Source organism: Corvus cornix, chromosome 3 (genome assembly GCF_000738735.6).
Source record: "Corvus cornix cornix isolate S_Up_H32 chromosome 3, ASM73873v5, whole genome shotgun sequence".
Classification (NCBI taxonomy): Eukaryota; Metazoa; Chordata; class Aves; order Passeriformes; family Corvidae; genus Corvus; species Corvus cornix.
Genome location: NC_047056.1, coordinates 21923794 through 22209760, shown reverse-complemented (window position 1 = coordinate 22209760; position 285967 = coordinate 21923794). Strand labels below are relative to the sequence as shown.

The 285967-nt window shown below is 43.0% G+C and overlaps 8 protein-coding genes across 20 annotated transcripts; 5 read left to right on the top strand and 3 right to left on the bottom strand.

The window, feature by feature from the left end:
• The first annotated feature begins 13133 nt into the window (after positions 1-13133).
• ATF3 (activating transcription factor 3) lies at positions 13134-22959 on the top strand. Its single transcript, XM_039569670.1, has 4 exons — positions 13134-13309; positions 17846-18089; positions 18995-19102; positions 20044-22959. The coding sequence occupies exons 2-4, from the start codon at positions 17850-17852 to the stop codon at positions 20239-20241; spliced, it is 546 nt and encodes a 181-aa protein (XP_039425604.1). The 5' UTR covers positions 13134-13309; positions 17846-17849; the 3' UTR covers positions 20242-22959.
• Positions 22960-51698: 28739 nt separating this feature from the next.
• On the bottom strand, positions 51699-56544 carry BATF3 (basic leucine zipper ATF-like transcription factor 3). 2 transcript variants are annotated; one of them, XM_010393611.3, is made up of 4 exons: positions 56444-56544; positions 56097-56215; positions 54753-54857; positions 51699-52329 (listed from the first exon to the last, which is right to left on the bottom strand). In XM_010393611.3, exons 2-4 carry the CDS (start codon positions 56208-56210, stop codon positions 52144-52146), a joined length of 405 nt encoding a protein of 134 aa, XP_010391913.3. In that variant the 5' UTR covers positions 56211-56215; positions 56444-56544; the 3' UTR covers positions 51699-52143. The 2 variants fall into 2 exon arrangements, with proteins under 2 accessions (XP_010391913.3, XP_039426017.1); XM_039570083.1 differs by lacking the exons at positions 56097-56215; positions 56444-56544 and adding an exon at positions 55489-55581.
• Positions 56545-59671: 3127 nt separating this feature from the next.
• NSL1 (NSL1 component of MIS12 kinetochore complex) lies at positions 59672-69316 on the bottom strand. The gene is made up of 6 exons (XM_039569304.1): positions 69064-69316; positions 68781-68865; positions 66924-67054; positions 64460-64514; positions 61768-61835; positions 59672-61185 (listed from the first exon to the last, which is right to left on the bottom strand). The coding sequence occupies exons 1-6, from the start codon at positions 69292-69294 to the stop codon at positions 60907-60909; spliced, it is 849 nt and encodes a 282-aa protein (XP_039425238.1). The 5' UTR covers positions 69295-69316; the 3' UTR covers positions 59672-60906.
• Positions 69303-75345, top strand: TATDN3 (TatD DNase domain containing 3). Of its 4 annotated transcripts, none has more exons than XM_039569306.1 (10): positions 69355-69427; positions 69503-69535; positions 69624-69697; positions 69909-69993; positions 71503-71565; positions 72600-72709; positions 73107-73162; positions 73373-73485; positions 74261-74338; positions 74609-75345. In XM_039569306.1, the coding sequence occupies exons 1-10, from the start codon at positions 69374-69376 to the stop codon at positions 74750-74752; spliced, it is 810 nt and encodes a 269-aa protein (XP_039425240.1). In that variant the 5' UTR covers positions 69355-69373; the 3' UTR covers positions 74753-75345. The 4 variants fall into 4 exon arrangements, with proteins under 4 accessions (XP_039425241.1, XP_039425242.1, XP_039425240.1 ...); XM_039569305.1 differs by having other exon boundaries at positions 74258-74338; XM_039569307.1 differs by lacking the exon at positions 69624-69697 and having other exon boundaries at positions 69303-69427; positions 74258-74338.
• Positions 75346-91253: 15908 nt separating this feature from the next.
• On the top strand, positions 91254-111796 carry FLVCR1 (FLVCR heme transporter 1). The gene is given in 11 exon segments (XM_010393766.4): positions 91254-91362; positions 91365-91993; positions 95027-95171; positions 95728-95868; positions 96173-96240; positions 96484-96587; positions 97749-97859; positions 98926-99031; positions 99250-99361; positions 99877-99944; positions 101339-111796. Coding segments are annotated over 11 exon segments (1572 nt in total). The 5' UTR covers positions 91254-91334; the 3' UTR covers positions 101399-111796.
• An 8258-nt stretch (positions 111797-120054) lies between these two features.
• Positions 120055-154633, top strand: VASH2 (vasohibin 2). Its single transcript, XM_039569419.1, is given in 8 exon segments — positions 120055-120329; positions 120332-120576; positions 125739-125827; positions 128181-128237; positions 136737-136811; positions 145215-145596; positions 147476-147591; positions 152220-154633. Coding segments are annotated over 8 exon segments (1089 nt in total). The 5' UTR covers positions 120055-120274; the 3' UTR covers positions 152290-154633.
• A 1303-nt stretch (positions 154634-155936) lies between these two features.
• ANGEL2 (angel homolog 2) lies at positions 155937-174608 on the bottom strand. 5 transcript variants are annotated; one of them, XM_019282463.3, is made up of 10 exons: positions 174436-174608; positions 172245-172348; positions 169294-169730; positions 167132-167385; positions 165830-165899; positions 163674-164095; positions 162567-162693; positions 161835-161895; positions 159819-159982; positions 155937-156751 (listed from the first exon to the last, which is right to left on the bottom strand). In XM_019282463.3, the coding sequence occupies exons 3-10, from the start codon at positions 169721-169723 to the stop codon at positions 156597-156599; spliced, it is 1683 nt and encodes a 560-aa protein (XP_019138008.1). In that variant the 5' UTR covers positions 169724-169730; positions 172245-172348; positions 174436-174608; the 3' UTR covers positions 155937-156596. The 5 variants fall into 5 exon arrangements, with proteins under 5 accessions (XP_019138008.1, XP_010391910.1, XP_039423783.1 ...); XM_010393608.4 differs by lacking the exons at positions 172245-172348; positions 174436-174608 and adding an exon at positions 172127-172151; XM_039567849.1 differs by lacking the exons at positions 172245-172348; positions 174436-174608 and adding an exon at positions 171499-171630.
• Positions 174609-174664: 56 nt separating this feature from the next.
• Positions 174665-261006, top strand: RPS6KC1 (ribosomal protein S6 kinase C1). 5 transcript variants are annotated; one of them, XM_039567843.1, is made up of 16 exons: positions 174665-174809; positions 179446-179481; positions 183813-183933; positions 191709-191824; positions 193792-193885; positions 197509-197568; positions 198370-198732; positions 212685-212803; positions 220311-220403; positions 231200-231247; positions 232812-232944; positions 240963-242540; positions 242812-242901; positions 254376-254458; positions 255177-255272; positions 258381-261006. In XM_039567843.1, exons 7-16 carry the CDS (start codon positions 198441-198443, stop codon positions 258489-258491), a joined length of 2643 nt encoding a protein of 880 aa, XP_039423777.1. In that variant the 5' UTR covers positions 174665-174809; positions 179446-179481; positions 183813-183933; positions 191709-191824; positions 193792-193885; positions 197509-197568; positions 198370-198440; the 3' UTR covers positions 258492-261006. The 5 variants fall into 5 exon arrangements, with proteins under 5 accessions (XP_039423777.1, XP_039423778.1, XP_039423780.1 ...); XM_039567844.1 differs by lacking the exon at positions 242812-242901; XM_010393604.4 differs by lacking the exons at positions 174665-174809; positions 179446-179481 and adding an exon at positions 180709-180787.
• Positions 261007-285967: the final 24961 nt, after the last annotated feature.

The following is a 285967-nucleotide window of genomic DNA, read 5'->3' as shown; positions in this document are numbered from 1 at the left end:
CTTGAGTGAAACTGTGTCACTTTGTATTTATAAATTTGTCAACTTTGGCTGGATATCCTTCCAATGAGGCCTAATTCAGTAATGTGCTGAGCACTCAGAACATCACTGGTTTTAAACGTCCCACGAGGATTAGCTGTGAAGGTAGAAAGCTAATTTTGAAATACCAACTCAAACCTACTACAATTTGCTAGAGTAGTAGAATGAAAAATAACCTGTTAACAACTTCCTTATAAAATACCACAGTAATACCAGTAGGGAAGAGGGTCAAATGCAGAAAACAGTGCTGATAGCAGAAGTGTTAGCAGAAAGAATGTATTCCAGGAGACATATTTGAAGAATTCAGAAAAAAATTACATGTCACACTGCGTTCTTTATTTCACAAGAAAATCTGCTGAGGTCAGACACTTGGCATGCTCTGATTATCGTCACTGACTCTCAGAGCTGGATGAGGACCAGAAATGGGAAAAAAAGTTTTTCATGGCTGAGGAAGGCTGTAGGAGGAAAAGTTTGCCACAGTACCTTGTACTTACAACATTCCCCACTTACCAGGAGAGTTAGGACTTGAAGGTTTTCTGTTTTCTCTGCTATGGTTTTCATGCTGCATGACAATGGGCAAACTCTAAATCTGTTTCCTTCAGTTTGGCCACCTCTTACTTACTAAGGGATGGCTTGGTGGAGATGGCTTTGCATTCCAGCTGCTACTACAATGACCAGCATGAATGTATTTAACACATGTTGATAAAATCAGCCAGCAGAACCCAAACAAAACATAAACAGAACAGTCCAAGCCCTATCAACAGAAATAAATTCCCACAGCAAAATTTAGCAGTCTTAAATTTAATCTGATTTGCTATAAGCTCATCCAGAACTGCAGTTTTATAACTACAAATATCCATCTCCGTAGCATGCTGTGCCACTGGATTTACATCTGTTTTCACTGCTTTATTTACCGACATCCCTAACTACCAAAGCTCAGCCCTCAGCTCAGGTTGCTAAAATGTATTCTAGTATTACCAGAGCAGGTTCCTGTACTTCAGGTGTCATTCCTTAGAGTAACACGTAACAGGAGGTGTTTGTAACACAGTTCTGCTCAGCTCCATACCTACCTGGAGTCCTCTAAAAAAGCAGTCTTGAAAGCAACACCTCTGCAATACTCTGCTTTTTTACCTCTGCCTTTCCCACTTGGCTCTGGAAGAATTGTCTTCTTTTAATGATGTTCAGAGCAGCTGTACCTATGCCCCACCTTTTTTCTTCTTGGGGGAACTACCATTTATTTGTAACATTTATTTCGCATTCTGCAGTGAGCATACAACCTGTGCAAATTCCAAGTATTTAACCTTTGTTCCTTGTCAAAGCTTTGCAAATTAACTTAAAATAGCAGAGTGAAATAGGCACCAAGGGGCATTTTCTGGAAGTAACTGATAACATCCTGCAAGTACTGCTTGCCCTTACTGGTTGGTTGGGTTTTCTTGTTGTTAGCTTGTTGCTCAAACTGAGCTCCCAAAGCAAAATGTTCACAGACAATTATTCAGTACAGAAACTCGTTATGGTTGTAGAAAGCATATAAAAGTAAACAGATCTATCAAGACTTGGCTTATTTTCTAAAATATAGGAAAATTAGGCGATAGTAATTTTTTTATGAGTTTTCGGAGTATATTTATATATTGTAACAAGGCCCAATATTCCTATAATGAAAATAGCTATTTTGGTGATAGCTGTTAGTATGTTACTCTGAAGCAGCAGCAAAAAACAGTTGGAAATACATACCCATGCCAACAGCAATGAAAATAATTTCATCCCGTTCTTACCTGGCTCTCAGTTTCTTCTACGATGTCACATGTCAGGTCCCTCAGGTGACTCAGTACTTTTTAGAAATGTTATATATTGTTATAGATATACTTTAAAGTATCAAATACATTAACATATTAATATTAATGTCTCCATTTAAATATATTTTAGATACAGGGTTTTTTTTATAAATTGTTTCATAGAACAACTTCTCTTAGGAAAAATTAATCTGTCGAGGCATAAATTTTAAGACTGAAAAACTAGACACTGGATTTTGTGCTATGTTAAAGCCCAGTCCTGCTGACACCTATGCATGTGCTTAAATTTAAGCATATGAGTAGTGCTGGACTCACTGGGATTACGTGCACAATTAAAATTAAGCATGTGTGAAACACTTTCAGGTCAGGATTTCCAAATTCTTTCACTTGATTAGATTAAAGAGAAAAACCGAACTAGTAACCACTCATTCACATAACAAAATTGCACTGGTATTTATGTTAAGGGACTCACTGTCATTTGATAGGCAAAGTAGCTTATAAAAGAAATTTATACTCAACAAAATGAAACCCTCCAACACTGTGATTACCTGCCTGAGTGGCTGTCTCTTCTAGTAGGGAAGAGAAATTCCTTTCGTAACACTTTGAGCATCAGCTGGGATGAATATAGTTATTTTAAAATAAGGTGGCAGGTTTCAAAGAAAAGCTGAAGTTTTTTTTACTGTGTACATTTTATTTTTCTGTCAACGCGAGTATGATGTTTTCAGAAAAACTCTAAACAGTATTTCATGTGGTATGGAAATACGCATTTTCTTTACAAGTGATACTGAACTTTGCTAAATCACTCATTAAAATGTTCACATGAGAGTTCTGTCACATTACAAGTCCAAAATAGGTGGTTTTCTGTTCTTAACTATATAATATAAACTTACTGAAGAGGCTTAGGAGCCAGTGGAGTTCCCATAAAACCTCAGCCACCCAAAATCCAGTCACAGCAATACCTGATTCTACATCCTTTGTCTTACATGGCTTGATTCTCAGCTGGGAGACTTCAGTCCCTTGAAGTGGCTCCCAAGTCAACCACCAAGGTGTGCAGAGAGCAGCTCATCCTCCCCAGCAGGAAATGGGAGACCACTTGTCCCTCGTGTTGTAGGGAGGCATCTCTGTCCTCTTGAGAGACACAAACCTGAGATCTCTTCCTGTGCTTTGGCCTCTTCTTTTTAGTTTAGACATCATTCCTCTCTTGCAAATGCTGGTGGAAGAATGAGGTGGTGCTGCTTCCTTTAAGCATCCGGTAGGGATACGTATAAGCCAGGTACAATTCCAGTGGCTGCCGGACGACGTTTAGTCTCTTACTTCCATTGATCTGGGAGGTTACCTGAGCTATCAGGCTCTAAATGGGGAGAGGAGCACCCTCCATGCTCCTTTCTGAGGCCATACAGAAAATAGAAAGAGAACAGTTGGCTCAGGAGAAGGAGACTCTTCTTTCTGGTTCTTGCTCCCAGGACTGCTCCAAGATTTTACACAAGAATTTTTTAAGAGCAGAAACATAGCCTGTTGTCAATCCTTTAAAGCAAGTGCCTGAAAAGGCACGTGGTCTTTGAAAGACAGGCATGACTACACCATATAGTTACTCACTCCCACTGCATAGGATAGGCACCATCAGAAAACATGTACTTCAGAGGACCTAGGGAAAGATTTAGTGTCAGGAACCCACTGGACATTGTCCTGAGGAAGGCTCCTAACTGGGTAGCAGGTGTATTTGAGCACCCAGGCAGAAATGAAACTTTGAGTGCATAGGAATGCAAGGGTTGCTCATTGCAGCACATATGGGATCTGGGTGCCAGGGTGTTTGAACCACTGGGAAAGGGTTTTGTATAAAGGAGCTTGGGATTTGCTTGCCTTGGGTTACTACAGCTTGTCCATTCTAAAGCTCCCATTCTAATCCATTATGGGAGAGTTTGAATAGGAGGAGGAGGAGTCTCTCAGGAGTAGCTCACAGAAGGCATATTTCCAGCGTAAACCAAACAAACTATAAATATTCCAGTATAAGGAAGGGATGTGTACTGGGTGAACTTTGAGACTTGCTCCAAAAATATGCTGCTGACCTCCCACTTGACATGATCTGTTTCCCTATTAAACTGTAATATAATTAGGGCTTGCTCTAACCCTACCACTGATTTAATGCTTACATCGATGGAAATGTGGCCTCAGAGACCACAGTGAGAAAAGGTATACATGTAAAGTCTAAAATAATCCAGGCCACATAAAAGGAAGGATAGCCAAGAGAAAATGCTTCTCTCTCCTACCTGGCAGCATATTTAGATGTCTTATCACATAAGTGTATATGGATGTTAGGCCAAAGGTCTTTGAGAACTTGTACTCAAAGCTCAACTCTTTTCATTAGTGCAGGAGAACTGCAACTGAACTGGAGTCCAAGAATTCACAGAAGGAAGTGAAAAGAGAATTGGGGGCAAAATTAACTGAAATTGAGAGTTGAGGGCAAAGACTCTAGTACTGACCAAAGAGGGGATTTGGAAAACAGGTGATGACTATCCTGATAGGCAATCAACAGTCACCATGATGATAATAGCTGGTGACCATTAGCTCATTTTGTCTCGTCTCCTGTGTCTGCTGAATTTCACCCAACAAAACTCCTGGTGAGCTCTGGGAGATATGCAGTAAGACGGGTCTTGGCTAGGGTAGATCATAGAAGAAGGGTGATCATAACCCCCTGGGTTTTGCAAGAGTCCTTCTAGGGCAGGCACATTCACAAATAGGTAAGACTCAATGAATAGATTTTGTCAGGAAACCAAAGGATACTGAAGTCCCTTTGTTACACAGTTCACAGGAATGAGTTTTGAGAGAAGATCCATTAGAGGTCTGTCCTACTGGTACCCTGTGGTAGGAACACCCATGATGGGGGAGAAGCTGCATCAGTGTTCTGGGACATCCTGAGAGGCAGGACTGTGGCCAGCAATGCTGCTTTTACACCACCTTATTTATTTGTAAAAATATGTGCAACAGGCATTTTAAAATAGAAAAGGGCAGCTGTTTGAAAATATATTCAAGTTGGTGGTGAAACCTACAAATGCTTAGACATCTGCATGAATACTTTAAGTATTTATGGAAAAATGAATTTATGTATTACATTACATTACATTACCCATAGCATAATTTATATTATATTATATTATATTATATTATATTATATTATATTATATTTTATTTCTAGTGACCTTTAATAATTGCAAACCAACCCTCAGCAACTTGGAGGTTAATGCCCCTGCTCTGCAAAGAAAACAGAGTGCACCTCGCACTTGCAGTGAGAGCCTTTTTTCCCTGCAAGCACTCGTTGCATAATGTGTGGCTGATTTACAGCCTAAGTTCAAGGGATTGCACAGACCACTAAGGAAATTTTGGAGAAGATTTTGGAACCTAAACATCCACTTTTGCACAAAGCAAAGATCACCTGTGAAAAAAGACCTGGTGATTTAAGTGTTGCCTGGTAGGTTATGTGTTCTCTCTGCTTCATACAGATACTTTAACTAAAAAATAAATCATCAGCAAAAAAATATCAAGCTAGACCATCCCAAGTCAAATCTTTGGGTGATAAAATTAAATTAGTTATGCCAATTTATATCTGTGAGGGATTCACGCTTGTTATGGGCACTCTATCATATCTGTACTTTTTGCTCCAGCCACGAAACTGATGATTTATCTGACTTTTTTTCTGATACAATGTGGGACATCTTGGCTTATGCAAGGGCAAGAAATGTTTCTTCACTAACAAGGAAACTACGTTCCCCTCAAAATGGGATGGTAGAGCATGTTTTCCTTTGATCAGCTTTGATTTATGTGGGAAAAAATCCAATACATTTATATAGTATTGAACTGCACTTTTTCTTTGTGGGAAATAATTCAAGATCTACCAAAATTCTAAACATTTGCATTTTTTTAGAAAAATAACAGTAATTATTCTTCATAAAAAATCTGCAATTAATTAATTGATTAGCCCATACATTTAAGAAAATGCCTTGTCTCTCTGACAAGAGACCACAATATTATACCTTGCCAGGTGCTCTCATCCCAAATGTGTTAGAAGAAATACAATTCCACAGAAACAAGAAATAATACTTATAGTCGCTACGTGAGCTCTTCTTTAATAGCAAGTCTTAAGTTAGGTAAGGCTTTTGGACAGAGAATATTTAGCCATGTATTTAATTGCTGTGCTGAATCTGGGCTTCTATTTGGCAGTTGAAATATTGTCATCTTTTTTAGACCTCAGTGTGAAACTCTTGTAAATAAAACTCTTGTATATATAATAAAAACACACGCAGAGTCTTTACTGGGGCTGCTAAATACTACTGCCACACACAGATTCACTAGTAAGAATAGATAATAATGCACCAACAGAGCATCCAGCATAAAAAGGCCTGTTGGAGTGCTAATTAGAATTAGACATGACAATAAAATACAGCCTTATCCATCATTTCCATTTGGGAATCTCAGCTACTTTACCCCAAGCCATAAAATATTATCCATTTCACTAGACTGGGAAACAGAACAAAAGGAAGATGATCAGGTTTTCTGAACTCACAAAGATGGTGAATAAGGAGAACTTTCATTTCCCAACGATCCTCATCTAGATATTATTTCCAGTGTAAGACTAAAGCCCAGCTTCACAGAAGGAGGCTGTGCATGGTGAAAATAAATTCCCATCTCTTCTACTTAATCATCTAACCTGCAACGTGGAGTTGAGCACTGCTGTGATCAGGACAGGCGTGCCCCAAACTTCCCGTCTAAACGTGGGCTGCTCTTGCTCATCAGCAAGAACACTTGGTCTGGAGACAAAGACCTGAATTAGGTTCTTACATCTGGCTGAGTGGGGTGAAACTCGTGCCTCCCCTTTCTGAGGAGAAATTATCTAACCACACACTGATCATCTGTGCTGTTTGGGGAGTCTTACTCTCCATGTCTCTCACTCAGGCTGTGCTATCCTGAGGTTTTGAGCCAATTAGACGGTAAACCAGATGGTGCCTGACTTTTCAGCCCTGTGGTGAGGACATGCCATGGACAAGGTGCATCCTGCACTCTCCTTTTCTCTCTCTGTAGCCATTCTGCTTCAAAGAGTCACTGCAGAGAAGATGGGCCCTACCCCACCACGGATAGCATTCCCCAAGGGACTGACGTCACTTGGGAAGCCCAGGTGGGTGTAGGGACACCCTGCATCTTCTCCCATTGCTGAGGTGGCCTCAGCAGCAGCCTCACGTGCCCACAGAGCAATTAGGATTTTGGTTCAGGAGGTGCTTTTGTGATTGCAATCAAGGCAGTCTCATTTTGAAACTGTGTGCAGCTCTATTGGTTTCATTTTATTTACACTTTGTTCTCATTATCTGGGCAAGTTACTGTACAGTCAAAGCCAAAAAAATAAACCAAGGAAGATAAGAGGCTGAATCAACATTATGATCATTCATGTGCTCTTTTCATGGCAAGGCACATGTGAAGTAGGTGAGAGGACAAATGATAAGCACAGTGAAAGCTGCAGTGGCAGCCTTGTTCTAATCTTCTGTAGGTTGCAGTCTGTGCCATACAGTGTTTTTCTTTGAAATGGTATTTATGTAGGAATCAATGTTTAATAATTAAAAATGTGCATTTGTAATTATTATGACAAATTGTAATTTACAAATTTACCAGACAGATTAGAAGAGCTGTTTAAATTATCATAAATGATATTAAATTCCAGATTATTCTTTATATATATATATATATATATATATGCACAGTTCCAAAGACAATCAATAGGAACAGCTGGTTTTTATAGGAAGTATGTGTGTGTGTGTGTTTGTGTGTAGTAGCATGATTAATTCCATAAATGTGTCCAAAATGTTTGTAACTTAGCACGGTAAAAATACATATATTCTCTCTCTTGCTTCCTCTCATCCTTGGTGTTCACCTGGAAGACAACAAGGACACAGACCATAATTACATTAGTCCACCCAAGGGGAGCCTACACCTTCAGCAAGTAATTCCCAGCCTTTCTTCCAAGTTACTCCAAGAGGAGAGTTTTGTATGCTGGGAACCAGTGTGACTAAATGCTGATTTTTCATAGTCCCTGGGGGCTAAATTTCTCTCTCATTGAAGTCAATGGGAATTTTTCCACTGACATAAGTAACAGTTGGATCAGGTCTTGGTACTTCCATCAGTAATCATTTTTTTTTACATGTAAGGACATGGATGAAGTTCAGAATGAGCCTGTAACTGATCTCAATAAAAATCTAGGATGTTTTTACAAGGTGGAAAGGGTGGGGAGAGGGAGGTAAAGGGCAGGATCTGTGAACATGTAACTGTTCTTGCCATTAAATGGATGGGACTATAAAGGCACTTTAAGGAGATGTAATTTACACTTGCCTGAGGACAGTTAATATACCTGACCTATCATTTTGCTTGTTCAGTGAAACCAGTGAGTTTGCTTTTTTCAGTCTGGTTTAGGATGTGATTCTCCCATATGTGGGATCTCTTTTTCTCTTTGTTTATTACCTGGATGCATCCAAGGAGATAAGAAATTTTAATTGCAGGTTATTGTGCTTGGCCAGCTTCTAGGCTGGTGCACAAAGTCCATCTGATAAAAAAAAGCCTTGAAAATCTTCAGCAAAAGGGGATCTGAAGATATACTCGACTGGGCCAGTGTCAGGGCTGTCTCTCAGCTAGAGAGAAGGGATGTTTGTATAATTTGCCCCTCCACCCCACACTTCTGAAACACTGCCTATAATAATGACTGACAACCTCCTGGAACTTTAATTTAGTAAAGTTGCAGTAAAATTTGTGGTAATGTTGTGCACCAGAATCTGGTCCTGAAATGTATGTGTTGCACCCAGTGATAATTTTGTTATCAGTGCCTCCATCTCATTAAGGGAGAAACAAAAAGGAAAATGACAGAAAGCAAAAGAGAAATTGAAAATGACTCATTTAAATGTAAGAAGCTTCCAGGCAGAAACAGAAGGACCAATGGGAGAAAAATTGCTGGAAATAAAGGAACAGAAAAAAGGGGGTGATGAAATCCAAGGATACAGGGAGGGAAAAGAGAGAAGTGAGAAGAGTAGAAACAGGGAAGTGGCAAAAGAAAAGGAGAAGCTGCTGTTTTAAAGAAATGGGAAAGGTGACTTACAGAAACAAAGCAAAAGAGAGTAGGGAACGGGATTTTAAAAGGGGAGAAATGAAGAGTAAATGGCTTTAGAGGGATTGTGATGGGAAAAGGCAGCAAGGAAAGAAAGGTAAGCTGACAAGAGAAAAACATGGAAAAAATAAATTTTATCCTCAGTGTTAAAGAATAAAAGCAGTTAAAACAGAGCACTTATTTCCCTCCACAAAACATATACCCATCTGCTTGAGAGGTATTAAATGTAAGAGAGTAGGAGGGTTTGCAATGCAGTCTCAGTGAGAGTCGGTCCTCTAACCCTGTGGTTTTTAACTCCCATTTTTGAACCTTTTAGGTCCATGGAGATTCAACCCTTCCAGAGTGAATTTTGTCCTTGCTACTGTAGATTTGGAGGGTTTTTATTCACTTTTAGGAGAAACCCTTGGAAGTAGCCCACAGGTGCCCAAAGAGTCCCCAGACAGCAGCTGAAAATCTCTGCACAGGGTGGGGATGGCTGATGCTACTTCTACCACTGATTCAAGCTCCCGTAGTTCAAGCAGTAGCAACCTACATGCTGGAAAAACTAGTCCCAAGCTTCAACCTTGGTGTTAGTCTAGTCAGATGGGAAAATTATCTCAAAATTAGTGCATGTTTTGGTGAACAGTGGAGTCTTACCACATGGTTTCAGACCTGAATGTACCACATATCAAAAATTATGATAAAGGTTAGTTCCTATTGCAGAAGTAGAGAACAATATTTTAGGCAGAACCAGAAAACCTGATTCTATGCTGATTTTACCACATGATAATTCTGAATTATGGAAACCTCTTTCTCTTATGTGTGCCATGCAGGGAAAAATATGTCTTGTCAGGGTTACAGTAATTTCAAAACTTAAAACAATTCAAACCACAAAACACACAGAGAGGCAGGTTTTACTCATGTTGTCACTGCACATTTGACTTATTTACATCTGATTATATTTTCATCAGACCAAACAGCTTTAATGGAGCTGCTTGACCATAAACCAACATAGGATCTGGATGGGACATGGAGATTTTAATTGTGCTGCTCTGACTTACGTCCTGCAGTGGCATAAATGTTAGGACAGAAGAAAGCTTCTGCTGTGAGATCGGGAGTCTGTTCCCCTGTATGATGGTGTCTATAGCTCTCTTTAGTAATGAGACAGCCATATTTTAGTTTTAATCAAATATTCACAGTGCATAAAGTAGTGTCAAGGGATGTGGAGGCAGGACTTTCTCAGAAAGAGGTAAAGGAAAAAATTCTTTTCTCTGTTCTGGAGACTCCTGAAGGGCTGCAAGGACCAGCCTGATTTCTCTGCAGAGGGAAAAGAACCCAGTACATGTCAGTTTGGGTGATGAGCTGCTGTACCTGGCTTAAGGGAAAACAGAAATTAACAACATGGATGTTGCCTCTGTTAAAATAATGCTGTTTCGGGGGACTGTTCCCTGCAGTCTGTGACAAAAGAGAGAATGGATTGGAAAAGGACCAGTAAATGTTCAGGGGGAGGCAAATGAAAGCTATTTTGTGAGATGGAAAATTAAACTGGCAAGAACATCAGAGCATCTGGTGGCTGTACTGGGTTTTACTTTAACTTCCTGCTAGTCTTAATTATTAATTTTTGTTTTTAATTTTTTTTTAACTGGAGTGTGATCCTATGTCTTTACCGAGATTGATTTAGCTTTGGTTTCAAAAGCTACCAGGATAAAACCTATACAACACAGTGGAGCTGGGTTTATTTTTCATTGTGGTTTCATTTTCTTTTTTCACTGAAGAATTTCAAGCCAGGACATGTTTCAGTGGCCTAATCGCAAATGCGCACAGGAACAGTTTCTCTGTTTGCTTTGCAGGGAGGAGCTGGCTCACTTCAGGAGAAGTTCAAGAATGAACACAACTGATTTGCTGTCGGTTTTTAGTGCTGGCTGCAGCTCATGGGCACTAATGGGACCAGCAGTGGTGAAGCAGCATTGTGTAGCAAAGATGTAGATGTCAGTGACCATCAACAGCTGGGTAACCACACTTGGATTTCCAAGGTACTTCTGCGCACATGGAAGGAGAGAGCTGCTTTTTTCCCATTATTCTGCAACACTGCTCTGCTTGGCTGAAAATACTCTAAATACATTCCCACTTCTGATACAGCTACCTAAATAAGGACAGACAAATGCTAAATTTCTGTCATAATTACAGCAGGCACCTGTTCTTGGCCCCTAAAACTGGTGTTGCTAACACATTTCCACAGTAACTTTGTGATTAAAATTTTCCAGCCAGCTATCTTTTAGGAAGAAATTTTCCACATTTGGCTTCTGCTTGAGAGGAAATTTTTTTTTCTTCTAGGCTTGAGAAAAATGATGCCAGCTGTCCTTGAGCACAGTATGAATTATAAAATTATGCCTCTGAAGTAAAAAGAACTCTTAGGCTGTACCAAGGCAAAATAAAAAGCTTGCTCTAGACCCTTCTGAAGAGCAAAGTTCTTGCCTGATTTACTTAGATTAACAAAAATGCAGCAATAAATATGTTTTGATAGAGCTAAGAATGATTTATCTATAGGTGAGTGGAAAATAAAAGCCTGCAGCCCACAGGAGCTGTAAATGGAGAGCTGCCAGGTAGGTCAGAGGAGTTCGCTCCTGCCCTCACAAAGTGCACTTCATTGTTTGCAGAGAACAGGGTGCGACTGCACCTTCCACAGGAGGGAAGCCAACGTCACTGCTCCAGACTCCTTCCCTTCCCCACCAGATCAGTGTTTTTCTTTCATGAGCAGGCAACTGAATGCAAAATAGGAGTGCTAATTTTGCAAAGTTGCTGGCACTGGGACATTAAAAAAGCTAAGTTTACTACTCTTGTCTGTGTGGCCAATATGTAAATATATATGTATGTATATATATATATATATATATACACACACATATGTATAAATACATATCTGTATGTATACACATTCACACAGAAGGGAGACACAGAGGGACTTTCAAACTATTCAAAGTCGGTATCCTTGACAAAATGCTCCAAGTAATTAAAATACCCCAGAATATACCACTCGAGCCATATTACCTATTATCAAAACTGACCTATTGAACACTATAAAATTAATGAAGCTTTTGGAGCAATTGATGGGGATATACATTTCATATATGAAGGTATACATTTTATGTTGGTTTGTTTACAATATTCTCAAGCATGAAATGTCCTGATCTTTCCATGCCAAGTACAGAGACTTGAAGACTGTCTTAATAACAAGTTTGCATGTATTATATATGAAATATTATTATACTGGATAATCCCGTGCATCTGTCTTTGTAAGCTTTCTGTATCTCCCCTGGGTAAACGGGTTTTTTTGTGGTTTGTTTTTTTTCTTTAGCATCTTATCTTCTAGCACTTTGAAGGCTGTTAGAAGGTAATTTCTGTCTGTTAACAAACCAGGGGGGAAAAAAGAACTAAACAAAAACCCCTTCACCACAGCCACAATCGTATTTCCCTCTCTGCTGTAGGAACTCCCTGTTTTTTTCATGAGATCATAAGGAAATAGCGTGCTGCTGTGTTTTAAGAAAAGTTTAAAAAATACCCCAACAAAACAAACAAAAATCCCAAACTGTATTATTTTTAGCTTTCTATAATTTCATTAAACGGGCCTTTCCTCCTCAGAGTAAAAACTGAAGCCTTCTTCTATATGTGAAATGAACTTTTAGCTGTCATCTAAAGTAGCAGGGGAGGAGGGGGGAGGATGGCAGGAACAGGGGGGCGGGGGGGGGGCGGCATTAAGCATTTTTTCCCTCCAGAGAAAGATCACACGTTTCAGTCCTTTCGAAAAATACACAGTTGCCACTTTTTTTCTCTTTTTTTCTTTTTTTTCTTTTTTTTTTTTTTTGGTCGCGAGAGGGACTTTGATTTATTGTCAGACGCAAAATGGCCCGGAGAAAGAAACTCTCCGAGTCTTAACAGGAAAAATAATAAATAAATAAAAGGGAGAGTGGTGAAGAGGGAAGGAGAAGGGGTCTGTCGGGGTGCTGAGGGATGCTGCTCGGCCCGGCCCGGCCCGACCCGGCCCGGCGGTGCCGCTCCGTGCCGTGCGGTGCCGAGCCGTGCCGGCGGGGAAGCCTTGCATCACCGCCACGGGCCCGCTTCCCTCCTCCCTCTCTTTCGGAGAGGCTATTAATAGCATGACATCAGCCAGGGACTCGCCGCCAGAGTAAATACCAGCGCTGCCCGCTCGGCTATAAAAGGGGGGTGATGCAACCCGGGCGAGCGGCAGAGGAGCGGGGAGCCGAGGAAGCTGCTCTCCCGCAGGAGGCGGCGGAGCAGTGCGGACGGCAGCGGCGGGGCGGCTGCGGAGCCCCTTCCCTCCGGCCGGGAGAGCGGCAGCGGCGGGAGGAAGGGTAGGTGGAAGCAGGAGAGGAGCGGCCGGGACTGCCCGGGCCGGCGGGACGACGGGCTGAGCTCCGGGGAGGCTGTCCCGCCGCGGAGGGATGGATGCCCGCCGGCGGACCAGCGGCACGCCCCCGGCAAAAGTTTCGCCGCTCCGGGCGAAGTCGGCCGCCGCCGGCCGTGAGCGCCGGGAGAGCCCCCGGCCCCGCCGAGCTCCGCCGGAGCCCCTCGCCCGCCCGGCGGCGCCGGCTCTCGGTGCCGGCGCTCACATCTGGGGGAACCCCCTGCCCGGGCTGCCGCCAGATGTGAGCGCCGCGGGGAGCCCGCCCAGCCCCGGCTGTCCCCGGGCCGGCAGCGCCGCTCGGCACCGCGCGGTGGCGGCCGCGGCGGGGCCACGGCACCGGCACCCCGGGAGCCGCGGGATGCCCGAGCGGCGCGGCCGCGCCCGGAGCTCCGGACAGCCGGCGGCGGCACCGCGGGGACGGGGACGGGGGTCCTGGAGCGGGACAGCCCAGGTGATGGCAAACCCGCGCTGACGCGCAGAGACTTATCGCTGATATTCCCATAAACCGAGGGAGAACTTCTCGTGACAGCCAGGGATATTCGCTCTCCTTTCTGTCTCGGTGTCTTGACCGAAAGTAGAGCAGTTGCTAAACTGTTGCCTAAGCAAATCAGGCGTGACACAACAGCCAATTTGTTTCAGAGAACGAGTTTCCTGTTGGAAATCTATTCTCCTCCTAGTAACAAGCATTTGAGAAGCTGGAAGGCAGCAGAAAATGGCTCGGGAGCGATGTGGGATGTCAGAAAGCTTAAGGTCAACTAGCGTGCACAGAGGTTGTGAACTGTAATTGCTCTTAATGCTGTTTAAGATTAACCTCAGTGGTTATCAGGGTTTATTGCATCAGCACCAGGGGAAAAGGAATTCGTATGAAGAAATAAGACCAAGAAGCACAGTCAGCCGTCTGCTGTTAAGCAAGAAAAAACTGAAAGTAGTCACTTTCAATATTAATATTAAACAAGAATATGCTTAAATAATGGACGTGCACAGCTAGGAAGCATGTTCCGATTTTAAAATCTTGGCAGATGAGATGTAAAATCTCACTGTAGATGAAAAGGATCGTCTGCTAGACAACAAACAAAAAGCAGGGGGAGAACGAATGAACAGTTGTTTGAACCTACCTGAATTGGGAGGGTACCATGAATAGTAAAACTGTGCTTTTTGGAGAATTCCAAAAGCAAGGTTAAAGGAACGAAGCATTAACTCAGCCCGGGAACAAGCTGTGCCGGTAACAGTGCAGGGCTGAGAAGTGTTCAGCACCTCCAGTGGCAGTAACTCCAGAACAGGTCCACGTGCGTGCTCTATCGAAGTAAACAGAGATTGTATCAGAAAGGCCACGATGGAACCACGCTTTAATGCTTGATAGTCTTATTCCTACTGTTTCCCCAGCCTTTACAAATCCAGGCGAAATGAGATAGTGCTCTGGATGGCTTATAGACAGAGGGACAATTTGTACAAAAACTGGGACAAGAAAGGGCAACTCGTTGCATTTTTTAAAATTGTAAAATCTGATTTTCCTATTTATAAAACATTTCTAAAAGCAGATTTGTTCCCCAGAAACTGGAAAACATCTACCTTGTTGTTATGAAAAGAGGACATATTCAGCTTACTGAGGAGCTTTGATATAAGGCTGATTATTTCTGTCATTTGTATGGTGGTGGCTCCTAACAATCCTAGAGGCAGACTGGAAGCTGCCCTACCAGGCACGGTTCAGAAGCACTGCCCCAGGAAAGAGTCCCAGAAAAGCAAACAGTGGCAAACAGCTCTGCAAAATGGGACTCAGCTCACAGCAGAAATCCTTACAGAAGCCTCAGCCCCCTGGTGGGCCTTCCCTCCCCAGTCAGAGGTGCCTTTCAGGATGATTGGGAGGGCAGTGAGCTGTCTGGGGAGGAGGGCAGCAAGTTTCGACGGTCAAGGACACTTTCTCCTGCTCTGGGCACCCAACCACTTCTCTTTTTCACAGTAGTGACAGGCGGGTGAGAGGACCTGAAGCCGTTATTGTAGGGTTTTGTTGGTGCTCGTGGAACACTTAGCAGTAACTACTAGAAATCCACAATTAACACAATTTCTCAGGCACATTCTTGGTTTCCTCTGGTGCTGCTGCTGACCTTAATTAAAAGTTCACCTAAACCGAAAAATAATTGAATAAACCACCAGAGCTTGAAAATTATTAGCCCAACTAATTATTTTGGAGGCTGGAAAAACAGTTTTACTGTTACTTTAAGACTCCTGGTTGGACTGAATTACACAGAATTAACTTTGTTGAATGAAGCCGTCACCAGGATACAAGGAGACTGAGTCAGTGAAAATAACTGAAATTTCTGCTGGCAGTGAGGGGTCCAGTGTCATCTGGAATTGGCCTGTTTAAATTAGTTGAATGGTTGAATGTTGGTAAATAGTAAATAATACTGGGAGGACTTCAGCTGGAAATTAATAGGGCCATTTCTGACTTGCTGGAAAAGAGTAACTGCTAGCTTTCTGAGATTATAGGATTAAACTGTATCAGTACTTTAAATATGACTCATGAGCAGGGGCTTTCTGAAGAGAATTACATAAATTTCCCAAGGTCTTTCTGAATAACAAATTGTTCCAAACAATTTCCCCATCTTGAATAACTATGGGTGAAATCCTGGCCCCATTGAGGTCAACAGAAAAAGTCCTTTTGATTTCACTGGGGTCAGGATTTCACCCTGAGACTGGGAAATATTCAACTCCCCTGTGGTGACTGGGTGAGGAAGAAGTGAGGAAGACTCTGCAGTTGGACATGGTATTTTCCAGCAACAGGCAATTCACTCTCCTCTGATTTTTATGTTTACCTCACTTAGCAATGAACTAGGTTCTATTCTCATTTGCACCAGTATGGATTTACAGTGTATTTTTAGATATCTCTGAGCAAATTCTATCTTCTTGTCAAGGCACATGACCCCAGACATTTCTTGCTGGGTTCCAGAAGTAACGTACAGGGAACTGTGCAGTTCTGGGTCTACCATGTGGAAATTTAGCTTACCCACACTGCTACCCTGAGGCAACTGTTTGCTTACCTGCACTAAGTTAATTACAACTGACTTTTCTGTAATTATTGTGGTTCTAATCCAGAGTAGATAACACATACTGTAATTATCCATACAGCTATTAAAAAAAACCAAAACAACAACTACAACAACAAAATCTACACACCAAAGAAAGCTGGAAAACCAACGTAGTAAAATCCAATTTAACCCGAGTCGCTTTATGAACAAAGGAACTATTACAACCTGTTTTCCTGTGGATTTGCACCTTTTGTCCCTTGGGCCACACACAAAAGGCACTCAGTGTTCTTCCAGAAAGTTTTCTTCCCTCTTATCTCACCTCTGCTGGGGGAGAGATAGGCTGTGACTTGCAGGGATGTGTGCATCAGCTAGCCCACCGTGTTTCAATGACTAACTGCTGAGTTTTGCCTCCTTCTCCCTCGGTGGAGCCGCCAGTTTTCACAAAGCACATAGGACCTCTCTGCCTTCAAAACTGGCTAAAAAAAATAAGAAGAATGACTAAAAAGAGAGAAGTAGAGAGCAGTGTTGGATAGGTTCATTTTCTTCAGAAATCTACTAGAAACGAAGTTTCTCCATGGGTTTACATTTGCATAATTCCCCTAAAGTCTCTTCAATCACACTGTTTTATGTCAGCAGAAGATCCAGCCATAAATATTTAAGAACTTCAAGCCTCTCGTAGAGGGCACATAAGGACAGTTTCGAATTCTACAAGAGCAAAGGAATGAAACAAATGTTCACATTTTTCATGAGTCAATCCTTCCAACTCAGCCTGTGCCGTGGAGCCCCAGAGCATGTAAAGACTTTTGCCTTTGTGCCAGCTCTTATCATTAACTATTTTTCAGGAGTTTATAGGCAGATCTACAACTGTGTGTAAAACTGAGTGTGATAATTTTGCGACAGATCCTCTTGTGGTTAGCGAGTTTCAGCTTCTAGTAGAACACATTGAGCTAAGTGTAGCTGAGATCAAGGTATGCTATGTCCATTTGAAGATGGAATTTGTGGTGATAAAGCTCTGAAGATGCTCTTACTCTCCTTCTATGCTTTAAATAATAATACTACTTATGTGCTTTCTGATTTTTGTTCTTATTTTCTTTCTTTTCCTATTCACTCAATTCTCGTTTGCCACACACTACCAGTTTAAAACTTAACAGTATACACACTCTTACACAATTTTTTTCAAGTATTAAGTCTCAGAAAGACCTAGAAATCATGTCATGTGCTGATATTATTCTTACTTTTAAATACTAACTTTGAATTAACATAAAGTTGAGGGTTTTTTTAGTGTCTAAATTCTTAACTGCTTGTCTCCATTGAGAGATTGGGGTAGATGAGGAATGGGGACTGAAGCAATATAAGAACTACAGTATTATTCACAGTGTGAAATATACCTCTAAGAGATATTATTTGCCTTTCTAAAGTTGTTGAAAGACTATTATTATTATCTCTTTTTATCTTTCAGCAAAATGATGGTCCAACACTCAGGCCAGGTATCTGCATTAGAAGTCAGCGCCTCCGCAATTGTTCCCACTTTGTCCCCCGCAGGGTCACTGGGGTTTGATGATTTCACAAATTTAACCCCCCTGGTGAAGGAGGAACTGAGGTTTGCCATTCAGAACAAGCGTCAGTTCCACAGGATGTCTTCAACATTGGACACGGTGACTGTTGCTGAAAGGCCAGTTGAAACATCAATGATGAAAACAGAGGTAGGGCTCTTTAAATAGAATTTTGGTGTGAATGATTAATTCTCTAACGAAGTTTTGCCAAAAGACCAGTAATTGCATCAACTATAGACAATCTTCTGTACCATACTTGTTTCCTTCAAGCCAACTGCTTGGCTCTCTGTTGAGTTCTTCAGGGATACCCTTGGGTATTTCTCATAGTTGGATATTTTATTTTCAATTGTGGACTACAGACAATGTTTTACAGTGATTAGAGCAAGTGCTAGTGTGCCTAGTGGTAGCTGAACTTGGAATAAGTCACTGCTGAAGTTTTGTTTCCCTGAGGACGGCAGAACCCATGGGGGTTGGACTAAGACATGGATCTACTATGTCCATGCTATATTTTTGCTTAAAGATGATACTATCCTTGAAAAACATTACTCTTTGAAAGTGGAGAAATAGCTTTGGTTAAGGAAAGAGTTATACCTTGGTCTGAGCCTCCACAGGAAGCAGAAGGAAGTGTATTAATACTCCCTTTTTGGTGCTGCCTTTAATTCACTTACTCTCGCTGCCTCGCTCATGACACATCCTCCACTCTGCTCCCTGTGCCCCTCCTCCTTTTCCTCCCTGGGAAATGGAGGAGAGATGGAGCTTTGGGAGTCAGCCTGGGGAGACATTCAGCAAGTTTTTTGAGTACCACTGATTTAAAATGAGCCACCATATAGATTACATACAACCCAACTCCAGTCTGGATTTTATTGACGATTCTAATGAAGTTACAACCCTTGTACTCTATGGAAAACAAGGTCAGAATCACATTTTTGTGTAACTCATGATGTGAGCACTGACAGCACTGTCCATGTTGATTTAAAAAACCCAGAAGTTATTGAAATACAGGTCTCCTATTTACAACATCTTATGGATTGTGTGTATCTGTTTTTGTGGGACAGTTTTCTCCTGAAGAAGATGAAAGAAAAAAGAGAAGAAGGGAAAGGAATAAAATTGCCGCGGCAAAGTGCCGAAACAAAAAGAAGGAAAAAACAGAATGTTTGCAAAAAGTAAGTGACTGGCTAGAATTCTTAATCTGTCATCCTGCCAGGATCCAAACAGATAGCATAGGGTACTGTCATAGTAGGAAATACAGAAAGATGTCACCCAAAACTCTGTAAACCCTTCAAAACATTAGTTATAAAAAATAAACATGCCATATATTAAATCCAAACCTGGTTGAAACTGGCATAAAGTGAAAGCATGGTAGGAGTGGAAAGAGATTACTGTTTCAGTGACCAATCTTGTCTATGGGGATAATGTTAATTTGAATGTGTACCCTGAACACAAAAAGAAGTAAAATCATATTTTGTAAAATATTCACTGTGAAGAGCCTGCACAGTGCAGGCTCTGACATTTCTGACTACTTTATGAACAGAGTGGTATGGTACCTTGAATTCTCTGTCCTAGAACCCCAGTCAGACCTTCACCTCCTGTGCTGTGATAAACAACCATATTTCAGCAGCACCAGGCCTGTGTCTAGGTATACAGGCCCGTACATTCCTGTATCTAGGGTCAGGGGAAAAAAGCCATGTTTGTACTTTGTTAGCTTAACATGTGTTTACAGAGATGTGACCTGATGTTCCAGGGAGTTAAGAAGCAGCGTAGTTAATTTTGGGTCAATTTTTGACCCAAAAAGCTCAGAATATTTTTGCAGAAGATAGCAATAATGCTTTGGGTACGTATACTGTGAGTGAATACGTTTGAATTTGGCTTTTCAACTTCCATTACATTCTCTAGAGGCCAAAGGAGGTAACTCTCAATCTGGTTTTTGGATTATTACTGACTGGGGAATGTATAGTTTCATCATTACAGCACACTAAGTACACGTGATTCCCTTCTCTGCCAGCCATATGCTTTCCCACCAATAAAAGACCTCGACTATTAGAAAAAACTGTGACTAACTATTTGAACTTGTCAGTGTAAAAGCTGTGTGTGTCCTTTTTGCTAGGAATCAGAGAAGCTGGAAACGATCAATGCAGAATTGAAAGCCCAGATCGAGGAGCTGAAGAACGAGAAGCAGCATTTGATATACATGCTAAATCTGCACAGGCCCACGTGTATAGTCCGTGCACAGAACGGAAGGACACCTGAAGATGAAAGAAATCTTTTTATTCAACAGATCAAAGAAGGCACATTACAAGGTTAAGTGATACGGCAATTTATAATGTTTTAAACAGCTACCAGAATCCATGGGGGAGTCTGTCATAATGTGTAGGATTCTATTAGTCAAGAGCCTTTAGGAAGGGCAGATTGCTTTCGTAAGCGGAAAGAATCATTTTGGCTTGACAGCGATTTTTGCCCTTGGAAGATCTGGTCTCAATCAAATTGAAGAGCCTTCTGCCTCAAATATAGGGTTTGCACCTGTCATACTTGCTGTTCCTAGGAGCTACAGACAACAGCTTCCGAAGTTTTAGCTCTCTGCTAGTATACAGTATCTGCACTCACGAGGTTTGTGCTAGAACACTATGACTTCCAGTGATGCACGTGGTACAGACAGCTGTACTGGATGGACACTACTTTTCCTTGTTGCTGGTAGGGAAAGAAGACTGAGTATTTTTGAATTTCCAGGAGGATGGTTTCTGGCAGAATGTCCTGATGTGTATTGTTGCATTCTAACCTAGCACACACACACACAAAAAGTCCCTGTAGTTCCAACTAAGCTTTGTCATTTTTTTCTCAACACTCGTGGGTTTTTTCTGTGACTCATCTCAGTGACTGAATTTGAAGAGTCTAGAAAGTGTGACAAATGTTTCTTGCAAAACATCTGTGTAGCCTAGCTTGTATTTTATGAGCTGTCACCCCAGATACTACCCCTTGGGGACTACAGTTTTTTCTTGAATTGCTGAAGAGCAGCTTGTACCATCACTTAGTGACTTGGTGAATTGGATCCACTGGAAAGAGGAAACTAACTGTGCAGGGGTATTGATAGAGGTTTTTCTCAAGTAAAGAACTGCAGGAGTGAATCCCAGACTCCTGAACCTTGAAGAAAATAAATATTTTTTAAATTCATCTAGGATCTAATCCTACAAGCCTTAATTCATGCTACTACCCCTCAGTCACAGAAGAGGTTCCATGGATTTCAGTGGGTCTGCTCATGCAGATAGCTCTTACAGGCATAAGAGCTTGACAAAGCTTTTTCCATCCTGGTCAGAATTACCTCCTTTTGCCAGGTGATTCAGAGGGAAAAATTATGATTGCAGCTACTTTTGTTTTACCTTTGAGTGGCAACTACAGTCAATCAAAAGTGTTACTTAGAGTCTAAAGGAGGCAAGAGTTTTGATGCAGTGAATAATTGTTTTTATTTTTTATTAAATACTAACCTTGGATGTTTTTGAACTGGTAGAAGAGCTGCTGGATGAAACAGTTGGAGCTATGAATGTTTAAATTCTGATGTTTCTGTGAAATTCTCAGATTGTTTATTTCTATAAAGTATACCCTTACAATTTTTTGTAAAAGAAAATATTATCCTTATTTATCACTAATATCATAATGAGTAGAGTTAATAAATACTGCGAGCAAGATAAAACTGAGAACACAAGTGTTGCGCTGTCTTTTTACTTTTATCTCTTGGTGTTTAATATTATATATTCCTAAACTTCACCAGTTGTATTTGAGACACCACTTAAAAACACTTATCCTTCATCTTTTTTTGAAGATGAGGCACTGAGTGTCTTGAATGATTGGGTGCAGGTATTGTACCTTCCAAAATTCTGTATCTCCATCGGTGGTGTCTGTTCAATGTCACAATTTAAGCAAAGCAGAATACAAGTGAAGCTTACAGTGCATAATATTTTACACCAGTTCTGCAGTGTTGAAATGGTGTGTTTGTTCTAAAGGCTAAACTTGAAGATACCTCAGCCATGAGCTTCTTACCCCGCAAGTCTCGCATGAGTGCATCACAAATTGTACCTGGTCCTTATAATGATTGTTATATTCTGCAACAGAACTACTTAGTACCATTTCCTAAGGTCTGGATATATTGTAATGTCCTATATCACATGTTAAAGGTATGACTTCATGTATCTGAAAAGTGAATGTATTACAAAGATGACATACTAGGTCCAATTCTGTCTTAAGAATCCATGATCTTTCTGTATATTGGAAGGAGGTTCCATTGACTTCAGTGAGAGTTTTGTTCATGTCCTGTAAGCAGAGTGTGGAGCCTCTGTGGCAACTTCTCTGGCTTAAAGGACAAGTTCTACATGTAATTGGGCCAGCTGTTTACCAGTCAACAGATATACATGAAGTGTGCTACAGTAAACTTGTCAAACAATGTTCATTATTTGATTTCTGTAACGTGGAAATACAAAACCAAGGCATCATCCTGGCATCGTACGCCTTGGCTTTGCTTTTTGCCTCTCAAATACCAGCAGACAAGGCTGTTTGTCTCATAATTGGTTATAAAGTGTTACCACAGAGACTATAGTGACAGAATTCACGTGTCTCCCTTAGGGAATTTGTATGGTTGCTTTTAACCATATCACCAGTGACGCAGGCGTCATGCTTTTGTTGCTTGATCTTATTTACTCGGCATGCCAAATGTTAATATGGTACCCCTACTATTGTCAGAAGATAATCTATTTTTATTTCTTTACATGTGCAGTCATAGCTGCTCTGTACTGCTTTTGTATGTGTGTGTGTGTGCGTGCTCCTGCACGCTGCTCTGGAAATGATGGTACTCAGGGTCACTTTGCTGTGCCCAGGAAAAGAGTGTTTGAACAGCTAGACAGGAATGGTATGTTGCATGAGTTTTCTCAGAGTATATTTTATTCAGGAGAGCCCTTGAAATGCATTAAAAAGCAGTTTGTTTTCTATTCTCAAGTTTGTTTTGATACTTTAATAAAAAAGAAATAATATATATTTATTCATGTGTCATTTAATTCGTTCTACATTTCAAGGTCCAAGAGCAACCTCATTTTCTTAAAACAACACTGAGATATTAAAAAGCAAACACTCTTTACAGCTTTGCAGCAATAAGCGTCTTATGAAGTGAAACTGGTACTGTTCACTGCTTGTCAAGGTGTAAACAAAATTTTGTTATTGCAAGGTTGATTGTGAATTCCAGGCAAACTTCTTATTTGTGGCCTACATCTTAGATTAAAGGACTGGAAAATAGAACTCCTAAACCTTTCCTAACCTTGCAACCTACCAGCTGATAGTTATTTCAACTTTCTGATTCCCTAATGAGTTTAATGGTTTTGCTACTGTGAAGCTTTAATACTTCTAGACTGCTTTCTATAATTACATGGCAGATACTAAAGAAGTATGGCATGATCAGGGCTTTGGTTTTTTTCTCTGTGTCTATGTATTGATGTGTCTGGGGAGAAACATGAGAAAAGATGAACAAAATGTTCCCTCTTGCTTTTCCAAAACTGAGTATCTACACACCCAGACAGAAGTCCCTGTGTTTTGACAGCCAGTGATGTGGACAAAAACTTTTGGCTTCAATCCATTGCAAGCAGTCATAACTTGTAATACACAGGCCAGATAGAAGGCCAGGAGCTCCAGGGATCAGGAAATCCATTGCTCTATTGCAAAATCCAGTTAAAAACATCATCTGGAAGGAAGATCTAGGCTACTATGAGCTTGGCAATGCTGGATACTTACTTTCCTTATTGGTCCGTCCACTTACACTTGTGCAGCCCCCATAAGTATATTCACCCTTTCATGCATTCTCCTATAGCTGCTATCAAACTTTGCTTTTGAATACCCAGTTCAACACTAAATTGGCAAACTTCAAAATCATTTGCCTGGCCTGATTTAGAAAACCTCATCAACAAAATTAGGGCTGTGATTTCCTGAACTGGTATTGTATATCTTTTTTAAATGGCATGTGTTGAAACCATGAAACCACCATTCCTAATAGCACAGTTGGTAGTCCTTGAGCAATTACATGCCATACCTTCTCCTCAGGTCTTGTTCTAGATGCTAAATCTCTGTTTACATGCCCATGTAGACCTTAAAGCATACTGGGATTTACACTGTACTTTGACAAGGAGAATCTTCTATTTCTTTTATAGCTCTCTCCCGGACATAAATGAATAAATAGCAATTTTGAAGGTAGGTAGAGACAATGATTCATACAAGGCTGGAAATGTTTAATGAAACTGAGCAGCAACAAATTTAAATTTACAATAACCTTTTACCTGTGTCCATTAGGATTTGAAGTTATTGATTAAAGGGATAGTTTTGCTAAAGAAACTGGATGATTTATAGTAATGAAAATAAAAGCATACAATTGTTTCTCAGCAGCAAAAGAGTTTTGAAAACAGAATCTACTTGGTCTTAGGAAATTCTCAAATCCAGGATGATGACTGCGTCTCACATCCACTTTCCTTGGCGGTTTTGGTTCCCCTGCCTCCTCCCCGTCAGCACAGTCCTGGTCTAGGTACAAGTCTCACTCATGCTGGCCATTGCCACGTTTCCATGTTTGCCCAGTGCCCCCAGCTGGAGACCCTGAGAATCATCCCGGGATTAAATGTGCAATAACGTTAATTAACACAATTACTTTCTAACAGTCTTCATTAGTTTGTAATGACACCAATATAATATTTTCATTTCTATAATAGATGCCTTTCTTCTTAAGTGTAGTTAAGATGATGAGTGACAATATTTTTTTTAAATCCTGTTGTTTAACATTCATTTCCTTAAAGGACACTCTGAGTCAGAACCGCTGACTCTAGGGTTAAAAATAGTTATTTGCTAATTTTCAGTGCTATTAGATCTTCAAAGCCATCACAGTTAAAAAGAGAATACACTGGAATCTATTCTTAATACAGCATCAACTCGCTGCAAATACTTACTATTGCTGACAGTGATCCATGAACCAAAAACCCTGCAACCTAATGATTTTCACACTCCCATGTAAGTGTACTAGAGCTGACACTCAGAAAAAAAATTAGATATATGAAATGCGTAAATAGAAAATGGGAACAAACTGAGAAGTAAAGCTGGAACACTTATCTTCTTTTGAGAATTTAACATCTTTATATTTGTAAACTCTGCCGAAATAGTGGGTGCACAACCACGCCCACTTAGTGGGAATGACAGCGCAGCAAATAGCAGTGTGGAATAGCAATATTTTATATAAACTAGCTCAGTGCTGGGAACATCCCAGTGATGACAGCAAGAATCTCAGCACAGGCTGATTGATGCCAGCGGGAGGATGAGCTCTCTGTGCGGCCGGAGCTTGGGTGCTACTGGCATGAGGTGGCTCATGAGAGCCAGCTCGGGTCTCTTTCTGTGGCCCAGGTTAGCACATCACGTAGCTGCCTGCATTCCAGCTCAACAGCTCCACCAGCTCACTCCAAGGGCCCACCCAGCCCAGTTCTCTTCCTACAGCCCTGATCAAAAGCAGCTGTCCAAGGAAGAATAAGAACAGGGCAAGTATGCTTCCCCTGGGTGCTTTCCCACACCAACTATTTTCAGCTGGTGAGTCACACAAGCTTTCCACGAATTCTTTAGGTAGTACCCTTCCACAAATCTTTCTGTCAAGTGTTTGACCAGTTTCTCATCCACAGTACCAGCATCTGCAGTAACCTCTGGCAGCAAGTACCATAGGGCTATCACCACTTAGAAGAAGAAAACAGTTCCTTTTTGTTTGACTCTGTTCCCAGTGACACTACTTGTCCTAGCCTATGCACTCTTTTTGTCTTACTTTTTTTTTTTTTTTAAATTTTTTTATTTTGGCAGCCATTTTACATCCTTGATTATTCCTGTTACCCAGTTTTCCTGGGAAAATTGTGGCTTTTCATAACATAAAAGAAACCCTTTCCCTAACCGTTTCCTCACCCTTTAACATAAAGGAACAGTAACTACATGTAGTATTCAAGTTGTGGTCAAGCCATGGATTGATACAGAAGGATCTTGATGTTCACTGTCCCTTTCCTAAGAGCTCCAGAAGTGAGGTTTGCAGTTTTGATGACTGCCAAGAATTAGGTCTCACACAATGCCACAATCTATCATAATCCAAAGACCTCTTTCCTGACTAGCAATGATAAACTCAAGCCCAATGTATCATAGATGATACCAGGATTGATTTTTCCCATATACACTACCTCATGTTTACTTACATTGAATTTTATCTGTCACTTTAATTTCCAAAATGTAAATATAAAGTCTTCCTGCCAGTCTTCTGAAACTGCCTTTCTCCTGTGTGTCCTGAGGAAAATTGTACCATCACCAACCTTCTTACTACATTACTCACACTCTTACCAGATCATTTATGAAAGTGTTGAGCTGTGCAGGTCCCAGTAAAGGTTCCTGTGGAACATCACTGGATGACCTGCCCCTCATGGGAGAGTTCATAGCTTAGTTTTACTCTCTTTTCTATCTTTTAATCAAGTTTTTATGCATACATATGTATTTTCTCTATTTATTCAGTTTCTTCAAATAATTATTTGTTGAAGGAATTTACTGAAATCTCTTTAGAGGTGTCATAAAATACACTTACTGAATCTCCCTGATCCACACATCTGCCAGCCCCTTCCAAGAACTCCAGATGTGTCTGTTAGCTGGAATTTAATTTTAAAAAATGCATTCTGACTCTCTTCAAGAAGACTGTGTTTATCTAGGTACTTACTGATTGATAGTTCCTTTATCTTAATTTCCATTAACTTGCCTGTTCAGATTACAGGCCTGTAGCTCCTTGGATTCTCCTGGAACCTTTCATAAAGTTTGGTGACACATCTGCCACACTCCAGTGCTCAGATTCCAAGAAAGATTAAGCCAGAGTGACAGTGAGGGAGTTACGCATCATTTTTAGTATTTCGGCAGTTTTCTTTTTCCATTTTGTTTGAGCCTTTTACTGGAAACACACTTGGTTAGTGCTGATTCTTCTCTAAAACTCGACCCATAGTCACTTCAGTTTCAGAGAGATCCTCTGCTCATTTGCTTCACTTTGCCCTGTCCTGGAGAGGGTTCTGGCTGGGGAATGAGCTCTGTTTCTTCAGCTTCTCAGCCCTCTGAGTGTTCCCTTTGTACCCTGATCATCAGTGATACCTTTTCCTGCTCTTAAAATCAAGAGTCAAACACGGTTAGAGGGGAAAAAGGGATTTTACCTTGGTATTTGTTTTAGGGATCCTTAGGTGCACACGTCCAGGTGGAATGCACCACAGTGCGCACACACAATAGATCTGGCATAACATTCTAGGTGTTACTAATTAGCATATCTATCAAAAATTTCCCAATGAGAGGCTCGAGTGAGCCCCCCCTCCCCAAGGAGCCTTCTCCTGGATGGTTCTATCTTGGTTTACAGAATGTGTTCTGGAGAGGACCTTGGGGTCTGGGGCACACTAATCCCTAGCTACGAAGCTTCTAAAATGTTTAGTCTCCTAGCTGAACAAACAAGTCCAAGAATGTAGGCAAAATGCACTAAGAATATAGAAGTTGCAAAAAGGTATAACAGGGGTATAAAGAAAAGGCAAAAAATCTTCACAGCATCATCAGTTCTCACTAGACTTTCTAACAGGTTAGTTATTAATACATCTGAAGGGTGATTTAGTATTCTTTTCAGTTCCTTTAGCCACTTTATTCCCCCAACTTCCCTCTGACAGGCTCCTGCCCTAAGTGCCATCTCCTGAATGTCCCCTGCAATAGGGTCTTCATCACCCTCAACCACATTTGAGGCTTTTAGAGTCTGTCAGCTACTCCAAGATTTTCTGTGGCATTAAAGAGTCATTACACATCTAATTATCAGATTTTAATTCCTGCCATGCGATGTGACTTAAATACACAAACTACCCAATGCCTCAATTCCTCCATCTGAAAGACAATGATAATAACCAGTACCATCCTTTCTGCCCTTCTTTCATCCCAAGAAATATAAAATCCCTTACTTTTGAAGACTGGGTCTTTTGAACAAGACTTATGAAGATTCACAAATTGTGTTAAGTCATTAGAAAGCTCCTGAACAGAAGAGTGAATTTTATTGCCATGTGATTACCACTTACAGCCAAGTGAAATCATCCAAAACACCAGTAATTAATGGTACTCCACTCAAGCCCAAGAAAACATACAGTGTTTTGGGGTCTTTTTGGTTAGATTTGGTTGTTATTGTTATTGTTAGTTTAAGTTTGGAGCTTTGGGTGCAGGTGCTTTTTTGTTATGTGTTTTACACTTTTTATCTCTAGCAGTGATATTGACACCACAAGTGTAAATAATCTATGAATCAAATACGGATTAAAAGATAAAAGAATCCTCTGTATAAAACAAATAGAACATCAGTTACCCAGGTTACAGTACAGTTACAGGCAATTTTGTAACCTAATTGGAAAATGTGCATTTGGCCAATTTTCCTGCCTCCCGAGGATTTATTTTACCTGCAGAATTGCCCACGTGTAGAACTAAAAGAGTTCAGTCAGAGTTCTCCTGAACACCCAGAAGACAGTTTTCTGTGAGGAAAGAGCACTGTGCCTTGGATGCTGTTATCCAAACCACTGCCGCAGTCCAAACTCTCAATCCATTGACAATTGCTTGGTTGAGATGAGGTGTGAGAACAGGATAAATTGGTTGAGAAAAAGTAACTATACAATAATCCCTCTGCTGAATGAAGCACAACTACCTTTCACTGGCTAAAACCAGGGATCCTTTCTCACCTGGCTTGGAGAAGCACAGCCCTCTGATGCTGGCATGGTGAGAACTTCCCCTCGTATTTTGCTACAACCATTGAAACTGGATCACACAGGGCTTGTAACTCCCACGTTTGTAGCTAACCCTCATGGGTTTATCACACATTCTCCAAGCCTCAGATCTGATGATGTGGGATCCTCATTCCTCATGACTGTCAAAAAAGACTTAGAAAAATTACTTGTGTATACTAATTTCGGAAACCAATAGAAAATAGAATAAATTTCGTGTATTAGACTGTTCGCATTTCATGTTTAGAAACAAATGTTCTGCTTTTTTTGTGTGGGTGTGTGGGGGGTGTCTTTGTTTGAATGTCTGGGTTTGGCCATACCACATTTCCCTGTTGGCAGTAAAACTGTCTATGGACAGAGGAAAGGGTGGTTAGAGAAACCAGTTATCTATGCTAATTCTGAAGAGTTTACCAATACTGGGTTCAAAGAAAAAAATCCTTAAAATTAGAAACAAAAGAAAGGAGAGATTAATTTTTAAAAATTTACCCACCTTTCAATTAATACCATGCTTCTCTACATCTAGCCAAAACCACCAAGAAGCACTCTATTTCACATTTATCTGCTGTTACTTTTATCCAAGTTACTTCAAAGCATTCTTGACCCTCCTCAGATGAACAGAATGTTATAGAACTGGTTTATAGCACACAGCAAAATAGTTCCCTTAAAGAGAAGGGTAACTCTTCTATAGGAAGCTAAAGCAAATATTGCACAAACACTTATTCAAAAGGAGGAAATGCCACCAAAACCTGGCCACACAAACCTAGTACACTGTCCATGGACAGCAATAAGTGCATCAGAGAAGGACATAGAATATAGACAGAGGACCATTTTCTATCTCTTCCCAAAAATCTAGTGCCATTTAAAGGCATTCAGAAATCGGTGGGGTTTTTTTCAAGCACTTTAAGATACATTTAATTGTCTCATTATCCAAATTGCTTGCATAGTGCCCCACCAGCATTCACAATTGTTGGGGAAGTTGTTTAACAATTTCCTAAAGTACAGGAAAGATCATTCTAGGCACTAATAGCTCAGAAACAGTAACGCAAATATTATATCCTGGGAAATGGATTCCCTCTGGAAGCCGACCTGTCACAAGCAAAAGTGGACAAAATTAAATTATTGCACAACTGACCCCTTCACTCAGAATATTCACAGCCACTGAATGCCCTGTAGGGTCCTATTCTCTTTGCCAAGCCTCTAGTTCTGCTGCTCACAGACGTTTAATCAGTGTCGTAGCTGCCGAGAGGCTATCCAGTTATGTCTGGCATTCCAGACTGCTCCTTAAGTAGTAAAGCATTAGTGTACTACTCCTGTGCACGCAAATGAAAGAAGGATATGAATGCAAGGGCTGGACAAGACATCCTACCAAAAAAAACCCTGCCAGAGTTGATAAAGAACCTTGAGTTTTAAAGAGAGATTCAGCATGCACAGCCCCCACACTACCACCATATTACGTAGTCATTGTGGAAAAACTGTTGGAGTGGGAATTTTTTAAGCAAGCCTTCTAAATAAACACAGAGCTCCCATGGCATAGCTCCATGCCCCTCCCTGGAAGCATTCAAGGCCAGGCTGGCTGAGTCCTTCAGCAACCTGAAGTGGAAGGTATCCCTGTCCATGACAGGGGGACTGAAACTAGGTGGTCTTTAAGGCCCCTTCCAATCCAAACCATTCTATGGTTCTGTGAAATGTGTGTGTGGTCAAAATAAAAGGCAAGTTAGATCCTGATGGTCAGACAGGAAGGCAGTGTCCCACTCACAGCACATGACTAGAGCTATGGGTGTGTGCAACCACACAGAATGAAAATGCAAGTGATGAATCCTGATGTTTGTGCATGGGCAGAAACAGAACAGAAATTTGGGGTTAGGCAGCAGGGAGTTGGAATTATGGCTTAAGTCCTTCTGGGGATTTAAGTGCCACCAAGGTGCTTTAGTGCTTAGACTAAAATTCAAGAACTAAAGAGTATTTCTAAGTATGGATAAGCATATGCATTAGTAAGGGAACACAAGTTAATGCCCAGTTTCCTTTAAAATGAATTCTGTGTAAAACACTTGGTTAATGTTTTTACATCACCCTAGTAACGTGATCAACATTACCATAGAAGAATCTTATATGGAAAGACAGATCACTCTAACCTCATGAAAAGGTAATTCTACTTCTATGACTCATGGCCATAAATCCACACTTGTGGAGTGAAATGGAGAGACACCAACCATCCTGAGCTCCCAATGATGTCAGGTTAGCTGGCTATTCAGTATATGTAAATTTAGAAAAAAAAACCCAAAAACAAACCCACAGTACACGTCATACATAAATTTATAACCCTCCAAAGTTCAGCCTGTTCTGAGCAATTAACACAAAATTACTGCCAGAGCTGTGATATATTAGAATAAATAAGTCTTTAAAGAGGTACAGATGTTAAATGTGTATGTGCCTTGGAGAGTCATGTTAAACAACTAAAAATAACCTCAGTGATTATTGGTGTGTTTAGATTTTATAAGATCTAGGACAGGCAGAGGACTCTGTATTTCTTGTTCTGTACCACACCACATGTGTGATCTGGATTAAATTTCAGAGGGAGGTCTCTTTTTGTCCCTTCCAGGCTTTTACTTAGTAAGAGTGCAGTGAGCTAAATTCAGAAGCAGGGTGGGCATATGCATCTCCAAAAACTGTGTGGGTCAAATTTAACAGTGACTAAATATTGGTACAAACTACAAGGCTGGTGTCCAAGAGACGTAAATCATCAACTTCAGTGGTTACTCTTCAGAGTATATAAGATGGGAATCAACATAAGGTAACAAACTGTTCACAGATAGGCGCTGAGCAGAGTGACCTGCATGAATTTAACATGTACAGGCTTATAAAATGAATACAGTATTATCTGCCTGATGGCAAAGAGCAACAATATCCATGGCAATAGCAGCCTCCATAACAAGCATTGTGACAGTGGGCTGCAAGTTTTTTCTTTCACACTCTCTACTGTATATCTCTACCCTCCTCAGCAGGTAAACTACAGTTCTAAGCTGAAAAACAAATTCTCTCTCATCCCAACAGTGTCACAAAAACTGTTCTGGAAGAGAAAGATGAAGGCCAAGAGGGAAATAAAACATTTCTTTTGCATTCTGTCTTTCTGGATAAGCAGAACTTGGAAGTATTAGAGTAAAGGGTGAGAGAAATTAGAAAACTACTCTTTTTCAGCTAGGGCTCTTTTTCAGCCCTAGCTTTACTGTAGCCTCCCCTCCTACTCTGGGCCCCTATCCCCCTACTCAAAACACAAACCACCTGCACATCTATCAACCAGCTCTTTCCTGCAGACTCTCAGCTCAGCCTAGTGTGTAACCAGTTCCTCCAAACCCGGGCACATTTCCCAGTGGTGCTGCCCTCAGCACGTGCTCCATAGGTTCTGCAGGAAGGCTGAGTGCATGGTTACCAGCAATTATTCCAAAAGCACCTAACATCCAGCATGTGGTGACATGGATAACTAACAGAAGAGTTTAAGATGTAACAGTTCTCCCCAAAAAGATAGGTTATCTTCCCTCACTTCTTCCTCTTAAGCATCTCCAATACACTTGTTTGCATGCTTCCTGAGGGCTGAATTAGCTGCAGTTACTGCATTTTATCACATGTTTCTCTTTTAGGAATAATTTACACACAATGAGAAACACCATGATATAAGTCATTGTTAAGCTTGTCTCAGTCTTCATTGTAATAAGCACTGCTTGGAAACCACACATAAATTTGTGGCTTTCTTATGCCACCAAACAGCAGACAAATACAAAGTAATGGGCCATTCTTTGAAGTGCTAAAATCCTGTCAAGAAAAAAACAGACATGGTACAAAGAGTTGCTTCAATTCCCAATCTATGAGTGAGGACCAAGGAGTTCAATCACAAGGTAGTTTTCCCATCTTAAATGAACAGGAAGCCCAGCCCATGAAGCTTGTTGGGAGATCTATAGTATTCCACACAGTCTCATTCAGTGGAACATTTCATAACTAAGAGTGAAAACTGTTTTGTTTTTAAACAGAAAAAAAAACCCTTTAAAAAAAGTAATTAGTAAGAGAGTCTGTTTCAAACTTCTGGCACTAAAAACCTATTGCTATTGTTTCACAACACCAGTTTTAGTTTTCAGTGAACTCCAACTGCCACATAACTGTTCCCACTGGACATGGGTGAACAAACCCCTGTGATGTAAGGCTTCACCAGGAGCAAGCAGCCCATTGAGCTCGAGCTCAGCTTCTTAAGCCTTGGAAAAGACAGAAAGCTTCCTATTACCTCATCTTTCATCAGTCTGTTAAGAAACAAACCAAAGCAAAGTTGTGCCATTCAGCCTTTCAAATTCTGAGTAGTCCTGGCTTTAATTGGAGCATTTGTGGTTTAGTTCATCTCCCAGAAGAAGGTGTCATTCTCTTGCTAATGTGTATCAGAACCTTTCTCTTGGCTCTAAGTTTTTAGATGGTTACACGCAGCTAGAGAGCCCAAATCACAGCTTTTGATCAGTAAACAGTTGCTTCATAGAACCATAGAATGGCTTGGGTTGGAAGGGACCTTAAAGACCATCTCATTCTAAACCCCCTGCCATGGGCAGAGACACTTCCCACTAGACCAGGTTGCTCAGTGCCCCATCCAGCCTGGCTTCGAACACTTCCAGGGATGGGGCATCCACAGCTTCTCTGGGCAATCTGTTCCAGTGCCTCACCACCCTCACAGCAAAGAGCTTCCTTCTAATGTCTCATCTAATGCTATCTTCCTTCATGGAATCGTAAACTCGTCAAGGGTGAAAGAGACTTTCAAGGTCATCCAGTCCACCCAGCACCACCACTGTAACCAGTAAACCACAGTGCCAAATCCAGACACCTCCTGAACACTTCCAGGCATGGTGACTCCAGCACCTCCCTGGGAAACCTATTCCAGTGCCTGACCACCCTAACAGCGAATTTTTTTTCTAATATTTAATATGAATCTCCCATTTTTTAAGTTTAAGGCCACTCCCTCTTGTCCTCTCAGTGTAGGTACAGCAGAAGAGGCTAATCCCCACCTCAGCATACCCTCCTTTACTGAACACTGTACTCGAGTTTAAAGCCATTGCCCCATGTCCTTTTACTACCAGCCCCAGTACAACATCCCTTTCCAGCTGTCTTGTAGCACTCCTTTAGGTACTGGAATGTAAGAGGCAGGGCCTTCTCTTCTCCAGGCTGAACAGCCCCACCTCTCTCAGCCTGTCTGCATAGCAGAGGATCCCAGATTTGCCAGGCACAATTTGCCCTTAGCGAAGCCATGCTGGCTGTTGCAAATCACCTTATTTTCCATGTGCTCTAGCACAGCTTCCAGGAGGATCTGCTCCATCTTATTGTCAGGCACAGAGGTCAGACAGACCAGCCTGTAGTCCCCTGGATATTCCCTTTTATAAATCAGGGTTATGTTTCCCCTTTTCCAGCCAGTGGGAACTTGACTGGACTGCCATGATTTCTCAAGTATGATGGATAGTGCTTAAGCACTTCCTTCAGGATGTGCAGATGCATCTCATCAGCTCCCCTGGACTTGTGCACCTTCAGGTTCCTGAGATGGTCTTGAACCAGAACTTCTCCAAGAGCAGGCAGTTCCTCATTCTCCCAGTACCTGAAAACCTGGATTAGTTTTCCATAAAAAGCTCAGAGGTAGACATTTCTTCATAAAGCAAGGCAAGAGGATTCTCTCTGACTCTACTCTTGTGAATCTCCATTCACCCAATACAGCAAACCAAAGAACATTCTTTTACCAGAATGAAAACCAAGACAAATGATGGCAAACATCCCCTGCAGAGACATGCCAGAAATACTGACTAGATTGAATAATTCAAGAAACTGAAGTTTGGCTCTGGGGTTTATATCCTACAGTCCTAAGCTGGTGAAGATGGGAAATTGTGCCAAAAAGCTATGAGACTATTTAAGCCAGAAGAAAATACATTCATCTGTTTTTCAAATAGGAACAGACATAAATGGCCATGTAATCAGCCAACAGAAATATGAGAGAAAAGTATTAAAAGAGAAAAATTATTACAGGCCCCCCTCAGAAATTAACATTCCCAGAAGATGATTCTGTAATACTTCCATGAAATACCCTCATTTCTGATAAATCACAGATCAGAATATACAGTCTGTAGAAGAAGACAGTTTCTTGCATCTCCTTTGACTTTTTTAAGGAAAACACTCACCATCCACAGGAATGAAGATAGTGAAAAGAAGTATTAGGGACTGTGGGCAATTAAAGGGAAAGAAGATAATGTGGAATCACTTCTTTTCATAGGCAACGAGTGATGAAGACAGATTTCATAAATGACATTGATACCTGATTTCAAGAGATACAACAAAAGGCAAAATTCAGTTCTTGCAATCTAGTCCTCTACTAATCCTCTAACAGGTGGCTTGGTTCTGGTACATGATTTGGTCACCCAAACCCAGAAACGCCTGGTTCATATGGAGGCCTTTTAACTCACATGTACGCATAGCACTTCCACCGCTTCAACACAAGCTGCGGGCATGCAGTGAGCAGCACAACACTGAGTCATGAAGACGTGGGCTATTTCATTTCTAGTAAGGAGAGTGAGACATAAGATAGAACCCAAACGTAGGGTTTCTCTCACAGTCTCCTTCTATGAAATGTGGTATTTCCAGCATGTGTTTCTCAATCAAACCATTGGCGGATCAGCTCGCGTGAACAGCTCAAGGACAGTAATCAGATACTAGCTGGTTGCATAGTAGGCAACACCAAGCAGAAGCGAAACAAGCTTTCAAATGCACTTTACTCACAGCAGCCCCATTCCTTCTCCCCCACTGACTAAAGATAGGACAGCACATTAGCACTTAATATCCCAGTGTAAGTAGCCTTTCTGTTTCCTCTCCCATCCCCCAAACAACAAGCACAATTCTTTGAAACGTTACGTATTTTGCTTCTTAGATGAACTCAGCCCCGTGTCAGCAAATGACAAGTACAAGTGCTGGCACCAAAAAGATGCAGTTATTATGTACGGCTTGTGCAGGACCTTTACATGTTTCTGGCACTAAAATATAAGTCTGTTTTGCGTCAGCTGGATGTGATTCTAGTATTTTAGCTAATTTGAAACAGCATTGCACGCAGTACACTGCACAGAGTTTGGCTCTTTAATGGTAAGCCAACATTAAGCAGATACTCAGTCTACCCACACCAAGGCTGCTGGAATTTCTATTGGAATGAGGATTATTCTCTTGTAACAGTGCTGGTTTTGGCTGCTTGCAGCAGGCCGGGCAGAATCATTAGAAGCAGATCATTAAAGCTCAACACATTCCCAAAAGTCAGACTGAATTGGCTGAGCTGGAAGGCAGTTTACACATTTTCTATTTTTATCCAATAATAAAAACTTGGTTACTTTGGCCCGAATCCCACAGCAGGTTTCCTTACAGCAGCTGAGGGATGTGCCAACCTCTCCCATTGCCAGGGACACCCTCTGCCGGTAAGCTGGGGTGGGCCAGGGCTTGGCCCAAGCTTTCCCTTGGTGCTTCACCAGGAAGAGGCACTTGGATCATAGAATCATGGAATGGTTTGGGCTGGAAGGGACCTTAAAGATCATCTCATTCCAACCCTCTGCCATGGACAGGGACACCTTCCACCAGACAGGTTGCTCAAAGCCCCATCCAACCTGGCCTTGGACACTTCCAGGGATGGGGCATCCACAACTGCTCTGGGCAACCTGTTCCAGTGCCTCACCACTCTCACAGCAAAGAACTTCCTCCTGATATCTAATCTAAACCTACTGCCTTTTAGTTTGAATCCATTCCCCCTTGTTTTAGTTCGAAGCCACTGCCCCTTGTCCTGTCACTGCATGCTCTTGTAAAAAGTCCCTCTGCATCTTTCTTGTAGTTTCCCTTCAGGTACCAGAAGGCTGCAATTAGGTAACCCCGCAGCCGCTTTTTTCCTAGGCTGAACAATCCCAATGCTCTCAGCCTTTCCTCATAAAAGAGGTGCTCCATCCCTCTAACCCACTTGCTGGCCTCCGCTGGACTCGCTCCCACAGGTCCGTGTTCTCCCTGTGCTGGGGACTCCAGAGCTGGATGCAGCACGGCAGGAGGGGTCCAGGTGGAGCAGACAGAGGGGCAGAATCTCCTCTCTCGCCCCGCTGCCCTCACGGCTTTGGATGCAGCCCGGCATCGGTGTCGAGTGCCTCACCGTGGTCCCGAAACTCCCTCCGTGCGCCGAAAGCCTTTCGCTTTCTGCTGCCGCGGGGCCGGGCGGGCGCGCCGCCGCCAGGGGACACTGCGGGCACGGCTTGGGGACACTGCGGGCATGGCCAGGGGACACTGCGGGCACGGCCTGGGGACACTGCGGGCATGGCCTGGAGACACTGCGGGCATGGCTTGGGGACACTGCGGGCATGGCCAGGGGACACTGCGGGCACGGCCTGGGGACACTGCGGGCACGGCCAGGGGATACTGCGGGCACGGCCAGGGGATACTGCGGGCATTGCCAGGGGATACTGCGGGCATGGCCTGGGGATACTGCGGGCATGGCCTGGGGACACTGCGGGCATGGCCAGGGGATACTGCGGGCACGGCCTGGGGATACTGCGGGCATGGCCTGGGGACACTGCGGGCGTGGCCAGGGGATACTGCGGGCATGGCCTGGAGACACTGCGGGCATGGCTTGGGGACACTGCGGGCATGGCCTGGGGACACTGCGGGCATGGCCTGGGGACACTGCGGGCATGGCCTGGAGACACTGCGGGCATGGCTTGGGGACACTGCGGGCATGGCCTGGGGACACTGCGGGCATGGCCTGGAGACACTGCGGGCATGGCTTGGGGACACTGCGGGCATGGCCAGGGGATACTGCGGGCACGGCCTGGGGACACTGCGGGCATGGCCAGGGGACACTGCGGGCACGGCCTGGGGACACTGCGGGCGTGGCCAGGGGACACTGCGGGCATGGCCTGGAGACACTGCGGGCATGGCCAGGGGACACTGCGGGCACGGCCAGGGGACACTGCGGGCACAGCCAGGGGACACTGAGGGCATGGCCTGGGGACACTGCGGGACACTGAGGGCATGGCCTGGGGACACTGCGGGACCGCGGCCGAACGCGGGGCCGAGTGCCCGGGCCGGCCCCGCACAGCCCCGGCAGCCCGGGGAAAGGGGCTGCAGCCCCTCCATCGGCCCGAGGGGAGAGCGGGCGCGGGAGCCGCTGCTGCCGGCCCCGCTCGCCTCCTGCCCTGGGACACCCTGTCCGGTCACCCGGCAGCGCTCGGCTGTGCCTCCCCGGGGACTCTGGCCGGGGGTCCGGAGGCTGGTGTGCAGATCCTGCCCGGGAACACCCGTGCGAGCGGGGCGGGAGCGCACGGGCTGCACGTCCCAGCGTGTGACTTCCAGCCATGTCAAACCTGCGCCGCTCTATGGCACGCATGGGGACTTCCCCTCATCTCAGCGAGCCCGGATCCAGTAAATGAAAATTCTGACCGTGCTAGTTATCTGGATGGAGAGTCCCTGACGGCAATTTATAGACTGTGTTTTGTGACTAACGATCATCGGGTCACTGGGATTTTCTGAAAGCTTTCAGGTATTGCCCAGCAAGCTGCCTTAACTAGAGTGGAGCATGAAGATGACAGCGGTGACAGGCAGCAAAACACTCTATGTGCATGGAGCCCATTCCACTGCACGGATAAGATACCAAAAGGACTCGTGAGATACCAAGCATCTCCAGTGATAGCTGCACAGCCACTGCTGTGTGCCCACACTGAACAGAAGCTGTGGACCAGAATTACAGACTAACTGCTAATCCTGAGCCAACAGCTTTAACAGGTGTCCTCAGAGCACACACAGAAGCAGTAGCTCAAATCCCCCGAGTGGGATGGCCATCAGAGCAAACACGGACTTTTGTAGCACAAGAATTGCTATACATTGATCTTGCCAAAGTCACAAAACTGAAAACACTTCACAGTTGTGCAGTTTCCCCACCAGCACTGTTCCAGTGTAGTCCTGAATAATAAAAAACCTTTATTATTGGCTCTGTTGCTCAGCAAGGCTAACTATCCCATCCTGTCAATTCATCTGCATTGCTTCCCACGCAGAGGTTTTTCATTTATTGCACACTGAGCTGTGCCACACACACTTGATCTTGGGTTTATAGGTGCACTTGGGGAGCAAGCATGCACAGTGATTCTGTAAGCAACTCAGAAGAGAGTATGTGTAACAAATCACATCATCTCTTGGTAGCCACTTTTAGTACAAGGATTGGGAGGCAGCTCAAGGAATAGTTTGATCATTATTAAACAATAATCTGGTCTGCTGATTCTGCTATAGAACTGGAAACTTCTGGCAAGAAGGGAGCAACAAATTTCTCCAAGGTCATCTTGACAGGAGTGGCCCCCTACAACTTAAGCCACATTGTCTTTGAAATGATGACCAAAGGAATATGTAACTGCTCCTTAAAAGCAAGCATGTAAACTCGGTAACAAAATGGTTAAATGGAAAAACATTACCCGCAGTCATTCTCTCTCATTTGGGAGCAGAATGTATTTCATATCAAGTGCAATTTCTCTTTTTAACAGCTTTATCTTAATGCTTTTATAGAATTTTACTTGTACAGCTACTTGTACAATCTGCAGCCAACATTTCATTCACTCCTTTTCAGTCAACACTTGGAGCTCCCTTAGAGAGACGCATAAATCCGGGAGTGCACTGATCATGCCTACTCAGCAAGAATAACACACACTCAGGGGCTAAAGCACTGTCCCCCAAGGCAGCAAGCTTGGTGTAAACTCTGGAAGGATTCCCTAGGCATTGCTTTTCATACGATTGTTTCAGACCCTTACACAATATTATAGAGGACAAGTCATATAGGAATTTATACTGCTAATTGGTTTATTTTGTATATGAATATCCCTGAAAAAAATCAGAAAGAACTGAAATATGGGATATTTAGGGGAAAGTACACATGATTCTGTAAAAACACTTAGTATTCTGAGTGCCTTTTTGGGAGCTAAACATCACCTGAGAAAACTGTTAATGTTTTGCAGCTCCTAAGGGAATAGTGTGGAACATATTCCTGCACGTCATAGACTCATGTCTCACCTGGGAGCCCTGACTCATTGCTTGGGTACACTGTTCTGTACATCAGATGCTGTGTAAGACATGATTTTTCCACTGTACATTATGCAACTTCTTCTGCAATAAAAACTGCATGAGGAAACTACAAGAAGCTCTCATTTCCAAATGAGCTTATTCCATTTTATTGGTGCTGGCAAACCTTTCTGCAGAGTGGCATATGGATGGACTGCCTATCCTGCTTGATTCATGGGATTGAGATGCAGTGTGTAAATTGTGATCACACTACTGCAAAGGCTACTTTAGGGTTTTGAAATGCTGAGAACAATTATGAAGGGTAATCTCTTACTGAGTATTATGATAGTACTGCTTTAGCAAGTATTAAGATAGAGGTGAAAAGGGTTTATCACTTAATGCCTTCTCTTGAAGGCACAAATTTCTTTGAAAATAAAGCTGTGTGTGACATCCAGAGGTCCACAACATACCCAAGAAGATGTGACCATAAAAAATATCTTCATGTATGAAATAAAGCAGTCACCATTCTAATCAGAGGAAAACTTCCAAATCACTCATTAATTCTTCCAAGGATTTCTCCACCTGGCTTATTCCCAAAGGAAAGTGGAGAAGGAAAGGAATTTTTTCAGGTTATTACATCTGAATCACAAAAGCTCCAGAGGAACATGGGCCATTAAGGACATAGCTCTGAGTAACCAGCTAGTTCAGCCTGGAGGAGAGGAGACTGAGGGGAGAGCCCATCGTGGTCTTCAACATCCTCATGAGGGGAAGTGGAGGGGCAGGCATCGATCCCTTCACTCTCGTGACCAGTGACAGGACTCAAGAAAACATGTCTGGGGAGGTTTAGTTTGGGTATCAGGACAAGGCTTTTCACACGAAGGTGGTCGGGTGCTGGAACAGGCTCCCCAGGGAGCTGGTCACACCACCAAGCCTGGCAGAGCTCAGGGAGTGTTTGGACAATGCTCTCAGGCACATGGTGTGACTCCTGGGGGTGTCCTGTGCAGGGCCAGGGATTGGACTTGCTGATCCTGATGGGTCCCTTCCAGCTCAGGATATTCTGTGATTCTGTGATCTGTGTCAAAGTGGTCAGTTCAGGAGATCGGTGACAGCACCACCACCGCCCACAAGCATCCAAGAGTCCAGCTATTACCAAAGCATGTTAACAAGCCAGCTGAGATATTTATGCAGCTATCAAATGACAGATGATCTGTCCAGTTTATGCATACAAATGTTGGATGCCAAATGAGGGTGAAGGGGTTCATAACACAATGTGCTCAGTAGCAAGCATGACCTCCTAATTCAAGGCATTCCCCAGCCTTTACTTCTGTCTCTCTGACATAGCTACCTCCCCTCCTTCAGCTGTGCCATTTCTGCTGTTTGCCAAGTCATTCCAAACAGTATCAGGCAACTGTTGCTCAAAAAAATGCTCTTTTTTCACACAAGATTTCTTTTCAGCCATCTACGGTTCAATGGCTGAGTTTCTTACACAGCCTATAAACATTGTGCTGCCAACAGAGGAAGAGCAGCAATATGGGAGAAGGGTGGGAGCGAGAGGTTAAAACCTGCTTTAGCTGGTGTTGCCACCTAGAAAACTGTATGTGCACCTACTCTCTCATGCAAAGGATTGAAATTCTAGCCTAGGTAGTTTTCAGAGACAACCAAAGGTCATTTTTTCCTCTGGATGGCTGAAGTCTCTGCCCTTTCCCTTTCTCTCTCCCCACTGAGTAGGAGCAGAGCACCTTGGTTGAAACCCTGGCAGAAAGGCATTCCCTGATGACAAATACCACTGGCCTGAAGGGTGGAGAGGAGTAGGTTTCACCCTGGCTCTTCTCACAAGATTAAAACCAAAACTTCTCACTCTTTGACTCCACCAGAAATAAACCACAAGTAAGCATACTTGATGTCTTACCTTAAAGCCTCAGTGCCCTTTCAAAGAACCAAGACATCTGAGTGAGAACTGAAGTGGGTTAAGCAGAGGTATGTCCCTTTCTGTCAGTTCTGGTAAGCAATGGGCAGAGGAGCAGAGTGACATCCATGCAGTCAAAACTGTGGCTGCTACATTTACCAGAAGCTATTTATCTGTGCTCTTACTCAGCTGGAATGTACCCACATAAACACCCCTACTGAGATCAATTTGTAAACTAGCTGTCATCCACACCCATTTTAAAACTCCTTTGTACTGCCAAGATGGCATAAAGGTGGGGTATAGGGAAAGAAGCAGGTTTGATGTTTTCTTTTATTAGTTAGGTGGGTAGGACCACGATTTTGAGAAAAGCAAGGTGAATCATCCAAGCACTTAACAACATACACAGCTGTTTGCAATTTTCCCTAAGATTTTGAGAAAATCTAGACTGCAATGTGCAGCTTCACAGCCTGGATATGGATCTATGCATGCAAAACTCTTTTGCCCTCACAGGGAGTATCAGCACACAATTAAATTATAATAGTTAAATTTGCTAACTGCAGTGCTGTAATGCAGATCTTTTTTTGCAATCTAAGAAGTCCACTTTCAGGCCAAATACACATGAATTAAACTTTCCTCATACAATTCCCTGTGTGGACTGAAGGTTGACAAGAAGTCTGCTCTGATAAACTCGAGAGAATAACCCCAGAGAATTAACCCTGGGTTGCTAATTGCATGACATCAGAAAGCAGACATCAGCTGTGTTCTGCCAATTTCCTAGATGCTGGAGAGCTTTGTCAAGAGTTGCATTAAATGATCTGTCATCAACTGAATATTAATCTCTCAGTATTTTATTACTCAGACCTAAACAGGGCCTTCTGGAGGGCATGAATTATTGGCAATGGGAGGCAGTAATTACACAGAGAGGTATAGTGTAGAAAACATGACGAGCGAGTTTAAACGGTGTCTGGGGACCATTTAATATCGTGCTGGCAAACATTGCATGCAATAAAACCATTTTAGAGAGAACAGATATAATGCAGGAATCCAGCCTCTAAACAACAAAAAGGAGCCCCAAAGCAGAAAATTACATTTTTTTGTTTCTCACATTAAGGCACAGTCCTCCAGGCTCTGCTCCTACAACAGAGCAGTAGGTTCTGCCAATATCTTATGGATGTGCCGAGTTTCTTGAATGTGCTGCAGGAATGGACACATTTTTTAACACACAGTAATATCTATAAATGAGATGCCATATTCCATGGCCTGCCTTTTGGGCGCCATGTGGCTGATGAGAGTCTTGCTGAATGCAGTGGTGAAGGGGATCCAAGCAAGGGCAGAGGTTATTTGAGGAAGTTTGCACTATTTGAGCATAACATGGACGTGATTCTGTTGTAGCTAAGAAAATATCTCAGTGCAGTGAAAATGAAATCCCAATGAATTATTATGGTTGATATATCACAACCTGAGCCAAGCATGAACAGACACTACGTATTCTTAAGGGATGGTAAGGAAAAACAAATCAAAGCACACTCATACAGGGGATCAGCTGTCACAGGCAGGGCATATGGCTGATAAAAAGACAGGAAGCTTTGGAAAGCATCACTGAATTATTAGGAAGCCTCAGTCCATGAAACACAGAACCAACCATTCCAGGTTACATGACACAGCCTGATGTTCCCACAGCTATCGTTATTGCATGAGAAAGCATGAGTAAGAGCAGAGGAGTTTTGTTCAGGTGTATCAGGGCATGGAAAGACCAGGGAAGTACTGGAACATTTCCCTGAATTGCTACTCAGTGCAACAAATCTCCTGCCTTGAAGAACTTGTATTAGTAGGTAAAATACACACAAAAAAATATAGGCAGATGGTGCTGGGAAGATATATATTTAACCTGATAAATGACAAACAGAAATGTACCTTGCAAAGCACGATGGACCTAAATGAAGAACATTTGCTCATTAAACAGGAGTTGAAAATACATAGCATAGAAGAAAAAAAAAAAGTCAGTAATGTTAGGGAAATTGGAATGTTCCTAAGCACAAAAAGTAGAGGCTCTGCATATTGACTTGGGATAGATTTTTGCTTTCTCACTCACTGGTATTTTCAATTTACATTCAGTAACTGAATCACTGCTCTTGAAATGTTAGTCATATAAAACACTGTTTCGGTATAAAACAAGCAGCAGACATGTAATTAGATTTGTATTAAGAAATATTATGTATTAATAATTAACAAATCCTAATTTATTAATGCAACAGTTTAATATCCTTGTGTTATCATTTGTAATAGTATATTCCTCAAGTTTTTGAGAGCAACCCAGGAAAACGACAGCCAAGAGTCTCTGCATATGCATCTGATGTCAGATATTGAGATAAAAGTGAAATTGAAAACTCATCATCTGGCTTTTCTTTTGAATGTATACAGCTGGTACTTGAAAAGTAAAATAATTTAATTTTCCTTATTTTAATTTTCCTGAACATTTTAAAATGTATAACTTAGTATCAAAGTAATTCTCTACAAATACGTGTTTTGTGAATTTGGACATGTACAGAAAAAAGAAAAGATGGAAAACCAATTAATTAAAACTGTGGGAATTGTTTTTCATGTGAATTAAATACAGTATTTTGAGCTTTGCAAAATATCAATCAAAATTATGTAAAAAGCTGATAATCTAATAATTTATGGAGAAAATGTTTTGATTACACAGCCTCTTAACACGATGGTAAAAATACAGGTGAGTTCACATGTAAGTCTCATTTAGCATTTCTCATGAAAAGCCTGACTGGTTATGTAACTTTATATTACAGCCCTCAGTCACCCATATTCCCATTTCTGCTCCTCTATTGAATTGTGTCCACAGGAAGATCCTGTCCTTGCTGCAAGCTGCTCTGCGTGGGCCGACTTCACTGCCTCTTTGATCTGAAACTCCAGACGGAAGAAGCGTGGAAGTACCAGCAGGACAAAGGTTCAAACACAGGAAGGCTCCCTCAACATTTTATTCACCTGGAAAACAGGACTTCTGTTCTTATATAAACAATACCTAAGTTGTGGTCAGTAATTTCCTCACCTGTATGATCAAAAAGATTCTTTCATATTTGATTGCTCTTGGCTATTAATCAAGTCCTTAAAGAGAGCTAATGAATCACCTACCCCTAGAAAGGCAGGATCGAGGGTGCATAACCTCTCAGTGCACTGACAGAAGAGGTCCTGAGTCCACACTGGGACTTAGCAAACAAATGGGATGACCAGAATTTACAAGGGAAATTTCTAGCTTGTGTACTATTGTCATTTACAGTAAGAAAGAAAGAAAAAATATTCATCTCTAGAGATTATTTACCTCACAACCCAATAGTGCACTTGGAAATTACTGTACCCTAAAACAGCTCTGATAAGCAAAGATGAAACTCAAATAGCTAAAAGGGAACTAAAAGAGCTCTTGCTTAGTATCAAATCCTGTTTTAAAACTTTCTGCTCTTAAAGACATCCTGTTTATATATTTAATCAATGAACTGATGTAAGACAAACAAAAATGGCCTGCAATCTTCTGTGAAATGCATATTTGCAAAGTTGGAGTAACTCAGCTTTTAAAGTAAACAGCTAAACAGCTTGGGAAATTCCCCAAATTCCTGTTAGATTTTGTTTCTGTTTCTCTGTGAACAGTGTTCTGATTTTTTTTCTGGGAACATACCATGGTTAAATGCTAGGCATTTAGAAAAGAAAACTCCCTTTCTTTTCTGCTCATTCCTTACACGGATCTAATCAAATGATTCAATTTGATAAGAGACTCCTGCCTCAGACAAAATCTGACATCTGACCTCCTATCAAAACAAGTTTCCGGATAATGAAATCTCAGGGGATTGCTTTGTTTGTTTTAAGATCTGCTTTCTTTCAATTGCAAGCCTTCTCCAAAGAGAATAAGGACATTGGGACAGGAGGAAATATTTTGGATCACCAATGTATTCAATTTGTCCCACGTGAAATACGCGACCTTCATCCCAAAACTAAGTGGGTTGCACGCACACATGCCAACCTACAAAATTGCTCATATACATCATTTCTGCTGGAAGCCTTTCTGATGTCTTTCTTCTGACAGATAGAAACTTCTTCACATTTATAGCTTAAAACCAAGTACAAATGATACCTATTTATTATTCTTCTACTAACACTACTGCTTCTCTATGACAGCTCTTTCCCTAATATGATCTTTACTCTGATGTTATTACATAGATAATGATCCCACCACTTTTCAGACTTTGTCTCTGAAGTCTCAAAAAAAAAACCCCAACCAACCAAAAAAAAAAAAAAACCACAAAACCAAAAAAGATTCTTATTCTCCCTAACCTTCCCAGTAGCCCTCTATGTACCTGTACTAGTTTTGGTTCATCTTTCCTTATCATGGTTGAGCAGAAATGTATGCAGTATTTCAGATGAGGTTTGGCCAGACTCTTGCATAATTACATTGACATTTCTCTCTTTAAGAACACAAATAAAGAAATAAGCCCATCACTATGCATCTGAGTGCCTGTTTGTCTTCCTTTTTGCCCCTCTGCATTGGCACCTCAGCATCAGTTGCTAACATGCTTTTCCTCATTCATTCCATTGGCATTTCTGACTCAGGAATCTCCACCTTGTGACAGAAATTCTTGTGAATTGTTCTTCAAGTTTGTGACTGTACACTTTGCATCGTGGCAGGACGCTAGATAATCTCATCTGGGTTCCCTTGTTCCCAACATGCTGGAGCAGATGATCTTTCAGGGTTCCTTCCAACATGGGCTGTCCCGTGACTCCACGATTCCATGAATAATGGCATTTGTATTCTCATCTGCAAGGCCAGGCAGTCTCTTTTGCAGGATATTTCAGTCTTCTTCTGTAGTAATGGTCCCTTTGTATCCAAAGTCTTTACCAAAGATACTGAACAAGAGAGGTCTGTGATCAGTCCTCGAGACTTATAAACAATTTGTTAGCCTGATAACTCCCTTTTCAAAAATAACTTGCCATTTTCCTTCAGCTAATTCTACAGCTTCAATAGCCAGTTCTATTTTCCAGTTCTTGCACAACATCTCCAGCTGAAGCAATTGTATCTTGTATGGCATTGTATCAAATATTTAAGCAGAGTCTTGTTGCTTATTCCTTATTGTCAATTATTTACCTAAGATAGATAATAAATTAGTACTCTCAAGATTTAGTTTAGACAAATTTTAATAATCTGCTTATCTCAGGAGAGACTACTTATAACCCTTGCTTAGAATTTCAAGAGCTTCGATACTTTAATAATTTAGGATAATGAAAACATGACAACAAGCTCATTATGAGACAGTTGAAGGAGAAAGTTCTCCACCTGACTGGAGACATCTATCCACACTGTGCTCTGAGGGGAATGGTCTGGGGTAGGTTTAATTGGACTGCACCCAGATGGGTGTAGCAAGCTCCACTGGCACTCTGTAGAACCTACTGAACACATACAATAAAAGCTCTCCTACTGCAGACTTAAAACAAACACATCTTTTACAGATGTCATTTTCTCTTTGGCTACATGAGGAAGCTGCTTCACATGAGATAAGCTGTGACACTGAAGCATGGTAGCCATTCAGTACTAACTCCACGAATAAATGTTTTCATTCTGCACCAAGACCTTTGTGGTTTAGCTTTTCCTCTTCTAAGGAGAACAGTAATGATTCCCTTACAGCAGACCAAACACATAATTAGCAGGAAACAGGTTTTTGCAAAAGCTACGCCAGCTATTTTCACAATAAATTTGATGTCATGATTTCAAAATTCTGCAGTGAAAAAAAATTCCTACTCTATCATTACAGTTTTTTCCATAGGAGCTGTGTAGGAAAAAAATACCTGAATGAATGCCAGAAATGGAGCATGCAATCCCAGGGATGATTGTTACTATGGTTTCTTTAGTAAGAACTACCCACTTCCAGTGAGCTTGTGGCTGTTCTTGAGTTAAATATTACCCAAGTGAGTAAGTAAAGTGCTGCGTGTCCTCTGAGGCAGCTGTAGGACTGTTTCAACTTCCAGTGAATCAATGTAAGTCCCACGTTTCCGCAAAGAAAGAATCCAAATTCTTTCACTCCCTTATGGATGTGTGCCCACACCACATGCTGTATGTACGTGTAAGATGTTTCTCCAGTGACCACTTGATGGTAACCTAGCATTTACAAACAGAAAATTCCTACCCTCCTATAAAGAGAATAACATTTAGTCTTTGTGACAGTAAATAAGCCCACTACTTCTCCTGCTTATCAGACATGCTTCCTTCCTGTAACAGGAATTATATCACTGATGGGAAGAAGAGAAAAGGGATTTTTTTTAATGGTTGTTTTATCTATCACTTTCACTGAGACAGAAATTCTAGACTGATTCACAGATGGAAACCTCAAATGCCATGCAGCAAAGCATTCATCTATGGACAGGAAACAGTATGGGTTTGATAGGCTACAGTAAAGGTTATGCCACTTTTCAGTACATTTAAAAAGACTGCACAGATACCTTCCCTAATACTCGAGTGACAAAACAAGGCACACATCCAAGCCTTTAATCATATACAGAGTACACTAGTGAAGTGCAATTCCTAGATGGCCCTGCAGATTAGCCTTGATCCTCCAATACTGACTCCATTAAGTGATGTCAGCAAGCTGTGTAGAAACAGAAGGAAACAGGAAGAAGAAAAAAGAAGTGGCATTTGAAATAATGAGAATACAAAGGCTGGTGCAAGTACCAAATGCAGATGAGCTCAAGAGGCACTACAGAAGGAGCACTAAATTACAGTAACTGGTACCAGGGCAAAGAACAGAAAGTGTATAGAATAGGCTGGTTTAAATTTGTTTTTTAAAAGATGTACTTTTAGCAAGAGTCTGGATGAGTACATGAAGACACTTAAAAAATGTTCACAGGCATGAATGTAAAATATCAGTGGGAAAGAGCAAGACTTTCTAATAAGCTCTCTGGAGGTATAACAATTGATCTCTGTTCTGGGAAGCTTGACTTTGCCTTTCTGTTGATTTTTTTAGCTTTGGAGGCTAAAATTAACTTTTAAAAATATAATCATTTTAAATCTGACCTAACAAAACCCAAAATAAATTAATAGATAAATAGCTGAATTGGACCCAGTCTATTCCTGGAATGAATACTTTTGTGTGTGGGTAAGTATGCAGTAAGCACTTTGCTTCTTCATTAGACTCACAGAAAATGCAAAAAAAGGAATCCACGCTAACTTGGATCCAGACAAACCATAACCTTCATTGTGAAACTAAGAGGCAAAATCCAGCTTTGTTAGCAGCCCTCATCTACATGACACATCCACAAATAAGACTGCAATTTACAGTGTGCCTCACATGAACCATAATCTGAATATAGAAAAGATCTTCCCTATATACCTGCATCTGAAAATCATGTGGATGTAATACAGACCACATTTTTGTGGGGAACGAGTCAAACCAACTGGAAGCTTTTTGAAGCTACAGTACATCAAGTGGGATTTTAGCCACATATAGATGTGAAACCTTTTTTGTGATGGTGTAACACTGCTGCAAAAGAAGAGGTTTGGATCTGAAAAAGGATTTTCTGTTGCTTCCTTAACAAATGGGCTTTTTCCTTTCTGTTCTCCTTTCTGGTTCCCTATTCATGTGAAAATTATCCCAGGCTCCAGAACATACTTTCTGTTTTGAAGGTTCCTGTAAATCAATACCCTTACAAACAGCTCCTGCAAGAAGCGTAATCGCTGCATGTGTAGAGATACATAAGCCTGGGCTTTAACAGTTCACTGTCCTCGTCGACCCCTGATTCAGCCATGACATTAATTCTATAAACATATCAGAATGTTGGACTTACTTGGCTTGGGATAGTGATTTTGCTCACTCCTTTTACTTGAGGCTCCCAGCTGCCTTTGAATATTAGTCACACAATATACTAATTGGTGAGGTGCCTTAGTTTATCTATCAAGTAGAAGAATGATGAAAAAGGCCCTTGGGAAATATTCCTGGGGAAAAAAGTGGTGCAAGAGATGGAGGAAGACGCAGCCCATGCCCTACTGTTACTAATGGACATGATGCACAGGCTGGAGCTACACCCTGAGGTGCTGGGATAAAGGTGGGGACAGTGAGGGCTCCCACAGGGTTCCCAGTCCTTCCAAGGAACAGCAACATATCCTTGGGCTTAGATTGTTGTCTCCATCACACAACATTGCTGAGAATTCAGCTGTCTTCCCCTGTACACTCTGCAGAGACATTATACAATTAATAAAGCAATAAACTCCAATGCAGAAACCACGGAATGAATCTTTTACTGCAGAACAAGAACATTGCTTGCTGATGGGGAGTGTGCCACAGAACTTGGATATTACACCAAGTGATAAGCTGAAGTCAGTTTCTAGACAGATGTTTAGAAGAATAAATGTGTAAGGAGGAGAATTTTTCCCAGGGAACCGTATCTCTATTTCTTGAAGAGAGCATCTGTGGAACAAAATTCTTTAGAAGGATTCTGCTGGGATGGACTGTCTTGGACTAGATGGTTGATCTTACCTCCCATTTTTGAAGGTCCACAGGGCTCCATATGCGAGACCAGCTTTTGTAACACTCCTGACCTCAGTTAGATACTTTCCAGTCAGCTGCACATACCTAGTTATGAGATATGAAACATTCCCTCTCTCCCTTCATCCTAAACCATGACAGATTCTCCCAGAGGGAATGTTGTTCATTTTCCACCATGCTACCCCTTCTCCATTACATCTCTACTCTGCCCAAACTATACAGTGGCATTTCAGTGCCTGAGGGAATGTGGGTGTGTGGATGGATATACAGGGTGCCACACAGAATAGTACCAAGGACATTATCCAAAATGTGTATCTTGAACTGTACTGAGACTTTTGTTTCCCTAGGCAGCGACTGAAGCAGATTCTCTTTGTAGGGTGACTCAGTTCTTACGGGACCATGAGGAACTTTGAAGACAGCATTTAGGCTGCAGATGCAAATTCTAGAAATTCTCTTGGTAACAGCCTAACAAATAATTTAAGGGAGCCAACAGCTCATCTGGAGTTTCTAGCCTAAGATATCGGTACAAGAGGGCCCTTTAGAAGGCAGAGTTGACTACATGGTTTCCCCAGTTCTATCTTGGCAGTGATCAGCAGTGCACCATTCTACTAAAGAAGCTAAAAAAAAAGTTTTAAAAAAATTAAAATTCAGACATTTCACATCATATTCTGATGATAAATACTGCGATCCTGGTGAGGGGAGAAAGTAAACCCATGAGTTTAACTGAAAAAAATCCAAATGCTGAATTGAGAGAGTTGGCAAAGAGGTGGAGATTTTTATTACCCAAAGGTGCTCTTTGACTGGGAAATACTGTGAGAAAAAGACTCTTTGCTGGATCCCGAGCTACAGCATCCACATTTCTAAAGGTTGACACTACTAGGAATCTTCAGAGAAAGTAAACACATTTTTCTGTGTATTTCTTAGTAGCACTGCAATCATACTTCCTTCTTGTAACTAAAAAGTTAAAGAAAACAGAATGTTTTTCTTTCAAGCAATTATCAAACACCTTTGGTGTGGACATAGAACAGAATGCTTAGCAAAACTCAATCCACAGACACAATCTTCCAGAGGCAATAAGCAAGATGAGGAAAGGATGAAGACGTTTGTTCATTTCCAGTGAGTGCATTAAGAGTAAATTTCAAAATCTGCTTTTTAAAACAATGTGTAAAACCATCTGTTTGCTTTTCTTCCACACAGAGCAATCATCATTAGAAACTGGGCAAGCCATATTTTAGGATATAAAACACTCCAAGGACTAATGCCAGCTAGGCTGATGATTTGGAATACTGAAGACTAAGAAAACTCTTTTGTTACATACACCTCAAAAGAGGAACCAATGAAGAGGTGATAAGTAAATAATAGAACAACTGATGGGAAGATTAGCATTAGACTTTGGCACTGACCAACAAATAAAAAGCAGAGATGCTATAGAGACATTGGTTATTGAAGAAGGTGGAGAACATCATAAAGATGAGACATCGCTTTTATTAACCAAACCTGTTTAGAGAGATAAAACCCAGCAGCCAGATCATGACATACATGGGTGACAAGTGACAAAGCGTTACTGGCAGTGGACGTGTGGGAGGAAGGCATCCCAGTCCGAGGTCGGTACTTTTCCCTGTCTACATTCCATCGCTCCACAGTGGGCTGCACGGCACTTTGACATTTCCAAAGGCAAAACCATGGCTTGAAGAGTCTACCAAGTAAGAAGCTGCTGTTCAAATTGTCTTTTTTTTCCATACTGGTGTTTTCCTGAGATTCAGAAGACTATAACATATAACGTGGAGAAGAGCTGAGTGGTCAAGTCCAGCCCTCTTCGATGGAAGATCTGCACCCTAAGTAGGCCATTCTTCAACCTCCTGTTAATGGCACTTTTGCACATCACAGTTAGAGGTGACTGAGGAGAGCACTCATCTTGGTAGGCAGCTGGTGAGTGCATCAGGCCTTGGTATGGTCACAAAGTTCATGGTGCAGTGCAGGAGTGGACAGATCTTTTCATGATCCTTCAACACCTCACTCAAGTGTTTCATTTCATCTGTTAGCTTTCCGATTTCTCTTTTCAGGGAGGTATTTTCTTGCTCAAGAGACTCATATTCCTGGAAGGAGGGGAGAAAAAAAAAAAAACCAACTTACAGTCAAAACATTCCTTTCAGTGCTTCCACCTTGAGTACATTCACATAACTGTAGAAAAACAGTGTGGTTTCTTACTACAACTTACAAAGTGCTGAGGAAAGACAGACACAGCCTGGGTGCTGGAACAGGGCAAGTGCTTTATGACCTGTGCCCCGACCACACTGTGACTCCTTTCATGGCCCTGAAGACCAGGAGGTGCCGATGGCCCTCAGGAGTCCCCCAGGAGCCCAGAGCTGCAGGCATGGATGGCTGTGTTCCCATGGTGGCCTCTTGCACCGTGGGCTGCCTCTGCTGGGAAGGGCCAAAACGGACTCTGCACTGTGAGATCAGAGAAAATGAAAGCACTGACTACCGAGAGGTGCTGGGAAAACCCGGTGCCTGGCACTGCTGGTGAGAGAAGGGCAGCCCCTGCTCCAGGGCAGCACAGGGAAAAGCCATTTATCCACGCTAGCACAGCGTGGCTACTGTTCTCCTCCAGACCTGCCAGAGCTTGTAGCCATCTGCTCAGAAGCCCAAGAACTCAGTAGGAGGGAAGCACCATGCCAGCTTGATGCCAGACTCATTTTGTCATCAGAAGGCCAATCACTGCCTTGGTTATCCCTGACCTGGCTGCTTTTGAGCTAAGGCTTCTCTGGCAACAAATAAGCTGCTGTTAACTGCAGGGGAGTTATGAGTTGCTCTGCAGCATACACATGATGGATGCAAGACTCCTGTGTCACATTTTTTGATTTTTTGTGTCTCAAGTGTCCCTGCTTCTAAGCCTTCTCATCCCAAAGAGAAGAGAGCTCAGAGCCAGCCCACTGAAAACCTGCAGATGTCTCCCTGCTGGCCCAAGGCTCAACATCCACCCACTCAATCTCACCTCCCTGGGAAAGCTTTAGAACAAACTTCAAAGCCTACATGTGCCTTAAAAGGCAGCAGGGAGAACCTCTCATGCAATGTTCTTCTGGGCAGCCTGGCACTGCCTCTGCCCCCCTTTGCTGCAGAACTTTGGGTTCCTTGCCCTCCCTCCCACCCTTGTGCCACCTCTCACAGAGTAAAACAGGCACAGTCCTCCTAACACAGTTTTGGAGCCAAACTCCAGCCAAGTTGTCCGACCCTGATTGTCGTTCTGCTCGTCTCTCGTTGCCCCAAACCCCATGGTCCTGGGTTTTGGAAGAAGTGTTACTGTCCCATTTCTCTGTCCCATTTTCAGGGGTGAGACTGTCACATTGTTCTTGCTAAGAACAACATCTATTCAACCAGATCTGCTTACACCTGGAAAAACCTGTGTGCCTCAGAATGAAGATTCCCAGCACAAGGAAGATCTTCAAGTTCAGGAGGAACATCAGAGGCTGCAGGAGGGCACAGGGCCCAAAAATGATTCCAAAAAGTCATGGGTTACCCCTTTTCAGAAGTACCCTGCACCTGGCTTTCTCAGGCGCTGACTCAGAGGAGATCTGGGAAAAACCAAGCCCAAAACTCCCCACATTGTCCCTCTTAGTCTCTGCTAACTGTTGGCAGATGCTTCCACAGTGAGAAAGAAAAAAGCCTGTGATGAACCTTCAGAGCTGAACAACTGACTCAGCCACAATGGCAGCAGCAAACCTGACACTTACCCAAAAGCTGACTCCTGGCTACAAGAGCACTGCTGTGTGAGGTAACATCTAAAACCAGAGAAAAGGGATCCCTGTCTTCCAGTGTTTGCACGGGGGACAAAAGAAAACTGCACCACATCGTGATATTAAGAGCTTCTGGAAGAATCAGTTACTTTCATTTCACTTGTTTTTAACAAGCACTGTTACTTATCAAAGCATACAAGTGTAACAGCTAGCCAAGCCAAGCTCTCACGCTTGCAGGTTCTCAAGTTCCTAAGAAGCCTTTTCAACTGGGTATGTCTGGGGACCCCGTTGCTGAGTGGCAGTGCTGACACCACAGTTTTAGAACTGATTTAAGCCAGCATTGCCACTGCACGGTCCCCTCCTCTTCCATCACCTTCTACCTTGTAAGACAGCAAGGATTCATCCTCTGCCATAGCAAATGTGACAAGATTAACACTAATACAGAAGAAAATGGTTTTGGTTTAGCCCAAAGGAGCCCTGTGATCCCATTCTTTGGGTGGTCACAGGAAGAGCAAAAGAGGGAGGATGAGGCAAGGGCTGGACCATGTCTCTCTCTTCCTAGCAGTGTCACCAAAGGCAGAGCTGCACTGTCCAACAGCAGCATCAGTGTCTGGGAGTTCCTGACCAGGCATCCCACAGCACGCCTTCCTCTGCCTCACACCCCCAGCTCTCTGAGAGGGATTAGTGGGAAGACAGGCCCACACCTACTTAAGAATTTCTGTTTATTGTAAAGTCCTGCACTTGGTACCCAAGCTGTGCCTGCAAAACACCAAGTACCCATTCACCTCATGAAGTTTATCTGCCTTCTGAGTTTGCTTCTTCCGGCTCCTCTGGGCAGCAACTCGATTTTTTTCTCTCCTCCTTACTTTCCTGTCATCTTCTTCATGACTCTGGAAGACATCAGCCAGAAACACTTCTCTAGTTCGCAAGGTGCACACAGAGATGCCCGAAGTCGGGTGTGCAACTTTCTGAGAAAGAACACTTCCAATTTCTCAGCGCTGATCCCCAGCCTGCCAGAGACCGCATGGTCCCTGCAAAGGGCAGCGCATCCTTCTGCCCCACCGCACGGGAGGACGCGAGGCGGAGGGGCGGATGCCGGCACGCTGCCCGGGGGATGCCGCCGAGCCCCGCGGGCAGTGGTACTGCCGCTGATGGGGAAAGCTGGGGACCGGAGGCGGGGACCGGCGCTCCCGCTCTGCCCACGGGCAGCACTTTACACCTGCCCGGCCCCAGCGCGGCCGACCGGGCGGAGGTGCGAGCAGCGGGGAGGAAAGCCCTGCTCCCTTCCCGGCTGCCTGCGGCTGGGGAAAAGCCGCTGACCGCGCCGTGCCGCGGCAGCTTTCCGCGCACCGCCGGCAGCTCGCCCGCCCTCCCACCTGGAAGAGCCGGCACGGCGGCGGCCTTTCCTTCCCGGGAAAAGAAGGGCCGATGCCCAGGAGCAGCGGGCGCCCCCGACGCGGCGCTGCCCGGCGTGACTCAGCCCCATGTGCCCGCCCGCAGCGCCGACCCCCCGGTCCCTACCTGCTGGCCGCCCTCGGCCGCCGCGCCCCGGGGCAGCGCGCTGGCCCCCGCCGCCGCCGGCGGGACGGCGCACGACATCCCAGCGCCGCCGAGCCGCCCGCAGGGCTCCCCCGGCCCGCGGGGGGTGCGAGTGCAAGGGAGCGGAGGGAAGGGAGGGCAAGGGCAGGGCGGGCCGGGGCGGGCCGCGGCAGGGGACGCGCCGCCCCGGGCCGGGGGTGCCGCTGCCAGGTGCCGGGGCGGCCCGGGGCGGAGCCGCCGCCCACATGGCCGTCACATGGCGCCCGCCGCCGCCGCGCCCGGCATCGGGAGCCCGGGACCACCGGGCCGCCCCGTCCCGCTCCGCTTCCCCGCGGTGCCCGCCCTCCGGGAGCGCCGGCTCTAGTCAGCCGCCGGGAGTCGGGGGAAAGCCCGGGTCACGGCGCTGCCGGGCAGGAGCTGCCTGAAAATTCCCCCGGAGAGCCCCAGCCCCGGGGGCCGGCTGGGCTCGACGCCCCTCCGGGAGGCCCGACTCGCTCTTTCGCCTGCAGAAATAAACTCCCTGAGGTTTTTCTCCTCCCCAGGCTGCCCCCGGGAGCCGGCCGTGTCCCCTTCTGTCTCCCGCCCCTCACCTCCGGGCGCTCCTGCTCGCCGCGCTCCTGCGACATCGGCTCTCTGAAGCGGCGGCAGCTCCACATAGGGGACAGCCAGCTCAGCCCGGGGCCATGGGTGTGAGGACACGGCATCCGTACTGGAATAAAGCGATTTTCACTTTCGCTACTCACCCTGTTCCTTTAAATAATAAGGAAATGCGACAGGCTTCTTGTAAAGCCAAAGCCAGACAAGGACTGCTGGAAACACAGTTGCTGCAGACAAAAATTTCGCTGTTCCACTATTCTGTCGAGAGTATTTTAACAGACTGAACACTGTTTCTTTTACCTCCTGGAACACCTTCCTTGCATTTTAATTGCACAGTTACCTTGGCCTTATGCTCTGAAAGGGAGTCTTTGCACCGACAGCTACTTCAACATCCTTGCTCTACTGCAGAAGGATTTGTATCACAGAGGCAAATACATGACCATGAAAGGAGGGTACATGCCCCCAAACTGCAGGGCAGCCAGTCATAAAGCTCCAGCTATCTCAATAAATCAGATACTTCCCTATTTTTCTGGTTTCCTCAGCAGCTTGAGTCATCCAATTAAGATGAAGTTAAAGAGTCGGCAAACTGAGTAAATATAGACTATCCTTCCAGGAAGATCGGGTTAACAGTCCACGCTAAAGGTGAGAGAACCATGCTCCCTGGGAGTCCAAGAGTCAAACCAAAGTCTGTGTTCTGCCACAGGCTTCCTGGTAGGGAACCATGACTGAAAGACTTGAGCATGACTTCCTTGGTTTGAAGTGCTTCTTCCCAGCTGTTCCACCTCAAAGCAGCTTGTGTCTCCACCCTCCAGGCTATCCATGCATTTATTTGCTTTTGCACTTTTCAGAGAGCTTCTCCAACCCTGGAGGACCGAATCCCTGTGAGTCTTCCCACCCTAACAGCCATGGGGACCACAACTGGGATGCACATCCTTGCCAATATACCCTGACCTAACCTGCATCCCCAGACTGTGCTGGGTCTCCCAAGCATCTTACAGGGCATCCTCTGGTTTCTTTAAAGCAGTCTTGCTTCTTTCTCCCTGTCATCTAATGTGCCAAGAGCAGGACGTTCAGCAAGGGCTGCTCATTGAGGCAGCAGAAGGTGTGGGTTCAGTGACACTCTCCAGCTGAGGGGATCCAAACCAGCATCTCCTGGAAAGCAGCCCTGGCCACCAGGCAGAGAGGTGTTAGAGGGTGAATTGCTCTCAACTGCTCCTTTGAAACAGGATTGTTTCAATGATCTTGCATTGACTACACCTCATGCAGTTAAAGGAAAGCAGTAGTTGTGCGGGCACAAGCAGGGACTTAGTTGGGACAGGTGCTTAAAAAGAGAGCACTGGGCTCTTGCTGCCTTTGTAGCTTAAGCCCAGTTGAAATAAACAGGACTAGAAGCCAGTATTTTCACAAGCTCGGTGAACAGGTATGTTCCCTTGCAATAAACCCTAATGAACCATGTGGACGAAACACCTCAACAGCCCTCCAGAGTGATCTGTGGGAAAGAAAGTCCCTTTCCACAGAGGGACTTTGAACTCCACGCTCCAGGAGCAATGCTGCCGCAAATGGCACCTGCACAAGCTACCTGACAGCATCAAATCATGAGCAGCTCACCAAGAATTTATTAGTCCTGAATAAATATCTACTTCACTGAGTAATTCCCAGCAGCTGCAGAATAAGGTTTCCAGGATAACATAAGCATGGGACAAGCCAGGAGACAGTCCCCGGGAGCCTGAATAGTCTGTTCTTGTTCAGAACAAATGACAAAGGAAATGACAAGCCAAAATTTGCTTGTGGGAACAAGTTTCTACTTAGTATTAAAGCTATCTCTGGTACATCTGTAGAAATGCCTACACAGTAATTCCAGGTAGTGCAGCAGTAAAGGCAGAGCGTTTCTGTGCAGGAGAGAAAACCAGCCCAGAAAGCAGCCTAGTCAGCTGAGCTTACATTTTATAATGGCAGTTTATCAGTGATTTTGGTCTGCACTGAAGCAGCCTACACACATGCAGACTGGAGTCTCTGATCACAGCATGGCTCTTCTGGGGAATGGCACGTCAGAACCGGGTCTCAGAGCGCCCAGCCTTCCAAACAGATGTCAGGGTCCATGTGAAGATTTCTGGAAGAGGAGCTTCCCCTTTACAGTTTGTAATCCCCTTTGTTCAGAAAGTACACACAGCAAAAGCATGTGTGGATGCTGCTGCAATCTGCAAGTTTTTCTTGGCTGGGGACGGCCCAGCCTCATGAGCAATAAGCACATTGCACAGTGCACACTAACAAACAGCAAGATGTTCCGTCTCGCCCCTGAAAGCCAAGAAATTCAAACTCAGTTTGCAAATGAACCCAAGCATCCATCACTGTTGAGCTGTCTTACAAAATTCAAAGGCTATATAAAGAAAAACTACCAGACATTTCTTGATGCAATACCAATTCGCCCCAAGTTAAAAATAAGAAGTTTGGCTGTTGTGACATTTCAGTAGAAGCCTGATTAGACATGTCTTGCACAACACTGCCAATTCCTATGAAAAGTTAACTGAAGGACAAAAGGCTACTGGAATGGGGGAAAATGAAGTGTTTCATATATTCCTGCCAATGGGAAGAACAGCTAGTTGCAGGTATCAGAGGCTGTAGACTTTTTTAATAACCATTTGAAAAACTGCTGAACATTCCAGTGTTGAGTTTAGCTCATCACAGAACTTGCATTTAAAGGGAGGTTGTCTGATACCTTCCAGTGCTGCTCGGCCAAAAGTAGCCATCAGAGATTTTTAAATTCCTAGTTTGTATGCTGCACTTGGAATCCTGATTGCTTTATCTTTTTCTTTACACAATCCATTTGGCCAGCATCTCCAGATACATTTTTCTTTTTCCACCCAGTTCCAGTTGAAACAAGGGCTATGAAACAAAGACCAACTTGCTCTAACTCAGGGCATCCATTCCCACTCACTTTAAATCCTGTGCAGGCCAACTATCCCTCAGTCTCTACATAGAAACATGCACTGTAGTGGGAATGTATTAATTTATTTATTAAGTCTTAAATCACAGTGTTTGCCCTTCTTATTTCTTATGGCATTTGTCCTACCCCAGACATTTTTGACAGGACTTCTTCAAAGAGACCCAACTATTCCTAGCTGTTTTCTGTACTTGCCTATCATTTGCAGAGAAGAGCAGAGAATCTTCCTATTAACAGAGGAAATGGCCAAATGCTGTAATAGTTGCCATGCCAAATCTTGCAGGGCTCACCTTAGCCTAGCAACACCCAGGATCTCTGTGAAGAAACCTGTAGCGGGGATTTTTAACTCGCACCAAGCATGGGCACTCAAAATAGCAAGTGGCTGTGTGAGAAGCCGTCTCAGCCACACGTTCCACAGCTCTGCAGCTCCAGTCCCTCTCACATCCTGTCCTCTCTTACACGAGAAGCTTTGTAGCCCTGAGATTAATAACAGTTGTGAGTTCAAAGGCAGTAAATGGAACTACTTCAGTTACTCAAACCAGAATTTAACACAGATGTCTTCTGAAGTACGCTTAATGCTCAGCCACCATCTATTCCAGGATTAGGACTGACACTATTATCCGAAGCTTTGATCTTCCTTAATTGATTTAATTTACTTCATATAAAAACACACATATATATATACAAGGACAGGAAAAATATTTACATATGATTACATATACAAAGTCTCAGTACAGATGCTCACTTTTACAAAATAAATGATGCTAAAATCTGTTTTCTTGAGAATTTTCAGTCTCTTAGACATTAGGTTGGACCTGTCTTCTTAGCACCAAACATGTCATTAATAAGGCTTCTAAAATCTCCCTCTATTTACTGTGTTAAGAACTACGTTACAGACTAGACATGAGTATTTACTGCAGGCACATGCAAGCATAAGCTACCAAAAGTTATCAATGGTTAAGGCACAATGCTCAGTATAGTACTATTGTGCAATCCTCTAGGTACTAGTGAGTAAAGAAAACAAAAGTAAGCTAGCTCAAGTGAATACCATTTACCGGTAGCCTGTATTGATCTTTAAAGTTTAGTCAACACAAATGCAAACACAACCCAAGTCAAGATCCTGTCATGTGTAGAAATATTGTCCAGGAAAACCCCAGGCTGCATAATTGGATTACATGAAACGAAGTATCGGACTCTAAGGTGTTGATGGTTCAATTCCTATTCAGAAGAGCACACTGCAAGTAAATACATACAATTACTAAAAATCCAAGTTTCAGCAAACATGGCTATAAATAAGCCTAGATGACCTACATTCAGGAAAGGTAGAACAGCAGGGACCAATGTCACATCTGCACACGGACTTCCTTAAAACTCCAACGTTGCATCAAATCTGGTGATTTCAATATGCTGCAGTGTCAATTAATTCATTAAAATAAAAGCCACCTGCCTCAGTAATTAAGGAAGGTGAAGTGCATTAGGAGAACTAGACATCCTCCAGCCTCTTTAGAGACATGCTGAATGTAAATGAGCAGTTAGTGGTTTCCCAAAAGACTGCCCACATACGTAAAGCATGCGCACCAACTCTGAGAAGCACAAGGACTCAAGCTAAAAACTGCAATTTAAGAGCACGAAATGAGTTAAATGGCAAATACACTTGCTGGATATTGGATGCTACTGGTATGTGTAGGCTTTCATATACCATCAGTGTGACAGTAAAAATAGAAATATTTTAAAGGATCAAAGAATAATTAAGGAAGCTCCCATGCGTAGCACTGAGGGGAGATGAGTTTTAAGAAAAAAGATGGAACACATGGGACAAAAGTACAACTGAGATTCCAATGTGAAAACACAAAAGGAGAAATTCATGTGCTGAGAGTGATCCTCCTCCGCCGCAGTGGGTAGCGCCTTCTCTCTGGGGAATCTGCAGCTTTTCTTCTTTTTAGCAAAACATAAGGATTTTTACTGGAAACAGTTTCTGTTGGTGTGACTTCTCCTGGTGGTACTAAATTTTGGACATTGTTTTCCTCCTTTGCCTTGCAATCAGAAAAGACTTCTTGCCGCAGCTTGCAGAGTTCCAAGGTTGGTTGCCAAGTTAATGCAAGGGAAAAACCTTCTGCTTTTTCTATGAGTGCTGGAATAGACTGCAAAAACAAACCCAAGTATCTCAAGTTACATGGGAAAAGCAATGGTTACAAGGCATGCAATATGCTAATTAGATTCTGACAGGCACAAAAGCTTCCGTGTCTGCAGAGACGATGCTCAGGATGGTGGGTGAGGGTTGGGAATGCAGAGCTGCCACCCCAATAGTGAGGTGTCTGCACTCAGAAGCCATGCAAAGAGTATGCCAAGTTGAAGTGTTCCCTCATGACATCTCTAAGCTGAGGAAGTATCACAGGAACACCACAGCTGAAGCCTAAGCAGATACTGAAGTAATAAATGTCATACTCCAGATGAAGTCATATAGGTCTTCAAAAGATGTTCTATTTTTCAGATGCTGCAGGTTCCAAAATCTCAGTATTTCCTACAGCCACAGGGTAATCTTCCTTACTACCATGTGAGGGGGAATGCTTTACAAACACGATGCTTTACCTGCTTCAAAAGTATACACGGAGGCTTTTTTTCTACCAAACTATAAGGAAGATGAGTTAGAACTCTTGTTTTGTGACATATTACCAGATGAAGAAGATAAAAACATATTCTCTTGGAGCACATAGAGGTCTCACCTGTATTGCTTTGCTGATCTGTTTGGATGCCACTTCGGTTGCCTGCTTCAGATCTGTGATGTAAGCATCTACAGACAAACACAGAGCCCAAATCAACTTCTGAAACATAACTCCCCCACTACTCACTATCAGAAATCAGAGAGAAAACCAGTGAAGTCCCTGTATAAAACCCAAACCTGCAGCACACATCCCTTTCACTGTAACACTGATGATGACAGCTGGCAAGGTTTATCTTACTAGCATTATTCTTTATCACTCAAATTGCAGTAGAGGGTATCAGTCTCAACTATAGAAAGCCCCAAAGTTCTTACCTAGAAAACACAAAGCCAGTATTTGACATAAAAGAACAGTTGTAAAGAAATGATTACACAAAAATATTTGTTTTCAAAACTTTTAAGCTCATATTACGTTTGATAAAAACCACAGAGAACACACACCACTGTAGAGAACATGAGATGAAGAAAACCCATTTTAAGGAGGGCAAATAAATCATCCTATGTCTCCAACAAGTTGGCTTTTACAGTAAAGGCTACTGTTTTTTTCTTCTGGCTTAACTCACCAAGCATTAACACCAAAAAGAGCCAAGCATAAGTAACATGAACTGCATTAATTCTGCTGTGCTAATAAGGAAAGAAAAAAGCCCAGCTTTCAGGAACACTGAAGCAGGCAGCAGGTGCAGAACACCAGGGGGAATACAGCATACATTCGACAGTAGCAGCAATATGGCAAGATCATCAATACTTTAATTCTGTATTCTGTATTCAAGAGTTAAACTCTAGGCTATTATGAAACTGGTTTGCATGTTCTCCATCCACAAAACTTAAAATGAGCAGACTAGCATGGTTCTGGGAAGTAAGGAGCGTCACCTCCACTAATATTAGTTTTCTGTAGGGTTTTACCAGAGCCTGCAGTGCAACCATCCCTAAATCCTGTCAGGGTTAAATACAGCATTCTGTTTTAAGCCAATCTTATTAGTGCTGCTGTAGGTAACCAAAGTCAGTTACTGCATTCTAGCACAGGGCTACTGTGATTCCCTGCTGAAATGTAGTAGCCACCAAAAGATGGTGTTTGTTAAATTGTCCATGTGTCCAGTGCGCTGGTCAGACCTGGTTTAGGAACACATGATCCCTATATGAACATGGACCCTAAAATGCACCATCATTCAGTTTGAAGAATAAACAGTCCAGCAGCAGCCTCTTTAAACACATCACAGAGCCCTACGGACGGGCATTCTCTAAAAGAAGGGTATGCCCATAATGAAGCATTTCTACAGTAGAGTATTGGGATGAGAAGATTGGTGACCTTAGGAAATACCAAGGAAGAAGTTAAGTAGAAATAATTATTTAGATTATTATACAGAAAGACTGACACACAGTTAAATGAAATTTGCCTGCAGGAATTGAGCTTCACATAGATGGCATTATATTCTTCAGTGTTCAAGGCTTTCCAAAACATAGGGAAATGAAACAAGGAAATGAAAGGTATTGAGTAATCTAAACATTTTTGGTTTCTAGCCACTGTACTTGCTAAACTGGGATACATAAACTTCCCAAAGACTACATAATACTAAAATTCTGCACAAACTCCATGGTATTTTTGCTACAGCTTTGCTGTTACCAAACCCAAAACCACCATACTATAGTGCAAGCTGCTACTAACTTGCGAGCAGCTCACTGACATCAGAAAAGCCCGGATTTGGACACTAGAAACCAAAAGGAACCCAGCTATGAAGCGTCACTCTGTACTGCTCCTACTAGCTGCCTTGCTGCACACAGGCTGGCACTGCTGGAAGCAATGCCTCCCATTTACAAAGAGGAAATGATGCTTAGAATGAAGTCAGATCTGCAGGGTGAGAACTGGAAGATTCAGCTCAGCTCCTCAAACTCTGAGCACCACTGCTTGTTACACCAGCTTTACATCCTGTGCAGTAATTCATAGTGAGGGTTCTCACTTTTCAAATTAGAACTGCATGCTAAAGTCTGTCATTTTTCAATACTTAACAACAGGCAACACAAAACTTCCCATTTCTTAAGGCCAGCCTCAATCATCTACAGCAAAATCCACTACCTTGTTCCAAGGAGTCTTTCCAAAGGCATCTTTCGAAAGCATGCAGTAAACCTACAATGTTGTTTACAGCTCTGTTCCTTCATCAACCCTTACAAGTGGCATGGGCAGGACAAAATCTGTGTCCTACTTGGCAGGCTAGGAGAGCCAACACTGCCATCACTGAGTCCTACTCAACAGCTTTCAATTCCCTGAAGGAAGTGATTGCTAAGGAAGGGAGGTTGAAGCATTTCTAGTACTCATGTAAAAGGAACACAAGAACAGACAAAGTAGAATGTCAGTGATCCATCCAGTTCCCCAGCTGGCCTCCACCAGTGATGAAGGAAAGAACTAAGGAAGCCTCCTGGGGGTAGCTGTATGACAGTTTCTCTCCAATACACACACAGAGTGGCCAGCTTCTGCCTTTAAGTACAGTGCCTAACTGCAGACAGCACTCAGAACAAGAGAAATGGACACAGCAAAACTCAGGCAGCAGCACATTCCCTTATAACAAACTTCTAGCTTTCTATTTAAAGAGCCAGTAATTTTAAACAAGCTTAAAGAAAGAAAATTTCTTAAACATTTTCAGCTAGCCAGTAAGCAAGGCAGTGTTTCCTCAGTACAGCTGCCCTCCCCACAAAATCTTTACCTTGACAAGGTTGAGGTCTTATCTCTGCTGGTTTTACCACAGGCTGGTAGAGCTTCTGCACATTCAAAAGAAAAAAAAAAAGAAAGAAATAAAAATTATGGAATACCCTCTTGGTTTAATAGATATCTAATATACATATAGCAGCCAGAAAAATGGAGATGGTGGTAAAATTATTTAGATCAAGAATGTATTAGAGATACAGTTTACAGATACTTAGTTACTGAAAACAGTATTCTGGTTAACACAGTTACATTCTCTGTAAACACATCTCCAGAATCTGCTTTAGTTTGCAGAAATCTAATTATTAAAGCATGAGAACTGACATCCAGGCATTTTGGAAGAAGCATTGCCACCTGCTGCACGACTGAGGAAAAAGAGCTGCTCTAGCTCCTCAGGAGCCATTCACAGAACCAGCATGCTTTCACAGAGCCACGAACTCCAACAAAGGGAGTTTAAGACAAAAAGCTAAGCAAAAGAAAAGTACTTAAACAACTACACTCTAGCCCTGCAATTACTTATGCAGAAGTAAGAACACTGCTTCACAAACTGTGAATCTTGTGACCTGACATCAGTTAACTGAGACATGAAGTAAACTAATAGAAAATGGACACAACCCATACTCAGCTATATTGAAGGTAGAATTAGAAGCAACTAACAGGGAAGAAGGAAACAAGGCAAGGCCACGGGAACACAAGTTATATCAACTGCAGGTTAGTGTTCTCCACTTCAGGAGCTGTCCCCCAGCCTTCCTCAAGCAAAAGCAAGTAGGGGAAAGCTAATCATTCCTCGCTGTAGTTTTGTCAGAGAATTTTTTCACAGTTCACAGAACTTCTTAGCAAGTTTGCAGTAACAGCTCCAAGCAGAAGAACAAACATTGCTTGCATTAGCCTCAAGCTCTACAGAACATATTGACTGAAAACCCACAGGATGATCTATCTCTTGCTTTGGCAATTACAGCGAGATCACCACAATAAATGAGTGGTGCTCTCCAGATAAATCACATCTTCATGGCTGCTCTTTATGCCTCAGAATGCATTACAGGATTAGCTATGGCTGTGAAAGAACACAAGAAATCTTCAACCAAAAGCAGAGAAACCACTGGTACCTTTGCAGAAGTAGCTGAGAGACGAAAAAAAGAGACCATTTACAGAGATAAAATAAGCTTTCTATATTTCTTTCATATATTTCTACATATTCTTACAGGGATAAACTAAACTTTTGCAGACAATTTTAATTAAAATAATCATCTAGTTGTGGTGGTGTAAACTTTGAAGAATCAGCAAGAGAAAAAAGGTAGCATGAGAGGTATTCTAAATAACTAATCCAAGTGGGACTTGGGTAGCAGAAAGATTAAAAGGTCTTGTTAAACCTTGGTGTTATGCAATAGTGTATTTTATTTTAGTTGATTCTGTTTGTTTGTTTTATGTACTTGATACACTGACAAAACAGAGAGGCAAAAAGGCAACATATGTTAGGGAAGACCTCAGATGTAAGACAAATGTGTACCCAAGTACTTTTCCTTACTGTAAATCATCCCTGCCTGGCTAACCTAGAGAGTTAACATTTGTCAATTTTAGTCCTCAGAAATGCAATGCAGGCTTTTACACAACTGTCTAAAAAACCCTGTCTTCTTCAGTATAGAACAGCTGAAGTTGGAAAGGACCTTTGAACACCCTCCTGAAAGTCGGGCCAGCTAGGGCAGGTTGCTCAGAGCCTCATCCAGTAAACTTCTGAGTATTTCCATGAATCTCTCCAAGGATGAAGACTCCACAGTTTCACTGGGCAAGTTATGCCAGTGTTTGACTCTGCCTCAGCCTCTTGTTTTTTGCCAAGGGAATCCTAATTAATCAGGAGATAAGCAAAAGGGAGGCCTAACATAACTTCAGGGAAGATCTCTGGCAACCAAGGACATGACTGGGTTGTTTAATGCCAGTAATTACTTTACACTGTGTGTCAAAAATCCCACAGAATTTACTGCACTGATTCACTAATCCACACTGCCTTTTTTTTCATGCTTTACTGAAAGACATTACTTGACACAATTACTAGCTCCAAAAAACTGCATAGGAAGCCACTGACATTTCTTTTAAGTCATACACTACACGATACTATCTATCTGTATGTAGTGTAGCATTTAGTACCTCAACCAGCCCTTGGGCAAGGACTTCAGGAACTCAGATGTGACAAGATAAATAGATGCCTACTGGTTTGTAAATCATGAGTCACCAGGTTGAAGCAATCTGCTCAAGTTTCTCTGTGCCACAGACCCAATTCAGGCATAGACACAATGCTTTGTAGCAACCCTTAGCCTACTGCACAACCAGTTAACGAAAAAAAGCTATTTAATTTTACTATAAAGAATCAAAAGCAACCATGGGAAGGAGCTTATGATTAATTTCTTCAAGTTATACATGGTCAGCAGCTGCAACGTGCAAAGGTTTTCTGAAAGTCTTAGGTTACTCACCAACATCTCTTGCTCTGCTTTCATGGTTTGGATAGCATGCACTAGGATCTTTTTAGGCCACTGTTTACGCCTAGTTGCTGTCTCTACTATTAATTCATCAAACTGATCCTCCAGAATTTTAATGTTGGAACCTGAAAGTGACAAACACACAAAGTTACTGTGGAATTCTCAGACCTTTTTTTTTTTTTTTTGAGACAAACTTATCAGGAAAAAGCAGCTTTAGATTTCAAATAAAAATGTCATGCATGATTATCAACATAAAGATAAATGTATGTCTTGAATCTCCTTGCTAAGGCTGTATAGAAACTGGAGCATAACTTGATGTTGGCCAGTTATTTTGAAGTAAATGATCTCGTGGGGACGGAGGCAGAGAACCACCCTCTGGGGGAAAAAAAATACGTATTTCCCTATGAACTCTGAATCTGTGAAGAAAGTCTTATGAAGCAATGGCTGTCTTTTGAGGTAATGTATTTTTCAACAGAAGCAAAGCAATGAAAAATGGTTTATCTGTGTGATTTACAAGCATTAAACAAACTCCAACTGTACAAACAGTAATTGGAAGCCTAACTGATTTTACCTCACACAGAGCACAAATAAGCAGTTTAACACTTAAATTCACTGTTCCCACTAGTGTGTTGAGTACAACTTGCAAGCCATGCAATGTTTCCAATCTAGCAATAAAGAATGGATTTTGAGCACCCTCTCTGGGTCACTCCATGCAGAATCAAGTGATTGCAAAACTCAGAAAGGCACAGCCAAGGTTTTAAAAGTTTGTGGGTTTGGTTTGGTTGTTTGTTTTAAGATCACCATGACATCATTTAAGTACAGACAGGAAAGACCTAAGCCACTGGTCAACATAAACATGGAAGGCACAAAATGCCAGATCTCTTAGTCACTCAAACTGGATCAGAGATAGGCACAAGTAAATCTGTATCAAATTAAAAAGCACAATACAGTCCTTATACCAGCTTTATGCCAGCTGTGGGCAGATGACAGTGTCTCAGTTTTGCATTTTGCATCATGAGCAGTGCATTTTTGACCTTGTAGTCAAAGTAGCTGTAGAACTACAACTGCAGAAACTTCACAGAATCAGATAATAGTCTGGGTTGAAAGGGGCCTTTAAAGGTGATCTCATCCAAGCCCCCTGCAATGAGCAGGTACACCTTTAACTAGATCATACTGCTCAGAGCCCACATTTGCTCAGAGCTTCCTGACCAAAAAGCAGTTCAGTGTTTTCAGTTCAACAGCTCCACAGTTAGCTCAGTGTACCTGTACTTTCAGCTTTGTGTAACTGTAAAAAGCATCAAGCTGCAGGCAAAGAGCACCTAATGCCAACGCACGTGAGCGAATGAACTGCACTGAAACTTTCTCTGGACACCAGATGACCAAGAATCTCCACTACTATTATTCCAAAGGCAGTAATTATAAATACATTGCTTCTATTACATATATTTATACAGCAATAATTTTCAACGCTTCATATATTAAATAGCAGCAAGACACAGTCTCCTAGGATCTTTTGATAGAAGATATCTTGGTCACTGCCCCCAACACTCACGCTGGAAGGGCCCTCCAGAGCCTCCTGCTCACAGCAGGGTACACGCCCATTTCAAAACAGGTTGCTCAGAACACTTCGTCCAGTTTGTTTTTGGAAGCCTCCAGTGCTGGAGACAAGCTCTCTGGGCAGTCTTTTCCAACGCTCTCTTATCCTAACAATGAGTTTTCACTTCCTTACATCCAGTCAGAACCTCCCCTTTCAATCGGCCCCGATTGAAAGGGGAGGTTTACCTCTGGGCAAAAACAAACCAAACCAAAACAAACCCACCCAGCAGGAAACGAATGGAAACCGCCGCCTACCGCTCTGCAGCCGGGAGTCATCGGCGGCCTCCTCCCAGGGCTGCCCGTTAATGGTAACGTTCTCCCGCACCGCTGTCTCGAAGTTCTGCAGGACACGGGACAGGCTGACAATCCATTCATCCAAGAATCCATCCAGCCCTCCGGCGGGAAGGGCCCCTCCCGCCTCATCGCCCTGCCCGGGGGCCACCCCGGGGCCAGCCGCCCCCTGACCCGGGTGCCAGGCGCTGCCAGCGGGGCCCACCGGGCCCTGTGCCGGTCCGGGACGTTCCCGCTCCCCGCTTACCCAGAGCGCGTCTGCCTCGGCGGCGGCCCCGCCGGGCTGTCCGTGCGCCAGGGCCCGCACGAAGGGCGCGCACAGCTCCAGCACCGCGCCCAGCCCGCGCCGCGAGCAGCAGCGCACCCGCGGGTCCCGCCGCGCCGCGCCCTCCTGCTCCTGCTCCTGCTCCTGCTCCTGCTCCTGCTCCTGCTCCTGCTCCGGCCCCGGCCCCGGCCCCGGCGGTGGCGCCGCCGCCATTTCCCGCCTGGGACGCGGGGAAAATGCCGGCCCGGAAGCGGAAGCCGCGGCCGCCCGGTGCCTTCCCGCCCGGCGCGGCATGGCGGGGCCGGTGGACTGCCACTGCCACCTGGCCGCGCCCTGCTTCCAGCCGGTGAGGCGCGGCGGGCGGGAGGGAGGGAGGTCCTGGTCGCGGCCCCGGTGCTGAGGCGGTGCGTGTCTCTTGCAGGACGTGGCGGCCGTGGTGCGGGCGGCGGAGCAGGTGAGGCGGGGCTGGCCTGAGGGGAGCCTCTCGCTGCGCCCCCGCGGCCCGCCAGTCTCAGCGGGCCGGGGCTCTCTGTGTGCCGCAGGCGGCCGTGTCGGCGCTGGTGGTGGTGTCGGAGCAGGCGGGCGAGTTCCGGAGCGTCGTGGAGCTGGCGGAGAGGTGCGAGGCCGGCGGGGATCCCGGCGCCCACCCGTGTCCCGGCGCGGGGTCCGCGCCTTGGTGGCGCCTTGGGGATTGGCGAGGGACGCGCTGCCTTCCTCAGTCAGGCCGGCCCTTCTTGTCTTTAAACCTGGGCTCTCTGTGGGCTCGTGGTGTTAAACTTGGGTTCTCTTGTGGTCTTTCACACTCTCACTATCTATTCTGTGCCTAGATTCCCAGGGTTTGTCTTGCCATGCCTGGGAGTTCACCCCGTTCAAGAGGTTTCTCCAGAGGAGCAGCGCAGTGTTACTTTGAAGGTAAAGCACGGCCTCTAAAATACTGCTGGGACTTTTCAGGACAGACAACAGGATGCTCCTGATTCCCGAAAGATAGGCTGGAAATAAATCCCCATAGACCGATGGCTATAGAGCAGGTATTTGTTTATTGCAGCGCTGGTGGTGAGGGGGATTTTTCCTCCTAACTCACCCACCCTTGTCAAGTGCTGTGGTATACTTACACACTAAGTTTTGCTTAATGTTGCTATGTCTTTACAGCATCATCACGTATGCAGTGGAACTAATTTACATAGCATGATCTCATGGTTATTAGATAATTCTTTGCACTGCATATGCACTTCCCCCGTTTGGGGGTCTTTGATGAAGGCTTCTAAAGTCTTCTTTGCACTTGAACTTTTCAACTTTGTCTTTGGGGCATGCGCAGTTAGGATGCTCTTCAGTCCATCTGGTCTTAACCGGCCTAAATTCTTTGTTTGGTGGCTAATTGGCTTTGGCTTCCCAATTTCTCATTAGTACTACACTTACCTATTTCTGAAACTGTACACCTGGTAAGTTTTGGTTTTTTTCTTCTTTCTCTTTTTCGCTATTCTGCATATAAGCAACTAGTTAACTATATACTAGCCATTACATTGTATAAAAAGTATTCATATTAGATTATATGGGTATCAAAATTTGTGATTCAGGTTATATAAGCATCAGGTTATAGGTATAGAAGTTACGATTCAGGCTACATAAGTAAAAGCTGTGATTCAGGCTATATAAGTATAGATGGCTATGCTTCAGGTTATATTGATAAAAGGTCATGATTTGGGTTATATTGATATTAAGTTTACATAGATATCTTATAAGCCAAGCTATATAAGCACTTTGTTACTTTGACCTAAGTTATACAGACATCACTCCTGTCTGCCTGATTTACCTTCAGGTCTGCCCAGTGGCTTCTCTGTGCTCTGTAATGCAGGAGACCCAGTGGACCAAATCCCAGGCTCTCTCAGCACATCCATTTGTCCATGTTAATCCTTAAAGCAGAATTGTTCACTGGAGTCATCTGGCTGTATTACTGCAGTGAATCGGTTTTAAAAATCCCAAGTGTGCTTTGCTTACAGCAAAGAGCATATGCAGATGTCCCTTTGTTAACATGGGAACTGGAAGGCAACTGTTTGTGGCCTTATCCTGAAAATCTCAGGGAGCCGTCTGCAGCTATTTAATGTTACCAAGCTATTTATGGGCCTTGTTTTCTGCTGCTACTGTGAAAAGTTAGCTTATAAGTAGCAGTATTTAGAATAGGGGATATATATACATATAAATGTAATGAGATAGATATAGATATATATATAATGAAAGAGTTATTAAATAAAGAAGGTAACTCCTTCAGGTTTCTAAAATCTGACTGCACAGTTCACAGTAATGGCAAGTTCTAAAGCACAGAATTTCAGAACAGTGAAGGAAACTCCAATTTAATCATAACGCTGGGTTCATAACCCTTTCCTCTTGTAAGGGCAGTAAGAGTTGCATCTTTCATTCTTGCAGGATCTGGATGCTGCACTGCCTCTTATAGAACTTTACAAAGACAAATTGGTGGGGATCGGAGAAGTGAGTAGGACTCCATACCTTGTTTAAATCTCTCCAGCAGCAGCTGTCACTGGAATTACAAAAACTGAGTCAATGCTTGTTTTTCTGTATGTGATAAGAATTGCTGTCAGCCTGAATAAGCACTGAGTCTGATTGGTAGTTCTCTTAATGTGCTTTCCCTTACAGATTTGCCTGATTCCCTCTTTTCCTTTGTTATCATTATTAGAAAATAGATGGAATTTATGCTGGTAGAGTCATAGGAAGATTACATACTTATGCTATCTCGTGTTATACCCAAAGGCAGGTCCTTCTTGCCTTCTTCTCTGACAAAGTTAGGCTAAGCTGTGATTTCAGTACACCACACTGACTTGTACAATTTTTTTTTTTAATCCTTCATCTATCTGTATCCATCTGTTGTCTCCTGTCTTACATTTGTTTATAAATGAATTGAGGCTTTAGGATGGAGTCTGCCTCTATTTGTGTGTTGGTACCACAGGGACTTATGTCTGGTTCTGCACTGGCTGCAGTAAAAGCAGGTTTTGGCAGAGCTTTGTAGCTAAATTTGTCACGTTGTACTGTATATGAAGGACTTCTCTTTGTGTAACTGTGAATGAGATTGCTTTGACAAACTTTAAATTTTGCCTGAACATGTTTAGATCAAAAAAGTATAGAATTAATGGGAGATTTTTGCTAGAGATTGGACTAAAGCTATGGGTTCAGGTCAGAAATTTTACTTATACTGAAGATCCATATTTGAGACTTAATCTGACATAGTATTCAATAGAATATAACCCCACAGAAAACCAGTTACAGACTAAAATGTTAAATACCCTTGCTAGTAGCTGTCTGCCCACAAATGCTTTCATAGTTTAAAAGCTTATGGTTGAGAATGGATTTTTTTTTTGAGTTAAGCTGCAGCTGAGCTCATTTTAATTGGTATATATATTTTGAAATGCTTTGCAGTTTTGAAGGAACTTATGCCTTTATATGTCTAATTATGGTTTTGTTAAGTGTTAGGTCTGTAAAACTTTTTCCCTTCTCTTCTTGCACTGTAGGTTGGACTAGATTTCACTCCCAGATTTGCCAGCACCGATGAACAGAAGGAAGAACAAAGACAGGTTTTGATCAAGCAGATTGAGCTGGCAAGAAGACTGGATTTGCCTTTGTAGGTTTTGTTTATACTAGAAGGAGAATTTGCCAGATCTCAGTAACATGTGGAAATACTTCCCAGGGTTTATGGTTACTAAGTGCCCACAGAACTTTTCTTAGGTGGATTAAACTGGCATTAGTGTCCTGTCAGTCTCCAGTTTGTGATTTAATTATAGAATTTTCCTTATGTTTGCAGTTCTGTACAGTCATTGTATGTGCCCTGGTCTTGCTGTGTTATTCCTATATCTTCACTGTAGCTGAAATTTTTCATATATATATCTCAGGGGGTTTTTTCTTGATAAAAGGTGTAATACAGATTAATTATTTTCATCCCAAGATACTGTTAGTTTGTGTTTGCAAAAAAAAGTATTTGGCTAAATTTCCTAATGCCGGGGCCTCTCCTTGCTGTGCAGAAATGTTCATTCCCGCTCAGCTGGAAGACCAACCATTAATCTCTTGAAGGAACAAGGTATGCTTTTAATGCATTTCCTCTGCTATGGCTTTTGCCAACAGGATTTCTCCAGTTGTGCCATGTCCTCTCATCAGTTTGTGTGTGTTAAATTCGGGAGCAATAGTGCAGAGATTCTGTGCTCATTCTGTGCGGGACCAAGGTCTCATTGGAAGCTGACACAGCCCTACTGTTCCTTGCTAATGATTTACTTTGCTTCGTTTCTCCAAGGTGCTACCAAGGTGTTGCTCCATGCCTTTGATGGGAAGCCGTCTGTAGCCATGGAAGGGGTGAAAGCTGGGTACTACTTCTCCATTCCTCCTTCCATTATAAGGAGTGAGCAGGTAACATTTTGTCCTGGTTTTGGCTGGGCTCTGCTCCTTCTCTGTGCATTGCACATTTTTACTTTGGCTGAATTTCTGCCTGGGGCTTTTGCCTCAGCTGGACTTCGGAGGGGGAATTCTGGCTAAACCAGTTCAGCTATTCCTGAGAAACAAGGAGGGGTTTTTCTCATTTGATTGTGGTTTCCGGTGAACTCTTCTTTGGAAGCTTCTGTCACTGTATTGTTTTACAGTAGGGACATGACATGTAGAGAAGGGAGTAGTTTCTCTGATAGGACTGGTTTCTGTGATAAGCTCAGGAAATGTAAGAGAGAAAAAGGCTCGATTCAAGTGGAGGATGTATGAGGGATGGATATAAATGGGGATGAGATTAGGAATTCAGGAAAGCACACTGGGGTTGAGAAGTAAAAGCAGAGATAAGGAAAAGATACACAAATATTATATGCACAAAACCCAGCAAATTAGAATTGCGTTGGCAACTAAACATGGGGTGTTTTGTGCAATATAACTGTAGGATTTAATAAATAACAATGAATTCAGTGTTGAGATAATAGTACTTCAGATATTTAGAAAACAGGAGAACCCTAATTTGAAGGGGCTTCTTGAGCAGCTCCTGGTGGTTTTGCTTCCATTCCGAAATTGTTGATACAATGTAGACAGTGGCACCAAAGTGTTTTGACGTTGCCTTTAAATGCAGGGGATATCCTCCCTTCATGTTTTTTTCCCACAGGTTTAAGTGCATAAAGTATTTAATGGCTGTCTTATTTTCTTCAAGAAGCAGAAGCTCGTGAAACAGCTGCCTCTGGAAAACATGTGCTTGGAAACTGACTCTCCTGCTCTGGGGCCTGAAAAACAGGTAAATGATGGGAGGGAGGGACTTCTGTGCATTTGTATCCAAACCCACACCTTGTGGAGGTCAGCTGCTGGCACAGGAGAGTGAAGTAGTGTAAGCATGGATACAAGAGAGGAAAGAGGCTACAGAGGAAACATAATCCAAGAGGAATGGATACGTGTCATTTTTCTGCCACACATGCCACTATGTGACTGAAGTTGTGTCAGGAAGTACTGAATCTTAAACACTTATGATCTCTACGATCTGTAACTGGCTGGTTTGTTTGTTTTTTAGGTGAGAAATGAACCCAAAAATATTTACATTGCTGCTGAATACATTGCCAAAATTAAAGGAATTCCAGTTGGAGAAGTTATAGAAGTGACTACAGAGAATGCACTGAAAGTATTCCCCAAACTTCAGCACTTTCTTCGGATATAGATTCAGAAACTGAAATATATGATGTTGCGAAAAGTATTACTTGTGGTGTAATTAATAAAAGCAACGTGCATCTTGTGTTAAAGTGGAGTTTTGCTTTTGGAAGCAAGCAGTGTTATATAGCTGGATAGGATGAAAATAGGGAATTTCTCAAAGGCCTTTGGTGTGCACCATCTCTTGAATGTGATAAAGACACATTGTTCATTTGCAGCATGTCTCTGAACAAAAACTTTGCAAAGAAGAGGACCATAAAATTGTCAGTTTCGTTTCTCAGACTGCTTGCCAGCTGCTCCTAGTCTGGGAGATGGCTACTGTGCATTGCTTGATGTCCACTTCATTCCTTATTTCTGCTGACTGAAAGCCACAAGCTGTGGACCCAGTCATGACAAGAAAGCTCCTGTTACAGCTTGCAGAGTGCGCATCCCTTTCTGAGCCATTGGAAGAACCCAGCTGGATGGACATTCGGTGTTGTGCTGACTGGACTCCGAGTGGTGTAGATACAGTTGGAAATACAAATACAATACAGTTGGAAGGAAAGAATTAACAGCCCTTCTACTCCTCTCCTTTTCCCTTTTATAAAGTGACAGTTGCTAAGACCTTGGCTATTTTGAGAAGGATTTTCTTGAAATTTTAAAATATTTTATTTTTTGAATTGTGTTCAAAGGAAAAAAACTGGGTTTGGTCTTAAGTTCAAGGACTCGCTCTTCTGACTGCTCAGTATGAGGAGATACAGGATGTGAAAGGGAGACAAGCTCAGTTTTGTCCTATCTTGGAGTGTTAGTCACTGTCCTGAAAACTGAATCTTGTGCTCCCTTACAGCACCTGTGTGGATGTGGGCTTGTGAAATGCTGATCAAAACTTGATTATAAACCAGCAATTGAATGAGGAGGGTTTTACATGACACCCAGCTGTTCTGAGGGCCATTAAGGAAGTGGAGGTTTTCTCTCTTTATGGGCAGTTTTACAAAGTCAGTGAGGAAAATACACAGGTGTTAACTTAGTCCATGACCACCTCAGGGAGGGCAAGGGGCAAAAGCTTGCAATGTAAGTGATGCCCCATCTTAAAGTTTTGTTTTCCTCCATGTTGTCTTCCTCAGTTTCTTAAAGCCACATTGTCAGGGGGTGTTTTTGCTTGTCAGAGCTCTGTTCTGCCTTTTGACTAGAGATAGCTTACTCAGTTTAAATATGTGTTCCTAAACAGTTTTTGGCATGGAGCAAACAACCAAACTTGCATGGTTTGTCTCTATTACAACGTGTATTTAGAGCAGCAAACACCTGATGTTTGCTGAGAGTGATCCAGAGGAGTTAGAGCCCTTCCTTTTCCTGGATCTACAGGCACCGTTTCCACTAAATTGGGCAAAGGACAGGATTTGCCTCCAGATGGTGCTAGCGAACAGGTGTGTAGTAGTCGTCAGACTATTGGTGTGATTCACTTAATGATTATTAATCGTATCACTGGAGATGCTGAACACGTGATATGAGGCAGCCTTGCATGTGCTTCCTGCTGCCTGTGTGTTGGGAAGGCTCCCGGTATTGCTCGGGAATGCCATTATGTACGGATACGCTCCAGGTAAGAAGTCAGGCAGCATCCAAGTGTTTGCAGAGTTTTGACCTAATTATTTTTCCCTGTGGAATTCTTAACATTGGATGAAAACACCGGATTTGCAAAAAGGGAGGATATTAAGCAGTCTCCTCAAAATCCCTGTCTCTGCAGGGGGGTGGCATTGCTGTGGTTCAGCTTTAGCCTCGTGGTAGGATGGTTCCTGAGCGTTTGAATCCCTTTTGCTGCTGCAGAAGCCTGTAGACACACATCCTGCAACTCCCCTGTGGGCAGGCACTGTTGAGGGTGGGCAGCCCCTCATGGGCCGTGGGGGCTCTAGGACAGCCCGTGTCCCAGTTCCCTGCAGCAGCAGGCCTGGAGCTGCTTGTGGTGCTGCAGCAGTGTGGTTGAGGCTGGCGAAGAAGCACGGAGTTGCTTCCCCCTGGGCCAGGGAGAGCTGACATTGCAGCAGCCATGGGCAGGGCGAGTCTGGCAGGGGGCCCATGGCAAAACAAACCAGCTTTGTCCTCTCCTTAGACCTGCGGCGCCGGAGCTAAGTCATGGAGTAGGTGACCTGGAGTTCCAGAAAAGGAAAATGCAGTGTCATTCCCACCCTGCCTTGGCATCCCTGACACATTACAAGGGTCAGAAGCAGCACCCTTTTCCCAGAGCTGGTGGTTTGGCTGTGCCCCAGTCCCTGCAGTCAGTGCTGGGGGCGGGCAGCAGGCACTGGAAATAAAGTTGTTGCTCTGCACAAGAAACCCAACTTTTTAAGGTGCTCACTTAGGACTGGTGATAGTATTGTGCCGTGAGGAGGAAGTCTGGTTTCTGAACAGGAAAACTATGCTGATCCTCAGCAGTCATTCTGTAACTTTACCTCAAAAGGGGAATTTAACAGAGAGCTTGGATTTCTGCCTGCATTGCCAGGCTAACACCTGGCCTAGAGGGGCTGGGGAAGGCAGGATGGCTTTGGGGGGGCTGTGTGGCTGCACAGTGTGAAGCTCTCCATCCCCACAAAGGCTGGCCTTAGCAACATCAGTGTGTGTGCTGAACCCTGTTGCAGCCTCTCAGGTGTCTGGATAAACCATGCCTTCCCCTAGGCAGCACAGGACACTGAAGTGGCCAGGGATGTACTGGAGGAAGGACACAGTGCAAATTTAGCTTTTGGGAAAGTTAGTGGCATCCCAAGTTTTCTTTTCAGCCACGCCATCAATTTTGGGGGGGGTCACATAGAGCCCAGGTGACCTCCGTCTCAGAGAGAGGAACGGCACAGATTGCAGCAGTGTGGAAAGAGGTAGGTCCCAAGCTCCATCTGATACCTTCAGCCACCAGCTTTCCTTGGGATGCTACAAACAGCAGATCTGGTTGCACTTTGCAGGACTCCCCATGTCGCTTTACCTTGCAGGATGTACAAAGGGGACAAAAAAGCCAAGAAAGGGCTCAATCTGTGCTCACTTAAACAGTCTTTGGGGGGCTGCAGCTGGATCACCCTCCCAGGGTCTTTCTTCTGAAATTTGTTTTTAGCCATAGATTAACAGGGCCTGAATCTCCTGAACTCTGGGACAAAGTGCTCTGAGTTTTTCCAGACTCTGACATGGGAGCAAGTGAGGAGATGGTGATGAGGTCAAGGGGGTGAAATGCTGTTTATTCCTGATGTTTATCATGATAAGAGTTTAGGCAAATTGACTAAAGGCTTTTACTGGAGGTGCTTCCAACAGACTCCTATGCAATGCATAGATAGGCTCTTTAAAGGCCAAAGCAAATAAATAATTGCCTGGAAATGCAACTTTCATCACTTATGAAGTTCTGCTTTTGTTTGTTTTTTCATTAAGGCAGACTGGGGTTCGATCTTCTGTTCCCATTATGGAGCAGGAAAGTGGATTTGAGAAAGTCACTGGCTTAGCATAAAGCTTTATTGTTCTCCTTGCTTTCTATATGCGGTACAAAGATACCACTGAGATCAAAGAAAGGATATGAATTGCCATAGCACCCAGTTGTCTCAACATTTTCCTCTTCAGCAGGTGGTTTATCCATCTGTTCATTTTCCCTACTGGGGCTGGCTTTTTTATCAGTGTGAATCTCTTGGGGCATGGACGTAACAGTGCACTGCCTGATGGCCCCACCATGCAGTGAGGGCCAAGTGCCTTCTCCACCGGCTGCCGAGTTTTTGAGCTACTGTGAATGACAAAACAATGAGAAACCCTAGCGAGGATCATGGTCCTGATGAACCCTGGGGCAGGAGCTGATACCCATGTCCCCAAATGCTTGGTGCTGTGCTCGGAGAGATGCTGCTTGGCTGAAGCACAGGACATCAGAGCCACTACCCTGCTCAGGTCTGCTGATGAGAACGGGAGTGTGGTTGCCCTGAGGAAGCAGAAAGGATGAGGCACTGGAGCACCTCTGAGGCATGGCACTGAGGACAAAGAGTCTGGAGAAGCGTATCTGATGTCCTACCAAAGTGGCAGGATCAAAAGATACGGATTTTGTCTGCAGCGTCTGGGTGAGATATACGGCTTGTAGCCTGCCTGCGAGGGCAGGCACGGCGGCTGTGACTGCGTCCAGGTGAGCCCAGCCTGCCACGGCCGAGCACGGGCTGTGCTGTGGCTGGGCAAACCTTCAGCTGCCCACTGCAAGGGCGAGTACCGCTGCCTGAATGAGCACGAAGCAGCACCGACATGTGGGGAAGCAGGGCCACATCCCCCTGTTTTGGAAGTGCAGGGGGTGAGACATGGAAAAGTGACAGTGTCGGCAGTGTGGCCGAGCCCCTGATAGCCCAGATACCACCGGGCAGGCGGGCTGGGCGAGCACACAGGCTGTGCCTGGCTGCCTGTTAAAGCCTGCCTGCAGTGCAGGGAGAGCTGTATGTGCTCCCCACCCTGCTCAGTCCTTCTCGACCGAGCCCGTCGTGCTGAGGAGCAGCAGAGCCCTCCCCGTGGCCGCTGTCCTCTCCATCTGCTGCGAGGTCCCCGTGGCTGCCTGCACTTCTGCACCTGGGCCACCCTGGCTGCCAGGGAATAGCAGCTGACGTGTTCCTGCCTCCTCAGCCCCCCAAAGGTATCCTGGCTCCATCCCTGTGTGTGGTGGGGTTCATCCCATTCGGAGCAGAGCAGATGGGCAGTGCAGCGCTACAGTCCAGGTGAGGTGCCCACATGTATTTTGTATTTCTGTGACAGAGTGTGGACACTGGGTTTGTGTAGTGCTCCCCCATGGACTTTGCATTCACTCTTTTGGCTGTGCCAGGGCTCTGTGCTTTGTCACCAAAGAGTGCAAATGGATGCTGGTTCCTTGACGGTGCCCAATCACACCGTGGAGTACATGATCCCACATTAATAAAAGTTGTTCCACAAGCAGCACAACCAATAATGCTTTTTTGCCCCAAGGATTTAAGATCTCACCACAGCAATCCCAATCTCCTACCCATGTCCTGTGACGCTCCCAGTACAGCCCAGCACTCCTAGTGCTGCATTTCCAGCTCCTTGTGTGTCTCTCTGATCTCTGTCATGGTACCACCAGCTCCTCCATGTACCTTCACCTCTGCTCATCACAGTACCTTGGCTTTCTTCTGTGTCCCTGTGACCTCTCTGTAATTCCCCATCTCTCTTCCACTGTGCCTCCCTGAGCCTGTTGGATCGTCATTTAGGCAAGATTAGTCTGGGTAGATCATGTTTGGATAGCTGCTGGCACCAGACTCAGCAGCTGGGTGTGTGACTCCTCTTGGGGGCCTTGGGAGGGAATGGAGACAGTCGGTGTCATCTACATGTCCACAAACTCCCACAGACTCCCACAAACCTCTTAGGGACTTTGTATCTCCTGGAGGTCTGTCCCTCTGCCAAATTTTGTTGACCATTTTCAAAACCTCTGAGTTGTGGATGTGGACTAAGGGTTGGCACGACCATGTTAAGTGAATTCCATGGAAATGTGTGTATGTTGGATACATCTCCTGGGTCGAGTTGGACCTGTTGCTTGGAGCCTCCCAGGTCTGCTCAGCCTGGTGAACCTGTGAAATGGGCCTGGGGTTATCTAGCAGGAAGGTCTGTCTTTGTTAAGTGCACTGCCTAGAGAGGGCAGCTTTGAAGTGCTGATTGGCACTGGCTTTACTGTTATAAACATATAGAGAGCATTTTTGTGCTCAGATCATTTCTGGACACACAACAAAGGGTGAGGAAACAAACAAATGGAGTGCTTTGGGAACAAGTTAAATGGAGCACCACATGGGGAGTTTCAATCACAACATCACCAGATAACTTCCCATTTCTCTAGGGGTCATTATTCCTGCCTGGAAAAGTGAGGGTGGAAACTCAGCTCTGTACTACACAGGACCTCTGTGCTGAGTTGAAGCAATGGTGAGTGCACGTGCAGCGGGCTAATGTGGTGTGTAATGTGCACAAGCAGATATCAGCACTGTCCAAAATAATCCCTCCTGTGCTCCTGGTGAGTGCAGCACATCCATTGACAGTCCACACGTGTGATGCTTATTCACAGATGGTGTTTCTTGATCAGCACGTGGAGGCTGCTGTCGCTGTTCCAAAGTAGGCTCTTTCACTTTCTTTCCTTTCACCCGGTGTGCAAGAGGCCAATCCACACACAGAGTCATGGTATTTGATTTATTTACAGTTCTGTGCAGAAAGCAAATCCCAAACACGGCCCCGTACCAGCCACTTTGAAGGAAGTTAACTCTACCCCAGCCCAAACCCGCACAGTAGCCCAAAGTGATGAAGGGCTTGGCTGAAAAGGCAGTGATTTGTGGGACTGGTCTGGAAGGTTGGTTCAACAAGACCTGTACCCTAGCAGTGACAATTGCCTTTCCTCTGGAAAGGACACCCCTCAGGACCAGGCTGCCAGAGACCTATTGAAAGGTTGCTCAGAGGTTTCCCAGCACTTAACAAGATCAGGCTCAGTTCAGCCAAATGATGAAGAATGGGGCCTTTCTTTCTCTGCTCACTAGCAGAGTTACCTGGACTAACATCCCTCCAACCCTCTTTGAGTCCATCTTTTAATTTTGTTCTCAAAGGGCTGAGTAATTAGGTTATTTAGATGCTGTCAGCAACACAGGAGGCTGGTAGCCTCTGTCCTGGACTGTCATTTTCACGGTCTGCTTTTCAAGTTGTACAGTAATGCAGTTTTGTATTGTGGCTTTGTTTGCCATGGCTCAGCTGGTTTATTACAGGCCATGGAATCTGTCCTGCTCTTCAAGAAACACAAAGATAAGCTGGTGGCCATTGGTGAGGTAGTCTGCTCTGATTTCTGCAGAACCAGAGTGTGCTTGGTTTTGCTATGTGGAAACTGTCTGAAGCTAACTGTAGTAGTTTAGTTTCACTGTAGCCTCTGACTGCTTACATTCCTCTGCGTGAATAGATATGAAATGAGTTGAGATTAAACCCCAAAACTTCATTTTCTTGGCTAAAGATCCATGCAAGGGTAAAATGAAAATTGTGAAATCCCACAATGGAAGCACATTGATAGATGTCTGAAATGCTGGTTTCCTGCAATGAAGACGTTGTAGGGAAGCTAGTGAAGCTACTTTAGTCTGTGCCAGGAGTGTTTTTGCAGCTGTTATCACATTTTCTTGATTTTTATTATTCATCTGTTACTATATTTGCAGGTTTGCTGTCTCTTCAAGGGTTCTGTCTTCTGCTCTTTCTTCATTGATAAAAGCTTCTGCCAACTCTCCTGAGAAAATTAAGCTAGTGAAGGCATTAGATCCCCAGAGTTTGGAGTTCATCACATTTCATGAAGTCTTAGATGACTTTTTGTGTGGATTGGGCTGGACTTCACTCCATGGATTGTGTCCATACCTCAGTAATGTGAAGAGCAGCAGAGAGCCCTTGTGTAGCAGCTGGCACAGCAAAACAACTAGACTTGCCTGTATGAGTCAGAAACTTTCACACAGTGTCTCCTTCATACATGGAACTTTAACTAGGCTCAACACCTGTTTCCTGCATCACAGCTCCACAGGCATCCCCTAAAGAACACTAGTGATTGTTTTGAAGTTTATCTAAGTGTTCAATGGTGTAAGATGAAAAGATAACCATACTTATGAGCACTTACATGCAGGAGCATGGTGTCTTTGTCAAAAGTGAACTAGAAAACTGTTCCTTTCCAGCTGTGCCTCTGATGAGGATGTGGGAGACTTCCTAGCCTTTTCCTCAAGATTCTCCTAAAGGAGACTTCTTTTTATGGTTCTTCATCTCAGAGCCTCAGGGCTGCTAGTTAGTACAGACCCAGTAACATAAGGGATCCCAAAGTACGCCTGAACAAGTGTGGCAGATGGAAAATGAGTGAAACAGAGACCAAGGAAAGCACTGTAACTTTGTGGGAGGAATAGTGAAGGTAGTGGAGCAAAACAGCCACTGCCACAGCATTACCCAGTACAGTGAGATTTTTTTGAATCAGGGAAGGAAGTATGATTTCATGAGGTATTTTTTCTCCCTGTGGACTATTTTAAGCAGATATATATATTCCAAATTTTACTCATCTAATGGGGAAAAACACATCATTCCCACTCATTAAAAAACACTCATTAAAATAAAACATGACTGAAGACCATAGGACAGAAAAAAGTGCCATGGACCTGGAAGAGACACAGCTGAGCAATTGCAGCAAAGACTTTTCCTTTGCAAGTCCCACTGTGGACCAGGAAGGTGCCAACTGAACTCTGTGCCCCTTACCAGTCCTTTGGAGATTGGTAAGTTAATTTGGTGGTCCTTGCCTACCTACCAGTGGGCTGAGGGAATCTCAGCAGCCATTCCACCCTATGGAGGGCAGGGCTAACAAATCCAAGTTCTGCATTTTTCAGTGGCTGAGTACTGCTTAAAATCTTGGAGTGTTCTCATCCTCCTGTAAGAAAATTTGATACACAGGGTTTGGTTGCTCAATTCTGCAGCCTGATCCCAGCTCCCCGGCTTTTGTATGCACACTGCAGATGTTCAGGACATACTGCTCCATAACTTTGCTGGGACACAGTCTGTCATCCTGGGAAAGGTACAAGCTGGTTATTATTTTTCTTTTCCTCTGGAGGTTATTTTTTTCCCCCTCTTGCCACTACAAGGCTTGATCAGGCTAGTCCTTGCAGAGTTCCTGGAAGTCATTTCAGCAGGGTTATAACTGGATTGCATGAGCCTTGGCCTTTTGCCCTCTCTTCCAACTATCATTTTCCAGTATCTGAATCAATGTAGAAGGAAAAGTTATACTAGCAGGGATGAGGAATTGGTTGTGGCTGCCATGAAACATATCAATGCCCATGTTTTCCTTTGGAGTGATAATGAGACACTGGGATTTTTTTGGTTTTGGGAAAAAAAAAAAACCATGAGGCAGAGAAGTCACATAGCAGTTTGAAGCTAAGCCTCCTATAGGCTGTTGTTTTGAAACTAAACTGCCCATTTTGAAACTTGAGGCACATTTATTTTTCAGTATTCCCCAGATAAAAACAAACATTTCCACTCTTCTGAAGGGAAAGCTCAGTATGACATTCTCAGTGAATGGTTTGGTGTTTGTAAATAAAATTTCCCAAACATGTAAGTGTCTTCAGTTCCTCAAAAAATGCAACCTCTCCCAAGCCAACCCCTTGTTAGGGAGCAGTGGGAGCTCCACCTTCACCACCATCCATCCCAACATCACCCAGCTCTGTTCTTGTCCCAGGCTCTGGCTGCTATCACCTCCCTCTGGTCTGAGGAAAGGGAACAAGGCCTTTTGCTTCCAGCACTGACATTTATCCTGGCAGTAGCTGAGATGAGAGGAGAGTCACCAAGACTACCAAATCTGCCTAGGTAGAAGGAGACAACACTGAGCTCTCCCTATCCCTTCACTTAGGCTGGGAGGAGAGATGCAGAGATGTTCCTGAGCACGGTGCTCTGAACCTGCCAGCCAGCTCATGGCTGTGATGGTCTTTCCCCAGCATGTGAAACTGCCCCGTGTCTTTCAGCAGCTGTGTGAGTCTGCCTTCTGGCATCCAGCATCACCTTTGTCCTGTGCATAGCCCCTGAGGTTGTTGTGCAGCCAGCAGAGAGGAGAGAGCACTCAAAGCAGAGTTATTCCCAGGACCCAAGTTATTTCCACCTCATTCCCCTCCTAAGGTTTCTAAAAGCTATGAACTGTTGGTACTGTCTGAGGTCTTAAGGGACACAAATACTCTGTTCACCCTGTTCTTGCAGTTCATTGGAAATACAGGATTATCTCCAAAGGCTTAACAGTCTGAATGCCATTTGGCAGAGCTGGGACGTATCTTGCTGTATGGATTGCTGTAGTGAGACTGCTTCTCATGGGCCATTCTCTCATGTTTATTTTCCCAGCTGCACTGGTGCAGATAAGAATAAATGGCCTCAAGTTGCACCAGGAGAGGTTTAGATTGGATATTAGGAAAAATTTCTTCACTGAAAGGGTTTTTGAATGTTGGAACAGGCAGCTTAGAGAAGTGGGGGAGTCACCCTTGCTGGAGGTATTTAAAAGACTTGTAGATGTGGCACCTGGGGACATGGTTTACTAGCGGACTTGGAAGTGCTGCGTTAACAGCTGGACTTGATGATCTTAAAGGTCTTTTCCAAAATAAATTCTGCTGTCCTATATTTAAGAGCCCCAGGGTACCCACAAGATAGAGAAATGATTTTTATGTTGACACTTGAGCTGTTGGGCTGGTATTATATGACTGCTGCTCCAGTGAAACACGCTGATGGATGTGTTTGTGGACACCTCAGGGATGTCAGGCGCTGGGTCAGTGCTGGAGGTGCCCAGTGCCCCCCATTCCCTGTGGTGCCATCAGGAGCTGGGCGTGGTGCTGAGCTGGTCAGTGTGCAGGCTGGAGGTGGGAGCAGAAGGCCAGGCTCTCCCCTGCTCTCTAACCACCTGGATGAAGTAGATGTCAGTCACATGCAAAGAGCTCTACGTGCTCTGGGGTTGTCCTGGCACAGGAGCTGCCCACTGTCTGGTGGTTGATAGGGGCACCATGTTTGTCTGCCCTGACAGTGATAGGGAGGGAATTTTCTGTGAGAGATTCTGGCTTTGCAGATAATTTGAAATAGTTTATATCTTGTGGCTGTGATGCAAAAGACTACTGTTCAAAAGGATCTTTGGAGAACAGTTGGAGTGCTTTCCCAACACAGGAGCTCCAACAAGGAGAGTCCCTGGTGTCTGTCTGTCTGACTTCCTGTTAAAATGATTAATGTTGCTGGAATGTTAATGCATTTTCCATAATGTACTCTCACAGCCAGGGTCTGGGGCAGGCATCTTTTATTGTTATTCAGTCTAAACAAAAAAAATTCCTGCTGATTTTTAGTTAAGCTGAGGTCAGCCAGCATCTTCCCCATCAAATGCATGGGGACCTTTAAAGGCTCTCTTCCTGCTGATAACTTCTTCAGAGAGAAATTGGGAACTTCAAGCTGTTACTAAATGTTTGGTTTTCCTCAACAGTAAAAGTAGCAATGCTTCTCAAGCTTGGGTGAACAATCTATCTCTAAAACACATTTCCATACCAGGCTCTTAGTGGCTCCAAAATCACATGTCCCTTCCTTTTAATTTTCGAAGGATCTGTGTGCATGGACCAGGCAGGTAAGGTGTAATAAATCAGGCAGTGAAAAAGAGTTACACTGTGGTGGTTTCTCAAGAGCATAGCACTTTTTGTTGTAACTCTGAGTCATCCTAGAAGTGAAGATTTTACTGCTGTTGCTCTGAAAAGTGGTTTCACCAGGCGATTGCTTCACCATTCCTATGTAGATGGGCAGGGAGCAGGAACTCTCAGTGGACATTCTACATCCACAGAAGGCTACCTCTGACTTAGTCACTTGTTGTGCTACAGCCAGCAGAGAAAACTCTCACACTACTGAATTCTTATAAGCTGAGTTGCTAACTGGAGTGTGTTACTGGAATCCTGCAATATCTCCCAGGTGTACTATTTGGGATGGGATGAACTGCAGCCCAGCAGTTCCATGCTTACTCAGATGCATCTATCTGCATCTGCACAGCTTCTCCAACCCCTCCTGTTCCACAGCCTTCGGATGGTCCAGGTTGGTGTCACTTAATCTTTCTCACTGAAGAGATTTTTGGTTGTCTTGCAGTAAAGAAATGAACCCAAGATATCAGGATTGCCAGACAGCACATTGCTGTGCTGGTGTATCAGTGGAGAGAATCTGTGATGTAACACTGAAAATGCCTCCAAGCCTTTCCTCAAATTTAATAACCTTCCAGTGAATGAGTGCTGATAAAAATGAGAATGAGGAAGGCAACCCTTCCACAGATCATGCATTTTATTAATTTTTTTTTGTGGGCATATATACTTTTCTTACTGTGTATAAAGGATTCAGATGGAAGTTACATTTTTTGTAATATATGAAGAGCCTGTTAATCTTGGAGAATAAGAACCCAATACATTTTGCCTACTATATTTGTTGACATGATTTTTTTTTTGTGTTCAAAACTTATTTTGTGTCTGTAATGTTTTCCTCTGCTTGTTTTGGTAGGAAATTGAGGGGTAAAATTCCATTAATAGCTAGCGACAAAAAGAAAAGCAGATGGCAGCTGAGCAGAAGTACCAGATGCACATTTCTGCATCTTTTGTATGGATAGAGACACCCAGGAACACAAATTTCTATTGTTTACAGTAGAGAAGTTCATTACCCTGATAAAATACTAATATTTTAAATTACTAATAAATTAGTAAAATAAATTATGAATATTTTAAAATTCAGAACTTTTCTCTGATACTTAAGAGTGCACTAATATATTCCTGCCAGTACATCAAAAAGTTGAACCCAGGTCATTAGCAAACATGCCCACTGTTGGCAGTCATATTCCCAAAGTGGGGCAGCCAGGCAAACTCCTGGAGCTACAAACAAATTTCATGCAAGTGCCTTGAGTTGCAAATGCTTTTTCTTCAGTTGGGGATTCTGGCTTTATCTTGTGGGGAGATTGGGCAAATATAGCTGGAATGAGGACTGCATAGGAGGAAGAGGATGTTTACATTTTCCCCTGTATTCTCCCTGAGCTTTCCATCAAGATATTTAGGCATGTGACTCCCCAACGACTTTCTTTCAAGTCCAGCTTATTGAGGTTTGTTTAATATCCAGCTAAAATGGTTCATTTCTAGCTCAGTTGGAACTTCAGATCTTTTGTTCTGAAATCCCTTTCTTAAGCTGCTGTGGTTTTCTTTTTTAAACAGCTCGTCTGGGAGACAAAGACCTGGTGCACTCCTGTCATGTAGGTTTTCTCTGCATGGAGAGGTCAAATTCTGCATTGAAAATCATAACCAAGAGATAAATGCATTATAAAATAAGTTTGTTTTTTTCTTTTCTTGCAGACTGACATACATGGTTTGAAACATTATAACCAGAAGATCTGGAAGTCTTAACTGTGTGTCCGATGTACATAAAAGTTCTAGGGTTGCTTTAGAATTGCTGGAATTTTGGCAAGATTCTACAATCTCCATTTCAGACTCCTAAACTTGGACTCAAGTTTTACAAAGATGGATTGACCTGTGGGGTTTTTATGGGGGGCTTAGAACCCATTTTGAGGTTTGAAAGAAGGACATAACTAGAAATTGATATCACTGAGATAACCCCGCTAGGGGTGTCCAAAAGCTAGGAGCACCCTGAAAGCAACATTCTACACCTGAGTTTCCTGTATTTTGTGAAATTCCCTGTATTGAAACACAAAGGCTCCTTCTGAGCCATTTTTTTGTGCAAAGATGCAGTACCTGCAAGATGACTTTTTAGTTTCAAAATAGCTGTGAAAATACACTGTTCTTTCAGTGGCACACATGCTACAGAAGGATCAACACCACCACTGCAAGTAAGGATTCTGCATTTCTAATTGCTTTTTCACCTTCTCCAGGCCAAAAATTTAAGTGTTGGGTCCCTGCCTGTCTTCTGGAATTTGGATACAAGAAAATAATTTTTTGTGGAGTGAATTAGTATCACTTCCCAGTGACTGTCTGATACAAAGAGGCATTTTGGCCTTTTCACAGCATTCAGGAAAATAACTTTGTTAGTGCTTGGGTATACATGAGAAATTTCTGGCTCTATCACTAACAGGAGTATTCAGGAGAGCCTAAATTTTCAGTTAGAGAGTAAATTTAATAGGGGATAGCAGCAATTTTAAGCTAAACAGCGCTGTAAGCCTTGATATGAGTGCTCTTTTTTTAGCTTTATAAATTGTCCATGAAATGTAGATATCCAGGGACTCACATTTTAAGTGAACTCCTGCAGTGGATGTTTCTCCTGGGGTAACTTTCTCTTGCTGGGCAACTTTGTCCTTGGCCCTGCTTTTCATACAAATGGCTATAAATCAGAAGCACTGACCGTGAACCCTATGAAATACAGCAGTGTAAAAACACAGAAGATAAATATCAAAGCTTTGCCTTGATGCTGTCAATTTGGTTTGCCTTTTCATTTCTTTTTTAGGAAGGTACCTCTGGAGATTGATGCCCCCAGGATGTAAATGCATGGGTTGTACCTCATCAAAATCAACCTGGTTTGATTTCACTGAGGCTGGTGCAGTGTAGCAAAGATGGATTTGCCTCTGTGTTGAACTGTTGTAAATAAACTTGCTTCTTTCTGAAAAGTCTCCTTCTGGGAGTTAGCTTGCATCCAGGTCCTCTTTCCACTGCCCTCCTTTTTTCTACAGTTCCCTGGTGTCTAGTTACTGCTTCCGTGCAGGAAGCACATGACACTGTAGTGTGCAGAGCCATTGGGTGGAGAGGAAAGGCAGATGATGCTCTGTGAAACCCAGGGTGTGCCAGCCATTCTTAGCACAGGATGAAGTCGAACCTTTCCCTGAGGGTATTAGCTGGCAGCAGCTCTGCGTGCTGTAAGCAGCCAAGGGTGCAACAGTAGGGAAAGGAAGAATGGGAGAAAAAAGCCTATTTTGCTCTGGTTTTAAGAGTAAATGTTATCTTTGGATGGACTTTGAGATCATCCAAAATTTGAGGGGAAAAAATGTTAAACCGGGTGTAGATCAGTGTTTGTACCTTCTTCCAAAAGAACAGGAGTCATTTAGGATGCTAACGCTACATCTCTTCCACCCAGCCAAAGTGTCACAACCCTTTCCCTGACGCCAAGGCCAACCCCCAGCCTGTGCCAGGGATCATGAAGGGCCACTGCTGCAAGTGCTGGCACAGACACAGTCTCAGGTGTGTTTTCAGCATACAATGTGTGATATGGATATACATTCCTAAAGTGAAAGCCAGCTATTCTGTTGCTTGGATAACGTTTGTTTTTCCCACTACACTTCTTCCTCTTGAAGTCCTGTTAAAAAAAAGCTCTATTGCTACAATACTTAGAACAAGTCAGGCAGTGGAACTGGGAGAAACTTACCAAGCATCTGAACTTGCAGAGGAAAAGTAAAAATAAATCAGGTGCTTTTTTGGCATGAATGAGAGAGGCAAGAAGGGCCTGAATCTGACATACGTAACTTTATTTTTAAAGAGCACATTCCTTGCATACACCTCGTCTGCGAATTCAGGACTACTTTCAGTAGTCTCTAAAATTCTATGGTGCCTGCAATCCTCGCTACCATTGCTCAGCTAAGTGCTCAGGGAAAGCAAACACAGCCAAATTAATAGTTTCAAGCACGTGTCCATATTATTATCCATACTGTAAATAAGATCAGGACCTGTGGCTTACATAGGTCAACTGGTCTTGAGTAAAATACCAACTCCTAATTAGTGAGGGTACTTAAGACTGGTGGCTAAGTGTATCCACAGCCCAGACAGATCTGATTAGGCTCTGACATACCCATGAACAATGTGCAGTGTGTTATTTGCCGAACACATGCCAAACCATTTCCCACAGAAACCAGTAAAATACTATTAACATTGTGAACAAACTTGAATATTTCTGTATTTTTCTATTATGCTGTCTCTTTATAAGGGGATGCTGCCTGCAGCAGCCAAATTACAAACGTGACAGGGGCTGCCAGACACTGCTCCTGTGCAGACACAAACCCAGCAGGGTTTGGGGGAAGATTGCTTACTGAAGTGATGTCTACCCGCCTCTGCACATGAGCCAGACGGACAGTTTTCTGGGGTATGTGTCAAATCAAATTTCAGAGGTTGAGTGGAAACAAAGAATGTTTTGCCTGCGGCTCTGGATGCAATGAAGGACTGGGGTGGATGCACATGCCCTGATAGTGCACCATACTGGTCACTCTCTGCTGCAATTTGGGCCTCTGTCTCTGCCCATCCGTCTCTTATCACTGCAGTATATTTCTCTGCATCACCACCGCAAAGAGACAAATCTTACTGTGGCAGGGGAAGGCCTGGGAATTTCCCAGAATGTGCTGGAAGTGGTGTGGCCTATGTGTCCCTGGCACAGAGGGTGCAGCAGCCGAGGTGCCCTGCCCTGTGCCCAGGAAGAGGGGTGAGGGATGGGCCACAAAGCACCGGTCTGTGCCCACCCAGCCTTGCCTGGGCCGGACACAGCAGCCACCAAAACGGTGACAGGAAGGAGGTGACGTTGCTCCTTCCTTGGAGAGGCTGTGGGGAGTATTTACATCAGTACCATCTCCATGTGGTTCTCATGCACCCAGCCAAAGTCACACAGCCTTTGCAAGTTCAGTTTAAAAGAGTCGAAGGAGTGTGCATGTCACAGGTTCAGTTTAAAAGACTGAAAGAAGTGTGTGCGAGTCTGTGTGTGCACATACATCACCCAGATGTTGGGATTGAAGTGGAGCAGGACAGCAGCAGGAGTGCAGGGATTGTGCAGATAAGGAACCACGAGAAAGATGGACAATGAAAACGGGAGCGGAGGTGTGAACAAAACAACCACCTCTATCTATGCATATCCACATGCCCACACTCCCAACCCTTCCCAGCGGGCCGGGCTGCGCTGCCGGCGCGCTAACCCCACCACGGCGACGGCTCCGCACGGCTCCGCACGGCTCCGCACGGCCAACCCCGCCCGCCTTCGGGGCCGCCTCCCGCTCCGCCCGCCGGGCACGGCTGCCGGGGCCGGCCCCGGGGCGGGGCGGCGGCCGGCGGAGCCACAGCCAGGTGACCTTGCCAGGCAGAGCCGGGCTGCGCCTGCCGCCGTCAGCGAGGAAGCTGGGTGGGGAGACGGCCGAGATGGTGGAGGACGGCGGCGAGGAGGAGGCGGAGGGGAGAGCGGGGAGATGCCGGCGGCCGCGGCCCCGCTGCAGCGCTGCAATGGCTTCCTGCCCGGCAAGGAGGCGGCGGGCGGCGGGCGGGCGGCCCCGGCGGGCGGCGGGGAGCAGCCGGCCCCGGCGGCCCCGGAGGCCGAGGCGATGCTGGCGGCGGGCGGCGGGCGGCCGGAGGCGCGGCTGGAGACGCGGCTGTCGCGGCGGCGGCTGGCGGTGCTGGCCGTCTTCAGCTGCTACTCGCTGGTGAACGCCTTCCAGTGGATCCAGTACAGCATCCTCAGCAACGTGTTCGCCGGCTTCTACGGCGTCTCCTTCACGGAGATCGACTGGCTGTCCATGGTGTACATGGTGGCCTACGTGCCGCTGATCCTGCCGGCCACCTGGCTGCTGGACGCCCGCGGGCTGCGCCTCACGGCGCTGCTGGGCGCGGGGCTCAACGCGCTGGGCGCCTGGCTCAAGTGCGGCAGCCTGGCCCCCCAGCGCTACCCGCTCACGCTGGCCGCACAGGCCGTCTGCGCCGTCGCCCAGGTCTTCATCCTGGGGCTGCCCTCCCGCATCGCCTCCGTCTGGTTCGGCCCCACCGAGGTCTCCACCGCCTGCGCCGTGGCTGTGCTGGGCAACCAGGTAGGGCCGGAGGGGAGCGAGGGGGGCTTTGGAGAAGCGGGCTTCTTTGGAAGTTAAAGACGTTACTTCGAGTTAAAAATAAGGTGCTTAAGTGGGAAAAGGCATTCTCCAGGATATGGTTTTTGGGAGAGTGGACAGGTGAGGAAGCGGGGCCAAGCTCAAGGTGATGCTGCGTCCCGCCTGCCCGGCTAGCCTGGCTGTGCGGGAACCTGGCCATGTGGCAGCTCACACGCTTCCATCAGCTGCCGGCAGTACATCAGTCGAGACCCTTTTCAGCAGTGGTCCTGCTCCACTTCCTCTTCCTCTTGCATTTTGGCATTTGGATTCATTTGACTGAATCCACCCCCACTTGGAGGGGTGTGAAGTACGTGAACTTTCATGAAGAGCCTCAGCGTCAACATATATTGGTTTCTGCTTTTTAAAATGTGGCCTCTAATTGCCAGGTGCCAGTAGTCAATACCCTGGTGACTCGTGAAGTTTTGTGTAACGCTGTGATAGTTCACATCGCTGTGGGGAGTTGATAACTGAGTCACGGATTCCTCAAGCTCCCTGGTCCTGGCCAGTTTCAGAGAGCTGGAACAGGTGTGTTTGAAAGCACAGGTGCAAGTATGATACTTTTTCCTCCTATAGCCTTGTTCTCACCTCCTGTCTCTGTCCCAGCTTTTTTTTTTTTTCCCCCCCCCCCCCCCCCCCGTGGCAAAAAATTGCTAAGATTCAAATCAGCATCTCTAGTGCAGGCTGAGATCATAGGTAGAGTTTGGTTAAGGTAACAGGTGATTTGATTATTCTCACGTGAGTCTAATGATTTTATGTTTGTGCACTTTGGATTATGACAGTGGTGACATTAATGTTATATGTTTACAGTTAGGGTGGTAACCGAGCTGATTCCTCATTAGCTGATAGCTGGCTGTTTGCAGTTTTTCCAAAAAGAGTTTTTCTGCATTGAAGTTTTCCAGTGGACATGTCAACTGTCCCTTTTGGACTGAAGATTTCAGAAATTGTTGGTTGTTTCAGCAGTGAGGCAAAAGTTTTGTATCTGCATCCTGATATCAGGTTAAAGGTTTCTTTGACAGCTAAATTTCCACTCTTCCTGATGTGTACCAGTCCTCCCAGTAGCAAGGTGTGTTTTCAGTTCTGTGGTAGAGTGTCAAGTATCCAGCTTGGAGTGTGAAACTGATGCTTTGCTTGGATGCTGAGATGTGGGGTTGAAGTGGCTCAGGACAGGAGCAGGAGAGCAGAGATTGTTTGGATAGGAACCCTGAGAAAGATGAACAAGGGAAACGGGATCAAAATGCAAACAAAATAAGCCGTAGTTATTTCTGGAGTGCATTCCCCTTCAGAAGCTAGGACTGATCTCAGTGTGCCTGCTGAAGTGCTTGCTGGTCCTCTGTCAATAGATCAACAGAATTTCTCTATTCTCAGGTTTTGCTTCCTTAAAAAAACCCCCCAGACTCTCAAAAGCTAGATTGAAAGAGTAGCAAGATGCCAAGTTAGGCACTTGGAAGTTACAAGTAGTGTTGTCTGTGTATCCCACTGCAGTTCCTTCTGCGTCCGCATTCCCATTGGGTCTCGCTGTACTGGATGATTGCACAAGGTGAACTATGTAACAGAACAGGTTGCTATAACCCACTGAGCTGTCATCCGATTGCTTATCAGATACTGTGTATGACTTCAGAGCTACAGCAAACACAGCTGGGACCGCAGGCAGGGGAGGAACAGAGCAGTTATCAAAAATTAGATCTCACCTCTTGAGAGGCTGATCATTTGCAATTGGAGCACAAATCACTGGGAATGCAGCGATGTACCTGTTAAGTAAGGGCCGTTAGGAGTGCCAGATCTCCACAGGTATTTAAAATCTTTAATGAGGCACCCCAAACTTACTGGAACGCTTCCTCTGGCCTTAACCTCTCTAGATGTAAATGATGGAAAATGGTATCACTCGACTTTGTTGGAATAGTGTGGGTACTGTATGGGCTCCTGTTGGGGGAGGAAAAAGAATACCTTAAGAAAAAGGTAACTGTGTACTCAGCTCATGTTTGTAGGGTTCATGTACTGAAGGGTGAGCACAAAATGAGACAAATTCTTCATTTGACCACTGGATACTGTGTAAATCTGATGGCGTGGGGGGCAAAAAAGGTAGCAAAACCCTCATCAGGGTATACACAAAGGATGCTTCCTAAGCCCAGTAGCACACCTTTAATGTGCGTGCTTTCTGATTGTTGGACTTGCTACTCTGACAGTTTTTGGTGCTCTTTTTTTCATTTAATTTTATCTAAAGTAAATGTTCCAAAACTTTAAAATGCCATTTAGTTTTGGGGGAGCAGAAGAGAGAAATTGGAGAGTAGTCCAGGACTTGTTCCTTCATGTTTTAAAATGCTTTGTATATATATGTATATGCTCAAAATTTCAGTCCCTTTGTTTTGTCTCTTTAACACAAAGTCAGTTGTTATGTTGGAATTTACTCCACATACAACCACTACTACTTCATTCTGTGATTTTTATTTATTTCTTTAGCAATAATTGTTGGGTTTGGTTTTGTGTTTCTTAATAAAGGTATTCCTTTTCTCTTGCTTTTCTCTGCTCTATCTGTTCTGCAGTAAACCTTACAGTTTACAGGCTTTGTAACTGTAGTGGCAGGAGTGTGACATCAAATGGAGAAGAACATTTCTACAAGAGTAGATGGAGTCTTATGTCATGTCTAGCCCTTCAGTTGCAGGATACAAATTGATGTTCATGTGTGGTACTTTCCCTTTCCTGTGAAAGATTCTTGTATAAGTCCTAGGTGTAGTGTAAATATATACACTAAGTTTAGTATTGTAGTTTAATTGAGAAATGAAAAGGTTAAAACCTGAGTTATGGAAGATCTGATTGTAAAACAACATTGAGAGCAAGTGGCTCAGAAGTATGATACTAAAGTTTTATTAATGCTTATTATGATAACAATTCTGAATTCTACCTGGTAAAGCTTTTTGCTTCTGTTAATTTTTATGTTCATAGGGAAATTATTTTTGGTTTTCTTTTCTTGCTTTACAGCTTGGTACTGCAATTGGCTTTTTGTTGCCACCTGTTTTGGTTCCAAATACACCGAATGACATTGATCTTATGGCACATAACATCGGCATCATGTTCTACGGAACAGCGATAGTGTCCACTCTTTTGTTCTTCTTAACAGGCGTTGGTAAGTGTTTACATTTCTGGAATTTACATGCTGACTATGGGGAGTGTTTACAGCATCTCACTTAAAGCAGCTGACTGCTCAAAGTAGTTGAGGTTACAATTTTTCCAGTTTGTGTTCACTTACCTGTTGTGCCAGGGTTAAGCAACAACCATTTCACTCTATGTTGTGCTTCACAGGGGGTGATCTCTTTCAGAATATTTAGTTCTCTTAGTTTCTTTGCTACAAGGACTTATGATATAATGTGAATTCACTCTGCAAATCTTGCAGTTCCAATACAAAGGTCTCGACACATTGCAGATGAAGTGGGTCTTTCACCATATTTTGGTAGCAATCAGATGTGACCAAATAACACATCCTTTGTGGATGTGACCTAATTATTCCATGAAAAAATCTAGAATATTTTTTTCTTGGAGGTGTTAAAACTACAAGTCAATCTTCTGAAATTCATCAAGCTGAAACACTGCCAAAAAAAAAAAAAAAAAAAAAAGAAAAGAAAAAAATGCACATTAGTTTGGTAGAGATGAATCAAAAATTTTTCTTTTTTCTTTTTCCCCAGTGTTTGAAGAAAAGCCCAAATACCCTCCTAGTCACTCTCAAGCAGTCCTGCAAATGAAACCTCCTGAGGATTACTCCTACAAGCAGTCCATTATTAACTTGTTCAAAAATATTCCATTTATACTTTTGCTGGTCAGTTATGGTAAGTGGTGCTATCTGCCTGTAGTCTGGCAGAAAGGTTCAAATGTGGGCCAAAAGCACATAGAGTTTTAATTGTGGGGGTTTTTATGGGGGAGGGAGTGTCAAACTTTTGTTTACTCAGGTGCCAGTGCTGGCAAATCTGTAAGGATGCAAAATACCACTTATAGGTCCAGTGAAGAGATTTTACTTGGCACATAAAAAGTTTTGTGTTGTGAGTCTTAAACGTCAGAAGATGAATTCCTTAGGGTAGTAGTTCTGCATGGCTGCACCTGGAATGACTGAAGCTTTTTTCCTTGGTACTGCAGGCATTATGACTGGGGCATTTTATTCTGTCTCCACATTATTAAACCAGATGATAGTAACTCATTATGCGGTAAGTTTCTTGGATCTTATCTTTATCTTTTCCACTGTACATTTGCAGAGGTGATGCTTATTTTGTAGGTGCTATGTGTGCTCAGACGTTTGGTTTCTTTTATACCTCTGTACAGTTTCTTGTACCATGCAGCTGTGGGAGTCATAGGAATGTTTGTTTGCACTTATGACTGCCAAGAGGTCTGAACTTGACTCTGAGTGGAAGCAAGTTATTAATGAGCGCCATATAAATATTTGTTGAAAGGGAGAAGAAGTGAACGCTGGGAGAATTGGCTTGACACTGGTGGTGGCAGGAATGGTGGGTTCGATTATTTGTGGTTTGTGGCTGGATTACACTAAAACATACAAGTAAGTGTGGGTAGGCATGTGTGGGGTTAGGGGTAGGAGAGTGGTGCAATTGCGTTAGGAAAATACTCCTATGTGAGGGCTGAAAGGAGCTGCTGATGAAATGCAGTTCGTCCCTGACCTTTTAGTGGCCTTGATGGAGACAAGTTTCTGAGGCTACAGCGAAAGCTTGAGACTTACTGGTTATTGGCCAAAAGAAATGAGGGAGCAGAATGCAAACATGCAGGGGTTTATCCATCTATTCCTGTCTCTCCAGGAGTGTAAGGCTAACAAGGAAAGCACTGTAGGTCCTACGTACAGTGGCCAGGTGGCCCAGTGGGCTTCTTCTCCTAGGAAAGTATAAAGTCTCAAAGCCTACCCTGCATTGTTTTGTAAAATGGCCAGTTGATGGATTCTCAATTTTTTTATGTTACCACTGGTCCTATTATTAAGCGTAACGTTTGCTTTAATTCAGGGGATGACCATGGAGCAGAGCTCTGTTCTGGGGTAGGAGCTCCTAGGTCTGTCATCCATGGTGTGGTACTCCCAGGAGCAAGTACTGCCCTGGAGCACTGTTTGTGATGGAGTAGTTCTCCCCTGTGACTCTTAGTACATTATGTGCCTCTGCAAGCCTAATGGATGTTAATGCTGTAGATTGGCCTTGTTTCTGCATGTGTTTTGGCTTATAAATATGTGCTTTAAGAATTTGGAAGACATCTCTTATTCCAGATTCAAAATAAATAGAACACTGTAATGAGATTTGTTTGACTTGCCTCTTGGTGGGCTGACTTATATTGCTAATAGTGTTGGACTCAGCTGCTCCTGTGTTGATGTATTGTGCAATGGGCAGCACTGCAGAATGGCCAAGAGGTACAACATAGTGGAGAACTAAAGTAGTCCTAAGGTAGTAGTATGTGCTGTGATTGTCCATTCTTTGAGAGTCTGAGTAAGTGTCCTTAGCCTTGAGTGAAGCAGCCAGATAACCACGACAATTAAGAGTTCAGGAAGGGATATGTTCTCACTGCATGCTAAGTTTGAGGCAGAATTACATGAAGCAAATTTTACAGCTTTAGAATGCCAGTTCTTAGGAGTATGTGATGCTAATGTTATTCTTCCATGCTTCAGCAATGTGCTATGGCCTTCTGTTAACAATGTTAATTTTTTGTTGTTGTTGTTGGGTTGCAGGCAAACGACTTTGATTGTTTACATTCTCTCTTTCATTGGGTTGCTGGTATTTACCTTCACCCTGGACCTCGGATACCTTATAGTAGTGTTTGTGACTGGAGGAGTTCTTGGGTGAGCAATTAAAGAGCACTGCAAGACTTACTGCAGTTCTGTTCTGAAACATATTTAAATGTTTTACCTAGATAATTCTGCTGAGTATTCTGTCACCATGATCTCAGCCTATGCCTTTAGCTCTCAGCACAGATAGGGTTTACTAGGGTTTCACCTTCTGTTACATCAGAATGAATCTAAAGTAACTCACTTTTCAGTAAATTTCGTTTGACTTTTTCATGGACCTAAGCGAGGTCTCTAGGTGGTCAATTCATTTGGTTCCAGTTCAAAAAGCTGTCTGCAGTGAAGTTGAAGCTTTCTCTTGACCACTGTGTAGGTGATTAGCATTTAACTGAGCAGATCTAGGAAGACTGGCTTCTCTGCATTTTGATTAATCTATACTTTGATAGCCCAAGCAACATGCTGGTTGCTTTGTTTGCTCTGAAGAGCATGAGCTCTGCTCATAGATACCTAATCTAAAAGCCTCAAGAGGTGCTGAGGGAAAGGTGCTGTATTCAGACACAGAAGTCAAGATACAACCAGAAATATCTTGAGAGTTTCAGTTTAAAAACCAATCAATCAACCTCAGCTGCATTAAGCCCCTTCTCTTCCATCATTCATCAGTCCCCTCAACTTCTTCCATAGCACCTTCCAGCAGGTGTTCCAGTGTATAGCCTCACTCCCTACTCGTGGTCTCTTTATGCCCTCCAACAGGGGTATTTGGGCTGATCAAATGATGATGTCTGTGTATGTCTTTCGTTTGGAAGTAATTGGCTTCAAGTATGGAGTGGCTTGTGGACTCGTTAGAAAAGGTTGTTTCCTATGTATGGTGGTTATGGGAAATAGGACAAACATGTTTTAACAGCTTTGTCCTAAAGAGAAAGGTGTGTGGCTAAAATTCTTAGACCATATTGAGGGAATGAAGCAGTCACTATCATTTGGAATTACTGAATTACGTTAAATCATGAACACATGACGGTTCAAAATACCAGCTAATTCATAATACTCTGTGTGTATCTTAGGCTTTCTTAACTGTAGTAATAGATGAAGGCCACGCCTGTCATTCTCTTACTCTCCTCTTCAACAGGTTCTTCATGACTGGCTATCTTCCACTTGGGTTTGAATTTGCTGTGGAAATTACATATCCAGAGTCTGAAGGCACTTCCTCAGGTCTCCTTAATGCATCAGCACAGGTTACATCATTTTATTTCTTCAAGTGGAGTAATGTTCAGGAAGGCCACTATGCTCGAGTCTAGGAAGGCTTTCTTAGACTTAGCTAAATCTCTGTTGTGTTGCTATAGTCCTGTTTTTTTTCTAATTCGATTTCTATAAGGTGTGACCTGGAACTTTTAAAGGCAAAATGATGACTCTTTTCTGTGTGATCCTGATGAAGTTACTTGTTTGTTTCTAGATATTTGGAATTGTCTTTACACTTGTTCAAGGAAAGCTCACAACAGACTACAGTCCTCGTGCAGGAAACATCTTTCTTTGTGCTTGGATTTTTGTGGGCATAATTTTAACAGGTAACTACAAGTGCAAGTAATGGTTTCTCTTTAATGTAAAAGTGTGGATGTTTTTAGGATGATGTTGCTAATACATGGACAGCCATCTGACCCCCATTTCTTGAGACATGTCTTGAATTTGAGACAGATGTCCATCTCCAAAGTGGGGTGAGAAATGGAAACAAATGCATAAATGGAGGCAGTTTGCAGTTCTCCAAATGCAGGAAACTGCTGATCCACTCTGGAACTGTGCCAGTGACTTACACGTGTTGACTTATGAATGTGCTGAAAGTGCTGAAACTATCAAGCTTTGCTTTAAGTTCTTGTGGTTTAAAAGATCTTATTGTCACTTCCTGCTTTGTGAGGAGCAAGTTCAAATTGTCAGTGAGTTCAAATTGCAAAGAGCGAATACGGGTATTTTGAAAATGTGCTGAAAGCAGCTTCTGTGTGCTTGCACGATGCAAACATTTCTCTTGAAGAGCATGTCACTGTAAAGGTCTGAACCAGCTTTCCTTTTTCCTTTTTTTTTTTTTCAGCCTTAATAAAATCAGATTTGCGAAGACACAATGTGAATTCAGGGATTATGAACTTGGACGTTAAAGCTGTAAGTGGTGACTCTTTTACCATGACTATATTACCTACTCAAATGCTCAACTTCTACTGGCATAACAGTATTAGCTGCAAAAGAGGGATTGACAAAATCTTATGACTGTTTCCATGCTGTTTTTGAACAACAGAGCCATATGGGATGCTGCCCTCAGATAGCTATTTTTCTCCTTAACTCCCATTAGAAAAATGGAAAAAACCTTCTGCTCTCACATTTTTGTTTGAATTTTTGATTTTTTTGAATATTTGAATTTTAAGTGGCTAATAATATGATTTTATTGCTGGAATCTTGCTTTTTCATATGAGCAGGTAGCACTGTAAATTGTGAAGCCTTTTTGTTTCTTGGGTTATGAGGCCATCCTATAGGCTAGGTATTTTATTTGAAATACCTGCAGTCCCTTCAGATGGAGTCAGTGTCTGATAAACAGAAGCCATGCTGGAGTTTCTGTACAGTGCTGCATAAAGGGCTGGGTTTGTTCTTCTGCTGAGCACACTCTCAATTTAAATGAAGAGTGAGCATAGCACTTTCTGATGATTGTAAGGTTCCACGTCTCAGCAGCTTTTCCAAACCAGTACAGTTACTAGTAGAAATAAAGCTGTCAGTGGAAAAATTTTTCAGTGCTGTGGGTTTTTTGATAATTTGGATCAAGATATGAGACAGCTTTTTGGAGTCAGACATTGCAAGATTCTCTGCCATGCTTCTTTTTGTGTAGGTGTCTTGCATGTACAGCACCTTTTGGTCATCTGTCACCAACTGCACACTGTTAGTGTCTGTATCAGGTTCAGGAACTTCCGAGCTGGTGCTCTCTGAACTAACTTGAGCCTGAAACCTATGCAGCTCTGTGTGCTCAATGTGGCATCCTGTGGGTTTCCCAGCAGGGCTTGGGGCTCTCTCGGGGATGTACACGACTCATCTGCTTTCCATTATCACCTCATTAATTAGCCTAGCTCGACACACAGCTTCATTCATATTAGCCAGGGTGTAAGAAAAGCTGCAGTCCTTGCCCTGATACTGCCATACATGTTTGAGACCTGCCTGTGTTAATAATGTTCAATATCACTTTGATACTGAACCTTGATCAAGATGCTACTGTGGTTAAATGTAACGGAGGAAAAAATGGGAGGTTAATCTTCATGTGTCAAATATTTATATACAGTAAATATATACTTTAGAGTTATACTACGAAACTAAATTCTATGTTTGATCTCTCTTTTTTATTACAAAAAGAAGAGAAAATCGAGTTTTCTATAATTGCTTAATTTGGCTAATTAATGACATATACTATTGGAGTCTAATCTAACAATTACCCAAGAACACTGAGTTTGAGAATAGTTCTGTTGAATAACAGCTTAATTCCTGTTGTGTTTTTATTTTTTTATCTCCCTTTTCAGGTACCAGTTGACAGTCCTGTAGAACCTGAAAGCACATTAAAGATTCAGTCAGCTTTATAAAGCTGAAGGAAGGTGACTTAGAAACGCACAAGTTTGGTTAGATATGGAACAGTAGGAATTAGTGTAACCACTGGATTTGTGTGTATGAGTAGTAAAATGTGTGTGTTGATATTGGTGGTAGTTGTGTGTTGGAAGCTATGAAGATGCTCAGTTCATTTTGTCCAAGATGCAAACAATTCACCTTTGTATGGAATATTTATTTTAACAGTATTCAAGTTTTGCAGTTTCATTAGTAAAGAACTGTGTGAACTCTCTCCACAGTAGAGAGACATGTACATTCAGGATACATACTTGAAAAAAAATCAGGAATCCTGAAGTACAGTTGTCATGATCAGAAGTATCTAATCTTTTTTTCTTGTTCAGTCTTGCTGGTGCATTTGAAAAATCAAGGAGTAGAGAGCTGTACAGCAGGAGGATGTTCACGAGTTCCTTTTCTTATTTTAAATGTGTCTGTATTTTAATATAAGCCAATGAAACCTTCTGGGAGAGTGATAGCACAATACTGAAAACAAGAGATGACGTGTGTGTTTCATACTGGCATCTGACATTTCTTCTGCCTTGAAACTTCTTTATAGATATCAGAAGGCAGATAAGAGAAAACACTGTTCTATAGCTTCATTGTAGCATTTCTGGGGAGATTTAAAAAGTTTCTCACTAGATAAATTGGAGAAAAAATACTTCTTACTAAATACAGTAAAAAGGAGGACAAAGGCCTTTGATATCTCTATTGTGAAGTATTTATAAGCAGCAGAACACTACCACACAACTTTCCTCCATGGAATATTTTGAGTGCTTTCTCAGTTAAAGAGAGAGGAGTACGTGTTTACAAAGAGCCGGTGCCTTTACTTTGTAAAGAAGATCCCTGCCTCATCTTGAGTTTAATCAGTGCTGCTGAAGAAATTCCATTTTGTGTGTTAAACCTTCTCTGAATATTTGTGGAATATCAGAAAATGTGTTCTGTCCTTTTATGAATTGTATCACTTGTCTCATGTGACATTCCTGTGCTTGTGTAACTTAAATCATGTCTTTTGCAGTTTGTTAAAAGCTGTAAGGATGACTGAAAGGAAAATAGTGATATTTTCAGTTCTCTGATCAAATATTTTCTTTTGTGCCATCTCAGCTGCAAAATGGGCAGACTTCATTAACAGTAACTTTTTGTTACTTAATTTATCTGTATTTGGGATGGGGGTTTCTCACTGTAGTGCTTTTGAAAATGTTCTCCTTTACCTTGTGCTCTATCTACACACCCACAGAACTGATAGTACTACAATAATAGTATTGCTGGGAAAGTCAGACCAGGGTTAGTGGGCTTTTTGCAAACATTTAATTGTTATCTCAGTAAGCTGAGCCTGCAAGTTCAGTGCCATCAGTGATGCTATGTCTTTGAGTTCCCACAGATGCAGTGCCATCCAGAAGGTGGAATCCTGCCAAAGTATTCCGCAGATGGTTACAGTTGGGTATGGGGAATTATTTAACTCTGTGCTGGTTTCAGCTGTGCTGCAGCTAATTTTCTTCACAGTGGCTGATATGGGGCTGTGGTTTGGATTTGTGCTGAACACAGGGTTGATAATACAGAGATGTTTTTGTTGCTGCTGAGCTGGGCTTAAATAGAGCCAAGGCCCTTTCTGCTTTTCATACATCTGAAAAGGCAAGGAAGTTGGGAGTGCAGTGGAGGTTGGAAGAGACACAGCCAGGCCAGGTGACCCCAACTGACCAAAGGGATATTCCAGACCCTATGATATCATGTTCAGTATATACAGTGGGGGGCAGAAGGAGGAAGGGAGGGATGTTTGGAGTGATGGTGTTTTCTTCCCAAGTAGTCATTGCACTTGATGGCCCCCTGCTCTCCTGGGGATGGCTGAGCACCTGCCTGCCCGTGGGAAGCTCTGAATTAATTCCTTGTTTTTCTTTCTTGTATGTGTGGCTTCTGCTTTCCCTATAAAGACTTTCCCTATAAAGACTCATGGGTCTTTATCTCAACCCATGAGTTTTCCAGCTTTTACCCTTCTGATTCCCTCCCCAGTCCCACTGGTGGGGAAGGGAGCGAGCAAACGGCTGCTGGGGCTTGGTGGGTGGCTGGGATTAAACAACAACAAACTCCAAGATAGTCTCTAAGTACAATGAATATCATTAAATGCTTTTCTTTTTCTTATTTCACTGTAGACTCAGAGAATCCTTTTGTATAAAAAGGGCCCTGAAAACTTACCTTTCTAAGCTTAGCCTCTAAATGTCATGATCTTGATCTAAACATTCTGTATGATAAATGCTTTAGACAAGGGAAGAGCTGTCAGAATAAACCAAGCATGCTTGGAACACTTGTCTTGCCAAAAAGGGTTCACATGTCTTTGCCAGGTCCTGTGCTAGAGAGAAAATGGCCAGGCCTTGCTGCTCCTGGAGAGCTGAGCTCTAGAAAAGTCCAGTGCTGAAGTAGCTGAATATAGTAAAATTAACTCTTGGATGTTCAACTGGCAGGCAAGGGTAGAGGAATGGAAGTGGAGATGCTTTCATTATGTCAGTCCTTTGCATTTAATGACTTGCTGTGATAGAAGCTGCCCCATCAAGGGATGTACATGTTTTCAAAGTTTCTGCCTTGTAATGTATGTAGGTGGCTTTTCCCTTTGGAAAAATCATAATAATGTGTGCCAAAATATATATATGTTTTTCAGCAAGATACAGCTTCAGAAAATATTTATGTTCATGGCCCATGGTTGCTTTGACTTTTGGTGTTGCAAAATCTTAACAAGATAGTATTTTTGCAGTTTTGGGGAATTGAAATGTCCAATACAAAGTCTTTGGCAGTATCCAGAATGTTTCCTGACCTCTTCAGTATACAATGTTCAAATTCAAAGATTGAGTCTTTTTATTTCTTTCTTAAAATTTATTTTTCATTTCCTTTCTTCACTACTAGCTTCCAGTTTCTTTAGTTATGTTCAGCTGATTATTGAAAAAATATTCTAGTTTTGGCTCCTTGTGTTTTTTATCTTCTGCTAAATTACTTGGCTACCTTCTGAAAAGGTCCAAACAAGATTTCGGCATTTTGAAAACCCTGCTGGGTCCCTGAAAAGAAAATACTCCTAATAGTGAGGGCCTAATTACATCTTGGATTTAATATTCTCCTTCTAAAAGGAGCTTAAAAGTGGGAAACCTGGGAGCTATTTTCAGTCAATGAAAAAGTATTTAAATGAAAGGCTCAGCAGCAGAATAAAGAGCAAATAAAGAGCAAATCAGTATTTTTAAATGTGATAATCTTACTATCTGTCTGTCAAGAAATTGAGTTTCTAGCTCATGGCAGAAATAAATTTGGAGTAGTTGAGGCTTTGTGGTTTTGCTTTTCATTTTTGGGTTTTTCAACATCCATTCAATCAAACATAGAATCATAGAATGTTAAGAGGTTTGAAGGGACCTTAGAGATCTTCTAGTCCCAACCCACCTGCCGTGGGCAGGGACATCTCCCGCTAGACCAGGTTGGTCAAGGCTCTATCCAACCTGGCCTTGAACAGCTCCAGGGTTGGGGTGTCCACAACCCGCCTGGGCAACCTGTCTTGTCATCCTCACCGTAAAAAATTTCTTCCTGATATCTAAATTAAATTTCCCCTGTTTCAGCTTGTACCCACTCCCTCTTGTCCTATCACTGCTGTTCCTGACAAGGAGTCCATCTCCTGCTTCCCTGTAGTCCCCCTTCAGATACTGGAAGGTTGCTATGAGTTCTCCATGCAGCCTTCTCAGCCTGGAAATTCCACATGCATCTGGAATTGGAAATAGGATTTCTGACTCAGCCTTGAGATCCTGGCTCAGCCCTCCAGCAAGAGTAGAGTTGGGGGCTAAAAATCCTGACTGTTTAAAGAGATAATTGTATCATGAATGGAATTGCACATCAACTAGGAGAGGATGGTGTAAGAAACCAAGTGAGGAGAGGCATCCTAACCCCATGCATCAGCTTTTGCTTTTCAACTTACTTTTTTTTTTAAGTGTTTCAAGGGAGCTCTAGAGGACGCAAGAGAACCCACACAATGGGGAGCATGATCAAGGGGGCAGCCCCCAAGTTCCCAGGAGCCCAGCAGGCTGTGCAATTGATAACTTTCAGTTACAAAATTCAGAGATCAGCCTTAAAATTAACTCTTATCTTTGTGTTTCTTCCCAGCCATGTTAAACTTTTGATAATTTCAGTGGAAGAAACTTGGAGAACATTGACCCATTTTTATTTAGGATTCCTACCATGGCCTTAAACCCCTCATTTCTGTTGGCTGGGTGTGAAAATATCAGACCTGTAAGGCATAGTCTGGAGTTGCTGGTAGATAAGTCCCTCAGAAAAAGTAATTGTAGATGGGTGCTTGTCTTTAGTAACACATTTCTGTTGCTAAATGCCCAAGTTTTACGAGGAAGAAAGAACAAGGGAAGAAGTAGGAAGACTACATATGAATCATTACAGATTAATAGGGCTTTCCTCACTTCAGCCTCTTGGTCATTTCTGTTGTTCAAGGCAGTCTGTTGTTTCAGAGACAATCAGTGGAGTGTGTAATTAGAGCTGCCAGCCCGTGTTGCCTAATGCAAAATGGTTTTTTGAGAAATATTTGGACTACCTTGTATATCTACAACCAAGTGAAATTGGGTTAAGCTGTAAACATGTATTGTTTTCCTTTTCCATTTTGTGAACTCATTAGTTTTCCTGTGTGAATGGGAATGTGTGACCTTTACAGTTACTGTTTTTCAGTACATGTATGTACCTCCTTCCCAAGTGTTACAGGCTACTAATGTTTCATGGAGCACAAGCTGCCATTGTACACAATAATATGTGATTGCCCCCAGCCCCACCATTCGGTCTGAACTATGTGAAGAGGGAGAAGTGATGCTAATGCAGGAACTAGAATGAATTAAGCAAAAAATTTTCCTGAGAGAAATGTATTTTTGTGTAAGACCCATTTTATTTACTGCTCGTGTCTTTGTTCTACTCATGAAGATAACAAATATGTTTTGCTGTAATATTTTGGTTTTGTTAGTGTCCAATTCTTTATTTCAAGAGAAAATTAAAAGTTCTTAACAAATATTCTCTGATTGCAATACTGTATGTATGTGTATATGTGGATGGCATCATTCCTTATCATTATATGTTACTAATAAAGTGTATAATGCCTAAATTGATTGGAGCCAAGATTAGCATTTTTGATAGCTGCTGATAGAGCTGCTAATCTAAAAGTGATTTTTTTTTTTTTTACTTAGATCCCACCTTTTAATGTAGGAAAATGTGCAAGTGTATGACTTACTGTGTCATTAATAAATATACAGGTACATGCAGAGTGCATGTATGCAGGGTATAGAAATTTATTCTACACAAGACTACTGGCATCCTGAGAAATTTTCTCGGGGCGTGAAATTAGAGTACTAGCATTGGTAGTTGAGTTGTACTGCTCTAGTACAGAGATTTCTCCTTTGCTTTGGGAAAGGTCTGTGAGGAAAAGCGCAAGTTAACCCCTAAAGCAGAGCGATCCAAAGGCAGTTTCTTGAGGGTAGTGCAGATATTATTTTAATAAAGCACTCGGTTGCAGAGAGATTATCTGAGGGGAGAGGGTAGGATAACTTCTTAGGATGAAAGTGAGACATTGCATTCATTTATGGCTAAAATTGGAGTTTTCTTCAGTGGAAGCACAGCAGAACCCTTGTGAACACTCTGCAAGGGTTCTGTCACCTACCCTCAGGCATTTAACCCAGCTGTGAGCCAGGCAAATTTGAGGAACCTCCTTCAAAGAAAGTAGAGTCATGGTAAGAAAATATTTTAGTTTTTTTATCTCACTTCTCCACAAAGCTGGGATTCTCTCTCAGCTATTTTGGTATAGGAGATGCTTCACAGGGGGTGGTTGCAAGTGCTGCAGAGGACAGCAAACACAAGCCTTGTGTCGTAAAGCAACACTAACATGCAGTTCAGCACTGGGTTGAACTTTCAGGTGGGTTCTTCTTTTTACAACCAGGACAAGAGGGTCATGCTCCTCTTATGGTACCTCTATGAAAGCTGCAGGCAACATCCCCATTTAGCACTGTAATTTAAACATTCCCACAGCTAGGAAGGAACAACTCTGAAAAACTATTACTCCCTGAAGTTTCTTTGGTGTTGGTGTTTTGGGTGGGTTCTTTTGGGGGTTTTTGGTTTTTTTTTTTTTGTTTGGGTTGGTTGTTTTTTTTGTTTTGTTTTTTTTTTTTTGTCAGATTCTCAGTCCTTGAAAGAAAACACTAGAAACCTCATCAGGTAAATGGGAGATGTGAAGCCATCCCAGCTATGATTAGTAAGATAATAATTTCTATAGCTGGCAGGAGGAGGCCCTGTAATCCAAAGCTAACAAGTATTACCCCTTCCAGACAGTGATGTGGTTTGTGTATGGATAAAATAGGCAGATGCTTAACAGTCCAGCTGCTTCCTGGGATGGAAAGGTTTCTTAGAAGTCTGCTGGATTTCCTTTTGTTTGTGCTTCACAATGAACTAACCCTATCTGACCATGTTCTAAATCAATATTTACAGCTTTATTAAACAACAACTTTCAGAAAATGAAATAATAATAGCCGGAACTTTGTGGAAAGGACTTCAGCAGGTATGTCACAAAGGCTGAATATTGGCAATGGTTAGGCATAATTATGGGGAAACACAAAAGGTGGAAAAGCTTTAGGTGTGAGAAAAAAGCAGGATTTAGGAATAAAGCAGAAGAGTTTAGAGATCAGCTTTGGCTGCAAAAACTTGAAGAAGATACAATTAATAGCAAGCAAGGACATTAAAACAATGGTTAGAGTTTCTAGGTTTGGCAGAGACAGGTTAGGAAGTTGTAAGAAATATGCTTAGCAAGATAGGTAAGTTTAAGCTTAATAATGGAATATTGTGTATTATTATATAAGGTATAACAAGTGAGCATTGTGTACAACAGATGTACGTGCGCTGTTTGTGCTTGGTTAAAACAGTTGTCTGTAACTTCTAGAAGCACGCTAATTGGCTAAGAAGCTTTTAAGAATGCTCTGTAACTGGGAAGTCTTTGGATGTCTGGGACAGCGTGAGCTTTGTACCATCTCTGCCCCAACTCGGTATGTGAGACTGATAATGGAATAAAGTAATAAAAGGCTCCTGGAACGCTTGTCCAAGCTCCCCGTCCCGTTTGTCGACGAAAACGCCAGCAAACTGGTGCCCTGTGAGGCAAAAGGATACAGTTTTGGATCCTTCGTTGACTGCTCTGTCCAGCCACCTTGATGGAAGCCCCACATAGGAAAAGCAGCCGTTGAAAAGAAATGGATTTCTCTCTTGGAACGAAGGAGCCTCTCCCCTTCTCGCCTTCCTGGATGCCGCTGTGAGGTGAGAAAAGGGGATCTGTGGGGAACTTAAGGATGGGACAATATTTGTCCAGAAATAAATGGGATGTTTATCACCAAATACCCCTCCTTTGGGAAATTTAAAAACATCCATGTGTCAGTGGACACGTTCTCAGGAGCGGTATTTGCCTCTGTCCACACAGGAGAAACTGCCAATCATGCCTGTCAACATTTATTGCAAGCATTTGCTTCACTAGGCATACCCCAAGAAATCAAAACAGACAATGGCCTTGCATACATATCCCAAAAATTGGCCACATTTTTAATGGATTGGGGTGTTTACCACACCTTTGGTATTTCCCACTCCCCCACAATCAAGCAATCATTGAAAGGACACATCACACCCTAAAATGTATTTTAGATCAACAGAAGGGGGGAATAGAGGCAACACGACAGATGAGGTTGAGTAAAGCTTTGTTTTTAATTTTTTGAGCAGCTCTTTTGCAGAACCTGATCCACCAATTTTTAGGCATTTTTCAAATAACACACAAGCAAAATTGAGAGAAAATCACCCTGTTTTAATTAGAAATCCTGAGACAGGACGAATTGAAGGTCTTTTTTGACTAATAACTTGGGGCAAAGAGCATGCTTGTGTTTCCACAGGTGCAGGACCTAAGTGGGTCCCTGCAAGGAATGTCATTCCATATCTCACGTGAGAATGCTCTGACAACTCTATGAGTGAAGAAGCAGGCACACAGATGTGAGCCGAACAGGGAGGTTGCGAGTCACGCCTGACGTCCCTTGCTCACCCGTGGAATTTGCAAACCTTGATTTCATGTCATGTTAAATGAGTGAGCTGTTGGTTTCATAGAGCTCTTTTGGCAAAAGCGTGGTATCCATTGTGTTCAGTAAAAGTGTGTCCCCTCATTGGTTGTGCAAAGGGGAAATTTCACCTTTGCCATTGCCACCTTTTACCATTGCCATTCGGTTCCCCGGCAGTTTTGGGAAGGAACAAAACCAGAATTTGTGAATTGTAATATATGGGAAAGTCTTTTGCCAAAAAGTAGCTCTTGAAAAGAATGGAGCAAACTCAGATGTTTTACTGGAGCTTGCTAGCTTTGCTTGCTTTTTGCAATGCAGATTTCCCTGTGGTACAACCAAAACCAAATGTTTGGGTCACCTTAGCCAAAGCAGCAGGCTCAGATACCATATGTCTGTCTAATTCGAACCCAGAAATGCCTTTTGCAACCTGTTTAGTCGGTGTGCCAGTAAAAAATTGGCCAATACCCATATATCATGATCCCTTGACCAAAAAGCAACTTAACAGCAAACCAGAAGTTGCTAGCGGGAGAAATCCTGTAAAGGATTGGGATCTTTGGACCATAAAACTCCCCAAAGCAACTGCTGAACCCCAGGAATTGGAAATTCTGGGCTCCTTGACAATGGATTTCTGCCTCACCTTTTCAAATAGCAATCAGCAAAAGAAAGATTCTCCCAGATACAACGTCACTCCTAATCACCCCTTCTACAAAAGTGCAAGCTTTTGGTGTAATTGCTCAGGCAGTTGGGGTGGACGCTCCGGAGTTGATCAATATCCACGGCAATTACCAAAAGGGTATTGGTTCATTTGTGGAGATAGGGCTTGGCAAGGCATTCCATCACGCCTTGAAGGTGGCCCATGCAGCATTGGACAACTTACTGTGCTAGCACCCAATGCTAAAACAGTCATCAGGAAAAAACATAGAGGGAAAAGATCTGCTCATCCATATGGTGAGAATTGTAACAGTGAGTTTAGACCCTGGAAAACTGCGGCAAGGGTTTCAGCAGATTTGTTAGTACCCCAACTTGCCTCAGCAATGGGATTGAAGCAATTGGATTGGGTAGGATGTTGTGGCTGAGTAAACAAACCAATGCCACATCCATTGCAATCAGTGATATGCTGGCTGACGTCAACAGTGTTAGACATGCTACCCTTCAAAATAGAGCAGCAATTGATTTCCTTTTACTGGCACATGGACATGGCTGTGAAGAATTTGAAGGATTGTGCTGTATGAATTTGTCTGACCACTCTGAATCCATCCACAAAAGTATACAAAAGCTGAAAGATCTAACGTCTCAAATTCAAAGAGACAGTGGATCATGGCTAGATGGTTTGTTTGAGGAATGGAGCTCTGCACCTTGGTTGAAGGAGCTCTGCAAGGCAGGTTTATATGTGTCGATGATTGTAGTGGTGATATTGATAGTTGTGTCTTGTATTCTTCAGTGTGTGTGACGAATGACAGACAGGACTGTTAAGGAAGTTTGTGTCATACAAGAGAATGATGTAGGAAAAGGGATCACAGAAAGTTCTCAGAACCTTACCCAGGCAGCTATGGATGAAGGCTTTGAATTAAGGCCTTAGAACGGATGAGACCTATTCGAACGATACAAAACAACTAATGCTGGATTTGACCTACGTTCTTAAAATAGACTCAACCTTTCACAGCCTTAAAATCGCTGTGGTGTAAAATAGCACCGCTTAGAGCAAGCAGAAGAAGTGCCCTTACGTAGAGGAACTATGAAACGCAAGGTAGTTGATAAGCGACAAAGTTAAGAGGACTTCTTTATAGTTGTACCAGGAGGAGGAATTGTGGGGAAACACAAAGGTGGAAAAGCTTTAGGTGTGAGAAAAAAGCAGGATTTAGGAATAAAGCAGAAGAGTTTAGAGATCAGCTTTGGCTGCAAAAACTTGAAGAAGATACAATTAATAGCAAGCAAGGACATTAAAACAATGGTTAGAGTTTCTAGGTTTGGCAGAGACAGGTTAGGAAGTTGTAAGAAATATGCTTAGCAAGATAGGTAAGTTTAAGCTTAATAATGGAATATTGTGTGTTATTATATAAGGTATAACAAGTGAGCATTGTGTACAACAGATGTACATGCGCTGTTTGTGCTTGGTTAAAACAGTTGTCTGTAACTTTTAGAAGCACGCTAATTGGCTAAGAAGCTTTTAAGAATGCTCTGTAACTGGGAAGTCTTTGGATGTCTGGGACAGCGTGAGCTTTGTACCATCTCTGCCCCAACTCGGTATGTGAGACTGATAATGGAATAAAGTAATAAAAGGCTCCTGGAACGCTTGTCCAAGCTCCCCGTCCCGTTTGTTGACGAAAACGCCGGCAAATTTCTATAGCTGGGAGGAGGAGGCCCTGTAATCCAAAGCTAACAAGTATTACCCCTTCCAGGCAGTGATGTGGTTTGTGTATGGATAAAATAGGCAGATGCTTAACAGTCCAGCTGCTTCCTGGAGTGGAAAGGTTTCTTAGAAGTCTGCTGGATTTCCGTCTGTCTGTGCTTCACAATGAACTAACCCTATCTGACCATGTTCTAAATCAATATTTACAGCTTTATTAAACAACAACTTTCAGAAAATGAAACAATAATAGCCGGAACTTTGTGGAAAGGACTTCAGCAGGTATGTCACAAAGGCTGAGTATTGGCAATGGTTAGGCATAATTACTGATTTGTGAGTGATTATATATTTGTGATTAACGAGCTAATATCTGCTTAATATCAGGGATGGAAATTCAGCCTCTACGATGCTAATTTCCGGTGTTTCCTCAGTAAACTGCTTCTGCTTGTAACAGTGTTTAGACCGTGAAAATGGCGGTAAATAGTATCTAAAGGGCATTGCCAGTATTTTGGCCTTGTGTTACAAGTTTCCAGAAATAGACACAAGATTCTACAAAAACTATAAACTCCATGCAGATGGAAAATCCCAGGGAAGTATTGAAGGCATCAGAAGTTTTTCTAGCCTGTATTAGGCTGAACCAGAGAGTTCCCACTTTCTTTTTTCAGAATGGGGCAGTCCTAAGGTTTTTCAGATGTTGATCACCAGTTTGAATAAGGTAAAAGAGGGACTGCAGATACTGCAGAGTTAGTTATTCTTCTAGAAATCAAATTGTCCTGCTTGCTGCCAAGAGAAAAAGAAGTTAAATATAACAGGGCAGTTTCCAAGGCTGCACATGGTGTTTTCTGCATTAAATATTGGAAGGTAACTTGATTTTCTCAGAATAATTCATCAGCTGGTTCTGAACAAACCTGCAGGCATTAGACAGAATGTACATCCTGTGTGGAATGAAGAGGCACTGTCCCACTGAGGTGAGAATGACTCACCCAAGGATCATTAACTGGCTCCAGGGACTTGAATTTATGTTATTTTCTGCTCCCAATGAACAACTGAATTTACTTCAGGGCCTAATGCTAAAAGCTTGAAATTCACTTAGAAGCTACTGCCCAAAGCCTAGTAATACCGTGATTTTTCATCTTGTCACTGCCCCACTGAAGCTTCAAAAGGGTAGAGAAGCCCTCAAAGGCTCAGAAGCTTGACGAGTTGTCCAAACCAGACTTTTGCCACAGGAGACACAGAGGTCCCGCAGCTTTTGGGGAACAGAATTCCCCATGATCAGTGTGATTTTTCTCTGACCTACTTCATCTGCTCAAAATGTGAGAATCTCTTGAGGGTTGAAATGTCTCTGTACACCAAGGGCATTAGGGAGTCTCCTTGAAATCTGCAGCTTGTGTGATTACACAGCATTTCTGGGTTTGATTCCAAAGTCAGAAGGTGCTCTGTAGGCGTGAGTTTGCTAGTTACCTCTGAAAATTACTATCATTCATGTCATGGCAAATAATGAAGATGACTGAAAAAAGTAATTTTGCTCCAGATTACTGTATTTCCTTTAAGAGCTTTATTTTTTAAATGACCACAGAATTTGAATTTTACTGTCACTTTCAGGCACTTCTGCAGTGTTTTGATTACTCTTCAATCATTCTCTGGAAAGGGGGACTCTTAATCTGCAGAGCACTGTCTCCCAGGGATGCTTGAAGTGATGCTTCAGATCAAAAATTGTTTGATGAAATCATCAGTGTTGTGATGACGCCTTGTTGCACCATGGCATTGAGAACAGTAAATCCCACATTTCTCTTTGCAGGTTCCACACAGCATCTCAGCTCAAAGGCTTTTGCTGCTTGGGCTTTGTGACATGTTCTATTGCTAGACTTAATAACTTTTCCAGTCTACTTTTCTTTCTTCCTGGAAAGAAAATGCACATGAGGAACTTTAATACGTAAAGATGACCTTTGGTCAGTGTTTTCCAACCAGCATCGTACTGTTGCTAGAGGGCACAGATTATCCCACAGCAGAACTAGATTGTTTAATTTATTTCTGAACAGCAACAGCAATTGTGCTTCTAATCTTAGGCAGGCAGGGGTTTATTGCAGTACATTCCTCTCTCCACACAGGCAGGGATGACTCAGGTGCTCACTTGGCAGTGGAGGCAAGTCCAGACTCTCACCTTTGGTGGTGCCACCACTGGCAGCTCCCTTGTGACAAGGACTGTGGGTGCTGACGATTGCTGAAAAGAAATCTCATTTCTAAGTAGCAGAATTTTTTCAGCCACTGCCTTTCTTTATTATCTGCATTTTTATTATGCAGTTCCCCTGGAAAAAAAAAGGTGATTGTGCTGGGTAGTTTACCCTCTGACTAAAGGTTAAAGAAGTAACTAGTAAAAAAAAAAATTGCTAATATTTATGGAAGTTTATATTAGTGTTTTCTTGTTTTTGTAAGCAGAACTTGCTGCAGAGACCAAATCATGTGGTATGTTGACAAGTAAGACCTTCACAGCAAACTATTGATGTAATTATTTTCCCAAACTACTGCAATTTTTGAGACTGAAACTTTGGAACAAGACAGAGGGAGTAAAGCAGGCTAATTGGGATGCTGATGTTGTACCACTTAGAAACAACAGTTTCACCTGCATCTGATGCCATCAGTTGTAGACCAGAGTGGAGTGACTGTAGGAAGTATGGAAAAGGCTATTTCACTGGTAGCAAAGGCTCAGTCAGGTTACTAGGACTTGCTGACCTGCACTTGGGAATGGAAAGTGAAAATTTGCAAACCAGTTTTGGTCTGATTTATAGGCTCTTCATGACTTTTTTTAAGGTTTTAAAAATCTTTTTTAATGCCACAAAATCTTGCCTGTTGGACTAGTCTGAAAACAATGGAGTCCAGCTAGTCCCATCTAAAATAAACACTGTAATGATTTGTTGCAGTAGAATTATTGCAGAAGATCCTGGACTTGCTCAGGCAGAAATCAAAACATGCTGCTGAAGTTCTTCATTGGTGCAGCTAAAGCAGCTGATGGCTGTTTTTTCTGCTAGACCATTGCAAAATAAATACTGTGTTAAAGAGTTCTCAGAAAGGGCTACCTTGGGGAAAGCTCCAAGGAAGCACACCCTCAAGCATGTCTTTTATAGCTTGCTTTTTTTTTAAAGTCTCCTTTACATATTTATTTTCCCAGTAATCACATGGAAATTTTATGAATACAGAAAGTTGTTCTTACTGGTTATGCAAATCGCTCCTGCAAACCTGTATCAACAGCCATTCCCATATTGCAGTGGTTACATTCTTATCACGGTTTGACCTTTCGTTTCATTACTAAAAAAATCCCACTCCAGCATAATGTTCAATTTAGGAAAAAAGCCCCAAACAAACAATTTTTATTTTCCTTTCAAAGGATCAAATGAGGTCACTATGGTCTTCTCAGGAAATGGGCCAATATTTGCATTGCAATAATGCAATTTACTTACAGCAGGCAACCTTTCTTGACCCGTGCTTTTCTGCTACCCTCTGCAAAGCTGAAGCACCTTTGTAGGATTAATCGTTTTGGACTGCAGCTGCTCTGCCGGCTCCTAAATGCAGAAAAGGCCATTAAGATCACTTGGCCTGACTTTAGCAGAACAGTGTGCCCAAGCTGGTGTCAGGAAAATCCACAAACGCAAGACGTTTATGACCAAAAAGAAGACAGAGGAGTTCTGCAACTTTATTCGAATAAAGGGAGAGAGCCCACTGGGGCACACGCCCGTGGGGTTTTCTCTCTCGAGGTTTTGGAGGGCGCAGCCTCCTTTAATCCTAGGCTCCCGGCCGCATGTTGCCCTCTTCCCTTCCCCATTGGCTGAGGTACAGGGAAGGTACAGCCTTTCCGAACTGCCTACCACATATTCCCTCTTGAACCTGCTATTTTACCCCAAAGTTCAGTAGTTCAGGCTTGTGCAGACCCTTGTCTCAGGAGCCAAGCTGAGTGGGCTCTGCAACAAACCTGCTGCCCAAAGTTAGCAGAGACATTAAGACTCCTTTCAAAGACGTTAACACCCATACCTTCACCCATCAAATTGCTTGTAAAGACATTAGCTGTCATCTCACTGGGGACCCTTTGTGAGGTACCCAGGCTTCAGGCTTTTGCACTGAATGCTGCCAGCTGGAGGTACTGGGCACATTTCCTGCTCCACCAGTAACTGATACTGGCACAGGGACCTTCAGTGAGTGCAGAGCACTTGGTGTCCACTTTTACTGACCTGGGAGACAACCTAGGTCCAGATCTGTTCTCTTACCATCTGATGGAAGTAAAGAGATAAAGATAAACAAGCTTTTGCTTCCCAGCACTGCCTTGGACGGCAGCAGATTTGAACACCCCCTTCTTGCACAAAAGAAAATTTCGTCTGTTCCTAGGAGGGCTGGAACAAAACTTGTCTCCTGCCCCTTGCTGGCTTGGCTGCTGGAGCAGCTCCCCACTGCCTGCCTGCAGAGGCATCAAAGCAAATGCACCAAGGCCAGCTTTGTGGGATGGCTGTGCCTCTGAGAAGGGCACTATTGTGGACTGGGACCAGGGGAATTGCCACATGGCCTGGCTTGGAGAGGTCCAGAGTACAGGTTGCAGAGCCAGGGCTGGCCAGGCAGGGCAGAGGCAAGGGCAATCTGCTGACCAGCCCATCTTTTGCTGCAGTGCTGCTGCTGGTCTTGTTCCACTTCTGGGTTTGTTGCTCCTCTTGTGGCCCTGGTAGCACAGGGGCATTCCTGTTCACAGTGAGAAGTATTTTCACATAGCAAGGTTTGTTGATAGCAGAGTCTGGACAAGGCCTTACAAAGGTCTTACAAAAGGCTGGAGCTGTGCTGGCAAAAAATCTGCAGAGCAGAAAAGCACCAAAATTCAAAGCAGCAAAGCAGGAGCCTGGGCAGTGCATGAGATCTCAGAGGCCATGAGACAGCAGATGACACCAGTGGTCCATTCCCCAGCTTGGCTGCAGCTCACTCTTCAGGCCAGGTCAAGCTGGAGCTGCTGCCCAGGAAAGCCTTCTCCTGCTGGCTCCTTGCACAAGAAGGGCTGTTCGGAAACAATGGCTAATAGAGGAAGTGTTTTCCCAGATAAGCCCAAATAAATACATGAATGAACTTCCTCTGCTCCTTATCACAGGGCAGTGAGGCTTTGCTGTGGGGCCGGGCTGAATTCATTGCTTTTTGCAAGAGGATGCTTTCTGAGGAAGGGGATAGTGGGACTCCTTGTGGGATGTCGGGGTGGCACTTTGGAGAAGGAGTCTGCTTGGAAAAATTGCCGCTGCTGCTATCACCTTGCTCCCATGGTGCAAATTAAGAGCTATTAATTTTCCTGCACTTGGTTGTGTAATTGCACTGCAGGGCCTTTTGAATGCTGCATTTAAATGAGTCTGCAATTGGAAATAATGAAGGTTAAAACCCTCTTACATGATGATTTTATGATCAAATTAGTTCCTTTGACCCAGAAAGCAGCTGTGGTAGCAATGAGCTCTGCATTAGGAGTAAGACTGTAGATTTGAGGTGTTGTTCAGAGCTATCTTTAGAAAGGTGCATCCATACAAAGTGACTGAATTTCAAAGTCAAAAAGGTCTGACACACTGGGACAGAGGCTGGGCAGGAACCTGATGTGAGAGGAAGAGCTGCAAACAGAGCAGGAAGCAAGGCAGCTCTGCTGAGAGTCATGGTATCAAAATTAGGTGACTCCACGAGGTGAAAGCCATTGGATACTGGAGGCATGATGCATATCCCATCCTGCTTTTACTCATCTTGAATGTCTGTTCATAACTAATACCAGGGAGGGCTTTGGCTAATCCAAACCAGCATTATTCTATTTTTACTCTTAATTTGTAGCTGGCAAGAGGGTTATTAAGACTTTCCCTTAGTTTTAGGGACTTAGGGACTCTAGTTTTATCTTCTTAGGCTGCTGTTTCAAAGTTGCCTTTAGTTTTGGGACCTCAGCTAACTTCTGCCCTGCCTGTCCAGCCCACAGCTAGCCTTGGACACACTGGCTGACCTCTGGGAGTTCAACTTATCACTCTTCAGCCTGAGCATTAGGGAGGAGCTGGTAAGAATTTCCTTTCTTTCAGTCCTGATTGGAAGTGGTCTGGATGCTGCAGACTGCTGTTAAAAGAGCTGTGGTGTCCCAACTTTGCCATGCCTCTTACCTGTCTGGCCATGGAGAGTCCTTCCCTCTGGCATGGAGCACGCCCTGACATGGTGAATGCAGGAGGCTTTGAACTATGTGCAAAGCACATAGCATCACTCTAATCTTCACCCTTCCAGGGTGGCTGAGAAGTGGGTGGGTGTAGGAAAACACAATCTGAAGCTTCCTGGCTGCTCTGGGCAGTGAAGCAGCACTGAGCAAGGCTGTGACAGCCTCAACGTGGTTGCCTGTTCCAACAGGGAGCAAGGCTCTGGGACATACGTGACTGCCAGCTTGTGTATCAGCATCCTTGAGGATGACATTCCACTGTGTAATCCCAGCACTCCAGGCTCTGTCACGAGCAGTGTGCCCCTCAGCTGCTCACACATGGATGCCACCACCTGCACAGTCCCATTTGTTCTAAGATCCAGGTCTGAATGATTTTCAAGCTTTCCCCTGGCTCTGCTCCAGTGAACTTGCAGACTTTCTCGGCCTTCCTTTCTTTGCACGGTCTTCCCTGAGCCTCCCTTGGCTCCTTGAGAGCCCTCTCCCCTGTGTCAGCAGCCATCTGCAGCCTCTCTGGGTCTCTGAGCTTCATCATCTCCCATCTGGAGCTCATCTTGGGGCTCTCACATCTTGCTGATATTCAGCATCATCTGCGCTCCAGAAGGAGAGACTGTGCTCCCCCTGGGATCCTGCTTCCAAACCCAGCAGGGTGTGGGGGTGTGTGTGTGTGTGTGTGTGTGTGTGTGTCCTATCGTCTCTGCCCAGCTTGGGCAGACATTTTCCCTCCAGTTGCAGTGTTTGCTTCATGATTAGGGAAATGCAGGACATAGGAAGAGGGTGAAGACTCCACAGCAGCTCTAAACCCACTCTGACCTTTCCTCTTTTCTCCTGGATTTTGTTGCCATTTACACACAGAGCCCCCACATCCAGCTCGGGGGGTTTCCTAGACCAAAGTCTCCTGGGCTGAAAGCTGACACTGGGCAAGCCATGTAAGCTGAAGCCCTTGATTTGCTTTAGCTGATGGAAGAGCTTTTCTCTGTCCTCCCTTCTATTAAACCTCCTGATGAGATTCTGGCATACCATGTGGCCAAGGGACAGCAGGGAGGATTACTGGTAGGACTCACAGAGACACCGGCTCCTGTGGAGAGTGATTAGCAACTCAACATACACTCCGGGCTCCTGAGAGCCTTCGGGAAGCTGATTAGGGCACCGCAGAAATTTATTCATGCCTGGGAGCCAGGGAGATCAGAGTGGCAGTAGTATCTGAGCGCATGGGCAGGGGATGGGAGCAACATTTTTCAGACTATTTGTATCTGATGGGGGGGCCACTCCTAGCTCTAGGAGTTGTATTACACTGACACTGTTGTGCTTGAAGTGAAGAGCTGAAAATTCCCGTCCGAGCGTGGCCACAGCCATCAGGGCACAGCGGGCGCCGGAGAGGCAGTACCGCCGGGGAGTTCTCTGCCCGGGCCTGGGGCGCTCCTCCGCCCACCCCTCACAAGCGCCTGGTGCCTCTCTCGGCAGCGCTTTGCCTTCAGGCTGAGATCTCACCGCCACCACCGAAACGCTGAGTGCTTAACAAGGGATTTTCCAGCTCTGTTGGGAAGAACTGAACAGCAGCTCTCTCCGATTAGGAGTTTCCTCCTCAGGCGTCCGTCACGCAGTGGGAACCGGGACGCACGCCTGGACTCGGGCTAGGCTGGGCTGGGCTGGGCTGGGCTGGGCTCGGCTTGAGGGGATCGCCTCGACTCGGAGGGGTCGGGCTCGGCTCGGCTGGGTTCGGCTGGGCTGGGCTGGGTTCGGCTCGGCTCGACTCCGCCTGGCTCGGCTGCGTTCGGCCAGTGTCGGCTCGGTAGGGCTCGCCTCGGTTCGGCTGCGGGCGAAAGCGCTCGGACTGCGCCGCCTCGTTGTGGTGGCTCGGGCTGCCCGGCAGGGGGCGCCTCCGGGCGGCGTCTCCGCCAGTGGCGGCCCGCCCCGCCCCGCGGGCCCCGCCCCTCTTTGTTGCGGCGGCCAATGGGGGCGCGCCGCGGGCGGGCGGGCGGCCGGTCGCGCGGTAACGCGCGGCATGGCGCGCGGCGCGGGGCGCGCCCCCAGCGCGGCCGCGGCCGGTACCGGGATCGGGACGGGGCGCCCGGAGCGAGCGGGCCGGCGACGCTAGCGAGGGACCGTCCCTGGCTAGCCTCCTCCGCACGCCCGTCACAGGCACACATACATAGATACCCATAAAGAGCGGGCGGGCGGCGGCGAGGCCGCGGGGCACATCCCGGCAGCGGTCCCGGGCCCCGGGCATGGCCGCAGGGCCATGACGGGCGCGGCGGGCGGTGGCGGCGGCCGCGGGAGCAGCCGGCGTGCGGCGGCCAGCAAGGAGGGGGCCGGTCGCGGAGCGCCCAGCCGCGGGCGGCGGGCGGCGGCGGGAGCGGCGGGGGCTCGGAGGAGGAGGAGCAGGAGCAGCAGCGGGACGGCGGCTCGCTCTTCCTGGTGAACAAGAGCGGCTTCCCCATGGACGGGCAGACCTGGGAGCGGATGTGGGGGCACGTGGAGCGGGTGCACCCCGACGGCGGTGCCGTGGCGGCGGCCATCCGGAGCGCTGCCCGCCTGGCTCGGGTAAGGCGAGGCCCCCGTGTGTCCCCTGGTGCAGAAGGAGCGGGTGACACAGAGCCCGAGGTCTGCGGTCCGGCGGCTGCCGCGTTCTGTGCGCGTCGAGCGGCCGGGGAGGCTCCAGGGCCGGGTGGCAGGGTGTGACACCGCAGCCCCGAGGATGCTCTCGGGGCAGTGGGGAGAAGGATGGGGCATCTGCTGGCCGAAAGCGCCCAGAACGGGCTACGGGGGCTGCGAGGTGCTTGGGGCTGGAGTTGGTGTGCTGAGGAACAAGTAGGAAGAAAATTACTCCTTTTAGCTTGGAGAGAAAAAAGCAGAAAACAAGAGTTAAAAGAAATCTTCAGGGACTGAGTGAAGCACTTCGTGCAATTTAAAGCAGGTTTTTGTTTTCCTTTTGGAACACAGGCATTTCCTAAAACACAGCGTTGGTCCTCAAATGTAACAAGGGATTTAAAACTCAGACATTTCATTTCCAGTATGTGGAAAGATTCCAAATGCTTTTGTCTTGTACGTTCCTCAGTACAAGCCCCGAACAGCTCTGCCTGACTCAAGTCTTTTTCCTCCAGCCAGCAAATAAAATGTTGATGTCTGCTGTTGTTCCAAGGCTTCTCGACACTGTGCTGCATTCCTGATCGCAATGTCTTTAACACTCTTTGCTTTGGCAGACTTTGAGCTTGATTCACTCCCCACATCTAGCAGCATTAATCAGAGCTGACCGCTGAAGTCTGGCTTGATTCATATCCCTCTGCATGCTGGGGTGAGATGGTTGGGCTGCTGTTGTCATGGTCCAGGCTGTCAGTGATACTGACATGAACCATATGCCTGTTCTTTACGTGGAGTAGAAAGGAAATTCTGTGCACAGGGAAGTTGAAAGCTTATTACATAGGGCTGTATTGAGAAGGTGCTTGTCAAATAAGATTCAGGCTGAAAAGGCCTTTCATCGCTCTTCTGCAATGTTTAGTCCAGTGCAGGTGCAAAAGGGACGATCTCTCTCCACTCGGCTCTCCTTGTGCTGGAACCAGCTTTTGTTTGGATGGGGGAGCATATCCAGCTAAAGAAAAATCGGGTTATGCTGAGTTTGTGGTTCCTTGGTGTGGTTCATCTTGTACTTACACAAGCACTTGAGGTGGAAATGAAGGGGCAGGGAGAGGGCAGAACTTCTAGTTTCAGCAGCCTGACCAGCTTATGCCAGTCTAGATGGCCTACAAACCTGTTTGGTGTTAAAAGATGGCAAAGCACTCACTAGGCTTGACTTTCATCCTTTACTTCCCAGCTCCAGAGCATGTAACTTTTACTGGTGATACCCGTGGTGACTGACAAAGCATCTGGTGAGACATGCCAGTGACTCCAGTGTGCTGACTTGCACACTGTACTCCTGTGGGAATGTCCCGGAGAGCATTGCCCATGGCTTCTTCCTCAGTGCTACAGCACTGGGCTGACTCTCTGTAGCATGTGCTGAAGCTGGGCAGAAGAAAAAATGTTTTGAAATCTGCCTGGCCAAATCATTTGATGCTGATGATCAGTGCAGAGTGCTGTAGGAGTTGTACTCCTCCAGCACTGCCTGGAAGTAAAATTCCTGTTACAGTGATTAATTTCTTCAAGGGCAGGAGAACATGGTGCCCTCTGTGACTAAGTAGCTCTTGCTGGCTCAGTGTGAGACCTCTGGGGTCAGAGGGTAATTTGAGGACTACCTGGCCCTTATTAGGACCAGCACAGCTCAGGTGAGCAAATGAAGGTTAGGAGCCGGTTTTTTTGCCACAAAGTGGTGGTGGATTACTAAAGTTTTGATGGTAGTAGGAATGTGAGGGGAGACTTGTTCCTTAAGTGGTGGTACAAATTTTCTTAATTGGCTTGTGCTGCTGGGTATGTATCACCCTGCAAAAGACCAGGTACTGCTGTTTGGGAGTGATGAGGGAAACTTGTGCCTGTGAGAAGATGATTTGTAATGTGCTTGCATTAATAGTTGGTTCAGGCTGAGTGAGTGGCATGTGCAACTGCTCCATTTCTGCATCTGATCAGTTCTTAATCCCTAGTGATGGGAGAGAGTTTTCATCCCCTCTCCAAGAAGCTCCACTTGATTGCTCTAATCATCTTGGTATTAGTCTCAGCAATCATACACGCAGGGTGGTAAGTAGCTTCTTACTGTGTCGGTGAGGTTGTCCTTACTGGAACAAATGCAAGCTGCAGAGGTGCATGGCTGCATCTCTCTCGGGTGGCACAGTCCTCACAAAAAGCTGCCTTGTCTGCAAGAAGGGCAGTTTTGGAACCTGTGGGGTCCCCACCTCTGACTGTTGGCTTGAGCTCTGGGAATAGTGCAGGCTCACAGTTTGGAAGGGCTGTGCAATCCTTTACCTGTTCTGTGATCTTGGAGATACTTGGAAGTTTTAACAAATTAAACCTCTCAGCAGCTTCAAGGACTCTTGCCTGTCAGCTCCATCCATGCTGAGTAACAGTGTGCTTGCAGGGGGAGCTAGTAGAAAATGACTTTCTGGCCATTAAGTGAGACAGTGGAATCAGGCAAAATGAGTTTCACGCAGGATGTCTGTGGTGAACTGGGACTATGGCGTTTCCAGCCATGGGATGAGTCTCCAGCTCTGCCACGTGGTCTTGCACTGCAGTGGCTCCACTGTCTATGGAGCTGCTGTTCCTTGGAAAGACTGATATAAGGTCAAGGCTTTTCATCTGACTTGTCTCTGAATTTCACTCACTTTACAAATTCATGGTCTGTAGTGCTGTGTCTGCATTTCCTCTTGCCATTCATGACCTCCTGCTACAAACCCTTGCCTGCTCCTTGCTGCTGTGGATGCATACCAGGAACTGCCTCCAGATGCTGCGTCCTCAGTCACAACAATGCTGTGCTTTCCTTCACTTGTGGTATCGTGCAGCCCTGGCTTCTGCTCCCTGCTGGGTGGGTGCCTAGGATTGCTCCTCCTGCAGCTGGGGCAGGAATCAGGGAGGGAAAAATGTTTGGAAGGCATGTGGCTCCCCAGTGCCTGGCCTGGCTGGCAGCATGGTGTGTGTACTGCCTGCCCTGCGCTGGAGAGAGGAGAGCAGTGCTGGCTTGTGTGGGCTCAGGCTGATGGACACTTTGCCCTCCTTGCCTGAGATCTGGAGGAGCTTGGGCCTCCTGGCTCAGCAGGCCTGCTGAGGTAACTGGAATATGTGCCAGCCAGTGGGAAAACCCTGGTTCTCTTTACCAGACTATGCTCTGGTGTCTGACATGATCATCCTCTTTGCACGATGATGTGATCACCCACCTTGGAGGTGGGGAGCATCTCACTTGGCGGTCCGAGCCTGTGTCCTCTGGTGAGGGTGGCCACTGTGGGTTACAGGAAGGGCTGTGTCTCTTCACACAGGTGCTATCCCTATGGGGTGCTGTCCTGGGTCCCACAGCTGGGTGAGGGCTGGGAAAAGGATGAAATCCCTACCTCGCCAGGTCCCAGCCAGGCCCCTCGCTAGCTGGGACTCTCATTGTCTTGGTGTGTTGTGTAAGTGCAATGCATGCACCTTGAGCTTTTGTATCTTTGAAGCAAAGGATTGAGTATATTGGAGCAGAAACAGCCACCCCGGGGAAGGTGTGACAGCCCTGCCATAATTCCCTTTGTCAGCTCCTTGCTGCTTCTGAAACTTGAGCCTTATCTGGTGTGTTGAGTCCAGGTCTGCCTTTGTGCAGAAGGGACAGGCGAATAATTCACTCAAAGGGGCTGGGTGAGAAAGGAACCTGTGGAACCAAAAACATGCTTCTAATGAAGAGCTTAGGCATGAAAATCGTGATTAAGAAGTGCTAATGAGTCTTGCTCCTAACTCCCACTGGTGAGAGGAGAAAGCCCACGTGTGCAGGCATGCCGGCACCCATGTAGCACTGGGATGGCGGGGGTAAGCTGGAAGCCTCGCCATCTGCTTGCCACTGACAGTATTTTTCTGTGTGCCAGTAGTGTAAGAGTCTCTGGTTTGGTCCTTTTTTCCCCCTTCTCCGAGGGGTATTTACTATTTGACTGTAGTAACTTGCTGTGTGTTGTAAATGCTGGGTTTTGGTCGCCTTGGGATTACCGGTGCTCACTCTCTGAAGGCAAACACACAATCTTAATGGAGGTGAGAACTGGAGAGGAAAATCTCTGTGGTAGACATGGCCCCATACCACCTTGAACTTGCTGTTCTTACCTGTAATTGCTGACTTGAAGTGTATTAAGGACAGTGATATGTCACTGTATGAGCTTTAAACTATGCTTACAGCTATGTGGGCCCACCGATGCTTTTCTTTGCACCTTGTCACAGCTGCCCAAATTGCTAGTTCCTGAATTTGAATCTGCATTAATATTCAAATAAACTGCTTCTTTCACAATGTTTGTGAGAATTGTGCTAACTTCTTTTCAGCCATGCTGCCTACTTTAATATCTTCTGACCCCATGTTTTGCAGTCTCACCCCTAAAATAAGTGGACTTGGGACAAGGCTTTACCCTTTCCCTGCATGGCTGTAGGCTCAGGAGCCAAATAGCTGTGGGGATTAAACATGGATTGAGGGCCCGCCTTCTTAGAATGCTTAGGCACAAGCAGATGCCTTATAAGATTTTGGAAAAATCCCATTATGTTGCCAGTCTATATATTTAAGTGTCTTAATGTCATTAAATATTTGGGTCCCAGGTGGTCTTCTAGGTACCATGCTCTCTCTCCCTAGTAAGCGTGCTGCAGACACATGGCAGATGGGAAATTATGCAGCCCAGGATCCTTGTCTCCTTTTATCTTTCTCTTGTGATAAAGGAGGCAAAAAATTAGACTTGAAATGGCTTCCTGGGGGAGGGAGAACAGCAGAGTCAGTACTGGGACTCTGCTCATCCAAACTGCCCTGTGCTGGCGGGGGAGATGGGAAGCACAGGCTTTCTGTGCTGGATTGTCTGCCTGCATAGGGTGGTGTTTGAGGGATGCCGGCGGCTCTGAGGGTCAGCCTGCCACGGCCTCTCTGTGCAGGGACAGGACTGGCTCTACTGCTGGGGCAGCCCCTGTGGTCAGCAGGATGACTTTGCCTGCTGCTTGAGTTCACGTGGGGTTTAAGCCATCTGTGCTGCCACACTGTATTGCACTAAGCACATGCCGCTGCTCGAGTAAATCACTTATCTGCTCTGCGGGGAGCAGTGGCTGTCTAACCTCTTTATCTTTTTTCTTGTGTCCAGCCCTCGGTGCCGCCAGTGCCAAACTACAAGCTCTCCATGTCAATCCCAGAATGGCTTCAGGCAATACAGACCTACATGAAGATGCTGCAGTATCCTTCTTGAGCATGTGGTCTCCGGAAAGAAGGCTGACTTGTGCCTGGCGTGAATTAACAGAACTTTACTGAAGCTTTAGCTGGTTGCAAGGGCTTGGGATCATTTGGGGGTAAAAGGACGCCTCCAGGGATTTGTGATAGCACCAGCAGCACTGAGCTTGTCATAGCAATCCTCTGGGAGATGTAATTAACTTTAAATGATACTGAAAATTTTAACTGAAGTGACGTTGGTGGGAATAGAAGTGCTTATTTTGAAGTTGATTTATGAGGATATTATGATCGGATTGTGATGCCTGGAGAAATAATATGGCACCTTGTCATAAAGCGACTAAGAGAGAGCCAGTGTTGTGGCAAACCCTTTCTCCCTCTGCCTTGGCAGCCCCTGTGGGCTCCCTGAGGATTGCCTGTGTGCTCAGCTTGCAGGAAGTGCTTGTCATTGGGGTGAGGGGCACAAGCAACTGTCCGGACCCCAGGGTGGGCAGGCTTGCCTGTGACACAGGAACTGACCAAAGGAATCTCCCTTCCAGATGTTCCACCTTGCTTGGGGGATTCATCAGGGATCTACACATCTGGCTGGCCTCTCTGTCACTGCCCCATGCCCAGTTCCTGACTGTTTCCATTGCTGACAGATAATTTCAGAGAAGGTTGCTGGCCCATATGCTGCTCTTCTGTTTCCCTTTCTCTCTAAACTCTGCCTTTTTGTGTACGTGTGTGTGGGGAAGCTGTGGGGATGAAGAATGAGTGTAAAGTCCTGGTAAGGATTAAGAAAGGATATGGGTGGCAGCTGGAAGAACATCTAAAAATAGCAGGCGCGGTTGGCTTGGTGGGGAGTCGTGGTTGGGATCAAGGTGTCAGCCGGGCCTGGAGCTGCAGCAGCTGCTGTGGGGAGGGAGGCTGGGGCCTGCCTGCTCTGCAGGGGGACGGTGCATTTCTCTTCCTTATGTCAGCCACTTGGCCAGGACAAGAGGCTTATTGCTCACTGGGATTGTGCCAGAGAGGATACCGTGTCATACAGAGCTCCAAAAATTACATTATCCCCCACCTCACCCTGTAGTGGTTTTGAAATGCTGCATTCTGATATGTAGCAGGAGCAGGCCTTAGGCACAGGGTTTGGATCTGTGTTCAGAAAAGCTTCAAAGTGGGCTGGGGAGCAGTGTCTGGGCTTCCTTTGAGGGCTGAAAGAGGATGTATGCTTTGTGCAGAGCACCCTGAAAGGGCCTCATGAATTAGGTTTTGAAGGCAGGAGGGAAGTAAAGCCTTGTTTGTGGAGAATTCTGAACTCTAATTGAAGTCAGTTCAGAGCATCCTGTTGAGAGCTGGAGTTTTTATTTAGGCTATGGTTATATGCCCAGCAGCTGTGCTATTTATGCCTTGCAAGCAGCTTTTTGCTTCCATGGGGTCACCTGCCTCTGCCCTGGTATCTGCCTTGGTATTGCCAGCTTTACTGGCATGAACATTCTAATGGGAATAGAATTTGGGAACTAGGTTAGAAAAGAGATTCAACTGGAAAAGTAACCTAGCAAAAGTAAGGGCAGTGTGATAACTTTTTTTTGCAAAGCTTTGTTGGGTTTTTTTGTTTTGTTTTTGTTTTTACGAATGGATTGGTTTCCTGGTCTGATTTATTGCATTACTGCTTGAACAGCAATGCTCAAGGAGCAGGGAAGAGACTGCTTTTGGTGGCTGCTGCATGGCAGCCTGTGCTTCTAGGCAAGTGGTGCCAAGATTAGGCATCATCTGGCATCATTTGTGATGAACTTTTCTGCCGTACTCGTAGTGTTAACTAATGACCTTGATTTGCATGTAGCTGGTTGTTTTCATTTCAAGAACACTGTATTTTATAGAGAATGATTTATATATCCTAACTGTAAATGGATGCACCTGCAATGGTTTTGGTTTACAGGTCATAGGTGAGCTACGTGGCCGATGGAGTTAAAAGACTTCTAAAGGAAATAAATTTTTTCAGACCATGGATTATGCTGATTGGTTTGGGTAGGCTATGAAAGCTTTCTCTTGTCCAAGTGCGAGACTTTTTTTCAAACTTGCAACATAGTAATGAGTGGGACTTAGTGGAAAAGAGAATTTATAACCTTCAAATGCTGAATTTGAGTGTCATTTAGATGGACAACCTTAATACCTGACTCTGCACCTACTGCTGTTAATAGATCATATTAAAAGACAAGTGAAAAGTTTTGTTTTATTTCATGTGCCAGTGTTTCATATCTGGGAGTCAATGGCTTTTACTGCCTGTTTTGTGTTTCAGCAGGAACTCAGAACTGGAATTCACCTTTTGAGCAGTGTTATTTTATTGTTTGACTGTTCAGGTTACTTTCCTTTGACAGACGAAATACAGATACAATCACACGGGAACACAGTTCTTCGAGATCAGAAAAACCAGACCTCTAAGTGGGTAAGTGTCACTGGAGCTGCTCTAGTGCCCTTGTCCCTGATCACCTGGCGTTTAAGCACTGCAGCACCATGGCATGGGAGGGCTGTCTCCTCTGTGCCACAGCTTCTGTGGGAGGGCCAAAGCTGCCTGTGTTGCTGCCTTTGTGAGGAGTGTCCCAGCTTGCTGCTGGGTGGCAAATGGACCATCGAGAGCCAACAAGTGGAAGGGGCTGTTCTTGCTCAGCAGCTGTGTGGGAACTGCTTGGCTGCAGGCCAGAGCTGCATGCACAGGGGTGGGAAAACTCTCTGCTTATTGGTGTTGGGCTGGGAGGGCTGGGCTGTTTTTCTGAAAACTGATTAAGTCCTGATATTCTGGTTGTGCTGTAATGCCCTTTGTGGGTGGTAGGAAGAGATTAGCTGTGCAAAATGCAGCAGGAATTTTGACATCCTGGGCACAGTCATTTTCCCTGAAGGATCACAATGGACTGTTTAAGTTGTGTCCGTGCTTCTCCCTTGCTGCTCATCTTGCTGCTCCTTCCATGTGCTGGACTTGTGCTGGTTGGTGATGAGTTGTGCAGTGCAAGTATGAACATGTGCCCAGGGAGCCTGGCAGCAGAGAACTGGGGTCTCTTGCACATTAGAACTGCAGCATACTTAGGACATCTCTTTGACAGAACCCAATAAATTAGCAGGTTAGGGCAGGAAGGGTGTTGACAACATTATGCTTTTATTTTAGGGTGAAATTTAGATAAGCAGAATGTAATTACTCCCATAGACTGGTCTGTCTCTAGCTCTTCCCAGCTCTCTGTCATTAATCTAATGGTCCCTCACTCTAAAATTCCAGTTCCCATCTCAGCTTTGTGCTTCAGGTTTTCATCTTGCTGACAGCAATCTTTCTCACCTCCTTTATCTAATGTTCACTGCTCTGGTGGAACTAGTTTAAAACAAATCTTGTGCCTTGAATGATAGATGGGTTTACAGAAGCTTAAACCAATTTTCAAGCTGCTCAGTCATTTTTAAATTTGTCCCATTACTTTTTTCAAAGGAAGTGAAGGATGAAAATGAATTATGCTCAGCACTTACCACTTAAAAGGTCGTCATCTTCCTGCACTGGATAAAAGCCTGCCTTTCGAGGATGGTGCTCTTTCCTAGAAGGGAACAGATACAGTGCTTGCAGCTGGAGATGTGCCTGTGGCTTTGAATCCTCTCCCAAGTGGAGCCATTTCCTCTGCTTATCTGCCTTAGAGTTTGCCTGGGGACGAGTGTCTGACTCCTCTCCTTGTCTTGTTGCTGCTAGGAACTTCTTCGAATGGGGTGGCAGCAGGACTTCTGTGGAGTTAAGGATGGAGACCGTGGAAATGCTCCAACCCCTCAGGGGCTGCCAGCTTTCCAGGCACAGTTGCCTGAACATGATGTGTGCTGGACTGGAGCAGTGTGAAGTCCTGAGACCTGTGCTGCTTTGCTCCAGGATTGGGTAGATGGGAGTGCTGGGAGGAGTGGAGCTGTCAGGAGCACGTGTTGCTGCCCAGATCCTGTTGTACTGCTGTAGGGCTCCAACACTTGCCTGTCTTGGTTTCTCCAATTTTGAGAAGGAGAACGCATGCAAGACTGTCTGAAGTTCCTGTCATTTTTATGAAACCAAAATTCCGGTTGTTTTTACAAAACTTACAGTTTCTGGTTTAGATTTCAGATCTTTTAAAATTCACCTGGCCAAGTCAGGAGGATGGGACCAGACTATTTTCAGTGGTGCCCAGTGACAGGACAAGAGGCAATGGACAGAAACTGAACCTGGAAGTTCCATCTGACTGTGAGGAAAAAAATTTTTACCTTTAGGGTGACAGGCTGCCCAGAGAGGCTATGGAGTCTGCTCTGGAGATACTCAAAACCTACCTGTGCAGCCTGCTCTCAATGAACCTGCTTTAGCAGGAGGGTTGGATAGATAATCTCCAGAGGTCCCTTCCAGCCCCAGCTTCTGTGATTCTGTGTGAATACTGCATTGATTGCTCTGTAATTTTGAGGTGTGCATGAAAACTTTCCTTTTCTTCATCTGGTGTGCAGGTCAGTTTTCATCAAAGCTGAAAAATCACCTACACCCCATTTTTTTTTTCCTGAGAGGTGTGTTCCCCTTTGCAAGAAATCTGCTCCCAGTATGGCAATGACGGGCATCTTGTGCTGAGGTGACAGGAGCTGCTCTGAGCCATTTCTGTGGTGTGAAAGGCCTCACTTGCTGCCACACAAAGTTTCCATTTGCAAGTTGATCGGGCAAGATGCTGAAAGCCTCCAATTGCCACTGGCTCTTGAAAAATGAGGCTGTTCCCAGAGCTTTATTGATGCTAAACATATTGCTGATTTCATAATGTGAGGGCTCAAAGCTAATGAAAGTATTACGAGATCTTTGGCAGCCTCTCTTCAAGACAGCAGTGGCTGGACACAAAGAAGCTGAGTACTAGATGGAAATTGAATATTCATAAATTCATGTGAAAGTGTCCTAAAGCAGCTGGGGCATATTAATGAGTTTTTCTATTATGGAGAGAGGACTAGATATTGTAGAGATTTACTGCCAGCATCAGTGTGATGTATGAGAAAATAAAAATGCGTGGCTGAGCGTAGGAGGAATAGCATAAATTATCTATAGGAACTCATTAAGGGATATAGTCTTGCTATAACTCAGTATTTACAATCTCTTTAAGAAAAAGTCACTCTTATTATCAGCTTAACTTTTAGAGTGTCAGACACCATGTGGATTTGTCTAGACTGCAGATAGCACTTTTGGAAACGTTAGATTTCTGTTGGCGTAGCTGTGTGAGTCAGGGTGGCAGAGCTGTGAACCTGTAAACTTTGTGTGCTGTTCTTGTTGTGCAGGCAAACTGTGTCTGAAAATGTGTCTGGGTCTCACCTCTCCTGAGTTGGCTGTATTTGCACAAAATCCAAATTTACAGGTGTAGCTACATCCGTCGTAGGAGTGCTTTGCTAATACAGGTATCCTAACCTGGGGCAGTGCCCTTCACTGGCTTCATGATGTACCTTTTTGTGCTAAGTAGGTGAAGGACACCCTGTGAAGTTCAGCTCTGCTGATCCATGTGTGCATGCATGTGATATGAATGTTTCAGACACCAGTAGGACTGGTTTTCCTTTTCCCATGCAGGATTATGCTGGCTAAACCTATATTACGACTTTTGTTGGTACTACCAGTCTGATAAAAAATGGTACTTTTGACTGACATAGCCATTCTTTTTAAAACTTCCAAGCTTAGATCATGTAAGAGCTTTAGGAAAAAAGTGCCTGGATATCTAGTAATATCTGTAACTGTGAATTCAGTATCAACAAGCTGTTACTCCTGGGTTTACAAGGAGAGATAAGCCCTCTGGCAGCTTCTGTTCTAGGATGCAGGCGTGAGGCACAGTGAGAAACAAATCTCTTTGTCCTCCACAGAGTATCTGGTGAGGTGCGGTATTGTACTGTCCCCTCCAGTTAAGTGCCAGCTGAACAGGGGACCTACAACTGAAGCAGAAACGGATGTTTGGGTGGGTTCTGTGGTCTTTGAGAAATCAGAGCCCAGAAGCTGCTCTGTGAGGAGTGAGAGACGTTCAGTGGCTGCAGATATAAAAATGTGTAATCGATTGCAATAAAGGAGCGCGATAGGAGCTGTCACGTGGCAATGATGCAAGCAAATAACAGGGAAGGGGAGACAGGAAATCATACTGTTTCCACACACCATGTTATTAGGGAACACTGATGGGGCTGTAAAGAAAAATGGGCTCGTACCATTTCCAGACAATAGACTGCAGAAGGCATTTGAACATCTGCTTCTCTCTCGCACAAAGGGGGAACGTAACAGATACGGTGTGCTGTTCAGCATGTGGTGGAAATGCTTTTGCTCCTGAAACACTGTTTTTGAGAAGATTCGCAAGATTTACGCTGCTGTTTTATCTCCTTTTGCTCTTGTTGGTGCCTTTCTCTTCTCTCTTGGCTTCATTATCATGAATGAAACTGTCAGGAGCCTTAGAAAAACTTGGGAGAGGGAGATTTTATGGATCTCATACAAAGTACATGTGCCCGTGCAAGGAGAATTTTGTGGAAAAATGTGCTGAAGGGTCTCACTAATAAAAACATTTATTCAGTCTTGTAGGAGTCTTTTTGGTGAAGGTAATGGGGAGCCTCTCCTAAGCATGGTCATCTCTGAAGGGACTCCAGTATGATCAGTGCCAGCTGGTGAGATCCTCCAGTTCTAGGCATGCTGAAAGGTTTTAAGATTTTTCTAGCCTGTATATGAAATTGGGTGCCCAAGTGAAAAATCTGGGAGCAAAAGGAATCCATGGTTCCCATGAGCTGTCTTTAGACACTGCCATTTTAAACAGAAAGCATCCTAAAGAGGCAAAGTCAACTCCTTTCAGGGCCTCTCTTACTGCAGAAAGCAAGGGAGATAGTCCTGGTGGGCTCCTGAAAACACTGAAATAAATTTGAATCAATTAACAAGGAAATATCACTGTCTGCCAGGGACTAGATCTTGAGGGAGGAACAAGCATCCTGTTCCTGTTGGCTACATTTGTTAGAGGCAGAAGTGTTCACTGTGGTCTGGAATAGAGATCTGCCTGGCAGACGTCAGATAGGGATGTAAATGCCACAAAGGGAAGCCGCAAGGTGCTTGTCTTTGACTGTAGCAGTCTCCCCTAAGTTCCTGGAAGAGATGGGCTGCCCCCATGCTCACTGGAGTGTGGGGAGAGGGTGACTCTTGGCTAATTCCCAGCTGTCTGGTATAAGACTGTAAAGAATAGCTATACATGTGAAATCTTTTCAGGTAACTGTCAAGATTTAAGGAAAATCACAGAAGCAAACTCTGCTAAGGCAGGGGATTGAAATGCTTGATGCTGTTTTAAAATTCTTTTCTGCTTTCCTTAAATCTCCTTTCACAAGTTTAACTGTGCAGACTTTCTGGTCATTATTAATGTCTGAGACAGTGTGATAGGAATTTAAGAGTTAGAGAAAAGGGGGAAAGGACAAATCAAAGAGTACCTGTAAGGAGTTGTTTTCAAATGAGCTGAATGGTCTGTCATTTGCCATAGGTCATTTGCCATAGATCCCTTAGAGAGCTGACAAGCAGCCTCCAACTATTAATATTTGTGATAAGGGAGCATGGGGAGGGTGGGTGCTGGGGAAGGCAAAGATAGCAGCCTTTAAAAAGATAAGTCTAGGAACTTTGAGTTTATCTGCAGTTCAGGGGAAGGGAAAGGCAACATTAATGTTGTTGGGCATGGTTTGTTTCTGAGAATTTCCTTCTATGAGGGTGAAAGAGCTTTTGTCAACCAGGGAGAAGACGTGGGTATAGTAACTTCTTGTTTTAGTGTGGCTTTTGATAAGGCCACTTTGAGTCTAAATAAAACTATTTAATGTAAGGACCCAACTTGGTGAAAGGCAGCACGTAGAAAGTGTCACTTTACCAATCTTTCCTAGCAGAGATTGTGAGTTGAAGTGTGCAGTGTCTGTCCCAGCTCAGTTTTTTCTTAGTGGTATGGGTAAGACTAATTGTTTGCTGATGGATGGTTTGCAGTCCAGGCTGGACAAAGTGACCAGGCTTTGAAAAGTGAAATTGGGATATTGAGTGATCTCTTGGGCTGGAACAAACAGGAGATAATTTAGTGAGGGTAAATGCAGAGGAGGGTTTGGGAATAGCCAGCTGTGGAGAACAAAAGGCTAGTTTTGCAAAGAAGAATATGAGCTTAAAAAAATTAAAGAAACCAAACAAAATTCACCAAAAAAGCCCAAGCAAAAAAATCCCCACCCCTAACAAAAAAAACTTCCCAACCAACCCACAAAAAAAACCCACCAAAAAACCACCAGAACCCAATTCAGTGTGGGCCAACAGGGAAAAGCCAACAGCACACTGACTTGGTTGCAAATACACACCGAAAGATGGATTCAGAAGGAAATTGGTCTGTTTGTACTGTTGTGGCCTTAGCCAAAGGACTGTGAGAAGTTGAAGGGATTCCAAAATTGAAAGAAACATTGTCCTAAAATCATAACCTAAAGGAGAAGCTTTCTGGGAGAGTGAGGGAAGAATTAAATAAAAATTGGTGTCTGCTTTCTCATGTTCACAGAGGAGAGGGTAGATTACAGTCTTTTGCATATACAAATGTCTGTAGCAAGAGGAGAGATAATAAATGGTCTCCATACCCACTGTGGAGAGCAGAAATAGCTCCTGATTTAATTTGCAAAAAGGGAAGGATTTAGTTTAAACATTAGGGGACCTTCTTAGATGCAAGGTTAAGTATAGGATAGATTAGCTAGTGCGTTCCCAGGCTTTTGAGAAGCCAGTTGAAAGTAGACTGAAAAATAATCTGTGAGGAGTGATTTAGATTTGGCTTGTGCTACCTTGGGCAGAGCAGTGGCTTGGGGATTCTCCAGAGGCTCTGCTTCCAATACAAACACAAGGTTTAAGCCCATGCTTCGACTCAAACTTGTTAAAAGTGGAAGAACTCTCAGTGGCTCTTGAACTGGGTCATGCACATAAACCCTGCGGTCCGTGCTGTAAATGCAGAGAGGAAGCAAACTGTTTGCAGAGTATTCCCCGGGATTCCAGGATGGATGTGTGTGAGGGCACAGCCTGCCCCAGGGCTGCAGGTGGGTGCTGGTTTGCTGAGCACTGGTGGTGCCTCCTGAGCGGTGCTCCCCTCGTGCAGACCCTCATCACTGTCCTGCTCCAGAGGTGTTTCTGTGTTTCTGAGCTGCCAGGTCCCGCTGCAGCTCCTGGATCCAGGTGTAGGTTACTGTGTGTGCCTGAGGAGGAGATGCTGGCCCTGCCCCTACCCCTCAGACTGTGTTAACCAGGCATAGGTCACACTAAAGAGCTTGAAGATAAATAACTTTACAAGCTGACATTTTTCCTCATGATGCACGTTCATAACCAGCTGACTTTTTATGTTTTTTTTTTTTTTTTTTGGTAATAGGAAATTCAATGGATTATCTTGTTTATGGTTACCTCCCACGCCTCATCTGCACGTAACACTTCTGAGACAGAGACAGGGCTTTGCAGTGGCCACTGTGGTGACCAGCACTGGGGAGCCTCTGTGGGGGATGAAGGAGCCCCATTGTGTGCCCTGGCCGGGGCTGCTCTGTGCTTCCAGCAATTCTGTGGGGTTCTGTGACTGATTGTGAGTGTGGAGGAGGCAGGCAAAGTCTAATTAGTCTTCTGTACTGCAGGCAGAGTGTAAGGGGTGGTTGTTTACAAATGAAAAGATAATTTCTAACTTAGATAAATGGGACATGGAATGGCTGTGACAGGCTGTAATAGCAGTGGAAGCTCTGTTGTCACTTGCACTCAATACAAGGTTTAAAATGCATGAGGTGGGTGAATCAGAAAGTGGGGAAAACAGACTCTGATGGGTTTGGATGCATATTTTCATAATCTTCTCTAATACAAATATTTTTGTCATTTAATGCTGTGTTTTCTTACAGTAGGGATCTGTTTACAAAAGCTCTTCCCAGGGAAAGGATATGGATAGAGAAGACTATCTAAGAAGAAGTTATCCTTTGGCTTAGTTTTCAGCTGTGCCTTTTTTAGGGGGCAGTTTTTTGGTGTGTCATTGGATGTGCCTCTTCTGGCCTTTTTTAGGCTCCTTCCAGTATTTTTTTTTTTCCAAACTGTCCAGGATTTCAGGATCTGTTTGTGGAAGGGGATAGGTTACCTACTAGGTTAATAGTGCAGTGTCAGTCTGGCACAATGGCTTTCTCAGCTGACGTGAGGTTGCTTGTCGCTTGTCATGGTGTTGTGTCCCTGTCAAATAATTGTACTCCAAAGATACAGGCTAGAATGTAACTAAACTCTGTGAATGTGCAAAAGCCTGGGCATGAATAGTTTCCTGCACTCCTGCAGGAAATTGTGTGGAATTTGCCACTTTCCCTGTCCACAGGAGATGTGGAGCAGCAGCAAGACAATAACTCAGCTTGCAGTGGTGTGAAGTGTCTGTGTTGGTGGAGCTTTCTGCAGAGCAGGCTTTATAAAAAGGCAATAAATTCTGGTCTGCAGCCATAGCTATGGGATTATGGAGGCATTTGTAGCTTTCAGGGGGCTATGTAACCATCCTCTCCTGGTTCGTTTTTGGTTTGGTTTTTTTTCTCGCCAGAGGAGAGCCAGGGTTGTTTTGAAAATAAGCTAAACTCAGTCCTGCCCTGGGATTTCCCTGATTGCCAGCTTGTGCAGTTCAGTGGGGCTTTGTGTTACAGTCTGAGGCGATGCTCATGGAGTTGCTGCAAGAGGCAGAGAGGACTGCATTCCTCCCATCCACCTTCAGAGGTGGAAGGCACTGGGATGCCAAATAATCTTTTTTTTTTTATCTTCCTTTTTTTTTCCGCTCCAGTCATCCTCCAGAAGTCAAGAGGACTCTGGCAAGTCACTGAAGGGGGAGAATCAAGTTCACCAGCTCTTGCTGAGATAAGAACTGGAGGTGCCTGGCTCTCGCTCTACGAGAGGACTCTTTGATTACTCTAGCTGGAAGGACTGAAAACCGTTTTGTTTCTGTTCTAGGTTAATGGAGACAGCAAAAGAAATGACCAGGGAGTCCTTACCTATCAAATGCCTTGAAGCAGTTATCCTGGGGATGTATCCTTTCACATGCCTGTGACTTTTTGCACTGCAGCTCTGTTTAATACATTGCCCCTCCTGGATGGTGTTTGAGAGGGTTGCAGCCAAAGGTGAGTGACAGCAGCTTGGGGGGCTGCCCTGGTATCGATCACTAAAGTTGCTGAAATGCCTGGGTTTGTAGGTAGGAGTTGGGATGCCGTGTGCCCAGGTCACAAGTGTTGTGATTTAGCCATGCAGACTTTGCCTCCTGCCCTGGTGATCTGCATCATGTCAGGATGTGACCCAAAGTGCCCAGATAAGTACCTGTCTACACAATCCTCGTTTTCTTTGTTAGCATTTCTCTGTTGGTTGTTGGAGCTTGGTAACACCCGAGGAGCGTGGGTTCTGTTCTGTGTTTGTCTGATGTTTTACATGGCCAAGTCGTGTTAGCTTTTGTCTCCCAACCCACAGCTTTGTGCAGAAATATGTGTATTATAGTTAAATATTTGAGCTTCCCCTTAACATAATGCTTGCTTCCTACTCAGTCTTCAGTCATTTAGACATTGACTTGCTTCTCCGCCCTCTTGTGCTGTCACTGATAAATCAACCTGCACCATCCTAAAACACTGGAGGAGGGCAAGGCAGGGCTGCAGGAACACATCTCGTCAGAAATGATCAAGTTTCATTTAAAACATACGCCGACCCAAAATAAGCCCCGAAGCAAACCATCTCCTGGCATGTCTCTGTGGCGTTTTGCTGGCTGCTGCTGCCCCCTCCCGTGGGAGAAGGAGCCAGCAGAGCCTGGCAGGTAGTGTCTGTGAGAAGGGATGGCTGCTGGGGGGTGGGAAGGGGATGTGGGCTGAGCAACGTGCGCCAGGGATAGGCCTCGGATTTGAGTCTGAGAGGTGGCTGTGGCTGACAGGGCTTCCCTTGGGAATGCTGACAGGCTCTGCTTGCAGCTGGAGGTATCGGGGTCCTGGGGGCTTGATGTCAGCAAGAGACTCAAACCCCCTTCAAAGTCCTTCCAGAAGGAGAAATCACAGAATCATAGAATATCCTGAGTTGGAAGGAACCCACAAGAACCATCGAAGTTCAGGCCCTGTGTTGTCCAAATGCTTCTTGAACTCTGTCAGGCTTGGTGCTGTGACCACTTCCCTGGGGAGCCTGTTCCAGTGCCCAGCCACCCTCTGGATGAAGAACCCTTTCCTAATATCCAGCCTAAACGTCCCCTGACACAGCTTCAGGCCATTCCCTGAGGTCCTGTCACTGGGCACCACAGGGCAGAAATCAGTGCCTCCCCCTTTTTCCCCTCAGGAGGAACTTGTAACTGCAATGAGGTCTCCCCTCAATCTCCTTCAGGCTGAACAAGCCAAGTGACCTCAGCCACTCCTTGTGAGGCTTCCCCTCAAGGACCATCTTCACTGCCCTCTTTTGGATACTCTTTAATAGGTTTATATCCTTTTTATATTGTGGCACCCCAAACTGCCCCTAGCACGCGAGGTGAGGCCACCCCAGTGCAGAGCAGAGCAGGACAATCCCCTCCCTTGCCCAGCTGGCGATGCTGTGCCTGATACCCCCCAGGACAGGGTTCGCCCTCCTGGCTGCCAGGGTGCTGCTGACTTATATTCCCTCTCTGTGGTGCTGCTCTCCAGCCTCTCATTCCCCATTCTGTCCACACAACCAGGCGTGCCCTGTCCCAGGTGCAGAATCTGGCACTTGCCTTTGTTAAACTTCGTAGGTTGGTGATTGCCCAACTTTCTGATTTGTCGAGGTCTGTCTGCAGGGCCTCTCTGCCCTTAAGGGAGTCAGCAGCTCCTCCCAGTCCTGTGTCATCAGCAAACTTACTAAGCATACCTTTGAGTCTTGCACCCAGGTAATTTGTGGAGATGTTGAACTGGCCTTGAAATGGAGCCCTGCGGAACCCCACTGCCGAGTGGTTGCCAGCCTGATGTAACCCCATTTGCTGTAACCTTTTGTGTCTGACCTTTGAGCCTGTTGCTCACCCATTGTGTTGTGTATTTCTCTAGCTGTATGCTGGGTATTTTGTCCAAGAGAATACTGTGAGTAACAGTATTGAAAGCTTTCCTGAAGTCCAGAAGTTTACATTAACTAGTTTCCCTTGAAATGATGTTAGTGGATCTGTTATGCTTGCCCTTGTGTCAGGGTTGTGTCCCAAACTGTTTGGGGATGAAAGGGATGCAGGGAATAATCCCCAGGTGGAGTTGATGATGCTCTGCAGTGTCAGTGTGGCTTGCAGTGCTGTATTTCTAGCAGAGAACTGAATATTCCATATATCAGGGGAGCAAAGGATGATTAGGGGCCTACAGATAACCATGATAACCTAGAAGTGTTGTTGCTGGTTTTTCTGCTTGCCTCAAACCTGACTTGTGGGTTCAGTTTGGTGGTTTTGGGGTTTTTTTTGAGAAGGAAGCAAAATATTTGAAAGCTGTATGTTATACTCTTTGTTGTCATTTAAAGTTTCTTCAGAGTTAAGAGACATATGAATTTTTCTGTCTCTAGATGCTAATTAAAAAAACCCAAACTTATGGCAAGCTTTTTTTTTTTTTTAAAAAATCGAGAAGGTTTAGCCAGGGGGGAGTATGGGACAGAGTTATCTTTCTAGGACTTTTGCTTCCTGTGTTGGAAGTCTCTGTGTGAGAGCAGGGACTGTCTGCTGGCTGGTGGTCCAGTAAGAGATGCATTAAAGTTTAGAAGATTCCTGCAGTACAAACCCCAGGTATTTTGCTTGAGGTATGGGTACACAAAGAGTGTCGCAGTGGTGAGTGGGTGGGCCACCTGAATTTGTGTGTCTGAGAAGTGGCTGGTACGGAGCCTGTGCCCACATGGAACCTCGTAGTGCCGTGATGCATGTGCAGCATGAGGGGTTTTGGGAGGCATCTTTGTCGTGGCACGTGGGGAAGTTTGCTGACTTTTGTCAGCCATGAGGTTTTGATCTTCAGCATTGCCCTCTGGATGCAGACAGTGAGGCCAGCAGCATTCCTAGGTCAGGTGTTGTCCAGAGAAGATGTGCTTATCCTCTCCCGAGTATCCAGCTAGTGCCTTCACACAGGCCTGAGCTGAGCAGCCCTCCTGTGTGTGTGTTAACTTCTTGTACCATGCCATGTCTCTGGAAATAAGGTACTGCTTGTAATTTGTGTGCTGGCAGGCCTTGAGTGTTGCTTGGATACTGAAAAAGCACAGCCCACTCCAGCGGACCCTCGGCGCGAGCCTTCCTTCAAAGGCTGGCTCGCGCAGAGCGGCTTAGCGAGATGTTGCTTTAATTGAGCTGCTTGCTGGCTCGTGCAATTTACTGTGTGACTTCTTATAAAATGCTTCTATAATCCCTCTTGGTGCAGAATTAAGTTTTGCATAATTGCCAATGCACTTGATCTTGGAGCGTTTTTATAGGGCAGTGAGGTAAAGTACTGAGCTGCCCTGTCTGCATGCAGCAAGGAAGCAGCTGCTCTGAGATGACTGAAAGCTCAAACAGATCTTCCAGTATTATTTTGCAGCAGTCTGCACAGCTCTTTTTCTCTGTGTAGCTGTCTGAACTGGCTTCATATCTTTCTGCTTACATGATCTACTTGTCAGTGCCTAACCAGAAGCATTCCTCCTGCTGCGTTCCCCAGGGCATTTCTCAGTTCAGTTGTAAATCAGCTGAGTAATGGTGCGTTCAGCCCACTCTTTCTGAGCAAAGATCCAATTGATTTGAGCTCATGAAAGGGAATAGTAAACCAGAAAGTGCCAAGGGAATTTTCTCTGTGCTGCATTCACTTTATTAAAACTTGGAGAGCAAAATATCAGCGGGGGAGAGGGAAGCTGCACACTGCATCCCTCTTCGGGGAGTTTAGCGGAGCGCATCCGCGTTGGCTGAGCATAACTCACTCCTGTTGCCTTCAGCATCCTTCTCCCAGTTCATGTGAGGTAACGCTTGGACCCGCACAGGGTATTAGACCCCCTTGGCCAATAATATCATCAAACAAGGAAGAGAAGAGCGAAAGTGTCTCAGGAGTGAGAAATTATTCAACAGCTTCTGCACTATTCCTTCTGTGGATGCAATCACTTTATCACCACTGGAGACCTGGGTCCATCCATCTCCTCCAGCCCAGCAGGTACATCCCTGGGCTGGGAGCAAGTGTTTTCGGTAAGGGGGAGAGCTTCTTGCAGTCATTGCAGGATATTGATGTCCATGTAGTGCTCCTCTTTGCCTCCTGCATGCTTGTCTACAACTTGACCCATTTGCTAACTGAAATATGGGAAAGGAGGATCCTGCTGAATATCTACAGCCCCTCTAGTAGCTGTGAAGAGCTGGGAGAGAGCTTTTAATTGCTTACATTGTCATGGTCTAATTTTTAGATAGTCACCTCTGACTGCAGCCAGGCACTGGAGAGTAGGTTTCCCAATCCAGGGGATGTCAGCCTGGCAGTCCTGCTTTGGGAAGCTGAACCAGATGCTTGAGCCTTTCCTACATGGACACTGGAGCTGCCAGGGGGAACTCTGGGCCCTCTGTGTAGACAATATCCAGATGGAGGCTCAGTAGCACTCTGCCTCACAGTAAGCAATCCCGAGCCCATGGGAAATGCTGCCTGACTCCTGTTGGAAACCTCTGAGTGTTTACTGCTGGTGGTTGGAGGCCCTCTGAGCAGTTGCTTGGAAAAACAGCTCTTCTGGTTTTACTGAAGCCTTATCAGATGGTTTTGAAGTGTGAGGTTGATTTTCCTCCTGCTCCACGTCTTGTTCTGTGCTAGCAACCTCAGCATTGCAGATGTAACTAAAGCCGCTTCCTTGCTCCCAGCCTGCTGCCATCCCTCCAGCTCGCTGCTGCCCAGTGGCACTTGCTCATGGCCCCAGCCCCTGGGAGTGGCAGGAGGGGGGAGGACCAGACACGCTGTAGTTTTCTGTGGCCATCTTGACCAGACTTCAGCAAAAAACACCCTTGCTGGGCTCTTAAGACATGAAGCACTGCCCCTTTCCAGGTATAGATTCCAGCACTTGCCCTTGTTAAACTTTGTGTGGTTGGTGGTTGCCCATCTCCCCAGTTTGTTGAGATCTCTGTGCAGGCTCTCTCTGCCCTTGAAGGAGTCAACAGCTCTTCCCAGTTTGGTGCTGTCCCCAAACTTACTTATTCCCTTGAGTTCTGTGTCCAAGTTGTTAATAAAGATGTTGAGGAGATCTGGGCTGAGGATGGAGCCCTGCAGAGCCCCTCTAGTGACTGGACTCAGGGCTGATGTTACCCATTCACTGGAACTCTTCTGTGCCTGACCTGTGAGCTTCTTGTACTTCAGTTTCTGCCTGTTGCCTCTTGTGCTGTTGGTTGGCACCACAGAGAAGAGCCTGGCTCCATCATCTTGATTGACATGAAGACCCAGGATCAGGAGGCCACTGAGCTTTGCTGCAGCTGCTTTTGCCCTCTCCTGCTCTGCACTGCTTCTCTATTGTGACATGTAATTTACTCCCCGACTCTCCATCCTGCAGTTACAGTCCCAGCTCAAAAGTGTGATTACAGCTGCAGCATTGCTGTGTGGTTGCCTTTTGTTTGCCACAATACAGCTCTCCTTGGGCAGAGCAGAAAGGAAAAGCTATTAATAATGATGCATGGACAGAGGGGAAGATCTGACGTGCCTTTCCAGCCCATTTGCTGCGTATTTCATCTCGGGTGGGGACTCTCATTAACCAGTCCCTCAGCAGAAGCAACCTGTACCTAAAGGTTAATTTCCACAGCGGTTGTTGCTGGGTTATTTGATGGTGGGTAATTTCTGCCCTCAAAAGATTCTTTTACTCCTACTAACTGTATAATGAGATTAAATTGCAACTTCTCTGAGACCTCGTGGCAGAAGTGTGTATGTGTGGCGGGTGGCCACCAAAGCTTTGTATGGAATTAATAGAAAGGCACTGGGGGAGCAGAGAGAAAACCCTTTCATAATGATGGGGAAAAATAGTGGCGATGTTTGAAAGCTTCATAGGTGTTAATAAAAGATAGTGCTTTTTCAGTTACACAGAATGATAAATACAATGGGCTTTTGCAAGAATCAGTCTGTAGGACACAAATTATTGTAACGTGACTTTGATGTACACAGGATGCACCTTTTAAGGCCTGAAGCAAGGTGACCTTTTAAATGAGATGAGTGTGTGCTGAGTTTTCCAGTTGACATAATGGCACTAGGGCCCATTCTGCCCTTGCAGTTTATTTATAATCTTTAATTATAAATCGTCTACTGATGGTGGGGGGGCAGGTATTTTTCTTGGAGAAGCTAGTCCTGAGGCAGCAGTAATCCAGTGAGACCACCTAAGGCACGTAGAGCTGTTTCTGTTCTTTGTTGGTGTAGGTGGTATTGGGGTGGGCTTTGGCAGTCGCTGCAGGGTGATGGCAGTGGGGTAGCAGGTGGGTGCACATGGCCTTGGCTGGGTGACAGGTGTATGGGGTAGGGAGGGCTGTGCTCTGCTGTGCACAGTCTTCCAGACTTGTGGTCATACAGACAGTGAAGTGCATGCACCGTGAGCTGAGCCCACAGTGTTGTCTGTTCCTTTACCCTCTAATACGTTTTCTCCAGGCTGCTAAAGCTGATGACATCTAGCACTGAATGCAGCTAAACATGTTTGACATGGACCCAAAAACCTTCCCTGTGGCTGTTCTGAAAGTTTTGTGCCAATGCGTTTTTCTTGGCCTGTTTTTTTTGTTTGTTTGTGAAACTCCTTGCTCTTGACCTCAGATTCTGGGCAGTTCATGAACCTCTTATTAGTTGGTTTCTGCATTTACCCGGAAGCCAAAAGTTTAAATATGTGAAATTCTACAAACACTGGGTGAAATATCCCCATGAGAAAATGGTTTAGAGAGAGATGAGAGCCACTGGATGCTTTGCATGCATCCCTGTAGAACGAAGAAGTGAAATGTGGGGTGCAGGCAGGGGTCAACAGCCCAGGGAGTCACACTGGTGGTGAGGTGGTGGCATGTCAAGCTGGGCAGAACCAGAACTGAGCCCAAACTGTGTTTTACAGTCTTGATACAAAGGCTTTTTGTGCTCTCAGTTTCCCAGCAGCTGTCAGGCAGCCGTGCTATGCAGGCAGGGGAGGAAGGCTGGTCACAATAACATCCCAGGATATCTCAGCTGTGCAGTGGCTCTTGTTTCAGTGCTGTTGAATACCTCCTTTTTGGGCATGAGGCAGGGAGAAGAGGGGATGCTGGCAATCCCCAGAGCAGAATCCTGGTCTGAGGAGGTTCCTACAGCTTCAGTGGGAGCTGAGGCCACTCGTCCATCTGTCAGGATGCCCTGACACTATCCTGGCAGTGCCTGCCTTTTGGGCTGCTGTACTTTGTAGTGGCAGCACCATGACCAGCTGATTCAGGGGATGGCTCCAAGGTTGCAGCAGGTGCCTCTGGCTGGAGTAACCCCAGGCTGGAGCGTTTTGCTCCAGCCTTTTCTGGTCATCCCTCCTCCATCCCCCAGGCGTGGGTGGGGGCCTCAGCTGCAGAGGGGAAGGGCACCTGCTGTCCCAGGGGCCAGGTGCCAGCACGTGGAGCCAGGGTGAGTTTCAGCTGTCCCGGGATTAGCAGCGTGGAGCTGTGTGCAACGTAGGTGCTGACGCAAAGCTGCTTGCGTGAGGGATTCTCAGCCTGTCCTTTCCCTGGCACGGGCCAGCAGCCTCCCAAGGAGGTGACCTGCACGTAGCTCCCCTCTGAGATCACACGCTGCACTGGCATGGAGCTTGGTCCTGGCCCTTGCATGTGGTGCCTTTGAAATGGCCAGTCAGTGATTCCAGGGACAGGGTTTGCTTTTTAAGAGTGTTGTTTCTGACCATGTCTCTGTGCTTATCTAATTAGTTATCCATCTCAGAGCTTTCCTTTGGTTCCTCTCAGCAATGTGTTACAAGGGTGACATGCTAAAACACTCAGTATGAGGAGTGGCAATACTGAGGGCCAGTTTACAGAAGGAAAGGCAGACTGTCACCGTGGAGAGGAGTAAATCCAAATCTCTTGGTACTGTTTGAAGACATGAGAAAATGAGGCTCAGTAAACTAAGTTTTACTTAGTTTACTTAAACTAAGTATCAAACCCTCAAGAAAGGGAGGTAAACACTTCTGCCTTTGGAAGCGTGGGAGTTTGATGTTGCTATCAAATGGGGAGCTTCCACAGATCTAGGGAGGGTGGTCTCTCTTCGGGTGTGCTGACCTGAACAGTGTTGGGGTTTTTATCTTTCCCCTAAGAGTGATTAAGAGTCATTCTTATTCTTCCCTGTCTGAACCATTGCATCTTATTTTCCAAGCAGTGAGATGGGCTTTGGCAGCACTGGCTGTTTCTGGGCTCAGTGAGAACAAGTTTGTGTTTGCAAGAAAGCCCTTTGCCCTGGCAGTTAAAAACCCCAAACCCGCTGAAGATGTTTTCCAGGTGCAGTTGTACCTGCTGCTTTCCCAGCACCGTTGTTGCCTTGATGCAGTGCACCCCAGCTACTTAACAAATGGGCAGCCCTCCGTGGAACGATTCCCCATCAGCTTTAAAACCCACTTCTCAGGGAACTATTTTCATCACGTGGTGCTTGGGATTTACTGCAACGGCCGCTACGGCTCGCTGGGCATGAGCAGGCGATCGGATCTGATGGACAAACCTCTCACTTTCCGAACTCTGAGCGACCTCATCTTCGAATTCGAAGACTCCTATAAAAAGTATTTGCATTCAGTCAAAAAAGTCAAAATCGGATTGTACGTCCCGCACGAGCCGCACAGCTTCCAGCCCATCGAGTGGAAACAGCTGGTCCTCAACGTGTCCAAAATGATGCGCACAGAAGTCAGGAAGGAGCTGGAGAAGTTTGCCAGGGATATGAGGATGAAGGTAGGTCTGTGCATGTGGGTGTTGGGCTCAGGAGGCAGCTGTGCCTTGTCCCATCCTGCAGAGATGGGTTTTGCTCTGTGTCAGCAGGCCGATCCCAGTCATGCAGATATCGGGTGTGCTGGCAGTGAGCTTGCATCTGTCTCAGTGCTGCTTCCCCAGGATTTGGTGTGTTTTCAAGCCCTTATGGCTGTTTACTTGAAGGATCTCCCCTTCAGCCGGGGGAACACTTGAACCCATACTTGTCCCTGGCCATCAAGGAGCTGTTGCCCACTTGGCTTTCCTCAATGACTCCAGAAGAAGGTGGTTGGGAAGAATGAGCATGGCTGGGGCTGGAACTGCTGGGAAGAGTGGCCCGGTCGCAGGTAGAGGTCTCTGCTTTTTGCACCTGAGCTGCAAGAGGTGCCATGGGACATCTGTGTCAGTGGTTGCCTCTCCTTGCAGGACATGCCAGGGGGCTGATGTCCACCACCCTCAGCTAAATCACAGAACAGGTTACATGGGAAAGGCAAGTAAATTGACTCCCTGACAGATGGGTGCTTCCCTGCTGGCTGGTTGGACTGAAGAGCTCATTGGGAAACAACGGGGAGACAGGGCAGGCTGCCAGGGGGCTGCAGGGTTTGGCTGCCCTTGGGGATGAGGGGTGTCCCTGACCGTGCCTCTGAGCCTGGCATGGGCGAGGAGCTGTTTGTGGTCGTGGTGGAAGCAGATTTGGTGCCTGTCCAGCTGGCTGCCAGCAGCGAGAGCAGAGCAGGTGTGTTGCTAAGTATGGGTCTGGCTCTTGAGGAGAGGTATGTATGTGGCATTGTGTCCAAGTTATTCTGGGATCTCGTCCCCTTCTGTGCTAAAGAATGGCTCCTACGTAGCAGCCACGTGCCGTTTTGGCTGAGGCACCTGCCCCCTTGCCCTGACCTTGGGTGAGCCTTGCCAGTGGCATCGTAGCCCCTATGTTCTGCTGCCATCTCTCCTGCCCTGCCAAGGAGTTTTGAGGGACACCTTGTACCATGCTGTCACCTTAAGCATATGGGCTTGATTACTGATGTAGTTAAGTTTGGGTTTTTTTCCTTCTTCTCTATTCATACGCTTTTAATACTATCCAGAGAGCAAACAGCTGAAGCAGGCTCGAGTTGAAGAAGTCCATATGGGTAGTTGACTTACTGAATTTTGTACTTGCTTTTGATAGAGGGACCAGCTCTCTGTGTGTGCTGAGCTGGGACACTGGGTCTAGTCCTTGTGAGTGCCTGAGGGCCAGGACCACAGCCCTGAACCCTTGAAGGCCGAAGGCCCTGCATCTGGTCTTTCCCTTGAGTTACTACAGAATTCGAGCTGCTTGGTTCAGAGGGCTTCCATTGTGAGTGGGCTGAATTCGGAGGATCAGGTCTTTCAAACAGTCCAGAGTGTGAGTGTAATGCTTATGGCCCTCTGATGTTGGGAGGACCTGGAGGATGGGGCAAGTTGGAGACCTACTGAAAAGCCTCACTGTCAGAGTTCAGCCTGAGAGAGGGTCACCTCTGTTTGTTGAGAGAAAAGCTGGAGAGGGTGATTTGTCTGCCTGAGTTTCTTTCAGCTGAGGCTCAAAGCCATTTTTCTTATCTCTTGCTGTTGCCAGCTCTGAAGAAAGCTGTGGATGAGACAGTATTCAGCTGGGAACTGAACTGGTGACACCAACTAATTTTTGCAGGGGGCCCCTGAACAGCTATCACATGATAACAGCTTTGAGTTCCTCTTAACCTGGGCAGGGTTTGAATAAGCACCAAGGGACTGAAGGCTCTTTGTGTGCCATCCCTGCTACTGTAAGAGGCTCTTTATTTTAATTTTTTTATTTGCAGTGAATCATTGCCTTTATTGAAGGCCACTTCCTTCCCTCCCCTGTCTCTCACAGATTCTGAAACCCTCAAGTGCCCATTCTCCGATGAAGGAGAGACCCCGGGGTAAGTCGCTGTCCCCTCGCCGGAGGCAGGGCAGCCCTCAGAGGCGGGCCTGCAGGAGAGATAAATCGTGAGTATTCCTGCCACCATTCCTGCTGGGCCAGAAGGGAGGCTGGGGATGTTTGCTGTACAAAACTTCGTGCTCACTGGCACATACAGGAAAACTGCGCCAGGTACCTCAGCTACCAGAGAGGCTCCAGAAGCTGCTGGCACTGCTGATGTCCGGGCATTGCTGTGCTTCCTGCTGCCTGATGGCCCCTCTGTGCAGGGTCCTTGGACTGTCCAGCTTACAGGGGTGGTGGGGAAGTAAACCTTCTCTCTTTCCAGAGTGAAAACATCACTTGGATTGTATTCTTTGATTTTAATGAGCTTAAAAATACCCCAGACCACTTTCCATGTGTGTTGTAGCTAAGAGTTGTTCTTTAGCTGTGTGGGAAGGAAGGACTCACTGCATGCAATACCTCTAAATGGATAAAACTGAGCTTCCAGATCCACAGGCCTTTTACAGCCACTGGCAATTCAGACTCCCTTACCTTAGATGTGGAAGAGCTGAGTTTTAGCTGTACTGCTCTGTGCCAGGAAGCTGACAACTGTGAAAGCCTATACGTAACCCAGATTAGTCACATATTTATGATCATTGCTTTTTAAATAGGCTCCCAGACTACTGTCTCAGCACTTATTTATTTATTTGAAAGCAGCTAACAAAGACATTAGACTAACCTTCTAAAGATAACTTCAAGATACATTAGCAGCAGATGATTTCACAGCAAGCCTTTATTTTTACATGTTCATTCACACTCAGTCCATGATGCTGTACTTTGGGTTTCGTCACGGAGAGCTCCTTGTTTAGTGCAGAGATAATTATAGTTGCAATGGGCTCGGCTGCTTCAGGCTTCTTCACCTCCTAGATTCTCTTTGAGGAACAGTTTCATTTTTGAGTTTCTGATAGTGCTTCTGCAGTTGCTGGAGTGGATCATGTATTTCTGGAGGGGAGTGAGTGTCACTGGCCTTGGAGACTCTCCAGCAGAGCTGGTTTCCTGAAAGAGCTGCTGGGCATGTGGCTGCTCTGCAGTGACTGATCCCTCCTTGGCAGCTTTGCTTTTCCAGGACAGAAAGACAGGTAGTGTACAGGTGGCCCTGCAGTGGCTTCAGCACCTGTTACCTGCTCAGTGGTTCTGCTCTGTTGCTCTGTATCAAAAGCAAGTAAGTTACTCCAAAATAAACCCTGGGTCACCATGATAGAAGATGCAGGACCCAGATACAGCATGATGAGCTCTGAGCCCTGAAGGGGGAACAGCATCCTCTGGTCAGGGATGAGCTGAATGACACATCTCAGCATGTGCAGTGGTTGACATAAGGCAAGACATACAAGAGGAGAAATTGGGTATTCTCTTCTCCATATTGACGGATCTCTGAGAACCTGATGGAGTGAGAGGCCTTTGTGTTACACACAGAATGGGAAAGACTCAGGTTTGCTAGGCTTCAGGCTGGAATGCTAGCTGAAGAATGGCTGTGCTTATCAACACTGTGTTTTGTTTCTTGGTGGATCTCTTACTCATGTGCTGTAATTACAGCTTTTTTGAGCTTGCTGGAGAGAGGGAGAGAAGTATTTTGCTCCAGTATGAGCTTGCAGGGGCTGAATAAGACATTCAATTGAAAGGCTTCACCTGCTGATGACAAGCTGTTATTACAGCCTGGGTTTCGTCAACAGTAAAATTACATGGGCCTGCTGGGAGAAATCTCCCACTGAAGGATATGTGAACTGGAGTGGTGAACTAGAGCATCTTTGCTGCATTGTTTCTGAAGGACAAAGGCTGAAATTGTGCTTAAGGATGGATGAGGATTTTACAGCCTCAAACCTTTAACTTCTTATCCTTGTTCCTTCAAGTTTATTAGGTAAATGTTAGTGGTGGCTGCCAGCAAGCTCACGATAGCCTTTCAGCCTGGAAATGCAGCTGCAAGGCAGGTGGGGCACGTTGCAGGACAGGTGGCAATGCAATACCCAGTACGTGCCTGCCTAGGAGGGTGGTATGTAGTCAAATTGCAGCTCATTAACTGAGCTATGCAGCAGTCCATGCATAGCTCAGTTACGCTCTTAGCCCACAGCTGGTGTGATCCTGCATGAATACAGAGGATATAGATAGGGTGGTGTGAATCTCTCTGGTAAGTCTGAAGCTTTACTGTGTCCACTTGCCCATCCCCTGAAGTCCCAAAGCAGGAGGGTGCAGTAAATTGCAGGCCTGTGTTGGAGCAGGCAATGCAGTGTTTCATCCTCATTAGGAGTGCTTTGGAGCTGGAGGGGTTTGGGAGAGTTGCTGTGAGTTTGGAAGGGAGGGTCATGCAGCAGCCTGGAGAATCTCTGCTCCTAAATGCCAGTTCACCAGATCTATTTCCTTTCAATTTCATGTTCAGGCTTAACATATGCATGCTCTATGAGTGTCATGGCAACACTGGCCTTGTGTGCTTCCAGCCCAGTGTAGCTGCTGAAGGGGAAATTCTGTTAGTCTGTTTTATCGGGATGTGCAAGGGAGCAGGATTATATTAGGATGTGTAAAATCAGGCAGCTCCAGTGCAGCCAGCTCATGGATGCTGTGTGCCCAGCAGCTGGGCACAGCTTGCTCAGCTGCTCATGGTCAGGGCACTTTAGATGGGAGGTGTGATCTGATGGGCCGGTACAGCAGAGGCCCCTCACCTCAGAGGGCACGTTTGGCATAAGGTCATTTGCCAGCCAAGGAGAATTGGATCTGTGGTGCTTCTGGTCCGACCAAGTCTTGTCTTTTCTGAAACTCAGGAGGACAGTCTGTTTGTAGCTAAAAGCTACAGACAAGTTGTGGTGGATGGGTGGAAATGGGCACGTCACCATGGCTGTACAGTGACTTGCCATCTCCCTTGGATAATCAGAGAAGGTACTACATCCAGGCATGCTTTAATTAAAACCATATTCTGACCTTAATTAAAGGGAGGGAGAAAAAGGTGTGAAGAGGATCCCTAAATTGGAGGGAGGGAGGAAGGAAGGACGGACACTGGAAATATCATACAGTGCATCTCTTGCTGGTCTCTGACTCCTATGCAAGCAGAGGGACGCAGCTTGTAGCTTGTTTACTGGTTAGTCAAATCCCATCTGCTCTGAAGGAATAATGTGGAAACATCCAAACTATCTTACAGTGATTTCTCTAAGTGTGATCCCTTCCTGCAAGTGAGAGAGACCAGTGAAGACTCCTTCACTTCTGTGAAGTATTTAAACTGAGACAAACATGAGGCAGGGCGCAGGGCAGTGCTGCAGTGAGGATGGTGGGGTTATCCTGAGAGGTGCTTAGATAAGTGGCAAAGCAACAGGTTTCATTCAATGTGCCACTAGGCAGATCAGTAGCTGTCCATAGCAATGTCCCCAGCTCTCAAATGCTGTGCAGATTCTCAGCAGGGACCTGGTGTTAGCAGTTCTGCTCTTAAAAATTAAAGAATTCCTTATTGAACCAAAGAATTAAAAAATATTTCAGAGGCTCTGTTGCACATGTGTATGTGTGAGCTGTACACCCCCAGCTCTTGGAGCTGCACCAGTACAGCTCTTCCACTGGTGTGTGCCCCAGGCAGGGCCGGGCTTTCCCTGGTTTCCAGCCTGCCTGTGGCACTGCTGCCTCTCCCGGGGCCCTGCTGCCTGCCCTGAGCTGCTCCAGCGGGAGTGGGCTGGCAGCCTGCAGTAGGGAGATAAGCGCCAGCCTGGCTGTGCAAACTCAGGGGTCACATCTGCTGCAGAATGAGCAAAGAGTAAGCACAGAGAGCTGGAAACCAGGGCTGAGGAGCTGAAAGCACTGGAGCCACGATCAGCCTCCCATTGTACTCCTGGGGCTTTAGCTGTGTTTCTGCAGGGAAGCAGACATGCTGTAGAGTACTAGAGAAATGTGTGCTCTAAACAATGTCTGTCTTTAGAAAAGCAAACAGACTGCTTACTGTGAAAACAGCCAAGAGCCTGCAATAAGCTCTCAGATTAGACACTTCCATAGACTATAAATCAGCTGGATAGTTTTGGTTTGACAACTTTGTTCCAGGAGCTTTTCCATTGCTTGCTAAAAGGAGAGAGACTGATAGCTCAAGGTTTCCTTTGGTTCAGGCTGCTGGTATACTTAAATGTTCTAACAGCATCCATGTATGTGTGATTACTCATGTGAATGGTATCAGAATGTTGGAAGCCAGGAGACTGAAGGGAGTCCACCCTGTGTTTTCTGCTTGGTGGGCTCTAGCCCTTCACACAGATGCAGCCAGGAGGAAGGGGCAGCTGGGAGAGCCAACACGCAGTGGCCCTGTGAGAGGCCCTGCCTGTTTGCTCTCAGCTGTTCCAGCTTTATTCTAAACGCTGGGGTCCTGCTCCGGGGTAGATGACAGGTGGGGTGTGTCTAGTCTTAGCTGCTCATTTAGGCCCTCTCTCAAGTCAGGAGGAGAGGGTGCTTTAGGCTCACATCCTGGACCCCAGCATGGCACAGCTTGTCCTTCACTGGTGCGTGGTTTCAGAAGCACCACACAGACAGCTCAGTCACAGCAGTTCTGTGGCAGATTCGGCAGGATTGTGTCTAAGATGACATCAGGTCTAGCCAGCCCTCCTCTGAGGCGAGCTTTTCCCTGGGTGGCTGCTGTGCTCTCCACACCTGCACGGCGGTGCGGGATCGCGGGTCAGCAGCGCCCTCTTCCCTCCCCTGTGCGCAGGCCGGCGGTGCTGGACAAGAAAGGAGACCTGGCTACACTCAACGAGGTGGGCTACCAGCTCCGCATCTGACACAGCCATACCACGGACTTCAGAGGGCTTCCTGCTGCTGCTGCTGCACTTTACCTGCACTCCCTTGGAAGGAAAAAGGAATGGGACTATTTATTAACTTATGTACTCTTACAATAAAAGTTTGACCTAGAAAATAGGGAGTAATTTTTTTGGTGGCAGTATTTATTTAAGTTTATAGAAAAGGCATCAGTGGAGAGAACCTAAAATTAGATTTGCCAGGATATGAGATTTTTTTTCTCTCCCATCATGTAGCAGGTGATCCAGTGGCGTGAGTTTCTTCAAATACAATTTCCCTGTACAAGTGTTAATTGAACTTGGTCTTGTGCTGGGTGGTAGCATTGGAATAACTAATGAATCATATTCTTAGTGTTAAGATGTGCTGGGGTGCAGTGCAATTAAAAAAAATAATATTCACTTAATCTTTAAATCAGCAATAAAAGCAAGCAGTGCAGAAGTGGCATAAGTTTTTAAAGTATCAATATTACCTCACTAGACTTAACAGATATGCAAAACTGTCAGTATTATTGTTTTCTAGCTAATTTGTACTGTTTCCCAGCATTACTGGGAGTATTAAAACAGCACTGGATGTTTTACTGCCACCTGTATTATTATTTTCTGCATGTTGCCGAAAGATGTTAAGTAATAGTAATATGCAAGTGTATTCTTAACACTGACATCTTGTTAGGCAAGATACGAGGTTTGAGATTTTTTAAATGATGCTAATTGATGAATAATGGATTTTTAAACTTTAATACTTTTTTTTATACTTTTGTCACAAGCTTTTAGTCTTTCTGAACTACACCGCTGAAGCACAAAACATAGAGATTACTGTTTTGTAGAGACCAGTCAGCTTTTTTCTCATATATGTAGTACCTGGAATAATGGAAAAACTGTCAGAATTGCTAACCTGAGTCTATGTGCTTTTCTCTCCACATTTATGTGCAAATTTGAACCCTGTCTTGGAAAGGCCGAGCAGTCTCTGATGGTGATGCCTTGCCACCTTGTATTAAATCAGACATGGCAGGCTGAAGTTAACCTTCTGCCATGCTGTGCAGGGAGTTTCCTTACATATGTTGCAGTAACAACTGCTTAGTCAGACTTGGGTAAGGAAGTATGTCAGAAATACATGAAAATCAAGCTTGTCTGCTTCTTCCCTGCTCAGTTGTTTTGTTTTAAGACTTGGCTAAGGACCTGTGATGGACAGCAGTGTTCTCAAGTGACGTGGTAAGACTCCCTGGGGTCCACCATTTAACTTAGTGAAGTTCTCTGGAAGCATTTGAGTGCTGCATTCCTGGAAATGTTTCATAAGGTGCCTAAATATAAACTGGATTATTGTACAAGCCCAGCCTCTACCCTTTGTGCTGTGCTCATAGACGATGCTGCCATGGGCCTGGTGTACCTCCCCTCCTGGGCACGCACTTTTTTGGGATGTCGATGAAGATGGATGCTGTTACAGACTGACAGTAATGCTTACTCAAGCAGAATGATTTAAGCTCCTAGAACACTCTCTGTCAGCCAGAAAATGAATGAATACAGAAGGAGATAATTGCTTGTACACAAAAAAGTGAATTGCACCTGCTTATGACAGGAAGAAAAGGCCAAGGCCCAGCAACCTTCTACAGCCCGTGAAAGGCTTTCTACTAATTAAGACTTCAGAAGCTCTAAAAGGAAAACTTTTCAGACGTGTGACACTTCTTTATCTAAGTTTACCATATCAATAACAGAAAGGCTTTTCCCATCCCTCATTCTCTAAACTTTTCCACTCCTGTGTTCACAGTAAGGAGTTTTTTGGTTAAGGAGTGAAGCTGAAGAGAGGGAAAATACTCTTTTGGTAGAAATTCTTGTGTAATTTGACATCAGCTGCAGAGTTGCAGTTTCAAACTTTGTCTTGCCCAGTGTCTTGTGACCTAAACAATTTTTTTATGACTTCTCATGGATAAAATGATGTGGAAAAACTTGATCAGCTGTATCCTATAGCACAATGTTATCTGATCTGTTCCAAGTTTTTTCTATGAAACCGTGGTTTACTTCAGCTCAAATAATAGTTGTAAATAGTTTCTATCCTTGTCCAGCACAATTTATTTTCTCTTAACTGATACTGAAGCTTTTTAATACTGTAGAGGTGTGTGAAAAATTACTTTTGGTTCTTGTTTTAAAGTTCTGCTGAAATGTTCTCTTGAAACTTGCTTATGATGGCATTTGTCTTAAGTGTGGTTCAAGTGACAGCAAAGTGGTCAAATAGTGTAGAAAAACATGCATGACTTTTTGGGCTTTTTCTCATCACTTGTATATGCACAGTATGAAACTTCAATAAAAGTATCATGGTAGTCTTTTTTTTTTATGACTTACGTGTTTTTTTTGTCCTTACTCTTAACAAGGGCTGCTACAACTGAACAATGTTTTTAGCTGTAACCTGGATGGACCCAGAAATTTGTGGCATCTAGCTAAGTATGCTGGCATCTGTTGATGCCTTATGAGGCCTCCTAGACACAGAGACTGGACAGGAGTAAAAGAATAAAATAGGTATTTATTTGAAAAGCCTTCAAAGGTACACCCTGGGAGCCAGAGGCTACTGCCAAAATGGACCCCAAGATGGATGACAGGTCGCAAGTTCTTCACACTTTTATACGTTTGGTTCATTTGTATAGCAGGGTTAATTCTCCAATTAAAGCTTCAGTTCAATGATGTAATTTCCCCTCTGCTGGACCTCCTTAGAAGCTCTTTGGATTATATTTTTTGGGCCTAGGATGGTCTGGGCGACCTTGGAGAGCAGGCCTGGAGAGGCTTTGTCATGTCTACCTAGCACAAGTGAGCAGAAATTATCAAGCTACAAGAAACCTCTGAGTTACACTCTAAGCAGTACAGAACCAGAAAACCATAAAAGTTAAAACCTAGGCATCACTGTGAGATTACTCAGATGCTTGAACCCAGACAGGATCCAGTATCAAACAGGTTCTCATCCTCAGCATCAACAGGTAGAAGAAAGATCTTAAGTTACAACTACCTATGACAAAAGTAGCCCCCTCCAAATTCTCAACAATATAAGCTGAATGTTTTGGCAGGAGGTCTATTTTCTAATGGAACACCGAGGAACTTCTTCAATTCAACTGGTTTTATGTTTACTTCCACTGTACTTCCTACATTACTCTCCAAGCACAAAGTAATTGCAGTTGTCTGCAGTCAGGGAAAGGGAACACAGATGAGAATTCCACAAGTGCTTCTGGGAGACAAATGTGTCTGAATGTGATTTCAGGACCATGGGTGTAGGTTTTCCAGCACTACACTGAAAGACAATTCTGTTACTTCAAAGTTGATTCTACATATCCCTGTGGAGTTTGACGAAGTTACAAGATTTGTTTCCAGCTCCTCTACGTTTCATATTCAGGCAGTCTGGTCCTTCTTTAATTACTTTGTGAATTATATTTTACACAGAATGTTTGTAAGTGCATAGTAAGAGTAAATATAAAATCTTGATCATTTAATACCTCAGGATTTGTCATTCCAAGATACAACATGGCACTTTTAATAACTAAAAGGAAAAACCTCACCCTGGCACCAGTTGCTCAATATGTATGAGGTCTCAAGATGTCAAGGGCTAATTTTTTTTTTTCCTATAATAGATCAATTAAGTTTCCTGTGATGTGGTGTGCTCATTAAGCTTAGCTTTATTTCAGATATTTTAAAAAGGATTTCAGTGAATGCTACCTATATTTAAGCCCTTATAATTTTAAGCCGCCAATTCTTAAAGCATAATATTTGCCTATATGCCTTTCTACCTTTGAAAGTTCAATCTTGCAGCCTCTGCACTGACAACACTGAGTAAACTCCTTTGCAGAAGTATTAAGATGGAAGTGTCCACAGAGCACATTTGTCGTAAAACATTATTTTCAACCCGTTATAAAATGCTGCAGGCACAGAAACACATTCCCCTTTGCTTGAAGAAACAGACAGTTCTCAGAATAGTCCTTTTTACTGTGATTTACAATAAAAATCATTTACAACATATCCATGAAAAATAATGCCATTTTGAGTCTGGCACAGATGTTTTCCTTTATCAAAGAGGAAGCTAATGTAAAATCTTTCCTTTTTCTCCCTAAAGGACTTCATAAAGTAAATGAAACATTTTTTTGTTTAAAAAGAAAGTCCCTTTAGAAAGTCTATTTTACACAACACTAACAAATCAGCATGCAGGCAAACTTATTTAACTGGACCAGCAGTGCTTGGATTAACCTTTTAAAAAAATAATAATCATCCCATGAAGAGAGAAGGTAAAGGGAACTTTACCTACACCTAAAGTCCTTTGGATATTACCGTTCAATAAGCCTGAACTCTGCTAGCAGTGGCAGGTGGTCAGAAGAGTTATTTTCATTGGGAAGACCATTAACAGTCCAAAGATCTTTCTCTGTTAGAAGTGCCAGCCTGCCAAGAAGTTTCAGACCCCCACAAAAAGAATCCTCTGCTCCTGTTAAAAAAAACAAAAAGGAAATGCTCATCAGTGTGGGCTAAACATCACACATTCATACATATGTAGAAGGAAGAAAACAGTATGGCAGCAATAATCCAAAGTTGTTACTGTTCCACCATTAAAATCACCAATAAGACAGCTTACAAGTTCTTTTATGACTCTCAGAGTAGGGTTTAATCAGTAGAGCTCAAAGTATTCAGAAGGACACTATTTTGCAGAGGGATAAATGGAGGTAAAAAGGAAAACGGATTTATTTGCTCAGTGTAACTCCCCTGAAAAAGCCTCATATAATCCAGTCCTGTACTTTAGACAATAGCATTGCTAAACAGAGGTGACACTTGCAAAATAAGGTCTCTTTTTAGAGTTACTGGTTCACATAACATTTTATTTCTGTATCCTCAAGCACACAGGCAGGTCATACATTCTTGCTCATAAGGATGAAAGTACTCTAGCATTTCCCTCTCTTAACTGTTCATCAGAAGAAAGGGATCTTCCTCCATTATCTCCTGCTACCTATTCCTGTAACTGCCTAAGAAACCCACCCCCACCTCCTTCCCCAGATGAAGCACCACATTGCTCATGCAACAGGGGAAGACAACTCAAGCCTTGCAATTACTACACAATTATATAGAACAGTTTGGGTTGGAAGGGATCTTAGGGCCCATCTGGTTCCAACCCCCTGCCATGGGCAAGTGACACTTTCCACTAGACCAGGTTGCTCAGAGCTCCATCCAACCTGGCCTTAACACTTCCAGGGATGGAGCAGTGCTGGTCTCAATATTGATCATCTCCACCTGGACATTGAGCCATTGATGGCAACTGTTTGTTTCCAGCCAATTCAGTGTGTGGTGCAGCCACCAAATCCATCTCTCCAGCTGTTGGGCAGGACATGTCAAATGCCTTGCACAAGTCCAAGCAGATGGCACCAGTGGCTCTTCCCTTATCCACAACTGCTGTAAACCTATTACTAAAGGCCACTAAATGTGTCAGGCAAGATTTCCCAGCATCAAAGAGCAAACAGCTTCTCCAGCTCAGGTAGAGATCCTTCCATGATGTGTGAAACTTTTAGACTTCCTGAGCTATGTACTTATGTGAGACAACAATTCAGCAACCCTACCTATTGCTTTCAGAGTGCAGAGATGATACTGAGCATGCTGAGTGCTTTCAGGACCAGCACAAACTGCAGCTGTAACTTTTGACAGAAATACTTTCTGTGTCACAGTGCTCGGCCAATTCAGAACTTCCTGGCTGAACCTGGTACTGGCTTACCATAGGAGATACTTTAAAGGACTATCCAGCAACTGCTGAACTCCTCAGAGAGTTCAACAGCTTCATCCTTTGCCATCTGCCAGCTTTCCAGCCCTTTAACAACCCAGCAACTGTTTGCTGCTCTAAAGAAAAGCTTTTTTTACTGCAAAGATCTCTTGGCAGCTCTAAAGCACACGTCCACCAGGTCTTGAGACACATTTATCATTTGGGACAGCACCTGCATATCTACAAAGGAGCTGTTTATTGCCACAGAGAGCTTGGTCTCCATGCAGTGATTAATATCACTCAGAACACTCAGCAAAATTGTGCCCTGCAGGACTTAGGTAGGTACTGAACCCTGATTACATGAAATCCTGAATACCAAACCAAATATCTGGCTAAACATGACAGAATAAACATGAATATTTTAAAATAAAACCCTTTAAATGGAAAAACCCAATCAGTCAGCCTAGACCACATTTAATATTCACTTGTTCTGACTTTGGTAACTTTAAATACAGAGGCCCAGGTCATAAGAAAACTGAAAATCCAAACCATCACTTAATTTCTAAGAGCTCATGAACAAAAACGATACCAGTTTAAAGTAGTTGGAAAATTCAGGTTTGATTCCATTCTGTGCTCTGATGTGGGAAGAATCTATTTGAAAAACAAGTGCAAAAAAAAAAAAAAGTACTGTATCTTTGCTGGGGCAATGATAATGCAAAAAATATATATAAACAGGTGAATTGGGATTCAGTTTTGTGCAGGGACGCACTCTGGAATCACACAGCACTCTATTAAATCACATGGCATTCAGAAGTCATTTAAATACTTCCCATGTACTGTTTTTTCAGTCAAAGCTTTCGTACTTGTCATTTTACATTAAGGTAGCATTTACTGTGCATGTTATGACAAATGAGACTTCTGTGAATTGACTCAATGAATTTTAACAATCTAGTCTCAAGTTACAAGAGATGAAGGTGGTGTTTTCATTCCACATACTGAAAGCAGCATTAGTTTATAAAAATCAGTTGCCCTCTACAGTGGGAGCAGGAATGGAATCCAGATTTCTTTGCTACAAGTTTGCAGAGCCATTTATCTGCTAGCACTGCACTGTGGAATAACATGTTTATGTTGATGGCATAAAATACAGAACTCAGGAGGGCATGGAAAGTAAACTGCTCAGAAGCAGCCACGGAACGAGTCCCAGTGCAATAAAGGACAGCTAAGCACCTAGTTACCCATCACGAAACTCCCTCAGAAGTACAGCGACTTTCTTGCACCATCTGGTGACTTTTAGCTGCAACTGCAAACTGGAGAAGGACAGCTGGGCCTGTGCCAGTGATTGTGCTCAAAGGCCACAGAGTCTGTTACTTGGCAGAAATTACTCCAAGACAAGCTGAGAAGTAAATTGCAGTTCGTTTATCAGTTTTAATGCACATCATAAATTGCTGTTCACCATTGTGTTGATGAGACAATTGGAAATACTGCCTTGCTGTAGGTCTGGCCTGTGTTACTGACAGCAATATTTCTCAGGTGCTACTTCCACTGCTGCTTTCCTATACCTCCAGCTTGTCTCCATGATGAGACAGAACTACAGAAATGTTCAGTCAGATGATAAGGTTTGCCCTGTGTGGCACTACAAGTCCTGCTGTGGTGAGCTGACAAGGCCAGCCACGTTTCTCAGGTAACAGCTGACGTTCAAAGCACTACCACGAACCTCTGAGGTACTTCACATGGATGAAATTATCACTACATTTAAACAAATATTCTTGCTTAGCATTTATAAAAAATAATTAAAAGTTGGTTTCTTTACCTGGCTGGGCAGCAGTATCATCATTTGCTGCAGAATAGAAAATATAATCCACGGTGACAGCACTTCGGGAATGACAAGTTGTCACTTCTGGTATCCCAGTTTCAGGGAAGTAATGAGAATAGACTGAAGACAATTTAAAATGGTGCCGCAATTTTGAAGACAACCTAAAGAGACATCAAAGGAAATAATTTTATTTTCTTGCATTACAAAGAAGGAATAAGCAATGAAGACATACCAAATAGTTCCTGGTTACAAACAAAACGAATTATCTGGATATGCAAACTAGTGTTTCTCTCCTGCAAGCCATCCCATAGCCTTTTGTGTGAGAGGCCTGAAACTCTGAAGGCAAAATGCAGGCAGCATTTTCAAGTAAAAGAGCTGATCAGAACTGGCTTAGCCGACACTTCAATTATAGATAGCTTTCACCTCCACATACATTTTGTAAGCAATCACATGTCCTCACTCAGCAGTCTCTCCCTGACACACAGGCAGAATGTCCACAAATGCAGCTCACAGGAAAGCAACAAAGGACAAACTCGTCTATAACCAGGCCCTTCAGCATATAGAGAAATTCAGATTTTTAGGTTTTTTTCCTCCCCCAAGTTAGAGCTATCAAGTGCTTCCAAGTTAGACAATTAGGCATAGCCTTTCTTCCACTCAGGCTCCCATTTTCTATCTCCCCATCATTTGTCTGTTCCTCTTCAGTTCAGCCCAACTTGTCTCACTCGTCTTTTCAATCTTGAAAAATTGCAAACAGCAAAACTACAGCTTTCAGCAAAAGAACTCCTGTCTCCCAGACATTTGCTTCCATCATCTCTGCAAATCATCCATCCCTCAGCTGTACCTGCCTCATCTTGCATCTTAAACCTGGGCTGCAATGTGTTCTGGTTGAAATCCAAGCAATTAAAAACAAAATCAGCATGTTACCTTGCCTGATTCAGAGCAAACATGCCAGCTGGAACAACACAGGACAAGTAGTAATTTCTGCTTTTGTTACATGACATCCCTTTTAAGATGAGGGGAAAAAGCCCTGCAAGAAGCATTCAGCATGCTATGGTTTTAAACACAGGGCTTCCTGTTTGTTACCTGCTTCTTCTCTCACAAATGCCACGACTTACCTTTTTCATCACCAAGAATCACCATGAGTTCTAATATAACTATCTGCAGTGATACCACGATCTCATTTCTGGTAAGAAATGGCTGACTTGGAGCCTGACATCCCATACACACATTTATGCCAATTTCCTTCTTCTATGCCTTACTTTGTATGCCTTTACCAGTTTGGTAAATGCAAGTATTTTTCCTTTCAAGAAGCAGTTACATTTTCCTTCTCAGCATTCTAGCCATGGCTTCCTCCTTCAGTTCAACAAGCAGATATTTGATCTGAGTGAAAGTTGTATTACCAAATCCATAATACTCCACATTTCTCAGACTCAAATTCTCCCACAGAACTCATGACAAGGAAGATTTTATGACCCTTCCAGTTCCTTTCCCTCCTTCACCCAAATTTCGTGCTGTATTATAGGATTTCACTACATCCATAAACTAGAACTGCTAACACTTCAGCAGCTGGACAACATTGGTTTATTTTTGTCCTCTCCCTCTTTCAAAAACATGGCTTCTGCAATTGGACTGAAATTCACGTTTCTTGCAATGTCCCTACAGAGGATGATGTCCTGTTTATGTCAAGAAGTGACAAAAAATGCCAGAAGCATTATTTTAATAAGCAGACCGAAAGTATCCTCTAAAAAGCACTGACACCTCACCCCTGCATTATGAAAAAATATCTCCAAGTTCCTGAAAGAACACACATTCCATTATTGCCAGTTCTAGTCTTTTGCTGTCTGATCAGCCTTTTCATGTTTGAATGGACAATTCTGATTTTGCCAAAAGGGCAGAATGGGTTGGGTGATCAACAGGTATCCACAACTGGAATCAGATATAAATTTGGTCTAAAACCAAAACCAACCCCCAAGTAACCAGCCAAGGGCTTCCATATTTTCCCCCAACACATACTTTTCAGATGCTATTACAATCTCCTGAGGGTTGTCTGGTTTTGCCGCTTCCAATTTTTCTCCTGCAAAATAAAAATAAATTCAATTTACATTTAAAAATAGGATAGAAGTGAGACCAATACTGAAGAGTTACAGAAAAGCTACAGGAAAAAAGTGTCTTTAAGTACACTTATTTTTTGCAGCAGGCAAGATACAAGTCACAAAGCTGGATTAAATTCTTCTGTTCCTTTAGTAGCATTCCTTCTAAAGATCTTTTACATTATGTCCCATTCATTTAAAATTGCTTTTTTCTGTCAAAGAAAAAAATAGTGGATGAAAGATGTAGCCATACTCAGCAAGGAATCACTTGCTTTTCCCAGCTGTTCCACGAAGTGCCAACACTATACTTCATAAGCTCTGAGGCAGAATGCATGATCACACTACGTCCATGTGCTGCATTCCTTCACCTCCCTCTTCCCAGTCACAGCACAGCTGCCTTTCAGGATGCAAACCCAGCAGTTTAAACATTACACACCAACTCCCGAATGGAAATTTGTAACTACTATCTTCTAAACATTCAACTTTGCAAAGTTTAGGTGAATACATTGCTTTACACTCTAATGAGCCCAACAAGGGAGTTTTGCAAGCTCAAGACTCATTCTTTTTCCCCCACTAGAACAGAACATCTTGTTTTCAGTACTGCCTGAATGATACTTTCAAAGGTTCACAAAAACTCATTAATCCAAAAACTGACCTGCATTTTCTTCTTTTTGTTGCTGTTTTATTTCATATACACAGTTTTGTGAAATACCTAATTTTTTTGGCCAAATTGGTATAGATAAGATTCTTTGTCCCCTTGGAAACTGTTCTTGTCCAGAGACCTGAAAAGGACAACACAAGCTTTTTTCAGACAGAAATCTGATTTAAAAAAAACAAAAAAACCACCAAACAAACCTGAAATAAATGAACATTTTTCGTAAAGTTTAAAGAAAAAGAAAAAGGCCCAGTCCCTTAGAATAACTCTTATAAGAGTAAAATCCCTGTAAAAATAACACCGTTTATGTGCATCCCCTTTGTTTATTCTTAGCAAGTTCTTTGCAGCTACCCAATTTTTCCAGGTAGTTCTTGGACACTGAGAGACTTCCAAGGACACTTTTAGCCATGTGACAGGACCAGATCAGCATACAAAGCTACATAGCAGACACTTCAGCTTCAGGATGCTGATCCTTCTGGGAGCAAGTCAAGTCAAATGGGGGCTTGAATCAACTACCCACTAGCAAAGAACACCCAGCAGGGCTATTTTTTTGTCATGTTCTCTCATTTAATGTAGTTCAGTCACTCCTATTAAATAGCATGTGACACATCCAACAGCTACATACAAGAGCTGACAACAAGACATCATTTAACATGAAACAGTTGAGGTTCAGCATCTAATTGCAGCTTTGCTTTCATAATTACTGCGGCCACCAAGTTTATCTACAGTAAGAGTCATCTTCCCACAGAGCACACAGTAGGTTTTTGATTAAGTAGTTACTTTATCCTACTTGAAGACTGGGACACCTAAACACAGTGATAAAAATCATCCAAACACAGTGATACAATCACCCTGTGGATTCACTACATTTCAAGAATGATTGTTGGTGAGTTTTTCCTTTCAGAATGCTGGGAGAGGATGCAACATTCCCTAAGGCACAGCTAATACAACCAAGCTCATTGAAGTAACTCTGCAGTAACTTTTGCTTTGCAGGCTGCAGAGATGGCACTAAGACAGGCACTGCAATGGAAGCAATCACAGCACCAAATACTTCTCTTTAATCAGCACTAACCATTTTCTTGGTGAGAAGTGAGAAGCACAGCCTACCTTCCCTATAGCAAGTCCTTCATAATTTAACTTTCCTTCCTTTATAAATCTGTACAATGGAGAGCCAGGAACAGAATTGAAGTCCCCACAGATGATAACTGGGCAGAAGTTATCATGCTTCTGAGGGGCAACACTGGCTATCTCTGCCAGGAGCATTGCAAGCTGGGTCAGTTTGATGTCCCCTCTCCTTGGGTTGTACAGCAGGTGTGTATTGGCAATACAGATGGCAGCGCTGGCTTTACAATGAAATCTGGGCTGCAGCAGCAACACCAGTCCAACGTTGTCCCTGTCCAAGAGTGGGATATCGCGGCGAAAAAATTCCACGGGGTTTGAGGAGATCAGGCTAAATTTGGAAGTTTTGAAGCAAATGGCACAGCCATCAGGTTTTCTCCCTGTCCTCATTTTATATTCACAGTGATACCCTGTAAAAAAGGCAGTTAAAAACATAAAATACTATTGTATCAATAGAGACTTTGAAACAAAAAAAATTAGAAAAATCTCACACTACTTCTCTCACATGACAGTCAACCCTCAGTCTGAAGTACCAAAGTCTGCATGAAGTTCACATAGACTCGTGTTCACTTTTCTTTCTGCCCCAATCTGACCTGAAGCAAGGCAGGACAGGAAGCCTGGTCCAATACCTTTGGCAATGTGTAAGCATCTACATACTCTAAGATACCAACCATGTTCTTATCTCCTCATGTGGAAAAAAAACCCAAACCAACCCAACAAAGAAAGCCCCCAAGTCATATAAAAGTGGCCTTGTGCATTGAAGCTTTTTCTGGATGTTACAAGCGTGGTTTAGGAGTGATACCAGTGAAGCATTACCAATCAAAAGCCTTAATCACACTAAGTCATTAGTCAATGTCTAAAATGATTCATAGAACAAAGGCCTCAAACATAATTATGCAATTATCCAGTGAGCAGCAAGTGGCAAGCTTTCACCAAGGGAACAGAGACACTTATCAAATGACAGCACTGGACTTCAAACAAGTCCACCTAAAAATAGTGATTTGCCAATTTCTTCATTTTATGTAGAGGTGATTTAAACAAGATTTAAACAAGACCTTATCAATGTAGGGAAAAAAAATTAGATCTTGAAACAGTATCTAGTTTTTGCCATTTTCAAATATTCTCTGCCCTGCCCAGACCATATGAATTCATGAAGTACAGCCTTAGTGAAGTAGGGTGAGTTGACCTGAGCTCACACCAGTGCTGGAACAAGGGATTCCCATTCCCCTCTCCCAGATTAAGGCCATGTTGCTCCTGCCACTTGTTGCAGCACTTACTGCTAACTCAGTAAGCCAACAGAAAATTAACCCAGAAAAATAAAATTAGTCTGGATAGTATTCTGCTGGACTGGTGGATTTCACTAGTGAGTGCCACAACTAGCCCAGGATAAGGGGCAGGACACACATCTGGGAGCTAGGGATGGGGAAAGGAAGGGCTAAAGCAAGCTCCAGATCCTCCTGTACAGTAGCTAGAAGCTCACTTGCCCCCACAAGCCTGGCCTCGCAGTGTTGTTTCACATTTCAAGTGGATTTCAATCAGTACTGCCATTACTCTATCTTCTTTGCAAACACTCAATTCTGGGAGCTAGACTACCTCAACTAACCAAGAAAGAAAAAAAATTACCAGTCCAGTGCTGCTCCTTTACCATGCCCTCCTGGCATCAGACGAGAACCAGTGCCAGGATGGAAGCAGGGCCCTGGGACTGGAAGGTGGTGCAGGGCACAGAAGATTTAGATCAGTTTAAACCACCATGGAATCAAACCCTTCCATAAAATCACATGAGGGAGAGTGACAAGACAGTCTATTCAGACTGACTGACAGCACTTGTATAAAAACTAATATATATACACTGACCATGGATAACATTTAGTGCTGGTATTTGGAAGGTTTCAAGGCAGAAAAGCATGCCCTTGAAGAGCTACCCAACAGGAATACTGCTAAAAAACATTAAGGTAGTTTCCAGAGAGCACTTGATGAATTTATGAAAGAGGATACACAACATTGTTGCATGTGATGGCAAAAGACTTGATTCTATAATCTATGAGAGGGTTTTTTTGAGGAAACTAGTGCTGAGTTCCCAAAGGGTAACAAGTTACCCCTGCAGGGGAGAAGACAATGTATTGGTCCTAGGAGTTTCATCATACCCAGGGATTCCAAACTCGACTTGATCTCTGTTCTATAGTGGTCTTCTTGGACTTCTTGTAAGCAGAGCACCTAAGGCAAAGGTTTACAATTACAATATATTAGTAAGTACATCAAAATATCACCACAGCATATCTCTGTAAAGGTATTAAAAAAAAAATATCAAACTCAGAAGCTTTTTGACTCCATAATCCCACAATAGAATTCACTCTTCTATAGAAAATGCTGCCTAAGATTATGAAGAAGGCCCCAATTCCTCTCACCCTTTTTCAGATAGACATTTTCAGAGGTGAGAATAAATATAATCAAAGTAGTAACTTGCTACTACATTCTCAGCAGTTCAGGGGAAGGCTCAGTGCCAGAAAGGAGAGATGAAGAGGCCAATGGCATACTACAGGGTGGAAAACAAGCCTCCATATTATGAGAACCTAAACCAAAGATCAAACTCAAAATATTCAGTTAAGAGAGTTCACAGAATCACGGAATATTCTGAGTTGGGATGGACCCACAAGGATCATCGAGTCCAGCTCCAGTTGTGAGCATCTCTGAGCCTTTCCCCAGCATGCTGCAGTAACACACAGATTTACAACCACCACTGGGATAAAGGACTGAGTTGCCAAAGGGGAACAAGTTACCCCTGCTTGCTGAACTGCAGCAACACATTCCACTTGCCCAGCTGACAATCGCTCATTCAAGGTCTCAAGGGAGACTCAAATCTCAAGCAACATTCTGAAGTCTCTGCTTCACTTAAGGTTACAGTTCCAACCAATGAAATAGTTAAAAATCTATGTCCTTTAGCAAGAAATTTCTCTGTGGAAAGGGCACCTGCACCTACCAGGGTCTGACAGCAGCTGTTCCTCTCAGAAAGCTACCTAAGGTATCTCATTGTAAAAATATATGCATACAGGATGTATAAATTTATTAGGAAGAAAGAAAGAGCTTGAGGGGGACTTTAATTTCCAGATTCCTGGCTATGTAGTAACATAACTGCATTTTTCAAATGGTACAAGGCTGTTTTTCTGTGGCTTCTCTAATACAACCACTTTTTTTCAGTACTGTTTTCTGACACAAACAGGATGGATTCTATCACTGAACTTTTGTTGGTCTAAACAATGACTGAAGCAAAATTTTACTGACTTGACTTCCTGATTAAGACTTACAATAATTTATGTGTCCTCAAAAATAAACAATAAACTCTACAAAACCACAGCAGTGTTTTTTCAGACCCCCACAGAGAGTAGCAGAATTTGCTACTTCTGTTTATCAGTTCTTAAGAAATATCCACGTGCTCATTTTCTACTCACATCTGCATCCAGCTCTTTGATTTCTTGTAGGATGTTGGGAAATCTGTATGTCCAGAATAGCAATCGCTGCCTGCAGTGTTTGTACAGGTGAGAGTTGTCTTCCAACAAATTCTGTGAGAGAATATTGTAGGACATGACTGTAAAATCAAATGTTGCGTCACTTCCTGTATTGCTTTGGTCAGATCCTTTATTTTTAGCGATTTTCATTGTTTTACTCTGCTGACAGAAATATTCCCAGTGTCTTTTGATGGTTCCTGTTAAAAGCATATGAAGCAGAAAAAAGTTGTTATAGACCATACGACTTCTTACTGCTCTTGGAAATCATTCTACTGACAATTATTTGTCTTTCAAATCACTTAAATAATTCTAAAATCTTATTCAATTAGCAGTGATTCAGACCCTCTGTTTAAGATGGATTTTATATAAGCATCATTATTTTATATAAGCATTATAAGTTAAAAAAAAAAAATCAAACAAACAAACATCACAAAACCATTATATTTCAACTGCTTTGAAACTGGGGAACTGGCATGTTCTAAGGAGATTGTTGCTATCAGACTATACCCCCTGCTCCTGCAGAAGGGCTGTCAAACTGGTGAGTCAAATCCACTCTGTTAACAGAGTCTTATGCTGCCTTCTCAGCAGAGATGGTGTACGTCAGTCTGGGATACACTCCTTAGAGCGGCATGTGGGCATCTTGTTGATCTCTCTATCCATGACTAACAAAGGGTTAGGAAACAATCAATCACCTCTAGCCTGTGTCCAGTCTGTAAAACTCATCCATAAGCTGCAACAGGGTCTCCTACAGGAGTCCCAAAACAAATAATGAACCTGATTTTCCTCAGTGAGTTGAGAAATCAAGAAATTATTAAGTCTCAGAATTACCAAGAACTTCTGAAAAGGCTTCCTTTGCCTTTCTGCCATTTCTGATTTCATACTTACTATTAGTATGAAAATTTGTAATAACCTATCTGCCCACCATTAAGCATCCAGTTACTGTTTAAGAAATGTATTTCTCCACTTAAAAACTCACAGAGGTGCTTTTCACCCTTTATATCTGACCTCATCTGAGAGCAAGCTGAGGTCCGGTTACCGATGCTAACAACCAGTGGCAGACTGCAGCTATAGCTGTTACTATCTGTCCTATTTGGTTAGTAAATTTCATTGCTATGCTCCTGAAGATAGATATGATGTTTCTAAGCCTTAGGGGTATTTGTGTCCAAAAATCCCTTTGGGATGCTGATAGCATCTACTGCCCTTTTTAGTCATAATACAATTTCCAGTTTATTTTTCTAAGGAAGTCACTTATGCAAGAGGGCCATGATTTTGACTGTGTCCCTCTATTTGTTTCACACTAGACAAAACTGTAAATATATACAAAACTCAGTAAAATACTTGGATGCTATGTAGAAGATTGTAGCTGCAATAAGCTAACACAGACACTTTGAAGTTTCATGGAAGTTTGTCAGTGAGCACAGTAGACAAATCTGCACTTCTTCCTGTATTTCTCTGGATAAGCACAAGTGCTGCTTGCTCTGTCAGATGTGATCTGACACAAAACTTGCTAACATGTCACTGGCAGAATGCAGTTGCAAAAACAAAATCACACAGTCACACTGGAAGCAAGCACCATTAAATCTCTGTCCATTGGTTCTCAGTTTTCTAGGTTGCAGATAACTCAGCTGGTCTGGAAAGAACCCAGTTCAAGTCCAGCAGGGTTTATGAGCTCAGGTAGAGTACCAGGAATGAAGCCATACAACTGCCAGCCCAGCTCAGCCCTACAGCAAGTCAGCCAAATCTTCTTGCTTTTTAGAGTTTCCAAGTTAACAGACATGACCTGGTGACAGAGACATGAGGAGAGAATGTTGTCTGAACCAAGCTCAGGACTCCCCAAGTTGGGCAATCCCTCACACAACTGACTGTGTTCTACTGCCAAGTGCAGTGAACCTAGTTCTGGTGCACTGTTTGACAGCACAAAATACAAGTTTACAGACTAAACAGTATTACAAAACTGGACCATTTTTAAGACATGTTTGCCTGAGAGGGGTGCCAAGAAAAAGAGTAACTCAAAAGGAGCAGGCAGTACTGCTCATAACTCTAATGCATTTGGTGTATTTAGCACTACAAATGAACATGGAAAATGAGCAAAGAGCATTTTTTACCTTTCTTGCTGCTGTGTTTTTCTTCATTCTGTGCTACAGAAAGACAAGATACTCCCTTCTGATTAGACAAGTTTGTTTCTTGTTCAGGAGTCGAAGTATCATCCTGGCCACTGAGTCTTCTCTTCTTTGTCAATGGCTCTTCTCCCTCAGATTTCATACTGGGGTTGGGTAGGTGAAAGCAACAACTTTGTGTGTAGTTATCAAGATGCCAGTTATAGTTCTGAAACTGTCTCCAAGGTCCAAAGACTGGAGGGAATCTCCAGTTTGCTGAGAAATCAGCTGAAATAGGGAGTGGAAACGAGGCCCAGGGAGGAGAGTGTCTGGCCCATCTCATACAGCTGGAAACTGGGCTGTTCAAGGTGAGTAGCTGGGAGCCATTCCAGTGGGTGATCCAGTCTCTGCCCAGCCTCTGCACATGGCGGGGCAGCATGGAGTGTCTACCAAAAAAGCACAAGTTTCATTACTTGCACACCACTACACCTGCCTGTAGAAGGCTGTAGAGGCAAATCATCCTGGTCAGGACTTACACAAGATACTCTTTCTCTACAAGTTAACGCATACAAGATACTCAAACGCTTATAGATATATACAAAATATTTAAACATTTATCTAAATGATATGCAAAATGGGACTTTACAAAGAGATCTTGCATCCTTTTCCTCCCCTCAGATTTACAAGTGCCATTTAGTGTCCAAACCCTATCCATCTGAGTAACTATTTACAATTTATTTTCTGCCTTGCTGAATTCCAGTGTCAGATCTTTCAAGCGCTCAGAGGAATGACCTTTACAAAAGGTCATTTTTGCATGCTGCATTAACTTTATCATAAGGCTATTTGTAAGGAATGAGAAGACCACTTTCCTGCAAGCAGTCAGAACTTTGTTTGGAAAGCCATTGATATGGCTCAAATCCCAATGCCAACACAACAGGGAAATAAAGGTGCTAAGTCTCAAGGCATCACTAGCACCAGCTCAAGACTAAGTCTGTATTCTTATTTCTTTTCCAGGAAGGCAAACCACAGCTCAGCAACTAAAACCATGAAAAAAAGGTGGGGTTTTTCCTTTTTTTTTTTTTCCAGAAGAAAAAAGAAACCTGTCTCTCAACAAAATCACTGGAATGAAGGCTGAGTGACAATAATCTGTCTCAGCTTCCTCACTGTTTAAATAAGAAGGTGTATTTTGAGCTTATAAGCAAAAGATAACAAAGCCTGGTATGCGTGAAGTTGAACTGAAGTGAGAACCTCCCAGCTGCCATTCAGCAGAGCAAATACGCTGAAATACAGAATCACAGAACATGCTGAGTTGGGAGGGACCCACAAGGATCATCGAGTCCAACTCCTGTACCTGCACAGGACATCCCCAGAAGTCACACCATGTGCCTGAGAGCGTTGTCCAAACGCTCCCTGAGCTCTGTCAGGCTGCCTGGTGCTGTGACCACCTCCCTGGGGAGCCTGTTCCAGCGCCCGAGCACTTTCTGGGTGAAAAACCTTTCTTTAATATCCAGCCTAAACCCGCCCTGACACAGCTTCAGGCCACTGCCTTGGGTCCTGTCACTGGGCACCACAGGGAAGAGGTCACTGCCTGCCCCTCCTCTTGCCCTCATGAGGAGTTGTAGACTGCCACGAGGTCTCCCTCAGTCTCCTCCAGGCTGAAAATGACCTCGGGCGCTCCTCACATGGATTCCCCTCAAGGCCCTTCACCAGCTTCATTGCCCTCCTTTGGACACCCTTTAATAGCTAATACAACTTTCGGCAAAACCCGCTTGTCCCGAAACAACCCTTTCCCGCCACAGCGCACCAGATGTAGTCGGGCAGACACACAAACAAAACACTCCTCCACCCACCCCCCCCGCACACCACAGCATTACTATGGAGCAAAAAGAGGCACCACTCCTTTACAAAAACCTCCTGAAACACTTGCTTTACAGAAAAGCGCTGAGAAACTGCTCCCTCCTAAACCCCGGCCCCCCAGCCCCGCACCCCCGGCAGCAGACAGCCCCACGCCGCGCTGTTTACCGCGGCCCTGCTCGGCCTAATGGCGGGCATTCAACACCAGCGCCCCCAACCCCGTTACCTCCCGGCGGGCCCGGGCGCGGGCCCGGCCCAGGGGAGCCGCGCTACCGGCCCCGCGCAGCCGCGGCGCCCCCGAGGGGGTCAGCCCAGGGCAGCGCCAGCTCCGCCCGCCGCGCTCCGGCCACCGCCTCATACCCCGCACGGGCTGCGGCCGCGCCGCGCCCTCCCGCTCGCTCCTGGGACTTGTAGTGCAAGGGCCGGGCCTGCGGCCATGTTTAGTCCTGGAAACCGACGCCGAGGCCCGGCCGCCATCTCGGCCCCGGGCGGGTGACGCCCCGAAACCGCGCTCCCTTCCCGGGGCGCTCCGGGGCAGCGCCCGCTCCAGAGCGCAGCACGACCGGCATGTAGGCAGCCTGATTGCGGGCTTTTGAAGCATTTAGATGGAGGTAACTGTGTTCATGCAGTAGTTTCTTCACCCAGCGTGTGTCTGGGCGCTGGAACAGGCTCCCCAGGGAAGTGGTCACAACACCAAGTCTGGCAGAGCTCAAGAAGCATTTGGACAACGCTCTCAGGCACATGGTGTGACCCTCGGTGATGTCCTGTGCAGGGCCAGGGGCTGGACTTTGATGATCCTTGTGGGTCCCTTCCAACTCAGCATGTTCTGTGACAGTTTCCATAGGTGGTCTTCTCCCTGGGATCACCATGTGTTCCTGCAGGGTCAAAGGGACTGAGAAAGAGCTGCGATGTATTTCAAGGTGCTGACTATTTCAAGGGCAGCAGCATCATGCTTAGTGTTTGCAGAAAAAAAACGAACCCCACTCACCCAATAAAGTACTTCAACCTTGTCAGGTTTTAAAATGCAGCTGAAGGTGCTCTGCTGAGGGATGGGTGGGAGACCTGCCCGCCCTGCAGACCCTGCTGACAGACCCACTGCTGCTTACCAGCTGCAGAAACAATCCTCTGGCTCTGCCGATGTTGCTTGAATAAGCACTTAGAACGCTTTCTTAAGGTCTTCTGAGGACAGAGTAAATGCTGGCCCTGTTTACTGTAAGGAAACACAGCACAATGCATAAGAAAAATTATAGTGCTGAATAGTGCAGATGCTGTGCAGGAACTGTAATCAAGTAAAATACTGTTTCTCTGCATTCCTTTTATATCTGTCATAAAAGTGACTTTAAATAACATTTGAAGTTTTCCCAGGAGTGGTAGGGAAGACTGGAACTGAAATAATGCAGTGATGAGCACGCTAGTTAGGCAATGTGTCAAATCCACTTTGGGTTTTCCATTTCTTGGAGACAAGTTACTGGTGAAAGGTAAAAATACCCATCCATTTTCTGTTAGTTTCATCACAATATGACAGTGAAACTACTAGTCCCATAATACACGTGTAGTAGAGGATCTCCCAACTGTATTTTCAAGACCATCTTGTTTTGGTGGTTTGTTCTTTTCTGCATTTTTGTGTTCTTATCTTTTAGATGTATTTCTAGGACAGAAGACAGTAAGCCATAGCTATAGCAACAACAACTGCTGTTATTTCTAGGACCAGAATCCACACATAGCATGCAGTTATTGTCTGTATTTTGACCTACACAGGACACCCAAATTGATCTGCCACTTCGAAGGTTTTTACATAGTAGTAACCTCTGTAGTGATGCTGAAAAAAAAAAGAAATCACTGAAGCTGTGGGTTTTAATGGAAAGGAGGATGTGCTGAAAAGCGTGAAGGTTGTGTAATAGACAAAATAGAAGATAAGAAAAAGACTAACCTATTAATATGATGCAAATTGTCTCTCATCTCAGTGTTGCTAGATTTTCTTGCCTTGATCTAGAGAAGTCTTAATAAGCCAGTAACACTTAATTGTGTATTTTTTATTCTCGTCTAATTACCCTTTTCTGTTGGCTATACCATGTGAAAAGATATTCTTCAGAATTAGGTATCTCCAAATTCTGATTTGTAAGTAGAAGCCAAATTATTTTATGAGTCATTTGAGCTTTTGAAACTCCATAGTGAATGGAGGCTACTGACTCACTGAGGGATGCTTTGATTGATTACAGTGCACATAAGAACAGCCACGGTGGCTCAGATCAATGTTCCGCTGAGCTCAGTTTCCTGCTTTCTAAACGTGGTTAGCAGCAGATGCTTAGAAATGTGCAGGGGCTGGGCAAACTTCAAATGAACGCTCTCCCTGCCTCTTACTGTTTTCAGCTCCGTACATTTCCTAAGCCTGATGTGTTTGTCTCTTTACTCACTGTCTCTCTCCCCCAAGTACTCGAATTTGCGAACTTCTGATAACTTATATAACTTCCATGAAGTTCTGTGTACCAGCACAAGATGTAAAAGACACGTTCTTCCTCTCTCATAAGATAAGTGAGAGTGACAAGTGAGCTGCTAACAACCAATGTCCTCTTTCTTCCCCTTCCTTAAGAAAATGTTCCTCAAAGGAGAGGCACTTGCTTACTAGGAACTTCAGTACAAGACACTCTCATCTTTCACAAAGACATGCAATTAAGTATTGTTAAATATTTTATGTCAAAAACCTGCATGAGAGCAGAGATATTAATAACCTGGAAAGGAAAAGCTGTTTTTTAACATCTGCAATTAAATGAATGAAAGCACAGTGATTAGAAAAAAAAAAATCTTAGCAGTTTATAATCTGAAGTGTGAGATCTACATCGGTACAGATCCCACTACAGACAAGAAATTGAAGGTAATCTTATGAAAGGACAAGGTACTGCAGCACAATATGCTCCTTAGAACTGCAGCAATGCCCCTCAAACCCTGAGGGTTTCCTAACACCAAAGCGTTCCGCAGACCTGTGCATGCACGAGAGCCCATCCGCAGGGAGAAGTCCAGGTAGAGCTTAAAGAACCTGGAGGAGACACAACACACGGAACATGGTGGCTCAATAACCATCAAACTTGCCTTTCTGGTAGCATTCCTCTTTAAAATCCGTGAGTCATTTCTGCGTTACAGGCCTAGGGATTTAGGGCAGCATAGCTTAAAATAGCCCACGGCAGACGCTGGGAGCGGCGTACCAGGGGCTCATTACGATTTGTAGAGGCCACGAGCGCCTGTGTTATCAAGGGGTTCGGCGGTCAGTCCCCGCCAAGTGTAAATCCCCCCCGGCCGTACCCTTGCAGAACACCTGGAACGGGGCTGCGCCGCCGCCGTGCTGTGGCTGCCACGTCCGGGCCGTGACACCTCGGCCTCATCCCTGCGGCGCGGACTTTGAGTCTCGGGGAAAGGCCACGAGCCGGGATCCCCGCACCCGCGCATCCCGTGCCGCCCGGGCGGGGCTCCCCGGGCCGGGCCGCCGGCACCGCCCGGGCGGGGCGGGGCGTTCCCGGGCGCCGCTTCCGCCTGTGCCGGGCGGCCGGGCGGCGCGGCGGGGGCAGCAGCAGGATGCTGAGCCGCGGGAGCGCGGCGCCGACCTGGCCCGCTTCTACACCGTGACGGAGCCGCGCCGGCACCCCCGCGGCCACACCGTCTACAAGGTCACCGCGCGGGTGAGTCGGCGGCCGCCGCCCAGCCCCTCACCCCCGCGGCTCCCCGCGGCCGGCCTGCCCCGCGTTTGGGCTGTAAAGCCGCCGCTGGGTGCGGAACGGCGCCCGCGGCTGCCGTGCCCGTGGGGATCCTGGCGAGCCCGGCCGCGACGTGGAAGCCCCTGTGAGGGACACGGGTGGGAGGGAGGGAGGGAAGGTGGGACACGGCGGCCCCTCCCGAGCCGAGCCCCGGCCGCCTCCTGCAAACTTGAAGCCTCGCAACGTTGTAATGGCCTCAGAGCGCTTTGCAATTGACGCTCAATTTCCCTACTGTCCGTTGCAGGGCATGAGAGAGCAGCTTAAAAACAAACAGCTCCTTCTCTTTTTTACCCGTTCTTCCGCTCCAGATCTCGTGGATAGGTTGTCGTGGGATTGCCCAGCCTTTCTGGCAGCCCCGCAGCGCAGCGAGCTCGGGAGGAGCGGGAGGGAGCGGAGTGCGTGGGCTCAGCGCGCCCACGCTGGCAGCGCCGAGCTGCCTGAACCGCACATGGGGCTGAGCGTGCCCAGCAGGGTCCAGCCTGGCCGGGCAGAGGGCTCTGGGTCAGTCAGGCCTGGCACGAGAAGCAGGAAAGCTCCTGCAGATGTTGGGAGAGCTGGTCTGGTGCTGGCTTTGCTGAAAGCTCCGTCTGTTTGCCTAGGGAAATTCCTTGCTTTCTTTTCTACTTTCCTATTATGCCAGAAAAGGGAGGAGAGTGAGTAAATATGTGGGGATAGGTGCTAGAGGAGTGGGAGTTTAGCTCACAGGTGTGCTGGGATACATTGAGAGCATCAAAAAGTGTCACAGAGAGACAGAGTTTCTTTAAGTGCCCTGTGATCTCGTAGTTCAGCTGTAGACATCCTGCCTGTGAGAGCAACATATGTTTATAAGCACCTTCCTTTTAATTCAAAGAATACACCATTCTGTATATTTATGGAGATTGTAATGTCAGGTTATTAGCCTATGATCAGTTTATATATTGTAAAATTAAAAATATTAAGAAAAAATTTTTGGGTCAAATATACATGTCCAAGTTCTCCAAACACAAATATGGGACAAATATGTTTAAACTGTTCTTTTTAGTCCAGTACAACTTAGTATTTGTGAAGAGAAAAAAAGAGTTGCTTTTTCCTATGATGTTTTAATTTAAAAAGCTTTTCCTGAAATACAGGCAGAGAGAACAGTGCCATCACATCTTTCTGCCTTAGCTCTTGATGGGCCAAGTGTGTGTGTGTGTGTACTAAAAAGTTGTGTCAGTGCAATAGGGACTAATAGTAATGAGCCAAAACTTCTGCTGCTTTTTTTACTCTGGTGAGTTTGTTCTTATTGGCTAAAGCCACTTAAATTTCTCTGTGATGTTTTGATTTCTGTAGAATTGTCCAAAATCAAGTTGTGGCTAACTAGTTGGGGATGTCATTCTCTCTCCTTGTCCCATAAACTATGGGTGCTCTGGTGCCTTTCCAAGCGAGGCAGTGCAGAATCGGGTGGTGCACTGACTGTGTGTGATTTAGTGCAGAGCAAGGACCTGATCAGTCTGTGAGCTGTCCAAATTCAACTGACCTAGCCACAGATCATTACTTCTTTACAGTGTTTTGATAGCTCAAATCCTCAAAGTGAAAAATTATTTCAGTTTTTTTCAGCATAGGATGCTTTGGACTCACAAGTGCAGAAATATAAATAACTTTCGTTTCAACAGGACTCTGCCTGGTAATCTGTTGCGTAGTACTTGAAGTGAGGATTTGGGAAATTGAATAAAATGATTTAAAAAGGATTCAGTGTACATATCAGGTACCCTTTCTGTTTCTTTCCTCCTATGCCTCCCTCCTATTCCTGCAGTGATCTGGCTCCATGGTTGATATCACACCACTCCAGCTGCGTTTGCTGAGCCGATGCTCAGCGACTTTGGGGGACCGCCAGGAAAAAAGTGAGGTGGATCTTCCCGTTGTGTTGAATATCATTCTCGCTGAGATCTAGGGTAGTCAGTACGTGTTAGTGGAGATTTGTGGTTCCTCAGTGTGGTATATGAGCGAATCCTTTGTGAAATGAAGTTAAAGGAACTTTCTGTTTCAATATAACATGGATAAATAATCATGGATGAGAAAGCACTTGTTTAGCATGTTCTAAACATCTGGCCCAAGGCATAAATACCAATGCAGTCTCTTCTGAGTGCTAAGGGGGGTCTGTCCTTATTGCAGCTTTTTCCTTAAAAGTTTTGTTTGTATAGCAGAGACTTTATATTTTATTTACTTGTAAACCGTGAAATAATTGTGAATGCAGACAAGATTAAATTAATATTGGCTTTTTAATACCCATTTCCAAGTGCTCAGAAACAGATAGAGATATTAGCAAGTCGTGATATGAGGAGTGTACTTTAATGATGCCTGAAAATATAGATGACTAATAAAAGTTTAGAGAACTTGGAAGATTACAATTATTAATGATAATTAAAATTCTAATGAGTTATGTTGGCTATCTGCAGGTCAGATGAGGAATGGGATAATCTGAAATACTTTTCTTGATGTTGACGATCCTTGTAGGATCTCTGTTTTTTTCAGAGTCTAGTGCAGTAATTATGCAAGTTCAGCCCATTGGTAGGTATCCTAGTGATATTTTTGAAAATAGGTTAGAGTTACTTGTATTACAGATTTGCAGAAGGAGCTGACTGCATTGATCCTTGTGGAAGGATTTAAAAAGCACATGGAAAATTTAGGGGATTGGGTCATCTTTGCCAAGTCTCTAGGTTGACTATAGGTTGGGTGGAAGGGGCAGACCTCTTCTGAGATTGACCTTCAGAAAAGGATATGAAGAACAAAGTAGGACAACACATAAATTATTACATACTGACTTAAAGTTGGCATGGCTGGTAGATATAGAAGGCGGTGTAACATAAGAACAAGTGTGAAACAGGGCCTCTGGGTTTTATTCCAGATTCTTACTAACTGGCTGGGTAATTACTCATCTCTCTGGGTCTCCTTCTGCCCATCTGGTAACTTACCTAGCTGCCAAAACTGTTGCAAGGCTTTAACTAAAGGTGAATTGCAAAGCAAAGCAGTTGGTGTCTGCCCTTTGGTGTTCTCTGTGATGTGTAGCCATGCCTGTGATATTTTCTTTCCCCAGCTCTACAGTACAGGCTCCTTGCATCAAGTACGCCAGCTATTAGAAAAAGAGGTTAGAAACATTTCACCAATTGTACTTGTAAACTGCCTGGTAGTGAATGAAACAGCAACAGCCACCAAGGTTAACATTTGGTAAAGTTGCCAAACGTTAGATTACTCAGGAGTGAGGAAAAGTTGAGAAAGGTTTTATCCATGTAGCCTGCGCTGGAAGAAGAGGACTTTGGTGTGCAAGGTGAGAGAAAGAACTTAGACTTGCGAAGGAGAATGTTTCAGGTCTTTTGGGAGATTGCTAGAGAAGGTAACACTTCTTTCCGTCTTGTCTCCTCCGAATTGTGTGAGAGATGAGTGGCTGGGCTGTAGTAAACTGGTGGTACAAAATCTGGGAGGCTTTGGCAAGGATTCTTGAAAAATGGAAGGGAGGAAGAGAGCTAAGTTTGTGGGAAATATAAGAGGTATGCTGTTGTCACTTAGCAAGAGGAAAGTGTGGGTTCAGTGGCTTCCATCTCAGAGCATCAGCTGCGTGGTGCTCGCGGTACGGCGGGATGGTGTGTGAGTCTCTGGGGTGCAAGTAGTGTGGGCTCCCTGCGCTTTCTTACACGCATCACCTCTTCAGGGCATCAATTATTCTGGGGTGTGTTGCTGAGGATAGTCCCAGTTGGATTGAAAATGCCCTATTTTGCTTTAGCTAACAGTAGACTAATTATTTTGTTAAACAGCTTTGGCTCTTATGATGAAGGATATACTGACTTGCACAAGATAATTGCAGTTATGAATTAAAGATGTCTCTGTTTGGTTTGTGTGTTTGTGGGGATGTGCTTTTACTGCTGTTTATAAGACCAATACAAAACTTGGATTACAAAGGCTTATGTGATCAATATTTATTTAAAGAAAAAAAAATCACAACAAAATACAGGCTTCTTTATGGTGTGCAGCCAAGCCTGATTTACACTGCAATTCTCCTCTGGACAAAGCCATTTATAATTAATTAGGCAAAGAGTTTTTAAGGAGAAACAAATATGTGAGGATAGTCAGACATGTCTGCGCTCTGGTGATTGTAAGTAAAGTAGAAATACTGTCTTACTAAATACAAATCCTCACATTCTCAGTGAGGTGCAGCTTATATTAAGCCAAGTAGCCTTAATGAGCTCTTCTTATTGGGAGTAATGTGGTGCTAGTACGGATTAATAGGAAGAGACTGGAAAGACGATAGGAGATGTGCTCTACGTAGCTTTGTTTTGAGAGGTGCATTTTGTGCCATTTTGCCTAGAATGTGCATCTGTCTTTGTGTGATCATGACTGACTGCTGCTGAAATCCCTCACTGTGTTGCCTTTGGGTATTAGACTTCTCTAAAACTGAATGAAAACTTTCTGAATGCATAGGACCATGCAGCTGTTTGCCTTTTTTGAGATTTTTTCTCTTCAGCAATGAATCATTGTATGTTACTCTTTAACTTCCAAACTGAAAATCCAAGCGCTTACGCGGTTTCATTTTTGTTTTGCTTTTCAGATTGTTTCAAGAAAAAATCCAGAGGATGTCCAGGAGGTAACAGTTTAAACTTGTGCAAATGTCTTTATGTATCACACTATGCCTTTTGAAGCATCTTTGATGTAATTTAGCAGTTGCTGTGTGTTTTGTCATTGTAATTGAGCGAACAATTTTCATATGTTTCCATTTGTCTTTAGCTTTCATAGTTAAAAACAGTAGCTAGTGTAACATGATGCATTTCATCCCTCAGTGATGAATGGTGACTTGAAACAAAGTCTTAGGGAGTGAAGTGTCTTTTGATGACAAAACTGCTTTGATAACTTTACAAGCTCTTTTCTCGGGGCTGGAATTGGCAAATTGATGGTTACTTAACTCCTACCGGTAAAATTAGAGATCAGTCCACAATTCAAGTCTTAGGTCTCAGCTGTAGGTACTCTTTTCCTCTTTAACCAATACTTCACTGAAAAGCCTGCACCATTACTGTCTATTAGTGAAGAGAGAAAATGGAGGAGTGTAGGAGTAGTTGAGAGATTAGACTGTAAGTCATATATATTGCGCCTGTCTCTCTGAGGCTCCTTTAGTATTTTCCAGTGATACACTTCAACAAAATTTTAAAATTGCTTATTCTTTGCCTCTTCTGAAGAGGTTAAGGGTAAGGGTCTGCTGTAGTCTAGTGCCTCTTAAACACCTCAAAAGTCACATGAGCCATTTATTGAGAGAGTGAAATATACCACGTGTGTGTGTTTTGGATTTTTTTCTATTGAATTAAGAAACCATGTTTTTTCCCCTTGATTTTTTTTTCTGGACTAGTGACTTGACATGGTTACAATTATACTTTGTATCTGCAAAATCTTCCCTCAAAAGCACAACCTTATGGCTTTTCAGACATCGTGTAACTCGTGCATATGTTCAGTTTCTGGTGCGGTCTCTTACTACAGTTGAGGAGAACCTGCAGAGCTGATGAAGGAAGAGCTTGTAACTGAATTCATTGCATCTCTGTGTGATCAGAGTTACTGATTAGTGGCTTGGCAGAGGTGAGAATTGGCTAATATATCTAGCACCCCTTTACTGCATCCTTCTTTGAAATCTTGAGAATCAGGCAAGCATGAGCATTTGTGCTTTTTGCATTTTTTTTTTTTTTAATCTCTAGGAGATTAAAATAACCTGTCAGAATCAGAGATGATCATGGGTCTAGTTTAGAACTGTGTTACTGTAGTTTGTAGCTTGATGTTCACCTTTTCCAGGGAGACTCCTGAATTGAACTTATCCATGAGCACATTCTGCCATTACCTTAATCTTCATTTGTGAGGAAAAGCACTTTATAAGAGCTGTTGATGAGTCCATTCATCAGAAAAATAATATTGTAAGTGTCTTTCAGCTAGAGTGTTGCACGGATATATGTTAAGTAGTTTTGACGCAACAGCAAAACCATATATTTTAATTATTGCTTTGATCTGTGGCTGTAGGTTACCCATGCAGTTTCACATACTCTAGACACTAAGAGGACATAAATATGAGATGAACTTCTTGATAGTTGCCCTTTTCCACCCTGCATTGTACCATATTAATTATTCTGCATGTGATAGCATGTTAGCTGTGGGGTGATTCTGTTACAAGCATTATCTGAAAACAGTTGGTTATTACAAGGAATATCCTAGATGGTAGTTGCCATAAAGGGGAACTGTAGTCAGAAGACCCCGTATGTTGAGAGCTTTTCTGTTACATGGCCTCTTACAATAAAAAAAGAACTTTGGCAGCCTTTGAAAGAGAAAGATTATGCCCTAACCTGCTCCCACTGAAAATAAATTACCTCAGTTTTCCAGAATGCTCAGTTGGAAATTCAGCAGAAAATCCTGTGCACACGACCACCGCGTTGCTTTAGGATCTGTCTCATGCAACCTGCTTCCCACATCCACATAGGACCACTTAGCTGTGCCTGCCTCCTCCTTCAGGAGTCTCTTAATGCCACTGCTGTGATGTTAGTACATTCTTTACATATGTACAGCTGCACATAAGGCTGTGTGCTGTGACCTCAATTCCACTTGCCAGTTTTCTGTCACTTCCTTTGGCTGCCCTTTGGGATACAAGCCTTTACTACAGCACCTCTCCCACTGCAGCCAGTTACAAGTCAATGTAATCCCAGCTGTTGTTGTTGGGGCAGGAAGGAAGAGAGCCTTGTAAGGGCTTCCTTCTCAAAAGAATGAAAGAAATTCATGTTTTGTTGGGGGGTGTTAGTAGATACAGAAAGGCCAGCAGACCTACCTTTAATTTCCTTGCTTCTGGGGGCCGATGGTGGCAATGTGGCAGTTGTATCTAGGGTAGGCCTGTGGGGTTTTTTCCTTTTCATTTAGGAGAAAGGCTTATTCACTGTGGAACAGATGAATTGCATGAGTTAATAGAGATCTACTGGCTCTCGCCATGACAAGCACCTTATTGCATTACAAGTCTAACATATGTTTTATGATATCCTTGCTGTGCTTCGTTGGGCCTCAAAGTACAATGTGTCCTTCCTCCAAAATCTAATTTCTAATGAGGGTGTTAGAATGGGAACTTTGCTAACTTTGCTGAGCCGTATGCATGAAAAGGCATGTTTTCCATGAGCTTCTGAAAGATTTGAGGATAACCTTGACTGCTTTTGCTGTGCAAGTGACTTACGGGTATTTATTTTTTTCCTCTTGACTATTGAGTGATCACTTGTAGCAGTGAAAAATGATGCTTTTTTAGTGGAATGAAATCTCATGCTTTTATTTTCTGGCAGCTTTTCATGTTGTCTCCAAGTACTGACAATACAGTAACTTACTGTTTAAAGAATTCACCATCTTGGGCAATTTTGTGTTCTATATGCACGCTGCTCAAGAAGTGCTAATCATCCACTTTCTGGCTATTGGATTAGATAAAAGTTTAGCATTGAAAAATTATTATTTCTGATAGCAAAATGACTAGTTTGCCTTCTTGAGATTCCTCACTTGTGTGTTACACTTCACTGAGTACCAGCTGTAATTAAGTCATGAAAATGTGTGCCAATAAGGGAGTCTGAATCAGGACTGCTGGTTCCAGTATAGCTAAATTTATAAGGTGGGTAGAGTGTTTCCACACTAAAGCTTTGCATACCTACTGTTAACAATCCTCTTCTATCTGCATTGTTCTGCAGGTAGGACTTGCATCTGCTGAAACTTAGAAGGCCTCTGATTGCAATATTTAAAAAAAAAAAAACCACAACAAAAAAGCTCTAAATCCAAATCTTTTGCTTAGCTCTAAATCTGGTTTGCTTGAAAAAAATTCAAACTTTTTCAATTATGATTGCTCATGAGAAGGCAACGTGATAAATCATTCAGAAATATGTGGAATATTTTAAGTTGTGGTTAGTTGTATTAAGTTAATTGAAACATTTGAATGATGCAGCTGTGGAATCAACTGCTGAATGCATGCAGTCTCTCTCTCCCCTTGTTTTTTCCCTTCTGTTCTACTTTAATCACTTTACATTAGCGTTGAGGTTTATTGTGATGGCTTAGTGAGTCTGACCAAAAATGAGGTCAGGATATAAAAAAATCTTTGTTAATACCTTTTCACTCTGATAACAAATCCAGTAGCAGTCAAGTGTAAATTTTATTGTTTATTTCTTTAATTGGTTTGATTTTCCCACTGGGTTCTCCTCCTTTCTTGAATGGAAAGAGTGGGATGGAAGAAGGATAAGGTGGATACCTGACTGGAAGATGAGTACTTTCTGGAAAGACCAGATCAGGAGTATCTGGTATAATGAACCGATGGCATTTTTGTATTCCTAAGATGGAGTTTTTGTCTAGATTCCAAAAGGAACCTACTCTTTCTTTTTGGTGTTATTACAAAAAAAACCATTTAAAATGGGGGCTTGCATTTACATCTAATCAACACTACTAAGACAGCTTAGGAGCTGTTTTCTAGTCCTGGGGGCTTAATGTACCATCCCTAGAAATCCCTTGCTTGTATTGATTTCTCTTCTCTGGTGTTCTCTTTTGCTGTTGTCTCTTCCCCACACCTGCAGCTGCACCAGGCACAGTGTGGTGTTAAATGTTGGATGGTGCAGCACTCCTGTTCAGCATTTTTTCCTCTCTTACTGGCTCCCTGTGTAGGTCTGGATGTCAGAGTGACTGAAGCAGCGCTGCCTTTGCCCGCCTTTCAGCTTTTACTCATTTTTTTTCTATGCACTCTAGTGTTAGCCAAAATGCAGCTCGGGGACAGATAGTGACCATTTTTAATGCTTTTTACAGTTGTCAGTTCAGATTGCATATTTTTGTTAAACAAATTTGCTGAAGTTAGTGCTCTGATGTGATTAAACCAGTGTATTTGTGGTGTGATGTAATATGAACAATGAACTTCACTAATACTTCTCTCTGGTTTCTCTGCTCTAGATAGTTGTTTGGAAGAGATACAGTGACTTTAAGAAACTGCACAAAGATCTCTGGCAAATTCATAAAAACCTATGCAGACACACAGAGCTCTTTCCACCTTTTGCCAAAGCAATAGTGTTTGGTAAGCATAATTTCTTCCTGACCTGCTGAAATTCTTTGATAACTTACTATTTATAAGTACATCTCGTTTTGGAACTGGATGGAAAATTTTCCTTGTGCTTTTACTACTCAACTTGTAGGTGTGCTGGCATCCTAACTTGATACTTTTCTTTATTTTTGTAATGTATAAGAGTTTTTTATGTTTTTGCCACTGTGTTAGATGTAGTAGATGAGATACTTATTGATGTATGTGTTCTGTATCTTTACAACATACATTCCCTGTTTTCAGGAGCATAAAGTCTATATTAGCTTTGTGAACAGCACTTGAACAGCAAACAAAATATTTTATATATGAACTGTCTGATCTTTAGCGATGAGCTGTATTTGAGTCTTAAGTGGTTGTTACAGAAAAGAATTTTTATTATAGGAATTTGATTGCAATTGTCAGTTTTATCTAGCTAGGCTTTTGAGATCACAAGAGGATTGTGACTCCACAGGAGAAACAAGTGACAAAAAAAAATTGGCTCTTACAGGTCTTAACTTCATCCTGATGTGTATGTCCTCATGGATGGGCTGTAGGTGGGCTTTCAGTGAAGTGTTGTGACTGTATAGAATTCCACCTACTACACATTTTTTAGCAGTGTTGTGTTTATAAAATTAACTTTTTTTAGTGTGTGTTCTTCATGTTCAGCATGAACTCTATGTTTTTGGTGTACCTATGTATCACACAATATCCACTGGGTTTTTAAGCATTTTTCAACAATTTTTTAGTGTGTTCATCATGTTTGGCATCTTTTTGCATACATGTACTGCATGCTCTCTGAGTGTTCTTGAGGCATTTCTGAGGTGTTGCTGACTGTTGCTTTTTGGTGTGCATCTACCACCTGCTTTTGAGCCTTTTTCCCAAGAATTTTAAAGTTCTTTTTTAAAGTGTCCAACAGGTGTTTGACGTTTGTGTACATGCATCTATCATGTGTATTTGGTTTGGTTTTGGATGAGCTTATTGGTTTCTAAAGTGCTTTTGGGGTTACTAAGGCATTTCCATGGCACTTACAAGTTGTTTTAGTGTATTTTGTTTTTTTAAGCACCCAGTCTGTGGTGGCTGTAGTCAGTCAGTTTTGTTTTGGGTTTTTCTGCGTAGTTGTGAGCATCTAGCATGTTGGATGTTTTTTGGCAAACCTCTCCCATGTGGTCACTTCTTTGGCAAGGTTTTTGATGTGAATTCTTTGCTCTTTTGGCAAGGTGTTTGGTTCTTAATGCATTGCTGTAGCATCTTTATATAGGGTTTTTTGCTGTATCCCCCATTTCTTAGGTGTAGCTTTTTTTCCCCATGCATACACTGCAGGTTGTTAAGCAGGTTTTAGCATTTTTCAGTGAGCCCGGCATGTTTGACCTTTTTTTGGCATATACCTGCTGTGTGCTTTGTAAGTGTTTCTGAGGCATTTCTAACCCTGTAGAATGGGGCTTTTTAGTTTGTTGGGTTTTGAGAGTTGCTTTTTGATAGTTTTTTTTTTAGTGTCCCGCTTGAGTTTGGATTTTTTTTGTGTGCATCTACCAGATAGAATTACTGGGAATTTTAACAGGTTTTAAGTACCCAATGTGTTTGGTGTCGTATTAGCTTGAATCTACCTCATGGTCTTTTTCTGTCATTTTTGTCTGGCTTTTTGGCTTATAAGGCATTTTTTGTTGGACTTTTTAGTTTGTGGGCTGGTTTTGAGGTTACTAATGTATTTCCATGGAGTTTACGAGTTTGTTTTGGGTTATTTTTTTATAAGCATCCAGCCTGTGTTATGTTTTTCAATGAACTTTGCTTGATGTTCAGTGTCCAGCATGTTTGGTGGTTTTTTGGCATTTGCTCTCTTTTTTGGCAAGGTTTCCAGTGTGGATTTGGAGTGTTTTTGTGGTTTTGGTTCCTAGAGTATGGCTATGATGTTATTTGTGTCCAGGATTTCTTTGTTGTGGTGTGGGGTTTTTTTTGTTTTCATATACTGTAGGATTTTTCAGTGTATTTAATAGTTATTCAGTAGGACTTTTTTTGTGTATATTTGGTGGGGTTTTTTAACATGGATTTACCATGTACAATTATTGGGCATTTTAATGGTTTTTGAACATGCTTGGCATTTTTTTTTGCATGAGTCTACCAGATGCTCTTTTTTTTAATGTGTTTTCTGGCAAGGTTTTCAGTTTCTGAAGTGTTTTGGGGCAGGCTTGTTAGAGCCTAAGGTGCTTTGGGGTTGTTAAAGCCTTTTTATGGTCTTTACAAGTTGGTTTAGTTTGGAGGTTGGTTTGTTTTCTTTTGTTTTGTTTTTTTAATTAGCATTCAGTCCGTGCTTATGGTTTCTCTATGCACCTTGTGTGGGGTTCGGTGTCCAGGGTGTTTGGCATTTTTTAAATGCATCTGGCATATGCTCTTGTTTTTGGTCTGGGTTTTCCATGTACTTTCTGGTGTGGATTTTGGTTTTTACAGTGTTGTCCCAGTATGTTTGGCATTACTGCAGTGGTCTTTTGGGTGTCCTGTACATTTGACTTGTTGTCTTCTGGCATGAATTCCCCACGTGCTCTTTTTTTTTGTTAAGCTTTTAGCACTTTTTAAAAAATCATTTTTGTTTCTTAGGCATTGCTGCAGTGTTGCTTTCCATTGCCATGTGTTTCAAATATGGTGGTCTTTTAAACATACAGCACACTTCAGCATGGGTTTGCCTTTTTTTTTTTTTTCTTTTTGCATCCTGCTACCACATCTTTTTTTCCCTCCTGTATTTTTAACATTTTTAACGTTGAGCATGTTTGGCATTTTTTTGCCACACCTCTAGTGCATGCTTTATGTGTATTTGCAGTTTCCATTTGTTGTGTCTGTTTTTTTATGTTCATCCCCATACATGTTTGTGCATGGTTTGGATGTGTTGTGCACGTTTTAGCACCCAGACAGCGTTTGGTGTGTTTTGGTGCATATCTAGTGCTTGTTTTTGCAGGTTTTCTTTGTGTGGCATTTTTTAGCAGTGTTGGGCGGTAATCTAGAGGCTCTTTTCCCAAATTTTCTGTGTGTCTCAGACTGGTATGTTTTAGCACCCAGCATGTTTCACATCTGTTGGCATGCATCTATGAAGCTGAATTCTGATGCAAATTTTGTGGTTCTCTGCGCAGAGCTGGGTAAAATTCCTGATTTAAATCGTATTTCACATCAGCCAAATCGTACCCAAGTTTAATGTAATTTTATTTTTGCTTATTTATGAAGTTGGAAGTGGGGTTAAGTTTTGGTGCTATGTCAGAGCATGGGCAATAATGGTTAAATAACGCATGTAGTATTAGTTCCATTCTGAGATTATTTTATATATGATTTACAGAGTAGAGTTCTCACTGGACAAAGTATTTACAAAGCTAGTATTTGCAAAGCATAATTTAATTTCAGGTAGAAGATATGATAGCTATTCATAGGGGAGAAAAGAGAGGGGTAAAAGAGAATCAGGGTGGAAGAGAGTACAGGTGTCTAATATCTTAAATAATTTAAAATTGCTCTAAATGCAAATTAACTATTTTTACACTAGCTCTGTAAGCAAGGGAAGAATTGAGTGAAATCCCTTCTGAAAAACATCCTTCTTCTATTGTATTTAGTGAACAAAAGTGACTGCAATGTACATTGTGAGAGAAGGCAATCCACAGAAACATTCAATGCAGTTATTTATAAAAAAGCTCTTTGAAACTAAACGAAAATAAACCCCACTACATTTAAATGAAACTGAGACACAGAAGAATACAGCAAAGTGGAGGCAATGTAAAAACAAATTTTAAAAGATTGGTACATAGCTGAAAGGAACAGAACTGTCTGACTCTCCAATCTAAGAGTTATCTTTGAATTTACAACATAAAATTTTACTGTGTATCCTTCCAGCTCAATTGTACACATGGTAACTGCCATATGATTCATTTTAATTTAAAATAAAAATCCTAGTATTTTTTTGTACTAGAGCAAAAATATAATCTTAGTAGATAACAAGGTTTTGATAAACTTGTTTTCAGTCTCATTCTGTTAGTGATGGCCTGCAAGGTCCATCTCTCTGAAGATCTTTTGTTTCCATGCTGCTCTGATGGACCATTTCAGCAGTGTTTCTTCCCTGTGGTGATGTTACAATTGTTGCAGCTTTTAGACTAGTTTCTAATTAAACTTGTGAGTAGAATTGCTGGCAGCTGGTGTTTTTTAAATTTTTTTTTTTGGATTCCTGTGCTTTAACTAATATATGCACCTATTGTTTTGCAGAGAGTGCACTTTGCAAAATGAGCGTTGGTGGTTCTGACAGTCGAACTTAGTTGAAGTGTTAAACCTGAAGAGCATCTCCACTTCAGCATTCAGAGTTTCAGGAGATGGTGTGGAGAACTAAGATGTATTTAAAAACAAATGTGTCATGCTGTGCTTCCGTTATTTCGTGCAACTAAAGATTTGCCACGAAGTGCATGGTTTTTTTATGCTGTTGCAGTAGAGTTGCTTGCATCAAAGCAGGAAACATGCTGTGGATGGGGAAAAAGAAATCATCTGACTTTCTCTGTACTTCACTTGAACCTTTTTCACCCATTTTATAGGAAAAACCTCAGTGAATCTGATCACAGAAATCTAAAATGTGTTAACAAATCCAGCTGTTAAAATTGTGATACCTAATTCTGGTACAGGATTACTGTCCTATCCTAATATGCATCAACATAATTTTCTTCAGTACTTTCAAACAACTTCTTTGTTGTTGTTATTGTTGGACACTTTTAAGTATTTCCGTATGTTGACTATACATGGCATTTTACCAAAATATGGGTAAATCTTTATGTTTTGTATCTAACAACTGCAGAAATGCACTTCAGTATAAAAATTAGTACACACCCTGCACCCCACCAAAAAAGAAACAACCCCCCCCCCAGATATTGGTGACTTGTTAGCAGTGAGTCAGAAAGATGATTTACATTACAAAGCTCACAAAAGGATGCCCTTTGTATTTGAAGACACTGAATGAAGTAACATATTTATGAATTCGGTGTTGTGTACAGTAGGAAGTCTTGTGAGAAACTAACTGAAACATGAACACAAATCTTGCTGGGTGTTTTGTTCTTCAGGTCTTCTCCACAAAATTGATGGTGCATTCTTTGCACAGAAATTTACATTTTGTTTCCATGTAAATAGAAAGTTTTGAATGGAACATCACTGGAGGAGTAACAACTGTGTTTCATGCTAAAGTTGTAGTTGACACTTCTTAAAAATATCAGAAAGATGCGATCTCTAGAATGAATTTTATGTGTGTCTGAGAGATTGTAAAGATTAGCTGAAATAATGTTGATTTAGATGGAGAATGACATCCTAAAAGAAATGTTTGGAGAGTCAGCTGGCTGTGTAAGCACCTTTCAGCGTTTCCTTGAGAAGGGTGATGATGAAAGTGTTGAGCAATACAGCATTGCTTGAAAGTATGAAAAAAGGAGAAGGAGGAAGGAGTTAGGCAGGGTTGCCTGGGAATTAAACTGCCAGCAAGATGCCAGGAGGTCTGTGAACTGAACCAGTACTGAATAATGTTCTTCCTTCCCCTAAAGCCCTCTAGTTCTAGAAGCAGTTTTCCTGATAGTGTATCATGATGCTAATGGGCTGGAAAATGTGACACTGACTAATGTTTCAGTTGCTCTGTTCAAACATGTATTTTTATTTGTTTTTAGCTCAGCTTCCTAAGTAACTAAGGCTTGTGTAATTGTGCTGCCAGAAAGTCAAACCCCTTACTGATGTGGCTAATATCAGCTAAATTTGAGAGTGAAGGCGGTTGCAAATGTAATTATACTTCTGCAAAGTCTGTGGAATGGCAGCTGAGTAAGAAGAGAGCACATGCTTTGGTGCTGCTGAGGGCCAGGCAGGCTCAGCTCCTACCTGTGAGCTTTGCAGCTGCCTGGCAGTGGGTGAATGTACACTGGTTAGCCTCACAGGGCTGGTCCCCATGTGTCCTATCTGGCGCCCAGTGGAGATACTGAGAAAGATGTGGATAAGGAAAGTCAGTTTTTATTTAGTTTGATGAAATGAAACAGGGAGAGGTTCTTGAGAAACGAGGAAAAATATCTTACAGTGTTACTTTCTTGCAAAAGTTGTCTGTTTCTGGTATTGTTAAGTGTTTACTTTTTCACAGTTGATTTTCTGCTGCATTGTAACAGCGTTTGTGTGATTTTTTTGTAGGTTCATTTAACTGGCCCATGCTGCTGTGCTTTGCTGAGGGAATTTGTTTTCTTACCATGATGTCCAATTTTGCATGGAATGAACCAAGAGCCCTAATGCACCCCCAGTGTTGCTCTGAAGACTTAGGAAGTTTGATGAGCAGTTTAATAGGGCCTGATTTCAATGTTGCCACTCACCATGGTAGCACTGCTTTTGCCTTCTTTCTGCTTGCTTGTTGCTCACTCTTTTGTACAGCTGCTCCTGTTTGTACAGCTGAAACGGCGGGGTGAGCAAGGCACGGAACCAGTCCAGCTGAAAATTAGCCCAATGATGTCTTTTCTTTTCTTTCATGGGAAAAATAAGCCCCAAAAGCTTTGTTTGTGATCTTGTGAGTATGTGTGTGTCTTTTTAGTTTTATTTTCTTTTTTCTGGTACCGCATGGGCAGGAGCTATTTACTTGAAGAATTTCTGGAAAGAATCCTGCTTTGATACTTTCTTCTGGGATTATTTTTTTGCTTGCTCTAAGTATAAATGAATTTTGCTTTTGTATGCAATGTTGCTTTTGTCCTCTTCAAAGGTTAATGCCACAGAGCTGTCACAGGTGGTTCTTATTTTTCTGGTCATGCTGTTATAGCAGTACTGTTTCTTCAACTTGTCTTCCCAGTCCTTTTTTCCCCTCTGTATAGCTGTTGCAATATCTGTTCTATTCTCCTCCAATTATTACTGTTAACCTCTGCCCTTTTCCTTTTGTAAACTTGTAACTATTTCAACAACAAAGTGATGTTGATATAAAAAGCTAAAATAAGTTGTGTGCAATTGTGAAGGATGTGAATTTAAGGTAGCAGTCCAAGGGTTTTCTCCTGAGAAGCAAATCTCTTCAGGTGAACTGAAGGGATTGTTTTTTAAGTATGTTTTTTCTAATTGGAATGTTTTGGGTGCTGGGTAGAGAAAAAGGAAGGTTCATACATTTTAGTAAATGAGCTGCTTCCCAGCTCTGTTTACCTCTTGAATCCAGAAGGAGATGAGACCCTGTCTGCATGGAGCTACTTCAGAGGAAAGCTTCAGTGCCTGGTAGCAGGGCTTCACCATCTCCCCTACACTTTGTCTCCTCCATAAATGGCACCTTGGAATTGAAGATCTGTTTGGGGGCTTTTAGTAATACTTTGTTTACTACCCGCTCATATTGTGCGTTGTTCTTGAGAATACGTGAAGATTGCTCAGCTCCTTACAGGATTTGGGCCGTAATCAAGGCTGACACTGACTGGCATATTGTCAAATTGTGCATGTATCATTTATTGTCAGATAACACTGGACATCCGTTAGTGTCTCTTGGCTAATCAAGAGTGTTGCCTCACATATTCTTACGATGAGAGGGCGAAGGATTCTTGTCGTAGCTGCCAGCTTTCATCATCCGAGTGGATTGCGGACGACGGGACTCTAGGGACAATTGAGAATAGGAAGTTTGAAGATTTGCTATGTTCTCCTGAAGCGTTGAAGTGACTTTCATAGACTCAGGGCATTGTCTCCAGAAGGTTGCTTTTGTCTCATTTGTTTTCTTTTGTTGTAGTTATTATTGCAAAATAAATGTGTAGTTATTTCTAAAACTGTCATGACCATCTATGTGTCTGTTCCAGGGCGATTTGATGAAACGGTGATTGAAGAAAGAAGGCAATGTGCTGAAGATCTTTTGCAGTTTTCTGCCAATATACCTGCTCTCTATAACAGCAAACAGCTGGAAGAGTTTTTTAAGGTTGGTTAGTATTTGCAGAAGTATTTGCTTCTTACTGATGTGACTGAAGTGTAGTGCTGATTCTGCTTTACTTTATAAACCATGGAATGAAGTGAGCTGGTCAGACATGCTTTGAGAAGGGACTGGGAGTTCTCTGTTCACTCTGGAAATGTGGCTTTAAAAAAGCCCCATGCCACACCTCTACAAGGTGGAAAGTTTTACAGGAGCTTCAGGTGAAGGGAATTTAATTTTTTTTATTGAATGATGAGCAAAACTTGTGATGATAAATTCCAGTGGGGAAGTAATAAAAATATTATCACTGTTCCTATATTTTAAGTAGGTGTTTATAGTTTCAAACCAAAGGAGTGAAGACTGTTTACGCTGTTTCCTTATGATCTTTTATGGACTCAGGTCCCCAGCAACAAATTTGGCATGTAACTAGTCCAATGTGCTGCTTGTACAGTGTTGTGAGAACCAGTCTCCATACCAAATTTTAGGACGGTACATTGATGTGGGCTTCCTCTTTATTACAGCTGAAGCAGTTTCTTTTCAATTGTTCATTCAAACCACTTTATTTTCAGTAGCTTAGTCTAACGTTCTGCAAACTCATAAGCATAAATTTACATGTACCCGTGATAGTAACTCTCTGGAATTAAGGAAACGTTTATCTGGCTGAGATGGGACTTAAGCATATTAATGTGTTTAGTATATTTAAATGATACATATACAAAAGCAAAATTATATCAAAGCTTAAAATTCTTTGCTTGTTTTAATGAATTTATTGCAGGGTTCTTTAAAATACTTAAAACAATTCATTAAGCTTTGGTGGCAATAAATGAGTGGGAGACCAAGTTGGACTATTTTACTTTCTTGGTTTATTTGCATTTGCATTTTTTTCAGTTCTTTGGAAGTACTTCTGTGGTTTTGGGTACTTTTTCAGAGTTTTCTTTCCCTCCTTTGCTTAATAAAAGTATTAGTTTTAGCCTCCCAATGGACTTTTCTGGATTTGCAAGGAAATGAATAAAACTAGAAAACCAATGTTTTTGTAGGAGAAACTATGTCTTCCAGGGCAGTTATGCAAATGCAATAATTTAGGCCCATTTGCTAGCTGATGTGGTGTCATGTTTTCCGTAAGAGAGCCTTAGGTTTGGTCTGTCACCAGCTCAGCCCGTGTGCTTTAGCTCTGCTCAGGGGTGGTTTTGTTCCTTTTCAGATTTTTGTGCAAATAGCTGTGGAGAGAGAGACTTGGACAATGAATTCTTAGAAACATCTGAAGGGAGAGCTCTCTGGATCTATGTGTTGTAAACTCCAGAAGAATGAACTGGCTTGTGTGAAGATATGCTGGGCTCGTCCAGCACAGATTAGCAATGCCTGTTTGTAGCATGGCCTTGAAAATGGTGCACTTTCTGTTAAAGTGGCATGGAAAGTGTGCACTTGAGATGTGAAGCAGAAATTTAAAAAGCACCCCAAAAATTTAGGTAGTTTCTAGGGCTATTGTTACTTCTCTTAGCTTTGGTTCCGTTCAGGCTTGGAAAGGAATGTCCTCCTTGTATCTTTAAGTCTCAACTACGACTGGACTCAAGATAGTGGGTCACGAGTGAGACATTAGTCTGATGGACAGACAGTCCTGTGTGAGGGACCTGCTGAGCTTGGGAGCACCACTGAAGGGCACAGACTGTATGTCACACAAGAGATCAGGAGTACTATTGTTCTCTCCCTGTTAGACTTGGGTGTGCAGGTCTCTGTGGTTCAGAACTCTGAAGCTGCAGTAGGCTAAATATTTAGATATCTAGTCAGTCTGTGGCAACCAAGCATGGCTTAAACAAAAGTCCTTGTTTAATTTTGCCAATAGTTCAATTAAATGCATTAATTCTGAAGTAATGGAGCATTCACTGAGTAGGAAATATCATTTTGGCTATCACTTCTATACAATGAGAATTTCCATAGAGCACAGCAGCTGAATAACTCCTTTCCCTCTTTCTTTTCAGGGTGGAGAGGTGCATGATGGCTCTGAACTGATTGGTCCTGTTGAGCCTTTGTCTGACTCTCTGACTGACAACCTGTCTGACTGCAGCTCTGAAGGTTTGCTTCCTGTTCTCACATAACCTCATAGCATGATCTGTTTTAAAGCAGCTCATAAATGACAAGTGCCATATTTCTTCATGGGGCATTGGCCTCCAGTTTCTGTTTGCTTGGTATGGCAGAAATGCCAGAGCTGGGACTGGCAAGAGAGAAGCTGGGCTCAGCAGAGCTGTTTGCACTTCTGGAAGTTTGCTTGTAAAGGTGTACATGCTGACTTGGATACCACGTGTAGAGTAATTTTAGTGGCACTTTTAGTGGCATTGCACTTGCACTAAATAATAGCATAGCTGTAAGGAAGGGTCAGTCAGCCCAAATAAATACTATACTAGAGCTTCTTGCCTGCCTCTAGGCTGAGTCCCCTTAAGCATTTCCGTGTACCATGCAATCCTTCAGATATTTATGTATTTCTGAGTTATGCCTGGTTCTTGTGATTTCTAGGAAATTCGTGTCCGACCCCAGAGTTTTCCTTTGGAATTGTTTAGCTCTCATGTATAAATCTACATTATACAAACACTTATTAAGCTTATTTGGGAAGGGATCTGATATTTCTGGTATAGCATTTGCTTTGATAAAACAATTCTTGCATAACAAAAAATGGTTTTGTCTTCTAACAGTGGTTGGCTATTTTTTTTTTCTTGAGGTTGTATGACTTGTCACTGGGATCTCTCATTGTCAATAACTTTGTGCTTAGTTGTACGATATATTCTATATGGGAAGCTATTTGGATTTTATTTTGTAGTACTTCCTATTATGTTAATAAACTAATGTCCCCACAATATTTTGTTCTGTGAAGAGAAAGGTGTTTAGTTGAAGAGGACAGTTATGATAAATAGCACTAACTAGTTTTAAAAGGTTTTAATGATTTCTGTGAAATATCACATTCCAGATTCTGACAATGCACTCACTTTACACTCTGCCTTATAAAATAAAGAGTGCTTCTAAAAGTGCTTAATGTGAACGTTTCTATTCATTATTCACAAGGGCCTCATTTTTAGCAGAAGAAAACCACTTCCTTTATGTCAGATAAAATACTGAAAAGAAAAAAAAATGCTGTAAAGTAGAAAAATTCTTTGATACCCTTCTGAATCGGCTGGAGGGCTTTTACGGGATACTTGGAACAACTATTAGCACAGGATTTGGAGATGCTGAATGTGACTTTTGTGGAGTTACATTTTTCTAAAAACCTATGTGTCTTCCAGCTCATATCTTCTTATGTTTGAAAGCAGATTCTGGTGGGGGGAGGCTATGGACAGAAAGAAACATCTGTCTTTAAAGCCTCTAGATGGCAGTGGCAATACTCAGCCTTGAGTCCTTTCCCTGCCTCTCCTCACGGCCTCCTGCCTGCATCTGGTTTTTCCCAGTCTGATTGTGGCAGTTAACTGTGGCTGGTTCCCTGTGTTACTTTCTGTGGGCATCCAAGGGCCTCCACGTGGGCACTGCTCCTTCAGGCTGTTGTACTGAGAAGTAGCAAATCCATCCCTTAACAGGTGCTGCTGTTTGCTTTTAAGGGTGGGTTGTGTTTTCTCACCTTTATCTGTTCAGACAAAGTTCATTTTGCAGAAGGTGCGCACATTAATGGTTGAAGATGCAAATTGATTGCAGTAGTAGAAGTGTTTTTGTATGAAAATAAGCAACTATTATCTTGCTTATAAAAGGAGTTTGGCAATTCATGTTTTCATAGGAATCTGCTTTTCAAGAGGCCAAGTTACCCAGGCTTTCCACCAACTTTTGGAAACTGTGTTTACTTTTCAGATACCTGGTGAAATTGCACAGGGCAGAGACAAGAACAGAAATTTGTGTTCAATTTCAGCATCATTATTCTCTTCTAATATTCCTGACAGTCACTTTGTCTTCTTCTCTGAGTACATGGGATGATGTTCAGATGTCCAGCTTCCTCTTCATAAGTGTTCCTGTATCAATTACCTTACCTGATTCTTTAGAGAACTTCATCAGGAAGTTAATTTTTTTCTCATTCTCTTTTTTCCTTTCTCCTTTTGTTTTACCATGTACACATTATCTTTCCAGAAATAAGCCTGTGCATCTGAGATGCTTCCTATCCTGTAAGATGACTGGAAGCCCCGTGGCTGTTGCTGTGTGGTGCCAGCTCTGGGCTCTAAACCTGACTTAAAGAAAAGTTTATTAGCTCAGGCTCTGTGCCATGCTAGCTGTGTTCATACAACTTTTGGTCCAGCTGGCTACAAGACCAAGAGTAAATGTGGTTTTGTTTGACCTGTAGGGAGGGGAACTTGAGTCTGTGTGAAGTCTGCTATGTAGATGGGCTCTAATTCATCTCTTCTGGGTGGCCAGAACACCCTTCCAAAGCTTTTCCATTCATGCTTTCTTGCTGCATTCTTTGTCCATCAATCAGATCTGCTTCTATCACCTGATACCTCTAAATGGTGTTTAATAAATGCTCAGTCCTCCACCCCCAAATTTGATACTGTTGCTCCTAAATTGAGCAGGTGAATGGCCCACTATTATTATGCTAGTTAATGTATCCTCTGTCTTCCTCCAACTTTTCTGTTGTGAGTTTCCCTTCTTTCTTGCAGGATTGGAGGCTACACAGGCAGTTTTCTTCTCTGCATGAACTTCACTTTATGTCCTTTCCACGAGAGGATCAGGAGCATTGTCTTCTGTGCACCCTGTCCCTTCCTCTCAAGTAGTCTAGTGTCATAAGTATCACTGTCCCTTGCTTTTCAGACAAAGAGTTGCTGGTAATTTGTTCTCCTTCATGTCTTTTTCCTCTCACTCATGTTAAGGAACTGCTGCCTTTTAGAAAAGCACTATTTCTACAGTGCCTTCTTACTCCTCTTCCAGAAATTGTAAACTTCTATAACTTTACAGCTGCAAAACGTAAAAGAAAGCTTGAGTTAGTTGCTTTTGAGTCAGCTTCTGCCTGCTGCCACATACTTTCTGAAAATAAGTCAGAACATGTTATGTGGAAATGTGGTTAAACTCTTCACTCTGACAACAATATAGGAGAAAACAGACGCCAGATTTTAGCTCAGAGTTTACTTTCTCTGTGCATGCAAACAGCTAAATGTCTTGACCTTGTTGCCTGTTTCATTGCCTCAGAGGGTACGTGTGCCAAGGTGATAAAACAAACTGCTACTTGATATCCAGGTGGCACTGCCAAATTTGTGGCTTGCTCCATATGTCTCATGCAGGGTGCTATTCTGGAATGACGTTTTTTGAGACTGAAAGCTGGCTTTTTTTTTTTTTTTTTTCCCTGGTGCGTAGCTCCCAGCTTTGAAAACTTTCCTGTGTTAAGTCTCCTTAGCCATAAATTGTCAGAGCAGAGAGACATAGGAATTATAGTCTTGCTGCTGTTGAAATTAGGTGGATTGGAGTGTGAGGCTTGAATAATCCCCCACTCAAGCAAGGATCTGTGTTTTCTTTTTAAATCCTGGAAGCAGTGAGAAATAGCAATCTTAATACCACTGTCCCAATTTTAATGGTGTGTTAACAAATGGATATCTCTGATAGCCAGTCAAAGAGCAGTTTCACATTATATACTTTTACCTGTAGGAGGGTCACGCTTTTTCATTCTGATGGCAAGGGAACTTGTAATCTGTTGTACACATGGATGTCAGAAGCATTTTTGTCATTCTTGTCCTTTTCAGTTCGAAAGGATTTAAGTGGGCTTGATGATGTGACACTTACGAGCCAGTCGGAATGTGGAGGTGAGATCTAGAAGTTGTTTCCATTACATTTGTGGAAGTTAAATCATTAAAAAATAATAACGGAGTGAATGCCTTTTGTGGATGATAATCCTTACGGAATGAAATGGTATATAGGTAAAATACCTTTGTTGCCATTTATTCCCCAATAACCATGAAAAGCTCCTGTGGTTTAGTTTACTGAAGGTCAACTTGCAGTAAGGGTGTAGTGACTTACAGCAAATGTAAAATAAAACGTGTTAGCTCAGATTTGAGTGATGAAACAGGTGTTAAGTAATTTATTTTACCATGTGTTAGCAATGAAAGAAGATTATGTGGGTTACATGTGAGGTGAGTGCTGCATGATACATAAGCTGACAGTAACTGTGTGTTAATTCAAACTCCTAATTTACTGTTTTGAGGATGCTTAATCTTACTGATTTAGAACAGTATGTTGGGATTTCTTGAAACAGTAATTTGGCTCCTGCTGGTTGACTTTTCTAATAGCACTCACACAGAAAGGTTTAGATTTCTAATTTCCTGGAGCCCAATGGTGGAGCTGCTTTGAAAGTTTAAGTTGGATGTTAGATGTTGGTCTCTTCATTCCCAGAACTGAAATGAAGACCAGGGTTGTTCTGCAGAGTTTGCAGTTAATTTTTAAAAATATGTTTTTATAGGTACTAAAATTTTTTAAAGACGGCATTGCAATCAGGGAGTTTCTGAGGGCATTCTGAGGAAACTGTGTAAGTGAAAAGAGCTAAATCTTTGAATGGGATAAAGAATTTTGAAGGCTTCTAGAGTTATGGGTGTCTTTCTGACTTTCAGGCTTCTCCAGTGACAGCGACCTGATCTCTCTGACAGTTGATGTAGATTCTCTTGCCGAGTTAGATGATGGAATGGCATCCAACCAAAGTTCTCCCAGTAGAGCTGTTGGCCTTTGTGTTACTTCTGAACCCCCAGTACAAAGCACACTGGCACCTGAGCAGGAGTGGAGCAAACCCGAAGGAGAAAAGGAAAGCCATGGTTTGTTTACTGGAAGCTTAAAACCCAAGCCAGGCAAACAAGATTACTTGGAGAAAGCAGGCGAGTTAATAAAACTGGCTTTGAAGAAGGAGGAGGAGGAAGATTATGAAGCTGCCTTAAGCTTTTATCGAAAGGGGGTTGATCTGCTTCTGGAAGGTGTTCAAGGTATGGATCTTCCCATTATGTTTGTCTTTTCTTTGGTTATGTGTGTTTGTTTATGACATTTCCATGGTTAACATCAGCTTACTGCGTTGCAAAGGAGTGATATGAAATGCAGAATACATTTGGCTTTTAAGTAGCTGTGTGCATATGAGAGAGAGAGAAATCTTTCTAAGACTGAATGATAATTTAGGGTCTCATCTTCCAAGTGCCCAGTATCTCCTCTGTTAAAATTGCAGCACAACCTTCAACTTGCAGGTAAGTAGCAAAGTGCTCCACTTTCGCTTCTTTCCTTTTTATTGCCTAGCCATTAATTAATATGTGGCACTTGCAGCACTGTTGAAACATTATTTAATTTACATGGTTAAGTGAGGATTAATTATCCCCATTTTACGCATGGGGAGAGGCAGACTCAGGTTAACCTCCCAATCACACCAGGATTAGAACTGCTCTTGTCTCGCAGCCTCTTGCTTCTTCCACGAAACTATTCTTTTCTAACTAAAGGATGCACAGAAACTTACATGCTTGCATTGTTAGAGGAGCACAGGGTTTTATTTCTTTTTCAAAAGACTTCGGTCTATCAATATATTAAAACCAGCAAAAGCTGTTTTTAGTGGACTGGATACAACTACATGCAAATTTCTGCCTCCTTGCACCTTTTCAGTAAGGGAGAAAAATTTTTCCCTTCTCTAGTTCTTGAGAATCTCGAGTGATAACCTCATGTATTTGCATTTTATCCAACAGTGGCTTAAAACTATAAAGTACAGGGAAAGATTTGTTCTTTCCTGGAGTGAATTCAGGGTCTGTGTATTGTGCTTCTGTCCCCCACATACCAAATGAGTGATTAGAATTGTGCCTTTGTTTGGCAGTGTGCAGCACAGGTGCATTCTGCTGCTCCAGATCTGGACTTAGACATGAATGTACCAAACACACACAAGCAGAAGCCTTTGCTGCATCCCAGTGGGATGCACAGCAGTGGTCCAGACCTTCTGAACAGTTCTAGCAATGGAAGTTACCTACTGAGCTGACTTAATGGGGCCTGGCAAAAAATAATGGGTAGGTTACTAATGAGAGCTAGAGGTGTGGGCCAAGATATGTGCATAGCCTTCGCTTAAAATGTCTTACACTTTTTGGCCAAAGTAAATCCACATCTTTTCAAGTCTCGGTGATGTCAGTAGGCTTGCTGCTTTGCTGCTTGTTGTGGCTTTTCAATAGCATCCTAACCTTTCCTTGCCTGTGTTGTCAAAATGTTTTTCATTCTTAGTGTTGAATATGCTGGCAGTCCTTCTGTTGGAGAGCCCAGCTATTCTTTCTTTGCTAGTACACTTTTTCACAGACCTGTGGACCATTCACCTGTGATCTTCTGAAGGGTATCCTGTTTTTTCATAAACACTTCTGTGTGCCAGCCATGATGCAAGGCTGCCATGATGCTGTTTTGAACTGACAGTTCAAACTTCAAAAGCTTTCTTTATTTAACAGTTTCAAACTGTTAGGGCATGAAAACAAGTCAGTCTATTGCACATCAGTTTTGCTGTGGTAATTATTGTGTATACTTGAGTTGTGGCAGTGGTTAAACATGTTGGCTTTGAATTCATGGTAATCCTTAGGGTAATATGTTTGCTTTAAAGTTGCGAAAGACTTTTATTGCATGTAGGTGACTTGCTCAACTCATGCATATGAACTTGTTAAACCAGAGTGGGTTGAACTTCTTATTACTTATATTTGCCGGAATTTCCTCCAATGGTTTTTTTCTTTTTTGCTGTTGACTAGCTACTCTTCCAGCTGTTAATCCTTTCCTCTCACCCACTTATCCCTGCTTTTCAGGCTAGGAAGAAATTCAAGGAATCTTAGAAAAGTGTGATATTCTGCCTGGTTTTCTTGATGCCAGTCAGTACAGTGGGAATCACTAATAAATTTTTAGTGATGGTACTTACGTGGTGTGTGTCAGTGTTCCTGATGGATGAAGAAACATGTAACCAGCACTGGCACCTTTTTCTTTGCAGTCCCTGACATTGCATATGTATAGCACACAAGAGGGAGTAATGGGAATGAGTTGCATTTTAAGTGACTTCTTATCCCTTGGGAACATAACTGTACACAGGGGGGTTCCTAGCAGTCAGTCTTTTTTCATTTCTCTGTGTTACCCTGCTTGGCTGTGAAGGAATGTTCGTCCTCTGCTGGGCGTTCACACTAGATTTGGGTAGATCCAGCTCATTTTGTGTCCCGTTCTCCTTGAAGCTGCTGCAAACTGGCAGGGAGACACTGATGCCCTCTTTATGGTGACAGGGCTGGTCCAAATGCCTTCCTAAAAATACATGCTTTCTCATGATTTATGAGTACAGTAAAAAAACCCAAAAAAACCCCAACAAAACTTTTTAATGTAGCTACTTTGTGAAGGTAGTATGTTTAGCATTGATATGTGAACATTCAAGGTATGTTGCAGTAAAAAACCACAAACCTTCAACCTAATCACTCCAGTTATTTAAACACCCCTGGTTATGTATTTCTCACGGATAATAACATACTCCTTTTAAAGATAAGGATGGTACAATTATTACAAAGTGCTTCTGATCTTCTGCCACTGATTATTTTGCACCTATTTTGTCTGAAAAAGACTTTGTACCATCTGAGAGTGAAACACAGTGTTCATCGACACTTAGACACGTGTGCAGTGCCATCGTCTCGGTGCACAGCCCCCGCCGAACGTGGCCTCTGGAATGGGCCGCCGGTGGCTTTTTCCCTGGAGAGCAGCAGTACGGTAATACAGGCTTTGGCCACGAGGTGGCGGCAAGGAAACAGAAATTGCCGCCCCAGACTTGGAATCGGGCGGTGATAGCAGCGCGCGGAGCTGGGGGAAGGAATGCCACCCATCCTCTGTGCTTCGGACTTGAGCTTTGAGACAGTCCGCTGCCTCAGCTGGAATGCCTCTGTGAGCTGCTTAGGGGCGTCTGAAGCGTGGGGCTGTGTCCGGTACCAGTCACTCCCTTCGGCTCAGCGCAAGCTCTGCTGCTCAAGGCTGCCTCGTCAAAACCGCGTACAAGCAAGTTCAGTGCTGCGAGTTTATAGACCTGTGCTGGTTAGTTTGAAGTAGGTGGCTTCCCTAAAGGCAGTTGAGCACACTTGAGCTTGTTATATTCTGATGGCTTTCCAGCTCTCCCAGCTTCTGGCACTAGTGCTGAGCGAGGCTGGTGTCATATGTTTGAGGAATGGCCATCTTGACTTTGTTTTCAGCTGTGTGCACATGCTCTCAGATGTACAGTGGTGTTAATTATTCTGGGCAAGGTGCATATGTATTTTCTTTTGCTAGTCTCTTGCAGAATTTAGTACTGAATCCTTTCATGTCCCATTCATAGTCCTGCCAAGGGACTCAGTTTGTGTCCCTTGGGGAATGACTGCTGCCTGCGTGCTCAGAGACTGGTGTATGCCTTGGGCTCTGGGCATCTGCTTGTTATACATGTTTGGCCTACTTCTGCTCCATACATGTGTTTAACATTAAGCACTTGCTAGTGGGAAGAAGAATGAAATCGTGGACTGGCAGTACAGCCCTTGAACTGCACCTCCCTCTGTGCCTTCCTGTTTCATTTATACCAGAGCTGCCTTGCTTGCAGTGACAGGGAGTAGCTGCCATAATTTCCTTTTTCTTCTAAATATGTACCAATTCTGCTTCTCCTCTTGTCTTTTCTGGGCATTGCTGCTTGCAGGGTTTTGAAGCTTTTGGAAGACAGGTCTGTAAAGATTGTGTAGGATGGTTCAGCAGTTCTCTAGGAGCTGAAACCTTCTAGAATTCAAGCTTTTCTGCCTTTTTAAGCATACTGAGTATGCTAACTGATAGAAACTTTGGCTCACAATTATAGCTGTTCCTTTGTTTTGTTAGCATGTCAGAGCACTTTGAGGTCAGTGCATTGCTTCAGGCCTAGTGATGGAAAAAATGCATTAATCAATAGCAAGCCACCAACTTCTAGCTGGAAGTTAACTCTGTTTTATGCAAAGTAGTGCATTGCCTGACTTTGTTATAGGGCATAGTTTATGTTAGGAACAAGCAGGTCACGAGACTGAAATTATGGAGGGTTTTTTGTAATAAAGAAGGGAGTCCTGTTTGTATAAACTGCTCCTCTTTTTACAACTCCAGCCATTCTTTAGTTATTTCCATTATGGATCTGGGCAGTCTGAGGTGTGTGATAAACAGAGTTAACACTGTTGCATATTGCTGGGTTTCAATAATTTCAGGCATGTGAAGAACAAGAATGCTGCACAACATGGCCAGTGTAATTCATGTAAAAAAGTGCAGGATCTCTTCCACGTGGTTTAGAAACCAAATGTGTTCATTGCTGGTCTGCCCATGTTGCATGTTAACATCTGAAGGGAGATGATCCATTTACTCTGTCGGAGTTTTGGGATGTTTATTTTCACATGTGTAGCAGCTGTGGCTGGGCAGAATAAATATTGATTTAGTTTAGGCAGCATGAACCTTGTTGCATGAAGTATGTGATGCCTCTGGAGTGTCAGCAGCCACAAGCTGTTTTCCAGGTATCTCTGTTTTGTGTTAGGGATCTACAAGTTCTGAATAAGCTGCTGGTGTCTTTGAAAGCTGCCTGTGAATGTCAGTTTTGCACTGCTCCATGCTATTTTAATGTTTATCCAGTAAACAGAGCTGGAACAAAAATTACACAAATTACTGGAACCTTGCTAAAATGACTTTGACTTTTAACCCAAAAATGCATATACAATGAAATGCTAGGAATACTTTGGACAACTAGATGATATTTTTGGATATACTGAAAACAAACCAACTTGTGTCTAATTACTGGGATTATGATGGGCTATGATTTGAACTTGTGTTGGAGCCAGGGATGCAAACAGGAGCATGCTTGACAGAATGCCAAGAAGACAGTACTTTATGAAAAGGGAAACAGCCATGGCGTTCCACCAGCGCATTTCTGGCTTCCTTTGCTTGTTTGTTGAATGGCACTTATGAAGACAACTTCTGTTTCCACACAGTAGCTATTTTAAATTCCTTTCACTTGTTAAGTTCTCTGATTAGTGTTCCTCAGTGATGTTAACAGTTTCTGAGCTATCCAGAAGATGTCTGGTTGTGGCAATGTCCTTAAGGAAACAACAGACCTGTTTTCTGAGAAGATGAATTGGGGTGTGAGCTGATAGCTGTAGGGAAACCCTGAGAGTTGTGCTGCACTCCACAGGGAAAGGTTGGTGATGGGGTGACTGACAGAACTGTAGTTCTCCCCACCCTGATTTTAGGCTTCTGTGTTCCTATGGTGTATCATCACACAGCCTGTTTGCTGTTGTAGTTTTATACTTCCACTGAGGCTGGAACCAGTCAAGGCAAAAACTTCCTGCCCTGGTTCCTACCAAAGGAGCTGAAAACCATTTCTCTTTCCTGCTACTGGACTGCGAGAATGCTGTTGGACTGTTTGGGCCGAGCTTTATGAACAATGATACAAAGTGCTGCCTCTTTCCTAGTGCTTCATACAACCTTGAAATCACAGCTGCTGCTTCAGAAGAAAAGTTTGTGAGAGGACTCATCTGTTGATAAGTGGCTGGATTAAGAATGGATGTTGGAAATACTTTGTTTGGTTAAAAAAAAAAGTCATATCTCTCTGTGCTGCCAGTGATGCTGAAACACATGCTAGTATGGACTATGAGCTGCTCATAAGTGGAATGTGTTGTCTTCCCAGGCCCATCACAGACCATACAGAGCTTCAGAGCAGATTAGTGCTGTAGGATCCATCACTGTGCAGTAGGTGCTGGATGGACCACCCTGAGTGATGTCATTCCCTGTGTGGAAGTGCTGGGTTTAGACACCTCGTTGTGGCAAAGCAGTAAAATACAGTGTGTGCCAGTAGAGTCTGGTTAATGTATGTTGTTAATGCCAGAAGCTGGTTACTGTATAAATACAGCCAGACTCAGCTATGTCAAGGGACACTCAAGGCAAAGTTCCATTTAAACTGCAAGACCTCTCTGCACCAGGAGGTTGATAAAGGTCTGAGGTGTACATGCTGCACAGCTTACAGCCTTGCAATACATGTGAAAGTGAACTGTAGCAATACCTGCAAACCAGCATGTAGGGTGTCATGCAGAGATGACTCTGAATGTGGTTACTTAGCATATGGCTGTTAAAGAATTAATAAATATGTGACCAGGTGAGCCCTAGAAATCTCTTTTTTCTTCCCTCTTGGGACACAGCTAGCTGTATTGACTTGGTGTTCTGACCTTTCCAAGATTTGAGTCTTTCCTTGTAGCAGTTCCTTGCCAGGTTGCTGCCTGTGCCTGGCCTCTTTGACAGACATCTCTTCCTGCCTGCACTGCCTTTTATCTCAGCTGTTGTTAGCCACAACACTTAGCTGCAAAGTGCAGGAATCTCTTTTTGACTGTAGCTGTGTGGGGTTTCTGCCTCCCATCAGAAGACCCAGTAGGGCTGCCACACTTCTTGCAGCATGCAGGGTAGACAGGGCAGACTGATCCAGGTTACAGTGCCGCTCCTGTCCGCAGGTGAGAAATTTGAAGTCTCTGGCTGCAGAATTCAATGCCTCAGGCACTGTAGGTGAATTGAGGCAAATTACTAGCTGGAATAGAAAAATTGCATAGATAGGTTTAAGGGCATGATGCTGCATGATAATCAGTGCTCTGATTCTCTCCCAAACAGTTCTTGCATATACAGCTTCTCTCTTTTCACATCCAATTTTTCTCTTTTCCTGTCCTCTTTGCCTCTTAACTCTTCCAGTATCTTAAAATAGCCTTTTTAGCTTCAGAGCTGTGTAGAAGGACTAGTATAGGTTTGATCTCTACAAGGCCTGCCGCTGGCTCTTCTGTTTTAGAGACTTTTGTGATTGCTCGGGGAAAAATACCATTTCCCATAGTAGTATATAAAAGTACATATGAATTGCATTTAATACATAAATATGAGTAGTATTAGACTGTCACGATTTATGAATCTCATAATTGGGTTTTTTTTATCTGCCTTTTTCTTTTTTTTCCCCTGCAGTACTTTACTTCAAACTGTTCTTACTTGAAGGGGTAGCTGTCTGTGTGCCTGGGTTCCCTCTGCTCTGAAGCAAGGGATGTTGGTGCATGCTAATTCTAATTTGAACTTGTCCTTTTAGTTAAGAACGAGGAGTACAGAGAACTTGGAAATTTCCTCTCTCCTGTGGTGGTGGCCTGTGTAACTCCTTTACTTGCTCTGACTGTCAGTGCTGTTCCCCTGTTCCCATGGTGCTTGTGTTGGAGGACCTCCTGCCGCTGTCACCATTTTGTTTCCTCCTCTGGGCTAGAATTTCACTTCTTGTCCTTCTGTCTTGAAACACTCACAGGGTTTATTCCCTTCTTAAGTAGTTCAACAGAAGAATGTTCAAGAGTATTTGTCACATTAAGTCTTATTTTGGTGAAATACCTTACAGTTAAGACTGCAAGTTTTAGCAGATAGATGGGAAGTTAAGCTTTTCCTCCCTGAAATGCTGGGTGCTGTCCATTTTATTTTTTTTCCAGGTAGTCACACATGCACATGAAAAGCTACCACCACCTTGTGGATTTAACATGAGAGTTTCTCTAGAAGCAGATGTTTGTTGGTTAGCATTTCTGGCAAGTTACGTTTCTTATCTTCAGTGTTACCAACTCCTGCTTTACTGGTCACTCAAACACGTTTCACCCACACCATTCTTCTGTGTAATCTTAACTTTGGCAAATATGCCAACTTTTTTTTTTTTTCCCCAGAGAGATGTTTACCTAGACATTTACATGACTGGTGTGTGACCAAAGGTTTTCTACAGGATGCAGAGCTGGCAACGTCATAGGAAATGTAGATCTGTAACGGTCTCAGGCAACCTGCGGTGAAGATGATGTATGTGACATATGGATATAATAGTTATCAGCACACTGGAAAGTGGGAAGAAGAATTTGTAGGTGTTCATTCACTGTCACAAATTTGTGCTTTAATATGAAAGGTTTAACTTCTAAGTGGCTTTTCTTCTTGGTTGGTAGAGTACAGTACCGTCCTAAATCTTCAGAAAAGCCAGAAAGAATGGTTCTGATAAATGTGTTGCATCTTAATAAATTTTGACTCTCTGAAAATGTTAAGAAAAAAGAGGAAAAAAGATCACTTCAAGCTGTTTTATCATAATGGGCTTAACCTTTGTCTTATTTTTTAATATTTACAGTTTTTTTCAGCTGCAGAATTTGATCAGCACCTCAAAGGAACTCACCATTAATATAATGTGTAGCATACTGGAGCTGATGAGGTAGTGGGCTTATTTCACAATTCCAAACCCCCACCTGCTGCTAAAATCTATAGCTCTTTCCTTGATGCTGCAGTATCCGTCTACCCCAGCACCTGCCACATTTCACTTAAGTAATTGTTTGAAAATTAAAGGTTACCCACCCTCCTGTGAAAGTTGGTGGAGACTCGTTCCAAAATCAGCAGCTTTTCCCCTTCCTGAAATAAATTTGGGGGTTATAAAACTGTGTCCAAAGTCATCACAAACCTGTGCTGGATTATGAGTCGCATTGTCACTTTCGGTGTGCCTGAGCTTTTGTTTGGCTAATATGGACAAAGGAGTCTGCTTCACATGATGTAAGAAGTGTTTGCCCTAAGAAGAACAGAGGTCCTCTTGAACCAATTAGGCAAAAATAACAGCTGGGCTACCCACTAATAAGGAAGGTGCTGCTAAACCTCTTTTCATTGTGAGAAGAAATAAATCTTTTAAGGCTTACTCCCTTGCATTTTTATAGAGAGCAATTCTTTGAAAAATTCAGCAATCCAGCTGGGTGATATGTGCAGGAAGACTGTGAAGAAGATAAAGAAACTTTTAAAAATAAAAAATGGTATTATAGCTGTTAGATTTGGCAATTATAAATGTTTCATTGAAGATTTCAGTATTTAGAGAAAGTTTTACTGTTTAAATTGTTAAGAACATGGAGTTTGGGGCTAGCACAACAGGCAGTCTTGCAAAGTTCCTTGTACTTGTTCTGCAAGAGGACATTCCTTCCTGGAGCAAATCTCTTCTGATATCTTCTTTAAAGGAAGGCAGCCCACATATATTTTTAGTAAGTCTGAGAGAAAAGCAGGAAGAGGAGGTCACAGAGGATTGGGACAGGTAATGCTCACTTTATGGCCTTACTTTTTCTGTGAAAATATCCCCATCCTGGCTGAGCACCTACTTAGGTAGGGAGTGCACCTATGTTGCCCTGGCAGATTATCCCTTCCTGAGGAAGACCTCTTAGCACCTTAAGGGGGATGATTTGGAACTGCTCACGCACAAAGAAAGGAAGGAATATCTAGAATTCCAGGGTGGGTGCTACATATCGTGATTTACTGATTATTGAAAATTTTTTTGTATATGTTCGTGGCAAGCTATCTTTATCATCCAGAGAGGAACACATCTTCCCCGTGACTTCATCCTGGATCTGTGGAGGAGGATAGTTACGGAGCAGAGCAAGTTTGACAGCACTTCTGTGCATCTGAGATGTGTTCTCTTGTTAGTATCCCATATTATTTGGGGAAGAAGGACAGATTTTTTCCATACTCTTTACTGACCAATTTTATTTTTTGTCTAAGTTTATTGAATATGACCCCCTTTCAACAGCTTTTTGCTGTTATTATATAAACATAAGTAATTTTCCTATATGATAGAATTACAGAAGATTTGATGTGTGAACAAGCAGTTAACTGAGCTGAATAGTTCAGCATTGAGTTAGCTGATCTCTCAAAGGTGTGTCCTCTCTTGAGGTACTGTGAAGTGTGGGAAAAGACTTTCTGAGCAGAAGACAAAAATATTGCTAGTTTTCCAGATGCCTCTGCTGTACTTTGTGGAAGTGCTGCCTCTTTGTGTTTTTCATTCAAATCAGTGCACTATGGGCAAACAATCAGCCAAGTCACAGAAGAACTCAATGGCATAATTATTCCGATATTTGCTGCTTTCCTCTATCAAACCCTCAAAATCATTTGAACGTTGTTAGGAATATCTGTCTTTGTAAATATATTGTAACTGAGCTGTCTTTAGAGATATAAATTAAAGAACAAATTTTAAATCATTGGCTGCTGTCCTAATGTCCTGGCTTCCTGTTACTTTGGTCAGCGGGTGGCCTGGTCAGCCTTTCCAAAGCCAATTTTCATTTTAAGATATTTTTATTTCTTTGAAATAGGCAAAGCCTTTGGAAAATGAGGGAGCAGCCTGCTTGTGCTTGTGTGTGGGGATGAAGGCTTATATGTGCAACAAAGTAGCTGTAGAGTTTTTGTATTCTGTTTGCGGGAATAGTAAACAGAGCATCTAAAATAACCACTTGCACATTGCAACAAACACATCATCATTTGCTTAAAAAGAGTTATAATTACAGTTGACGAAGCATGGACACCATAAAAAATGCATTAGTTTGGCTTGACACATTAATTACCTGTTTTTGCAGATGTTTTTATATATTGTTGTGTGAACAGTTTACAAAATAATTACAGGAAAGTCATATGGAAAATAAACTAAGTGGGTGGTTTCTCGCCTTAATATTTTCATTCATGTGAATCTGTGTGAGGCACAGCTGCTCTGTAGCAAATGCAGAGGGAGAGAGAGAGATGGGGAATCTTGAGGGGTTTTTATTCTAAGGTTTCTATGATCAGCCTTGCTGCTTGCTTTAGCAGTGTACTTTTAAAAAGTGTAAAATGACATTGGTGATTTAATCCCAGTGATCAGGAGGGGGGAGAAGCTTTGATCCTGATCAGATGAAACACAAATCTTCTAGTATCTGGGAAAATAAATGAAAAATCAATATTATTTTAAGCAGGATGATCTTTTATGAGCAGTTGTAAAGATTCATCAAAGGCTTTGACACAGTTTAAATATTTCCTGTTTGCTGCCATTTAAAGAAAAATGCCTTTCAAGTTTAAATTGTAATTAGAGAGGTACCTCTTTAGATTATTGTGGGCTAACCACAGAATGGAAATAAGAGCTCAATATGCTCACACAATATTTAAATCAAAAGTTCTTAACTAGGAATAAATGATTATTCCTAATTTATTATAAAATAAAATTGATGCTTTTGAAAATACACATTTTTGCATAACTAAACCCAATATTTCATGGCAAAATGTAACATTGCATAAAAAAATGCATGAAGTCTGAATCACAGCTTTGACATCTGTCAGATATAAGGATTTGTTCTAGTACTGTGTTTTAGTGATTTATTTGGTTTTAAGTGGACAGTTCTATGACCTCGAATTTGGCATAAATGCTTAAGATTATTTTCAGCTTAATGGGGTCTTTATTGTTACTGTCTGTGTTTGAGGCTTTTTAAGTAGCATTTATTTGTTTATTAAATTTATATCCTGTATTTATTTGCAGATTTTTGTGAGATATTGGCTGTTTAAATGGGAATTTGTATTGCAGTGTAGTTTTTTTACATTTTCTTGGTTAAACTAATGCAAAAAAATAAAAAGCCAAAATCCTATTTCCATAAACCTAATTCTCAATCATCCACCTGTTAAAGTATTCGGAGACTGAACTGTTAATGATCTTATCCACAAATACGATGCAAGCACTTGTTGAATGAATGTTGTTTTGTGGGTCCACACCCTTTTTTATGGCTGAAGATTTTAATGAGGGAACAGTTTGCAAAGGTTATTTAACAAATTACTTGGGAAGGAAAAGTAGGAGGAAAACTGAAATTAATGTCTTGTGAAAGTAGGGAGAACAAAGACAGCTCTAAGGGGACATCCTAGCTGGTTTGTGTTAATTACTGTAAAATTACTGAAGCATTGGAAAAAAGCAATAAACATCCAAACTAAATACACATAACTAACAATTAAGCAGTAAGCTTGACTTTTATGATAGCCTTAGACACTACCCTAGCAGTTTTCTACCAGCCTGCTTGGAGGAAATGCTGGCTGAAGAGTTCATTGTTGCTGTGCAGGTGTCTTGTATTCTCTGAGTGGCTGCTGCTTGGTGTGTCTGAGAGAACTTGGGTGCTCACCAGTGCCTCAGCATGAGGAGGAGGTGTTGCGGTGCTGTAACACTACGTGCACAGATGAAAGCAAGAGAGTTACTCCTGCTTTAGCAAATTGCAACGCACACTTATAAAAAAAAATACTGTGTATCTGCTCTCTTTTGATAATGCCAACTTCAAATTCAAGGAGTTGAGTGATGTTATTTTTTTTTTAATCCTAGATGGGAGTAAGACTGGCAGTCCCATCAAGGGAACTGCCTACCAAGATTCCCCTAGGTCTTTAGAATGAGAGAAGCTACCGAGATACTGATATATAGCCGTGATATTGTATGCTGAAAGTGCACTGAATTTCTGACTGTCCCAAACCAAGTGTAGACAAAGGTTTTTCCAGAGCAGTCTGCATCCATATCCAAGGAGGTGACAATGACTTTTCCCTCCTGCTTTGAGGTGGATAGTAAAATTTACAAGAGATCACTTACCACAGAACTTGGAGTAGACCCAAAGTCTTTTCTGCTCACTCTTGTTGGAGTCTGGGTGTGATGGTTCTGTGTTCAGGTAGTCTCTAGTTGTGATATGAAAGGGAGTCTCTATTTTATAACAATCCACCTTGACCCCTACCTTTAATTCTGCCCTTGAAAATCTCACAATGTCTTACACAGTGACACAATTGCCCCCTGAAAACCTCCTGCAGTAATTTCTGAATGCAAGCATTCACACAGTAGGTTCTCTGTCAGAAATTCCATAATAAGCTTGCTCTTTTTTATGAGACTCATTCTTGATAACCCACAATAATCCTGGTTTTTTTCTTATCAGTTACAAAGTTTCTGGTTAAACTCCTTCAAGGTTACACTCTGGTTCCTTTCATGGCCCGTTGATCAGTATCTTATGAGTTCCAGTCTTCGTTATTGTCTGTTATCTGCCGTTGGTTGGGGGTTGTGTATTTGTGTGTTTAATTTATTACCCCTCCTGTTCCTTGCCTTGTCTTTCATGTGGGATAGCTGTTGGGCAGATATCCTTGCAGTTCCTTGCCCTGTTTGAGCATTGGTTTGAGAGGTGCTGGCTTGCACCTGGCAGTGCAGAGCCCATCACAGTCAAGGCTTTGTTTCTGCAAGTCTTGGATGGCCTCAGTTAGGGCTGGGAGAGTCTGTCAGGGCCATATAAAGTCTCTGCTGTCCTTCAGTCTTCTTCTGGGACAGTTGTCTCTATCTTTTTTTCAGCATAGTAATCTCATTTCTCTGCTGTAACAATTGTATCTCACAGTCCCTTATCTGTGCTTGGTGGTTGGCTGGTTGGGTGTTGCCATCACAAATTGAGCCTGTTACAGCAATATTGCTCAGGATGGGAATGCCTAAACATAAACTGAAAGCTTTAGAGTGAATCCAGAGTTAGTGTGGTGTCATGGGGTTCTCACCAAGAGTCTGGGTAGATTAGAACTAATACAGTGGTCGTTTAGCCATCTAAAAGTGAAGTAGTTGGTGCAAGTGCTTATTCCTTTCTCCCTGTGTTACCCCAAGCCAGGAGGCAGGGAATGTCTAGCACTGGAAAGCTGTAAGCAGGAGTTCTTAGTGTCTCCTCAGTTGCTTTCTTGCTTTTAATAGCATTTCTAGACTTCATGTATAATTAGGAGAGTCCATACTGGAAACCCGAGGAAGAAAATAAGTTTGTTGTTTTGTTGTAAACATCTTACTCTGTCTTTCCTAATTGATTTTGCTTTTTGGAATACAGTATTTGGATCAGTGGTTTCTTTCAGTTCTTACTTATGTTACCATAGGAACAAATACCAAATCACAGAAATATTAGGAAAGGCTTTTTGTTTACCTTAGTCTATAGCAAGGCTTAATTTGCTATTTTCGTGGAACTCTGGGATCACAGTATTGGATTTTTAGAAGATGCATATCTTTAGGTTTGCTTATGAATAACCCAAAGGAAATCAAAAAGGTAGACTCAAAGTAGTCATGCTTTGATTATCTAGTACCTGTCTCTTTATAGAAAACATAACTTCTTTTTTCTCCGTTGAGGTGAATCAAGTCCAACTCGTCGAGAAGCAGTGAAAAGGAAGACTGCAGAATACCTTATGCGTGCTGAAAAAATTTCCAGTGTCTACCACAAAACCTCAGAAGATGCATCTATTTCTACGGTAGGCTTTAATTTATTCTTTTCTGAACCAGAATTTGGTATAATTAAGTAGCAAAGCATATTCAAGCTTAAGGTTCAAAAACTATCTAGAATTTCTCTTTTGGGAGGCCTCAGGAGTATTTTGGTGTTGTGTTTCTGTTAAGCTGCCGTTCTTTCTGATTCTTCATGATGTTACGAGGAGTGCTTGGTTTAATACAGGACAGCTTTTCACATGCTTTCCTACTGCTCTTGGTTGATGATGTAGACATTTTTCATCATGCTGGAGAATCTAAAGGTAAAGCAGAAAACCTCACTGGAATGTAATGTTTCATATGACTTTTCTATGAGAATGCTGGTTGGTCCTGTAGGGAGTGAGAAACCTGTTGGTTTCTGTAGCCTAGCACATCGTGATGTATCAGAAGTGAGTCAAGCACAGGGTAGAGGGAATCAGAATAGTTTTCCACAGAACAAGTACTTAATAGAGCAAAGGTTCTTCCTGATCCTTTCAAATGTCTCTCTTGGATATGCTTGTGGGACCAGCTCCTTGATTTTTGAGAAGTTTCTGTGCTAATTCCCACTTTCTTGGGCAGAATACCCTTATCTGTACTTGTACAAAATACAAACAAAGCTTGTTCTAAGATACTCTCAATAAATGTCTACCTTGCCCTTCCTTAAACAGTTCCTTTGGGATTTATCTGTTTTTACTTTAGGCTTTTACTGCAGTCATGCTAAACTGTGTTATTGTTGATGACTGCCCTATTGCAGTAAGTATAAAAGCTATGAACTTCCTGACTCTCTAATGTCAAGGGATAACAAAAGGGATAGAAGATTATTGCTTCTTACTTTGCACAGATCTAAAAATGCTTTAAGGAGACAACTGCTGCAAAAATTGGAACCCTTCTAAAAGGTGTCTATCTAATAAGTAAATCTAAAAAGCAAAGACACTGGTTTTTTAAGGCTAGATTTTTTTCATGTTGAGAGCCCACAAGTACATTTTGAGGATGTTCCAAATGGGATATATTTTGTGAGGCTTGGAGTCTTGCTGTTGCTATGAACTATACTTTGAACAATTTAATATTTTGGACAGACATGAACTCCTACTAGGTATTCTTTCTTTGGGTCAAACACCCCTGAAAATGGGGAAGAAGCTATATTGAATGGAATCCTCAGTGTGTTTGGAAACTGAAGAACAAGAGAAAAAAAACCCATGAACAACCTATTTTTGCCTTTTTATAAGTTTAAAAACTAACTGTGGTTGGGAAGGAGGAAGAAATAGGTTGCATTTTTCTCTGTGAACTTGAGAGGTAAAGTATTTCCTCTTTTATGCTGTACTGAATAAGACACATGCCTTCTTTGCAGATCCAAAGAAAAGCAGACTTAATTGGGATAAGACAAGAAAAAAAAACCAGAGAGAATAAAAAACCATTCTCCTTCTGTGAGGAAACTCAAAATTGACAAATTATGGCAAATCTTGTTTAGCACACTGTTGCACCTGGCTGATTCTCCTGTTTACAAAAAAAGGCCATGTAGCCATGATTTAGCCTTGTTTTTGTCCTAAGTTTTTACACGTATTCTAATGTCCTTTATTTGCTGCTCTTCAATATGCATAAATTTTACTTTTATGTTAGAGCTTTGGAATTTGCTGATATTGAGGGCAGATGGTGCTTATGGGTCATGATGGTTGTGGTGAGGGACAGCTTTTCTCTGAGTTCATAGCTAAAAGTTAACTGGGAGGAGGACTTGACTCTCAAAGTTATTGTAGGGGTAGTGGTAGGGACCACAAAGAATTGGCATGCTCTGGCTTAGTGTCTTAAGGAAAATGAGGAATGTGACCCTTCCCGCATGTTGGCTGCTGAGCAGACCTGAATTCTTACACCTTAATTACTGCTTATTATTTTTACTGTAATTTATATTGGAGTTTGGATGAGTTATTCCATTCCATATGGACAGTGATGAGTGCACTGAAACAACTTGCATCTATATATAGTGGGGTTCTTGGGAGATACCAGTGGAAACTTGCAGATACTTTGTGTCCTTCTCCTAAAGACATTAAGTCCTTGGTGGGTAAGGTCAGTGCAGTGCCTGGGCCCCTGTTAGGACTGGCAGAGTGCAGTTTTGTTATGGGGAGCCTGGTTCAGTGCAGGGAATGTCATGACCAGGGGGGGTGTTGAGATCATTTGCACCTTGGAGGAAGAGGTCTGGCTAGTAAGTGAGCATGGGCACTTAAGGCAAAGTGTTCTTGTTCGTGACCTGGTGTCACAGGGCAGAACTGCTTTGTCACCTGTCTGCTGTAGGCGGCTTTGTGTTTCCTACTGTGCCCTTAAAAGGAGCAGTCATGGGGATCAGCATCAGAACTAGGCTGACCTGTCCTTCTTACAGATGGAATTTTACTTCCTTCTCCTCCACCAGGCCAGAGAACTGTCCAGCGAGGGAAGGGGTAAGCTCAGGAGTGCAGGTGCAGTTATTGTCCTGCACTTCTCAGCCTATCAGATCTCCCAGAGGCTTGGGATGCCTGCTGTGTGCTGAGCCACCTGCAGCAGTCTCAAAAGACTGTGCCCACTAAATGAGCCCCCAGCTCCCCCTTTGCCATCTGAACAGCACATGAAGGTAAAGCATTTCCTTGGGGGCCTCAGGCAGAAGGAAGCAAGCCATTCTTTCATGGCTGGAAATGCCAGGCCCTTGCCTCTTTGAAGACCAGATTTCCCTAAGAAGGCAAAAGTCTGGTATTTGAGAGCTGAGAAGCAAAATTGTCTTTGATGCCGTGGAAACCAAATAAAGAACAACAGTGCTTTGTTACTTTTCAGCAGTGTAACTCTCTTAAGATAGCATCCTTAGCAACCACCCTTCTGCTGGCAAGTGCAAGTGGTGAAGAGAGGAACACAAGAAGGTGGTGAAGGAGAACCTTTGGCATTGTTAAAGAAAGGTTGTGGGTAGAGGGCTTACAAGAAATGTAGGGAACTGACACAACTGTGAACTTGAGCTGGGAACATATCTGAGTATCCTATAAACATTGAGAAACCCGTAAGAGTAGGAGATGTGCAGACAGCTGCTGGAGCTTTTAAACAGGTGTGTGGGCCTTCTGGAAAACCAAGCTGCAGCAAATGCTGTCCTTTTCTTCTTCTTCTTCTTCTTCTTCCTTTGGTGTAGCACAGCAGCCTCAAGGACTGTCTCTTGGACAAGTGCTCCAGAGTGTTCTGTAAGAGCAGCACTGGGTCATTTTGCAGATTCTCAAGCTGCATTTTCTCCTCTGCCCCTTTATAAGTAGCATATCTGGGGAGCCTCCTCCAAGCCTGAGTGGGAGCTGCAGCAACAGCCTCTGAATCACACTGGATTGACCATCAGAAAGCTGCAGTCTTGCGTAGCTGTCAGCTGCAAAGCCCAGCTCAGCTGCTTGTACAGGCTGTGGGACCATTTTAACTTTGGTAGTTTTTATAAAGCATATATTTTCCCTCTTTGAAATTAGTTCTGATTCTACTTATGCCTGACTTTGTATATTCAGAGTTGTTTCTTTTTGTACCATTATGAAAGCTGTTGTCTTTTAAAATGTCAATTATTTTTGATTTTCAAAGCAATTTAGTAACAAGAGGTGCATGCAAGCCTGATGCCCAAACAGAAGAAGCAGTCTTTGTGGTTTCCATAAGATATCTTCCTAAAATTCTCATTAAATGTGCATGAAAATTACATGAAGTATAAAGAAAATGCACTGCATAGTTCTGTGAGATATAAATTTAACATAAAATAAGAGATTCAGTCTCAACTTCTAGGATCACATCCAAGGTGTGTCCCAGCGTCAGACAAGGTGCATTCCCCAACTGGTGCTCACTGAGGGCCTTCTTAAGCACACTGTAGTTCTGCCTGGTTCAGATGCAGGCAGAAATCCAACCTGGTTTTCTCCTGGTGCAGAGAGAGGAAGGAGCCAGGATGTTTGCCAGACCAGGAGAGCTGGAAGCACTGTCACACCCATGAGGCAGACACCAGTGTATCTGCATCAAAACAAGGCATCTCCTTGCTGCAAGTGAAGGTCTGGCTATGCCACAGGTAGATAGTTACTAAAATTATCAGAATTAGACCTCTGAATGGCAAGGGGAGATCCCATTTTGATGTGCAGGTCTGCACTGGTGTTCATGAAAGTTCTCTTTTCTTATGCTGAGGTTCTGTGGTGACTGATGTCAAAGGTGGCAGCATTAGCAGTTAAATGAGCAGAGCTTTCTGGGTGCAAGAATGAAGAGGTGAAAATAAAGATCAAATATTTAATTCGAGGGAAATGCAGGGAAAACTGTGGTTGTGCTGGGAAAGCTTTGAGAGACCAGTGCAAGGGGCATCACATGGATTGCTTTGAGCAACCAAGGAAGGACCAGGACTCCACCATTCCTCATGTTTCACAGCATCCCAGGAAGTAGAGGGGTGCAAGGAACCCCACAACAGATGCTGGGGTGCCCCCAGCCTGAGATGTACACATGGTGTGGTTCTTGGGGTTGTCCTGTGTGAGGCCAGGAGTTGAATGTGATGATCCTTGTGGGTCTCTTCCAACTCAGGATATTCCGTGATTTCCCATCAAATGGTATTTGTGTCACTGGGCTGGGGATAGTGCTCTTGCCTTAAATGAGGTTAATATGAAATGCCCTTTCCTTTACCTGACTGGTAGAGTACTTCTCTGTCTCCCTCTGCTCTTATAACTGCTAGCAGTGATGCCAAAGCTGAGGCAAGAGCTATGGCCTTGTGTAGCTTGCAAAACTAGAGCTTTCCAAAGGCAAGCAGTGGCCACAGGCTGCTCAGTCCTTGCAGGAGCATCACAACAAGCATCAGCCTTTTCTCCTTGAAGTTTACACATGGTAACCAAAAGGTGATGGTGGGAGAGGAACTGCTGATGCCTGTCCTCACTCAGATAAATCCAGCAATGCAGCTCAGAGGTAGTCTGGAAATAGAGAGGGCCTGACCACAACAGAGAAGATCCTGGGATACCTGAGCAGCATGCTGAGCATTTGGACAGGCTGCTGAAGGCCTGCTGCAGGCAGAGGTAGCCTGCCACTTTGTCCAGAATGTTTGTCTCATTTCTAAAGGCAAATTAAGCTTTTGATTTTTTTTTTTGTTATTCTCCTTCCTGTATTTTTTTTTTTGTTCCTCTCTTTTTTGATGAGAGTGGGGGTTTTTAGTTATTTTCCTTATTGCTGCTTAGATGCTGAGCTTGGAGTTTTACTCTATTCAGAGGAGCAGGCTCTTTCATAGAGTGCTTAATTGCTGTAGTTTTGGGAATTGTTCTGGGAATTTAGAGTTTGCTTCCAGCCTGCTTCACAACAGAATGTGATGCCTCCCCATCACTGGGCTCTTCTATTAGACTTTGAAACAGTGAAACCAAAGTACTGTAAAGAGCAAAACCGATAAAAATGGAGAGCCTGCTGGGAGCTGTGGAGATGTGGATGTGATTGTAAATCCTTTTAAGGTAAGAAGTGATGTTAGAGCACATATATAAAAAACAGTGTGTGTACACAGTATTACTGACTGTGCCACCACTGGTCACATTTCAGAGGACCTAAAATAAATATACTGGCTCTTTGGATAGGATGCATGAAGAAATCTGATTGTATAGCATTATTAGACAACTATTAACTTCTGTAGAGTTGTATGAACTTAATTTATGGTTGAAATGTTTTTCATAAGAGAAAATTTTAAAAGCATGATTACTGAGGAATGATTATAAAATGTAATAGCAAGCAGATAGGAGTGAAAGTCTTTTATAGTAGTCTAGAGGATTAGGAAATATTCTCTTCCTTTAAATGTATTCCTTAGAATGCTTTTGAAATCTTGTCATGAATAAACTGTGTTAGCACAACTCTTTGTTTCAAAGGAAGTATTTCATTATTGCAGAAAAATTGCACACTCTCAAAATACTTCCAACAGCTTGCTGGAATGTGGAACTGAAATGAGGTTTGGAGAAAAAAGTTCATGTAGAGTTTTCTTTTTTTGTTTTTCTTCCTGTTAAAGCCTTTAGTTTTAGATTCTAGAATCTGGGCTGCTTTAACTGCTGTTGGTACTCCTGCTTGGCAGGGTTTACGTGACAAAACTATTATCAGACCCAGACAAATAAATGAAGATAACTAATCAACTCCTAAACGCTGAGCACAGAAAAACGCACTTTTCTCCAAGCTTTTTGAACATGTGTTTATGGCCCTTTTGGATTTTGTGGGCAATGAGTACTTAAATAAGTACTGATTTTTTAGGAAGGAATTTGGAAGGAGAGAATGTTTTTGACTGGCAACGTGAATGGGCTCAGTTTTGGGGAAGGCTTTGAGGAGTTGCTTTAGCCTTTGAGGATAGCACAGTAAGGATGTCTGAGGAAGAAAAAATAGGGGGACAGGAAGTGGCTCTGCCTAGATCAGGATCTTGGAATTTCTCATCATAAGGGAAAAAATTTTGATTTTTCCTGATAGTTAAGCATTTCATCCACAGCATATTTGCTTACCAGCCATTTTCCTTTGTGACATAATCGTTAAATATTGCCTCAGAATGTTGACAAATTAGAAAAACAGCTTTTTCCTCTTGGAAGTCTAGAAATCAAGGAGTTTCACCTTCCTCTTTCTTTGCACCTTTGTGTGATAGAAATGTACATGGGGAGGCCAGGTTATGCTTGAAAGGAGTTTGGCATTCAACAGCTCTGAAATGAAGTTACCTTATTTGTGAGGAAGACATACAGGTCTGTGGTTCTAGTAGAAGCTACATGTTGAATTTTTGGAGGAAGATCTAATGAATTCTCTCAGCTGGCAACTAGAAACTGCTGAAAATGTTTGTTCACATGCCAGAGGTATATGGGATGCTTTAGAGGTTGATCTTTGTCCCAAAAGACTTCCAGTTGAAACGTCTTTCCCCCTCTGACATGGAAGCTTTGAGTTTGCTCTGAGAAACTATGAACCACAGTATGGACAAACATCTATGTGTATTAGTGAATTAACTACTTGAATAATTAGCACCTGCCAATTTTCTTGCTGTGGTGTTAATTTCTAGATTAATGATGCATAGCTAGCTACTTTTTTCTAAGGCAGCTTTAGGAGTCATTTCTGTTGTGCACCTTATTATTAAAACGATTTCATAAAGCTCACCAGAGAGCAAGAGAACCCTGTTTATAATTCTATATTTTATGTTCTTCAGATTTAAAAAGCCTCTAATTTGCTTTCTCCTCCTCAGTGATCTCTGAATTATTTTGTACTCTGAATACCTGTAAGGCTTTGATTGATTATTATTATGTGGTAAGAACTGAGTAATCAATTGCTGGGTTCCATTAAGCATAGAAAAGATAAAAATTCATTGCATTTTTCTTTTTGAAATTTTGTTTTCAGTGTTATGTCGACTTTTATTTACTTGCAAGTTGGTTTTTTTTCCCCCCGCTAAGGACAAACAGAAAACTTCTCCTTTCATCTTCAGTCTCTCTGATTTATGATAAATTTAGTTTCCTTCGGCCTGGCATTTGCTTCAGCAGGCAGTCTTCCTTCAAGTACCACCCTGATTGATGTATAATCTTTGATATCTTCCATTAGCCTCCAGGATCACTAAGTTCAAGGCCCTCTTGGAACCTAAGGAGCCCTGCCGAGGAACTGAAGACCTTCAGAGTCCTTGGGGTGATTGACAAGGTAATTCTTCAGTGTCTCTTCAAGAATTCAGTCATAAATCGACTGCATGCTGACATTTTGTCTTTGAAGCTGTGGATCTTAAGGATATGAAACAAAAGGGGAAAATGACTCAAATGCATCTGCACTTTAAAATAACAAAAGTAGAATAAAAAAAGGCTTTTATCTAAGCAATTCATGTAAGGTCATGCAAAATGTATTTGAGCTAAAGGATAAGGTACATGTTTGGTAGCATTCGATGGGATGAGGCCTGTTTTTCAAAAATGGAATCACAGTTGCCATTCTGGGGTAAGGACAAGTTGATGTGTTTTCACTTGAACAATCTGGTAGATACTTGAAATATAGAAGGGTAGAAATTCTTACTTTTGAACTCTTTACTTGAAATGGGAACTGGGGACACACACACGCACAATTGTTCTCCTTCCCTGAGAATTCAGAATTGAAATCCCTTGCCAAGAGAGAGATTCAGCAATGAAGCCAAGCTTATTTTTGAGTCATGCAAATAATGTCTTCCAAAATCCCAGGATAATACCCGTCTGTAAACACTAAAGGACCATACTGATCTTTTTGCAAGCCTAATTAAGAGACCAGAAGAATTGTTGGGTTGTTTTGATAATGCTGATCAGTTACCACCTTACCAAATACTTTTAAGATGATGCATTATTCAGCAGTGTGACAGTGGCTAATGCAGACTGTAACGGCTCGTTTCCTTTTTGTTGTGCCAAATCCCTTGTGCCTTTTGATAGTTCCTTATGTAGTCCCTGGTTTGTGCATGAGCTACTGATGCACGGTCAATTTATGCATTTGTAACGTACATCAAAAACCTGTGGCTCATCCCTTGAGGTCTGTATTTCTCGGTTTCTTTTTCTTGTTGGACTGAACCTAGCTATTGGGACTGGTTTTTGTTTTTCTTTGCCTGTTTCGTTGTAATTGTGTGCATAAGTTGATAACTTCTCCTCGGAGGGTTGTATATATTAGGTATTATGGTTGTTTTTATAGCATACAATGTTTTCTAAGCTCTGACTTCATATTCATTGTATCTTCTTGCCTCAGTTTTAAGTAGAGAATTTAGCCTGTATACCACTCTGTACACATATCAGAGAGACATGTTGGAAAGACCACCTATCTGTAGCACCTGTTAGTAGGTGCTAATTAAATTAGTGCAGTAGGCATGGTTTCTGTGAACTAGCCTGACAGAGTGAGCCTGCAGAAGTGCTGGAAATGGATCAAGAAAGACTTTTTTGGTATCTCCATTCTTGTGTAATGATAACGAACAGCTACTGGAAAAGATCAGAATGAAACTTTTGGAGTCCTTGGTGGTACCAGATCTCCTTAGCTCTCTCTGAGCAGTTTCAGTAAGCGTCCCAGGTGTGAGCTGAACACGTCCAGATCTTTGAATCAGGGTTCTAATGATGGTAAAAATGCAAGATTCCCAGAGTTGGAGATGTATGCAAGGAGTAGCAGGCCTGTGCATACAGCTGGAATGCTCCTGTGTAAACAGTATCATGGGGCTCAGAGTTCATGTTTAATTATGTAGAAAAGTGAGCAGGATTCTTTCAGATGTCTTTGTACTCTGCGTTCCTACTTCCAGATTCTCTTGTCACAATCTTAGCCTTATTCTGAGTATGCTGCTTTTGATCATATATTTCTAGGTGTTTGTAAAGTTGTGAGGCAAATGAAAACCTGCTCTGTGCCTGGAGAATATTTTATTTGGTTTTATAATGCATACACAAAATGCATGTGAATGTGAAGCAGAAGTGTGCACATGTATCTGTGGGCTGGAGGTGATGTCCCTGCCGTTGGTTTAAAGCACCATCTCTCTTCCTTCCTCACCATCACTGTCATTTCACTCCTTCTCTGCTTCCATATGCCCTAAAGCTCACATCATGGAGAAATCCAATCAGTGTGTAAGTATCCTTGCTGGAGCCAGGCAGATGACAGAGCGTGCTTGTTCCTGAAAATGGATTTTGATTTTCAGGACCAGGATTGAAGATGCCATGCTTTTGGGCACAGGGCTGTAACTGTAACTGTTCAGCGCCATGCAGAGTTTTGCCTGAAAATAATCTTCCATTCTAACCCTAAGGTAGCTGCTTTGGTTTCAGCAGAAAATGGGTGTGTGAGTTGTAATGAGCCTCTGGCATTGTAACTGCTGGCTTGACTAACCCTGTGCAAGACTGGCTTGAACACACTGACTTAAAAATGGTGTTGGTTGGTCTGCAGACTTGTCCTCCCACTGCTGAAACCCAGAGTGGTGTCTGCCTGCTGCAGTGCTGCCTCGACAAAACCAGCTGTTAACCTTCCCTCATTCAAATGCTGAAAGGTTCAGTGCTTTCCCTTAGAGTAATGTCACTCTTTGTTCTTCTTTTGAAGCCTCTTGAAGTGTTTTGAATTGGCTTCATTTTCACAGACAAAATGCTTGTTGCTACCTGAAACTCTGGGTTTTTCAAACTATTTTAGACTAGGCAGAATGATTAGATATTTAATTTTAGCCTAGTTTATTCCCAATGTGCAGTCTTTCTTTCCCTGTCTGCCCTTTCACCTTCCTTGTCACCTGAATAATTTTTGTTGCCTTGACCCTTTTCTGCTAAATCTGAGAGAGTTAGAGATCTTAGCATTTTTAAACTCCTTGAATTATTGTGAAAATTCAGGGAAGAATGCCTATAACTGCCTTGCCTCCCACCCTTCTACTTTTGCTCCCATGCAAACGCTGTAGTATAAATCTGACTATTTTAGTAGACCAAAGAGGACTTAGGTTTTGCTTGAGGAAACCATTCTTTTTTTTTTTTTGAGTGCTGCTGCTGCTGTGTTTGCTCACTTCATGGTGTCAGAAGTTAATGAGGTGGTGTTTGCAGGTATTTTATATGTTTAATATGTACAGAGCCTGCCTGTGAGTAGGTTTCTGGAATAGAGGTGTAATCTAATTGTAAAGGTGGCTTTTGGCCTGCAGACGTTGTGGAGTGTGAGGTGCTGCTGTTTGGGCAGCAAAGCTCTTATTAGTGTCAGCAGAGGTACTGCATTGAAAACAAATACCTAAATATTGTAGCTGTTGTTATCACCAACCACAAATGATCAATAGTTTAATAAGCTCATGCACCTTAAAGTAGAAAACTTCTTTTTTGGAATAGGAAAGAGTTCTGCTTTCAAAATTTGCCTAATTAAAAATCAAGGTTGCAGGTTCTGTGCTGAGTTTCTGCCCTAGGCAAATCTCTCCTTTGAAGCTACAGCTGGCCCCTAAAGAAACGACTTTGTTATGGTGCTGCTGGATACCTTCACAATGCTGTTTCAAACCCAATTTCTTATTCTTTAGAAGCCTCTGTTATTTAGATTCATTCAATTTAAAGATTCATCTTGAAAGCAGAGTGCATTAAGTAATAACTATGCCTGTGTAACCAATGGCTGTCATTTATGTCTCTTCTATGCCCTCCCCTGGTCCCCTATCAAGGCTGGTGTGGCTGTGTTCAGTTCTTCCACAGCTGTCCATACGTTTGAGCTTGTTTGTTAAGCTTTATTATGAAACCTAATAAAATAATGTACTCTCATCAAGGTCTTGCTGAAATTATTTTGGGAGTTTCTGAGATAGATAACTGTTTTTAGAAAATGGAAGCAATTCTGTTAATCTTGAATATAGAGGGTTTTTTGTGTCTCCCATGCTGTTGTGAGAAGTCCTAACTCTGGTGGGTGTACATTTTGATGAAGTGACTTTAAAAATATGCAGGAGAACCAAACTAATATTAATTATTTATAAAGTGTGATTACTACTTGTCTGCTTAATGAGTGAAAGTGCCAAAAAGCAGAAATATGTAGAATATATGTCAGCTTCACATGCATAATCTGCAGACCCAGAGTTGAATTCAAACAGGTCATGGCTAGTTCTGATGAAATTTAATCAGAGGGGAAGGAGGAATGGGCCCTTCTTATGGCAGCATGTGTGTTGTTGTGCGTGAATAACAGACATAGCTAACTACGTCCTGTTAGTGTTTGTTAGTAACTTAAATATTCAGCCTTTTATTGGGAGGTGAGATTAAAGACTGTTGCAGCTGTGAAACTGAGTTGACCGTGGCAGATGTTTTCTCTCCCCTGGCTCTCAGGTGCACTCTGTCAAGCATCTTTAGATCATCTTATGGATTTGAGTAAGTGCTTGTGTGTGCCTAAGAGCTGTGGGGGAAAGGGATCTGGAATGTACCTACAAACGGGGCATAATGGAAAATAGCAATGGCAAAAAGGTTGAAAATCTGAAACTGAGTAATAATAGTAACTATTCATGCAAATAAACTTTTAAGAGCTGCTTTTATGTTTCGATAATTTTAGTTTCTTAAGTGGCTTGCCAAGTCCTACATAATCAAATCAACTACAGGGTTATTGTCAAAGCTGATTTCTTGACTCCCTGCCTTCCTTTCCCTACTGCTGTGGGATTATTCCTAAACTACAGTCAGGTTTCAAGTCCCAAGTAACAAAGCTTGCTCAACTTTAAAACGTAGTCTCTCTGCCAGCTGGAAAGAGCCCTGTCCCTTCTTCCCTGCCCTCAAACACCTGTCACTTGTTTCCTGAAATCTTTCCATTTACACAAATCTGAACATTTCTGAGTGTTTGTTGTTGTAACCCTTAGCTTCTTTCTAGCTTCTTTCTTGTTTGTCTCACTATAGTAATAGTATAGTAATGCAAATTTTGCCCTTGCCTTTAGAAAAAAGAAATTACATTGTTGGACTTTCTTCTGCAGGCTGTACTATATGTATCTTGTGGCCTTTAGAAAGAAATAAATTATTAAAATTTTTTTTTTTTTAAGCCAAAGTTATTTAAGTTTATCTTCCTAAGTTGCTTAGTACATAATTGGTGCCAGGCAATTACTCCGGGATGCCAGTGGCATTTCATATTGTAAAATGCTTTCACTAGTAAAACCTGCCAGATATATTTTCTAGGTTAATATTTCACCATTTGTAATTTATTGGCCAGTTTCTAGTTTACTTTAAGAAAATGGACTTTCTGTTACCAACCAATTCAAAGTATTTAAAAATTCGAATTTGAATATATGCTGCTTTCTTAGCATTTTCATTATTTAAAGCTGCACCATTTGTCTTATAAGTACACTATTATTGCAAGTCATAGAATATACGGGCTGTAAGTTCCTTAGAATAATGGTTTGAAAAGAGGAATAATTGCAAACTGAAGATAATTCATATTGCACAGGTACAAGGATAAGGAATAATCACATTTTTCATACATATTAGCCAAATGTAATCTCTTTCGAGACGAGTGAGAGTCCGGGTGGTGTAATCTGAAAAGTGACAAGAATAAATCTGTGTTAAGTAGATCTTTTAATCCTGGTAGCCTTGTGACAGCTGGCACAGCTGAGGAGAGCAGGAGGAATTGCACCCCTGCTCCTGCCCATCAACACAGCCGTGTCCTGAGTGCAGCACCCAGCTGTATTCCAGCCCCAGCTGAGGTTTTCTTGCAGTCCCAAATACTTGTGCTTAGGATCAGGTGGATGACTTGTCTTGTTCCTTGTAATCTGTCAGTACAGCATTTTCCACCTGGTGGGGTAAACACAGGAAAAAAATCCCAGGTGATCATTTTATATAACATATTCAAGTTTGTAGGACTTCTGTTAGAGTATCTGTCCTGTGATAAGGGTACATTTGTTTAGCAGATAAGGACCAGAGTGAATAGGTGGCCCACTGGTGACAATATTGCATGATGTGTTTTAAGTGTAGAGCAGCAATTTAATAACAAAATGGAGCTGGTTTTAAAGTAATCCCTTAGTCGTGGTTTGTCTTGGAAACCTTTCTGCTATCTGGTACTGGAGTAAGAGATCCTATTCCATTTTCTTTGATCAGGCACGAGGTATTTTTCACTTGTGTTAGCGAACTTAAAGTCACATTTTTGTAAGCAAATGTGTTGACATGTTTGTTTTGATTAGTGTTAAAAGCTGCTCCGGTAAATAAAAAACACAGGTATGTTCTGTGCTATGTCCTGAAAGAACAGAAACTAGGAAAAAAATCAGTATGGGGATGCTGGGCAGGGGAGAAGGGGGAGAGGGGGAGAAATCCCAGAAAAGGAAGGGTAACTGGGGAAGCAGATGTCTGCAGCGTGCAGGATTTGTGCGTTAGTGTTAAAGCCACCTGCGGAGAGCAGCGCAGTTCAGAGCAGTCCTCGGTTGTCCCAGTGCTGTCCCCCGTGACCTTGGTTGGGTGCTCGGTGGGGTGACTGCTGGTTCACCATGTTCTTTTTTTCCTGGTGACTTGCCTGTTGCCTGCCCCTGGGTCTGTGCTCCCCCTTATGCTGACTTCTGCAGTATTCCTTCAGTCTCTTATCTCAGGGCTTTGATGCATATGTTCTGAAGGTGGCCACCGTGACTTTGGGTGGCAGCAGATGGTAAACCTTCAGGCTGCCACCGGCTATACTGGTGTTAAGTTGGAAACTTAACGTTTGATGAAGAATCAGTACTGCATATGAAAGAGCTTTTACTGCAGAAATATCTTTTAATTAAAAAAAATTAGCATACCGAAACATTTGCTAATTTCTGTGCATTTATAGGATCTTAAAATTAACTGTTTTCTTAAAGCTAGACTATGGTTATTTACCAGGCAGGTTTTATTTTATTTTTCTCCAATTAATTGTACCTCCTATATTGAATTGAATTTAATTTATTTTCCTCTAAGCTGTTGGATACACTGTAAATCAAATCTAAGAAGCTAATTTTTTTAAGTAGCTGCTGTCAGCATCAGAATTAACCCTTGACTTAGGAAAAAAAAAAAAGAATTCACAAGTAAGAAATCCTATTTGGAATCACAGAGGGGTATTGCTATCTGCACTTTACTGAGATGCTGTCATGCGGTGCTGCTGCGTTCACTTGTTTTTTGGGATGTTCCGTAGAGCTTCAGCGCTTGTACAAAATTAGGATGTCTGTGCTGCTGAAGACCCTTATTTACATTAGATATTTATTTGTGGTAATTGCTCTTTGTGTCTCAGTGTTTTTGGCCATGTTGAGGTGGTTGTCAGTGCAAAAAAATAGAGAAAGAATGAGTAAGCAACAGTGCCATAAGAGCCAGCGTGAAACGTGGACCTTGACTCTGTTCGTCCATTAGTATTACAAAGAGGATTTTTGCCTTGTCTCCTTTTGTGTTACAGCCTAGCTGCTCAGTGCCGAGGAGTGCCCTGCTGTGCCTTCTTCTCCCTGCTCCCTGAAACAGGATGCTGAATGTTACAGCCAACAGCTCGTTCGTTGTTAGGAGATATTAAATATTACAACTTAGATGGTGAAAGAGGTTTTGTCAGCTTATGTGAGCCAGAAGTAGCCTAGTCTAGTGCTAGCATCTCTGTGTGATCTGCTCTGGAGAATAACAGAGTTCTGTCCCAGTGAATGCTCTGTGGAATCCTGTTTTGCCCCATTGTGCCATTAGCGTGGGAACTTGTCACTTTGCATTTTAAAAGGAAATCTTAGAATTACAGAAGCACTTTTGCAACGGGAGAGAAGTGTGAAGGAATGCAAACAGGAGACTTGGTGCACTTCTATCTATAAATTGGCTGTAAAGCATGAGGTGAGGAGAGTAAGCTGGCACCTGGGTCAGTGGCAGGGGTACAGTTTTGCCCTTCTGCAGCAGTGTTGTAATGCATCCAAGAGCTGCTGACCTTTCTTTCTCTGCTCTGGGTGTGATAAAAATTCAAGCAAATATACTTGAACCCTCTGTTTCTTGGACTTAGCCCTTCGTGAAATGGCTTTCTGATAGCCACTTGCCCATTCACGTAGTCCTTTATTTACCTGGGAGAACCTGGTTAAACCCCATCTTTGCAATAATGCATGCAGGCTGCTTTCCCTTGAAACAAGTGTTTGATTTGGTGGGCCCACGTAAGGTCTGCAGTCTGCCAGGGCCAAATGGACCATCACTACATGAATTTCTCAAGTTACTTCCAAGGCTCTTCCTGGGCTTCTTGGAGTCCGTTTTGAGGTAAACAGTTTTGCCAAAGGTTGGTACTGAATCAAGAAAGAAGTAATTGTCCCTAAAATGAAGTGGAGCTGTGAATGAGGTGTTAATCACTTGGGGAAAGTAGGTACTTGATGGGAGGCAAAACAAAAGAGCTGGTTAGTTGGACTGGGTAGTCCATCTAGGTAGTTAACCTCAAAGGCACAGGGATATTAGTTGTTGTTATTGCAGGTATAAAACTGTAGCTGCTACTTTCATGTGGATGCTGCAATATAACAGCAGATGAAGTTACCCTACAGGGACCTGCTGTCTGCTTTATTCTTGTTAGTGGTCGTGGTTCTATACCTCAACTTACGGGGCGAGGGCTCAGTAATCTCTTCTGTTGCACCATATGCTAATACAGTGCTGATAAGCAAGTGTGAAAAATGAAAGGGAGGAATACATTAATTGTATTTGTGCAATAAGGTATGCTATCAAAGGTAATTATTTCATGACAGTTTTAGTTATAGCAGTTGTTTTATCATGGAATAAAAGATGGCTTTAGGAGCCTTTTATTGGAAAGACAATTGTATCAAATTAGTACCAAATTAGATTTTTGTCTTTATAAAGGTGAGCAAACCCATGAGCAGTTTTTAAATTGGTGTCTTCTACTCTACAAATGAACAAATCCTATTTGAGGGTTAAAGAAGCTATTATTCTGTCCTTTATGCTGACAGCTTCATTACTGATTGGCCTACTGTTGGTATTAAAAAAATGTTTGGCTCCTTATGATCTTTGTGCATGCAACTATAATATTAATACAGACCACGGAACTGTTCATTAAGAAGTGACTTTAAATGAGGTTCATGCTTGTAAATCTGGATAGATACAGATGTTAAATGCTGCCATTCCTTTCCATATACAGCCGTATGGCTAATAATTTCCAAGTGGCTAAAGCTCTTGTTAGCAAGAGTGCTGGTGTGTTAAGAATGGCCCTATAAATAACTTTAAGAACTGAAGTTGAAGGTGCTTCTTTTAAAGACTATTGTTAACTAAACATTATTGCCAAACAGATGGAACGCATTCACCAGCCTGATGTTTTTAGGTCTAATTATATTATCACCAGTCCTGTACGGCTCAGTTGAAGAGGTGTATCCAGAGGCCAATTTATAATCATTTAGCCAACACCTGTTTGGGAGATATTGACAGTCAAAGGGCACATTTAAAAAAAAAAATCACATATGTTCTCGTATTTATTGCCTCAATGTGAACAGTGTCTAGTTGCAAACAAACTTGGGAGAAGAGAAAGGAGAGTGATTGTAAACACATAGATGTTTCCAAACCATTTTAATCTTCTTTTGGCACCTCTTGTAAAGTGGCTTTTATTTTTTTCTGTTGGTTTTCTTTAGTTGGTCAGTGTGGTTTTGGGTTTTTCTTTAATTTTAAGGTGTAAACTTCTTAAACATCTTAAAACATCAGTAAACAAAACCAGTTTCACAGTTGTTATTTATGGAGCTGGTTTCCACTGTTTCTGGGAGCCCTAGGTAAGAGGCCTTAAAAGTTGTTTGGCACACTCAGCGGTCTGGGCACACTTGCCTTTCCATACCATGCCCTTGACATGGTAACTGTGTGTCACTCCTTTGTTAAAAAAATCTCAGTAGCACCAACTTCTGTTGATTTTTTTTTTTTTTTTTTCTCTCCCCGAATATACAGAAAAGCTTTTAAAATTGGGTGCAACCCTAGTAAAAGAGGGGGTCTTTGAGATGGGGAAGAGTCTGTCACTTCATTTGTTTTGGTAAAATATGTTGAGAGAGAAATGATTAGAAAAGACTTCAGTTCTCTTTCTCATGTTTGAGATGCAGTGGGGAGAGAAGTAGGTTTTGAATGCTACCATCCCAAAGAGCAAAGGTTTCTTCCTTTTGGAGACAGCAGAGCATGGCTGCATTGCTGCCCCTCTGCAGCAATTGCAGCAGGGAGGTAAGGGAGCCTGTGTGTGGTGGTGTCCTTTGCCACCTGATGATGCTATGTTGCTCCTGACATTTCATTCCTCTGCAAGAAGTCTTTCTGGATGCAATGCTTGGTCTTCACTGCACCTTGTCTGTTCACTTGGAGTTGCTGCATCTTGTCTGTTGAACTTAGAGTTTGGTAATCCCAGTGCCAGCATGGGAAAGAAGCCTTTTAGAGGTATGATTTTTGCAGCCTAAGTATTTTGGTATAACTATATGAATGTTTCTACTGGAAGTTTACAATGTCTGCTGTAAGTAAACAGTGAGGGCACACTCTTGTTCTTGTTCTTGTTCTTGTTCCTACAGGAAGATTGAGCTTGTGCTTATGCTGCTTGTGGGGCTGTCTTGCAGCTGGAGCTTTTCAAGCACATCTGTGTTCTTAGAGTTTGAAAACAGTTAATTCCTGAGTCGGGTGACTTGAAGGCAGAGGGTTCCAGCTTTCTAAAGATGGTTTCCTAAGTGTATATACACACATATGTGTCCTTTTGTTTGTTTTGTTTTCAACACATAAACAAATGGAGCTTGCTAAGAATGTAGTTATTTAGTGCTTCTCTCATTGCTGTGTTTGAAGTGCTTTCAGTAGAGGTGATGCACTGCTAACAGAGATGCTCTTTGCAGCTGTAAGTGTTCTCTCTGCAGCAAAACCATCCAGACTTTTCTCTCTAAATAAATCCCATTTTTTTTGTTGTTACCCTAATTTTAGTGATCTATATCCTCAGTCATTTCTTTGCTAGAAAAAAGACTGCTTATCAAGTCTGTATGCTGCAGGGGTTTAATTTTTGAATTGCTTGTATCACTTTCTTTGTAAGAATATTCAACATTAGATTTAAGAACTATGTTTTGTTAGCTTACACATGTGAATCTTAAGTATTTTCTCTGAATACTTTTTGCTTAGGTTTTGCTTGTAATGGACACCAGAACACAGCAGACTTTTATATTGAAGGTGAGTAAAATCTTTTATTATATGACCTCCTAAATTACACCAGCGCACAAAGATCAGCTTACAGGTAATTTATAGAGGTATCCCTGCAATATGTTGTTATTATGTATTATTATAATACATGTTAAGTGCCCTGGAATTCTTTTTGTCAGTATTTGGTTGCATTCCCATCCTTTCTCTCTCACATCCCTAGTGCTCAGATGTGCTGGTTTAGTCACCTGAGTTGCCTCTGGTTATTGAGGCCAACACCTTTGCAGGCTTTGGTAAAGAATCACAGATTGAATGTGCTGCTTAAAACATCTGTAAAGCCCTGGTGGCTCAGGGCTTCTGATGAACATGAAAATTCTGCTTAATCCAAGCACATCCACTCCTGTTTGTGTTGGTCTTCTTTAGCTGAAGAATATCCTGCTGGCCAAAGGGGTTCTGAATGAAATGTTCAACTAGTCTTCCTCAAATTTGTTTCCTTATGTTTTACATCAATAGTCTGAGATAAGAGTTTAATGTTGCTAACCAATTACATTTATGAACAGTTATTTGGTCAGAATAAAATTTTTCACATTACTCTTTTATGTTTCAGAAAGTGTTCAGATCAAGACCCCAGTATGCTCAGAGCATCTGTGATGCTGAGAATTAGTTCAGTTATAAGTATTGTTTTTGTGACCATTTACTTCAGGCTCCCCTTGACATGAATTCCGCTGCTAATGGCAGGAAGGATTGAAAAAATGCTGTGTCCCAAACGTGAACCTCTAGTTACTTGTTAACATTTTGTAACTTTGCTTCAGATCTGGCTTACAGCCCACCTTAACTTTCTGCATCAGCCTTTGAAATTGTATGTGCAGGATACAGCAAACCTGTTTGTTTCTGAGAAAGGTTTATTTGTGAATATTGTGTATTAGAACCTCACATTATCTACTGGTAGATAGGGTAACATTGAATTTCCCATGTAACTGCCTATGTTTATCAATATTGTAATAGGTCACACTATTGACATAATTTTTTTTCTCTTTCTCTCTCCCCTCCCTTTCACCCTCCCACATCAATTTTTTCACTTCTGGCAACTTCATCTCTGCACTACCTCCCAAAAATCATTGCCTCTCAAGGAGACTAATCCTTTCCTTTCTCTTTTATTGAGGTGGTTGTTGTCTTTAGTAAAGTAAAATGGAAATGTGAGGATTACCTGTGAGGCGAAGGCATTCTTTTGTCTTTAGGACTTGAATTGAATTTTTTTAATAGTGTCTTTTGGTCACACACAAAAATAAAATTTTAAAAAAAGGTCACAGGGAAATAACTGAGTGTCATCCTGATGACTTAGTTTGAGAGAGATTCTAATAAAAACATTGACCCATGTAATTGATTTTAATGGCAGCTTTGTGCCATCTTCTGTTCTCTGGAAATGCGCCAGATGCCATCAGCACAGCCTCGGGGGACCGAGGGGCATAGAGCAGCAGATGAGTGGTTTCTCTGAAGCCCAGAGTAACTCGGATAGATTAGTTTGGTTGATAAACACAGAGCACAGCAGGCTCCAAAGGCAACTGAGGGTACAACTGACCTTTTTGTTCTCTGTCAGGGTCTAAGGAAAAGTAGTGAGTGCAGCAGGAGCAGAACGACCATCATCCCCCGCTGCGTGCCCAACATGGTGTGTCTGCACAAGTACATCATCTCCGAGGAGTCTGTCTTCCTCGTCCTGCAGCACGCAGAAGGTTTGTCTCTCCTTTAAGCATATTGTTGAAAAGAGTCAAAGGCTTTCAGTTTTAATCAATGGTGCACTTCATTGTCAAATTAATCTCTTATACATCCAGTTAAAATATTTGTAGTGTGCCAGGGAGATGTCATGTAAGACACCCCACTCCATTCCTCTGTCCCTCCCCCTTTTCCCCTCTCATTTTGGGCCGGATCTGATTCCTGCTTCAAATGGCCTCAAATCCTGATGGGTTACTTGAATTGTATGTAGCAATATTGAAAGCTTCCAACTGTTTATTTTCTACAGGAGAGAGAGTGCTTTGACTGCAACAAAAATCTGCATTATTTACAGTTATTTCTCAGAGATAAAGTATTTGGCTACTTTCGTAAACTTTGACTAGTAAGTCTTTTTAGCATCTCTAGTTAAAATGACAAGTATTTGCACAAGAATTAAATAGCTCTGCTAAAAACCATGAACATTTTCCTGTTGGTTAATATTGCACTGATCTGGATTTTTAAGAAAATAGCTAGTGGCATCACACAGGAGTTCAAAGCAGAACCACAGAGTTGTGCCTTCAAACTATTTATAAAATTCCTGTTAAATGTACAGGGAACAGGTGGCACAAAATAATTACATTTTGATTCTTTTGTCTAACACCTGGATTTAAATATTCCCTAAATGTAATTACCCATATTTGTTTAGAATGAGTGCAGAATATAAATTTTGGGATTGCTAATAGTTCTTTTTTTTAGGAAATGCTAATAACTCAGGCAGAATGGATGGTGTGAAGGAACTAAGCTGACTGATAGAGAAGATAATTTTATTGCATTGAATATTACTTCTTTTCTCTGTAATAACTTAGATTTTGGCTTTTTCATGAACAATTTGTCATATGAGGCCAGTTAAAGTTAGCTTTGCAACAGGAATGACTGTTTCTGCAGTGTGTGACTCGGTTTTGCCATGAGCACTGATGCATGAAGAAAAGTCTCACTTTACAGTAGTGCCTGATGGTGATCTTGGGAGTTTACAGTGCTGCTCTGTACAGTGCTACTTTTCTCAAGGTGTGTGTAGTAATACACAAGATAATTGGGAGATTCTCACCTGAACTGCAATCTACACAGAAGCTGGTACATTTTGTCCAGAGAAAAAGTATTTTTAAAAGCCCACAACCAAAGAAACCCCAAAGCAAACAAAAAACCCCACCCACAACCTTTGCCAGATATCAGCTGCCCTTAGGCTAGCATAATTACATAATTTAATACGCTCTTCGTAATATTTCTGCAGTTTCTGAAGCCCTGCAGTTTTGCTCTTCTTTTTAGGATGGATGTTATTCCTCGAGAGAGATGGAAAAGTGAGTGGAGTAGTAGTGGAATTTCATGGGTGAAGTGGTCAGATGTAAGAACAAAAACTGTAAGGAAGCCCTAATGTGAGCAGTTGACAAGGTGATCTCCTGGAAGTGTTAATTGTATTGTGATAACAGAAAAACAGAGACACTGAGATCAGAGCTCTTTCATTTTCATGAACCTGCTGTCTGGGCTCAGAACAGGCAAAGGGAGAGGAAGAGTGGTAGATTCTGCTGTAAAGAGGAGTAGCTGGGGTACACAGTGATGAGTAAATTTCCTGAGAATATATACAATAAGTGTTTTGCAGGTGTAGGGCCTGATCCCAAATCCTAAACTGGGGCAACAACCAGTGCACCCTGTACTATGAGGCTGATGCTGGAAAGTGGTTCAGGAGAAATGCTTCTAACTCTGTGTGAATAAAGGATACTTAAAAATTGGGCTAAAGTTATGCTGCACTATATGCAGTGACTGGTCTTGGTCACCCCACTGATGATGGTCTTGATCAGATCAGTCTTATGTTAGTAGCACTCATCCTTTAAATTAGAAGGAAAATAGTACCAGAAATCCCTATAGACAAACCTTTCTTAAAATTTCATCCATCTCAGACCAGGTATAAGTAGAGAAGATGCTTGTAGTTAATGTTGGGAAAGGATAAAAAATTCTAGGACAATACTTTTTAAGTGATAGTCTCTTAAAATTTTATTTCACGACCTCATGAATGCTCTTAACATTCATAGTCCAAATAATTCTATTCCAATAAGAAAGAAGATTCTGCCAGTCAAATTTATAAATGGTGTTAATTTATGCTAGGTATGTTAGCTACACCATTGTGAGTTTGAAGGGTAAAATACTAATTTAAATGGGCAGTGGCTCGTAGTGTAGCAAATTCAGGTTTTATGCTATGAATGGACTGTGTGTGTTTGCTAAGCAGCTCACTTTCCTGTTCATAGTAGATTTTAACTGTATTAAGTGCAGCACTGTTGGGTTTTGTATGGAATTCTGAAAGCTTGACCACAGACTCAAGAAGAAGACTCTTTTTGTTTGTTGGTTTGTTTGTTTTGGTAAATCGTGATGGTGTTACATGCTCAGAATCGGTGAATGATGTCTTGGGTTCTCTTGCAGATGTTTCTCCTGGCCACAGTGAGAGGCTTCAAGGATGCATCAGAAGTACAAAAGTCCATAAAGTTGTCTTGTAGCTTTGTTGCAAAGCACTTGGCAAGTTCTAGTGTCGGAGAGAGCCAATCTGATGTTAATAAGGCCTCGCTTCTTCCTGGCACTACTAACTACAGAAATTTTAGAAACAGATGCTTCAAAAATAGGCTGGGGGGCTTCCATGGGACATCAAAGTTTAAGTGGCTGTTAGAAGCTGTCAAATCTCTTTAAGCATAAACAAGCTGGAGTTCCTATCAATCTGGAGAGCACTCAAGAAACTTCCTGCTGAAGAGGCTTGCTGCACGCAGCAATTGATAGACAACACCACGGTAGCGCTCTGGCTTGCAAAGCTGGGGATTTGTTGTTATGAAAGGAGATAATGCTAGCTGTAAATATTTGACAGCAATCAGAAAATGTAGGAAAGGTGATATGCTCCTTGGCAAGTGACTTTTTCAGGAGGCTGCTTTGGAATAATAGCTTTTGCTCCAAGTGCATTGGGAAGTGGAAGCTTTGCCTAAACTAGCGAACTTTGCAGCAGAGCTTCACCAGCAGCACTGGAAATACAGAGCTGCAGATAGAGGACTCTGGTGCTTGTAACTACTGTCATGTTAGAGATTAGGCAGGAGATCAGCTTCCCATTCATGTGGAGCTGCAGCTCCACTGTGGCTGCCATTGGGATGCTGTGGAATATTATTGTTGTTGTACCATGGCAGTGCCTGTGTGTCTGCTTTGCTTTTGGCCTAGGAACTGTGCAAGCCTTGTTTCATGTAGCCATTGCATTAACATGGTGAAGTTTACCAGTAGGCTTGTCTCTCTTGAAAAGGAGGCCAGTGATTCTTTGAAAACCATAAAATGGTGCTTTTTCCAGCAAGGAAGGCTATTAATTCTCATGAGGTGCAGGGTTTAGAGTTGGTACTCCTGGCCATACACAAATTCTTGGGCAGTGATCTAGAGAGCTGGGCTCAGTTTTGGAGAATAATTCAAGTGCATGTCTTTCAGTACTCTCTCTTTTTCTCCCCTATCAGATTACAGTTATTTGGAAGCCTGGGTTGTTCACTTTGACACTGTTTGGGATTTCCTAAATACAGCGACTACTGCATTCTTAGCTGAATTCCAGTTCTGTGGGAATTGGAGTACTTCATCCTTGGGAATAATCTCATGGGCCAAGCTAGCAGAAGCTATTGATTTATTTTGGAATAGGTCTCCTTAGCCAACCAGTCTTTCAGGATGTGAAACTGAAATGGGAAGCATCTGAGTACTGGGTGAGGAAAAATCCAACTGGTCATGAATTTTTTTCTCGTCAGCTGGAAAAAAAACATGTTTAGGAGACTAAATTTGCTGACCTTTAGGTTTCATTTTGTCCTGTCATATATAATATATAGTCTCTGTATTTTCTTTTAAATGTTCCTGCATCAAGTACTATTAACAAAAAGCTGCAGAAATGTTTGAAAGAATATAAAAGATTCCTAGTCAGCTTCATCATTTGATCACTTTATTCTGAATTTCCTGTTGATTATTTTGGACACTAACTTTTAGATTCTGCCTCTAGAAGCAGAGGTATAAGCTCCAGAATGCTGGAAATGTGGTTAAGTATGGCACTGCTAATAAGAAATTTTTCATTGAATAACTGCAGAAGAATGTGGAACTTGATGATTTTCATGTGCTTATAAAACCAGAAATGTTCAACTAGACTGGCTATAGAATCAGTTCATGGTAGAAGAAAACAAACTTAATTAGTTACGTTAATAATATAGTTCTGAAATTAAGCACTAATAAACTTGAGCTTAATACTGTAGCTGTTACAGTTATTTAGTCTGTTGGACTATTTGACAGTGACTGAAGCTTACTTGTTTGGATTGATTTCTGTAATTTTAGTTTTTATATATTCCTGATACTATATTAGCATGTCTTGCTAATGTGTTTTCTTGATCTCACACAACACATGGGGAGAGGGGGAAAAGATTATTAGTATGTCATTCATAAAGGCATAATTACATACGCAGATACAAATATCACTTTTGTTTGACCCTGGATTGGACGTTTTCAAAAAGGAATAAAATTGTTGTTTTTCACTATAAAACACAGTTATTGAATGGCACTTATTTACGTATTTCCACTTGACCAGGAGGCCACTCTTGAAATATTTGTATGTTAACATATTTGGACATAATTTTTTGGGGTTTTTTTTCTTTTTTTTGGTGTTTTTTTTTGTTTGTTTTTGGTTTGTTTACTTGTGTTTAACTCTTAAGTTGACGTTGCAGTAAGTAGTAATTTCCACTGTGGTTTCTAAATACAAGCCATTAATAATGAGCAACTTCTTTTTGAAAACCTAAGATAATAGATTTGCAAAAACAAAATGAGTTGTTGAAGTCCTCCCTGTTTTCACAAATGGACAGTGGTGAATTCCTGAACACTGTAAGAGTAAAGAGATTTCCTTTTTTTGTCTTTTGCAACTTTTATGTTTAGTGAACCTCTCAAATCATCCAGTGATTTTTTGTGGATTTTTCAAGTATTGATCCCAACATATCTCTTTGTCCTTCCTTAATCCTTCTTGGGTCTCCCTTCTTAAGCTGCAGTAAAACTTCAGGTAGAGGCCCAAATCTAGTGGAGGGTGCATGAAATCTTGGATAAAGTGAGGTGGAGAGAGCAGAAGACAGGAGTTGTCCTGAGAGCAGCTTGATGTGTGAATAGGTGAAAAACTTAAGTTGGATAATTCTCGCATTTTTCATACTGCTGGGCAGCCCAGCCCCTTCTTATCTTAGCACAGGGGTACAAAACGTTTAGGTCAGTGAGAGCTGTTCAGGTGTCACATGTAAAAGGACACTTGGTGTCCAGTAATGACACAGGAAAAAAAGATGTGACAAAAGATCACAGGAATAAGGTTTTGAGCTTTCTGCCTCCTTGGGTCAAAGCTCAAGGCAGGCCTCTGTTAGAAAGACCTTTTCTTACTACTTCCATCTGAGGAAGCACTGATGGTGCTCATATTTGCATTAAAGCCATGCCTGGAGGCTGGTGGTGTTGTGCCAGGCACTTCCCAAAGCTCCAGAGATCTTATGTGAGTCTTCATGAGTCATGGTCTGTGAGCACGCTTTGAGATTTGTGTTTTCATAAGAAATTTGTGAAGCACAAGTAATAAACACTAGTAATATGTAGATGAAAATATTTAGCTTGTACTAATTAATCTAATGCAGGTGGGATGGGGAGACTATATAATTTTTTTATTAAATAATGTGTTTTATTAAATGCAGTACGGGTGTGGTTGTCAAATGAGATTTTATTGTTTGGTATGAAAGGGTCCTCAGTAATTCCATGCCTAGTTAATAAACTGGGCAAAGTTATTTTTTTATAGTACTTGAAGGAATTTATTGAAATTTTAAAGGAAATTAATTGTTATGGATAGAAGTGTGAAAAAGAGGATAAACTCTTTCACACATATATAAAAATTATGTATGATCTCACACTCTTTCTCATTCTCTTTTCTGTTGTTTCATCTCTTTGCCATTTTATAGCAAAAATATGAATAAACCTAGAAGTGTAACATTAGAAAAGAACTGTTGGTGATTATGGAATGGACAACTTTTATTTTCACCAAATCAGCTGCAGACCAGTAATCCTGAAGTCCTGTGCAAGCTGTGGGGCTCAGAGGGCAGGGTGCCTTTGCCCTGCTGAGCTGCTGTGCCACGTGTTGTGTTTAAAGCAAGTGGCCTCACTTGGGGAGCCTGCCCGGGCTCCCTGCTTCTCGCTGGGGTGAAATCCTGCTCATGAGGCAGCTCTGGAAGGGCCAGGGCCCTCGGTGTCACCAACACAGGGCCTCGGGTCGCTTGTGCCCAGGCAGGCTCAGAGTCAGTCCCTGCCCTGCCTCGCTGGGCTGAGGAGCTGCTGCTCTGCTGGGGGGACTCAGGGGCTGTGCCTTGCTGCTGTGGCAGGGCACACTTTGGGGTGCATGTTTTGGATGCACCTCTGGGGTAAGTATTTAAAGTGCTTATGCCATACAGTGGGCAGTGTAACAGTTCTTGTTCCTTTCTCTGTGAGCGTTGCTTCCCTTTGCTCCTGTTTGTTTGCCTGCTGTCCTTTCTCATCACATTCTAGAAGGTGGCAAGGGTCATCCTGACCTGGTGCTAAATCCATTTGTAGCTTATGGCAGAAACCATGTGGATTAACAGATCTAAATTGTCGTTTTTACCATTGGACTCAAGCTGTTAGAATTCCCTCTTAGTGTTTTTAATATACTTAGTTTCACCACAACCAGCGAGGTTTTTTTTCCCCTTGAAAAACAAGTCTTGTCTTAGCCAGGAGGATGGAGGGCAGGAAAACTCCACATTATATTATTCAAATTAATTTTTTAAAGTGTCAAGGTTTTTCTGTCTTTGATAAGTTTTTTTTTTAAATACCTGGGAGTATAGAAAATCTGTTCCTAGGCAATGATAAATACTTTCTTCTTTTATTGTACTTTTTAAAGGAATTTTGCCTGATACAGAGAGTGTTAAAAAAGCCCCAAACTATTTTGGAAAAATATAAAGCTGTTTTATCCAAATAAGTAAAAAAAAACCAACAAAAACCCACCAACTCTGCAGATGCCCAGTGGGCTGGATACTTACTTTTTCTTTTACAAAGATTTGTTAGAAGTCCTGCATTTTTGAGAATTTTTGTACGATCTTTTAAATAGAAATGTCTTGACAGTGCATTTTTCCTGAAGTTATCAAAGGAGACCTTCTAACTTTAAGCCAAATTCTTTGGCACATATAAGAGGTACAGTAACTTCTTGAATTATTTTGCTAAAATTATGTTTTGAAATTTGTAAGCTTTTTTTAATATGTGCAGTGTTTGGAAACATGAGGAGTCCTGGTTTGTTTTTTTAAAATGTAACTTATTTTTGGAGATGTAACTTTCTTAGGTGCTTTGAAGGAACTGTTTGCCAGTGTAACAGAGTATTCATAAATCCTTGTGTGGTGCAGCAAAGCATAAAAAACTTTTTTTGAATTCTAAAGTTAATGGGAGAAATATATCAATATTTAACTAAAAAACCCCAACTTCTTCAGAGAGACACAGACCCTGAAAATATCCTGCTAATATGGTAATTTCCCTTACTGACCTTGCTGCTTGGTTTTCAGTCCATTTCTGCTAATGTTGCTTATGAGTTTAGAGCTGTGATACAGAATCATTCAGTGTAGGCAGAAGTGGTGATGGGCACTAAACCATTTGATCTTCCCTAGTTTTTACTTCTTTTGAGACAGCAGGTAGAGAGTAGTGACCACTGTGCAACTTGAGACACACTCTGAAATGAGACTTTACAGAAGTTTAAAAACAAAACCCAGTGGCTTAGTCTCAGATGCAGCTCTTTAAATATTTATGTAATAGTACAAATCTACGTGAAAAGCAAATTGTGGTCCCTGTGATTATTTCCTGCTGAGGTAGCAGATCCAACTAACTGTGGTCATAAGGATAGAGTATATAGTGAGAGTGAGGATATTTTCCTGTTTCATAAAAAATTTTCTATTTTGAGTGAAATTGAGAGATCCCTTCCTTTTTCTTTTTTTTTCAGGTGGGAAACTGTGGTCTTACGTCAGTAAGTTCTTAAACAGAAGCCCTGAAGAGAGCTTTGAGATTCCTGAATCCAGAACATCCAGTTCAACTAAAATTTACCTGGAGCAACCAACACCTAGTCCTAAAGAAACTGGTAGCAGCACTGATTCCAGAGAAAGCTATGGGGAGAGCATGCTGAAGGTGGTCCCACTGAGGAGCAGCCTGACACCAAGCTCTCAGGATGACAGCAGCAACCAGGAAGATGGCCAGGAGAGTTCCAAGTGGATGGACTCGGCATCCAGCTCAGAAGAGGAGTGCACCACTAGTTATTTAACGTTGTGCAATGAGTACGGGCAGGAAAAAATTGACTCTGGCTCCCTAAATGAGGAACCAGTGGCTAAAGCAGAGGGTGAAGGGCTGCATGCCAAAGAGAGGAGTTCCCTGCAGAAGTGCAGTGTTGTTGGCAGTGACAGCTTCACCTCCCAGATTGCACCTCAGGAACGAAAGCTGTTCATTGATGATGCTGAGTCCGAAATAGCCAGCCCTACTAGGATACTGGACTCGTTAACTAGATCCAAGAACAGCCCCATGGAACTCTTCAGGATAGACAGCAAAGATAGCACTAGTGAACTCCTGGGGCTTGATTTTGGAGAAAAATTATATAACCTGAAATCAGAGCCTTTAAAGCCATTGTTTACCGTCCCAGATCATGACAGAAGCTTGGATGCCCTGGAGAGCAAAATGGGTGTGAAAGCTCATGACACTGTGAGCAGGGGTTCAAATGACTCTGTGCCAGTTATCTCCTTTAAGGATGCTGCTTTTGATGATGTGAATAGCATTGATGAAGGAAGGCCTGATCTTCTAATAAACTTACCAGGCATGTCTGATGAAACAGAAGAGCCAGCCGTGTCAAGGCCAACAAAGTTTACAAAATCTGACAGGGACATGTCAGAAGTAAAGTTGTTAGAAACACCTGATGTCTTGCAATTAAATAATTCTGTAGAGCCATGCAAAGCATTTGATCAAGAACCAAATCATGTGGCACCAGAAGTGGGTGATCCTGCCTACAAGGAAGCAAATGAGCAAAGTGGTGTCACTCAGGGAGCTCTTGGGACCCTCTTTACATCTGACCAAGAGGTAGGTGGTTCAGAAGACGGGGCTCTGTTTCAAGAGCTTGGGGCCTGCTCCTTAAACATGAAAAGCAAAGAAGAAAGTTCATGTGTTTCCAACCCACTCTCAGGTGCTCAAGAGGTTAGCTTGGACAGAGACATGTTAAGAAATGATGGAGCGTCGCTGTTTTCCAACCAAACTGAAGACAGCGGGAAAGAGGAGACAGACTCGGCTTTGTCACCAGCAGCTGAAAGTAAAAAGATTGCACCAAAGAAGGAAGACAAAACAGCAGGAGCAGGGCAGAAGGAAATACATCAAATTTTTCAGGACCTCGATGAGAGATTAGTGCTAACCTCCAGGTTTAATATCCCAGAGGATTGCATTCAAAGATGGGCAGCTGAAATGGTGGTAGCCCTTGATGCTTTACATAGAGAAGGAATTGTGTGCCGCGATTTGAACCCAAACAACATCTTATTGAATGATAGAGGTCAGGAACTTTTGCAAATGCATTTCTTTTTATTCGCTGTTGCTTCCAATTAACTGAGTAGGCGTTTTATCTTGTAATTAGTATCTTCATTTCCTGTCTAGAGCTTCATTATCAGTGCAGCAAATTCACCCCCAGTAATAGCTTCTAGTACTTAATGATGCCATTATTCTTAATGATACTGTTTTTAGCTACAAAAGGAGTAATTACAGTTCACTTCTGCAGAAAATGGAAGGGAAAAATGTTTTGATTTCTCCTGTCGTTTTGTTTTTAGGACACATTCAGCTAACGTATTTTAGCAGGTGGAGGGAGGTTGAAGATTCCTGTGACAACGATGCCATAGAGAGAATGTACTGTGCCCCAGGTTAGAGCAATCACCTACAATGTTTCACTTGGAAAGTAGATTAGCAGCTTTCATTTTCTCATGGAGTCTCTGTAGCAAACAGCTTGAGATCATGCAATATCTGAGTTTTCTTTGCTTCTTTTCCATAATGTCTTAAAAAGCTACAGGGCTCATAACTGCTTTATTGTTGAACTGTGGTGGTGTTTGTTATGTCATTTCCATAACGTGTAATTGTACTGAATGTCTTGTTTAAGCAAGTTAGGAATGTTCTGTTTTCTTGCAGTTATTTCCTATGTCTGAGTACATCTTGGTAACTGAAAAGAGCAAGTGAGATTGAAAAGGTGGCACTAAGACCCTTAAAAATCAAAAATTTATACATGCAAAGGACATGGGTGGTGGGGGGAGAACCACAGAGGTTTGAAAAATACAGCCCTAATAGGCTCAGAGATGCCTCTGACATTTTTGATGAGCTACCGTGGGCTTTGAAATAGTTTAGAGAGCTCTTTTCTTAGAACCGCTTTCATCAATCATGAGGGTGATAAAATCAATATCTCTTGGGTTTTTATAGCAAGGATGGCACTTGAAACTGAGCCCTCCCTCTTTTCCTTTTCTCTATTTATTTGCTGCTAATATAGCTGTCTGTGATTTCTGGCAATGACAGCCAAAAATCAGGTGTTTCACACACAGCTTCATCTTTTAAACATTTCATAGCTAGCTTATAAAAACTGTGTTTAGAGTTGAAATTACTACGTTTTTATTCTGACTTTGAAATGCCGGCATAACTTTCTGCTGAGCGCGTGGTCTGGCCAGGTATTGCAACTTGTCATGCAGGTAGTCCTCAACCTCAGAGTCTGCAAATGTGCTCAGAAAAATTTAGAATTAGGAGTTACCAGCAGTGGAAGTTCTGAATTTGGTTTGGCATCAGGTGTTTGTTCTGTGTTTTTGTTCTGCAAGTGAAATGCAGTAAGGAACTGTCTCTCTGAGTAAGGGTGGTAGGGTCTCAGCAAATTTTGTATGTCAGCTTCTTGAGATAAATAGAAAATAAAATCTTTTCTGCTCTGGTGCAAGTCAAAAGGGCAGGTATTACAGAAAATAATTCTTTTCACCTATCAAAGTAAATCCAACACCTTCATTCTACCCTCATGCCAGTTTTATTCAAGAACAAGATAATTGGGGAATCCCAGCAATTACTGTGTTTGTTAAATAAATGGTTGTCCAGGTTGCCAACATGTGTGACAACTTGTTAGAGAGGTGTTTTCCTGCCTCCCTAACCCAGCCTCGAACAAAGCGCTCCCCAGTTGAGTCGTAGCAAAGATGGAAGTGCAGCCTTTTCCCACCCTGTCATCATTAATGAGCTGTGAAAGTCAAAGCTTAATTTTTCTGTACTTTAATGAGGATCCAAAGAGAGGCTTTTTTTGCCCCCTAAGCCCCAACCAGCCAACTCCTGCAGTAATTAAGTGTTTAGGGAGCAGTTGAAATAATATTTAGAAGTCCCCAAATGCAAGAATGAAGTTTTCCCCACCGTCATTATTTCCACCTCACAGCACAGGTGTGGTACCCATCCGGGCATTTCTTGCTGAAGTTGCCCTCCCCTCTCTGCCCTCTCTGCCCTACCCCAGGCTGCGTTTGCTTTGTGTGTCTGCAACTGGTGAGCTGCAAGGTGAAGGTTTGCAAATGCAAATATTAGATACATTCAAGGTGGATGAATTGGCATTGCTCTATGATTCTTTCATATTTCTTGATCTTAATGTTATCTCTGTGAAGCATGCTTGTACTTTAGTGTAGCTGTTGCATGTTCATTTTTAGGTAGGAGAGTAATACTTGGTATAACTTAGCAGCATGAAATATATTTTGGAGCCAAGTGCCGTTCTGTTATGAGTAATGATTCAATAATGGTGTATAGCTGAGTCCAAAGCAGCTTTCTTAGGGCTACTGCTGCTGGTAAATGTGGCTTTAGAACTTTTGACCAATGTTTAAAAAAATAATTGTGTTAATAGGATTTCTCTAGGTTCCAATATTACAGGAGAAAAAAAGCTTCATTTGGATGATATATTTTTTTTTTCATTATGAGGAGTGTGCCATGTCCCTGGAACCCCTTTATCATGAAAGCATTGCTCCTCAAGCTGCTTCTTGGAATAAGGATTTTGAAATTGTATTTGTGCTTCAGTTTAGTACACTAGGAACAAGTTTCGAGGTTTTAATACTATTTTTCAGTTGCTTTTTAATATAAGTGTTTCTCACAACTTGTTTTTTTTTCTGCTGAGGGAAATGCTGTAGTTTTGTAAAGGTGAACAATTACCTTCCCAAAATTTTATCAGGTCTTATGATTTCTTACAATAATAAAACACCATATCTAAAGTAAGTGACTCAAAGGGAGTCTTTATCTTGTTTTGAATTTTCCTGGTGTTTTCAGGATTATGTGCTGTGTTGCCCTGCCTCTGGGTACTCAGCCTTCCCTCTTCTTTTCTCTCCTGGCTGAAGGATGCAGTGAAACTTGGCTTGTAAAAATTTTGTGTTTAGCTTGCTGTGTGTTTTTAGCAGAGTTGGAGTTACAATAGATTTGGATACGATAACTTGTATGCTACATGATTTCAACGATTTAGTATTTAAATAAGTGCACTCTTTGAAAGTAGGCAAGAAGGGGAAGGTGTCTATCAATAAACCTTGCTTTTTAGGGTCTGCTGCTAGAGACTGAGAACAGATGATGATTCTAGGGCTGTGGTTCTTTTTCTGCATTGATTTTTGAGGAGCAAATTTTGGAGGCAGAACAAGGAGAGGATGAATGAAATTTAAACAGATTGCAGGATATCTTCAGTTTAAAATAGGAAATTGTGTTGCGGAGTTATGTGAAAGTTTTAAACATGTATTTGAAACAGTTGTAGCTTTTCAACTGTTGAGGTTTCAGATGTTGCTTTTCTACAGTGTAAGTTATAAAGTGGTTTGCAGTGAAGGGCATGAAGATGTATTTAAATCTTAAGTAATTTTATTTGCTGAAGAAAAACATGAAGTCTAAATTTTACAATTTATATATTGAGACCTAATTGCTGGACAGGCGACGGGTAGTAATGTATTAGTGTGGAAGCTTTTCAGAGCCAATGGAGAATAGAGGTCCACCTACGTGGAACTTGTTTGCAGATCTCGGATTTTGTGTTTAAGGCTTTCTGTACACTAGAATGTAACCTTGCATTAAGGTTAAGCAAGGCAGCGTTGGTACAGAAACAGTGATCCTGGTGAAGCACAGGGACTTGCTCGGCTCCTGTTGTCCTACGAAAAAGTGGAGAGGCAGTTTGACCGCGTATGTCAAAAGGACATTATGCAGTGCATATATAAAGTAACAGAACAACTACAACCATTATAAATGCAGAAGTGTCAGAAAGTTGAGGGAAGGGAATAGTTTAAAAAGCTGCATCCCGTTCCCTGCGAGCAGCATAATTAGTTTTGTGTGAAATAGCAATTGTCATTTTACATCGTGTGTAAGTTACGAGCAGGGCTGCATCTGCTGCAGGAGTGGCACTTCCCCGCAGCCGACGGGAGGTGGCATTGTACCATTAATGGATGCTGCTGTCGCGCTGGCTGCCTCTAATTTGCTTAACTTCTCCTACGAACTGGAGACGGAAGATGCGGCTCATTTGTAATGATTTGCACATCAAGAATTGTGCTCACAAGCTCAGAGTCGTGGTGTGTTATGGTGCTGTTGAATCTGTTGGTGTGGCGGGGTCACTCTTTACTGCTGTATAGTTCTGCTCAATTTAAAAAGACAAAAGTTCCTGCTGAACCAACTCCGGCACCAACAAAGCTGTCTGCAGATACTTAAAAGTAGTGCCTGTGCTATACTTCGATTAATGGCCAAACTAAATCTTTGCTGTTCACCTATGATAAGTGAAATGTTGTTTCTCTAATTCACAAGGGAAACATTGGATTATAAATCATACCATATAAACTCACCACCACTTCAAGTGAAACTGTGGGGGTTTTGGCCAAGAATAACCTATTTGCTTTTAAAGAAGAAATTAAGCACTCGTAACTGAGAATTTCTGCTGGGTTAATATGGCTAAGGTGACTATTGTGAGGTTTATGTGTTTTGTTTCCTGTAACTTTCTTCCTCTTTATAGTAATTCTGTTTTCTGAACATTTTAAAGTGTGCTGAGCAGCTGATGTCTGAATACAAAGTTATTAGCAGATCAGATGAGAATGATTCACTTCTGTTTAAACAGCCCTTTGCTCTCCATGCCCCCTGAGAACTCTTATCACATATTTGTCCAAAAAATCCCCACAAAAACTAACAAAAAATCCCTTGCTTTATCCACCTGCCTGGTGGCTGATAATATCAGCAATGTATCTCTTTATCTCTTGGTTAATGTGCCTTGGTATTCTGAAGGGGGGAAAATTCCAGTAACAGATTCAATTTACATGGACAGAAACTTGAGCAAATGCCAGCCTAGCAGGGGGGCCATTATTCTGCTCTATAAATAAGTTTAAAAAAGAAACACACACACACACACACAAACCTGTGAATCAACATGTTTTGGTCTAATTGAGGGAAAAGAAAGATAGATGAATTTTGAAATGCAAATTATCACCTTCTGTTATTTTAAGTATTGATTTTGCCAGCATTGTGATCTTAAATATAAAGAGTTGTTAACTTTTAAATACAGTAATAGTTGTATTCCATTCTCGACAGTCACAATTTAAAAAACCAAATTGGTAACTTTTTTTAAAAAAAAGACCCTTCTCGGCATGCTTAAGACCTGTGAGAAAGACAGAATGGTCTGCAGCCATAGCCTAGTCAAGGCTGTCTTCAGCTGAAACAGATTTGAGAATTTTCTCATGAAGAGAAATCCTTAAGTCTAACCTGTGAAGTGTCGTTGTAGATGCAGCTTGCTGGTCTGACATCTTGTGTAAATATGATGTGTGAATGAGATGTTTTATTTACACTCCCCGAGTTCTTGCTCCAGCAGTGAGGATGCTTTCTGTTGCATCCCTGTAGTGTTTTTGGAGGACGAGGTTTCAGACTGGGCTGCTTGTAGAGTCTTTTTTCTTTCTTGTTTAAACAACAAGTTTTTGCCAGACTGTGTTTACTAAAAACTGGAGATTTGCTGCTTGAGATCCTAAAGCCAAAGGGAGCTTAGCTTCATAGAAAATGTAAGTAGGAAACTGGCCATCAGTAATGCATCGTATTATTCTGATGCTTTCATAAGCTGTGTGCTATAATCAAGCCTTATTTACACAAACTAGCCTTCACAGAAGCCTACACATAAATATATGGTAAATTTGGTTTTATGTAATCTGCTGTTACTTGTACACAGTGCAAAACCTAAGCAAAAAGAAGGCTTTGTGCGTGAAGGGTTTTGTTCCCAAAAAACCAGACCAAAATGTTTCAATGTGCAACCTGATTTTTGTACTCCCAAATGAAGATGTCAATTCTGCTCTTAAACAATTGAAAATACAGATGCAAATTGCAGTTGATCACCTCAAATGTGTGGCATGAAAATAAAAATTGCTAGTTGATATTATTAGCCTGCATGCTATAATTTTTATTTACTGAATAAGGAAAAAGATTATTTGCCTCTGTTTACCAAATAGACATTTGATGCTGGAAAAACTGCATGTTATTTGTGTGTGTGTTTGTCAGTAGGAGTTTGCAGGCACTCATTAAATCTGCTATTCTGTATTATAGTAATTTAATTTGAGTAGATTATTTAAGAAGCAAAATAACTGTGGTAGATTAAAGTGCCATTGACCCTGAGAGGTGTCGAGGGGCGGGCTGGTCTCGTGGTTATAGTGTAAGACTGGACTTCCTGCTTTTTATCTCTGACTCTGTCCTAGATTTTTGTGTGACATTAATGTCTCAGGATTATCCTAAAAAGAAAAGAAAAAATCTGGATAGGTGAAGGAGTTTTGGGCATCAAAATCAGAAGCTTGATTTGAAAAGCCCTGGCAGTAGGAAATAGGATTAAACATTAACATGAAAAATACATGGCCGGTGTGAATAAGGTCTGGAGGTGCAGAAGAAGTACTGATTACTGGGAGTAACAGGTTTACAACAAGCATTTGGAGTGGGACAGCTCTCTAGAGACACCTGAGTGTTCCACAGAAAATGACAACAACTGACTGCTCCCAGAACACAAAATGTTGTGAACTTGGAGTAGCTAATTGAAAGCATAGGTTTGGGGAGAGCATCAGGTATTTTCTGAAAAAAACCTGATCTCATTTGTACTCAGGCTTGTTGTAAGTACACTGCGTGTTTCAGGTGAAGTACATGGTCCTGTGGTTTTTCTTAGGCTCTGTAACCAGAATAAGCAGTAAGATGTGTCCAAGCTGCTGATTTGTAAAAATCTGATGTTTTAATCTGGCTGTCATAAAAGCCAGTTGTTAACTCCAGAAGGAAGTGTACTTTACCTGTGTTTATTTATTATGATTATGATTATTATTATTACAGAGGGGACTAAAACTTGAAGATAGTGTACAAGATGCCTTATGAAAGTAAATGGAGCTAGCTATGAGGTTAATTAATGTTTGCTTTGTTTCAATAACAACAGCAATAAAACTTTCTCTTATGTCACATGATCATTTTAGAGGAAGTTTTGATTCCAGCTTGGGCTGCTAAAAGAAAGAACAACCACAGTTCCCTCTATTATTTTTTATTTTCTTTTTTTTTTTCTAAAGAGAAACATAGGTGTTTATATGTTTTTGAATAACTTTCAAATGAAACTTCCTATTTTCATACTCCATTTGATCTTAGCAAATGTTCATTGGACTTGCCTCACTACTTTATTGTTTAAAGACCATGATAAACTTCTTAAATATAGATGGTTCAATTCTATGCTTTATAAATTGCTGAAGCATTTTAGGCAAAGTGTTATGGCCAGATTGCTTGTGGGATGTTTTATTTAGTGACTGTACCTTATGGTATCTTGGCTGACTGAGTCTGATGAGAGTGAATTAGGTTGGAGTTGCTTTATTTGATTCTCTGGAAATGTTTCTTTACATATATAGATATCAAAATATGATAAAACAGTAATCTTTTAAAATTAGGTGAGTGTAAGGTAAATAGAATTTCCAAGTGTCACTAATGGTTTTTCATGCAATGTTTATCTTAATGGCCACAGAAGGGGAATACATTGTGTTTCTTTTCAGGATGTTTAACAAGTCCAATTACTCATGAACAGTTTCAGATACCTGATGGTAGTTCAGATGGGTCTCCTTATTTTCTTATCAGTGCAGAAATGATACTTGAGAGTACGCTGTTTGTGCTTGGAGTGTGGGGTAAGAGAAAGAGCCTCCTCAGGTTTTGAAATACTTATCAATCCACTCTTCTTAATTCCAAGAAACCATCTCAGTGCAAAGCCTTTCCTGACTCCTAGGTGTCTGGGGAAGCACTACATCCACCTAGAGTCTAGAGTCAGTTTTCCTGTGAGCTGACTTGAGATGCATCTTTTTTTTGATGTTACAGTTTGTCCTACAAAATTTTTGATTAAGTTTTTGTTCTTGGTGATTCACAAGCCATCTGGCCTGAGTTGCACAGTGAATGTCTAAGGCCTCCTGTAAGCCAGGCTTCTTTCATCTTAACTAGTGTTTGTGTGTGCTGGTCATGAGGCATTATTGTCAGCCTGGAGGAAGCTATTTTTGGAAGAAAATGTGGCAGGTGTGCTAGTAAAAGCCTTTAAAATCCTTCAGCATGAAGGGTATATTTCAAGTAAAGGCGCTGTAGAAAGAATGAGAAAATAGGCCTTGGTTTACCATTAATAGCTTTATTGAGAATGTGTGTTCAGGAGAGGTGAAGTTCTGCTTTTTACTTCAGAGCTGGCACTGTTTAAAATAGAGTGTTGTCAGCTATGTCTCCCTTATCAGGAAGTAAGGTGTTGCTGTGTATAATGCAAATATTGAGGTAAGTATGGAAACCATAAAGAAATGGCCTTTCAGTTGAGAGCAGCTGCTCTGGAAGGAGGACAGTGCAGGGTAGTGAAGGTGTTTACCTGCACCATCTGTCCCTGTCTAAACCTGATAGCATTTTACAAGTCTCCTTCCCTTCAGTTATCCCAGCGGCTGCTGCAGGAATTGCTTTGTGCAGGAATTTAGCATTGCTGTTGACTTGTGCTACTTGGTGCTGGATGTCATGGCCATGCTTCAGGAAGGGAGAAAGAGGAAAGCTCTCCCTTTAATGAAATTGCAGTAGTTGGAAGAGCTATTGTCTTTTTTTCACTACTTTATTATTTCTCTGATTTTCTATTTGAGGATGATATGAATGTTTTTGAGGATGATATGAATGTTTTCTATTTGAGGATGATATGAATGTTGAGTTTTGCAGATGTTGTTCTGCTAGTCCTAGAATCACCGACACTGTGTACGTGTGTACACATGTTTATTTTTATACAAATCCGGGTAAGGTCCTTGATTTCAAGGTTCATGAAGGAAAGATTTGGCACAAATATCCCCATGTTATTCACTTAAGCTTATGTGTCACTACCATTTATTGTCTAAATTACTTTGCCGATGGATTGAGATGAAAATGTTTTCTTAGTGAAGGCAGATATTGTAGTTCAGATTTATTGCAATATTGAAGCTTTAAAAAAAGCATATGCCCCGTGTGGTATATTATATTAGCCAGCTACTCTGTGTCCCTCAAAAGCACTTCATAATCTACAGTTTCTAAATTTTCCCATGATGTTTAGTCAAGATAAAATGCAGTAATATTGATGTGGTATCCTGGGCTTATTATGATCAGTGTATTGCATCAGAAGTCACATGATCTGTTTGAAGTAAGGAAATGTAAACAACATATGTTTATTTGTAGTATACACAGTGATTTTTCCTTTTTCTTGTTTTTTTAAGGAAAACATTTATTTTAACCTGAAACAAGGAAACTTTGGAACCTAGGGAAAGCAGCAGGAAAGCAGACATTGCATGATAGGAAAAAAGTTGGGCTAAAATTTAGTTTTTGTGAAAAAGGGGACTCAGGCGTTGCCCTCAGCTGAGTTTTCCATTTTCTGTTCTGTGTTGGTTCAGATGACTTGTCATGCAGTTTCTGCTTGTGCATGAGAATACAGGCAGAGTTGTTCAGTCCTGAGAGAAATCTGTGTTACTTGACTGTTCTTAATTTATTCCACTCGTGTCAGTTTGGTCATGGCCAAAATGGATGGAAGAACTCAGTGCTGCTCTTGTCAGAGAACTGCAGTGACATTTTTTTGGCTTGGCATATATTGAAAGTGTTCTTGAAATTGGAAATATGAGCTTGGATTTTGAAGAAGTAGACTCTGGTTTACTTTTTGACTCTGATTCTATATATGTCCATTTTCTTCATCAGTGCTACTTCCTGTAATGAACAGTTCTGTGAAGGAAGGCAGTGTAACTTCGGGTCTTCAGAGAACTGGATCAGCATCTCTGATTGCCAACATGAAAGGAAATAATACCAAAACTGAGAAAAAAATTTTTTTGTAGAATTTCTTTCCTCTGTGCTCTGAATTATATTTTTTTTCCCATATTTAGGTAATTTTTTTTTCTATTGGGCTGTAACTCATGAGACCCATTCCCACTGAATGTATTTGGGAAGAATGGATTATTTCCTTTTGTGGAATTATTATAAAATTTAAGGTGTGTCAATATGGGATAGTTAATGGTAGTATAGGAGCTGAGAATGTAGTAGTCAATCTTATTAATTCTTGGCTTTGCTGTCCTTATTCTGTAATAAGTGTGTAACTTAATTTAAAAATAAAAATCTTCACTTGTTGGGAAGAAAGCTCCCTTGAACTGAAAAGGCATTTCCTTTTAGTAGGTTTCACTGAGAAATGCTATGAAAACCTTTCACCAGCAGGTTTGTGTGGAAAGGCCAAACTTTGGGGGTTTTTTTGTTTGCTTTGGTTTTTTTTTTTTTTTTTGTTTGTTTTTCTTTTTTTTAAAGGACAGTTACCTAGAAGGTCTGCCTTTCTGAAGGGCTTTAAAAATAAATTGCAGGAACAAATTTTGATTTTTACACAAATTCTCTCAATTTACCATAATTTCAGCTTCATCTGGGTGCTTACATGGGTTGGTAAAACATTTTAAAAATGGATGTAATTATGCTGCTACAGTTCCTCATGTGGTTGCTGTTACATCTTTGTAAAAGTTTCTTGGTGCTGGTAGGAGTATCAATCTGTAAGGAGTGGAATAAATTCTGATGTGTGGCACCCTTATAGTGATGTATCGGTCATTCAAAGGCCATTAAGTGCAGTAAACTTTTCAGTGTGAGGGATGTCCTACCTCAAGAAACAATGTCTGAGCCATCCTTCCTTGTTGCTCTTGAAACAGCAGCCTCAGTTCTGTGAGGTGCTGAGCCTCTTCCAGCTCGTGTGGCAGCTGCCTGAGGAGGGGGCAGCCCTCTGCACATCCCTGAGCTCAGCCTGGGTGTGCTTCCTGCCTCTTGGGGAGCTCTGAGGTGATGCCTCCCTCTCCTGACCCTGCGCTGGGACTCATCTGGAGCTCTCCTTGGCCGTGCTCATGCTAAGCTCCATAAAATGATGAGCAGGATTTTTTGCCCATGCTGCACTGCTTTTCACAGTAACAGCTATGTGACTGTATGCTAATTGTTGTCCTCTGCTGGGGAGCTCTCGTGGCTTTTGCCACCAAAGCTATTTTAGTGCAGCTTCTGCATTTTTTTGACAGTCAAAATGAAGATTTCATCTTCATTGCAATCTGGTTTTCTGCCTGCTTTAGAGCAGACAGTGTGGTGTGTATTTAATAATGTTTGTATTTAATAATTTTTGTAGTTTAAAGCCTGAGTCAGTGAAGGCCAAGTTTTCTGCACACATCATGCGACTGAATACGTGTGTGTGTATGGCCAGGGACTGTCACTCCCATCTCCCCTCCCTGCTGTCCCTTGTGCCGGTGCACAATAGCAGTGTTGGGTTGGATGCAAGGGGAAACAACTTTTCATACCCATGTACAGTTTGGGCTGGGCTGTAGCAATACAGAGTCACAGGCAGTGGTTATGCTGTGGAAAGATTTGATATCTCTATGAGACCATTGTGAAAAGCCTCCCATGGTGATCCCAGGAAAGGGTGTGGGTTAGCCATGAGACAAATCCTGCTCTCTAAGACAAAACTAAGGCATGCAGTAGACTACTGCACCCTCCCTAGTGCTGCTTTTATGGATGTTTCAGGCCACTCTGGTCTGCTCAGCTCTTCTGGCCAAGGGGAATTCTCTAAATATGTTTTGCTTTACTGTCTGTCACTGTCCAGTTTTGTCCAGTATAGGAGAATCATAACTGTAATGCCTGCAAGTCTAGGAAGTGCCTGTGTATGCATGGAAAAGACAAATTATGCATGAAATATATGGTGTTGCTGTGCTTGAACAATGCAATCTGTAGGTGGCTAAAGGGCTAACTAAATTGCAGGCATAATGAAAGCTCTGTGGTATTTAGTATATGTTCTGTCAGCATTAAACAGTCACCTTGTAAATATATGTTAATTTTGAAGGTGTAACTGACCTTTTTAATATTAATTGAAATGTCTCATGTTTAGAGGTTGGTGCTATCCTAGAAGAGACAGAAGCCTGTGACTGGTGGAGCCTGGGTGCCATTCTTTTCGAACTTCTCACTGGGAAGGTAGGGCTGGGGGCAAGTGACTCGATAAAAGTGACGTCTTGGCCAGTAGTTTCTCACCAGTGGTGTTCCCAGTTGTGATTCATTTGATTGTCTCTCTCAGATGAGCTTTACCAACCTGTGCACTCTCAATTTGCTTAGTCTGCATGCAACAAGAGAAACAAAACATGCCCAGCCTTCAGCAGAACAACTTAATAAAGCTGTATCAAACTAAGGACTGAAAAAAATAACCAAAACTATGCTGCCCTCTTAGCTACAGTGAAATCCAAGTTCTGTAACATTCCGTCTGTACACGTACAAAACTTTTGCCCTAATACTTCGAGTATTCTTTCCTGGGACTGCATAGAAGCCATATGTTGCTGTCACATACTGATTCAGTATTTTGAGACAAAGAGTGCTCAGCCAGATCAAACTGGTGTTTGGTTGACAGCTCTGCACGAAGAAAGCAAAGTCCACCAAATTCCCAGGCTCTTCAAATTTGAGCAATGGCATGGAAGCTTTAAGATGTAAATGTTCTAAAGCTGTATCTCAGGGAGCTCATCAGCACCTGTAGACTGGTTCCTCCCAGAACCAGTACTTCATACTAGGAAGCGCTGAATTTTGGCTTTGTGTGTTAAATTTGCATGGATATTAGGAGATAATCTAACACTGCAGTTGTGAAATTAATAAATGTGCCTGCCTACTTTGGTGTTTTTTTTCCTTTTTTCCTTTTCTCCTCCAGTCTCTGGTTGAGTGCCATCCATCAGGAATAAACACTCACACTTCTTTGAGTATACCAGACCATGTATCGAAGGAGGCCAGATCACTGATTCAGCAGGTAGGTGAGGGGAGAATTTTTTTTCTCTTATGTACATGTGTGGATAGGGCAAATACTTGCCTCCCTAACTTGTTCTGGTGAAGTAAATGTAAAACCAGAAACCTGCTGATAGGAACGTGGATGGCTCTTTTGTCAGCACTGATGGATTTTGCCCAAGTTGTCTTGTTGCATCTGGAAACCTTGACTTCTGCTGCCAGCTGTGTTTGTAGAAAACTGGAGTGCTTTGCCATTTCTTCAAAGAACAAGTTTGGCAAATGCTTTGGAAACACCTGCTGGTGATGCATGAACATCTTAGGAATTCTGCCCTAAATGTTCATGGAAGCATTTGTAATGAACTAAACTAAAAAATGCTGATGCCAATTCAGCAAGATAGCCCAAAATCCTATGAAACCTGTAGCACACTGATCAGAAGTTATGACCTTGCTGTGGTTGAAAGTCTATAACTCTCCTCCAGGAAACCTTCTGGATCCCATTTGTTACGAAAAGTACTTTAAATGGTGAATCCAATGACTTTTGTAGTCAGAAGATAAGTGGTGGGTTGGACAAAAGGCAAAACTGTAAAATAGAGACAAATTTCCAGACTGATACACCATTTTAAAATCAATGGCAATAGTATTGTTTGATGGTTTTAGTTTACTCTTAGCTTTAGGTAGTCATGACTGAACTTGTAGTACAGGGTCTTGAAATTCAATTAATGCAATCTTCCTGCTAGTTAATTTTGACATAACTGTGGAAGTGGTGCCTAGATCTGACCTGTTCCACTTGAGAAGAAGAAGAGATTTGTGTGAACTGTGCTGTTAAGCTTTGAAGAGGATGCATAGTGGATGCATTGCTAGTGGATGCATAAATAATGGCATCACTTAGATGTAGTTTTGAACAGAGCAGAGAGGACTAAGTAGTTCTTGAAGAAAACAAAGGAAACAGATTTTGCAAATTCAGTGAGTGAAAAGACCCAGTGACAGATTGATTTGTGTGCTGTTACTGTGAAATGATTAGTGAAAATGGAACTGTATGTTTGGACACCACCTATTTTGACTAAGTGACATGAAGTCACTGAAGGTGAAAGCACGTGTCTGTATTTCTGGCAAAGGTAGAAAGGGAAATGACTGAAGAAAAATCCCATTTTTATATAATCTGCATTTATGTAGTTGGATGGTAGCAAATTTTTACCCTCACCCATAGATGCTATAATGCTGAGGGAAAGCAAAACTACACTTCATTAAGGGAATTCCTCCTATTACGACTAGAAGACAAATGAAGTCATCCAGCCCACGTATCCCTGCCAGTGAAGGATTGTTTTTTGCTGTAGACTAATGTATTGCCTATGTTCACATATGCCAAAGAATGTCTCTCTTGCCACTGGTGGGTTTAAGTGGCAAATGTATTTCTGCCACTCACAGCTGTGTTAGAAGGCCATGTCTGTTCAGAGAACAGTCTCCCCAGTGCCTGTTAGGTCAAGCTGTCTGGTGTAGGGTGGTGACTTATCTGGTGGAGGTTCGGTTATATGAAGCAGTAAATCACATTTTTGTTGTGTGACTATCCAAGGAAGCTGCCATTCATTGTTGAGGAAGCCTTGTCAGGAAAAGGAAGAGAGCTCTCTTGGCATGGATAGCAATTTGTCATTGCGACTTTCCTTCCCCCCTCTGCCAAGGGTAAACAGGTCAAAACATCACAGAGTAACTCTCTGGGATCAGTGTTCAGCTATACAGAAAATTTTGTCAGGCGCTGTCTCCTGCTGTGGCTTCCAGTCCAGGTGACTTCATTGTAAACACCTTATTCATTTAGCCAGCATCTAAAACACAGAGATCTTTTTACTTCTGCTGAAAGATAAAGTTCTTTTTTGATGTTGGTTTGGTATTGTGCACTCAGGGATTTTTTCAGGAACCTCCAATTTCTACTACCAGCAAAATATGCAAAGTGACTTTTCAATAGGTATCTGTTTCAGTTCACATTTGTTTTCTAAGATCAAAGCTCTTCTGGAAGGACAAAATCCAGAAAATAAGTGACCATGCTTGGTTTCCCTGTGCTGGTGCTGCCTGTAGTTCCAGGGAAGACAGAGACACCCTGGCTGCATCTGTGTGTGCTGGCTTGTGGGAGATACCAGAGCAGCACCATTCACTGTCAGCAAGCTACTTTTACTATGTGACACTATGACTGCAAATAGCAGAGCCATCTTAAAATGTGTAAATTCCTATGTTTATGGATGTAGACTCACTTAGATGTTGACTGTGTCAAGATATGAATACACATTTTTCCAAGTGACAACTGGGAGAAGTTATCCTATTAGCTGTTGCAGAAAAAGCAAGCAAGAGATCATGCCTTCGTACTGGCTGTAATTGAATAGAGTATAAACAGTTCTTGAAAACTGCAGAATATGTTTGTGTGTCTTTATTAGTCTCTTTGGAGTTTACCTTTGCATTCCCTTTTATATGGATTGGTATCTTTAAACAGATGTAAATATTGTGATTTCCTTTTCACATGAATTCAGCATGTGATGTACAACTAAAAAGCAAACGAGGTGCTGACTTTCAGGAAATTTCCATGAAGCCATTAGGCTGTTTTGTTTCTTTCACTGGGGTTTTGATTTTTCAGTTTTAGGCCATTTGTAGGACTCTTTAAAACCTTTTTTTTTTTTTAGGAAATGGAGAGCTGGCTATGCTATCCTGATATTTTAGGACCAACTCACAATTTATGAAACGGAAAGTTACAGACCACTATCCCTGATGTAGCCATAACACAGTGGTGTGAGCAAAGGTTAACATGAAGCAAACGCAGCGTCCAGAGTTCTACTGCTGCAGGCTCTGGCTGCTGCTGTCTCTTTTTAAAATGAGGTTACACTTAAAATGAAGTCCCAGTGTGCAGTGCTTCAGGGAATTGCATGCTGTGATCAGTAGTCTCTGAAGACTGTAAGACTGAGACTCAAGGAAAGGAGAGTCTTCTTCCATTTACTGGATTTTAGGAATTTCAAGTATGCTTTTGCACTCTTGAAAGTAATTCATAGAGCAGGAAAACGGTAGGATGTCCCTTACCTTAGACCTTTATGGAACTTTTAAGCAGTTGTTTTTGTTCTTACTCACTGAATCATGTGTATTTTTCTTTTATGTCAAGCTTTTGCAGTTTAATCCTGCGGAGCGTCTTGGTGCTGGCGTTGCTGGTGTTGAAGACATCAAATCTCATCCATTTTTTGCCCTTATAGAATGGGCAGATCTGCAGAGATGAGAGACACGTGCCCTCTGAACAAACTCAGGTCAACTGGACAGGTTTCTCTGGCACAGGAGCACCCTGACTCGCTTCCTTTGGATGTCTGAAACCACTTGGACATAATGGATAAAGGATGCTGGAGCAATGGAGCCAAAAGTGAACACTTTTAACAGGAGTCACTGGTTGTACAGGGTGCTGGCTTGTTTTTACCACAACTGGTTGCTACGTGTGTGTTTGTGTGAGTCCTTTCATCAAAGGAAGGTTTGTGAGGCAACTCCTGGGCAGCATGTTTGGCACTGCCAGCTTCTCAGCTAAGCAGGAGCAGGAATGTCCTCCTGGTGCTTTGTCCGGTGATGGAAGTGTCTATAGATGGTGCCAGTTGAAAGTATTTTTTTATTGTGTCAATAGACCATTTCCCTATGCTAAGTGCAGCTCTTGGGGGTGTGGGGAAGGAAAAACCAAATAATTTATTAATGGTATATGCTACAGAAAATACTAAATAAAATACTAAAATGCTTTATGCAAAAGTTGACACATTAAAAATAATATATCCATTAAAAATTAAGAAAGCTGTTGCATAATACTGTGGAATGTGTCTTGAAAATAGCATATAATTTCCCATTCTGGAAAGAGCATATAAAAGGCAAATAATGCTGTCAAATGTTGTACTTTGTTGGCTGGCAATGTCTGTTTAAAACTCTTGACTCTGTTGTATTTGATGAGCTACACGTTAAAGTCACTACAGAAAGGGAAATCTTCTTTTCCTCAGCTGGATAAACACTGCTTTAGCACTCTAATAAGGAGCAAGAACACATAACACTAAATAAATATATAGATAAAAAAGGAAAAACTCTTCTCTCATCGCTGCAGCCACTGCTTTATCATTTAATGAACTTTACTTCCTCTAAGTGTCCTATTTTTAGCTGCTACTTCAGGAAAAAAAACCTTTCTGCTCGTGTTCTTGTGCTTGAGGAAGCTTCTGAACTCCCGTTTGTTTGTTAATAGTCTTAATAAATCAAAGAAAGCCTTCACTCACTCTGCTGCTTGAACAGGAAGGAGCCTGGGATTTGCTCATGCCAAATGACTAAGTGACATCTCTGAGCAAACCCTAGTGGGTAAGACTTGGGGAGGAGCCAATTAGCTGACCTGTTTGTTTGCTAGAAACGTCTGGAGAATGGGAGAAGAATAGAAGACATGCAGAATATTTTGCTGAGTGCTGCTATTGCTGCTAAGCAGCCCTGCCTGTTTGGGTTCCTGATGTACAAACGCTGTGCACGACAATGTACAGATTATGGATCCATGGGTTTTTTCCTAAATGTTCCCTTGGCTTGCACTCTTTTTTTTTTCCCCCCTTTTCTTCTTCTCCCCAGCTTTATCCGGAGAACAAAGGGCAAATTCCTTTGGGAAAGTGAGGTGACAGCAACAATTATTGAATTTACAACTCAAAAAAAAAAAAAAAGTATCCTTCCATTTGTATTTTAGCAGTGTATTTTATGGGCACTCCCAAAAGTGCATCTGCACAGTCTCCATCTGTTAGACACCAGGTCGGTGTATTCAAATAAAGTGGAAAAGGAAAATGCTTCACTTAAACAAAGGAAATCTGGAAACTTTTTTTTTTCCTTTTTAAATTATTCCACTCCCCTCTTTTTTTTTTTTTTTCTTCCCTTTCTTGTGATCACCAGGCCAGCAGAGGGGCTGTCACAACACTGCAGGCTGTAACCAGGTCACTAGTATCACTGCCTACCCAGAGCCGTCCAAGATTACATCACTTTCAGAAACTATGTTTCAACCCACCACCCTCTGGCTTCATAACAGGAACTCCCTCAGGTGAGCCACAGGAACAACTTCCTGTGCCGAGCGGGTCGGAAATCTCTAATGCAGAGACCAGGCTGATCCCGAGCTTCCTTCCAGCACTGCCCTGGCTGTGACTCTGGAGAGGGCTCATTGCTCAAGGAAAGCCTCCCTCCCCTCGGCCACCTGACTCCCTCCCTGGGGTTCTCTAGCCCCGCCACCACATAATGCCACTGCCTGTGTTGTTCTGTCCCATTGCATTTGCCTGGTGATAACTGTACAAAAAAGTATTTTCCATGTTACTTCGAAATGCTGTCTTGTTCAGGTTGTGCCCGTGTGCTGGCTGCAAGCAAAGACAGGATAAGATAGCACGGGAGCACAAGCTGGTCTCTGTGAGAAGCAGGAAGAAAACTCAGTTCTGCCAGAAACCAGATGATCAAAGCATTGTTTAGTTAATGACACCAAAATATTTTTTTTCAGGTATGTTAGTGTGAGGAAATCTAGATCATGGAGAGCAGAAGGAATGGCAATATGACTTGCTAGAAATGAGCCTTTGAGATGCTACAAGTTTTTGTAATATTACCACTGAGTCAGATAATTGTTTTGTCAAGTGAAGCACGGCCTGGAGTTAATTGCACAAAACCAATCCTGCTTCTATCTTTATTTTTTTTCCTTGATCATGTATTGTGTTGTATTGGTGTTTACATGTATTCTTTTAATAAACAAAACCTTTCAAGCCTAATTCAGACATTACCTTTCTGAACTTTACATTTACTTCTTGAAAACTCACCTTCTTACCCGATCAGTGCTTTTTGTCCTTGGCTTTAATGACTTGAAATGCTCCTAGGTACCTTCTTTTTGGTATCTTATGAAGCCCTGTGATGCACATCTCCATTTTGATGACTGTTCATTCCTACTTCCTTCTATTACACCTAATGGCTAATAGCAAAACAAATCAGTGCCTTTTTTCCACAGGAATCAGTTACAGTCTATGTAAAACACACTAAAATAAACCTATAGATTTTCCTATTCTCCTGTGCATGTTCAGGTAAAGGAGATTACACACTTAGGGCATCTCAAAGTGGTAATTCATTGCACCCTGTTGAACCACCCTGTAATGTTCTTTGTGTCCTACTTAGAGGAACTGGGATACAAAATGTTTGAAGGCTTGCCCTGGTAGAATTACCATGAGGTGAGCCTGGGCCCCTGCCCAGACCTACAGGAGAAACTGCATCTCATGAAATACAAGGGGCATAACTTTGAATGGCTGTATTCACAGCTTCTATTCTTGTAGCACAGCTCCTGTGTCTCCTGTGAAAATCACCTCGCAGACAGCAGTCACTGTCACGCTGACTCTTGGTGCACCTTTGGGATGCTGAGTTGGCAGGGTTACCCACTCTGGAACATCCACCCCGCTCCTCTCTCCAGTGCTAACCTGTTCCTTGGTGTGTCCCCGCAGCGAAGGGCACTGGGATGAAGAAGGCTGAGGAGGTCAGCCCTCTCTAAATGAAGCACTCAGCATAACAAGGTACAGGGAAGTTTGAAGTAAACCACTATGGGATTTTTTTTTTTTTTTTTGAGTGTGGTGTCATTTGTTTTCTCAAGGACGCTGAGTAGGAAGCCAGAGAAACAGAAGCTTCCTCTGTGGTGAGATTTATGGTAGGGATTTTAGCAATAAAATGAAAAAGTGTATTAGTTTCTTTGGGTTTGTGCTTTCTGTGAGGGCTGTGCTGTGAGCTGAGCGCTGTGGCTGCTGGCTGCTGCCTGGTCCTGTGCTCCCTGTGAGGGGCCATTTCCTGGGCACTGGCACATGCCATCCTGTGGCCGAGCACCCCAATGTCTTCCTCCAGCCAGCAGCACCTCTGGCAGCCACCCCTCAGCTCTGTGCATCTCCAGAGCCACCCATGCCTTTCAAATCAGCGCCCCACAGCTTTTTGCAGGCCCCAAGAAGTTTGGTGTGTGGGATTTGCTTGCTTGCTTGCAGCAGCGCCCTGTGGAGTGTTGCCCATTCCCTCATCTCAGCAGCTCGTTCCCTCAGGACTGCTGTGCTCGGGGGACTATTGGAAACGCTGCTCTCATGTGGCCAGGGCCTGTTGTTTCCCTTGGCCACGCTCCTGCCCAGCAGCCTCCTGCACGCTGTGGTTGCCCAGGCCTCCTGCAGGCTCTGCCCTGCGGTGGTTCGTGGCACCACGTACATTAATGGTGGTTGTTTGGCGTGTGCCCATCAACAAAGGGTAGGTTGGGGTGTAGTGAGGACCAGATGTCGGCCTTTGGCCATCCTGGTGCCCAAGGACTTTCCATATGGTTGTGCCTCCAGGGCCAGACCCCCTGTGGGTGTCGCACCATGGTGCTGCAGGGGGACAAGGGCCATGGCAAGATCACCAGGCTGGGGCGTAGCTCCTGCTTAGGGGAATGGTTGTGGGGGCAAGGGGGGGAGTAAGGACTGGGCCAAGCAGCAGCAAGGATGCTGGCAGCCCCAGTCAGGCCATGGGGTGTGCGTGAGGGGCTCAGGCAGCCCCCAGGATAGGGTGCCTCGTGTGGCTCCAGCTGCCATTTGGGAAGAGGTGGCAGAGCCAACTCCCACAGGGGGAATGGGACTTGCTTAAAAGGTGCCGAGCAGCTGCTGCTGGCAGCAGTGGTTGAGACTGGCAGCACAGGGCTGGCTGCTGCGCTCCGGGGCCGGTGGAGGGCTGGTTGCTGCCTGAGCCATCTGCATGAGCAGAGCTGGGGAGCCCTGGCCCCAAAGGTTGCAATGTCCTCAAGAAAATCCCAACTTGTGAGTGGCAAAGCGGTGGAAGTGATCCCAGTGCCTGCTAGTGTCATGCAATGAATCTCCTGCACCCCTGCTGCCGGGCAGAGGGGGCTAATCAGGGTGCAGCAGAGAGGATGCTCCAGACTCCTGGCAGCGGGTGACAGCTTGATGTGCTGCCCCAACAGGACCTCACTGTCTCTTGGCAGATCAGAGGCTCTTCTTCTCCAAAGGCAGCTCTGTCTCCATCTTCTTGGCCCAGGGACCCATCAGGAGGGATTAGAGCTGCTGCCAGAGGACTGCAGTGGCTCTGTGATGTGCAGGAGGGCTGGGGAAGTGTGCAGCTCTGGGCAGTGGGGAATTGGTGTCATCTTGGGTAGGCTGTGGGTGGTCGCCTTGATGCTTTGCTGTTGAGATCCTAAGGTTGGCAAGTTTGAGAAATGTCCTTCTGAGAGTAATAAGATAGACTAGGCTGTTGGCAAGTGGAGAAGCTGAATAAAGATGGACCAGACAAGGAAGGAGCAGATGTTGGGGTCAGTGGTCTTAGCAGAGCCTTGCTAACCTCTTTTTGCTTTGCTTTGGAGAGAAGAGAGTTTTGCCTTGATACAACCTCATTTGTGCCAGTTTCTCCCATCCCCTTCCATGAGCTGATCTGTTTATTTCCAGGGTATTTTCTAGGTTTGCTCAGCCATCTCCATGCATGTCCTATGTTACATCCTTCAGCCTTGGTCACATATTTTCTTGCCCTTTCTGTGCCCTTGATTCTGAAATGCTGCCCCAAAATGCTGGGACACAGGAGCTGATTATTAGATGCAGCTGTTATCCCCATGTAGTGGTGAAGCAAAGAGAGAGGACTGCTCCCACAAAATGAAAGTACAGGGATTGTGAAAGTGTTAGGAAATTGGTTCCCCCAGCAGTGTGTGAGTAACAAGAGTTTTATGGCACCTCACGCAGCAGTGGGATAGCGAGGAAGGAGCCTCCGAGAGAGGGACCAGTGGTGTGCCATGATTTAGAGCATGGTGATGGCCAGCTATGCTCCACTTGGGGTCTTGCTTGTGCTCTATGGTCTGACAAACGCCAGCTCATAATCTTCCTTTACAAACCAGGCATGGAAAAGAGCTGCTTCAACAGCATGGATCATGAGCCAAGTGGCACATATCCTTTCTCCAGATTTTAAAATTTGCTACTCTGCTGCCTTGGTCTCCGTCCTTTCCAGCCTCATGCCTTCTTTGGCCTCAGGGAACTCTCCTGTGACAAGCCCCTGCCAGGCCCAGCAAACACAGCAGGGTGAGGTGAGAGGGGAGATCCCCCTGAGAAGGACCCTGGCTGCTCTGGCTCCTTGCAGGCCCCTTGGCAGGTGCTCTGGGATACTCAGAGTCCTGAGTTAATCACCTTTCTAGGGTAAAGTTGTTTGAAGTCCCACTGTGCACAGTGTGAAGTCCCAGCCCCATTAACATCACTGGGAGTTTTCCCATTGACTTTCCTGGGGTCAGGAGCTTACCCTTCAATTACAGAGAGAAGCCAATTTCATGCAAACAGGTATAGAAATCTTGTTTGCTTTCCTACTCTAAGCACACCCATGTAGTTTCAGTCCTGGTGTTAGTGAAATAAACACAGGGTTCTTTTTGTTTGTTTGTTTTTTTATGGTTTGAGGGTTTTTTTTAATGTTTTGGTTTTACTGTTCTGGTGGGTGCAGTTAACATGGCTACCCAGTTACTCTCCCTGGCTGGGATGAGGTCTGCAAGTCTTTTCCCTCAGCCTTTGCTATGCCTCTGGCTTGCTGTGGGGGCCCCCCATAAAACAGGGAGGGCATTTTGCATGGTGGCAGAGATGGGAAGAGTTAGTGAGAGCCTGCCCTGTGTTTTAGGGCTGAGAAGTCTTTGGTGAGCAGGGCTGCACATGCCCCGTTAGGATGACTGGAGCGCAGAGGGCTGAGAAAGGCAGGCATCTGGTTTCCTCATTACTTCTTTTCATAAATAATCCCTTGTCCTTGCACCCTGGACTCTGACAGCGTTTAGAATATGCTCGGTGGGTTTTTTTTCTTCTCCTCTCCAAAACTTATTCATTTGGAGAGCAATGAAAACAATAGGTTTTTGTCTAAATCTTTACCAGTGAAATTGTCAGGAGAGATTTCTGCCCCCCTTTCCTGTCTATCTTCCTTTTGTCTCCTTCAGTTGTCGGGGTCAGGATTCACTGCCAAACGGAGCCCGCAGTTGCTTTTCCAGGCCCCAGATGCCAATATGTGGCAGCATCTGGCTGGTTGGCAGGCGCCGGGCAGTGGTGCTGGCTGTGCTGTCAGGCGGCGGTGGCGGCGCTTGGTGGGCGCCCTGCTTCTTTGAGGATGTGGTCCCAACCAAGGAGAGGGATAATAATGAAATCTGCTAAAGGAGGTGAATTACCGGGTAGGGCAGCTACTGTTGGAAGCTGGGCCGTCTCCTGGCCCTGGGTTTTTTTGTCCTCGTCGGCAGCATCCGGTGTAACCTCACCTTCTTGTGCTGTGAGCGTTTCAGGTGCCTTAAGGCATGGAGCTCCTTGAAAGAGAAATACAAATCACTAAAAATGTAGAGATAAAACCCTCTCCTTAGAGGCCATGTGTTTGGCATGGGAAACACACGATAACAGCTTGCTTTAGAAAGGTGACATTTCCACTGAAGGCTGAATAATAAAAAATGCATTAGACTTTTGTAATGAAGACAGCTTCTGGGACCGGGGAATCTACTGCTTCCTTGAAATATATGCGTGGGAGCTCTCCCTGGCCCTAATGGGTGTCACATGTGGCTCTGGCTACATTAATGTTGCAAGCTCTATTAAAAGGGATTGTCAGTAGCCCTTCACGTGCGGTGAATCAAAGCTGTCTTTCCCTAACTTTGCTTTAGCTCAGGCTTGTGTGTGTAGACTGACTTGCCCAGGGTTAAGTCACTTTTAATATTAAGATGGATAGAAAAGGCTCTAATACTTTTTTTCTTTTTTCTTTTTTTTTCCTCTCTCTTTTAATTCAGAGCTTGCTGGTGAAGGACTCTGGAGGGATGGGGAAGGAGGAGACAGCCAGGCAGCTTAAAGAGGCCTCAGAGGGTCATGTTGAGTCTGTGCTATTATGTTCCAGCGAGGAGAATAGCTTTATTGACAGACAGCTGTTTGACTCCTGCAGCCGTACAGTATTTGCTGCAGAGCTGCATAAATACCGAGCCCATGTTGACAAATTCCTCGTCAGTGCAAGATAGTTAAACCTGCTTGTTTAATCATTTGTGTGCTCTTACCTCTGCTGCTCTGAAAAGAATGAGCTGCTGTTTTACAATACAATGCATGAGAAACCTCTAAATACTCAGAGCTGTTTCATGTGTGGTTTTCAGGGTGTCTTTTTATTTAGACCCGCTTGGAAATACAGTACTCTATTTTTTTTTTTGTTATGTCAATTAGATTTCTCCCTTTTTTTTTTTTTTTTTTGTTTCTCTAGAAAGTGTATAATTTTTGGTTTTCAAATAAAAAAATTTGGCAGCTGTCTTTACAATGGAGGTAGCAGCTCTCTTGTCAGACCTTAGGTCCTGTCTGCGATGTGACACCAGCACTGGCACGGCCCCTTTAGGAGTCCCACACCTTGGTTTGCAGCACGTGTGCAAAGGCACGTGAGGATTTGTGTTTTGGTTTGGTTTTTCTGGCACAGGGATATGGAACCCGTGCTACTGGTCACCTCCTGTCCGTAGCTCAGGGGGTGGCTTTTTGACCTCCTACCATTTCACAATAATATCCACCTCCATACCAGCATACTATCTCGTCGCATTGTTGGCCTCATCTCTGGAAATGTAGTATCTAAAATTAAAGATTTGTTTCCGTTTTGGAAATTTTCTGTTGACCTTTGTCACTTAAATAGGTAGAATGGTGTAAATCAGGGCTCCTGCCACACAGTCAATGGGAAAAAGAGAGACAGATTTGAGATTTTCTTCGGACCCTCTTTCTTTTGGACCTTTGGTGTGTGAGTGATTTTCTAATCAAAAGGTGGGTTATTGAGGGGTGACCAGAAGAGTAGGCCTCACTGCAATGGGAACCTATTGTTCAGTTGTACAAAAAACGTAAACTGTCAGGTTTACAAGTTGGTTTTTAGAGAGATTGGTCACTGTATGTTTATGTGGCTGTGAAGGAGAAGTGCATTTCTTTCAGGATCCCAAATAAAGCTATGGATGCTTGAAGTGGTTGGTACAGGCAAGCTGTGTGTCCTGCTGCTGTAATTACTGATGAAGCTGAACCTGGTGGTGCTGCTGGGTTTTGAGACTTTGTATCAGTCTCCTGGCAAGTGCAGGCAAAGCCAATGTTGTCTGACCTTTTCATTTTTTTAAGTCCTGGTGTTGGGGCGAGACATTTGTTATATTGAGTTTACACTCGTGTGATGATGCCTGTACCCTGTGGAAGGACACTTAACCTGGCTAGCTGGGTCTGATGAGGCTGCAGACACCAACATGCGAAGAAATCGGATTTCCACTGAGTTCAGAGAGTACAGGTAGTTTTATTTTTCATTGAATTATCTAAAAAACCCAGAATAAAATACAGTCTTAGGAGTGTGGCACAGCTTTGCTTATTGGCTGGACCAGGCACCCTCACTAAAAGCCTTAGGAGCCTGGACAGCTCCTACATTACTTCCAAGGTAATACCTCCTCCTCCTCTCTCCATATATGTACTTCCTGAGCGGGTTCTGTTTACAGCCAAGTAATTCCTTGAACGTTGTTTTTATCATTCACATGACAGCAGTTTTGACTTTCATTTATTTTTCAGTCTTTTTCTAAAGGGATTTGGTTCTGACTTGCCTCCTAGCCACCAAAAGGGTGGTTTGCTGCAGAAATGTTGGCTTTCATTCCATTCTAACATTTTAAATGCATGTTCCCTTCTTTTTAGTACATCCTTATATCTTGTATGTTGAGGCCCAAGAGCTGTACAAGTTTATGTGGCTATTAAAATATTTCTAGATGAATGAGAAATATTAAGAAACTCCCAATACGGTGACCTAAATTAGGAGTTTTGGAAGAAATAGAAGCACTTTTGGCTTAGAGCTTAAGTCAACCTTCAGCTAGAGGCCTTTTAAAATAAAAACTTTCTGTCCTTCACCTTTCATCATTTTAGGAGACTAACTGCAGAGCTCTGACAGAGTCAGTTGAATTCTGAGTCTGCCTTCAGAGCTGGGTCAGTACAGCTTCCAGAAGATGACTGAAATCAGATTGAGTTTCTTCAGGTTTCCACCTTTTAACCCTGCTGTTTGTACTGTAGTATGACTGTTGTTCGCACTGTTTTTTTTGAAGAGGATTTTTGGCTGGATGCTAACTTTTTTTTATTATGCAAAATCCAAAGCACCAAGAATTCCTGCCAGTAGGGGGGTTGGTATAGTCCCCATTCCAACTAAGTGTGAATTGGACCAGCTGGAGAAGGACACCAACCCAAAAGTCTGATGGATAAGAGAAAAAATCCTCTTCTCTGTTCAGTGAGATAGCACTATTTTGTCTTCATGCTGAGGTCTCATACAACCCATATGCAAGCCTGAAGGAGGGAACATCATCAGCCCCAGGGAACTGACAGTTCAAATGGCCTCACATCAGAGGGCCTGAAAAAATGGGGCTGAAGCCACAGTGTTGGGTACCACTGATCCTGCTGAGACTGAGCTCTTCAGCCTCTCTTCAGGTGCCTGATAGTTACCAGATGTTCCCCAGCCCAGTGCCACGCTCACCCTAATAAGAAAAGTGTAGATGATTTATATCCACCCCAACTTTATCTCATTTTCCTTGCCCTGAATGATGAGAACCCCCTGTGCTGGTGTCCAGGTGCTGCTTTGGTGGGATTCCCAGAGGATGATGTACAGCCCACCTACCCTGAGCACAGGGCAGCTCTGCTGCAGGAAGTCTGAGAGATTTTCTAGCATGGAATATGACAGGGCTTTTCTGCAGTCATCATGGAGAGAGCGTTTTCCTTGGATGTGTGCAGCTCATTTGTTACAAAGCAAGCTGTGTTCCTGGTGTGCCACTATATGCACAGTGCATATTTATTCCAGCCCTTAATCAGAGATGGGTCAAATCCATCTAAGGAAAACATAAAAGCCTTACAATGTTTTTTTTAGGAATTAAAGTTGTAACTCCTTCTCTGAACTCTCGATTATACAGCGTTAAATGTCACAATACTATAAGAAATAGCCATTATCAACCAAACTCAGACCAGGTAAAAACCACTAAAGGAATTCTGTCTGGAGTGGTCAAATTTCAGTGCAAACACAGAGGGTCAACTTGTGACACTTGGCTCCTGTATTCTGCTCGTAAGCATCCCAGTGTATTTGCTTTGCTCTCTCTGTCTTTTTCCTCCTCTGTTCCCCAGTCCATCTATCAGTGTCAGGGAGTTCAGACATCACAAGGGCCGGCGGGCTTTTTTATTATTTTTGAAACACCTAATGTGGAATTTTGCATGAGCAACACTCCTTCCTGTCGGCACTTGGAAACTCTTTTGTGTTACGTCCGTCCTTTCTCTGAAGTAATCACTCAACTATTTCTAGCAATAAAATATTCCTCTCTAGAGCCATCAGATATGTTAGAAAGATTAGTGAAAGATCTGAAGGCCCTGTCTAGCTAAGTCCAACAAAACTTCCATGGCCTTTAATGCTCTCCTTTTTTATTTCACCGCAGATATTGCCTGTGGACACGGAGTAGGAAAAGGCTCCCAGATACTCCCCGGTAGACACAAGCTATGTACTCTATAGAGAGGCTACACACTGTCTGAGTGACATGCCAAGGGTCAGGAACAGGAGTCTGTGCATATCTACATCTTTCTTTTCTGTGTTTTGTTTTAAAATTAACTTTAAAAACACTACACTGAATATTTGTCTAAAATTTGTTAGGCTACTGGGAATGGGACCTGCCTCTTCTGTTGGCTGAAAAAGCTGTGGGGTTTTTATCTCTCACAGCTGGGGAAGTGAAGAGAGAAACCATTCTCAATAAGGCAGTTTGAAAATCTTACTTGGTGCCTAAGATGCATTTGGGGGAGGAAAGGTTTTCCTAAGATATTTAAACGTTCACCTGGCCAACAGTGGGAGAATTCACTTCCTTTGCTCTCCACTCAGGGTTTGACACTAGCTGACATAGAGCTGAAACTCCTGCAATTATTAAAAAATCCTTCAAGAATGGAGAAGCGACAGAAGTGACAATTGTACTGTTTTCCATGTCACCATTTGCACCAGCTGGAAGTGCATGTGCGAGCTGAATTTATTTGCAGTGGTTGCTTTACCTGACTTTGGGAAACACAGAGTGGGTCTGTCAGCACTTGTCTGTGGAAAAAACCAACTCTTCTGGCTTTCATTGGGGAATCAGCTCCTCCACGAGTTACAGTGCTAGGGATGAAACAAATGCTTGTTCCTTGGCTTTTCTTCAGTCTTCCTTCAGCTGGACCATCTGGGGAGGCTTCCTCCGGTGCTCCAAAGCCTCTGCTCCCTGGGAAGAAGCCGTGTGTGTGCAGCTGCCCCTGGCATGGCTGCCTGACTGCCCCACTTGCTGCCTTGCTCCACACTGCCATCTCCCGTGGCTTTGGCACTAAAAAAAAGTTTACTTCAGATTAAGGGTATTTTTGTGCAGCACCTTTTTTTTTTTTTGTTTTTGTTTGACAGCCATGACAGCCTCTCCTCATTATTATGGAAAATACAGGGTTGGTGGTAATTACTATCTGAGTATGAATGGGAGCAGAAGTGGGCATAGACTGCACTGGCCTTTCTTTGACAAGGTATAACTTTCTTCTGAATTTCCGTGTTAATTAATGCTTATTTAAAAACCACTTTAATTGGCAGTAAACACCTCAACTTTTTGTACTCATTAAAATGCACCCATTGATGTGTGATGGATTTTTTAAAGCTTAATTAACTTTCTTCCTGTATATATAACCTATAATAATGACAAATACTGGAAACTGCCTCCCTTTCCCCCCTTCCCCTATCTTTTGCCCTCCTCCTGGTACTTCTATCACTTGAAGAAAAGCTATAAAAATGCATCCTGACTTGGCCAGGATGGGGGGGCTCCCTGGGCACAATAATTCAGCCCTCTCAGAGACCCCACAGAGGCTGAGACTGGCCAGGAGCCACAGGCAGCTGCCCTGCATGCCCATGCCCTGTCCTGTGCCTGCTCTTGCAGCCCAAGATGCCCACCCTGCCCTCACTCTTCTTCCTTATGGGCAGAAATTGGATCCTTCTCCCACCCTCACTGTGGGTCATTCATCACCTTTTTTTTTTAAATAAAATTTCTGCAGAAACTTTTTCTCAGGTAAGATTACAGGCCTTTTCTTCCCTGAAAAAAACCAGAATTGCTCAGTGAAAATTGATTTTCCTAGTTCTTTTGTTCTTGTTTTTTTAGTTTTTTTTTTTTTTTTTTAATAGATTGAGACGGGTTTATCTGCATGCACGTGTGTGAATGCCAAGTCAAAAGAACCAAGGAACCTCTAGTAGTGCTTTCCTCTTCTCCCAATTTTCAGCCCATATCTAAGCCACTGAGCAGGATTTAGTGCAAAACTTTGTAGTGCAACGAAGAGAACAATTATTTCAACTTCTAAGTGTCTCAGCATTTTGGACTATGAAATTAGACTCCTGAATTGCTTTTGGACATGAGATGTTGGTATTTTTTGCAACTGCGATCCTTTGTACACAAGAGAAATTACCAACAAGCAGAGCACATTACAGTAATTCATGAAAATATGCAAATTGCTTGGTTCAGCTATTACACACAGATCATTTCCCAGTTTTTCTTTGCAATTTATGGAATATTCTTGTTTAAGGTGGATAAATCAGAAGTTTTAAAATGGGCAGTGTGGTTTGTGAAGGCACTTCTAGCAAGTACATTTTAAATGCATGAACAATGATTTAATTTCCGCAAGTGCCTAATTTCCAAAAAACTCCTAATATTGGTGCCTTGATGGGGCTACCTGAAAACAGAGGCTAGACAAAATGAAGAGAATAAAAGTGGGTATATTTTTTGAAGGTACACTTTGGGCAGACAGAACCCCAGGCCTACACCCAAAATGGACAATGGGTCACGAGTTTTTCATACTTTTATAAGTTTGGTCCATTTGCATATCAGAGTTAATTCTCCAATTACAATTTCAGGTAATGGAGTCATTACCCCAAGTTTTTCCCCCCCTTTAGAGGCTTTGTTTACATATTTCGGGGCCTGAGACAGTAAGGTGTCCTTGAAGTTCAGGCCTAGAGAGGATTTGTTTAGTCTGACCAGGATGGGAGAGCAGTAGCTAACAGGCTATAGGGAGTCTTAGAGTTACACACTAAACCATTACAGGATATGAAAAATATAAAAGCTAAAATCCTAAGGCATCAATATCTTCATCCTGTTTAAAATACCTTGTGAAATTCTCTTCATTCTCCTTTGCTCTGTGTGCTTTCTCTTACCCAGTTGATAACTCTGCTGCTGCCCAGTTCCTTTCTCTTTACCTGTCTCAAAGAGCGATTAGGGTGACTGTCAAGATTCCCCACTGTAATAATAAATACACCAATATATTCCCTCCTGCTTTGTAACTGTTGTGTGGCCAAGCTAGCACTAATATTTACTGGCAATTACATCTTGTCTGCTTCACAGGAATCTTCCACTCCATAGTGACCAGCACAAATCTTTATAGACACAGCTTATCATTCACCTAAATTAAGTGCACACTTAAAACCATGGAGCTTGCTGAGTTTCTCCTGCTGGCTAGTTTTCCTGTACAGCTTGAGAATAGGACAAACAAGATTTGCATTGACTGAGAACTGGATTTCTCTCACCTGCTCAAGGTAACTTAATTAGTGTGACAATATTTAATTATTATTTTAAAATATATGTTCATCTGGAAAAATGTGGATGGCATGCAGTATTCTGAACATTAATGCTAACTTTCTTCCTGGGCTGATTTCAAGGCTATCACTAAAAATAAATGCTGCTGCCTGTTAATTTGACCATGTCAATAAATAAAAATGTCCATAACACGTGTATGAGGCTAATTAGGATTTTATGGCTGTGTTGTTCTGGTTGATAGCTGTGCTGTTGGCTTGCTGGGTCTTTATGTTTCGGTGATGTACACCTCATTGATGCATAACATGTAACACCTGTTGATGCAGTAAATGTTTAGTCCTGGCAATTGGCCCTCACATCATTTCTGGTATGAGAGCTCTGTGTAGCAGACTCAGGTCTCATAATTAGGCTTCCTTGGTTTAGAAGAGCTTTCCCCAAAGGGAAACCTTAAAGCTTCTGTAATCCTGGTGAAGCTGTCTGAAGTTTATGGAAAATGACAGCATTATTCTCTGTTGCAGAGGGACAAGTTTATAGCTGTGGGCTGGTTTGGTCCTTGCCTGTGAGGCAGGGCTGCTCCTGTAACAGGAGGTGGGAGGCTCCGGGCACAGCTGCTCTTTCTCCCCCTGCATGTCCCGACAAACATGCAGTACTAGCGATGCTGCAGCTTCCTCAGCTTTAGGTGCCCTTTAGAAGCACAGGCATTCTGAAATAAAATCAGTACTGACTGCCTTGAGTGCCTGCTCTTCACTGTTTTTCAGCACCAGGCCTGCCTGAGAATTGCATGTCTGTAATAAAGAACCGTGACATAGGTTTCTTGTAGGTGGAGTTCCCTGCAAAGTCCAATTAGTTTCAGACTTTGCTTTGAAATGTAAAAGATTATACCCATCTTACCTTTGTTTACTTGAACAGCTTTAACTAGATCTGCTCGAACTCTTGTTAAAATGTATTGGGTTTTAAATATTTATTTATTGTTTTTAAAATCCCATTAATGTCTTGGTTTTAAGGGGATTTTGTGACTGTGGATTGCACAAGCCCGTTTGACGCTGTGCTTAACTAGAAATGCTGTCTTTTGTCTGGAGTGCTGGCTCCCAGGCTCAGCTCCACAGCAATTTGTGTGTGGTAGGAGAGTCACCCTGTGCCAATGAAGAGGGCAGAAGCACCTCCCAGCACAGCTAAGTAAGGACAACAAGGATTTCAGAGCAGTTGTAGCCATGTACCTTGGAGTTTTGGCTTTGTGGAAGTTCTGCATGAGTGAACAGGTTCCTTTGCTTCCTACATAGGAACATTAGAAATATATTCTATTAATTCTGTTATTATATATTTAAAAACTATTAATCATAGCTTTAAAATAACTGGTAATTAACAGGACAACAGTGTTACTCATTAGAAAGAAAAAAGCAGGTGAGCAACCCAGCTTGGTATCAAATTCAATAAACAAGCACAATAAATAATTCCAGCAGTTTATTATCCCTGCCTCAATATTGTCATTCTGCAACAATTTTGAAACTTCATTTTTCAGAAAAAAGCATTGCTGCTAAATGAAAATAAAGCTGCTGCAGAAGGCTCTACCACTATATTCAGCGCAGGAAAAACATGGAACTGTTGGAGGAGGTCCAGAGGAGGGTCATGAAAATGTTCACGGGGCTGGAGCACCTCTGCTGTGCAGACAGGCTGAGAGAGTTGGGGTTCAGCCTGGAGAAGAGAAGGCTCTGGGGAGACCTTAAAGCACCTTCCAGTACCTGAAGGGGGACAGCTGGGGACAAACTTTCTAAAAAGACTGGTAGTGATAGGTCAAGGGGTAGTGGTTTTAAAGTAAAAGAGATTCAGATTAGATATAAGACTTTTTTTACAAGAGTGGTGAAACACTGGAACAGATTGCCTGGAGAGGTGGTGGGTGTCCCATCCCTGGACACATTCCAGATCAGACTGGATGGGGCTCTGAGTAACCTGGTCTGGCTGAAGATGTCCCTGCTTACTGTAGGGCTGTTGGATTAGATGACCCAAAGCATTCTACGATTCTGTGATATTTCTGTTGGACACAAGGGCAGAGATGTGTGAGAAGGCAATGACTAAAGCAGATAAGTGGGAGAAAGACTTAAATAATTGATTTCAGTGAAAGGTAGTTGTGTTCAGATTTTTCTTTGCTTTTTGGCAGAAGTTCTCTCATAAAGGAAAGACAGTGCCTTTGACTGCAAAACAGCTTGAAGGGAAAAAATGGGGATTTAGTTTCAAGAGCAGCTCCTGAAATGGTGGAAAGTGTACTCCTGGGCAAAGGTATCCCTGATCTGTACTTGCTGTGGGTCACCCAGCACCTGCCATAGGAACTTGCCATTGGCTATGGGGGCAGTTTCTTGGTAAGACTCTTCTCCTGCTAGAGCCATCTCTCTTCTTAAAATGGGGTGTCTTCTCATCTACATACTTATCTGCACAGGTTACACAGAGTCAGTTTGTACTTGCCTGTGATTTACTTATTACCAAGAGGTTAGTGACTCAAATTCAGAGATAGTTGTGTTGATTGCCATGATGGTATCACAATCCCAACCAGCACCTGATATGCCAGCAAGCAACCCAAACCAAGAATCTGGGCTTATGGCTCAAAATACAAACCCTATAACCCCCACTTTGCAAACTGACTTGGTGAGAAGAATTGCTGGATTGAATGGGTCAGGATTGTTCAGGAACACATTCTGCCAATCTTGAGGCCACCAATGTCACTAATTTTTCAGATACTTTTCCAAAGTAAATTGGTGAAAGTTTTGATTTGTGAAAATTGGAAGATAGTGTTTTCCAGATCATTTAAATAATCTCCTTAAAAAAACTCTTTCCCAGGCTAGGAAGAAAAAAGCAGAAAACTAGAGTAGTGAAAGTTAAAAGCAAAACAGCTTGGAGTTTTTACCAAGAGATTGGTAAAAGTTTGTATAATAAATTTTCACTTTATAGAAATAAAAAATTTCTTTAAAAAATATTTTGTTTAGCAGGCCATTTTGATTTGATTATTGTTTTTATCTTTCAATGGCAAGTTATTTACTGTTTACTTTTCTCCTCATTGTGTGGCCTCAGGCCTTACTAAATGTGTTCTATTCAAACCCTGCTCTGAAGACAGAAATATTAATTTCCACATGGGCTTTTCTATAGAACTCATCACTATGGTAACTGAATGTTTCATAAACATTAATGAACTTATTTTCACTGCACTGCAGTGAGGCATTGGGTGGTAGTATTATCCCCATTTCATGATGAAGAACTGAGGCAGAAAGAGATTAAGTACAAAAGTATTCACTAATTTTAAGTTCCCCATCTGAGATGCATGGTCTGATTTTTCAGAGGACTTAGTTTGTTATCTGTTCAAAGCACAGCTCCCATTGCCTTCGGTTGCAGCTGTGAGTTCAAATTTCTTTGTGCTTTCTGTACTCGGATAGAGACTGCTTTAATCTTGATCATACATGGCCTTTTTAATTTCTTTTCCTCAACATAATCAGAAGGAATTGAAACTTACTAGGTCCTGGCCACGTATTTTTTCTACATATTAACTGAAATGACAACGGTTTACATACTTTAAACCGAACACCAATTCATAGCTTTAGTGTTACTACTAAAATAATTTATAAGATAGTAACTTCTCAAAGATTAGTAAAGCATCTCCTCTGGTAGAGTTCAATTTTTGTTTTCATGAAAGAGAGCAAAACTCCTGGGAGCTCCTTTTTTGAGGATAACCTGGGGGCTACTGATGTAGCTACAAACAGTTAAATTGGAATCATGGATTTTTATGCAGAGTCACTCATTTAAAAAATGAATCCTACCCTCCCTGAAAGCCAAGTTATCAAACAAACTAAATGTATTAATTATATTGTTATATGGGATTTTTCCAGCAGGTGAATCGAGTATCTTGTTTCAAACACACCTGGACTTTGCTGAAGTTTAGATTTGCTGTGATTGACCCACAGACATATCCCAGCAGAGGAGGGAATCTATTAAAATTGTTTTCTGTCTTCTGTCTTTAGGCAGGAGGGCTTCATAGTCTCTTAGGATATCTTGAAGAGCCAGCCCTTAATTTGCATCAGAATATGACATAGGTCTTATGGGTCCCCTCATAATTTCGCAGGCTCATCTTCCATTCTTTTCTTTTGACCTACAAGTTGCAAAAGTTTGTAAATGCAAAGTCTACTTTCAGGCCTTTCCCAAGATATTTAATCCTGGACCAAATTTTTGTAGATGTTTTTCTGAAGCAGTGATTCAGAAAGCAAGCACTGACCCCATCTTAACCACAGAGGTGCACACAGGCTGCTGCAATATTGTGTTGTTGAATTTTCCTTCCAGTGCCGAATGAAAGAGAGCTTGCCCTTTTCCTCAAATCTCCCCCCAATCGAGACATGAGTGAGCTGGTAGCTACAATATCCAACAGCTTCACCAAGTTGAGAATGTGATGTCTGTGTAATAATGCTCAATTTCGCACACTTCAAATCCATTAGTAGCAATTACCTTACCTGAGGTGTTTTGAGTTAGTTTTAGTACAGCATTCTTGCAGTTGGTAGATAATGAACATAATAATGTATACAGCATTTTCAAGTCTCTGTTTTTAGCTACAATAATGCCATTAGGATTCTATTTAGCAAATGTGTGCTTTGCGCTAAAAGTTAAGACTTTTTTGTTCATGTTTTCCCTGCCATGATTTCAATTGCATCTCATGTCCTATTCTGTGCAGTGCTGGCTTGTCTGAAAGAGCAGGAAAGTGTTTTATCCACTGCACCTGTACAAAAGCAGTAAGGCTGGCACGCTGAGAACAAAACAAGGATGAAGCAGGGAAGGGCATTGCCTGAGCCCTGGTGCATCCTTCTGAGCACCCCTGGGCAAGCTGTGTGCCTGCACTCTGCTGTGTCCTGTTTGCCCAAGGGGTGAGGATGCTGACACCCTCACAGCACAGCACAGCAGCTGTCCTGCTCGCCCCAGGAGGGGCTGTGACACTGCTGAAGCTGCTGGTGGACTCCATGGTGGTAAAGATGCAGGTGGGCTGCATGGTGCTGAGAGAGGCAGGTGTTGCAGCACATTTCACTAAGGGATGCCAGCTCAGACATCTGTGTTGGGGGTCCTTCGGCACTGCAGATGTGCTGTGGCTCCCCTTCCCCTCTGAGCTTTTTTCTCCTCTCCAGAAAAAGATTGTATAGTCCACATGGGGAGTAACAGCTGAGAAAAACTCAGCTCAGACCTGAGTGATAGTATAAGGAGTGGATGGTGAGGCAAGGGTGGCTGCAGTGAATGCCATCCCATGCCTGCTTGCTTCCACAAGTCAGTGATGTCAGACAGCTCTGGTGTGGGTGGAATAACCCTGCCCTTGCTCTGGGTTGAGGACCACCCCAGTACTTTACCCTTACAGGATCCCTCTTCATCCCTTGTCCTTGTAGTGAGATAACTATGAAAGCTTTGTATTGGGAGAACCAGTACTCCACCAGGTTTTCCTTTTCTCTGCCCACTGAAGGGTAAAATAAGAAATCTGTTTTGGGCTGTCATCTGAACCAAGTGATACTACTAAGCTAACACACAGAGTTTTCTAAGAAAAAAGATTTCTTTGATTGTAACTTTCCAAAGAATTCCTTACTAAAGAATGAGAAAGGGATGAGGAGATATAATTGATGCCCCCTTTGTAAGATGTCACTGCTAAGGTCTCTGACATAGATAGTATCAGCACCTTAAAAATAGTTTCAAAATGTTACAGTGCTCCTTTCATGTTAAATTGATGAAACTCAAGAAGCAAGGAGTATTTGGGCAGCCACACAAAATGTTTTGGGAAAGTAACTTGTATTTGTTGTTGATGTGTTTAGAAACAGAGAAAGAGCTGAGAGAGCCTTCTCTGTCTTAAATTGGAATATGTGAACCTGTCTTTGTCAGACACACATGTTCTCTCCAGTTCCTTTGCTCTTACTTAGATGATCTTTAGAAAAAGCAAACTGATTCTTCTGGCACTGAATTGATCTTCCTCACCTTTTAGTTCCTCTGGCACACTGACCACGTGCTCATCCCATGCCACCTCCTGCCCTGTGAGCACACATTCACTACACGGGTATCCAGTACTTGATGGAGAGTGGTGGAGAGCTGTCCTAGTAATGCTCAGCAGGGAAAACTAAGATGAATTTTAGCACCCCAGGGACAAGGACAAAATGATGGAAAAGCACTCGTCTGCATGAAGATAACAATGTGCTGCTCGCTGTGGGGTAGGCGGGTTGAAGGGGAGCAGAGCCTGTGCCCCCTCCTCTGTTGCTGCTCCTTCTCCTTGCCTGCACCACCTCCTGGCCCCTTCAGCTGCGAGAGTGACTGTCACCTCCATCCGTCTGCTGCCCCGGATGTCTGCTTGCCTGACAGCAGAGCCCAAAAGCTGACCCCATCCGTAGCCTGCGCACTGAAGGGGAGCTGGGGGAGGCAGATATCACCTCTCAGTCACAACGTGCCCAGGCTGCTCTGGGGGCAGCACAGCAAAGCGCTGGCCCTGATCTTCTTGCATTGCCATCACCTACCCTGAAATTAGTAACAGCACGTCCAAGGTTAGTGGCAAATTCAGATACCCAAGCTGCACAGGGGGAGGGTGAATAAAGGACAGTGGTTGTATACAGTATAAGCGGTTGCCTTAGACAATGCGTGACCTCTGAATTAAAAGACCAGGATTAGCAAAGAGCTTTTTTGCATTATTGGGCCCATTTACAAAAAGCTTTAGCCCTAATTGTATGGTACCACAGAGCTTTAACTTGAGCACATATTGGTTTTGTAACCTGATCCCCACATAAATCATAGTTGGTGAGAGCGGAACAATTAGTGCCTTAATCTACTGGAACTACACAGTATCTTTAAATCTGAATTTTCCTGATCATTATGGGTATTACAAGAGTCAATTAATTTATATTTCACACAAAATGTAATTAAATCCCACGATAACCTGACTGTGAAATGAAAAGGGGGGGAGTGAGGAGCAGGGTGGGAAAAGCCTTTCCTTATGGAGCTGCCATCAGACACCATGGCGTGCTATCAACAGAGGCAAACTGCCTCCTCTTCAGTGCAGAAGTTTTGCGGTGAGGGGGTGTTGTTTCCCGATTTCGTACTGAGCGGCCGTGTGGGCACAAGAAGTGTTTGCTGCCGCGTACTTCCAGTCCAGCCTGCAAGAAAAGTGATCCGTGCTTGCTAACCCATTTAAGTGCTCAGGAAAGGGGAAGGCCTTGATGTTCCAAAGAGCCCAATGCCTGTAGTTGGTCACCTAAGGGAATCCACTTATGACTCTATTACCCAGTAAATTAGCAGAGTGGTTCAGTCAGGTATATTTATCATGAAGAGAGCTGAAGATAATTAATACACTGCATTGAATGCAAATTGCACCCACAGCACTTATCTCATTTTCAATTAGCACAAATGTTACAGCACTGCAGGCTTGTTATGGTTTTACCATGGGCTGGGTAATTAATTTCTGTGAGCTACATATCAGACACCTGATAATGCCGTTTATTAATAAATGTCACCCCAGGTATCTGTTAGGAGAGGTAAATAAATTAAATGTTCAGTTGTCTGCCCTGTGCAAATCTATTCTTACACCTCATTGCATCTTTTCACTTGTTTGTTTATCAAGGAGAATGACTGCTGAGATTACAATGGCAAACAAAGGAATATGAGGAACAATAATCCACACCGCAAAGCAATGTTTCTCTCTCTGCTGCTGATGGCAGGAGCCATGTCACTGTGTCTCCCTCCTGCCTGGGGACACGGCTGTGGGTCACTGAGGTGACCTCTCTTCAGGGCTGCCCAGGACCCATGAGAGCAGAAAAGCTGAAGTGCCCCCCAAATCCTCACTTTCAAGGAATTGGCCAACCACTTATTGGTGCATACTTCTGTCTGTAACTCTGTCCCTCAGAACGTTTAACTGCCGCTCGAGCCAACACCCACACAGCTCCCTGTGGGAATTGTGTTCATCAGCTCCTGAGGAGATTCAGGCTCGTGTTTTTCCCTTTCCTTCCAAAACTTCAGAAAAGGAGGGTGGGGTTGGGTTAACCTGCTGACTTGCCCCCACCCCAGCAGGGCCATTGCCCCTGGTGGAGATGAGGGCCCCTCCAGTTGCCTCAGGGCCGGGAGTGGTAGTGCATGGACTATGCCAGGGGTTTTTGGAGATCTCTCCTCAGGAAAAAAAAAAAATTGTAGGGAAAATGAAACAGCTGTGTGCCCTTCGATCTATTCCAGGTTTTGGGAAAAGAGGGGAGCAGGAGGTGGCAGGATTCTGACAGCACAGCGCTGGATAAAACCGGGTAAGGCCCTTACGCAGGGATCTGGGAAGGTCAGGAAGCGCCATTTCCTCAGATCCTGAGCTTTCTTCTGCTGAGTGGGTAGACCACATCTGCCAAATTTCTGGCCAACTCCTGTTTTCCAAAGGTTCAGCACAGGTCTCTTTATCTTTGAGAGGAAAGGTCCTTTGATCTGTCTTTTTTTTCCCCCCTCTCATTTGATTTTGAAATTTTAGCAAGCCACACGAACAAAAGTAGTTAAAAATGCTCCAGTTGACATGAACTTTGGTGATCCTTCTTCCCAAGGAAGACCACAAGCAGGTAGCTGCAGTCACTTTAAGCAGGCTTTGTATAATCTGTCTTAGGTCATGTTAACCTGGTTAAATTAACACAACCTCCATTGTGTGAGTGCTGTTTAGTTGATAGAAAGATGTTTTATGGTAGTGATTTCTTACTTACAAGACAAGTAGTTTTGTACTGTAAAACTATTCTGGTGTACAGTAGGAGTCGTACTAGTTTGAATACACTGGCAAAATGAATATGTCTAACTGAACATTACATTGGTAGAAATCTGAGTATGGAACAAGCATCCCTCTTTCTTGAAGGTAAAGAGTATTGACAGCAAAAAAAAAGGAGGTGCAATACAACGCTCGGTTTCCCAGACATAAACATATGTAGGAAGAACCACATTATGATTGACTTGTGAATTAGCTGTGAGGAAGAAGCCTGTGGGGAAGAACAAGAGACTGTTGCCACAATAATTTAGTCAGTGTGAATTTCAGAGAAAAGTGCTTTTAAGCAAAGTGCTTTTGTCCCTTATGCAGGGATTCATTCTTCATTATATTTACAAGTTTTCGTACTGTAAATAGTTTCCATGTACTTCCTGGTAGCACGACTGCCACCTTACCATTGTCTGCTGAGATTTTTTCAGATTTCAGGACTCAGAGATAGCTCAGTATTTGAGGATGGGATTTACAATAATGCTTTAAAAATACTGCAGCACTTGAAAAATCAATTTAAAAAAGCCTTATTTGGATTAAAGTTCATACTTCAGAGAAGAACACATGATTTTAAAGGCCAAATGACCTGCCAACATCCTTTAAAACCATGTTTAATATGCTGAGAAGAATGTATAAACTCTCAGTTTAAACAATTGCGATATCCATCCTAAGGACCTGGCAAGGTATAGAATTAATGCAAACTCCTTATTTGAAATGGAACAATATTTACAATAAAAATAGAAGTGGTGAATGCACTGTGAGTGAGACAGCTATGATTTCTTTCCAGTCAGATCTAGGCTAACTCCCAGACATTATAGGTCTGACGTGGTCTCCTGACCTGAGTGTGTGCCCTGCACGCTTGTTCCTCCTGAGTGGCCACCTTTCCCTGTGAGGGATAGCACAGCTGGTGCCAGGGTCATGCCAAGCCAGCTGTACCATGCCCAGCCAGCTTTGGCTTGGTTGGTGGGACTGGTGCTACCTGCAAAGAGAGAGTCTCTCATGGGGAACAGGCATTGTGGAAAAAGTTTCTCTGGTGGAATCACGCAGCACAACAAGGAGACTTTTACAGGGAGAGAGGCCTAGGAAAGTCTTGTTGGTGGCTGAGGTCAGTAGTACTGGTGGGGAATGAGCTCTTATGGGTCATGGCCATAACAGCCAGCTGCCTGCACCATACAGTGAGCTGTGTACCCGTTCATCAGTCGCTCATTAATTCCCTCTCCCACCTTCCTGCCAAGGGAGAAATGGATGTAACGGGGCATCTTGTTTCTGTGTTTCTGATGTTATTATTTATACAAGTCAAATATCAAATATGCCATATGATGGAGGGGAAGTCTGGTGAAGGTTTGCATTCTCTGAAGGTGTTCAATCTATAAGCGGAAGCTCTGGACAGATGTGTGTGATTCTTTCTGCATAGAGCTCATAGGGCTGGTGGAGTGAATCGTTCAAATGTTTCCTTTGCTGCAGCTTCATATGGCGTTGGATGTGATGAGGATGATAAGAACGAAGACCATGAACTCAATTAGGAATTCCACAGGAAGCTGGTGCCAGGCCCAATGCCAAGTCTGATATGCCTTTGTCACTGAAGAGATGCATTGCAGCAGTAAATGAAGTTTTCTAAGCGTGAATGTTGTGTGTTTGCATATTTCAAATGACTATAGTCCAGCTGAGAAGTGACATAGCCATGAATAACAGAGACAAGGTCATCACCTGCCAGGGTGGCACAGAGCCTCCTAACCAATGGAAAAGAAGTGTTTCTTGCAGATGTTGCCTTGGGAAAACTTAGCATCAGTAGCAAATCCAAGAGCACACCTAAATTATGAAACCAACACACCACTTGTGGAAATACACCATCCAGCCAGGCATAGTGCACTCAAGTGACAAGCTCTTAGAGATGCTTTCCTGTGTCCCATCAGTCTTATCTCTGTTTTGCTTGGATTTAACCAGCTGCTTTTCTTTCACCACCATGTTGGTGGTAGCAGTGTGTATATACACAAAGAAATTTAGGTGTAGCTGTATTTCACCTGCCCATTTCTGAAGTTCAGTCCATGCCACATCACTCAGCAGCTTCATGTAGAAATAGGGAGGCACCACAAAGAATACAGATCAGGAGTCCATAGCAGAGGGGAGTGTAGTGCGGGAGATAACATTTCTTCACAAGTCAGGAGATGTTTACCAGCAGGAATGATCCAAAATAATTTTAGTACATTACCCTGGACTTCTGCCACCCATCAGGCAAGACAGCAATATCTCATGGTTACTGCTGAAGTCAGGGAGGATGAGGATGGATGCCTGCCCTCTCTCCACTGACAGTAGGGCATCATCCATCAATGCCACTTGAACAGCTCCAGTTCCATATCCTGGCTTGAATCCAGACTGTGACAGATCTAAAAGATTCACCTTTAGCAGGTTTAGTTCAAGCTGCCCTTTGGCTAGAAGCCATAGGAACTTTCCTGGTAATTGGGAACCCTCTTGGATGTTGGTTAGGAAGAACTCATGCCCACAGGGTAGATTTCCTCAAGGCTAGGTGGCAGACAATTCCCAACACATTGGTAATTCCCCAGTTGGTGTTCCCCATCTTCCCTCTTTCAAGACTTTGACCTTCCGGGTTGGGCTCTGGAACAATCTTGGGCAGATGGCAGCATGAGGAAGTCAGGCAACATCGCTGGGTTAAATCTAGGACAAGAATGATTTGTGAGGTGCAGTCACTGCAGCCAAAAGCCCTGTCCTGTCAACACACTGGTAAACCCTTGTTCCTCTGATCAAAGGGGTGAAAGCACTTTCTAGGATTTTAAAATGAAGGTAACTTTGGCCATATGTAAAAGAATGCCCACTTGCCCACTGCACTTTGCCCCAGCTTGCAGCACACTGAACTGTTCCGGCTCTGCTTGGTTGCTGTGGAGGCTGGGTGAGCCCAGAGCTGTCGTGTGTCTGTGCAGATCAGTGTGCGCTGAAGTGCCTCAGGAAGAGAATTACAGAAAAGAGGAAGTCTATTAGCTGTCTCATTTGAGCTCCCTGTGATTATTTGTGTCTATGTGTAAGATTTCCTTTGGCTCCTTGGTTCCTTCTGGCTGTCAGTACTGTAAATGGAGGTCCATGGGGGTGGTTACTATGTACCATCAGGTTGGGACCAAATGCACTTGGCACTGAACAAAAAGAAACATGAATATGCAACAACTTTTTCCTTCCTACCTTACGGATCAATGTCAAAACCTTTAAGTCTTTATGTCTGAGTAGTTTTTCTGCAGCTACATGTTAATTACATGTTTATATTCTTACAAATGCAGATTTACATTTACCTGTGTTTCAAGATGATTAGTGGGTACCAAGCAACTGATTACACTTGCAGCCAATCCTGTGCCATTAACAGTGAAAAACGGCAGGCACTGTTGTTTCAAATCTCATTTGGTTTGGCAAGGGTATGATGGTAAAAAATAACAGCTAAATCAATTGCTTGAATATACAGGGTTTTTTCACCTTCAGGCATCTTTATCAGCACAGCTTTGATTAATATCTGTACACTGACTGGCATTTTCCTATTGCCATTAGAGAAAATGTAATAGGTTGTTCACTATTTTTCTCCAAGAGGTAGATTTTTGAAACTTTAAAAAAAAAAATTACTTAAGGTTTATGTTTGGAGGAAGTCAGTCAATGTTGATGATCTTCATATTTGACCCAGAATCTGAAGAATTATTTGAAAAGATCTGTGAATCATTTAGTTTTCTAAATTACAATACTATGTTTATTTTTATTTAACAAACAAAAATTCCAGTAAAGTATTGTTTGCCCCATTACAAATAGGTCAGAGCTCACAATAAGCACACATGTAATGAAGGTAAACTAATATTAGCTGGCAGAGGAGAGGGTCAAATATTTAATCTGAAACTGACTTCTTGGTTAAAACATGCAGTTTTCTGTCAAACAAAGAGAGCACTGAATTTTTGCTGCTTGTAGGGAATTGTTTCAATTTGGGGAAAAAAGTAAAAAAAAAAAAAAAGCCCAAAAAACCTGTTTCATTTCAGCGTTTCTAAACATTCCAACATGTTCTACAATGAAATACTTTGATTTCACAGCTACAAGTGTTATTTAATTTTCAAAATTACATCCAGTTTATTTTAAAAAAGTAAAATAGAAGAGATAAAATATAAGCGAGACTATTTTTTTTGGAGTGAATAAATTTTTTTGCTGGAATCGTATAATTTGCCAATTTTTTTTTTTTTGCGGATGCTTTTTTTTCCAACAGAGAAAAACTTCTGGAAACTTGTTTTGGGTCAAAGCAACTAACGATTACATATTATCTTTTGATTTTGTTTAGCTGGTTATAACCGCTTGTACAAAGCTTGAAGGAAGAAATGTCAATTTCAAATTTCCCAGTTCCCAGAAAGAGATAAAACGTCCTGATTGTTGGAATCAGGTAGGAGAGTCAATG

Bases quoted from the DNA above. Each gene is read 5' to 3' on its own strand.
- BATF3 (XM_010393611.3), bottom strand. From the start codon at position 56,210: ATGCCGTGTCCTCACACCCATGGCCCCGGGCTGAGCTGGCTGTCCCCT. The intron at 54,858-56,096 runs GTGAGGGGCGGG...GATGTCTTCCAG, and splicing joins GCGAGCAGGAGCGCCCGGAG to AGTCATGAAGAAGATGACAG. The intron at 52,330-54,752 runs GTGAATGGGTAC...CCCTCCTTCCAG, and splicing joins AGGCAGATAAACTTCATGAG to GAATATGAGTCTCTTGAGCA.
- ATF3 (XM_039569670.1), top strand. From the start codon at position 17,850: ATGATGGTCCAACACTCAGGCCAGGTATCTGCATTAGAAGTCAGCGCC. The intron at 18,090-18,994 runs GTAGGGCTCTTT...TTTGTGGGACAG, and splicing joins CATCAATGATGAAAACAGAG to TTTTCTCCTGAAGAAGATGA. The intron at 19,103-20,043 runs GTAAGTGACTGG...CCTTTTTGCTAG, and splicing joins AAACAGAATGTTTGCAAAAA to GAATCAGAGAAGCTGGAAAC.
- NSL1 (XM_039569304.1), bottom strand. From the start codon at position 69,294: ATGGCGGCGGCGCCACCGCCGGGGCCGGGGCCGGGGCCGGAGCAGGAG. The intron at 68,866-69,063 runs GTAAGCGGGGAG...CGTGTCCTGCAG, and splicing joins CCGAGGCAGACGCGCTCTGG to AACTTCGAGACAGCGGTGCG. The intron at 61,836-64,459 runs GTAAAGATTTTG...GTTTGTCTGTAG, and splicing joins AAGACCTCAACCTTGTCAAG to ATGCTTACATCACAGATCTG.
- ANGEL2 (XM_019282463.3), bottom strand. From the start codon at position 169,723: ATGCTGCCCCGCCATGTGCAGAGGCTGGGCAGAGACTGGATCACCCAC. The intron at 167,386-169,293 runs GTAAAAAATGCT...TGCTTTTAACAG, and splicing joins AAAACACAGCAGCAAGAAAG to GAACCATCAAAAGACACTGG. The intron at 161,896-162,566 runs GTCAGTTTTTGG...TTTATTTTGCAG, and splicing joins ACAAAAAGAAGAAAATGCAG to GAGAAAAATTGGAAGCGGCA.
- RPS6KC1 (XM_039567843.1), top strand. From the start codon at position 198,441: ATGGCATCCAACCAAAGTTCTCCCAGTAGAGCTGTTGGCCTTTGTGTT. The intron at 220,404-231,199 runs GTAATTCTTCAG...CTTTTTGCTTAG, and splicing joins TCCTTGGGGTGATTGACAAG to GTTTTGCTTGTAATGGACAC. The intron at 255,273-258,380 runs GTAGGTGAGGGG...TTTTATGTCAAG, and splicing joins CCAGATCACTGATTCAGCAG to CTTTTGCAGTTTAATCCTGC.
- TATDN3 (XM_039569305.1), top strand. From the start codon at position 69,374: ATGGCGGGGCCGGTGGACTGCCACTGCCACCTGGCCGCGCCCTGCTTC. The intron at 69,698-69,908 runs GTGCGAGGCCGG...TTCTGTGCCTAG, and splicing joins GTCGTGGAGCTGGCGGAGAG to ATTCCCAGGGTTTGTCTTGC. The intron at 73,163-73,372 runs GTATGCTTTTAA...CGTTTCTCCAAG, and splicing joins TAATCTCTTGAAGGAACAAG to GTGCTACCAAGGTGTTGCTC.